The sequence below is a fragment of the Motacilla alba genome, chromosome 2 (genome assembly GCF_015832195.1).
Source record: "Motacilla alba alba isolate MOTALB_02 chromosome 2, Motacilla_alba_V1.0_pri, whole genome shotgun sequence".
Taxonomy (NCBI): Eukaryota; Metazoa; Chordata; class Aves; order Passeriformes; family Motacillidae; genus Motacilla; species Motacilla alba.
In genome coordinates, this window is record NC_052017.1 from 39,111,732 (window position 1) to 39,400,089 (window position 288,358).

Genomic DNA, 288,358 nt, shown 5'->3' on the forward strand with positions numbered 1-288,358 from the left:
CTCACATCAACCATAGTTCTAGTTCCACCTTGTGACAGTAAGATACTTTCCCATGACTACATAAAACTGATTTTGTGTGATGAATTCCGGTTCTGATCTTATTATTTCATCAATAATCTTTTGACAAAGGAGTTTTCAAATATTTAACATGGCATATTGCATTTCATCTTGCTTTTCATAGGCTTTTAGTTTCCTGAGCTTTGAACTTCATTTAGATTGCTGGGTTGTGGAAAGCACTGATCATATGGTAATGCTCTTTTTCACTGTAATGACCATGACATAATCAATTTAAAGAGGATTTGTACCCAACAGTCCATCAGTTAAACAGGCTCTGCAGCTGCATAAGCTGCCTCAGAACTGTGCACCAGTTTACTACAGAACAGAAAAGGAACACATATGTTGATGTTAAACATCACCCTGTGCTAGAATTCACATACAAAACAGTTTTACATTTTTTAACCTTAAAAAGATTGTTAACCTTGTTTAAAAGTTTTCAGAATCACTCTTACAGTTTGTGAGCAATCCAACCATGCCAGAACACAACATGCAAGGCCAACTAACACATAGCCTTAGCTACTACAATTAGAGGACATTAGCAGCATTATCTGAAGTCATGAAGCCATAATTACCTGCACCCCTGTTGAAATGATGCTTGTGAAACTACACAATAACTCTGTGTCAGACTATCTAGAAACAATCTGCTAATGAAAAGAGACAAGTGCACCGCCTAGGTACAACAGAGTGTGTACAGCTGACACACCATGTCATTACAGCAGATTACAACTCTGAAAGCAAGATCTAGCCTGTAAGCAAAGTGAAACAGACAGGCTAAGATTACTTCAGAAACTAAAGATTATGACCACTAACTTTCTCCTTTTTTTGAATGTATCAGAAACTTTGGTCTCTACCTCTTACATGATAATCTCTACAAGGATGTGTAAGGAGGGGTTTTTTCAAACAACTACTTCATGTTTAAAATCAATTTCAAGGGCTAATTAATATCCAAAATATAACAGTTTGATAGTATTCTGTACTTCTTTTTTTCCAGAGAAACCAATGGCAAAACTCGTAAGGAAGACTTTAAATACATTTTTATTCTCAGACAGTGGGTTCTAAGAAAAAATTAAATCAAACTTCTCAGCCTAAAGATGACCCAGAAGAACACAGAAAGAGAATATAAAAGGTTTTTCAAAGACAAAACAGTATTCATTTAAAAAAAAAAAAAGGATAACAAATAAGGAATCTAAACTAGGTTTTAAAATGAAAAACTCAACTTAGACCACAAAAAGGTTTTGTGAGATTTTCTTTCAATGTGACTTTCTTGGTCACATGACCACCTCACAGATTTTTGACCAAATCCAGTGTAATTGCAAATATTAATTAGCAACAGACAGCAGCAATTCAGTAATCCCCCAGTGCAGCAGCCTGAGTCTTTCTGAGAATAAAGCAAATCTGCTGGCTGTCCAGTGAATTACCAAAACCATTAGTCCATGAATTACCAACACCAGTTCAACTAGAGCTAGACAGCAAATACATATTATAAAGGTAGCAGGTCTATCTGGTTATTTCTCTGTCTCAGAACTACTGAGCTTTTGCTTATGAGAGACTGGTAAATGGCTGACCCTTGAAACTTGCAAAAAAAAAGTAAAAATAATAATTAGTTACACACAATCATCTGTGAGAAGTTTAACAAGTCTAACTGATCCTACCCTGGGGCAAAATCCTTTCCAGCCTTATTTTCAGTTATTCTAATGATCCTATTAGCTAAGAGAAAGAAAGAGAGGAAAATATGTCTTGCACCAATTGCACTAGTAAATGAGCTGCAGAATATAATTATATATAGCATTGCTTCTATGAAAATGGATATTGTTAAAGCTATTATTTTCCAGATACTTTGATCTACAAGAGATTAGGGACTCCTACTCTGCATTAATGAGAGTCAACACATACAAGTAATCCAGAGTTTTCTTCCAATGTAACTGTATGCAGATAGAAGGCCTTCTTTAAAATGAGCAGTATGAATATTTGAAATACTGATTAAAAAATTTGTGAAATGGCTTCAGAAATGGTCTCATGAGTTAAAGATCAGAAAACAGTCTACAGATGCTTCTATTTTACCATTCCTGTTGAAACTTCACTGTGGTGCTTGTGAGGTCCTCAGGATGAGGGAAGAGATGAGGAATCTGACTCCATGTTCTCAGAAGGCTAATTTATTATTATATTATATTATATTATATTATATTATATTATATTATATTATATTATATTATATTATATTATATTATATTATATTATATTATATTATATTATATTATATTATATTAAGAATGTTATACTAAAACTATACTAAAGAAATAGAGAAAGGATACAGACAGAAGGTTTAACAAGAATGAATAATAAACCATGACTCCTCAGAGCCTCGACACAGCTGGACCATGATTGGTCATTAAATTAAAACAATTCACATGGGACCAATCAAAGATGCACCTGTTGGTAAACAACCTCCACACCACATTCCAAAGCAGCAAACACAGAAGAGAATCAGATAATTATTGTTTTCATTCCTCTCTGAGCCTTCCCAGCTTCTCAGGAGAAAAATCCTGGAGAAAGAGGATTTTTCAGAAAATATCATGGTGACACTTCACTTCTTTCCATCTTCCTCTGCCTTTTTAAGTGACAAGCATTCCCTAATCAAATATGAAGACATGCTACAATTCAGACAGCCAACAGATAAATATTTCAGGGGAATGTTAGAAAGATAGCACCATTTCAGTCCAACACTTCTGTTGCAAAGACAATATCTAACACTTCCTATAAGAATAAATGGGAAGGAAATTAGAAGGATCCAAAGCAGATTTGCACGAACAGACAGGAAAAATTAGTGTGGAATCTGTTACATGGCAGTGAGAACAAAAAGTTGGCATATTTCTTCTGCTCTTTGCCCATACAAGCAAGATTACCAAAACTAGGATAGTTTTGTACCATTTTATCATTTTATATTAATCAAGAACATCACTTTTCTAAAATTTTAGGAGAACACTAACTGCTAAGATCAAGAATGGATCCATTAGTATTTTAAGTTTAGACTCGTCAATTTTGTCCCAGGTCTTCAAGAGTTTACTTTTTTTCCCACCACAGTCAGAAACTTACCCAAATAATAGTAGTAGTCAATTTCCACCACTGTTCTCAGAAAATTCACTTAATTTTAGGCAGCACTTTATGGGACACCAACACTCTCAGTCTGATTGCTTCAGGAATACTCATTTCTCCTGCATTACCTGACATGGTGCCTTCTTGGTGCGAGACAAATCTTACCAACATCATGTCCTGAACCAGATGACCTATGTGCTTAGGTAAAGATTAGCATGCAGTTTTGCCATTAGGAATTCATTTTGAGTTTGTTGCATCCCTACAAACCCCACCCCTTGCCACACTTTTGCAATGTACATAGAGTTTAAAGGCATGTCATGCAGATGCCTATTGCGGTAATTGCCAACCAGCCTTAAGGCTGGATTGAATTCTATTCATAAAGCAAGGTTAAGTCCCTTAAATCATTAATGTTGGAGCACAACTGCCAAATCTGTGTCATTTCTGAGAACAGAAACAAATGAAACTCTAAATTGATTTTCCAGTTATGCTCTGCAGCAGTTTGAAGATTTTGAGCCATTAAAAACACTTCCTTTAAGAATGTTTCCTTAGTGTTTTGTTTTATTTTTTTTTTTCCCTCTCAGGTTACTCTAATTTAATCAACAGTTGCCTAATTTACTGCATGATTTAGCTTCATACACAAATATTAATGTAGGGGAACGTGAAAGGGCTGCAAAGCCTTAAAGTGATTCAAGGCATATTTTTATCTGTAGGGATACTGGTCCTTCCAGCATATAGGAAAGTGTATGGGTGATAACTAATGCAGGATAACTAAAGTCTGGGAATGGAGCCTGACAACCTGCAGGCTCCAGGTGTCAGAAGAAGACCTTATTGAGGTCTGCTGTTCTGGCGTCTGAGTCTCCTTGGTACCTCCTGCTGAGGTAAGGTAAAAGCAAATACGATGCTCTGATGTCCAGCTCCCTTGAGGATATGAAATCTTCCCCTTTTTTGTGGTGCCTGAACAACAGAGAACCCTTCTTTTGTCACTTCCAAGCCAAACATTCAGCTTCAATGCACCACTAGCATTTCTGCTCTGGTCACGGTGTGTGTTCAGCATAATGAAGAGCTGTCTCTATAAATCAGGCAGAGCCAGAGCATGGATGGAGTGACAGCTTCACACTCTGGTAAGTTGCCATGATCTCTATATAAGCTTTAAAAACTGGGCTCATGAATAGGTTGAATAGCATGAAACTAGGGCGGGAGCCTGAAACAAAGGCCAAAAGTAAAATACAGCAGAATATCTTCAGAAAACACCCTGACACTGAAATAACACTATGGTACTTCCTCTCCTGTCCCCTTCCACCTGTGATCAAGACTACTGTCAGGCAAGAATATTTGGCAACTGGTTATTTAAATGCCTTCATATTGTCAATTAAGTAAAATGTGGAGTTATGAATACTTTGGGCCAAAAGGTCCTGGATGTCTCTTTGGCACAACGTAAATTTGTAGAACTAGTTTTAAAAGGGTCATTGCCAAAAAAGGGGAAAGTTCTTTGGAAATGCTGAAGTCCATCAGTATCACACAACTTGGAAATGGTCTTGCCCTTTACTCCTCAAGGTGGGGAAGACCTGGTTTGTGATAAGCATGTGGAGCCCTTGCAAGAGAGCTGAGCAGCCAGTCCACTTTTGGTGAATATGATTACAAGCTCGCTACAACAGCCAGTGTTAGAGAGCAACAGAAACAAAATATAAAATAGATGGGAGAAACACAGCAGGAGGTGCCTAAGAGCCACTGCAGAAAGATGTTACATGGACAGAGGCAAGATTCACACAAATAAACCAATACATTATTAGAGTTTAAATCACGTAGAGAGCAAACTCAAGAATTTCAGCAGTTTGCCAAGAAAATCAATGGCTAAGTCCCTGATGACTTGCAGAGCTAGACATGAAACAGCTGTTGAGCTTGTGATGATGTTCTAGCTGGATGACTGGTCCATAGCTTTCTAATTAGCCTTTCTGTTCACAGTCACTTCTTTGAAAATTGATCTTTATAAAAGTGGTGCCTGTCACTTACCATCTATGACCTGTTAATAATCTGAAATTCCAGCTCCTATGAAGCAATTTCTTTGGAGTTCAAAAAAATTGTTCCCCACTGATAGATATCCTGCAACAGAATTGATACTTGCAGCAGAACTGATGCAAATCTGTTGCATTACACAAACCAAGGATGGAACTTATACAAAATACCTTGTTTTTCATCACTTTTCAGGCAGTTTGTCCAATGCAGAATAATCTTGCATTTCAAGTTTCATCCCTTCTTTCCAGAATAATTTTTCAAAATTCTTCAGCAACATGGAATTAGGTCCCAGGTTTGGGGTTTTTCTTAAGTGTTTGGAGATGTTGACAGGGTTGGGAAAATGACAATGTTTAATACAGGGACCAGTGAAACACCTGGGAAGATCTGATTGCTTTTCTTAACATAAATCTCAAGGCAGACAAACTGTCAGAAACCTTGGCAAAATATAAAATGTGAATGATTCTCCTTTTGATTTTCAGCCACACTCAGTCCCCAGCTAGGAAGATCACTTTCCTCTTCAAGCAACACTAAGCTCAAATCTGTTCTTATCCAGGTGATTGATACAAGCCAATGTAGTCTCAGGAAGAGACTGAAAATGGCAAAGCAACGACCCAGTTCTCTTGATTCTCTGTGAGGCCCCACATGGGACAGGAATCACTCCATCAGCTAATGTAGATAAAAAGTTCCACATTTTGCAAACATTACCACCACTTAAGTTGCATCTGTATCTGGTATTCCTGCAGCAATTATCCTTCTGGCTGTACTTGAGAATACTTAATTCAATTGGACAGATGAAGACATCAGGTTGTACAGATGCAAGCTGCAAGAGAAGTGTGCTAGAAGACCTCTACATTTTGGATATGGTTTTGGCAGATGTCCTGATTACAAACACAATCTCTTTAGTGTTCAAATTATGTTTTCCTAATAGTGTTTGCCCTCAGCACACTGGCTGTAATTTACAAGCTGTAATCTGGTCTGTGTCTGCTACTGTATTATTGCTCTATTAATATCTATTAAGTCTCTGAAATATATTAAAATTCACGTTCAACACATTTTTCATGGAATGTTTCAGGCTAATGCATATTAAATAAAAAGTCTAACAGTCAGGAAGCAAATGACACTGTCCATAATCAAAAAGGAAAAACAGAAGTCTAAATATGTTTATAAGACATTATTACATTTGGACCTGAGGAGCACGCTAACAAGCCAATGGAAATTTATAGAAAGCAAACAAAGACATTTCTGTCAGTATTAGCCAGCAAAATCATATACAAAACAATTGGAGAGTTAGCATTTGTGTACCTAACATATTTTAAAAGGCATAAATAACATTTCATGCCTCATTATGTTCTAAAAAAAACTTAGTTATGCCCTTAAGTTTTGTGAATAATAATTCTGATATTTTAGTAAGTATGACTGTCAGTAGGTTTTGGAGAACATTGGATGGCACCTTGGAACACCTGCAACTTTCCAAGTAACAGAGAACAAAATAAGCATTTTTTGAAACAGCAACATATTTTCTATAAGTAAGAAGTGAAAAAATAAACAACATCCTGAACATTTAGAAAGAAGATTTACACAGAAAGATTTTGACAATACAGCTCTGAAATTAATGATGGTATAAAAAGTTTGAGTATACGAAGTGCACTTAAATAAGGAAGGAGATGTGTGTGTGTGAAGGAGGGCACTATACTCCAGTAGTCGGGAATTTCCAAGATAAGAGATTGAAACTACACAAAGATCAAAATTTATTAGCCTGTTCCAGGCATCATATAAAATATATGGTTTTACAGCATAAGAAAAAAAGAATCCTCACATGGATTTTCTACTCTCAAGGATACAGAGAAACTGATCAAATAACATAAAATTCATCAATTAAAAGAAGCTAGATAGTACTGCGTAGCAATGGATGACACTTTCCAAGAAGCTCAGCTGGAAGACAGGAAGTCTACACACTTGTGTGCAATCCAGCACTCCCTGCAGAGAGGACATTTCTACAGGATCACTAAAGCGGAATGTTTCCAAGTGGCCATAATGCCATCTCTGAGATTCTAAGAAATACACACACACACAAAAAGAAGAAAAACAAGTCATGAAAGCAATGCAAAAGGAAGCAGTAATAATAAAAAATGTTACTAATACATTGAAAATCCTTGATACAGAGATACAGCTTACTTTACCATTTTTCCCCTATCTAATAAATAAATTCCCTTATCTAATAAATAAAATTAAATATGAGAAAAGTGTTCATTTTGGGGTCATTGCTTTAGCAGGTTATGAGCAATTTTTCTCAACCCTCTGAAATGTTACCAATTCCATGCTCCTTTATTTGTCAGTTTACTTTCAGTTTCATAAAATATATTATGAGCAATATAAAACCAAATTATGCCATAATTCTTGATTTTACATTTTGTAGATTTTTCCCACATTCCTAATATTCTTTACAGACCATTTTTTAGACTATAACAAGCTAAGGAAAAAAAAGACTGATTTAATGACTGTTGTTAGACAATCCTTTTAAATAGCACATTTCGTGATCTATATATCTTTTATCTATTTTATTCAATAGTGTATTGTACCATTTCCCTTTTACCACTGAAAAACTCAAAAAGGAAGTCATCCCATGTGTGTTCAGTACCATCAAGAAAGACTATCACACAGGAGCAGTTAGAATTTCCACATTTGAAAAACTATCCCAAAGCCAGCCTGCAGTTTTCTCATATTCTTTCGTGACTATTGTGTATAGAAAAATCTGTGATTAGAACTGGAAATTCTGACATCCACAGCAGTGATTAAAAACAGACTTGTGCAGACCAGTTCTCAACTTCTGGGTTTTGCAGAGAAACCGATAAAATAACAGATATTCACAGAAATACAGAATAGTCAAGGGTGGAAGGAATGTCTGCAGATCATATGGCCCAACTTCTTGTTAAAGGAGGGCCACCTAGAGAGCTCAGTACCCAAGACCATGTCCAGAAGCTTTTTGAATAGCTCTGAGAATGGACAATCCACAACTTCCCTGGAAAACCTGTGTCAGTGTTCAGTCACCCTCACAGTGACAATGTGCTCAGGCAGAGACTCCTGGTTTTCATCTCTGTGCCCACTGCCATTGGTCCTGACACTAGGCACAACTGAAAAGAGCCTGGCTCTGTCCTCTTTGCACCTTCCCTTCAGATCTTTATGTACTTTGATAAGACCCTCCTCAGCCACCTCTTCTACATGTGGACAGCCCCAGCTCCCTCAGCCTTTTATCCTATGTGAGATGCTCCTGTCCTTTCATCACCTTAGGAGCCCTTTGTCTGCCTCTCTTTGTTGGGCTGTCTCCAGAATGTCCATGTCTCTCTAGCACAGGGAGCCCAGCACTGGACACAGCACTCTGGGTATGGCCTCCATGGTGCTGAGCAGAGGGGGAGGATCACCTTCCTTGACCTGCTGTCAACACTGCCCAACATGCAGCTCAGGATCCCATTCACCTTCTATGCCACAAGGGCACATTGCAGGCTCATGTTCAACCTGAGTCCTTTTCTGTAAAAAAATGAATCTGCATATCCTCATTCACCACTCTGTTTTCTGCTCTTTAGTGTTTGTTTTTTTTCAGTTTGCTAGTGGCAGTACTAGGACATCCATACAAACATTTGCATCAACAGCAGCTAGAAATGAGGTGAAAAGGCATCTTTATATCACTACATTTCTGCTTCCAGATTTTATTTTTTAAATAAATTATTAACTGTGGGGTAAGTAGCAGAACCAGAAAGTGAGCCAAGCTCATAGAAACTGGATTTGATCTCTTCAGGAGCACATAGAAAAGGTTATTTTTCCAAACAATAATTATAATAATATTCTTAGATATAAGATAGTAAGAAAATGTAAGATCTTCTTTTTAAGAAAATATAGAGGATGTAATTGCTAAAATACAAATCAAAATTTCAGGAAATTTTGATCTTACATCCTGAAGTGAAATAGGTCTACAATAATTCTCAAGAACTTGCTGTTCTCATCTGTGACATGTGCTGTTTCACTCAACAAAACCTTCCTCTAGTGTTTTGATTTATGGGTAAAAGAATAAAGCTATTGCTAGCTCATCTGTCCCTGCATAGCTTTTGCATCTGTAAGATGAGGATCTTAATCTTTACCTAGTTTGGGTGCTAAAAGATTTAGTTAATTGATGTCTATAAAGCACTTCAGAGCCTTAAATGGAAAGCTGTACAGGAATGCAAATTACCACATCCTCCGATAAAATACAAAAAATACAGCTGCCTTTTCTCATCTAAACAAAACTCTCCAATGTAATAATGAAATTTCAACATATTTCCCACGATTCTTTCGTCCTCCTCCATCTACTTTGCCCCAGTGACACACAGTAATATCCTTCACCTTCCTCTAAAACTGAATGGGAAAAAATTTGATAGAAACCTTCTCCAATATGAAAGACTAATACTGAAACACCAAGAAATCTGAAGGCTTTTTAAAAACATACAAATGAGTCAAAGCTACAGGACGTCAATCCCTACCATTAAGGGTATTTAAGACTTATTATTTTACTTGCTAATGAAGCAAACATGTAGAATAATTACTGTTAAGCACTTAACACATTTTAGTGAAGAGGGTGGATATAATTTGCTTTAGGAAAAAAACAGCAGTATGTGCTGCAGTGATGATTACAGAATTACAGATTACAGCACAAAATTCACTGGGCTTTCTTTTACAGATTATGTAGAAACATATTTTAGGATACCCTTCAATATTTTATTTTTAAGTTTATTTGAATGCAGTGCATTCAGCTTGTCTCTTTGAAACAGTAAACAGTGAACATTTGCAATGTGCAGTCTTGAAAAATAGAAATGAGACAAGAGAGGGGTAACAATCGCACTTCAAAAAAATGGGCAATCCTCTTCATTTTTAAACAAAAAGATGCAGCTTGTTGCCAAACATGCTTGGCTGAAGAACTAAGAATATCTTCTAGACCTTTCTGAGGTATACAAAAGAACAGTGCAGCTATGGAGGAATACACAAAATCAAATAACAAATCTTGAAAAATAGCCTGAGGAAATTAATCTCTCTCCCACATATAAGTATACTATCTTCTCTTCACAGGCTGACAAAAACAAGCAGGAGTGCATGAAGCAATTGAAACAGAAGGTGATAAAAAGTTAGGTTAAAAATATGAGCATAGTTTTGATTATGTGGAGATTATCTTTTTCCTGATACTAATTCTAAGAAAACTCAATTTGATTAGATGCTATACATACTTTTCAGGCTTCCTCCATTAGGGCACAGTCAGCTTCCCAAATGCCTCTGTAGTGGCAGCTTCAACAAAGTCTTCTCTGAGTACTCACCAGGATAGTATCAGTTTGGTGGGTGTTTGTTTGCTGTTATAGCTCTATATTTCAGCAATATTACCTGGTTTTCTATGTTACATTGGTAAGAAAAATCTGCAAGAATACTTCCTTTATAATACCTCCTGGGATTAGCTGATCCCCAGGTTCTATAGCTGTATATACTAATTCTCTGTGTGACCTCAGTGCTAGACGCACCTATGCAAAGGTCACGTGGTTCAGAAAATGCATGAGGGAGGAGACTCATTCTTAGGAATACTAATAATACTTTTTTTTTCAGTATGGACAGTCTCATGTCTCAATAAATGAAATTGCAGAGAAGTAGCCCAATCAGATATTCTAATACTCCACAATGTATAGTGATTTCAGCAGAATAGTGCTCAATTATTGTCTTTTTTGAGTTTACTCAGTTGTCCCAAACTTTTGCTCTGTGAAGTACACTCAGTTTCACCTACTGAAATCTGAACACAAAGTGAATTTCCTATTGGTAAAAAAAGGGTTTTACTACTGATTTTCACCAGAATGTCTTGCAACAGTGACTTCTTACTGAGAACAGGAGTAGGAGAAGTTAGTTCATTGCTGATTAACTGGAACATGATATTTTTCCTTGTCCATTACTCCTTCGTGTCAGGAACATCTATTTCCATCCATTCTATAATTATTTTTCAATAAAATATCACTATATTGCATCATCATTTAATCTTTCTGAAAGTCAGTGGGCAGGTCACCCAAGGCAAAGCTCTAACTGACTGCCAGGCTTTCTTATTCAGAAAGGGTATTCAAACTGTATGCAAAGGAGCATGGTAAATGTCTGTCTCAAAGAAGCGAAGATGACAAATAGGTCCACCTTAATTTAGGCGCCGCTGAAGACATCTTCAAAAATAGCTGTCTGCAGTTACAGAGTGCTACACCTCACTCCTTTATTTAATGTCTACTCTCTGCAATAAAAGCCTAATTGCAGAAATGATCCATTCAGCACAATGTAATCTAGGACTAACAGATTGCATTGTAGAGTTTTACAGAAGTCTCTGGGGTTTCCTGTGCTCCTGCTGGCTCCTACAGATCTTCAGGAGAGGATCATTCCTACCAACACTGCCAACAGGTGAAACATTGGTCTGTGTCTATTTTCACAGTATATTTTCATTGGCTGCAACTGGAATACAAAGACCACAACTGATAGTAGATCCATACCCCTTCAGGTACGTGCTGTGTCATCGGCTGTGGGCCAGAGTGTCAGACCCACTACATCAAACTGACATGTTCTGCTAGTATAAATCATCTTGTATAATTCCACTGTATCATGACCTGCCTAAGAAAAGGTAGAGAATTCATCATCATGATCATGCTAAAGAAAGGCAAAACTTGGATTCCAAATACTGCTAATTAAAACAATTTTTTTAATCTTTCTAAATAATGTCAACAAACATTGTTTCAATGGCTACTGTTTCAATTCTTTTATGCATATATTTGTAGAATCGATACATGGCAGAAACTCAAGAAGGTATTTTGTGTGGAACAATTCCATCCCTATGCCATCTGAGGATCAGGTAGAAGAAATAAGAAAGCTATAAGCAAGCTCAGAAAGTAAATTGTCTGACATTCCACTCTCCAATAGCATACCCTCATAGTCATGATCTTTTCAGTGGCTGCAATCACTAATAATCAAACTATTCCTCATGGAGCCCTGCCATCAAGGATCCAAGATCCCCACAGACTGCTGGAACACCACAGAACACGTTCTGCTCAGTTCATAAAGTCAGTGATCTCTTCCCATCCACCAGCACCGCAGCGTAGGCTGCACCAGATGCACAGGCAGTGAGTCCTCTGTATTCAAACCATATCTTTGGTAGAGACTCACTTTCTGTCTGGTGAGGTGCATCTCCTGTTTTCATCCATTCCTTTTTACCCTGCAGCAGCACTGCTTGCTGATCCAAAGGGTGGCTGTTTGACCACTCTTCAGCCACATGGTCACACACTCAGCAACTGCAATTCGCCATTTTGGCAAGCGTGGAAACATTAGTCCTCTTTAAATGAGGATTGCTGATCACACAACAGACAGATCACGGACAGCAGACTTCAGCAACAAGATCTTCCTTCTTTTCTGACACATGGGAACATTGCCATGGTGTTAATGACTTGTACCTTTTGAAGGCATTAAGAGCAGTACACAGGGTACGGGAACAAGAGTCAGCGCATTTTTAGAAGTTTTGGAAGCTGCAATCTTAGAGCTTTGCAGTACAGCAGTACCACAACCACCAACAGGCCATAAACGCTTAATTTGCAAAGCTTCACAAGTCCTGAGGCTTGTCAGCTGTGCTTTGTCTAAATATATCTTTGTTTCAATTGGAACAGCTGTGTTTGTGATTCCTCCAACTGACCAGTTCAATACCTCTAATTGTTTTACTTTGATTTGTCTTTGAACAAGGATAGTTTTATGCAGAGAGCTGTAAAAAGTGGTTACTCAATGTATACTGAGATACTTACAAGACTAACATAAGGACGTAGTATGAAGAGTCACAGGCCAGGTCAGACAGCAGGGTCCTTAAGAGAGCTGTGCCTTAAAACACAGGATGAGGTATAGAGGAATTCAGCTATGAGATGGTAGGAGATGAGGCACAGACTTGGCATTGGTAGCTATAAAAAACTTCAGCCATGATCTGCAACAAAATGCAGGTCTGGACAAAACTGGGGTTAGAGGTATCTAAGAGAACAAAGAAACAGTAATCCAGTACGTGTAAAATGCACTATACATTATAAATCCAGATGTCTCATGGAGCTGCAAACCAACAAAGAAAAGGCAAAGGAGTAAAAGTGTGTTATCAAATGTAGAAAAATGATCCCAAATGGTGGATCCTAGGTTGAGGAAGATGGAGCCATCAGTATGAACATCCTGCTCTTCCTAGGACAGGACTACAGCTGCTGGCAACCCCACCAGAACCAAACCAGTGACCTTGGGACACTAAGGAGCAGTGTAAGGGTGATCATCACTGCCCCAAATGGGGAGAAGATAATAAGTGTTTGTAAAACAATTCAACTGCATTATAATTCTTTTTCCTGCAAGAGATCTTGACTAATAATGATTCTTTAATTAGATTGCTAATATTTCAACGATATTAACTTTTTTAAAAAATCACATTTATACTTATATAACTTATACATCCATATATATATATATATATATATATATATATATACACACACAAAAAAAGATGTGTGTGTCTCCATTGTCTATAAAGATTTGGACTGTACCTGACTACAGATTCTATTGCTAAGCAAACTCTCAACTAAAAACAATCTGTATTTGCTTACATTGCACCAATGGAGATGGAGGCAGACAAAAGACAGTAATGAAGCTACAGCAAGCCTAAATCTGGAGCAAAACTGAGTAAATTCAATTACAGTTTAAGTCAGGGAACATGTCCTGACTGGTGGAAATTAGAAACATAGGTCAAAATAAAGCAGTGGACAATGGGTTCAATTATGGACATAAAGCTTTCATAAAAATAAGTTTTAGTTTGGTATGAAATTTGAGGGCTCAAATGTCAAATATTTTTAAATTACTAGTTTTCTCATCACGATTCTCACTGTCTCCTGTTGAGAACAGTTGAATACAGAGTATTCATACAATTTAGCTTCCTTCAAGTCACGAAACAAAATTAATTAGAAGACCTTTGTTTCCAATTGCTGTTATCTGTCTAGACAAATTGAATGATGAAACCTTCAGCTGAGAAGTTTTTTAATTCAAGTGCATGGTGAATTCATACAGTCAAACCCAAATATTCTCAAGTGGCTTCCTCTTTTCACATCTCCTGAAATGCAGTCATTCAGAATTGCTGGTTCTTCCCAAAAGTAGGGCAGAATTCATACATGCTAAAATTGTGTCTATTATTCAGTTTGGAGAAGTTACTGCTAGAAGCTTTCCTGTTTACAGCATGGAAATTTGTTGGCCTTTCTTCTTTAATCAATATAATTCCAAAAGTTCCTTAACTAGTCAAATTTCTTCATGTGAAATACAAATAACCAGGCACTAATCCCACAAAGTTACAATGACTGTAAGAAACAATCTTTAAACACATTATTTTGTGCCTGTAAACAGGAATTTCCTTATGGAATTAAACTCGTGATTTGGTCCAATGTCAACATCTGATTATTCAGATGGATATGAAAGGAGAAAGGGAAATGATTCAGACAGAGCACAACATATGTAAATCAGGCTACAGAATACAGACACAGTACATTCTCCTGAGAAGGTATTTGTAACCAGATGACTATAGAAAGTAAGTGCATGAATAATAGAACACTACATAATCTTAGGTACTCCACTGCAGCCAAGGAAACTGAAAGAAAGGCTTGCATAAGTCACAGTTTAGATTAACTCACAAATTATCTAAAGTTATCTGTAGTTCAATATAGTTTTTCAACATGGTTAGTACCACACTTTGCAGGATCTTTTTCAATTAGCTAAATAGTAAGTACAGCTATGACTATTTCTCAGATTTTTGCACAGGTTATATTAAAGATGTCAAACATATGAAAAAAAAAAAGAGCTATGCACCATGAAGGATACCAGTTATGAACTGGACTGGAACCCAGGAGATGTCAGTTCCATTCTCAACTTTGCTGTTTATTTGCTGAATGATATTGAGCAACTTAGTTTTGGTTTCTGTGTTTCCCTAATTATGCTTTACCCATGTTATCTATACAGAATTTAGCCATACAGAAATCATTCATGTCAGAACTGGCTCTTGTTACCTTTCACACAATGGGAAACACAATGGAAGCTGGTATCAGTGGAGACCATCTATGTACTCATGCCATAAACTATTTAACAGCTTAGATAATGGATCTTCTGTAGCCACTGGTTGCCCTACATGCAAAATGCATCAATCAGCTCTTTCCTACAACAGTCAGTATGTCTGTTCTGTTGCAACCAAGGAGGGAAAAATAATCCTGTAGAACACTGGGAAAGAAACAGAAAAGACCACTGATTTCCTGCTTTAAATCAAAGCCTTGGTGGTTGCACATGCCACCAATCCACTTGGAGTTTTCTTGGAGTTACTGGAGAGAAGTCTGCTCCTTTGCTCACCACTGCCTAGTATTCCACTTCTCACAGTCACAAAAACAAGCACAAAATTTGCTTCAAAGTTAAAAGCACTAAAAATACATTAAAAAGCAGTAACACTAATTAATTATATTCTATTTCTCGACAAAAACAACATCATAAATTATAAATTACCATCATAAAAATCCAGACAAAATATAAGCAATGATACTTCAAAACATGCTTGAAATAAAGTCAAAAGTATTTCTAGGGTATTCAGTGCACACTGGCAGTTTAGAATTATAAAAGTTTCTGAAAAAAATTATAATAGGTTACTTTAAGTGTAGATTGTTATATGCTTTTCATTTTTGTTATATGCTTTTTCATTTCAGTGGAAAATTATTAGAATTCATATGCAATTTGAGTAGAACATATCAAGATTGAATTTAAATGAAGAATTTTGGACAAAATAACCACGTAATCCTTTCCATTGGCAGTCATATCCAGTGTGGATTTGCTTTATAATCCATCAGATTTAACCATACTGCATTCCCTTTCTTCATCCTAGCAAAGCAAAACTAACAGTCTGAACTAGAATAGAAATTGATTTTGAGTGGCACCATTGCAGGAAATGCATCATCCATGGTGATTCATGGTGCAAACTGTAGCTACCTGTGGAATCCACAGCTACCTGCTGGTGATACCTTAGCAATTATACGCCTTGAACCTTAGCAGACCTTTACCATCAATATCGCACCATTGCATAGACACAAAGGCAGTGCCTGATGACTTTCAACAACAAAAAAAAAGAGCATCAGTTTAATTACTATTGTTTTGGGGGTCTTTTGCATTGCCCACTGGGCCCCTTTTCACTGCTTCAAAATTCAGGGCATTGAAGTCACAAAGGTAAAATTATACATTTAAATTGTTACAAAATGAATGTCAATTAGCTATTTAAAGTTACAAACGAACCACTGGGGAAAAAATAAAGAAAAATGTACTCCACATACATCTGTATCAAATTACTTACAAGTAATCATGTGATGCTATAAAGCTAACAATTTTCAACAACAATAACCACCAAGCGCATCCTGGTTATTTGAAACATTTATGGTTGCCACTGTAGGTAGCAACTGTAGGGAAAAGCCTTTGCACTTAGTAAGAATTCTTAGTAAGAAATTCTGAACTGTAGACAAAAACATAGCTTCTCTGCTACTGGAGTGAGACATTTTATTCTACATTTAACATAGTGAATACAAATTGAAATTCTGAAAGTGTCCTTAAGTGCTTTTGATTAGCAGCAAAAAATGTATTTAATTTACTTAAGCCTGTTAAGGAGTAAAATGACTATGTATATAAAACGTATAGAGATGTACATGATACATTTTATGTACACAGATCTATACAATGGGTGGCTACAGACATATAATATGAAGACAGAAATAGCAGTAAAACCAGCTGGTTTTAAAATAACAACGATTTCAGAAGCTGTCTCAGTTGTAAATAGTGACTATTAACACGTCACATCAGCATTAGAATTTGCTACTATCCAAACGTAAGAAGTGAAGCTCCTTCTAAATATTAAAATCATACTGATGGTATTTAATCTGTTTCTAATTCTAGAATCTACACATATTTTCTGTCTGGTCACATTACAAAGCTCTTTTTCTTTACAGAAGGCATACATGAATATAAATAAGGCTACCAAACCATTGCTCCAGAAAACCTGACTATGCAACAGCTTAAAAAAAAATTCTAAAAATAGAAAATATGTACTATTGAGAACTGTGCTTTTTTCCTAATGTATAAACCTAGAAGCATTTTTCTCAATGCTTCTTGTAAAGTGCTTATGCTGTAAACAAAGCTAAAGAGTATCATCTGGAAATGATACTTGAAGCTGTTCCACATTGGTATGCAATACAATGAGCAAAGCTTGACCCTTTGGTAATCAGCCTCTGCTGAAGTACAGGCAGGTTGACTTCATTAGGAACAATTCCAAACCCCCTGTTTAGAACCACACGTTCTCTTCTTTTGCTGGATAGTTCTTTGTTCCCTTCAGGATAGTAGAGATACCTGGGGGGAAAAAAAATGGTAGGCAATTGGAAGTAAGAATTTCCCACTACTCACACTCACCAGGCATGGGATCAATCATTGTGCTACCATCAGAAAGCTGATGTATGAGCATGATGTAGAAGCCAAGGAACCTCAAAAGTCTATCAAACAAAATGGTTTTAGTTCATAGTTTACAACAGTTTGATGCAGAAATCTCTGGGTGAAACTCTATCATTTATGCTACACACAGGGAATTACTTTGTCTAATGATCCTCTGACTCAAAATTTATGGACTAGTCTCCACAGCACACAAATAGAATTAGAACAGCATGGTGCAAAGGTCTCCCACAGATAATCGATGAAGCCTGAATGCAACATAATGTGTTTGTGGGACAGCTTTAACTTATGTTGCTGATGTAACACATCCAGAAACTTCAGCACTATGGAGAACCAGCTGAAAGCAAGTCTTTAACATCACTTCTTTCTCCTTTTCTAATTTCTCTTTAGCTTGCTACATGGAAAATTAGCACAAAAAGTGATGGAGCTGCATCTGTCAGCTTCATATTGGTGAAACTTGTTTCATAATCAAGATGCATTATATTGTTACAATTATTCTATGAAAATATGATGTCAAGATTTCTCATAATCAGTGCTGTGAAAAAGTAAAACTGGTTGTTTCAGTTTTGTCTCAAAATTCTCCAGTGCAAGTTTAAAACCTCTTCTAAAAGTTTCCCAGACTACTTGTATACAATTTATATAACTCAGATACATAAAGGCCTTGCAAACATTCCTCTGTTCACGTGGTCCCTCGGGAAGCAGTGTTATTTTGATTACTGAAGTACTGAAGGAAATCAAAGTATTCCAGGAATGAGGAAAGGAAAAAAATATGAAAAATAGTTTATAACTTTGCATGCACACTTCAACAAAGGTAGATAGAAATCCCTAAGCTGAAAGATCGGTATTAAAGCTGTAAAGTCAAGTGCACTCAAGGAAAAACAAAACTTGTGGAGTAAAGGCTGACAGCAAACTTCTACTTAGCCTGCTATGTGGATAACATAATCCTTGATGGGGCACCATATCTGAGCAAAAATTAGAATCACAGAATTGCTGCAACTCAAAAAGGCCTTTAAAAATCAGGTAGGCCAATGCTCCTGCCATGGGCAGGGAAGACTATCATTAGGTTCTCAAAACTCCATCCATTGTCACCACAGAATACGTTTTCCTTATGTCCAATCTAAATCTACTGTTTTATGTTTAAAACTATTGTCCCTTATGTGATTGCTACAGGCCCTGGTTAAAAAAAAAATCTCTTCCAAGCCCCGTTTAAGTATTGAAAGGCTGTAATAATTTCTCCCCACATTCCCTTCTGTCTGAGTTTTTGAGCCTGACTCCTGTTCTATGTGTCTACCACCTGCCGCAACGGCAAACTATTCTCTCTTCTCTTGGTCAGTCTCAGCTATAGGTGGCTCTTCCTTCTGCCCATACCAATCTCCTTCTCAAAATTCCTGCATTCTGTATCTTGTTGTTCTTGGCTCTGCACTAGATGTATTCTCATTTCCTAGCTTCTATCTCATCAGTTTTTCTTTATCAGTTCTTTGCCCAGGCATTACCTTAAGATGATGAGACAGCCTCACTTTCTGTTCTGATGTCTAGACTTGACCTGACACTATTTCAGATATTTCAGTACTCTAGAAAGGCTACTGTTAAGCATACACCTACTACTGTGGGGTTTGTTTGTTGTTGTTTTTTAATTATGACACTAGCACAGATTTGTTAAGTGAAGGATGAAATTCATACCTGTGAGCAAAACCAAAAAAAAAAAAAAAAAAAACCAACAAAAAAGTACTTTTCTGGCTAATCCTTGCTGTAGCACACAAGTTAATCAAGAAAAAAACACTAGAATGGTTTTAATATGGGCGAGCAAGGTAGGGAAAGTTTCTCATCTTCAATGCCTTCATTTAGTGCTGTAAAGGCTAAAATCTTTCAGATCCTTCCACAGAACAGATTTTTAGAACTGTAGGACTCCATGAAAACATGGAAAGCTCAGAAGATTGAGGGGGTTTAGAGATACATTGTCACACTAAGAAAAACAGTTATTCCTTTTATTTATATAATTTTCCCATGATTTGTCTTAGTAAAAGCTTTCAAATTAACCTTCAAAACTGGAGTTGATACTATGACAAGATATAAAAATTATCTTTATGGAGTACCATGTCAGAAACATGAAGATTTGACTTTCCCTTACCAGTAAATAGATGTTCTGCTAGTAAAAAGGGAGTACTCAAAAACAAAGGACACAACTACAGTACTTAGAGGAACATTGTGTCTGTTAGTACCATACTGACATCCTGGAATAGCTTTTGTTCTCTCTTGCAACCGTATATCAAAACACCCATCTATGTAACTCTGCAATTCCTCCTCTAGCCATAGTCATTAAGGAGATCTTGAAACAGGCAAAAAATAAATTATTTTTGTATGGCTCCAATTTCTGAACACTGAGGTCAATTTCATCTTCCATTTCCTCCCAAACTTTCAGATTGTCTTTTATGTAGTCTAAGAGTTCCCAAAATGCCTTCAAACACCATCTTGCTATGACACAGAAGGATATTACATTCTTAGTAGCTAAACTGACCAGCTGGACCAAACCATTAAACCCCATAAAACCAACCAAGCTAACAACAACAACAACAACAACAAACCAAAAAAAAAAACCTAAAAAAAATCCTACGCCCCCACCAAAAACCCAAACCAACCAAAAAAAAAAAGCAAACCCAAAAACCTTCCCCTTTACTTCAACTGGAAATGTTGAGTTCACAGTAGCTGTATAAGAATGCTGGCACAAGAATGATTTTAGACTATACTGAGCTTTCTGAACCAGCTTAAGTAGGAAGGTGGCTTCTTATTTGATGTTCTTTGACAGAGCTTATGTATGCTCTGTGTACAATTTCCACCATGCAGACATCTCTGATGCACAGTAGCCGTTCTTAAATCATCAAACTGGTAGAAAGACCTGCTTCAGAACTGCAAAAGAAAAGCCATCTTATCTTGGCCAAACAAGTCTGTGATGACAGATGCTTCCACTCAAAGGTGGAGAGCTCATAGAAGAATGTCTGAGAACTCAGGGCATGTGATCTCTGCAAGGGACCAGAGCCATCTGCCTGCTGTTGAAAACAGCCATTCCCACAGTCCAAATGCTGACAGACAGCTTCATAAACACGCACTTTTTCTACAGGCACTGTGGACTTCAGGCATTCCTAGTGTCAGGAGACCTGCTTAATTTTGTCTATACATCACTGAACTGTATCAATGACTTGGTACCTACCAGACAGCCTAAATACAGGCCAGATGCTCTTTCATTTTTTTGAACAAGAGGTGAAATGCACCTTTCCACATATCTCATTGCTAAAGATAATCCTCAGCTTGAGTGAAGGAAGAGGTTTTGCATCAATGACAATCCTACCATGTGATCAGATTATTCTGGTACTTGCACCAGATGGATTACTTCTCTGTTCTACACCACACAATGTCATGAATAACAGCCAGGTTATCCATCTTTTATACCTAGCGGTACTAATACAAGCCAGGTCTAGCAGTTTTGATGCTGACTAGTTGCTAAAAAGCAATAAACAGTTTCTTCCACAGTCCTTATCACTCTGACTCAAAGGAAAAACAAGCCTCAAATAAATAAAAAAAATCAAAATATTGATTTACTAACCAAATGAGGAAAAATGTCTTCTTCTGGCACTGTAATGCCAGGAAAAAAAAATTAAAATTCTTTTTGTTATTAGCTTACTGGTTACCCATGAAATAACCAGAACATTTCTGCAATTCTCTAAAAATATAGTTAGCAATACATTTTTCACACCTGACCATTTGATTTTGACATGAAGAGCTGTAATACCCTAGAATCCAAAGCATACATCTTTCCTAGTTTATATGTCATCATTTCTGTAGATTTCTACCATGACCATGAAGCCTGTACATATATCTTCTGATATGCTGAATGCAGCCTATATCTGTTCAGCTGCAACAACTTGGTTAAAATTATTTCTCCAGCAAATGTGAAAAGGCACACTGTGACCATCACCATGTACAGTAGTGAACCCTGTCCAGCAAGTGTTTTTAATCCATCTCATGACCAAATTTTTGCCATTGGAACTCTCTGTGTTCATCAATGTGACAAATATTAGTCACTGTCTAACCCCAGGAGTTGGATGAAATTAAAGCTAGGATCAATTCCTACACCAGGTTTTCATGGTGCTTTTAATTTCTGTAGGATCTGTGACTTAGGAAAGATAGGCCAATACTGCCTCTTAGTGGAAGGACAGCTGACTGAAAAGGTGAAGTGAATGCTGGTCTGTGGAAATGGACTGGAAACTTACAGTGCCACACAGACCCTCAGCTGGCAGCCCTCAGAACTGCAGGGGGCTAAATGAAAGACTGTTGCAGCCATGAATGCTTAGTAGTGATGATGATGATAGTAATAATAGTAAAATAATAATGATAATAATAGTAAAAAGTACTTCTGTGCTTTGGCAAACTTTTTTACCTCCTTGGGAGAAGTACAATTCAGCAGAATGCTGGTATGACTTGCTGGCCAAAACAATCTTTTTTATGTGTGAGAACTAGGAACCTACATGGACAACCATTTGGAAGAAGAAAACAACTGGCAACATTAGTAGAAATAGTGCCAGGTGAGAATAAAAAGGAGCAGAATGTCTTAAATCACCTAGGTATCACCAAGTCAAAAGATCTGCTTTAGATTCCAGGAGTGTTGGAGCTGTGTTCTGTCATCTATTGCCTAGTTCAGTATGTTCTAGAACATTAAAAAACCATTAACTAAACGAAGTACAAATGTGAATCCGTTAGCCATCTAACAGAATTAAAGTGGTACATTATGTTGAAGAATACTTAATTAACACAGTAAAAATTTGCAGGCAGCAAAAGCTCCACTAATGCATTTCTATTTTCAAATATGGGCCATAGACCAAATACAAATGAGGGCTGCCTCAAACAGGCACAGTTCGGAATTTGCTGTCATTCCTGAGCTAAGCTATATAATCCTTCTGGGGATAATACCTTGAGATATTCTTTGAGTAGTTAAAAATGTATAGCTATCATTAGAGCCAGACTTGACAGTTTTGCTCTTCGTGAAATAGCTCTTTCTAATGACAAAATTAGTTGCTTCTCTATTTCTAAAATTTTAATAACAACGGAATAAATTTCACTGAAAAAAATTAAGAAATTATGTGACAACATATCAATATATGAATTGATTATGAAGCCTACTTCCTTCTAGTCTTACTTGCACTACAACCATTTTTCTTCCTACAAAACAAATGTTGAAGCATTCTTTACAAACAGACATGGTCATTTGAGCTTGTACACTTTTGGCTGGGTTAGAGTTAAATTTCTTCACAGTAATTTGCATGCTGCTATGTTTTGGATTTGTGCTGAAAACAGCATTAACAACACACCAGTGTTTTAGTTATTGCTGAACAACACTTACACAGCACCAGGGCCACTTGTGCATCTCTCACCACCCCACCAGTGCTTAGGCTGGGAGTGCACAAGAAGCTGGGAAGGGACACAGCCAGGACAGCTGATCCTAACTGACCAAAGGGATGTTCCACACCATGTGGCATCATACTCTGCAAAAAAGGAAGGAAGAAAGAGGAAGGAAGGGCAGGGTGGTATATTTGGGGTTATGGCACTTGTTTTCCCAAGTAATCAAGAGACATGGTAGAGTCCTGCTTTCCTGGGAACGGCTAAACGTGCCTGCTGTTGGGCAGCAGAGAATGAGTTCTTTCTTTTGCATTGCTTGCAGATGCAGATTCTGCTTTACCTCGTAAACTGTCTTTATCTCAAGGCAAGAGCTTTTTCACTTTTATTCTTCCAATTCTCTCACCTGTCCTACTGCAGGGGAGTGAATGAGTGGCTGTGCGGTGCCCATGAGAGTGAAACAACAACAGAGCTGCAGCACTCAGCTGAACACATCTCCTGTCTCTGACCACTGCATTTTTTCTTATAACTGTGTTTCTGCTTGGATTAGGTCTCTTCAAGCGATTTATTAAAAAAAAGATTTTGGCATGAATTTGGGTATTACATGTGTACTTTAATATAAAAAAAAAAAAAAGCAGGATGAAATTTTGAAACTGATATTCACTGCCTTATTCATAAATAGCCTCACAAACAAGGAGCTTGCCTCTTGTGCAGTATAATATTAAATCAGAAGGTGGAAAAGAGAGAGTGGCACAATGGATGTGAGCAGAATAATTTGGAAACATTACAGGGTCTTTTTGTGCATGTTTACCAAATTTCTGTATAAGTAAGTAATACAATTGGAGTGCTGAGTAATTTCAGGAGATTAATGATAAATGGGCACAAGTTGATTATTCAAGATAAAGCTGAGGGTCATTATCCTCAGCTGGTCATTAATCCCCATGAAATGACTGGTATTGAGGTAGTAATTACTACTATAATGAAAATAGGGTAAAAAAAGCAGCATGACATTCTTATGAAGCTGTCAGTTTCTAAAGAATTCATGTTTCTCTCATCACCCAATCAAGTTGCTTGAATTATTTTTAACTCTTTATACAGTTCATTTGTCCTACTACAATTTTCATGTCACCACCTCACTTTAGGTTTGGTTTCCCATCTTATCTTCTTGGAATTTTAGAAGGGCACAGCAAGGGGCAACAGTGATGAGAGAGAAAGACAATGCATATAAATTCCCCCAAACCAGAAAATAAATACAGCATATTTTCAGAATTTTCTCTATAAAGCGTGTTCCACAATGAGGTAGAAGATTGCATTATTATGATATCTACCTAATTATTCTGCATTACACCATGCTTTTAGCCATAGCACGCATCCCAATTTTTTGTTCTAAACCAAGATTCACCTTGTAGCCTTACAATATATGTAATGGATAATGTCAATGTCAACTTGGTCAGAAAGCATGAGGAAATTTGACCCTAAAACAAAAAGCATCTTTAAACAATTGCAATTTCTCAAATCAAGTTTGTGGTATTATGATATGCTTCTAAGGACTTTTGAGCCCTTGAAGTTCTTTTCCTTTTCATTTCTACTAGACAAGCTAGAACCATATTACGAGCTGAAGGGAAGGGAAAATTGTTTCCTGCTAGAAGCACTGTCATTCTGCTTCCACTGGGAAAGACCCACATATGCTGCATCATTACAACTTAGAAAATTTAAAACCCAGTCTAAACTAAAAGCTTTTAGTGTAACATAAGTAAGTTTAAAAATAGTATTGCCCTATATGTTGCTAAAGCAAGTAAGATACAGATATTCATTATTCTAAGTACTTTTTTCTAAACCTCCTCTGTGAACATTTTTCCAAGAAGGGGATGGCAGGAAAGCTACAGGATGGATTGAGGTTCTGCTGGAAAATATGCAGTTGCTTCTGAAATGTCTCACTGTATGTAAAAGAGAGGAAGTAGAGCCAGGCTCAAATCAGCTTTAGGCAAGAATGGCTGATGGGATGTTGCTGTGAGGGCTGCAAACCAATTATTTTGTGATGGAATAAAACCAGGTAATGGTGGACACTGATAAGTGACTTGCAGTGAAGCTCAGGAAACTGATTTGTTCTTCTAGCTTGCTCATGTTGTTTGGAGAGTTTGAGGTGAAACCTCATGATTCTGTCTGCCAGCCAAATGAATCATTCAATACTGGACAGCTATCAAAACTGGACTCTTTGGCTATTTGGACAGAATGTGAGCAGCAAAAAATAAAAATTGCTTAAGTTCTGAAGGCTCTGAATGGCACTGAGCAGAAGACACTTCAGAAAACATACCCAGTTCTCTGGAAACATTGACATGTTTTTGACAGCCAAGGCTAAAGCCTGGTCTGTCAGTTTTCTGGAGGAAGGAATATAAGTTATTTGGGAGTAGAACCTTGTCTGGGAAACAATTAACATAATAGTGACAGGGGAATCAAACATAATTATTCATCACAGCAAATAATAGTATTCAAACTGGGCTTGCATGGACAGGTTTTGGTAGTGGAAGGCTACAGGAGTGGCTTCTGTGAGAAGCTGCCAGAAGCTTCCCCCACATGTGACAGAGCCAACGCTCGCTGGCTCCAGGACTGCTGCTGGCCAAGGCTGAGCCAATCAGAGATGGTGATAATGCCTCTGTGATAACAGATTCAAAAGGAAAAAAAGTTATTGTTCAGATTTAGATATGCTCAGAGAAGAGAAGGGTGAGAAGAATATGTGAAAACGACAATTCTGCAGACATCAAGGTCAGTGGAGAAGGAGGGGCAAGAGCTGCTCCATGCGCCAGAGCCGAGATTCCCCTGCAGACCATGGTGCAGCCCATGGTGGGGCAGCTGTGGAAGTCCATGGAGCAGCCCATGGAGGTCCATGGGAGTGCAGAGATCCCCCTGCAGCCCATGGAGGAGATCCACACAGGAGAGATGAATGCCTGAGAGAAGGCTGTGAACCCACAGGAGGCCTATGCTGTAACAGGCTCCTGGCAGGGATCTGCCGACCCACGGAGAGAGGAGCCCACACTGAAGCAGGTTTCCTGGAAGGACTTGTGATCCTGTGGGGGACCCACACTGGAGCAGGCTATTCTTGAAGGACTGTGCCCACGGAAAAGTGACCCATGTTGGGGCAGTTTGTGAAGAACTGTATCCCATGGGAAGCATTCAGGCTGGAGAAGTTTGTGGAGAACTGTCTCCTGCAGGGAGCAACCCCACACTTGAGCAGGGGAAGGACTCCTTTCCCTGAACAGTGGCATGAACAACCTGTGATGAACTGACTGTAACCCCCATTCCCTGTCTCTCTGCAACCCTTTGGGGGAGCAGGTAAAGCCAGGAAGGAGAGAGGGGAGTGGGGAGGTATTTTTAAGATTTGTTTTGCTTCTCATTATCCTGCTCTGATTCTGATCGGTAATAAATTCAGCTAATATCCCCAAGTCGAGTCTGTTCTGCTTGTGACAGGAATTGGTGAGTGATGTCTCTCCCTGTCCTCATCTCAATTCATGAACCTTCTGTTATATTTTTTCTCCCCCACCCAGTTGTGGGGAGGAGTGACAGAGCAGCTGTGGTGGGTACCTGGCATTCAGCCACGGTCAATCCACCACAAAAAGCACTGTGAATAAACAAGTTGCTGGTGACAGACCAACAACAGGGTTGCAGTATGACTGTCTTGTACCTGCCAGCTAAAGCCAGGACATGCTGTAGTGACACATATGAAGTGGAGTTAGGCAAAATCTGCAATAGCAGTTATAAGCATGCCATTAACAAATCTAAGCAATTAAAAAAACCAACAAAATCTAAGCAAAATACATCTTAGGTTCTAAGGAGACTCATACCTGTGAGAACAGTTCACTCCATTCCTCCAAAATTCACTCTAAAATCAATTTTGTCTTGGCTACAAATCCCACGAAAAAAACACAGATCAGCACTGATTGTGGATAACATACTCCAAGTGCTGCTAAAGAAATTGTGTGACTCAGGCAAAACAAAATGTGCTTTCCAATTTTGCTGTGCTCCTGTGAAAATCAAAAACATAGCACATCTACCAATGTGATTAAGGATGAATATCCCTGGCCTTCTCCAGAGCTTACATAGGTGTTGAAATGTACTGCTTACTCTTTCACCCATTTCCTTCTGCAAGTTCAAGAATTCCTTATAGTATGCTGTCACCCCATGTAGCTATGAAGGACAATTTTTTATGCCTCCCTTAAAATAACATTTTTAAAGATTTAGAATCTTAAGTTAGTTTTCTGCAGAACAGCTACTCTCCAAGGAATTCCAGCAGAGCAGTAAAAAAGTTCTGAATAAATCAGGAAAAAAAGACAGTTAATTATTTCACTGCTGTTAGTCCCATGTGCATTTCTGTGGCACTCATATGTTGAAAGTATCAGCATATGTGCCTGCAATCTTGAAGTATGCTCCACATTTCAACAATTACATTTACAGTAATAGGACACAAGGGAATGAAAGGAAGTTGTGCTAAGGGAAGTTCAGATTGGCCATGAGGAAAAGGTTCCTCCCTGGAACTGCCTCCCCAGGCAAGTGACCACAGCACCAAGGAGTTCAAGGAATCTGAGCTCAAGGACTATCTGGATGAAGCTCTTGGTCATATGGCTTAATGTTAGGAAGTCCTGTGAGGAGCAGAGAGCTGGACTCAATCCTTACATGTCCTTTTAAAATGAGATATCCTATCGTTCTGATTTCCTTTAATAGATACCTTATCTCTGTAGTAGTTCTTGTAAAAAAAAACACTGAAGTCCATATTCAGCATATTCACCTCCTTTGTTACAGTTAATTAAAGGAAGACACTTTTTACCAGTCTGTGAGATAAATGCCTATAAAACTACAACACATTTGTATATTTATAACAGGACTTGGCAGACCTTGATGTCTTTTTCTTTTCTTTTTTTTTTTTTTTCATAAGTTGGGTGATGCTTTTCTACAGCATCAAATTCTGGGAGATTGTCACTAGGGTAAAAATTTTAAAATACTCAAAAACATTCATAAAGAAGTTTGTTAGACCTCATGGATGAAAAAAATAATCTGTAAACATAATTCAAGCACACCCTGAAGGTTTAAAGATTGAACCGTTTTTTTTATTTTGGGAGTGTTGAATCATGATTTTCAATACTTTGAGCTGGCAGTTGCAAGACACTTGCAAGCTGGAATACCAGTTTAATGAATAGCCTATAGAAATATTCAGACTATCATAAAAAGTTTTTCGAGCTTGAATCATACCAAAAACCTTGCAGAGATAAAATAACCTTGAAAAATACTGCTGAGGCACCAGGAAACATTCTTAAAAGAGATTTTTTTAAATCTCTTAATACTTATAATAGGGAGGGCAAGGGGCTGGAGAGGGTTTATGTTTGTTTATTTTTTGGTTTTTTTTATAAAACTTAACTGCAGTCTCCCAGACTTGATCCCAGGTGATTAATGTAAAGACAAGAATAGATTTACTTAATTGAAGCAGTTAATGTTTGTTTTGCATTAAAGAATATTTGAGATGACAAATAATAGGATATCAGGTGAAAACCATGACAATTATATAATTAATATATTTTCTTTCTTGTGTCAAAATTTTCCTGCAGGAAAAGATATACCAGCTTGAGGAGCAAGCATTTGCCTAGTTTCAAAGACCACCACATTTGTTTTCATCCCCTGCACTTTTGTACTAGTAAACACTTATACTGGCTTTTGCTCTGTATTCAAATATTTTGCTGAAGATATCAGCTTTGTCCTTTAGACACTGTAATGGCAGGGTGTTAAAAGAAAATATTCTTCTATGTAATTAACCTTTTGGTCAGATGTGAGTTTATGTGGGAAAAAATGTGAAGAAATTGCTGCCACACTTGTACGACTCTTTCATCTGAATGAAGAAAACAGATGAGGCCAAAAAAAGCTGCTTAGATTAGCTAATATGTCCCACATGCATTTCTTCCAGTCCATGCATCCATGTATTATAATAAACCACATACTGCACCAAGTTTAAAGTGAATTGCAGTCATAAACAGGAAGATGATACATTTGGGTTTAACACTTCATAATTAACCTTTTCCTTTTAAATTGACCAGACTGACCTGTAAGAAGAGAAACTGTAATAACCACTTTCCTCTAGGACCTATTAAATAGAGTCTACAACACAAAAAAACTTAATTTCTGTGAATTACGTTCATTAAGAGTAATAAATGAATACATATAGGTAAATATACAGCTTACCTGCAACTGTCATCCCTTCTGCCATGCCAGAAGTGCCAAGAATGCCTTCAAGTAAAAGGCAAATAATGTTACACTACTGAATTTGGAACCTGTGCTCCCTTATCAGTTTCTTAGCAATTCCACTTCAAATATAATGACAAGAGAGAAGCTTCATGATCAGTAACTCCCACTGAGCACAATGACCCCCTGAAAAGGAGGGGTCATTTTATGGCATGATATGAACGTTTGGCACACGCATTATGGAAGTATTCTAACCAATGAAAAATAATTTAAAGACTTAATGTAACAGAACTCAGAAATGCAATTTTCCTATTTTTTCCCACTTAGAGTGGAAATTTACAGTGGAAAGGGCACACAGCCAGCAGCAATTCGTGAGGACAAAAGTATTGTCTGCATGTTAAGAGATTCAAAAATTACAGATAATGAGCATATCAACAAATTGCATTATCGTCTCCAGGAACAAAATAATGCTCATATTTAAAGTGATTGTTAGGGACTCATTTCCTACTCCAATGTCACCCTTGACACCTAGTATTAATTCTGGTTTTTGCAATAAGCTGTGGAACAGACACGCTATTTTCAACACAAAGACCATCAAAAATAGAGTTTCTCACTCTTCTTTCTGGCACCACAGATTTTAATGTTACTGTATCCTCTAGTCCATGGATTGTAACACAGTTTTTTCTGTACTTAAAAGAATGTAAATGGCACAATTACCAAAATACAGGCTGCATATTTCCCTTATATCCATTTCACAAAAAAAACCCACATGATGAAATAAGTCTCTGAACCAGGAACTGTAGTTCCCCACCCTGGGCAGGGAACAGCTGGCAGGTTTGAATTTACATAGTGTTTATGATTTATCTCGCTGAGTATCACTAGTCCAAAGTAGAATTGACACATATATTGATATATTTTCTAAAGCATATATATATCATATACATATATATACGAATGTGTGTATTTTTCCCTCCTCAAGTTTGTATGGTTTGATCTAGCTATGTAATTAAATCAACCCATTACAACTGTTTCAAACATGACAGAAGAACAACATAAGGGTTTAAACAGAGTTGATTTAAAAATCATACACAAGGACAGGTAAATCCTTAGTATGGCATTTTCAGTTATAAACATTTCTATTAATTTTCATGGATGAATCATAAACTATTTGTGGCTGTGATATTTCTTTATAATTTCAAAGTGTACTCTCTTCAATCAGTAGAAGGTTCCAGCAGTGCTGAACTGTATATCTTAGCAGGAATTGAACAAAACCCAACCAACCAAGAACCTCAAACCAAAAACAAACAACCCCCCCTAGAAAATCAGTATGGTCAACATAACTTTATTGTCTTTAAAGACTGATCTTAGAATAGCAATTCCTTCTGCTTTGATAAAATACATTTTATTAGAAAAATATATGCCACTACAGAAGTTTATGATCCTTTGTTTACCTTTTCTATCATCTGGAAGCAACATATTTCCACCTGAAGAAAGATTTACCCCATGCCAATCTGCTGTGAAGATATTGGGTTCAATCAATTCAGCAGCATCTAGGGCAAAAAAAGAGACCAAAAAAATAAAGACACCTGAAAAGCACCTCCTTCTCATTTGCCAAAACTTCAGACTTCTGGGAGGCAGCTTACACTTTCTAATGTTTTCCAGTGCAATCAGAAGTCAAAAGAAATTTCAGTACTTTTTAGATTAATGAAAAAGTGGTGAACATGGTTACAAACATTCTACCTTTTTCTCTCCAAAAACACTGAGCATTGCAAGCTGCACTTAGTGTAAAACACTGAATTTTTCAGATTATCTGAAAAAAAAAGTCACAAACTACACATTTGTGTGAAGATAAACAGGAAAGTTTATTTTTATCTCTCTTGAACCTATGAGAGAAGCAGCTGATGACTCTGGTCATCAGTTTTAAAACTGTGGCTTCAAGTGAAATTGTTAGCTGATATTCAAGTGGTATAATTCCCATTAGAGGAATTCCAGCACCTTTGAAATCTGTAAGTCAGTTCAGCTACTTGATTATACGAGCAATGATACTGACATTAAACTTAAAAGTATCTAGTTTTTAAAATATCTACAGGTAACAAGGTAACAACTCTAACAGGACCACCTTAGTGTCTGGGAGAAAAATCTCAGTTATGCATTTCTGCAGCATGATAACACTTTTACAGTTACAGAAACAGAAGGATCTCTGTTGTTGGGAGACCTTTACCCCACCACTGATCAGTGGAGGAATCTTTTTGTCTGTAATTCTTATTAGGTTTTCTAACTTGGCATAGTTAAAATCCCATTATTTTAACATTTTATTTCCAGAAATTGTACAACCTCATAACAACATTTGCTGTAAGAGTTCAACATCATTCTTTCCTGTATTTAGGTTCCTCCCATTACCTCCAAATTATATCTAAATGACATTTCCTTCAAGGTAGAATGCCCAGAATTGCATTCAACGTTTCAAGCATTTTCAATTTACTACCATTTACTTTTTAAATAAAGTATTTCTTCCCTTTTCTACAGGTTTAAATCCAATCGTTTTGAAGCTAACACAGTTTTACAGTTGATAATATTTACAAATAATTTCCTTTATTTCTGAACACCTGAAAATTAGTTTATTTAATAATAGACACTTCCTTTTTCTTACCGTATTTTTGCCACTTGTTTCCGAAAATATCAACTCAATACACAAGGAGCAGGTATTTCTTAGATTTAATGTTATGGCTGAAATACAGGAATTTTTTAATATAAATTCCAACTTGATTTGTAGGACAGCATGAAACTGATAGCTCAGAAAGAAGCATCTTTAAGTACCTTTCTAATGTACTACCAATGTGTCACCTTCCAGGAAGTTTTAGCACCTCAGGTTAATTATTACGAAAGCAAAGGAAGAATCCAGCATTTGGGATCTTCTTTGTAGTCTTTTTTGTAGCAAACAATGACATAGAAGATTCCATTATTCAGTGGAAGTAGGTGATAATCAAATTAAGTTACAGAGAAGAATTATGTGAATGATAATGTTACCTTAGCCATCAAATTTTAGGTATGATAATAAATCTAATAACTACTTTATCATCAATTCATCAATGAAATATCTTAGCTTCAGTCTCCCACAGTACACAGATGCCAAGGAAGTAAAGTTCAAATCCTTTGCTGATTGCAGTCCTCTCAGGAGATTCTGAAGGAACATTTAGAAATTCTGATATTAGTCCCCAGATCTTTCTCTGTTGCAAAGCATCCAGCATGTCACTGGAAAACATGCAAGAATGCTGTTTCAGCCAGCCCATTCTTACAAATCTGCAGTACTTTTAAATTGATGGCACTAAAATGTTGCCGACACACTGTGCAACAGCAGGACAAGGTATGTTATATTCAAGGTACTCTGGGACACTGCTCTCTTAAGATTAAGGGTTTACGTAGGAATACAGTCCAAAATATGAAAAATATTAAGGAACTATTAACAAATCAAGCACAGTTTGCATAAATTAAGAGCTTATATAATCTCTAGTTATGCTGCCCTTCCTCTTGTCTTTTTGAGCTCTGATGGGATGAAATCTGGTTTTTTGTCTTAGGAGCTAGCAGGTCCTTTCCATTTACAGAAAGAGTTCTAATGACAAGATACAAACTAGAAACCAATCTGCAACAAATTCTTACTTAAGGAGACTCCATATTTTCCAAATATAGCATAGCTGGATAATATTTCAAAGATTTCCTTTTGAAAATGGACTCACACACTTATATTTTTGTGATACTAATATCAACAGCATGATTGATTGGAAAGAGAGACAAACTTGACCACAAGCAGTAAATAGTGTACCACACCTTTTTGATTTCTGATTTCAGTTTACAAGGATTGTTCTGCTGGCTGAAGAGGGCCTTCCTGAATCTCTCAATGATTCTCCTTTTCAAGTTGTATTACAAAGCTGGAGGAAGCTACATGAAACAAAGAAATACACTTTCACCATTCAGTTACACCTGCCATGAAAAGGAGCCATTCAGAAGTGTCATTACTGAGAAATGTAGCTACTCTGCAAAAAGAAACATGGATTTCTAATGGCATGGTGATAAACAACAGTATAAGACTTGATTTAATGGAACATTATAATAAGGCTCCTTTGTATGCCCATTCTGTCAGGCTTAGCTTACCATTTAACTCAGTTCCTCTGGTCTTGAAGGTAAACATCACTATTAGCCCAACACTGCTAGTACCAGATTTGCCTCCCTGATCAAAGTTCTAGTATTTGGGACATTTTTCTACAGATGAAGCACATAGAACATTACACTAGATTTCATGTTGGCTATAATTAATTGCTCCATCTGGAATTAATGAGGAAGCTTAGACCTTCCTTGAATGTGCATGGAATGGCTTCAATGGCCTCTTTTAAGGTCCTTATGGGTCTTAATACAATTCAGAGCACTCTTTTTGCTCTAAGCTTCCTGAGGGAGGTAATTTACCTTTCACTTGTTTAGAAAGCGTAAGTGATTTTATATACTTTTTCTTCCTGTGTCCTTTTGGTTGAAAAAGAATCCATCTTTCATCTATATTCAAAAAAAACAAAAACCTATACAAAACCCCCATAAATTATGTACTTCAAGTCTTCAATAAAGACATTAAAGTAATTTCTCCTTTAAAATAATTTTTATGTTCCAACAGCAAATGTACAGTTCCAGCTATTGGTAACTGCAATGACATCAACCCAGTCTGACAATGATTCTGTGGTCTGTTACTACCCTTTTGAATTTATCTGCTCTGTTGTTTCTGCATAGTTGCTTATACCTGCAGACAGTGTTTGAAAAACTATTATTTTCTCCCATTTAATACACAATTTATAATCATTTCATTGATGTAAATTTATGAAGTAGCACTCAACTGAATTCAGGAAGCTTTTTGACTACTTAGGGAGGGGTTGACCACTAATGATTCACATCCAAACACTGCCATAGCAGACATTATAGAGACATTTATCCCACTGGAACAAATTACTGCTCTTAGACAGCTATAAATCCAGAATGGTTTTATTGGCCTCACTGGAGTCCTGATTTGCTCTAACAAACCAGGGATCAAAGTCACATGCTAAGCACAAAAGACTTCTCCAGACAGCTGCTGGCATGCAGAGATTTTTTTTTCCTTACAGACAGACACTACTCTTTTCTCATGAAGATAAGGCCTTATACATATGTTTTAAGTCAGAAGCTGAATGTTCCTTAGCCTATGAGAGAGTAAAAAAATGATGCCTTAGGAAAGGCTGACAACATATTCTATGGATTACATACCACTGCAGTGTGTAGTTAATGTACCATGGGGATACTGGGATATTCTGAAGCAGAAATGGTAAAGAACAAGTCCAAGTTTTCTTGAGAAACTTGGAGTTGCCTCGGGCACTAGTGTTCAATTTTAGCTTTTGTTTTAATGAAATCAGTTGTCAGATCAGTTAAAAAAAAAAAAAAGCCAAGGATTTACATAATGCTTTTTAAAAAGCTTTCTCTTACATTGTTTTCCAGAGATCACTCTGCTTCTCGTTCCCATGGAAACAGGGAAGGCTGCTAGCAGCCAAGAACTAACAGGCAAGAACTCTTCCTTGCAAACTTCAGTTTAGAACTGTCAACTGGAATATGTAACAGTTTGAGAAAACAGCTGTGTATTATAAAAAATACTTGACCTCAGATTCGTAAAAACATAAACAAGCGCAAGGGAGGCATGTGGAACATAGTAAACAAGTACAGGTATGATTCTGGTTTCTGTGAAATCAGAGAAAAGCTGTTGCTACTGCTTCAGTGGTCAATTCCGAGCCAGTTTTGGAGCTGCTATTAGTTCTCAGTTCTTGAGCATCCACATTACAATAACTCATATTAATTAGTAAGCCACTTGAGAAAACCTTCTTCAACAGAAAGAATAGACTCACTAATGAGCACCTTGGACATACTCCTAAAATACCATGTAAAAACTGAACTGCCTCATTTCTGCTGATAGGAGAAGAATATAATTTCCAATCATTTTAAATAATGGGTTTTTTGCTTTGTCTCTGATAATTTAATTCTTGTATTACCTGTTTTGATAAGCTTGACAACAACAACAACAACAAAAAAAACAAAAACAAAAACCAAAAGAGAGATGTAAATCACACCCAAGTTCAGTTATGTTATTCTGTTCTAAACAAAACCAAACAAATTAGGCTGATCAATCTCAAAAGCCCTGAGGTGATAAACATCACATCCCAAATGTAAACACTTCATTTTGGAAAGTAAAAAGCCGTTTCTCTAATAATAGCAAATGTTTCAAATAGCTGCATGGTAGCCATCTTTCTGCAGAATAAAGGTGTTCCAATCACATTTTTAGGTGAGAACTCAAGGCAGATTTTGTATCAGCTCAGCTCCATTTTTGTTTTGGAATCAACATGAAATAACTTTAACTCTCTCTCACTATGAAACAGTTGAATTTAATTTTTAAATAAGTCTTACATTTGAAAAATATCTAACATTTCAAAAAATTAACATGTTCAGGATTTCATCTATTGCACTATAACTCCTAAGAGAGCATTAATATGTACTGGTAATTAAAATATAACTTCAAAGTTATTGAAACTGTTACTATAGAAGAAAGCATTTTATTAACTCTCCATGTCAGTATATGATCTTGTCACCTCAAGTAGTCATATTGCTGGTATGACAGAATGTTGTAAAAATACTTTACTGTACAATCCATTTTTCTGAGGTGAGCTACAGCTTTTTTCTTTTTATATGACTCAATTATTGCCATCCTCCACATACTAATATTCAAAGTTAGTCTTTATTTTAATGATATATTTTTAAAGCATCCTGCCATCTGCAAAAATGTCAAGTTCTGTTGTTTTTAAAGAACAGTAACTAAATTAGCAGCACTTTGCAGTAACATCATTTTGACAACAGCAAATGACTAAAAAGTACAGAATGTCAGAAGCAACAGTAATGCATACTTGAGTGCTGAAGATAATTTTGTGCAGCTGAACAAGAATCTGCTGAAGAGGGTCACTGATCTGATGCACCTTCCTTTGGGATACAGCAATTCCTGCCGATGCTGTAGATGGCAAGAGCAAAATCAGGAGGGCAGCTCATTTTGTTGCCTCAGCACATTAATGGCATACAATGTTTAAAACCTGTAGCTGTAAATACCAAGTTGAAATGCTTGACTTGTTTTCCCAATAATGCTGGGAACAAAAAAGGATAATCTAAAATGTTAGAAATTTAGACAATGTAAGTGACAATGTGTTTCAAAAGAAAATCCCTTTCTCTGAATCACTAAATTACTCCGTGAGAGAAGCAGTATTAATGTACCTCAACAATTGTTAAAATTTTGTCACATTTATTCAAAAGTATAAATATATGACAAACATAATTTTCTTAACTGATTTTTTACATAGACTAACAAAATACATTTTTATGTATTTTGAAGTTATTGAATTTGTTTTCATTCTACCCTAACATTATAATAATATGTCTGACGTGGACTATTTCAATGAGGTAAATCTATTGCTTAGGATTTCTAATCTTGTGTATTAAAGTCACACACATTGTCAGGCCCAGAAATTAAATAAAAGCTTATCAGCAGACTTCTACGATAAAAACTTAGTGTATCACAAAGAATATTAGATCACAAAATAATCTTTCCAAGTTGACCATTAGACCTAGGAGCTAAGCAAAGAGCTTTGGCCAAAGTATTGAACTTCAGCCAGCAGCCCTGTACCTCTCCTAAGTACAATTTTCTCTAAACAACTCTTCAGAGACTAATTTAGATATTCTTACATTTATTCTCACAGAAACACCCTGAGGATCATCAAGTCTTATGTATAAATTTACAACCACAGAAAATTTTCTTTTTTTTTTCCCCCAATGTGATCCTATGTCAAGATAAAAAATTCTACTGAGAGGGTGATGAAATCCAAATACCAACATTAACTAATCCACAACAGAACTGTTGCCACTTTTTTTTCTGTGCTGGCTACTTTAATAAGAAGAAAGATATTCACAAATATTAGTGTCTAAAGACCATCCAGATCTGAACTGTGCTCTTATGGAAATAAAGCAATAGAGATAAATACCTTTCTCTACTACAGGGAGACACATTTCTAGTAGGATCAGGAAGACAACATCATTGATATTGCTGGTTTTTTTTTGTTGCACTGCCTTTTGGCAGATGTCTTGAGAAAGTGAAATTCAGTTTGACATATTTTCCCTAGGTCTTCTCTCAATAATCAATAAGAGGAAAAGAAGCTTTGCACTTCCTCTGAGTCACTTAAAGAAGAACTTACAAGTAAAGAATTTACTTACATTGGTTCTGCTCAAGGTGACAGTGGAAGCCATGCTATAATAATCTAAAAATATATACCTCCCAAAAAACAATTTTGATTTAGTTTTTTTTTTGCTTCATTTTCACCTTTCTACCAACTGTTTCAATACTGTTATAATCAAGGTCCAAAAGAACCCCGTGTGGTCTTACCATTGTAGCCTTAAAATCTTCAGTTATGTTAAGGTCACTCATAAAACCTTTACCTCTTTGACATGTTCCCTTTTTCGCTGCTCCCTGTTCTGTGGTATTTGTCTCCTCTTTTCCTGCCAATGGCTTGTATGACAAACCAAAAGTAAATAAATCAGGGCCTTTTCTTTTGTAGGTCTTTTTTGGTTTTTTGTAGTTTTTTGGTTTTTTTTGTGAATTGAAATATGTTTAGAATGATAACAGCAAACAGCAATGACCAAGTAGGACATAATTTGGATTTCTCTGTTATTCAACTTATGGAGCTTTTTCTCTTTTCTAGTATGACAGCAAAAATATGACTTAAAAGTCTAGGAGGACCAGATTTAATGTCCACTTGTTGTATCTGTGTACTTCAAAGACTTTAGGAGCTCCCATGAAGTCCACACACACTGGACCAATCCAGGTTCCTTGTTTCTTTGTTTTGTTGTTTTTTTTTTAAATACAGAAGTATAGCATTATTTGGAAGATGGGGGTACATGTGTGAATAGGCTGTTAAAGACTTGACCAAAGCTTATAAGACTTTTTATCCGAAAGGAAAACATCACTGACAAAAGATAATGGATTTACTCAATTTACTCACAGAACTGAAAATATCAACAAAGGATAAAGTATTTTTCTGTAGATCATTATAGCTCACAGACATTATGTTTAAGCTGAGTTGTTATTATATGGCACTCTTTAGCAAACAGGACTGAAACTACAGAAAGTTGACATCATATTTGGATTGGTACTGCATAATTAAAATTCCTAATACAGTTTTTATATTAAAAGCTGTAAAATAGAACTTAGTACAGACAACAAGCACTTTTTTGTGAAGATCAATATCTTAGCTGATCAAAATAATTTTATTTCAAATGTTATTTAACTTAGACAATATGCATTCTGAAATCACAGCTTAGCAACTTAGAGGGTGTGAAGCTTCTCAGTAAAAGGAAAAGTACTTCAAATGGAAAATTTGTTTCATCAATCATGATGCATAAATACATGAAAATTTGCAAGGGCTGTATGAAATATTCATTTTACAGGAGAATTTCCCATCTCATTCTGCAGAAGTTTAGCTGGGATAATGACAATTAATATGAGATCTTACTGATTCACTATTGGAATTCATACTTTTAAGAAGTACCTTAATGATACTTCAGATAACATATTTGTAGGTAAAATGTAATTATCTCTTTTTCTAACATTTAAAAATACAATTATAAATAAAACCATGATGTTTCACATTGCAAAGAGCTACAACTGGTCGACTATGAAACTGCCATCTCATCATGAACAAACACTCTATTTTCTTAGTGTGGGGCCTGTGGGTGAGTGAAGGTACTCTTAAAAGCAGATCAATACGCAAAAAAGAGGAAGAAATAAAAGAGGAAACACTCTATATGCAACGGGAGAATAATGTCATAATGTCCAAAAACTTGAAAATCATTAGGTTTAATGTAAGTTAAAGTTTGAATTTCTCACAAGCACAAAGTTACCTGATCGCAGTCTTGATCCAGATCTGTCAAGACAATCTATCATTATTAAAAAAAATAGAAAAAAAGTTTTAATTGTGTTTGGCATCAACGATTGTAGCAAAAATATCAGTATTCCCTGACTCCTTCTCCTGCTTCCTCTAAAGGAAACCTGTCCAAATTCACTAGTTTACAGCTGTGCATTTTAAAAGGCCGGTTTACTCTGCATGTTCAAAATAGAATGAGTTCTACTACATAAAAAGTTTCTTTCCTTGGTCAGTACTAGTAAAGTGGGGAAAAAATTGGTATTACATCACCAGGATAGCAACATCTCAATGTCAGAAATACAGGTCTACATGTATCAATGTTCGATCCTTCTCTAAACTCTAGACAAATACCTTCCCAGCCTGCAGATCTCACTAGCTGAGATAAGCAATAACAAATGGGCGCAGACACCAGGGAACTGAAAGAACAAACATGATGTCCTGATGGATGGCAGCCGCGATAGCCCGAGTACAGCAAAGGATTTTTATCTATTTTTGTGGCAGTAGGGAAAACCACAGTTTCAAGGAGTAGTTACAAATTAAGACAAGGAAATAGTTTTTCTGATGATTATTTAAGTGGCAGAGATTTGCATAGCAGTGAGTTTCTACAAAGAGAAAGAAAATGTGCCTTCTTCAACACTCAAGCACAGGGAGGCTGCAACAGGACTGCAAGCATGGAGAGGACTGCAAACAATGTAAGGTTAGGAAGGGATAAAAGTCAGACTGGATGGTGTCATGCTAAGAACCATTCTGAAAGCAAAAATAAAATATTGCACTTGACTCACGCAGGGTCTGTGGAGAAACACAGGAAAAGAATCAATGCTATCATTATAAATATTACCTGGCTAAGTTAAAGGTAAAATGAAAAAATTGTTTGAGAGGAAGATGAAACCAAGAGTGATTTTCAGAGTTTTTTTCCAGATATGAAAGAAAAGCAGAAATGAAGAAATAATTAACAGGATTTCTGAATAAGAGTGGTGCCAAAGTGATCAGAAAAAACAATGGTCAAGAATGTGTTTGATGCATTACTGAAGAAACAGAAGAAAAAGGAAGATCTTTAGAAGAGGGATGGTATGACATATTCTGCTTCTGTTTGTTTCCTTTTTGAAGAAATGAAACCTCCAAAATGCAAGAAATGGGTGTTTATGCTTATACAAAAAGTCCAGAGGAGTTCAAAGGGACAAGAAATACTCTACACTACTACAACATACTCTAAACTATCAAATACACAAGCACCATTTTCTATGGAAAAGCATCTGCTTAAAAATATAAAAATTTGGCTAGTCAACTGATGTCAGTTTAAGTTTTAGTAGCAAGGTCCATTGTTAAAACTATCTATCATGTAAAGGTTTTTTATGCAAACCCCCTCTACCATATCCTCAAGTAGAATTGGTGTCCTAGGCTGAGGTAAAATGAAGCCATATAGGTAACCACAGACATGTTTTATGCAGGAACTTGAGGAACTGTTCCACTGTGAAACAACCAACTGGAATTGATAGTAACAATATAAATCATAAATTACACCTACCCTATCTGAGGCTGTCTTTCAGAAACACTAAAACTTGGTTTAACTATACCTGAAACAAACACATAAATATTATTTTCTGTTTAAAAGAAACATACAACATGCATGTTAATATCTTCTATTCCCAGACATGGTGTCAAAACAACTTTTAAAAATCAGCATTTGACTTGACTATTAAGCTGCTGTTGGATGTATCAAAAATTTGCTTAAAAATCTCAACCTGACAGAGCATTTTAATAAATTATGTCAAAAAATTGTTACAGAAAGTAACAACACAGGCTGACAAGATGTCCACAGAGTATGCACCTGGGTTTGCATTAAATTGTTACAGTTACTGCTACCACTATAGCCACAACATCATCTCTAGACTGGATAAGGAGACAGAATATTTGCCAGGTTTTTAGAGGTTCACCAGATATTTACTGCCACCATTCCATTAGCTGGCTATCTATATGCAATAACACATGCAATACCTTCCTTCCTAAATAATCCTGCTGAAGTCCTTGAAGACAGCAGTATGACCTGTTATTAGGCCAACATCTATCAGCAATAAAACTGAATGTAAACATTGAAATAATTCATTGCATACTGCCAAAAAATGTGTAGAAGGAAATCTAATGTTTGATGACATCTATTATTCATGCACTTGGAAAGCATTGTCTTAAAGCAAATATTAGTCTCAAGCATTTGTCTTAAATCATTCCTGTAAAACCATTCTTTTGATGGTAATTTGAGACCACCCTGGTATCTCATTTTGATTCATTGTATGTTTAATGAAAAGATAATTCTGCTAACTGAAAGTCTGAGTAGCAAGATTAAGATATTGTTACAATTTTCACATATAATTAATGTATTTTAAAACAAGGCCTGCATCTTTGTCTACATGAGTTTTTTTTTCCCACACTGGTAACATCATAAACATTATTACTTAACAAGAACAGAGGCATCTAATCACTCAAACAGAAGATAAGAAAAAAAATATTTTATGTCAAACTTAAACTAGTTTTCCCATTGTTGGTCCCGTTACAGCAGTTATATTAGTTCTTGAGCAACTGTAGAGCAAACATATTTTTGAGAGTCTTAGATCTTTTCATGTCCAAGCATACTTTTGTGTTGGATTCTGAAATATTTTTTCTACTTTTCTGAGATCCTCTAAATTTAAAAAAAAAAAATTCTGAAGGAGGCTTTCATCTGTCAAACTGAATTCACTTTAAAACTGAAAGAAATTATACATCTTTAGGCCAAATCTGTCTCCCTAGGAAGGAGACATAGAGAGAGAATGAAAGAGAAAGAAACAGCATTTTAATCATTGCTGATACTCTGCTTAGCAAAACAGACACCAAAATTCTGTGGTAGCTAGCACAAATGACTATTTGATAAGAGCAGCCAAATTACATAAGAGCAAATAAACTAGGCTCTCATAGAAGCAAAAGTTCTTCAATTAACTTTGCTAATGAGACAGAAAAATAGAAAAAGAGAGTGCCCATGGCCTAGAAAGTAAAGGAAATTAAAAATATTATTGTGCCTATTCAAGGAACAGATATTTTACCTGCTTAGGACACAGACAAAATAACACAAATACAAAAGTAGAAACTCTGAGTGAATGTGAGTCATGTTGCTTGGGGTAAGGATTTTGAATTGCAACCTCAGACACTCTGTCACAATAAATACCACAGTATATTATGTGAATATATGCAAGAAAATCTATAACTAAAACCACATGGCTAGAAAGCTAAGAGTGAACACAGATGTTTGCTAGAATTTTATAAAAAACCCCTCCCCTTTTCAAGTATTCATATACAAAATTGGGTTTGAAATATTTCACCCTTTGGCTGTTTCAAATAAATGGTCTCTTATCAGTAAAGGGTTCATATCCAAATTTGTTTGATCAGTTTGATGACTCACCATATTTGACTTGCTAATCTACTATCTTATGAGTGTATTTACAAGTGCATGATATCTCACACCAAAGAGTCTGTCTCACCACTGACTGTACACAGCAAAGATGCAATATTTTCTGATTCATACGCTAAAGTTAGGAAAATACTTATTAATGCTAAAAAACAAAACCCCAAAGATGATGAACATCACTAAACAATAGCAAACACCCTTCAGGCCTGTATTTATTGCTTATTATTATGCTAGAGACCCACTGAGCAGCTAGACCTGAGAGAGGAGTCTCATTATGTTACTCAATATGACAACACAGGAAAATAATTTACTTAATAACTAAACACAAGGAGACTCAAATATGTAAAAAATCATTCTAACAAACACACCCACATGTGCACCCACATATTTAAGGAACACTAATGACTTTATTCCTAATCCCTAGTCTTCTGTGTATGAGTTATGCTAATCATACAAAGCCAGTCAGGGAGTAAGAAACAGCACAGATGTGCAGGCAAATTACCTCATAGAGCACATAGTGTATCCAGATGTTCAGCTCAGGGTTTCCTGGACCATTTTTCCTTTTACCATGGCTACTCCTTTGATATGGATGGGAAGAGCGAAGCAATACGTTCCATTCAAATGCCTTGCAAGAGGGCATTTTTCAGTTCAAGACAATCTCAAGGAAAATGAAATACAAAGCCTCCATCTTTTTCCTGTTTTGTGCCCACTCTTGTTAGAATGTGAAAGACATGCAAAAGCCAAAGCTTTGAATTCTCATCAGCCTCCCTGTTCTGAATAGCTCTATGCAGATTCCTTGAGGACATTAAAAAAAGTATCAAATGAGGCATAAATAATTTTTCTGACTGCTACTTTGGTCTTCAGCAGCTGAGGTAATTAGATCAACTTCTAAGACTTTAACTTCTTAACACGCATTGACATCAGTGAAAATCATACAAATACATTTTAATATGAAGTTTAGTGTTCTGCTCTTGCAGGAACCTAAACAGGCAATTGCAAGGAAAGAGCTGGTAACATGATATGAGATCAGAAAAGCCTGAGAAGATAGTAACTTTTGCCTTGGCTTTAACTTTCACTTCAATGGTATCTAAAAAACAAAACCTCTGAAAACCTTTCCAAGTTTGATCAGACTGGAAGGAAAATTGTGTTAAAATTTTGTATTAGCAGAGAAATTCCGTACACCTCCTTGAATGAAATGGCAGCAAAGGAAGTGGTTTTATGATTGACAGCTCAACGATCTTTCCAGCAGTAAGGTGAAATTACCTTTATTTATTCAAAATACTTAGTAGACTGCCCTTCAAATCACTGTACACTGGAATAGACAATCCCAGCCAGGTTAATTAAGCTGTTTTACAGAGCAAACAACTAAGTTTTTTTCTTGCTAGCAGTGATTTCATGTACAGCAACAGAAGATGACATAAACATACTTCAAACTTAACTCAGACATTATATAGGAAAACCAGGTCTTGACTGATGACTTCAACAAAATCCCATTAGCCCAAGGTCTCAAGAGAAATCTGAATCTTAGACAAATTAAGAAAAGCAAGCCTACAAAACACCAAGGTCTCCAAAGTTCTTCACAGACAGCCCATTGTGCAAATGATAGGTTTCTTGGTGCAATAATAATTTTCAATTCCCTAAACTTTCTCTTCACAAACCAGAAAACCACATATAGCAGACATCAGACAATCTTATTCAAAAAACTTACCAAACTATCTAGTCATCTCATCTAAAGAAGAAATGTCTTCTCAAGTCACCAAATCCATCAAATACAACTGGTCTGAATTAAAAAAATAATAAAAAAAAGGTTCATCTCTGTGACCACAGAACTTTTAAGATATAAGGTAGCTGCCTGCAATGTAGCCCAAATTACAGGCTCCAGAAAACAAATGACATTACTGACTGGGGGTTTATTTCATAATGTGTTGTTACCCTCCAAAGCAGTTAAATTTGGAGTTAAGTGATGACCTAAAGTCATAACCTAAGTGATGAGCCAAATCACTTGCTACATAAAACACACAGAGTTCCTATTTTGAGAGTATCCTAGTTCTAGAAATCCCCAATTATTCAACTGGATACGAGCATTACCTGCACAAGACTCAAGTCCTGTCACTGTGTAAACCAGTTGCATTTCTCAAAGAACGATATAGGAGACCCTTTTAGAGTCACATCCCTAGAATATTGTTCGGGCAGATCTGTAATGTCTTTGATACAAGGTAACTTTGAATATTATTACAGGAAAGGAATCCTGAATATCAGTGTCTTTGCTTATTGGTCACATGATATAAAAGTGCAGAGCTTCCTCCGAACAGTAAAAGCATAAATGAAATTATGAGGCAAGAGAAAAACTTTTAAACAACATACAGCTGCACAACAAGACTGTTTTTTGAGACTTCCTAATCTCTTGAAAAGGCTGAACAATTCTGAAAAGAATCTACTGCATGCTACCTCTATACTGGGAGGAAGGTAAGGAGTACATAAAGCCTTAGACCAGGGTTTTCTAATAGCATGTTTTACACAGAATTGTCCTTCAATGTATTTAGAACACTGTCCTAGTTGTGATGAAAATGAACATGATTAAGGGAAACAAAAAATATTGTCCAAAAGAGCACTCCCAGACATAAAGTAAATTTTTCAACTCTCACCCAACTGACACACCAGTTCTACTGGTGCATTAAGACATATCACATATTTTCCTGCTATTTGGTTTTGCCAACAGAAGTAAAGGTATGGCTACACTGTAAACCAAATGCAAGTAAAAACTCTTTAATATGACTAAGCTAAGGTAAAGTTGGGAACATCATATTCTAAACTAAGAAAAAAACCTGCAACTAATAAACTGTTACCATCCCATCATCCTTCGCAGCTTTTTGACTCAGTATGTCCCTATCCTCTGTCAATCTTCATAATTTGAAATTATAATTACTTCAGGAAAAGAAAAATGCATCTGTCACTGCTGCCTCTATGCTTCTGAAACATGCAGAATCTTGTTCCTGTGGGATTAATCATTTCAAGTACCAGGAGCAACTATTCCAGAATCTATACACCCTGCACTTGGCAATCTTGTTAAAGGAGCTTGTAGAACACATTGTCTATACATTCTGTACTAAGAAGAATAATCCTTTAAAGCATAACTGAAAAACACTGAGTATGCAAAGTCATTAAAAATATTATGACAATATGGGACTATAAAAAAAGCTTCCCCCTATTACACTGACAAATCCATACCAGTGTCTGCTACTGAACAGCTCAGCATATCACACCTTTTTGCAAAATACCACCCTAGTTTCAAATTAGAATGATCACGTTTTCTCTGAGAACGATGTGATGACAGCATGATTAGACAAATCCTTTCACGATCCTCATCAATATACCTGAAACTAAAACTCTCACCTTCATGTTAGAAATTTCCAATTTAGCTAGATCAAAGTTGGCCACATTTTCCCCTGTAATGTTGACATGCTTGACAAAATCATGGCTGAAAATTCAAACTCTGTTATGCACTTATTATTAATGAATGGAACATTTCTCAAGCAATACCCAATTATCCTGAATTTATATTTTTCAAGTTACCTTTTCTTTACCCCTGAAAAGTAGGAACATTTTCCAGCATTAATTACAACTGCTCTATAACACTGACTTCAACATGAAGTAGAAACTACAGCTGATCTAAGAATGTAAGACTGCAGTTATTTTTCTGAAAAAGCAATCCTGAAGTATCTATGCAATAATTACACTCTATGCCAGGACAAAAATGGATGACTTCTAGAAATGCTGATTAAAGCTACTGGGACTGATAAGAACTGATGGGATCTTTCCACATAAAATATTTAATTGAAACTATGGCAATATGGCACAGTAATATTCAAATATTAGGAAAAGCTGATATTTTGTTAATGTCTAAATCTTAACAAACAAAAATTAACTACAAGGAAATCATTACCACTAATGCTTTGGGTGTGGTGAGTTACAAACTACACAAAGGCTTCAAATTTCTGTGCACAATGCTGAACTAGCCCACAAAGGATCACATTCCTGTGAAACACACAATGTGTTATTCTTCAGTATGAACACAGAACAGAACTTTGTCCCTGGAAGCTGCTTTTTCTCAAGGGCTTCATTTTATGTAGCCCCTTCCCACCGTTATTCAAGGCTTCCCTCTATCCTACAGCCTTCTCCTGTTACTCTCTTAGCACAAGAAAGTGGCCACAAAAAAGCGCTTTCTAAAATTATTATTTTTTAAGAAAATTTTGACAATAATCTCAGGGCTGGCGAGTCACAGTCCTCCAGCCTTCAGAATGGCAGGCTATCCAGTTACAATTAGCAAATCATTTTAATGGATTTTAAGTAGAATTACCAAATCATTATTTGCCCTGCACTAATGGCTTCAGTAAAAAGAGCTCATCAGAGCTCTTCAAAAGAGCTCTTTAGTACCTGGGCCAAAATATGAAATAAAATCTAGCTACCAAATAGGATTACAAACAAATAATGTTATTCTAGGTTTTTTGAAGCTGGTGACATTTGCAGCAATAATGTTTTTTAATCTTCTAACAACTACATTCCCTTTACCTTTTAAAAGTACATCTAAATCATCCCCATATTTTATTAATGGAAATCTTAAATTTTGCTAAACTCTAACAGCCATCTCTTTTTTTTTTTTCTACTATAAAATGCACTTTGATTTCACTAATCAGAATCCACTGCATTTAATAGATAGGTCATGGTAGCTTACAATCTAGCAAGTAAACTCATAGTGGTTAGTGCTAGGGCTTTTTGAGTTGATTTTTTTTTAATTTTCAAATTGGAAATATAATCCCAAAAAACTGTTATTTAAGATAACACTCAACACAGCTGGTGTTTTCCAATTTGATTACCATAACTATAAGCAGAATTAATGCTGTGTTTTGTCACATAATTCTGTCCTAACTAAAATCTGCACATTCCTTCAGTTCCATTCAGTCAATTCTTCCAGACAGCTAAAGCTTGCCTCTTTCAACTTTCTTCTTCACACTCTTCCATCTGTTTCTTATCAATATTAGTCATCTTATGTTTAAATTAAAAATCACCTTCTTTCTCAAGAAGCCCAGTAATATTCCAGTTTTCACTGTTGAGATTGCAAAATATGGGGACAAACTACACAAAGTCCTGGTGGTACCAAATGTATTAAACTGGATGTGGCTGTCACAGAGGCACAGTGATTTTCTTTACTTAGGCAACAACAGATTGTGAACTTGTGACAAATAATGAAATAGCCTCATATATTGGACTAAACAACTGCTTTACTGTTAGAAAGTTGGGTACATTTCCTTCTTGAAAAATCTTACCAACAGCGGACTGTTTGAAATTCCTTGAACTGGAGCTGCTTGAATTGTCCACTGTGTCTCTCTCATCGTCATTCATAAAAAATACCTGCATATAAAAATAAAACAAAAAAGCTTTTAACCCACCTCTGACCAGCATGACAGCACCTGATGCTTTTTTTGCTAATGACTACCTTTCTCCATAGTCCTGTCATCCTCTACCAGGATTGCTTCATATGTTCTTTCCTCATCTTTTCCATGTGCAGACTGCCAAGTGTGAACATGAAGTTCAGTATTTTCTGAAAATTCACTTTTGCAACTGGCTGCTCCACTGCTGCTATGATGCAGACTCAAATTCTCGTCGTTTTTCTGATAAGAAAGAACAAAAAGGCAATGTTAGATATTGTCCTTCTCCAACACTCACTAGAAAATCCAAGAATTGAAGCATCACTTGTGCATACATACATAAAACCAGACTTAGCTGTTAATCCAGGACTGCACAGTACCTGGTCCAGTTACTGATTCTAAATTTAGAGCAAGATTTGCAAACTCTTAAACTAAACAAATTATTTCTATCCTTCGCATATAAGGCTTTGTTCTTGATGACACTCTTTTCACAACAAGCACTGAGAGTTAGAAAAATGAAACAAATGACAGAGCAGAAGTGAATGCTGAACAAAGGAAAAATAACAGACTGGACAAAGGCAGCAGGTTCCCAGGGACAAGCACTGGTAGATTTGCCTTCTTCTATCTTAGATAAAAAACAGCAGTCCAGTTCCAGATAAATAAAACCCGTGTAACAGTCAAGATAGTAGTAAAATATTAAGTGAACTGATGAAATGATGTTGTCATGGTTTGGCACTGCCCCAATGCCAGGCACCCACAAGAGTTGCTTGCCCACCCTCCCCTGTCACAGCTGGAGGAACAAGGAAAAAAAAAAAGGCTTAACAAAGGCTTCATGAGTGAGATAAGGACTGGGAGAAATATTTTAAGGGTAAATCAGGCCCAACTTTAGTTGCAAAGTGAAGTTTATTACTAACAGGATCAGAGGAGGATAATGAGAGGTAAAATAAGCCCTTAAAACACTGTTTCCCCCCAGCCCCTCCCTCTTTCCCACTGACAGTGCAGGAAGACAGGGCATGGGGGTTTTTGGTCAGCTCATCACTGGGATTTTCTTCCGCTGCTCTGAGAGGAGTGCTTCCCCCGTGAGGCTATGGGTTCCCTCCCAGAGGAGACAGTTCTCCATTAACTTCTCCAGCATGGGGCCACTCTCACCAGCAGCGCCAAAAACACACCTGCTGCAAACACGAGTCCCTCCAACGGGCACACAGTCCTCCCAAAACTACTGCGTCGTGGGTCACTATTCCACAGGGTGCAGACCTCCAAGGACAGGCTGCTCCAGCCTGGATGCAGGGGCCCTCTCTCTCTACCAGGTCTTCCACTGGATCACAGTCTCTTCCAGGCATCTGCCCACTACCCCATGGACTGAGGGTGGATCTCTACATCCCCCATGGATCCCCATGGGTTGCAGGGGCACAGCTGCTTCACCATGGTCATCACCAGGGCCTGCAGAGGAACCTTGGCTCTGGTGCCTGGAGCACCTCCTTCCCTCCTTCTCCACTGACCTTGGTGTTCCCATGCTGGTTCCCTCACATATTCTCACCTCCTCCTCTACTCTGACTAGAAACAAAACCCATAACTTTGTTTTGATTTTCTTTTCAAATATGTCATCACAGAGGAGTTACCAGCCTCTCTCACTGGCCCAGCTTTGGCCAGCAGCATGTCCATCTTCACAGCCATCAGCCACTGGCTCTGCTGGACATGGTGGAAGCTTCCAGCAGCTTCCCACAGGATCCATCTTTGTGGCCTCCCGCTACCTAAAACCAGGCTGTGCCAAACCAATGCAGATGTGATGCTGAAGGAGGCTGAAATGACCAAATGCTACTGGCATTATCAAAGCAGAGCTATGAAAATCAAAACATGAAATACAAATTATTTGCTTGTAAAATTTAAGTGTCTCATCTTGTTTGCTATTTGATGCATATAAAATTCTGCCCCTGCTGCTGTCGATGTTTATCGTTTTTCTGGAATGAATAGAAATCCCTAGTCCCTGCTATTGCTTCTATTATAATGCAACATATTTTGAAGGAAGACTTTTTATGATCTCCTATTGTTCCAAATCTTCACATATTTTTTCTGTTATTTCTGTTGCATGTAAATAAATTCATGTTTCTTTTTACTCCATCTTGTCAAAGTAAAGCATGATAAAGGAGGACAGGAGATAAATTATATAAATATATCAGATTAAACAAATTAGTATCTTTAATAATAAAGTAATTCCATAAGATAATACATTCCTAAATACTTATATTCTTATCGAGTCTGCATAAGACAAATTGTATGTAAGACAACATTCTTTCAAAGTTTTTCCCATGAAGTATTTTGACTTTATTAGGACACAGCAGAGTGAATGCACTAGAAGCTTTCTCCTCAGAAACTTCACTGCATCTCTGAGCACTGACTGTACCTACCACTGTCTACAAAATTATCTGCTTCAACTATCTGCTTCCCCATCCTTTGTTCTAGTCCCAAATCTATAACAAGCCAAGAGATGGCTTGTCAAAGTTTTCTCTTTAAATTCAAGTGGGAAAAGGTCATTTTATACTTCAGTACTAGACTGAGGTTATGTCCAAGATGCCACAACAGCAGTGACTGCAGTGTAGCACGGCATGAAAACCACTAACGATGACTCCTGAACTGCCTTTAAGAGAGCACTCCAGTCCTGGCACACATGAACACACTTCTTGTGCCCTGAACAGTCAGCGCACAGTTACTGAAGAGAACCAGTTCACCTGCTCCACATCAAAGGAATCACAGCAAAGACAGAAAAGGGTCAAACTGCATGGACATTTCAAACTTAAATCTCCTTTCAACATTTTCAGTATCAAAGCTCATATCTAAAGACTCATTGTTAACAATAACTTGTAAATCAGGTGCAACTGAGGGAGAAAAAAAAGATCAAAAAGACATCTGATACCAACTGGAGCCAGATCTCACTGTCCATTATGAAAGGAAACCTGTTTGAAATTTCTGAATGGAATTCCATAGACCTCAGCCTGAAAATAATGGACAGACCTACTATAGAAACTCTTAAAATATCAGTGGGACATATCCTAAAGTGTTAAAGCAGTTATATAAACTGTAAAGCTATAACCCGTCTAGAAAAAAAACCTGGTCCATTTACATAGCACTTGAATATAGAAAACTGTAGTATTCTATTACTAATCTGAGAATAATAAATAAATTTGCTGTGACATACCTTACTCCACCTAGAAAATCGCTAATAATTTTTAAAAGTGACATTATGTACTGCTTTTTCTCTTTTTAGTAGGACACTGGATGATTTAGAAGAACAAAAGTACCCTGACTAGAAGAGGATGGGATGCAAGTTCAATGTCACTTTTGCTCACCATAGCAGAGGGGCCAAAATGGCCTACATAAGGATATAAGGTTATAAAGAACATGATTTTTTGGCAGGTTCATTGAGAAAAGTGCAGTCCAACACATTGAAACAATCATTTTCATATGCCTTGAAGTCTCAGAGAGACTTATTTCAGATAAGGAGAAAGACAGATGCTTATCTGTCTATGAAACTGAAATATTCAAAATATCCCAAATATTGAAAAAGGAATTAGGTTGATATTTATTCACTTGAACTCTGCTCATACCTACACTTGATTCTAGAATCCAGTATCTTACAAATCTCTCTGGAGGCTCCATCAGTTGATACAGTTCATTTTCACATTTTCCTTATAAACTAGTGCCTCAGTTTCCCCATTCATCAGATTAATTGTTGAAAAAAATCTGCTTTCATGCATAAAAAACACAGTTCGAAAGGAAAGCTAAGAGGAAAAGTTTCCCACAAAAAAATGTTCAAATTATGAACCAATTAACAATTTTTTCCAGCATTCATTTACCTTTATTACTGAGCAAAAGCATCTCTGGAAGTTTGTGTCCCAGACATGAAGAAAACATCTGTCTTCATTCAGATTCTATATACTTTCACTGTCTGTCTCTTCCTTGGTAACATTAAAATAGAGATATACTTTGTTTTTGGAAAAGTGAAACCTGAATTGCTGGTTTTGACTTCCAATAGGAATCTAAAAGTTGTTAAAAAAAAAAAAAAAAGATAAAGATACTGATCTTTTATTTAGCTCTATTTTGTTATACTGCTGTCCAGAAGAATTAACTTTTCTGTCTTCATGAAATATAGAGCTCTCTAGTGGCATTTGCAAACAGCATTTAATTAATCTTCTTAGACACATTTACAATTACAGCATTATGCTAGACAATTTAATTTCTTTAAAAAACAAACAAACAAACAAAAAACCCCCAACAAATGACAACCTATTTCCATTGGTAAACTACCAATAAAATAAGTAATAACTAACATGAAATTGGCAGGGAAAAAAACAGGCTAAACCAATATATCTTTTTCAGTAAAAGGGTAACAGCTCCTGTGCATTAGGAAGAAGAAGCAGATGTTACATATGTAGGTTTCAGCAAGGTTTTTGACAATGCTTTTCATAAGGTCCTAGAAGAAATCTAGGAAGTGTGAGCTAGACAAAATCACGATCAGTTGGCTGAATAATTGACCATAAAAACTGTACTCAACTTGGTAACTGCTTTGAGTGTTTGCTAAACTGAAAATGGGTAGCAAGCACAATTTATCAGGCTCCTTTTTGACCTTGTTCCAAAAGCACTCAATGTTGTCACTGAATTACAGTGATAATCTGCATAATGGATAGACAGAGTGCCTATTAAAAGTGCCCGGACTGCAATATGTTCACATGGTATATCACACTGCAGCATATACATCATACACAGAGCTGTGCCAATGAAAGTGACAGTCGGTGTCAAAGAAAGTTTTGAGAAACTGGACAAACTAAAAGAACCGATGAAGTTTAAATAGGGAAAATGCAAAGTTCTGTGAGCAAGAAGAAACAACCACACAACTGCACAGACTAGAGAAGGACTGGTGACAGAAGGTCTGCAGCAAAAGACATGGGGATTTTGCTGGATCAGAAACAGATTCTGCTACAATACCACACTGTTACGAAAAGGTAGACATTATACTGGGATATATAAAAAAGAGAATAATTCTGAAGATTTGTGTATTCTTTCTACTTGGTGCCAAGAAGATTCTCAGTTGGAGTAATTAGGTCCAATTTTGAACACTACCCTAAAATCATGTCAATCTTACTTCTTAAGTCATGTTCTGTAGACCTCTGATTATTCTTGTTTCTTTCCTTCTCTGTCTCCACATTTTTTATTAATCAGCTGAAATAAAATTTAAAAAAAAAAAAGAAAAGAAAAAAAACTGGGGGGATACAACATAAGAGAAAAACCATACATAACTTTTACATACTTCCATTCTGGGGAGGAAATTTTCATTAATTAAGTGTTTAACTATTGCATCTATCTGGGATCCTGCAGAGAGAAATATGTGTCCATACACTGTGTAACAGGTTTGAATGTGCACAACAAACAGCTTTTGGGGATATTCTGAACTCAGTGCTAACAGAGCCCTTATACAACATTTAAGAATGGGTCTGAAAATTTCAAGTGCCATATACATCCCATACATGCACAGTCATATGTCAATCTAATATCTCCTGGAAACCAGACATACATGAAGTATAAACCTTTTCAAGCAAAGACCAAAATTTTCTGCAAGCATCACACTAAATGCAGTTGTTATCTTCATATGGAAAAAAAATACTCAATCAGACATATGATTGTTGACTGTAAAAACAGTTTTTGCATTTCTGCTATTTCCAAACTATTTCTATAACATGACATTTTTAAGACTGACTAGTCAAATACCTGTCAGGAGTGACAGGTAAGGCTTGGAAATGGACAAGATAATCTTTGACAACTCTTCCTCCCTTATATTCTGCAATTCTATTAAAAAGTTTGATGCACTAACAAATTAAATATTCATCAACTCTTAAAAAATGATACCTTCAAAACAGTTCTTGTATTGTCATTTTATTCTCCAAACTTAAATAATATAAATGTAAAAAGGTTCATTTCTTTTAATCACACCAACATTTTTAAAATTTAGACATAAGTTCTAGCACCTGCTACATAAATAGCAGAACGGAATGGTGTCACAATGGAGTGAAAGGGGGAAGAATAAGAAAACAATTTGTGGAATGCTAAGTCTTCATGACATTCCTGAGTCCTCGCTCATTTCCAAAGGGATATGTATGCAGCCGCGCACGGTCATGATCATCCACACTTTTATTTTATAAAAATTTAACACATTTTAGTGATAATTTTAAGAAAAATATTTTAATATTCTATATTGACTGTATTTCTGAAATACTAATAACCTGTTGCATGCTAGGTGTTTTAAACCCAAGCATGCTTGTTGCTTTAACCAACACCAAAACAACTGCTGCACACACACAGGATTTTAAAAAAGAAAATCTTTTGTGCACTGAACAGCACAAAATCTATTTCTAAACACAAAGGAAATGAAAATGAACATTAATCCAATCTTTATGTCTTTTTCTGAGTTAACAAAAAAACTTGATTAATTCAAATTGAATTGCTAATTAAGTACTACTTTGTAATGCATGTGGTGATGCTTAGAAACTAACATGATTATTAGCACAACAATTGCCAGCAGAGCAGAACTGAATCTGGACAGGGGGAAAATGACTGGGTGAAAAACCAGTTAAATTATGTTGTGTTTCTTAGTCCTTCATATAGCTGTGATCCTCAAAAATACAATACAATCAACTCATAATCATCTAGATGTGCAGTATGAAGGTTTATGTCACAGATAAAGGTCAGGAAACTGCATCAGCTATTTCAGGTTTGGTGAAGTTCTTTAGTTTAAATTTAGTAATTTACATATAGTTTGAAAACAGCTACTCTACTATAGTTTGAAAACTGCTCTGTTTACTATTTTCAGCCAAAAAAGAGTTGAACAGCCTCTGCAGGAGAGATAGACAGACTTCCTAGCACAGGCTGTAGCCAAGCTGCCTGCAAGAAGAATAATCAGAGTATGTTTTCTATCAGCACCAGTCTAGTCCAGTAGCACAGCTCCTTGATACCTACAGATTTAGCCTGGGAGGGCCAGTGTTGACGTGCAGCTAAAAATCCTATCTAGATGGAAGATGACTTGCTGTGGTCTATATGCCATGCCCTCCAGCATGCTGGGTTAGGGAAAGACCAGTTCAAGTGTGAAAACAGGAAAATGCAAAGAGCAGCCTTGCTAATGGGTATTCTCATGCATTTAAACACTAGGACAAAGCACTCAGCTAAGGGCAACCTAAATGAACCAGCTCAGAGCAAGCACGGTTAGAGAATTGTGACTCTCTATTAGCCCTGACTAACATGGAATGGGAGATACTCCATGGATCAGACTACCCTCAGAAAAACATATTGGACCTACTTTTCCCATTATCTAAGCGTCATCGTCCCCCATTACTCTGAGTAACTGGGAACTTGTTCTGAATACACGGATTTGCACATATGAATTTAAAAATGAAATGTGTATTCTAGTGACATCATTGATATAAAAATGAAAATAAGCTTAAATTCCCAAAGAGCACAGAGAGGCATAAAGAAAGAATGTGACAGAATATATGTGCCTTATACACAGATCAGAGCTACAGAAACAGAGAAAAGAAGTTGTTCTGACCATCCAGGTAGTCTACCATGTCTGCCCATTTTTAATATATTCTCAGAATAGTAGAAGGTACAAATGGCTCATATTTTGTCATATATTTCTAGCTGATGGACTGCAATTATAAAACTTACACTTTCCTCTACCACATTCAAAACACGGGACTGAACAGAACATTCATCATTCTATATTGTTTTAGGAATATGTATATTCTACATTAAAAAAGTGGCAATGAGAAAAAAGTTTAAAACCTTTTAGGATATATGCAGTAAATGAAACAATAATGGATGATGACCATGTAATGAAACACGTTTCCAAAGTGATAAAAGTGACTTATTTTCACTGCTTTCTAAACAGACAAAATACATTTTTCAAATCTATATACTTCAAAAAGCAATCAAATTATTGTTTGGATATACACTCATCTCTTCAAAGGAAAATATTAGGAAGACAATTAATTAGTTAGATCAATTACTCTTTTGGGACTTGCCTTGGAACACAGAAAATTCAAATTTTCTACTGGTCTGTTTGGTGACCTTACACAAACTACCTTTTTCCTTTCCACCTCTTCCTACCCAGAGTATGAAAATATAATATTAATCACCTTGACATGAAAGGTGCAACATTAATTAATAATGTTAATAAGAAAGAATTATTGCCATTATTTTTAATTGTTTGGGTCTTCTGTTGCATGTGTTATGTCCACAGCCTTAACCTTTCAGAAATGAACACCCAAACTCTATCCAACACCTGCCACCCCTATATCTGTTTCTGCTCTAACATAAACAGTTTCTAGGGAAAACTAGGAAATATAAGGATCTATGTGTGGAGCTGATGATGATTCTTTTTACTGGGATTATTTTCAAGCATGGATTTTATGCTATACTTACCACACAAGGTAACTAACTGTACTTCATCATCTACTGACCCGCCTTTCAATTGCCTGTTTACCAGCTACCAAACTGTAGTTTTAAACTACTTAGAAAACAAATTCCACTCTGGCTCCAAAAGATCTCTGTTCTTCATACAAGGACAGAGAGTACAGTCCTAATTTCAGAAACATTCACAATATAACACAACTGGGATGAAAAAGGAGGCCATAAGTACATTTCAGTAGAGAAAGCAAAGTATAAGCTAGCTGGCTTCAACAAAACATTGAACTACATGGCAGAAACACCAAATTCTCTGACACCATGGAAAAATGACAAATTACTTGGGTGTGGACTTGCTGGGGCCTTGACTAAGATAAATTAGGCTGTCTACATCTCACAGGGCTTTTATTTCAGGAGCAGCTGCTTGAAATTCTTCCAAGCACTTTTAGTCAGAACATTGCCCTTTTTTTTTTAACAAAAGGCAAACTTTTCAGGAATAATTATTCTCTTTATTAGAAATCCTTCAAATTTATAAAATTTTCCAAAATACTAGGAAGAAAGAAACAACATGGCTCCTTCTGTTTCTAAGCCCTGTAACATGCCTCTGAAATTTGAAAGATCATAGCCTGATTTATTCTTATTTGCAACAATTTGCAAAATTAGGTCTCCCACTTCTCATTACTAAGCCATATTCCCCTCCATTTCTTCAGTGTTCTGGATCTTTGTCAGAATCTCTTGTTCTTTTAATATGCATAATAAAATATCAATTGGAACTAGAATTACAGTGTTTCCTCCTTGAGAAAACTATGCAATTTTGCTGCACAAAAACATTGTCCTTGTATTTTTAAACAAATTCTCTGAGATTATATATTATAGGTAAACTACCAATGTTCTTCATGAAGGATGCTTAAAATGCAGCCTGAAGCAAATGGAAGAACTGTAAGAAGCATTTCTGCAGAACTGTATCAGAAAGTTAGAAAACATGAGCAAATACCTTATCAGCATCACTGGTCTGTACTTTGCAATCTGTAATTAAAAATTTTATTATTGTAGGTTCCATTTTCTAGGTGTCATTGTTTATGAATCATACACAAGATTATCAACTTGTTCCACCCTAATCAAGTGTATATTCTCCTATTCACAAACCACTCACAAATATGCTGTAATAATTAAATGTTATCAGATATTATCAAAACTGTAAAAACCTCCATAACAATGCCATTTTCCGACATAGAATGACATTGGGTTTTAAGATACTGTCATTTTTCCTGCATAAGAATGTTCAAAAAAATTATTGAATACCTTGTTAAAAATAAATTAAAGAGTCTGCATGGAAAAAATGTTACAGGAGGATGGGTCTTTGAATTTTGATTCATTTTCTGCTTTGCTGCATCTTATTTTCTCAGCTATGGCAAACAGCAATAACAAAAAAATAAATTCTAATACATGTACTTGTGATAAAATGGGAAGTGGATGGTGATAAGTTACTGCATTTCAGTTAGCCTCCATGAAGTACCCCTGGGTTCATCTCCTCTCCCAATCCAATTTCTTCTCCAGAGTGAGATGAGAGGTGGATAAAATATCCAGGTATTTCATCATCAAATCAAGCAGCAGTGAGCTGACTTCTACTGAGTCTGGACGTGCCTCTGCATCAGGAGTCAAGCAGCACAGGCAGAACATTCGCTATTTACTTGTTTCTAAAAAACCTTTTCCACCACTGAATTCCTGCAGGGGTGTTGATGGAGTTATGCCAGCCAGCACTGCGCCCTCATCCTGCCTGGGACAGTTTGAAGCTGGGCAGCTTTGGTGTTGCCACACTACAGCACAGCCTCCAGCATCAGCTGGAACAATTATCCTTGACACTGACCCAAACAGAAGTGCTACTGGGAACTGTGGCTGTGCACTCCCAGACACACTAAGGAGTGCCTGGGGCCTTCTCCTGGGATGGGGGAGATGGGGCCTGCCTTGTGGGGATTGTGCTCTGGCCAAGGCACTGCACCGCTGGACAAAGCAGCTGTGAAGGAGAGGAGCATCCTGTCAGGAGGATTTAATTTACAGGAGAATGTCAGGATCTTCACAGAGGCAACACTCTCAAAACAATGCAAAGAAAAAGGAATATCTAGAGCTTGCTATCAAAGGAGCAGTGGATGAAGGTTCCCAAGAGGAGCTAGATTGAAGACTTCTGACTTCTGCCAAGAGAAGGAAGGCTTTTCCTCTGACTACAGAGGAATAACTGCAGAAGAGTTAGAGTAACTTAGGAACAGGTGAGGAAAAACAAGGCCTAATGGAGGACACATCAGAGCCATGTGAGTCTGCATCAAGGGTTCACTTCACAAGTAAGATGCAGTAGCTGACAGTCATTTGAGGCTGAGGGAGCAGAGATATCCATCTACTTGATCAGTTTGATGAATGTGATGGCTGTTGCTTTGATTCAGGACATTGTGGAGATACTACTGAGATTCATCCTGACCCTTGGACTATTACTTCTTGCTGCTCATGTGGACATGGTGTTATCCATGTGGGCACAAATAACATTATTAGCGCCAACTCTGAACATACTGAAAGTGACCACAGTGCACTGGGGTCAAGAGTGAAGGGAAGGGAACAGAGGGGATGTTCTGAATTCTATCACTGAGGATAAAAGGCTAAAGTCAGGCTGCAGTCTAATACCTGAAAATGTGTAGTCAAAAGCTTATCAGTGAGGATCAGAGAAGCAGACCGACATGGGTGACATTGTGGTAGATGCTTGCCATAAACCACACAAAACCAGAGAGGAAGTCAATGAAGCCTTTGTTGGACAGATGGAAGAAGCTTCATGATTCCAGACACTTATATTCATTGGGGTCTATTAACAACCCTGATATCTGCTAATGCAATACTATGGTTGAGTGTAGCAATCAGATTTCTGAAATCTGCTGATGACAATTTCTTGATGGAGCTGAAAGGCACTCTTCCAGAACTGTCACTCTCAGACAAGGAAGAAAGAGGCAGGGATGTGAAGGTCAACAGCAGCCTCTTGATCTTAGAGCAACCATCAGAGACTGTGGAGTTCAAAATCCTGAGAGAAGTGACAAAGTGAGATTGTATGGTTACAACACAGGACTTCAAGAGAGCAGAAATCAGCGTGTACAGGGATCTTCCTGGTAGAATCTTCTCATAGAAGACTGCTGTGGAAGGTAAAGCTTGGGAAAGCAAGCTAATCTTCAGGGACATCTCAAAGCACAAGAACAGCCCAATCCTGCATATAGGAATCAGGAGTGGGCTACACAGGAAGAATACAGGTATTGCCCAAAGGGTAGAGTTAGGAAAGCCAAACCTCAGCTGAAGCTGAAAAGGTTGAAACTAGCAATGGATGTGGAAGGCAGAGGAAAGGCCAAGAAAAGACAGACTATGGAAAATGTGGACCCACTGAGCAACCTAGTGACAAACGACATGAAAAAGTTTGAGACACCCGGTCCCTCTTTTGTTTCTGTTTCTATTGAGAAATTTTGACCATTAGTGTTTCAGATCTCTGAGCCTACCTGTAGAATCTGCTAGCATGAAGCATTTCCATATAGCAGAAAATACATTGAAAAAGCATTTAAGCCAGCTGGATGTAGACAAGTACATGAGACCAAAGAAGAAAAGTCTGAGGGTGCTAATTCAATTGGTCAATACCACTATCTGTCATGTCTAAAAGGTTCAAACAGAGGTGTAAATTGATAAAAGCTGAATATCACACACACATCCAAGAAAAGCAAGAGGGAAGATTAAGGGAGCTGGTAGCCAGTCAGCTTCACCTCAGTCTCTGGGAAAATAATAGAGCAATTTCCTCTGGAAGTAATTTTCAAGCACAAAAACAACAAGAAGGTGATTGGGAACAGTGAGGATGGATTAACCAAACAGCTGTTATACCTGACTAGGCTGATTGCTGTCCATGATGAGATTACATTCTGAGGATAAGGAAAGAGAAAATTATGCTGGGAGTAGCGTTATTTTACTTATTTTAGCAAGACTTATGTTTGCCACAATATTCCACAGTATCCAAAGGACTATAAGGTAGGAAGATAATTGGCTGAATCTCCTGGCTCAAAGAGATGCCATCAGTAGTACAAAATCCAGCTGGTGGCTGGAAGTAGCATTCTCCAAGGACTGATATTGGGTCAGTACTATTTAATGTCTTTATTAATGGCCTAGATCATGGGAGAGAGTGCATTTTCCAAAGGTTTGTGAACAATGAATTAATCGCAGGGATACATGGGCAGGACAGTTGTCAGAGGGACCTGGACCACCTATTCTCAGATCTGATTGCTACCTGCATAATGGGAAGGCATGGCCAGATCCTTCTCGGGGTGCACAGTGTTAGAGCAAGAGGCAAGAGACACAAGTTCAACCACAGGAAAGTCAGGATAGATCCAAAAATTGTTATTACTTTTAATCACAAAGGCAGACAAACACTACAGAGGGCCCAGAGAAGTTGTGGAATCTCCATCCTTCAATGCAAAACTGACACAGAAAAAACCCTGAGCAGTGAGCAACCAGATCTAATTGTATCTGCATTGAGCAGGATGGACTAGACTCTTCTAGGGGTACCATCCAATCAAAAATACTTTAACAGGTTAAAGGCACCCTAGGTAAGTGTTTAGGAATGGTAATAATACATTATTAGGTCTATTTTTAAATCCCCAAAATATTTTCAGCAGTGTATGCAGTGTAGGACATGAAAACTGCTAGGGACAGTCCTGCATGTACTAAGAAGTGTCTTAAATCTGTTAACTCCAACAAATCTGGTCCTTTACTACAATTTCCTTGCACAGTACCATTGACCTGCAAACACAAACATATAACCCAACACTCTTCTTCAAAGAAAATGTCATAGAATGACTTACGATATCTAAAGCATTTCTTTCTAAGTAAAACACAACTGACATACAAAGAAGCACTTTTGAAAATGCTTTACAATGCTTGAACTTCTTGACTTAAATAATTTTGTTTAAATTTGTTTAAATGTGTTGATTAATTTCACTAATTTTCATAACTTTAAAAATATTTTTTACTTTAAATTTTGTATTTCTTTTAAAGAGGTGCAAGTTTTCACCCTTAAAAATACTTTGGGTTGGGGTTTGCTTTTGATTTTTTATTTTAATTCACTGAAATTGGGCAAAAGTTCCAAGACCAATGGGAGCTAGAATAGATTTTTAATAACTCCTATATCCATTTCTCATGCATCTAAAAATTATTTATGACTAACACCAAGTAGGTTGATGTTCAACTCTGAAGGAATTTGATGGCTGGATTTATGATACCAGAACTTCTTTAGTAGCTTAAAGCAATAAAACTGTATTTTAATAACAATACTAAAGAATAGTAATGATAATACTAAATGAAAATTTACAGTTGCAACAAGAAGCTTTCAATATTTCCTCAAATCATTATCAAGAATTTATTTTTTTTCTTACAGCATTCATCTTTAAAATGTGTTCTGTTTTAGTCATTTGAAAATAACAGCATCTTTTCTGTTAATGTTTCCTCATCTATATTATAAGTAAAATCTCATTATTACTGCTTTTCTTTAATTTTTTTATTCTTTCTAAATAGTTCACAAAGCATAAGCAAAAACCTAAATATAACATATTAAGATTTAACCCATAGTAGAAGACAGTATTAAAAAATAGCCCCCACAAAAATAACAGTAACAAAAAAAAACACTTTATACCTCCCCCTGTTAGTAAAATATGTATAAAAATTATTGTGTAATGTAAAGATTTTAATATTTTCATTAAAATTAATTTCAGACCCTCTTCAACATAAATATTACTTCTATTAGCTCCTGTACTCTCCATTGTTGTCCTTTATCCACAAGGTCTTTAAGTAACCTTTCAAGGTTTTTAAGAAGCCTTTCTGTACATTAAAACATACTATAATAACCTTAGTTTATAACCTTACACAAACCTTTTTTGTAATGAGCTTTTTAGAGACAGAATTGAATATCTGAATGACAAAGTATAAGCATTTTGTACTAAGTGGGTTTTTTTTTCTAGAATGGAAAAAATCAAGGGAGCTAACTAAATCTCTTAATTCACTCTATACTTTGCCTTACACATTACATTATCTCCAGGAAGATATAAACATAGCTAAGAAATGTGTGATGAGTGAGTGTAGCAAGCACAGGCTCATCTTTTCCTCCATTACTTTGTTAGCTCTGCTGTTGTGCTAACAGAATTATAAGGTAGTGAAAAACATATTTCTATCAGTCAAATAAACAGAAAAAACTATGAACACGATCATACAGTGATCTATAAATAACATATTCTAATAGGGTTATTTCCTTGACCACAATCTGCATTTGAAAATTACTTAAATTCTGGATTTTTATTGGGAAAAAAAAGTGATGTGTAGGGAAATAAGTACAGCACTGATACTGTTAAATGTAAATTTCAGTACTGAATATAAATGAACATAAAATAAAATATAAATGAATGCCCTGAGTATACTGGTGTGAGTTTTCCAGTTGCACGTGTGAAGCTATATTGTATATGTTATTATTGGTGTAAGGAGATAGCTCTGTTTTTCTTTAAATCCAAAGATATTTCCTATTCAGAGACAAATACTGGAAGTTGCTGAAGCCTGCAAACTGTCACATTATCTCTGCTGGAAGCATACAAAACAAAAACATCTTTGCAGCAGGATGTCGAAATAAAATGAGTAATTACCTCTTAATGGTAAATGAGACTTTTTCAGAGTACAGTCCTTCTGGCACAGGTTCATACACAACCCCTACTATCTGAAAAATAAAATAAAAAAATCTACAGTTTGCTGAAGAAAAATACTCCAGTGTTTATTTCAGCATCCAGTATGATAAGTGTTGTCCCTTGAAACTATCTGATGAGCTATCATCAGCTCTAACTTGCAGAACAAGTCTCTTAGATGCAGACTGTCTCTTCCAGTCAGGTATCCACATTACTTTACATACTCACTGTAGATTAAAGTGCTTCAATATTGAACATTTTCAAGCAATTTTTGCAATTAGAATGGTAAGATAGCAATTCATACAATGATAAACACTTGTGCTTGTTCACAAGCCACACACATTAGAGCTGAGAGCAGTTTATGTACCAATAAACTTAAATATAAATTCTCTTGGATCATGAGAACACATGCAGAAATAACTGGGAGGTTGATCTGGCAAATGTGAATACCTTAGCTGCCAAGGAGGGCATATTGGTGCTGTAAACTGGTGGGTTCAGAGTGGCCATCTGTTCAAGGATGCATCCTGCAGCCCAGACATCAGCCTTCTCTCCATGCAGCTCACCCTTTAACACTTCCGGACCAGGGAGAAAGCAGTGCAAGCCACAAGTGTTTTATTAATTCTCCTAGAAGTAGGCTTATTTTTTTAAAACAAAAAAAACCCAAAACAACAACTCACCCAATATTTAGTTACTCACTACGACATAACTACGCACACAATTACATTCTAAAGGTTGCATATGTGTCATTTACCAGCCAAATTCTTTAAGAGGAAGTACAATTAGTAGATTTTCAACTTCTGCTACAATTCTTCCCACAATACTAGGGGTTTGTATTTTGTTCACATGTCCTTTCCACTCACATTGTCTTTGGACTTCTTGGACACAAATGAATCAAAGCATTTAGAACTAGTTTACAATTATGACATTTTAATAAAACAGACTAGAGAACAGATAACTATGGCACCTCATCTCACAATTCAAACATCAGAAAGATTTGAACACAACTTCTGTATTTAGAATGATAACGGATATAGTTTTGCTATTAATGTAAAAAAATGAACTTGACTCGTATCATTTTCATCTTCTTAAAACTACTGTAATGCATGCCTTGTGAGGATGCAACATGGACACTCAGTAGGCAGCCAAATGATAATTCAAAAAACAAAGATACATTCAAAGAAAATGGAAGATGGCAGTAACTGCAATTTTGATGGAAAACCAGAATTTATTTCCTTTGTTTTCCTTTGAATTTATTTCCTTTATTTCCTTTGGTTTTCCTCAGTGCTTTTCATGAACCTGAATGATAACAATTTACACTAGTAGGTGTATTCTGATGTTGGAGTTCAAGCCTTAGCAATAAGTAAAGGTCATATCACAGAATGTGTTTGACTTTTTTTCATTCAGATTATAGAAAAACACTTGACTACTTTCATCTGTAAAATCAACTTGAAAACCAACTTGTTTACCTTTTTTCCTTCAGCTTAGAATTCAGAGCTACTTTTTCTTCGTAATTATAGTACTGATATCTTTGGTAAAATGCCTTATTTGGGTGCTCAGAGGTACTGTGTAAATTCAATTAATGATGCTAGAGGATATCCTGCTGTTATATACAAAATGCAAATTTTGAAAATATATGGGATGAGGTCCTAGACAAAAGATAAAATAAATTACGTGAACTTAACAATAGGAAGTCAGAAGAGAGGTCATAGTGCAGGGAAGTGAAAGAGACTGACAGGTCACACTCTTCTGATAAAATTATCAAGCAAGATACAGATTCTTGGGTCAAACCTAATAAGCAATTTTCTTTGAATCTTGCTGCTGCTGTTACATAACTATAGAGTGGGCATTGACTATTGTTTTAGGACATAACAGCATTTCTGTAAGCACACTGTCTGTGACACTAATTCATTAGATGTCTTTGTGGAAATTTCCTTTTTGTGTATTAAAAGTGTCTATTAGACAAACATTAATACTGCAAACATTAATACTGCAAATTATCATACAGATGGTGAGCTCACTAAGGCAAAGCCCCTATCATAGTCAAGTCCTAAGCTTGTTCCTAATCAGGGAAAAAAATCTGAACTGAATTTTAGTCTGTTGTTCTAGGGATAATTTTTATCCAGAGAGAGATCAAATTAAAATTATTATTTTACATTACTAAATTATATTAAAATACCAAATTGAGATTATTCAAACCAAATTTATGTAACTATGCAAAAAGCTGTGCAGCGGCCACAGAAAGAATAAGTTGAATTCAATTGAGAGAGAAACAGAGGCAACCATGACCTGGCCTACAGCATCTTGACTCCTGAAGATTTTTCCAGGGAAATATCTTGCCTGATATCCAGAGCAAACAGCAGCCCACCAGCCGATGACTTGGAAAAATCATACCATGATTTGGAAATCATTGAAAGAATACAGTGCTGACAGGGTTATCGTTTTAGCATGGTTTCACACAAATGCACAGTAGCTGAAAGTTAATGAAGTAATTTGTTCTGTTTATTCATGCTGAAAGGTTTCTTGTTCTAAATGCTTATATAAACCCTCTTTTTTAATCAAAAGGACTTGTAGCAGAATAGTATTTGATCTTTTCTTCCAGAACAAATGTCTTAGTCAGAAACCTCAGCTATTGAGAACATTAGGATGACCAATACCTTAAAAAATACAGTCTCCTGCTTAGGAAGTACTTTAAATTACTGAAGCAATGTTTATTTAATGTGACCATGAAAGTTTTACAGAGAATATAAATCCCCTACTTATATGATGCTATGTTTTTGTAGCTAATTAGTTCTGTAATTTAGATTTTTAAATATTATTTTCAAATATTATTTATTTACTTTTCAAGGGATGTAGTAAAATCCATCACCATATTCTACAGGCTTGCCTCACCATCTGCTAGTAAGAAATGTGGGTGGGGTACAGTAGTTGTTGATTAGCAAAACAGTTCTGCAGTCGATTTGCATGTTTTGGGTGCACAGTGGTAGGGATGCCAAGCAGAGAAAGTACCCGGTCCTTGTTCCTGTACACTGCCACCCATGAACAGGAGGGTGGTGGGAGTACATATGGTTTGCCTAATTCAGATGACAACTGTGTATAAACTGTCACTGCCTGGTCGAGACCAGAAAGAATATGTGGAACCAGTCTTACTCACAAACACTCAGAATTTAAACATTACTATGACTATTTTTTTTATTATTTGTAAAGGCAGTACTCATCCTTTAACTTTTAGCTGAAGATAACTCAATTGACTGAAGCCAGACAGCAGTACTAATTAAATTTTTAGCAAACAGATGTCTACATCATAAAATGCATTCAAAACAGAATACAGAAAGGGGGAGCCCCTAAGAGATTATAAAGATTTTAATTTCCATTGCTCCAAGGGCTGAGCTTACTATCACTAAGCAGCAGTACTGATGCTATTAGGCACAGCTACTAGAAATGGCAGCATTTAATTCTTGCAGCTAACGTGTTCAAGATAATAGCCCTAGTTTTCATCTAAGTTTGCAAATCACTGGTGATTTCCAATTTACATATTCAAGCTGAAAAAGCTTACTCCAGCATCATTATGTTAACTGTGAGAGAGTCCTTCACCAAACAAATGTCCATAGCAAATGCAAGACTAAATTCTTTTAAATGAAAGACAGAATTATATCCACAGAATAGCCATTCAAATTCTCAGCATCCTTTAAAAGACAATTTTATAATTGTTTCTTAGAAAGGTCAACACACTAGCACCGCTTTGATTCTTAATAATAGAATCCTGTATGACCATAGCCTCAAAATGAGCCATTGCTTAATCCAAATAGTTGTTTTTCCTTCTGAACTCCTTTTTACAAAATTAAGCAGCTATTTTAAATACAGAAGAGATTTCCCATACTACACCACATTTATCATGGGGAGTTTTTTTTAAAAAAGAGAAAATAATAACTAAATCTTGTCAGTGCAGGGCTACTTGTAAAACATCAAACATATTCATACATCAAACACATTTAACCAAATAACCTTTACATGGCCTTGGAGATAGTTTTGCCATCAAACTTTCATTTATAATTTTGCTTACTGATGTTATTTTGCCATTGTTTGTCTTTGAGAACACTTTTAACAGAGACTTAAACAGATTGTATCTAAGTCTGCTACATTTGCTCTACCACACAGTTACAGACAGTTATATGAAAGATGACTATCCTCACTAGATTAGCTCGTGTCCACATAAGTTATTAGTGGACAGAAGTCCCAATATTAAGAAATAAGTCCTAAATTTGGAGAGGGAGGAAAAGAGGAGATGAGGGAATGATGTTTCCAAAACAGCATTAATTTTCTAGAGCCTCTGAAGCTTTCAAAGAATGTTTTCAATACTTTCAGGCTGACTTTACATGGGACACAGCCAGTGAAGACTTCTCGAGCTGCACAGAACTTCAAAGAGCCACTCATGACTTATCTTGGTGCAGTGTTCACTGGCGCTTCCAAAAGGTGTAGGAACACGCTGGTATGTAGCAGCCTGCAGTAGGGGGAGTACTTTTAAATGAGACTTGATTTCAACTGCACAGTTAGGAATTAATGAAAACAGCAGTGATCCTTCAAGACTGACTCCCAGAGAAGGTGCCGGTTATAAAGAAAGGTTAAACAAAGAATCATCTGCCAGGGCTGAGGATTTTAACAATGACAGTTATTGCTTTTAGCCTTTAACATAACTTCAATTCATTACTGAAACTTCGATGCAGAATTCCAGCAGTAGGTATTAGCTATGCAAACACTCATGCCTAGAAACCATAAATATTTCAGGAAACAATCCAAGCTGAAAATAGCTGGAAAGTAGCAAAGTACCCGATATGCTTATCCTGTTCTTCCTTACCTAAGGATATTGGTTTTTTCCCACTGTTGGAGACAGGACAGTAGGAGAGATAGTAGACAAGCCTGCGATACATTGATCAATAGGGGTTTTTTGTTTCCTTTGGTCCCAAATGCTAAAAGAGTCTCTGCAGCTTCTAGTAACTTCTAGGAATGTCGATATCTTTGTTAAAATACCTATATAATAATACTCACTTGCAATGGATAGCCTTACTACTTGGCAGGACTCACCAAAGCAAAGCAGAGAAAAGGATTTTCACAATCTTTGAACCTATCACTGCCATAATTCACTATAAAAATGAAAGCTGCTGTTCCCTGGCCCAGATAAACAGGGATTTATCCAGAGGTGCCTTGAAAATCTTCAGAGATAAAGACTACACAACCTTTCACTTCCATATTTGAGTGTTAAAATGAAGAGAAAGAAATCTACATATATCAAGTTAGAATCTCTTCTGTTTCAATTCATGTCTATTTTCTCAGAAAAGATCCAAGACCATGAATTTCAGTGCAACAAATGAGAAAATGCTTTCATTTGGACACCATTTCTAGGTTTTTACAAACTCATCTTCATTTTACCAAACTACTGCATGATGAGTATTTGAAATATGTGAGTATTTGAAGACCACTGTGAAAAAACCGTACATTTACTCTAGAATCAGTTCTCTGAGTCACAGAAAGAGAGTAGAATAAAGCAAGGGAAAAAAAAAAAAGGAAGAAAGAAAAAGAAAAGCAGCACCACCAGCATTATCCTAAAATAAAAGAAAAGCAGTTGCTGCATGTCACAATTTTTCTCTGGATAGTTTGCTGCAAGCTACAGATACACATTCATTACCATAGCTTCATAATTACCACTAAAACCAATGGAAGAAGAAACAGGAGCCACAAAACTGACAGTTTGAATAAAGAGGTCCTGTGAATATTGCTGAAAGCTATTTGCATTTCTCACCCACATAAAGAATTCAACAGAAGCCTTTTGGGGATATTCTGTCTATCCCTTGAGTGATGAAGCAGGAACAGGATTTTCAATCACTAGTTAAAATTTTACCTTCACAGTTTTTTATTTTGAAATGGAAAAAGTATGGCCAAGTAAGTCTATAATAATTTATTAAATTTATTATGCTGTTGTCTAACATGCTATCATTTTTCTCCATTCAAATTATGTTAAATATTTTTTTGGGACAAAAAATATACATATAATTTCTTATTCACAAAAGACATTTTTGCAGACATCCTAAACTTCTACTGACACTTAGAGAAAAATTCATCACTTATTCATCAGTTCCACCAAGTTTTAAAATGTACAGGGGTAGGGAAGAAATTTACTACCTTCAGTGGCAATTACACAATGTGATAAATCCTCATGCCACTAGGTGGGGAATGTAATTTTAAAATGGGTGAAGTCAGCTAAGAGAGGCCACTTTCATGTGTATAATTGCTCTCTCATCTGTGTAATCTCAACATTTTCATTTCGTAGTCCAACCATTGCCTGCCTCTGCCCAGAAAGCTCTGCTGTATTCATATAATTTCTTCTATAGAGAGGCAAAACCAATCCACAATCAGTGACAGGTCACTTATAACTGTAGGATACAGCAGACTGCATAATGCCTGACTTATGTTTTTACTAATATCTTCAAAAAACACACCTGGTTTGATGTGGAATGACGCTTTTCACTGCAAATAGTTGTAAATTTGTGTAGTCTGTCTCAATCTCAAATGTTAATGAGTATTGAGAAAACTGTAAAAACAAGATCCCAGTAATAAACCAGTGTAAATTTCAGTTACACTGCTGTTGATCAACAATTTAGAAAATTCACTAACTTACTGCTTCCTTTCAACACAATTCAGTACCTCTCTGTTTGAAATAGTCAAGAAGTTTCACAATTTACTTTCTTTGGTTTTTTATTCCATACTTTTGAAAAGAAAGATATGGACATCCAGTTAACATTCAGCAACAGGTTCGTATTTCTTTGAATTTACAAACCTTCAAGCTTTTATGTGTGCCAACTTTATACAATATTGCTTAGCAATGCCAAACATACTAAATCTGAAAAATAACTTATGGTCTCTAGCACTGTAATAAGACATTGTTCTAGAACACATGAAAAACTGCCACCAACTCACTTCTAATTCACCCTTGCCACATATGAATATAAATCAAATTACTTTTTTTAAAGGTTTATTGTTCTTTACTCCTAGTGCATTGTTAGACAAAAGCAAGAAACAAACACCTTCTTCATACCTAAATCATTAAATACCCAAGGTAAAAGCATGTTCAGAGCACAAGGTCCTCTTCCCAAATCCTAAGTGCAAAGAGGCACTTGTAACTAATTTTTCCCCCATCAAAAATTTAGACCACATATGAAACTATGAAGACCACAACAGCCTTATGTGGGGTAAGTTGTTTACGCTGTAGATTCAAAAGATACTGAAAGCCAAGATGATGCCTTGCTTCTGCTGTTCCCAGTCACTCTCCTCCACCAGGGTCTGCTCTCCTGTGCCAGCACAAGTACTTCTACAGCTGCTTTACACATCAAAGACCTAAAATATTTTTTAGCCAGCTCAGTTCTCTAATCTAGCTCATCATTATATGTTTACATAAATGCTTGTGTTTGTCCTGGAGTATGGCTGGTTTAGGTTGGGTTTAGCCTCAGAAACAACTGGTACTGGCAGAAGTTTGGGAGTTTTTTTCCTGTGGAAGAGCAATACTAAATAGAACTGCCAAGGAGTCAGCTTTAGAAATATAAAATCAGCTTTCACTGAAACACAGCTTTCAGTTTTACCCTTAGCTCATAATGCTGAACTGAAACTCTCTTTTAACCTTTACTAAGAAAAATTAAATCAAAATATAACTATACAAGAAAATGTATAAAAAACTTCAGCATATCTATTACCAGTTCCTCTTTCTGAGCATAAAGCCTATATAAAAAGCTGCTGAAAGGAGCTTGTTTTCTTACTCAGAAGATCAGCAAGTTATATTCAACTACTACACGTTCTCCCATCTTTGAACTCTGTACCTTTTGTGCAAGACCGTACATCTCTGGCAGACAGACCTGGTTTTTGTGGCAACTTTATACTTTCACTGCTTTTATACATATGAACTTTTAATGCTAGAGAAAAAAAATGCTAAATCACAACCCTTTCTGAATTTCATAGAGCAATGCAGCTCATTGCACAGATACCTTCTTAAAAACTGGCTTTAAAACTGAAGGATACGCTTCATATATATTTCCTGATTATGTTTCCCAAGGGACATTCATATCTAAATGTTCCCATGTTTGAATACACAGAAAATAACACCCTCCAACAACTCCCAGGTATGGCAATTGTGTACTTGCTAGGACACCGCTTACTAGGACACATTGGCCTAAGTATCAATAGCAGGTAGAACAAAAAAAAAGAATTCTCATAATGTAAAATGTCACAGGTTGAAAGCATGGGAGACATCAATATGACAACTTTCTGAATATGTGGCTTTGCCAGAAACACTGTTGCTAATCCAATCTATGCTTAATTTAGCAATGTGGAACAACAAATTAAAAAAAAAAAACAAAAAAAAGAAACAAAAACAAAAACAAAACCACCAAGACAAAACAAACAAAGGGAAAAAATACAAAAAAAAACCCAAACCCACAAAAATACCCCAACCAAAAAAACCCCCACAAAATCAAACATGATAGAATCTGTTTTACGCTCTCTAAAGTAAAATCTCTACAACTGTGAACATTCTCATTGATTTTTACATATATATGTGTGTGTGTCCTTGTGTGTCTCAGTATATATGTATATATATATGTATATATATGTGTATACACATATAAACAGTACTACTGCTCAAACATGTACTTTGGATCTCCAGAATTTTCCAGACAGAGTGTTTCATTTCAGAAACAAAGAGGTTTGGGAGAACTTACAGGGTACAGTGCTATTGAGTTATATTTGCTATAAAAATTGGGAGAACTCTTAACATAATCCAAAGGCCCAGGACTCAACATGTAAGTATCTATTACAAGTAGATCACAAATATCAGAGTTTCATGGGCTCTGATGTGCATTTACCTCCAACTGAAGCACTTCCATACACTTCTTAAAAAGTTACACAATGTGCTGGTTTGGGCTGATGTAGATTTAACTTTCTTCACAGTGGAATAGGGCTAGGTTTTGGGTTTGTGCTGAACACAGTCACAGTAAATATGGAGATGTGTTTGTTATTGCTGAGCAGGGCTTACACAGAGCCAAGGCCTCTTCTGCTTTTTGTACTGCCATACTGGAAAGGAAATTGGGAGTGTATGGGAGGTTGGAAAGGGACAAATGGGACAGGTGACCCAAAGTGACCAATGGAATATTCCAGGCTGTATGACATCATGCTTTTAGTATATACAGAACGAGGAAAGGGAGGACATTTGGAATGACATTTGTCTCTCCAAGTAACTGCTACAAGTGACGGGGCCCTGCTCTCCTGGGGATGGCTGAACACCTGCCTGCCCATGGGAAGCAGTTGAATCCTTGCTTTGCTTTGCTTGCATGCACAGCTTTTGCTTTCCCTATTAAACTGCCTTTATTTCAACCCATGAGTTTTTCAGCTTTGCCACTTGTGATTCTCTCCCCACTCCAACTGGTGGCTGCAAGGGGCTTGCTTGATGGCTGGGGTTAAATCATGACACAGATCTATTGGCAGTGTTTTGCCCTTCATCAGGATAGGGTGTATAGGCATATTGGGAAAATGTCCCATAAAGATACAATTCTATTTGAATTTGGCCTTCTCATCTATATCTGTTGATCTGGAGAAAAAACTTGCTGAGAGTCAGTGTGCAAAAATACTATTCTGTCTAGGCCTTCATTTAAAAAAAAAATGTGTCAAGGACAATTTTAAAAGCCTTGCAGCCTCTATTAAAAAAGGTGCTGTTTACATCAAATCAATTCTTTCTTCAGTTGTCTTACTGTTACTAAAGAATGTCACAAAGTACCACCTTTCACACTGTGATAAAAATACACTTATCAAATTAAACTCAAAATGTGCACAGCTGTTTCAACTTTTTTTTTTTCTTCTAAATTTTCAAGAGTATTACATGCATCTTTGAGTATGTTATAAGAACGAATCACAGTACCATTAATTTGTAATTTAGTGTTCCAGTATTATATACAGAACTTCTGGGAGGCTTAAAACAGAAAAACACATTAAAGTTCTAATTTATAGCTGTTATTCCTTCAGACACATCATGGAACAAGATGAAGTATAAAACAACAAGAGGAAGTATAAGCTGCATTCTGAAACTCGCAAAAGCCAAAATTTCCTTTTGATGTGATTTGTTATTTATATTATCAAAACCAAGCATCACTGCATGGTCTACCCATGGGATGTTATACCATTTATCCAAAAATACCTAGCAAATTGTCAAGCTGTCAGTTTTAAAAGAAATGCTGTAGACAAATTGTAAACTGTGGCAAATGCTATCCATACACATAAAAACCTGAACCTCTCCTATTCTAAAAAGGTACTCCTAACACATATCTGGCAGATTCTTCTAAGAAGAGTTTCCTTCCAACTAGAGATGGTTTTCAGTGAATTCATATCCCAATTTCCTGTAAAATACTTCAGGAACTGCCTTAAGTCTGTAACTGTATAAACAGCTCAATAATTTTTTTTTCTTTTTATCTATGGAACAGATAAAATCTGTTCAGTTAAAAATCTGAACAGTTAAAAATGGTAAAGAATTTTGCTTACTGAGATATATGACTTTTGGAATAAACTTTATTCAATGCCTTTATCAGGCTTAAAAGCTGGATAACCAAACTTATCAAGAAATTGCATGAATATTTACATTTTAGAGGGAGACATGGAAAAGTAAGTATCTGCAAAAAGACGACACAAGAAATAGTAGATCCTATTCTACAACAACTGTAAAATAAACCTAGATCTTTGATAACTGATTTCAAGGAAGGTGTCAATTTCACCTAACTTGAAACTCCTCTAAGAGATTTATGCTAAGATCCCTCTGTAGCAAATGAAGAGAGATAGACACATCATGTGGTTGACTCGTCTCATCAACTAAATATATAAGGTAGACGGGATGAAGTTCATTATTGGAGTGCCTATTTTTTTCCATTATTTTCAGTAATCATTACTTTCAGTAATCTAGCTGCTTGACTTGAGTAAGATGCCCAGCTTTTAAATTGCTGCATATAAGCAAGATGAATCCCAGCCATACAGAGACTTGTTTCTGACAGTAACTTGTGTCTCACAGTAAGGTATGAATTAGATGACTTTGCAAGTATTTGGATTTGCTCGAAAATAATGTACAAGATAATTAACTAATAACAACTCTTCTGTCTAGCAATCACATTCAGTATGGATTACATGGAAAAACAAAAACAACCAGGAAAAAAATCAGACAGATGAAAATTTTACCTGAATAAGATGGGGATTTCATTGTTTTCTTTTGCATAGAATTTAAAATTCTCAAATCTAAATAAAGTCTGTATCTGTTGATCCAGATGCCCCCAACAACCATCACAAAAGTCAACAGATGAAATAAGCACACAGGCTCATAACACAATAATCTATACATATTTTATTGTATTTTTTATTAAAATGTATTGCTCTCTACCTCATTTACAAATATCAGCTGAAAAAGTAAGGTTACATGGGAAACTGAGCTAAGACTAAAGAGAAGGAAGGAAGAGATTTGAGACATCACCTCATTCTGTTCAGCTCAGTACCAAACCCCAGCAATGGGCGCCCTTGAGAAATAGACCAGAAGCAAAATAAGACAAGACACCTAAATGGAACTGTCACATGATCCTGCAACAAGAAAAACATTTAATTCCACAGTTTTCTTCTCCAAATTCTCTCTAAAATTCCTTTTCAGGATAAGCTAAAGCTTTTATAAATTCTTCTTGAGATAGGAAGTAAAAAGATAATCAACATACACATTACTTTGTAAATAAAAATCAACAAAATCTACCCACAAATTACATTTACATATCCTTCTTCTCCCAATTTAATAACTTGGCACATTGCTCTCCACAAAAATACACAGACAGTCTGCAAGTGGGATCACATAGTTATTAACACTGTACCATCTCTCTAGTCATAAATCATTTACCCCAGCTTGTGTAGATTAAATTATGGAGAACCTAGAGAGATACTGGGCAGTAACCCAGGAAAACAGCTTTCTTCAGCAGAATAAATAGTAAATGCAGAGATATGAGTCTGTCTGAAATCATGGGGTACTTAAATTCAAACTCTTTCAGCTGGAATAGATAGAACAAACCAAGGGAAGCCTAAGTTTGAACAATCCTTGATAGAGCTTTGAAATCTGGCTTCTATAAAAAAGCAAGCAACTGAACCAAGGCCACACAAGAAACTAAACCCCAAGACCCAAATGAAAAGAGCAAACAGCTTTAACTGACCATCAAAGAAACGATAAAATAGCAAACAGGCTCTTTAGGAAACATCCAAGACAGCAAAATGACACATAATGGCACAAGAAATTCAAACAGCACAGTATATACTGAGCAGCAAAGTAAAGAAGAACAATAAATAGTAAGATTTAGAAATAGTAAGGATTTGCTAAGATACTAATATAGCTAACATCTTGAATATAGAAAAGAATGGGAAAGGCAGAAATAAACTCACCAAACCTATTCTAAGTCCTGCAGTTCAGACATCATAAGAATATTGTTTATCTTAATGTAGCTCATTTAACATTACTTAAAATAAAAATGAAAGAAGAATTCCAGCAAACAAATGCCAGTAACATTGGACTAAAAGACATTTACAATATGATAAATTAGTCTGATTAAATGACTAATCTTATTCTATTGGAAGTATTCATTCATTAGCATTATTATCTCTTTTGAATAATATAATGATTATTATAGATTAAAATAATTGTTGTTCAACTTAGATGAGTTCTACAGAAATAACTATTTCTGAGAAGTACATTGTTGGTTTATAATGTATTATGGTAGTAAAACAGTACTATTTTTTTCCCTCAAGGTAGCCCTCTAAAGTCACTATGGAGTCTATAAAATTATTACATGCTGCACTCCACCCCTCAGCATTAAAGTAACTCTTTAGAAGCTGGATTAGCACCACTCACTTGATAGAAAAGAAATACAGAAAACTCATTTCACACTCCATTTCATGTAAACAACTCGTGCTACAACTTTAAGCTACTTGCAAGCCCTTGTGAGTACAACTCTACTCAGGATAGGAAAAATGCATAATATGGACTAGTCCATGTTACTTATAAAGTGGCTGGTTTTCTTTTAGTCCAAGATTTTTTTTTCCTCCTTCTCTCCTGTCTAGTATTAAGTTATCTCTTATGGTGAGAATTGTATAATTGCCACTGGAACATTTTTCTGGCGATAAATACAGATATCTTGATGCTTTCTTACTTTGTTTCAAGTAATTTCCAGTTTTACTCCCAAGTATAATGTTATCTCACACTGGACATGGTATCAATTATATTTCAAATGTCAGGTGACAGTAAACTAGACAAACTTCTTATTTAATAAAAACTATATAAAATGAAATCATTTGAACATCTTTTTGTAAAGCAGTCTCTGTCAAGTACTTATAATGTTCTTCCTTGAGTTTTATCCAGGTGTCTTATTAGTCACCAGGTGCCCAAAATGAAACATAATATTCTAAACAGAGCTGTCCTGTGGGTTACACACGGGGACAGTACTGCCTGCCTGTCCAACCTATATTCTCCCTGTGGATTCCATCTTGAATTGAACTGGACTTTTTGCTGACACACATTATTATAAACTTATGTCTACACTACAACCAAACTTTCACAATTGTATTTCAATGCTATCTTTCATTCTCAGAGTCAACACATGTATTAAACAACTTTCAGAAGATCCTCTGGTAAAAAAAAAATCAGTATTGATATACTGAAAGGATTATTTAACTTTTGTTACCTTTCTATTCAAATCAGCAAATCCCCTCCAGCAGCTATCTGTTCCATGAATGGCAAAACTAGCACAAGACCAGTTTTCCACTAGTTTTCTGTTTCCCCTGACCATTACACAGTGCCTTCAGTTTCTTATTCTCTGGGTTATCTAAACACACCAAACTGCTGTCACACAACAGCATATACTGCAGCTTATTTTGGAAATTTGGAAAATTTCAGCTGAGTTCAAAAACTTTTCTCGCCAAGACTGAGTTGTTTCGCTACTTGATATCCATCATCAAATTTTCACAAACATTGAAAGAACCTAAACTCTCAAACTTTCATGAAATTGGTGACATGTTTCAGATTCTATTTTTGGAGGAATAGAGTACTGCTGGAAAATCTCGTAATCAGTTTGACCATATAGCATCATAAAGGCTAAAAATAAAGTATTTATGAAAATACAACACACTCCCTCATCTTAAATTACCTTTCCCAAAACAAAAAATGCTTTAATTAAGTGAAAATATTATGTCACCATAATAAGCAATGCAGCTACTGCAAGTGTCTACATGAGAAATCATACCAGACTATTGATATATGCAATGCTCTCACAAGATATGGTTATGAACAGAAGCAGTGACCAGTACTAGAAAAGAAATCTGGTTAACATAACACAGTACACAGACCCAGTGTGTAATCCATAAACAGAAATGAAGATCAAGGAATATTTTCTCCTCCACAGCAGACAAGATGAAGAAGTAAAATAATATGTCCAATTACTACTGAAATGGGAGTTTCCTCAAAACACCACAGCAAGAAAACTCCCCAACACTGGCACAAAAAACTAAATAAACAACATTGTTCTGTGCATCAGTTTTCTAACATTTGAAAACAATTTTGTTTCAGAAAGATCAAGTTAGCTCGTCAACTAAGGTAGAACTTTCTTGCCCGCTTCTTAATGACACCTGAGGGATCTACTCATAGTTTCTCAACAGCTTTTAAAGACCAGTCAAGTTCTCAAGCAATTATGATGGGACTCTCTCTCTTAATTAACTAACTCTTAATTAACATTAACTTAATTTCACAGAGTTCATCTAAAGTGTCTCTACAGATATACAATTATTTACATCCCTTGATCTGCTGGCAATATATCCTCTCTTCCTAAATCACAATCCTTTTTTTTTAAGCAAAGAAATGGAAGGTATAATTGAAAGGAAACATCATTCTCTATAACCATGGACAATTGCTGTATCTCTTCTGGAAAGGCCTTTGAGACAGCACAATAATAAAGACTGTCACCACTAACTTGGAGCAGATTGTTTCTAGTGACTTATGAGCTGGGAAAAGACTTCAGGATTCATTAACAATTCCCTAAAGCAGTCTTTTCCTCAACTTTTAACATATTAAGTGTAAACACATCCATTTAATATATTTGGTATTCTAAACACACACGTTGCTGGATTTTTTAGTTCAGGGAGATAACCAATTAAAAGGAATTTAATCAGTGTGGTAGTAGAATACAACCTAGTATGAAGTAAAAAATTAAAAACCATCACAATTACAAAGTATATTATATAAGTCCCTCTCTAAACAAAAAACAGTGTCTGCAGTTATTTTGTGATGACATAAGATTCAAAAAATTGCATTAGCAAATTGATTTAGTCAAGCCCAAATACAAACATGCTTGGTACATACAGTGATGTGTTTTTATCTGAACCATTCTGCATAACATTGCTTAGTCAAATTTAAACAATAAGCATCAAATGCTACTTTTGAGAGTTATTGTTTTGTTTCTGCACTGTATTGCTCAAAGAAGGATGGGCTGCATCTCAAACGACTCAAAACTATTACCTGTCAGTTTAGAAGAAAGCTATTTCTGCCTAAGATGAAAAACAATATTTCACATCTCTTTCTCTTTTTGGTTTGGGGGGGTTTTTTTGTGCATTGGTAGGTAGGCAGTCTTAATTTTTTTAGTTTTTAATAGCCTTTAACATCTTCTTAAATCATACAAAAAAGCCCCACTAAAAAGTCTAGTTAAAGCACTGCTTAAGTCTATAGGGTCTGATTTCTCCTTCAAGACGTGCTAAAATACTCTGTCAGTTCATCTTATTCCTTGTGAACAGTTTCCATTTCAAAAAGCCCACTGTCACACACAGAACTAACCAAGCACCTTGAAGGTGGCCTCCAGTGCATGCTGCTGTTTGCAAAGCCTTTTTAGCATTCTTAAACTATTATGACATTGGAAAGACTAATATCTTAGCCTGTCATTTTAAATATTACTCAAGCATATATTTTAAATACAAAGACATCTGTACTGTATCCTTGTTCTCTTTTCTGACTGCAGACAGACAAGGATCACTGCTTCTATGATTTTGCCTGTGGAGTAGAACTGACAAGTAATGTCCCAAAAGAACACTTACCTGAGAGACTGCAACATCTAAGGGACATTTTATCCTCAATCCTGCATCCAAATAACTGGATAAAGCAGTAGAAAAAGACCTGCCAAAGTTCTAGCTCTGATATGAACTTCCATGTACAAAGATAGGGTATGAGAACAATAATAAATATAGTATAAGCAAAAATTATATTTTAAAAAAGTATTTAAATCTACAGAACACTACTCCCAAATAAAAATTTCCTACAAAATAGTAAAGACCCAAAAGATATCAGTGAAACAAAATAGGCATCTAACAGAGGAAAAAGAAGAAATAAATGTAGATGGGACAAGAAAAATTACAATTCAGTGAGCCTGAGGGCCATGGCAGCATGGTTTTGACATCTCTGACACCTCTATTTTTAAACTGGTGTTTAAAAGAGCAGAATAAATTCTCATCAACAGCTTCTATTCCCAGCTGTAAGTGAACAAAACAAATTGATTATTTCAGAGAAGCTGAAAAAAGATGGCACATAACTAGTTACACCAAACTCTTACTACACTTTATATACCCACACTATCACTCACAGATCCAATGTCACTCAGAGATTGTGCAATGCTTCAGAAATATTTGGACAACCAATTAAGGCAGCCTTGAAATGCCCTTACCTTTGCCCGCTAAGAACTATAACCATTAGGCTTCCAAGGTATGTGACTTGAATATTTAACATACTACAAGGTCTCACTCTTGAGGCCATTTTAGGATTTAGGGATTTCTAGGGAATAAGTGTCAATCATTATCATTCTGGTACTAGAAATTCACAAGCAACAATTTTAAAAATGGCAAAATGAATTATGTTCAACTGCCAAATGCCTGAGTTCTTGACTTACTTTTAATTCAGAGGAGTAACCAGCAACTCCCCTGATGGCTCGGAACCTTTAATTACTTATCACAGCCTGCAGGCCAAACATTCTCACAGGTGTAAGGCCTTCACACTTGGTGGTGGTAATTCATACTATTTACATACACCCTTTCAGAATTTAAAAACACATTTCCTTATCTATAAGGATAGTCTATAAATAGATTAATAAGTTACTACACTACTGCAGTTTATTCATTTTAGCAACAACTTAACCCACAGTAACCACACGTGTTAAGAACAGGCAACATCAAAATAGGGAGGCAACCAACTCTTGCAGAGTAGCTTGTGACTTGCACCTTGTTCCTTACTCCATTGCAACTTCCCTATCTGCTCCAAGAGTAACCAAGAAGATGGAAGTCACTGGACCAAAAGTTACATGCAGGAGTACTTACCACGAGCATAGGATGACCTCTTATTATAAGACAATAGGATTACCTATAGGCAATATATATACACCTGGATAGACAGATATATAGATATACCTTTATATATAAAAAAATACCTAAAGGTACCTATATTATAGAATACCACTACTTATGCAAGTTTGCAGTTATATATAGTTATATATAGGTGTATATATATATATATATATAAATACCTAAAGGATTACCTATATTATAGAATACCACTACTTATGCAAGTTTGCAGTTTTCTTGCCTTCGCTTTGCAAGGCCAAAGTCAGCTGCAATAATAAAAAAAGGGACAAAAAGATTCATATCTCCATAGCCACCTCCTCTGCATGACAATCAGTGCTCAGTCACAACAGCTAAAAGTTGGGGGAGCGTGGAAGGGAGGTTTGGGATTTTTTATCTTTTACATTTCACAGAACTGGGGCATATTATCTCTTTATCTCCACATTCATCAGCAACTTACACTTGACTTAAGCCTCTCTGCTTTACAAATACCATAAGCACACTTCAGATGGTTTCAATCTAAACTCTATGACCAGTTTCAGGTTTCTATTAATGTATTTCAATAAACTGTATGACAATGCTACGGATCTAATAAGCAGTGATCTCATACTAATCTCTAATAAGCTGAATCTGTGGTAATTAGTTTTCTTTCCTTGAAATTATGACGGTTGGAAAGGGTGGACCTTCCAAGAAATTTAATTTCAAAGGAGCATGGGGTGGGGGGGTCTAATAACTTCATAGTTCATGTTCAAAGATGGAATTTGGTAATAATGGTGAATCTTAGCCTTAGCTTGTGAAAAAAAGCTGTAGATTTAGATGATCATGTAATTATGTTGATATAAGTGCCTTGTGTAATTATCAAATAGTCTTTCACAAAATGTCACACACAGTCTTTAGAGATTATATTTTTAATCAAATTTCCACGCAAACAGTTCAAGTTTGTTTTTTCCAATTCAATGTTCTACTGCTGCCTCCACACATCAATGCAGTTAATATACATCACACTTCATTAAGTCCAAGCACAAAGAGCAGAAAACATTATTGTACTTCATAAATCCTGTTAATAATTTTTGTATTGCAATGCTACTTCAGAAGAAGATTTGTGTTTTAAGTAACAAAGTACAATGTTTAAAATACTCTAAAAACTTCTATTTAGGCAGAGCCCATAGCATGCCTATTCCAATTTCTTTCACTGTAACACAGTTCATAAAAATTTTATTTCAAAATGTTATTACCCATCAAAAGAAGCTGGAGATGAGAAGAAGTACAGGTAAGAAAAATTAGTTTCTGTTGGCTCTTGCTCAGTGGAAGCCTTCAGGGTCTGAAAAGGAGCAGTTCTTGAATTCAGAAAGGGCCTTTGATAAGAAAGCCAAATCTAGATGCTCAAGCCACAGATCATTCTTTGAACAAAATGTCCAACGAAGGACTAGCTCTGCAGTGCTTGGGAAATGTAAGTAAAAAGAATGCTAAATTAACAGGATAACCAAGAAGCCTCCCTTTTCCCTTGAGTTAAGGCAGTCCTCCAGCAGTCCACTACACGAAATATTAATCCTCAAAGGACCAGAGGTTTTTGTGGTGTTGATACTTCCCTGTATTAATTGGGTTGAATCTTTCTAAATTCCTTCCTTTGGAATCCTCCAAATAATATATGATGAAGGAAGAGTGTTGAGACATTACAATAATTCATAAATTCAGTTCCTGTTGAGAGATTTAGTAAAGGAAAGAAGGCAGCTGAACATCTCAGTTCTGGAAATAGTAGTTTATTTTAGTAAAACATGAGTGATTATCTAGAGAAGAGAAAGAAAGCAAGGGAAAAATCAGCCAGATGGAATAAATATATTATCTTCATTTTAAGCTCAGGTCCTCAGAAATGGAGGGATAAAACCCTTTCACTGGCAATTACTTTTTCCAAATTTGGCTAAACTTTGTTGATACCAGCAAGAAACTCCTACATACAACTGGTGCTGCCAGAGCTAAGGAATGTAAAGCCCAGGACAATCTGCTTTACATTAAGCATAAATTTTTTTCTTAGCATTCTCAAGCCTATAATAGAGATTTGAATGAAAAAGAACTGCTAACTGTTGAACTGCATTAAACTAGTGACATTGCTTCTTTTAATTTATTTAAGCATTTGTCTTAATAAATAAATAAATTGGTCTACCACTTTTAATATTCCATGATTATTTGGTATGCGATGCCAAAAGTTGCTACAATGACTAACAAACGGATGAAATAACTTCTGAGAACTGTGACAGGCCTGTCTCATGTATCATTAAATGAAAATATGACCAAATAAAAAGGTGACACCTATTAATTAATTTTAATTAATTTTAATTTTTTAAAATTTGTTAAAAATAGTCAAACAACTATACAAGACAATCCTCAGACAGGAAGAAAAATTAAAATAATATGATGTAGTCATAATCCTTTAGATTCTGATCACCCTCCTTCACTTTTTTCACTTGTTTACACTATGTCTAGAGTTGCAGAATAAGTGATAGTGAAGAAAAGTGGTTTCAAAAAAGATCAAAAATCTGTGGAAGAGTTCATGAAGGAAAGACAGAACTATGAAAACAGGACTAGGCTTACTTAGCTAGTATCTTAACTTCCTACTTAATGGTCTCTGCAGCTTTCATGATAGCCAAATTACAGAAACTTTCTAAATCCTAGCAGTCCCTTCCAATGAGCATTTTCAATATCTGCAATGTTTTTTATTACTCTTTTTATTAAGAGAATCTGGATTTTCATTTGCTGTTTCATTTCCCAAAATTCTCAACTAAATTTATCTTCTGCAATATAAACAAGACAAAAATTATCCAGCTACAACTTAACAACACTGATTTCATATCTGCAAGTTTGTTACCTTAATTTATACCTGAACCCTATTTGAAAATGCCATTAATTTCTCCTAAAATCAAATACACACACAAAGGCCAAAAGCAGAGCAAAAAAGAATATTAAGAGTATGAAATTCACCCCATATTAGAACTTCAGACCTGCTCACATCAGATTTTCACTGTGTACCCACTGAACAATTTCTGTTTCTACCCTGAAGGGTTCAGGATGAGAGAAAAACCCTTTGCTTCTCATCAGCAAGTCTGCAATTGTTATCAAGCAGATTTGTAAGCAACTTACTGAGGTACAGCAATTTGGAGTATAAAATTATAACTTTATTTTCTATAAAAACATATGCTAAAATCAAGATAATTTGCAATTTAATCAAGGTTATTCTACTTTCACCCATCAACAGAATGTGAACAGAAATAACTTCTCCGCATTCCCAAATAAACCTTTTAGCTATTCTATCAATCTTCTTTCTATGTGCTTTTATTAATGCTTTGTAAACAGTCCAGTGCTAGTTTTGTAAAGCTTGTAACTTCTGCACTAGGAACCTAAGCACTGATCCACATCTGGAACTGAGATTTGTGGAGAGATGTGATCATGGTATTAATCCACAAATGATTTTCAGAATGTTTGATTTACAATGTGAATATAAAAAAGTAGAAGATTCCACTCAGCCTATTATGAAAATAACTTTAAAAATAAAGTACTACAAGGGCTTCCTTGAACCTCAGTGTGAAGGGTAGCAATTCTGATCACGAATATTAGTTAAATGAGCCATGTAATCTGCTAAAAAACCAGCACTGACTGATTCAAGTTAATCTGAGCAGTGACTAACATACAATAGACACTAGTTATATCCACTTTATCTCATGGCCACTGCTTCTCTGAGCATGTAACAGAATCCAGAGCCAGTAATTGTTTTATACAATGCACTCAAGCAAATATTCTGAATTATAAAACTAACAGGGAGCTTTCTTTCAGCACCCAGCAACTCTTTGAACTTTCCAAGTCACATTCAATTAACCATTCTGACACTCCATGGCTGCCTGTTATGATTAGAAGTTTATCCAACAGGTGAGTTGTCTCAAAACAAACATTCTGCTGCTATACAATCCTAGGTTCAGACCCATACAGATCTTTCCAGCTGCTATTTTATCACGTGTACTAAACATTAAATAGAACATGCTTCCTAAAACAGAGTAGGGTACCCTTCACAATTCTCCTTGATATCAGCTCTGAAAGGTGTCCAAATGATTCCACACAGCCCTCTGACCATCAAGGTCTAAACCTTGCTGCAACTAAATGACACTGAGGAAAAGTGATGATCTACAGATTCTTCTGTTTTGTCCTACAGACAGATGCAGCTATGGAGCTCTAGACAGAAATACACTGTGCTAGAACCAAAACACAGCTGCAGTAAAATATAGCTGCAATAAAAGCAGATACACATTTTCAATTTAGAACAGTAACTTCTCAGTGTCTGATATAAAAAGGCTGGGCAGATTAAAAGGAAAGCCACTGATAATATTGGTTCAATGATACTCTAAAACCCTATAACAAAACAACTTTCAACCAGGCCACACCTAAAATTCCATATTTTTTTGGGTATGTCTGACACAATACATGAGACTTTCAGTCTGACCAAAGATGTACAGTTTTGGTAATACTTTTCTATCAATTTAGACTGAGATGTCTTACAAAATTGCTAGTTGGAATGACTTAATATTTATATTTTCATAGCATTGGTAGTTCAATCAATAATGATTAAATGCTGCACCAGCATAAGAGATGGTAGTTATGGACCCCTTCCTATGGAATTTATGTCAAAAATTAAACAGAATATGACTAGGGTGTGCAGTTCTAGAGATGACAAAAGAAGATGCCTAAAGTTCTCTATAGTCATAAACAGCCAGGCTAGGATCAGATTGTAAATGTCTGTTTACATTTGCAACAACACACAACTTTAAAGAGCCTGGAAAAGATTAGGATAATTCAAGTTTAATTGACATGTGTAAAAGATGTCCTGGGAAATATAAAAAAGTTATACAATTTTCACATTAGAATGAAGCACCTCCTTGGCTTAGAACTTTCATTTCTGTCTTGTGTAAGTTTAAAAAAAAACAATAAAGAAAGATCTGAATAAAGTATCTAACCACACAAATTACTTAAGAAAAAGAAAACACAGAGTGACTATAACTATTGAAAAATTCTTCAGAATATTATCATAAAATGGCTTGGGTAGGAAGAGATGTTAAGATTATCAAGTTCCAAACTCCCTGCCATGGGCAAGGACACCTTTCACTACACCAGGCTGTTCAGAGACCCCTCTAACTTGACCTTGAATATTTCTAGGAACAAGGCATGCAGAACTTGTCTGATTCCAGAGCCTCACCAACCCCCATCCCCAGTAAAGAATTTCTTCCTCATATGTAATCTAAGTCTACTCTCTTTCAGTTTGAAGCCATACCCCCTTGTCCTGCAACTACAGGCCCGTGTAAAAATTCCTGCTCCAGCTCTTTTATAGTCCCTTTTTATGTTCAGAAAGGTGCACTAAGGTCTCTCTGGAGCTTTTTCTTCTCCAGGCTGAACAATCCCAACTTTTTCAACCTTTCCTCATAGGAGAGGTGCTCCACTCCTCTAATCTGTGTAGTGGTTTTGGTTCACCAGTTTCAGATCTCCCATGCAAAACCACCACAGTCCTCTTCATAACCTTCCTCTGGATTGACTCCAACGGGTCCATGCCCTTCTTGTGCTGAGGACCCAAGAGCTGGACACAGTACTTCAGGTAAGGTCTCACCAGAGTGTGAGGTATTATCTCAAGTATTTCTTTTTCAGTAAGACTTATACACATGATATTCACAGACCATCCCTAGAAGAGGTCCATCAAATTTAATCTTGCATTGTGACAGGCCAGCTGCAGATTTCTTTGTATGAATTCTTGTTTTCTTTCATCATAAGTCCCTGCCTACCAAGTTCGGCTGGAATTGTTCTACAAGTGCCACCTGTAGAACATTTCTCCATGAATTCAGGACAAATAAGCATAATTCTTTACCAGGTTTATTATTTTCCACTCTGACAGCAAAGTGGGAGTGTCTCCCACTCTATGCACTCCTATCCTTTTCAACCAACATAAAAGCAGAAACTGTGTAAGAGATCTTCAAGGGATTTGGAATGTGAGTGGTCCCATTCTCATACACAAGGTACAAAATGTCTATCTGTGAGTCCAAGAATTTTCTTAAAGCAGTCCATTGGTGTGGCTGTTGCAGAATTAAAGTCTGAATATCTAAAATGTCTTTTGCCAGTATATTGATAAATTCACTAGTTTGTTGGTTTTTTTTTTTAAATCAAAATACTCCATAAGAGTCTGAAACTAAGGCACCTCTCTAAAGACAATATTTTTTAAGAACATTAGTTACAGATGAGTGATCTGCCTTTATTATACTGTCAGCATGCAGATTCTCATAGCAAGAGATTAACAAGAGTTACTATTTCCAGAAGGACTGATTGAGGAAAAGAAAATAGAGCAGTGTTATAAGATTCTTTTATAAAGCAAAATCATTCCAGCCATATCCCACTCACACAGTCCTACAACACTGCTTCACAGGCAGTCCACTACTCTAGTGCGATCAAGGCAAGTTTGGGTCAGTTTTCAGATTTGAAAGACTCCAAAAAATTGAGTTCTGTCTATTTTGGATGAGCATGCAGCTTGTAAATGCAGAAGTACAGTTTTTAGTAGGTTTTAGAGCAGACCTTCTCTTTTTAAAAAGCTGACAGGAAAAATTCAATCCAGAGATTTCTCAGCATTTTAGCATATGCTTCACATTCATCTGACATTTTGTTGTAACTTTGTCATGGTTCAGCCCAAGCCAACTACCAAGCACCACACACTCAATTTTTTACCTTCCCCACCGTGAAGGAGAATTGCAAAAAAAAGGAAATAAAACTCAGGGGTCAACGTAAAAACAGTTTGATGACTGAAACAAAATAAAATATAATATTTCAGTATTATGGTATTATAATTTATAGAATTATATATCTATAATTGCTATTATTAATAGCAATTGTAATTAAAAGAACATGGGGCAGAATAAAACTCAAGAAAAACAAATTATGCTCACTGAAGTTGCTTACCACCTGCTGAAAGATGCCCAGCCAGTCCATGAGCAGCCATTGGCAACTCCTGGCCAACTTGCCCCAGTTTATATACTGGGGATATGGTATTGAATATCCCTTGGGCTAGCTCAAGTCAGCCATTCTGGATGTATTCTCCACCCCCAGCTTGTTGTGCAACTCCTTGCTGGCAGAGCATGGAGAACTGAAAAGTCTTTGATTTAGAGTATACAGTCCTCAGCAACAACTAAAACCTCGGTGTGTTATCAACATTACTGTCATAGTCAATTCAAAACACAGCACTGGACCAGCTACAAGAAAGAGAATTAACTCCATTCCAACCAAAATCAGGACAAACTTTCACCAAGAACTCTTGAAATGTACTAAATGGACAGTACATTTATCCTCAACTATTGTGAGACATAATCATTAAGATCACAAATGCTCCAGTCTTTGGCATATATGCACTGTATGAGTAGGAACAATACCACAGCATGCATCTATACAGTACATATTAACTATCATCAGAGAGAATGTAAATTGGTTGTAATTTCATTAAGGTGATAAAAAAGCAAGGTTTAATAGAATTCAGAAACAATAGATAAAAGTTCTTCAGCTCTCACCAAAAATTCATTAGGTACTACACTTGTAGCTGTAGGACTAAATAAAGTGAGTGATTGTTCAAATACTGAAATAGTTTTGAACTAATTGCAGTAGAAATGATCCAAATAAGTTTCTGTTCTTCCAATTTTCCTGAACTCCTTTAAATCTTTAACAGAAATATAACTGCTTTTCAAGGGCAATTTTGAGCTTATACTTGAAAGTACATTCAGACTTCTCCATATTTAGAATGGACTAAAGATAAGGAAAGGTTGTTGAGACAAGAGTGCCCCTCAGTGGCAGTAGTTGATATAAAATACAATTATATGATACTTTAAAATCATATTTGGAGTATTTATTTTCATCACTCAAGGACAATTGCACCATTAAATCACATTCTTTCAAAACTGCATCATTACTAAGAATCCGAGGGGGTTTAGCACATACTATTTCATAATGAATAAATTTAAATATGTAGATAATGCGGTAAAAATATTTACTATGAAACAACAGTTGCTAAATATTTATATCTGAGTGTTTTGTGGATGGGTGTGCATGTGTGTCTTCAGTTTACTGTTATATTTAAAGAAGAGAGATGGAATTTTGCATAAAGACTTCTCACAACAATTTTGCAGCTTTCAAATTGTTTGTTTTCTTCAGTGTCATGAGCAGCAAGAAAACAAGCAGTAGTTCTTTGAAAACGTCGAAAACTACAGGATCTGAATTGCCTGGAAGGCTGGCTGTGTGTACCAGGTTGTATTAATTTGCTCAAAGACTAAAACTATGCCACGCTTTGTACTGCTCATACACATATTGCTTTCAAAGTCTGTCCTGGAACCTGCCTAGGTTCCTTCCTCCACACTGTGGCAATTACAGAAGCATATATCAAGAATATTCACTACTTCAGAGTTATACAAATGGCACCTCACTCCAGCTGATCTGGGAACAACTAAAGGAAGCTCAACAATTTCATGGCAGAATTAGAATAGAATAGACAGCTGTTATACTTTGTATGTTCATCAGCACTTGTTCTCTAATCTTTATTATTTCAATATTCTTGCTAATTTAAATAAAAACAGGCCTTGAAACATAACTATAGTTTATATATTTTAAGGCTAAATCATCTCCATCATATTTACCATCCACAGATGCAAAAAATATAGCCATGGCTGATGACGCAAAATTTGCATTAGCAATTATTTTACTTCTGTGCCTGGGAACAGAATCTGTCATGGAACAGATCCTCCTGGAAGCTATGCGAAGGCTCATGTAGAACAGGGAGGTGATTTGAGATGGTCAGCATGGCTTCAACAAGGGCCAAGTCCTTCCTGACCATAGTGACCTTCTATGAAGGACTGACTACATCAGTAGACAATGGAAGGGCTAGAAATATAATTTATCAAGACTTCAGAAAAGCCTTTGACATGGTTCCCTACAACAGCAGAGAAGGCTCTGGGGTGACCTAATAGGCTTTCCAGTACCAGAAGGGAGCCCCTGAGAAACATGGAGAAGGACTTTTAACAACAGCACATAATGAGTGGACAAGCGGGAATGGTTTCAAACTGGAAAAGGGTAGGCTTAGATTAGATATTAGGAAAAAAATTCTTTACTGTGAGGGTAGTGAGGTACTGGAACAGGTCATCCATCCCTGGCAGTGTTTAAGGTCAAGATGGATGAGACTGTGAGCAACCTGATCTAGAGAAAGGCCCCCCACGGGGGGGTTTGAAAATAAATTATATTTAAGGTCCCTTTCAATCCAGTCCATTCTGTGATTCAATGATTTCACACAACAGTATAATAATGCAATAATTTACTAGCTTCTAAGAATGATAACCAACATCCAGGAATCTGAAACCTACCCAGAGTTTCAGTAAAGAAATGCTTCTCAGGTACATCTTGAGAAATTGTCTTCAAGCAAAGCAGCTCTACTCAATAATTGTAACTTTGTCTTTATCCCCCAACATGACATCGTTCACAGTGAGATCTTAATGAACAATCCTTTTCTCTTTATGCAAATAACAAAGAGCTAGACAAAGCATAAAAACAAACAGAAAGAGCCTCAGAAAGATTCTTAACTACAAACCAAATAAAGACACACTAAATTCACAGCTATGTAGTAGTGATTGATATAATAAGCATTACTTTGTCATTTATTTGCCTAAAAACATGGTGCTACTAATTACAGGTAGGAAAATCCTGGCAAAAAAAATGGAGGCCCTTACTCAGATAAATATATGCCATATTCTGTCTTCTGTAAATTGTTGTTGCTTTCCTTCAAAGAGTGAAAGTTTCTCCCAATGGCACCCCTTCCATGAGCTCCATCTCTACATACAATGTTATCTCATAAAATAAATTAATAGAACATTGTATTTATACAGAAATAAGTTTAAAATAGAGTATTTGAGGTAAAAAGCTATTATTTTTCAGTCTGAAAAAATTGTATTTGTACAGATAGATACACCTTAACCTAGTTCTACTCTTTTTTGTTTGAGTTTTTCCACAATTTATGTCACAGAACTATAAGGAAACCACTGCCTGATAATCATTCAGCAGGCAGGTGTATGTAGGTAACTCTTTATTGAAAAGAAAAATAAAACAATATGGCTGGCAATCTGTATCATTCACTCTACTACTCGCCATAGCTTTTCTCCCTATTTAGCATTTTAATTGTACACTTTGGATCTTTAGAGGAGAATAATGATGCTTGCTACATGTTTACATTGCATCTAGTTTTACTGATAGATAAATAAATACAAATACTATTTATCAAAACTTAATTCAGAACCTCCTAAATAGTACACCTATTTTTCACTAATGTAATAAGATATTAAGCCTCTAAAACTACATACATAGGAGTTGAAGCCCCTTTTAAAAGTCAGACTTCAGCCCCCATTTGCTGGGTATCAATATAAATGCCAATTCTCCAAACAACTATAAGTCTTTAAAGTCAAGGCACCTTCTGAATTTCCAGTAACCTGAGGTTTTTTTCTTACAGTACTTTCTTTTATGCTTGTGTATCTGAGTTTCTTCTTGTAATGCACTGTGATAGGATTAACATTTGTCTGCATTTAAAGAACCGTGACATCCATTTTAGAATTTTTGGCCAATAATCCTAGTTCAAAAGATGAAAAGGATGGGAAAAGCAAAAGCCAACAGATAAGAGGCAACAATTTATTAGTTAGATGCTTGACTGAAGTTTTGTTTCTTTTTTAACTTCTGTAATAAGTAGAAATGCAAAAGATTAGGCATTTGGAAAAATCAAGAGACAGTAACTTAGTTCAGATTCTTCAAAAATTTGTCACCAACCATAAAAATTCATTATAAACTGAGGCACTTTCAGTACAATATCCACTTTTTAAAAATAACACAAAGTCATGTAAAGAACTTTAGTAATTCATGATACATAAAAAAACCCCATATAGAAACAGTACTGACAGGCAGACCTCCTAGACACTCTGATTACTACTCTAATGCTACAAATCACACTGTAAGATCTCACATGACCTTTGTAGCCAACACGGTGAAATGTTCATCTTACTAGTAAAAATGGTAATTGATGGAAAACAGTTTGTCCTTATTGATCCAAACCTTTTAGCAACACTCCTAAGTAAAACAGCTTGATGCAAAGTCAACCCCATAGTAAAGGAGTAGAGGGCTCAGAGAAAAAATTTATCTGCTTCCAGTTAACTGCTGCTATCCAGGGCTGCAAAATGCACATGTTAATCTTCAAGGTAAAACTATGTTTTATTGCCAGCAGTGTTAAATCTGGCCTCAACATATATAAAAGGTTTATTCATGGGGGTTAGAAAGAGCCCACACAGAGCTAGGTTGTCTGTCATGCACACAACAGAAGTCCCAGTACTGAACACCTAATCTTGTAGACTGGCACTGGATGCAATGCAGGAATGACTATCTGTAGTTGTGGACATGACAAAAATTGCCCATTACAAAATAAATGACATTTAGAAAATATTTCTTTCTGATTGGACTTCTGAAAGCTATCCTAAAAGAGTTTCAAAACATATGGTTAACACACCTTTCAAAAATATGTTGATTTCTTTCCTTACTGAAGAGAAATCTCAGGGCTCTGAAAAGGAAAAGCACTTCAATTAAGGAGAGATTTATGAGACATGTGGAAAAGCCACTGATAAACAACAAGGATTCCCCTTCACATCTTACACACTGTCACACTTTGTATTTAAATGACAGATTATCTTATTAACCTGATAACAAAGGGAATAAAAATATATTAAGTTCCTCCTGTATTTTAAAAGTATGCAAGGACATTTAGGGGGGAGAACAAGTGGAAAAAAAAAAAAAGAAGTGGTGATGATAGCTACAGCACATGCTGAGGCATACCTAAATCTTGATCATCTCTTTTCATCTGTAGATAGCTCAAGACTTGAGACCTGCTTTCTTCTCCAAAGCTGAAAAAGGTAAATGTAATCAGTGGGTTTGTACTGTTGCAGTAAAAAAGCAAATTTCTGAAAAATGCAGTGTCGGATACTGTAAGTTCTAACAGAGGCAGAAAATAAGAGATTACTCAATTTTTTGACCCTAAATTTGTCATATTTACAGACAACTTTATGTACATCAGCTTCTTCATATACCTTAGTTCCAATACAAAGAAAGTTCTTTAAAACAGCTACTGGTAGGTGGTTAATATGTATGCTTTGATGCGACTCATCCTTAGCTCTATTTGTCAAGACTCAACAATATGGCACACTTATAGCTGAGCAAACAAAGACAGTCATGAATTAAGATCACTAAGCTAGAGTGGCAGAAAGAAGATGAAAATTTCATCACTGAAAACACACACAATGGGGCAGTAGAGAAACCACACCAACACTGCAAATATTCTAAGAAAACGATCTGTGAAACTCAAAAATGCTATTCCAATATCTCCAACCCTATTTCATATCAGTAACATTTTTAAAGGCAATACAGGTAGCAGTGTGAGAAGCTGAACAAGGTTTCATAAAAATATACTTGTCCAAAACAGACTTAGTTGTCATATGATCATTAAGTTCATATGCTTCATGTTCAACCCAACTACAGCTGCTTAGTTGCTCTTGTGAGTTATTTCCAACACATTCTACTGGAATCTAAAAATCTCAGTGGGCACAAATTAAGCTCCTTACAGTTGTGTGAGGCAACTATACTGAGCATATGCTCCAGTTTGTTAGCCTGCATGTTAGTTCCATATACCTACCCACCAGGAAGGTTTGTATTTATCTCATCCTTAAGATGAAGTGCACTATAAAATCTCCTTGCAGTAGGAAGGTATCTACTGTACTAAATATGCCCTCCAATTCTAATCTAGAAGAACTGTGATGAGAAAGATGACACTAGAATTTAATTTTTTTTTTGAGGAAACGCCTTTCTTTGCTGTCCAAGCACACCTGCCTGAATAGATAGTGGAGTAGCTATATACACATTTTAGGGGCTCTGTCAGAACAAAGATCACATGAGAGGCAGGATCATGAATGCATTCAGCAGTGCTAAGGACTTGCCAACTAGAGCAGCAGCTGTGCTCATCCCTTGTTGGAATCCTGGATGCTGAGAATTTTAAACTTGAGCACTGCATTTGACCTGAGGCTGTGGAGAAGACTTCCAAAATTGGTTAATAGCATTGGGATTACAGGTGTGTAGTTGGTTAAAAGTGCCTAAGATCACAGGGTGGAAAACTTAAAGTTTAGGGTTTTAGAATACAGTAATAAATATGAAGCAAGATGGAGGTTTTGGGGCGGAGGCAAGTTGCTCTTCTTCACCTTCTTGTTCATGGGTTTGAGTGGTATTTTGTAATTGGACAGAAAAGTTCACATTGCGAGCTTTGAGTGATCAGTTATTGGGTTAAAAGGGAAAATAATCTAGGTGTCATTTCTTAATTGGATAGTTTAGTCTTAAAAGACCTTGGAACAAGAGATAGCCAGCCATTTTGTGCCTTGGTAATGAAAGACTGCAGAACTCATGGTTGTGAGGCTGTTACACTGATAAGAAATAATCAACACCTGAGTCTGAACATGAACTACTGTCTCAAGTGCCTTCAATCCCGACATCAACAGAGGTAGAAAATACAAACAGAGAATCCACAATCCCTGAACCCCCAAGCATTACATTCCCATATCTTAGAGAGACACTCACCACTGCACAGAGCCTAAGAAAAGCTACCAGGTAATTAATTACTACTGATGACCTTTAGCCTAAGTTGACTCTAACCAGTACATTTATGGGGGTAATGACATGCAAAACCAAGAACCATTCTATGCTTATTTGGCCTATATTTATTCTACACTTAAGTTTTCTCTATTTTATATGCTGCCTTCGTGTATTTTATTTAACATCCACAGAAAAATGCTGCAGAAATAAACAGATATTAGTAGAGTGTCAAGTCTAGGGTGAGTTTCAATGAAGATCAAGGCTCTATAAAGAAGATTTGATGCTAGGCAGTCTGAAAAAGTAGAGGAAAGATTATCACAATAAAAATATTGACTTTCCTTTACACTATATGAGGTGCCAGGAAAAAAGTAAATCAGAACAGAAATTGAGTCTCTATTTAACTTTCAGTTCCTGAGCTATTTGTTGTTTTGGGGTAGAGGATTCCCCTTTAAATATTATTTTTTTTCTACTGTACTTCAAAATAAACTTTAATTAATAAAAAATTCTTAAGGACTGTTGAGGCTTTCATTGTGCAATAATAATAAAGAGAGTTACCTGTTATAAACTGGCTTTTTCAGCATTCCTTTCTTTGTTTGATAAAATTAGCTTTGCTGTTGACTATATTGCATTTGCCTGGAAACAGAAAAAAGGTCAGCATTAATAGTGCCTCTTCGCATGCAAACTACAAATAAAAATCAATGTTCAGATAAATCAGAAGCTAATAGCAATGGACAAGTTCTCAACATCCTATTGCACACCTAAAATAAAAGCTTAAATGTGTATAAGAATTAAATCATTGTTATATTTAAACTGATACCACAAAAAGAGCCTGTGAACAGATAAAGAAGAAATGCTTCTATCTCTGTAGGTGAAGGATATTGCAGCAATAGATCTCCTGTCACCATGTGGCACCATATTTTGAATTGTCACAAACAAAATTCAAGTCTTAATAAAAATAAATCAGAGAAACACCAAAAGTGAGAGCCTGAGAAGTCTGTCCATGCCTCCAGAATTTTGTGACAACCATACTGACTTCAGCTTCCATTTTCATGCAACCACGTATCCTCCACTATTCCATCCACTTTGTAGGTCTGATAGATGAGCACTGGTAGCTTTAGTTGGAGTACTGCTCCCAGATACTTGACGAGATCCCTGATGGACACTACTCTCCTCTTCAGCAGACTTGAAGGGAATATGTGTCAGCTCTGCAGAGGCCCTTCTGCAGTTCTTGATGTTTACTTCTACTGTTCAGGAAGGTAGAATTAAGCTTAGACCATGGTTAAGCTTAGGTTTTGGGCTGTGCAGTGGAGCCATTGAGTCAAACACATTCTATCTGCTACCAGAATTACTGCAGACTGTTGCCGAGGCTGTGACAAGGACAGAGGACAGACAGACGGGTAGAGAGCAGCTACAGCAGAAGCAAAAGTTCCCAAGAGCCCTTTGACATCAATGATACAAACCTTTACAGGTTACTCAGATTGACCTCCTTGGCACATAACTGAAAAAGCTGCTCACCTGTTTCCTCTGTTTTTAACCCAAGTGAGTTGCTTCACCTTGCTCATTATGCAACTCTCAAAGTTATATTAGCAAAAAGAAAGAGGTAGGATTTAAAATTACTACAGTGGTGTTGTAGGGTAGAACTCCAGGTGAAATGAACATGCTTGAGGCTATGTCCTGATTTGAAAGGGGGATGTTGGCTGGTGTTTGAACAAATGGAGAGGTCAGGGTCTTTTAACATAATGAGCAGAAGAAGTTAAGTTTGAAACATCTTTTCCAGCTCTGCACATTGTACCATCAATTTTTAAGCGATTTACTGACACAACAGTCACCATGCACTGCTGGGGCAATGCAGAAAACCTCTCTGTTAAAACCATTTAATTTAAACAAGTGATATGTTATTTTACTGAAAGCAGACTCAGCCTAAAATATATCATAATATTGTTTAGATAAAAGTTGTCTAAATCAGTACAGTTTATTGACAACTTTAGTGTGCAAAAATAATAATTTTTTTTTTCTAGACTTACTTTTACTGATTTTCTCTTAAACAATGGTTTCGGAATATACACAAACTTCTTTCCTGTTCACATTTAAGGTTCTTATTTTATTGGTTCCTCCAAGAATACCTCTAGTTGGGTTTTAAGCTAACTTGAAGGCTTTGATTTAACATCTAGAGTTTAACAGCCGGCTACAGCTTTTAGCTGATATTAATGCCCTTAATATTTATGTCTTTGATTAGGTCTGGAATACAACCAGGGATTTTAAGAATGGCTTTTTTCCTGGAGATAGAATGCCAGGAAGTTCTCTCAGAAATACCACACTCCTATGAAAAGAGAAACAGTTTGTGAAATGCAACATGCCAATTTTCAGCTGCACAGTTTTTTGTAATAAACGTCAAGAAATTCAGAATTTGCATTTCTCAGTTTATTCTGTGATTACTTTTATTTACTATCCTATTCTGAATATGACAAAAGCATGGTAAGAGATGCCAAAATTAACCTGGTCTGAATAAGGCTGTTTATTCTTCCAGACACCTATGTTGATCACCTTTGTGTCTATGTCTCTGTGTGTAAAATGATAAAGAAACAGAAGTACTAAAGTAAAAGACAGGCATATTTCCAATCTCTTAAATTATGATAACAAAGAACAACAATTAAGAGAAATTATAAACTATAATGCCTTACTTAACTGAATTAAATCTTCCTACCTGTACAACCTGGTAAGCATCAGTCTCACTGAGCAGCAGTTAAGTAACTGCAGAACAACAAGCTAGAATTAAAATTCAGAAATAACATTTAGGGCCATTTGACTCTATTAAGAAATCTCCTCCAAAAGGAATTTGCTCCATAACTACAAATGAATCCTCACCTGACTAGAAGTCATTAAAACACCACTTTGAAATCATATGATTCATATTGATCTATCATAGAAAATTTAAATAGTGAAGAAAAATATGATCAAATAAAAATAATTTTATGCTAAACACAAAACTAACTAAATAACTTTTTTGGTCACTGTTTTACAGGTGAAGAAATACCTATGATTCTCAGATTCTTAATACTTTATGCTTTGCTTCCTTCTCACAAAAGCATACTTTTTGAAAATAAGTGCTGGTATCACACATTTGGAAAGAAACAAATCAAATTTGATGCTCCTACTCCCTTAAGCAGGTATAATCATTCACAAATTTGTAATATTTTGCATCCTTTTGCACAAGTGTATGTAAAGACATAACAGAGTATTAGACCTTATAAACCTATTTGCTTGAAGTGAGAAACTATGTTCTTGTATCTCATCAGGATTCAGCTCATCTGACAAATGAAGATACTGGATTGTCCCTGCTGCATTTGCACTAGAAAAAACTTCCAACTGAAGAGTTTGATACAAGGGTCAGATACAAGACTTCTTTCCCTGAAAGAAAAAAAAAAATGAAGTTGCAGTGTTAAAAATGGCTTAATATGTCTTTATTAACCTTTTCTGAAGTTCTGAAATTTTGAATGTTTTCACTAAATTAGCTAATACACTTTGAAAAAGAAAATAAGCCTTTAAACAGAAAATTCCTTTACCATGTTCATCAATTATATTCACAATTCTAGCTCACTAAATAGGTGTCTGATTAACAGGAAAACTAAACAGACAGTAATGCCAGATTTATGACTTACTCATTATTTTAGTTTACACTAAAAATATGAAAAATGCCTTAGGATAACAATGAAATATGAAAGGCTGGAAAAAATATTGCTTATTCATTATGTTCTAAATAGTCTTTTAAATTTTGCTGGCATCACATACAGCTGAACAAGCCAAAGATGCTATTTGATAAAACAGGGCTTGGTCAAATATATCTTAAAAGAACAAACAGTCTTGTACAATTGCCATGATGTTTAGGACTGAAAACCTACTCCTGTAACATATGAAGGAGCTGCTTGATTCTACCCCAGATCCAAATTTCCACACTAGGCTCACGATCTTCACAAACTTGTACCAGAATCCAAACTATACTCCATAGAAGTTTGATGTAATTAGAAAGGAGCAAACTGAGCAGGACTGGAACTCCTTCATACATTTTTATTTGCTCTTTGACTCGTGACTCTGCACAAAGGAGTCATAGCAACTCTGTTGTGAACCTAAAAAAAAAAAAATCAGCAAGAAATTTCAACAATAACGCCATCACTACTTTGTATTGTCAATTAGAAAAGGGGAAAAAAAACAAAGGAAGTTTAAAAAAGAACAGAGATCTCCTATTAAGAAAAAAAAAGTTAAAGACAACAACTTAAAGTCACTGCAACCTGGTTAAAGTCAACCAGGCATACTCAGCCAGGATGGGAGGTGGCCAGGTGTGCTGCAGTCATCCGTGCTACCATCTTATTAATGGCATTAGTAATACAAGTAGCACTGACTGCATGAACTTGTGAAGTCCTTCTGTTGAACTCAAATAGCCCAGTTCCACAGATAACACAAAAATGCATCATTCTTCTCTAGTATATTTTGAATATTATATTTAGAAAGTGATTGGATATATACCTTAAAAGGTTTATATAAAACTTTCATTACAGCAATGAAGGTGGACTTCCCATAGAAAATGTGGTTCAGGATATCCATTTCCACTTTAAGCAAAAAAGCTCCACGTGAATTCAGATTCATATCTGAATTTAAAATTATCCGTAAATGGCATTCAAGTTCATCATCTTCCTGTCTACATTCAAATTCTACGGCTTACATCTAACTTTTGATTTACATATAACCCAGAATTTTCAAACACAGAAACTAAATAAAACCTTTTTATATATTAATTTTGTCTATTCTTAGTCACATATAAGGTCACTGATATGTGTGAAATAGTTAAGCATGAAATTTTAAAAACCTCTTCAGAATTTTAAAGGTGATAAGTGATGTATTGTCAAATTTGAAAGTCTTTCTATTTTTCACTGGAATTCAGTAATGCTTTGCTTGCAGTCTCAGCTGAGATGATTAAACAATTGAAGGAACATTGATAATTTTCTAAGGAAGAGGATGTGGGATCTGACTCAGCCTCTGGCATCAACTACAGCAGCTCTAGGTCTTGCAATTTTACTAGTTTATATTGGGCATCCCAGGAACTGTCAGGGCTCAGCATGCTTTCCCATCTAACCACTCAGGTCTGACAGGAGCAACAAAGAGATGCACCAAGAAAAGTGATTGCTATCACTTTATGATAACATTGCAATTCATTTGCACTGGAGGCCATCAGGGGAGAGAGAGACGGATTACGATGAATCTGCTGGAAAAGATTTTGCTGTATCAGTATGCGACTGAAAATACACAGGTATCAGAATTTGACCTTGGGTATATTCAAGTGGCACATTTTCTAATTCCTCTAAATACACACATCCCTAAATAAAAAGTCAAGATTTATTTTAACACAATCAATCCACAAACAAAGTCTCACCTGTTAGAGAGAAAATTGTGTTCATGTAATATCACCAGCAAGCTCTCAACAATCTCACTTATCTCTTCCCTATATTCTGGACTACAAATTGATAATTCCTGCCATTTATATCAGATGAAATTATATGAAAAACACACATTGCTCTTTATACTCCTTCTTTGTACATCTAATGAACTAATTTTCCCCAAGTCTTAAGTAATAATATCCAATTATGCACGCAAGCACTTAAAGCCACAAATATATGCTGGGTTAAGAGTAACAGTGCAACAATTTTCCAGTTTTCCCAGTACAAAAAAAGTAAATTTGAATGCATAAAAATGAAGACACAAATATATTTTGGGTCTTACTGGTAATTAAGCAAATGGAGTACATTTTTAAAAACAACCACAATTTCTATGAACATTTGTAATACACCCTGAACTCTTTCTTGCCCAGTCCAAATGTAACACAAAATCCTACATTATATTCAGTGAAGAAAGTTAAATGGAAGTTGAAAATGTATGTGTAACATAATTTAAATTAACACAGATATTAAAAACAAATTAAACTGAATCAGAGTTTTGGAAAGTCTGGGAGACAGCAGATCAATAACAGCAGTTTTTCTTCTGTAATACCATTATAGATGAAAGTTGCTCTGTCCCCCTTTTTGCTCTTTTTTTTCCCTTCTAATCTTTATTTAACCACTAATTAATGAGAAGAGGGCACATATACATGGATTTGGCTGTATGAGTTTATTATTTACTACACTGAGCAATATTCTACCTGATTATTGTGAGGTACTGTTATATTAAGCTGAGGACAGAAGATTTTTATATGCAGGAAGTCAGTAGGAATTCCAGAATCCTGCAAAGATTGCAAAGACAGATTCTGTGATTCCAATCTTGCAGAGCCATCCACATGAACAAGAAGTCTGCTGCATGGACCAAAGTTTCTATTTAGTTTCTATTGCTTCAATATAAAATTTAGGTTTCATTCATTTAAGTTTTCCTCATAAAGAGTAATTTTAATATTCTGTCAAGAGAAAACATTAAAAAGCTTCTGTTAATTATGGCACATTAAGTTGAACCTACCATTCTACTAAGCTAGTCAGAGCAAGGAGGGCACCAGAAAACACATTACTGTCTCTGGCAGATAATAAATTTACTAAGGTCTGGAAAAAAAAAATGAAAAAAAGGTAAGTAAATGTGTGATTCTGTGTAAATATAAAGTACATTACTTTATTTTACAACTCAAAAACATATAGAAATATTTAATGAAAAGTAAAAATTAAGATACCGAATCCTTACACAATATGTTAAAAATCTTAGGTAGATTTAAAGTACACTTAAATATACACCTAAAATCTTAGAATACAACCAGTAGGACAAGCAAGGATGTTTCTTCTCAAACTACAATTAGCATCTCTTTGACAGCTAAAATGTCTCTATTACACCATTGTAAAAATTTGGTTTTGTGTAACCCTTCAGAACACTAACTCAGGCCTCCTGAAGTAAAAAGTTAATATTCAGCTTATTTTTAAACAGCACAGTAATTTAAGGCCCTGTCTGTACTTCTGTTCATGATTAATATCTAAGTAAACACTATGTTTGTCTAAATTCTCTAAAAATAGGTTGTCTGATACTGTATGATCACAATTGTCATTATTTTTCATGAATCCCTAGTTGTACTGATTTTGATCTCAACTGTGTCTCAGTTTAGCCACAAACCAGCAATAGTTAAGTACAGATTCTTAGACTGATAGTAATGTATAGAAGGGATGTCTGAGTTGATGCAGAATACTTAGACACAGAACACTTTACAAGTGAAAACCCACAGCAGAAATTTGTGTGAGAAAACTTTAAAATATATTTACATTTTAAAAATATATAGAACTATTTGAATCACAGTAATGTGTAGCTCAGGACAGAGTATTCACAAGCGCTACTTTTTACAGAACAAATGTTTGGTCCAAATGTTTACAATCTGTTTATCTCAAACAGCCAATAATCACACATCAGACAAATTAACTTACAGAGAAGAACTTATTTTTATGATACTATTAATACATCTGTAACACAGAGATTGTCTTACCTTACAAGACTGACAAGGTAAGGAATTTAGTCCCACCTAGGCCAAATCTGAAAAGCATGCATTATTCTATTAAACAGCTAATTAAATAAAATTAACAATTTTATAAAGCAGTTACTTTATGTGCTCCACTTGCTATAACTCATTCTCTTTGATTTCTAACAGCAACAAGCTTTTGGAAAATATCTATGGAACAAAGGAAGATAAATATATTAGTGAGAAAGAGTCAATTTGTGTATTTTCCCAGTCAGATAACAGAGAAAAATACTGTATAAGTTCTTTGAACCGTAACTAGCTCAATTTACTCTTTTATTTCAACGCATAAAAAGATACTAATTTCTTAAAGAAATATTACTTATGTAGAAAAACAAGCTGCTCCCTTCTACAGGAATTTTAGCTTTTACTCATGTGATGATGCCTACAGTGAATATACTACTATCTTACTTAATGATCACCTGAAGTATTTTAAACATTTTAAGCCTCACACAAAAAGCTGTGAGCAGCCTCATCATTTCTGTTATCAGCTACTGCACTTACATGTCACGCTGACCAACTTGTCTACATTATGCTGCTCTTCTCTGTAATTAAGATAACAATTTGCTACTGTTTCCATATACTACAATTAGGGGAGGAGAAATAAAGGATACCACTAAGAAAAAAAGAGTTTGCAGACTTCATAAACCTAGACTGTTCTGCACAGGTAGAGCCTGTAGGTGGTGCATCTGTTTCATGAAAAAACATTCTGTAATGCAATAGTAGCGTAGCCCCAAGGTTTAAACCTGCTTGGACATTTAAAAAACCCCATTTATTTTATCAGTATGCTTTTCCCTTTGCAAAGTCATTTGCTACAGTGCAGGGTGATTTGCTCATCTCCCTTCAAAAGTCTACAGTTTCTTTTGACTGAACCAAAAGAAACGCTGACTTTTCTAATTCTGCTCCCACTTCAGGAGGCATTTCTTAAGTCTCCTAACCAGAAGTCCTAGATGAATGCAGCTAGATTATAGGACAGTTGTTTTGAAAACTAGTGAAAAAACCCATACCAGCTCCTCATATGAAAACAGAGGAACAGACTCACTTCTTTCAATAAACCAAGAATATCTGTACACTGTTTTTTACAGTATATATCATTTTAATCATAATAAACTGACAGGCAGCATAATAGACAAAGGTACTAAGAGGAATTCTACCTGAGCTAGATTTTTAATTCCACTCAGGCTGTGGAGCATTTCTTAGAGGAAAATTTAAAAAAAAAAAAAAAAAAAAGAAAAGAAAAAGAAAAAAAGTTCAGAATTACCTATAATAAGTAAATAAATAAAACCAGAAGAGGTGAAATGTTAAAAGTTCTTAAACTGGAGCTTTAAATTTCCTTCAGTTACTACATTATGGGAATTTTACATATCTTTATGATAAAGTGAAACACCAAGTCTAGGGCTCAGAGCAATGACCAAGCCATCTGTTATAGAGACTTACAGTTTCTTTGTTAGGGTCAGCAACAACAAACACGGCATAAGAAATACCAGAAATTGAGCAAGTTAGAAGTAATGGTTTAAAACCACTCTTGAAATCAGTTTATTTTCAATTCCCATCCTCACATATAGAAATATAGCTATATACGTGTACGTGTGCATTCATAACAAACGTTTTTACACACAAGCACCAACACAACTCATACACGTGACATTTACAAGCATCCCCTTATCCAAGCAAGAAACAATATGTTAACATACTGACCTGGTAGCATGAATCCCTCATTAATAATCTCAGGCAGATTAATACTCAAAGAAAATGGATGCACAGAGCTTGAATAACCCATGGCCTGTAAATTAAATGTTCAAAACATAAACCAAATGCAATTTAAAAAGTGTTTAAATACTTAAATAAAACAGTTTGATTCAGGACCAATTCCCTAGATGATTAGTGAGCTACCACAACTGTTCAACATACTATAATACTTTTAATACCATTTATATTCAAACACAGTAGCAGCTATAAATTAATTTATTACATTATAAGAGCATTACCAGCCATCCCTTATTATCATTGGACTGATGAGGGAAAGTACATGCTCATCTCTAAGAACAAACTAACTGTGCTTTGATATAAACTTTTAGTGGTTGAATTTGAGGCCCAAAAGAGCAAAGTAAACGAGAAGCCACAGAGCAAACTTCAGTGCACAAAATACTTGCACAGTGCACAAACTTCAGTGCACAAATGCAAAAATATGGGTGCTACAGAAGTAAAAATAGCTATATTTAAAATGTTCTTTTGAATTATCATCATCTATCCTGGCTTTTAAAAACTCTAATTCTATTATGCTGGAAATAAATTGTTATTTAGTTCAAATGTTCTTTAAATAGGATTGTATTTCCATATAGAACTTCCTCCTTTATATTTCTCCATATGATTCACAGCATAAGACATGGCAGAAAATACAAATCAGATTTACAGAAAGTGTCCAGGGGCAGTAATCCAGCATAAAATACCAGTAATGGAATCACTATTTCCATTGCCTGTTGAAAGTATATATCCCATTTCCCTATTTAAAATAAACCTAAATTTAGACATCTTTGCCATGTGTTTTTTGGTTTTTTTTGTTGCTGTTTTAACTGAGAGGACAAAATTTGTTTGGATAGGTTTCTTGGAAACAGAAAAAGTGTATGGGTCATGGCAGTTCTCTTCCCATTTCATAATTTGCAGTTGGGAATGATGCCAATACCTAAAAATACTTCCATAAAAATAAATGTTTTACAAATAGATACAAATAAACTCAAGCCTTTTATGCCAATATTCTGCCCAAAGTAATACCATTTTTTTTATTATGATTCCATAACTGGCCACTTCAGAACAGCACAAATCTTTCATGGAAAGAAAACAGCAACCATATACCTGAATGCAAATTTTGTAGGTCAGATTTTAAAGTGGCCTGAAGATATTACCATGGTGGACAGTCACTCCCTGAGCCTGATTAACATTTGAGAGCCCCTTCTACTACAGTCACATTTACAATACACATTAGTAGACACACTAGGGTATATCCAGCTTACCTACATATCCACTAATTTATGCTTGTTTCACCAACCTTGCCTGGGTGCTTTCATTCTTAATACAAGAGGCTTGTTTTGTCATATCACTATCACAAAGAACCACCAAAGAAATCCAAAATATAAGCCAAGTATGTCACAATGTTTAAACAGAACTTGGGAAATCGCAGTGTAAGCTATTCTTGGATTTCTGGCAAATGAAGCTAAGCCACTGACCTCCTACTGGTGAGTACTGAGTTCACATGTGAAAAAGAGGTACCAGATTTAAAAAAAAAAGTTAAATAATCTTTTTTAAACTCACTTTAGATAATTTTATCATTTAAATAATAAAGAAGACACCCCTAGTTCCCCAGTTGGTTTTGAATAAAGGTCTAAGCAAACTCTGTGGTGTTTTCAGATTTCTCTAGTAGTTACATACTAATACCTTTGAATGCTCTAGGATTCCATCTTTAAACTTCTGTACCACTTAAGGGGTTTTTTAGAAAATGTATTTGGGCTTTAAAAAGGAAAATACAATACACTGCAAAGGAGTATAGTAAAAAAATCCTGAAAAATGCATCTTTTTTTCCCTGAAAATATCTTTCTCTGCCCCCTCCATTTTGTAAGGCCCTGTATTTTTTCCTCACATAAATGAGAGCAGCATAAGAAAAGGTATTACCCTTTCCAATCCTGACATACACAGAAATACAAATAAACACAAACAAGTGGCATCCACTCATCTGAATTTTATGGAAACCACTGGCCTTTCACTATAAACACAGCAGTCCATAAAATACAAATAGAATCAGTAAAATAAATTAGAAAAGCAAATCATAGATTACAGACACCATGTACAGATGAATGATCAAGAAAACATACCAGTTAGAATTTTGGTCATCCAAGTTTTGTCATATACCCAGTCCTTCATTCTTCTGTCCTAATAACCTAGGTATTTCTCCTCAAAGCCAATACACAAGTGGTTATTTAAAACAACCACAAGTGCTGCTGGTAATTTCCACAAAAGGGTGTGTTATTGTAACAATATGGGATATTATCCATGCATCTTGCTTATTCATGGAAGGCAAGAAAGAGTGGCCCTCCTTCTTGGTTATGAATGTGTTTGGTGTACTGATCTGCAGGTCAGTCTGTCCTTAACTAAAGTTGTAAAGATATCTTGAAACACCTGATGCTTGGGATGCTGCTAAAATTTCTCTCATTATTGTAAGTCACACTAAAAAGGAAGAAAAAAAGAAAAATGGTGAGTTGCCACGAGACAGTTTTGCTCTGCTACAACTTAACTTCAGCAACAAAAACTAATAAATGTCATACCAGCAGTTACCACAGAATAACACTATTTCAGATTGCCAGACATTAACAGTCTGTCTCATGCATAATCTGGGACTATCAGAATAGTATAACTTTTCCAAATAAAGAAATGATCACTATTTAAAATGAGTTTATTAACTCTCACCAGTATACTCCGTGAGTGGGAAAGGTTAAAACTTACAAAGGCAGGAACATAAACAGTTAGGTTTAAAAAATTAGAAGTACGTAACTCTCATCTCAAATACTGGATTAACATGAAAAGTACAAGTAACCGACATATGTAAAAATACAAATGCCTTCAACACCTGAACAAGGTGATACCCTCAGATACATAAAGGTATCTCTCGTTCAGGGATATGAGAGTGTCATCATCAGCTTTAAATTATTTTTAACTAAATTTTTCAAGCTCAACAGCTTCTGTTGATTCTTGCCATTGACCACTGGACTTCATTCATTGCTTTTGACATTTTGCCAAGATCTTGTCACACTGGTTTGACCACTTTCAATATATGTAGCTGGAAGCTAAAGAGGGAAGGGATAGTAGTCATGAGGCAAACACTGCATTTTAAGTTTTCTGAGAATATTATCACACCAAAGTACCTTTTCTCAAGTTCTGACATGAACTTTGGACCTAAAACTTGCCATTATAGAATACACACACCTCCTCTGGAAAACAAAACTGAAGTGGTAGGAAAGCTGATGCAAAGCAAGACTGAAAAATAAGTACCGAGAGGTAAGTAAAAGGTGAAGAATGGCATCTTTTTAAATTTATGATAGCAAAGCTTGACAAAATCTGCAACACATACTCATTATCTGTGTTTCTTACCTGTCTCAATTCCACAACTGCACAGCCTTCACATTCTCTTTAGGTTGCACAACTCACATGTTTCAGCTTTCTGCTCAGAAGCAATTCCAGGCCTCTAACCAGGTAGAAAGTACATAACTCCCACCTCACATGGATGAATCCTTTAGTCATTTTGTCATATCTTTTTACAGAATTGAAAGGGAGAAAATGTTCTGTGATTCCAAAGACTCACACCCATGATCATGTGTTGGTTTTCTTTGCTTCAAATGGCAAATACAAGCTTCACTAAGTGAGTTGAGGTGAAAGAGATTTGACTTTCTCCTGTAAGTTGGTGTTTAAGCCCTGGATATTTTTAGCTGAAGTGTTATTCTTCAAAGACAAATTGTTTATGGTTAAAATGCTGATCTTATTTTATATTCTGTACCACTCTCCCCCATGCTGTTACTCACACATCTTTAAGCCTACCTTCGTGTGACATTGTGAAAGGGCACCGAGGAAAACAAATCTCCTATGCTACTTTAATATATGCAACGATAGTTGCATGAAACCTGCTCAAGATACAAAATAAACCTCTTTTTCCCTGTTAAACAAAAAAATATGGTATAGTAGAATTGGAAGGGGATCAGTTTCATTCTTTTACCCATTCTAAATGTGATTTGTACCTCACGGAAGGTCTAATGTTGCCAAGAAAAAAGAGACAAGACGAAAGGCATCCTCTACTCAAGATTTTGCTAACATGTTTTAGTCACTCTAATACATAATGTTCTAAGCATATGCCAGAAACCACAACCACCATTAATTATAATTCTAAAGCACATTTAATAACAGTTATTGAAAAATACCTGTTGATTCCTTGACTGAACACTTAAGAGAGACTGAAGCTTTTTTGGATCAGAATAATCCCTAGGAAAAAACCATAACAGTGTGTGTTAATAGTTACATAAAAGTATTTCCATAAGTGTAAAGAAGGTCAACAAGCAACAATGCTACGGACAGAAAATAAAGTTTTCTAGCGTTGCCTGGTATCCACTTTTGCGTACAGAAGAACTTACAGCTTCTCCAGAATGCCTTAAATCAACAAAGGTGTAAATAAACTTTGTGACCAGAGTAACAGTTGTCATGTTTATACTGCACTTCAAATTGAAGCATTTTGCTTTGGCAGCCAATGTAAATTCCACAGAGTCCCACTGAAGTTCAAAGTAAAACGTCAGATACTACACCTCATAGAGATCCCAGGAGGCTTTTTTTTTTCTTTCATTTTCTGTGCTCTTCAGCTTTTTGTCCTGATCAGGCATTGTGTATCACTATTATCATTATCAGGTTAAAAACTCTTTTCCTTAAAAGCAAAGTAGATACAAAGAATTATATCACTGCAGCAAAAGGAACACATGTTTACAGAATCAACTGATACTGCTTTTAGAAAAAAACCAAAAAGCTTTGCCATTTTCTCAACATGAAGCCTTGGGCATTGTATCAGGATATCCTTTGAAATTCCAGATACTAATAAGAAAGCTTTTAACCTAACATACAGAACCCTTGGTTTTCCAACACATGCATAGACAACACTGTCTTGCTCTTTCATGTTTGTTTTTTTTTTAATTAGGACTTTTCCTCTTCTTTCATCTTCTTGCCATTATTTCTCCCTGTGAATTGGCTGCTTATGTTACAGCAATGCTTACAGGCTAACATCAAGGTTGTCAACAACAAGCTGCTGTCCAGACAACAGAGAATTTAATAGTTATATTATCCAAATAAACAAGTCAAATAAAGGGAAGAAAAAGGAAGTATCTAACAAAAAGAATGAGATCCATACAGTGAGTTGAGAGATGTGATTCTCCCCCTCTACGTGACTCTCCTGAGACCCCACCTGGACTACTGCATGCAGCTCTGGGGCTCCCATCAGAACAACAGGGACCTGCTGGAGTGAGTCCAGAGGGCTACAAAGAGGATCAGAGGGCTGGAGCACCTCCCCTGTGCTGAGAGAAGCTGAGAGAGGTAGGGTTGTTTGGCCTGGAGAAAAGAAGGCTCCAAGGGAGATATTCCAGCAGCAGCCCACTACATAAAGGGGTCTATAAAAGAGTTGGAGAGGGACTTTTTACATGGGTATGTGGGGTCAGGACAAGGGGATGATGAATTTACACTAAAAGAACTCAGGTTTAGATTAGATATCAGGAGGGAATTCTTTACTGTGAGGGTGATGAGGTACTGGAACAGGTTGCCCAGAGAAGTTGTGGCCATCCCTGGAAGTGTCCAAGGTCAGGCTGGATGGGGTTGTGATCAATCTGGTATATAGTCACAGGTGCCTCTGCCATGGCAGAGACTTAAAACTTGATGATCTTAAGGTCTCTTCTAACCCAAATCATGCTATGAATCTATGACCACAGAGTCTGTCAAAGAATAACAGAAATTTTCAGCAGTTTAGAATTTAGGCCTTCTGAACGTCTTATACCAAACCTACCTGTGGGACAGTGGGACACATGTCTTGGAACCTACCTTCCTTGCAGTGGGACACAGAGCTTCTTTCCACAGATGAGCAGATCTGTATGGCATGGCCTCATCAGGGCCATTACCACACATTAAGTCCCTGCCTAAAAACATTCAATCTGTAGGTCTGACCTCCCACAAAAGCCATGACCTAGTCACTTTAACGGTACACAACACCTGTTCACTGAAAATCTTCTAAAGCCCTAGAAAAATACAGAAAGACATGGAAAGAGGATATTCAAGAGGAATCTCCTGCTGCAACAAAAGCAACTATATTGATACAGATCCTTCTCTGGGTGAAAAATGAAAAAAGAATGGTCAGGCACAAGCTGGGGCTGTATAATTACCATGGAGAATTACATACAACTGTAGCATATTGGTAGAGCACTTTCAATTTAAAAACCAAGGATATAATACCACTGTCTGATCCTTTCTACCTATTTTACTGTTCACTAAACATGGACTGTTTGGATGTTCCTTTGGTGTGTCCTTAACAGGATTTTCTGTATCAAACCTGATAGCCTCCTTTTCTTGCTGTGCAGTGTAGAATTCCTCTGCTACTGATTTTTATTTCTCCTTCTCACAAAGGCAAAGAAGAAGAAGAAAACTGGTCATGGAACAAAAGCATTGTAAACTACCAGAAGCTGCTCCTTCCCAAATGAACATCAGAGTCATTTTTCCAGTTATACAATCTCACATCACAGAACTACCCAAAATGCAACTGTTGACAGTATGAACTCGTGCACTGTATTCAATCCCTCTCGGAAGTGGCCTGTAAGCCCAGTTCATCCATGTCTAGTCTTTTAAACAAGCCTTTATGCTACCACAGGGAATCATTGATCTGGATCCACAAGAAACTTCTCTGCTCTCTTCCATGCATCTGCTCAAGAAGATTATTAAAAAACATCCCAGAACACTTCTGTGGCACCAGTTATTACCAGGGAATAAATATAAACAGGATTTGTTCCACCACTCAGCAGACAAAACTACTGAGTTGAGACTAAACCAAATGCAGTTTGCTCAAAGCATTTATTTCCTTCGCTTCAACAGCATTAAAAGTTAAGAGAAGCCATGTACATTGCTAAGCACATTAAAAATCCTCAAGAATAAGAATTTCCATGTGTCATTTCAGTGACATGCTTATATCATCTCCCCAGTACCCTGTCCATTTGGAATATTACTGAGGCATGACACAATGCAACAAGCACCTCATATTTGCACAGTAGGAAATACTGTGAAACTCACAAATTGGCTACTTGACCATGAGTATGCGTGCACAAAGAACAGATTTCAACCAATTAAAGAACAACTAAACCACACACAAATAACTTGTTCAGAGGCAAACAGTTAAACCTTAAAAGTTTTAGCATCCTGTGAAATCCCTGGATTCACTCTCCAAACCACAAACAACAGGATTCCCAGTATGGCCATGATTTAATCCAGAACTGTGAGGTCTTTGTGATTATTTAGAACATTTTACAACTGTCAACCAAACTTACTTTAGGGCTGCCATTCCAATTCTAATGCTACCTTGGTAAAGATGAAACAGATTAACAGATGACAAATATTTTAAAGGTTTGTTGCCATTACAAATCTAAAAGTTCCTGTGCAAAATTGAACCTGATAAACATCAAGCCACAGTCCCTTCACTGCTGCTGAGAATGAAGGGACACTGGTCACTCAAGGATACAGCACTCACCCAGCTCTGAGGACTCACCCTGAGGTTACCTCTCTGTTTCCTAGAGGCCAACAAGTCAGCACAGGTCAGGAAGCCCTTCAAGAAAGAGGCCAGCTCCGGCCACAAACTGACCCTGCACTGACCTCTTTAGTCTGTCAGTCCAGCATTATCTCAGATGCACAGCTCACTGGATTGGGAAACCTGATTCAGGTTACAAATAATCTCTCCTACTTTAGCCCTGATTGCCTTGTCTCCAAAGCACTTCTACTGTACAAGGCCAGGGACAACATGCAGAAAGGAGGATTTATCCATGCAGCTTAGAATGTTATGCCCTTCACCTTACTACAGAGATTAGACTAATTAATTAACAGCCAGCTGCCAGTAAAAATGGCTTTCCCCATTCCTTCCCTTCTGCTAGCAATTCTTCTCTACTTCTTCAGCTGATCTGACCCAAACCTGAGCCAGTTTAGAGAGCTAAACACACAGAAAACAATGCACTTCCGTTAATATTGTAACTTTCTTACCAATTTAGCTCACTGGCACAGTAGCCAGATGAGTGCCGCTGCTGACAGGGCAGAAATGCACAGGTGTAAATCAAGGGAGAAGAGCAGAGAGCCCCTTCCATCAGTAGCCAGTCATTAAATCAGGTAGGTATATTAGCACCATGAGGGGCAGATAAACAGAAACAACTCATTTTTCCTTCTATCAGCCAGAAACCTGAGAGAAAACAGACATTAATATTTCCTTACCTATTCTCACAGTTACTTGACTTTCTTGAAGTGACTAAGTTCCCACCCCATGTTTCTTCTTTACTCGTGCCAGCAGAAATTTCCATGGATTCCGTGGAGCCAGGCTATTCACTGTCCTCATAACTATCCCCCTGCTATGACACCAGCCATGAGGAATGTGTAAGAAACACACCAAACAACACTCACTAGTTGTGCCAGATAAAAACTGAAGTCAGACAACTCTTTGAAAGAACAGAGGCACATTAAGAGAAAAATGCCTTTACAGCACAGTCTCATTTAATTCCATTTAAGACAATGAAATTAGAGCAATAGTAAAGCATTCATTTTAACTGGGGATAATTACATTTAATTAGTTATGTTGATTCAATTACACAGGAAGAAAGATGCATTCTGACAGCACTGGAATGCAGGATAGGACAAGAAATGCTCCAAGAACCCCGTCAGAAATGAAAGAATCCACATGATGAGAAACAGGAGACAAAGGAATTACCCCAGACTTGATCTGTGGCCCAGTCTAGTATCTGTCCCAGATGACATAAGCACATAAGCTTCAGAAGGTAAAAACAAGCCCCAAACCAAACAAAACCACAAAGAAGCGTTGGAGGATGAATCTACCCTGACTGACTACAGCGCAATGGTCTCTTCAACAAGATGTCTCACATTCCTTATAATCTTTATTAGCAATAACTAGTGGATAGGGATAGTTTGTAAGCCAACTAGTTTCTAGATTTTCCCTTGAACTCCTTTCTTAATCACTGCAGTGGCTGAATTCCACTGTCTAATCATACAGGATAACAGGCTTAAGGTGGATAAAGAAGCAGTAGATATGGTGGCTTTAATAAGACTTTTGATGCTGTTGCTGGATAGGAATGTATCTAATACCCTATCTAATACCATAAGCTGGGTCACATGAAGGTCAGGTGAAAATTCACTCCCTAAAAGAGCAATTAGAAATAGATAGTTGTTGAAACAGAAATGGACTTCAAGCATGGTCAAAATGATGGCAAAGGAAGCATCAAAGGTGATGAAAAATTCCCAAAAGGTACTTTTCCTTATCCAGTTTGGTGGGAAAAAAAGGACTTCTGGTTTGGCTTCCCCTCTTGTTCTTAAAGAGCATGGCAGTCATCACAGTTCCCCACCAGCGATAGCCTGTGTCTAGAAAATTCTACTGAAGAACCCACACAGACAATGTTTGAAGACTATTTCCTTCATTTTATTAACTGAATCAATATGGAAATCTATGTGTTTCTTACACACAAAAACTTCCACACGCATATATAGTTCTCAACCTTTCTTTAATAACTTCTTTGGAGATTCTCTAAAGATTAACAAGGGTAAGGTTCTTCCTTGTTTTCCTGACAAATGAAAACATTCAAGCTATTGCTGTTTTGAGATTATTTGTCTTTGACTTTTTTTGTTTTTGTTTTCCCTCTGTGCCACCTCATTCCATAGATGGCCAGACCTATTCTCAGATTGCTGCGTCCAAACGTCAGTCTTGGTTAATTTCCAGAATGTAACTTTCCTCTGTAAAGTTTGCCTAAATCCATCTTGTTAAACAGCAGTTCGCATACGTAAGGAAAAAAAAAAACAAAAAACAAAACCAAAAACACACAAAAAACCCCAAACAACCCCCCTAAAAAAAAAAAAACCACAACGCAATACGGGCTTTGAGGTCTAGTGAGCAGCTCAGTTCAGTATCAACTCGTGAGTAACACGTAGCTCTTTGAAGTTCACCCCCTCCACTCTCACTACCAAGCAGACCTTTAGAGGGAATTATACATTCCTTAGAGCCTCTGGCAATCACGAGATTGTTCAGAGCCGACTGAGAGCCCGGAGCTGGTGGAGGGCGGCTGTGGAGCACGTCATTAAACGAAATGGGAGGAGGGCGGGGACATTGCAACGCCTTCCCTGCCCTCGACTGGACTCTCCCGTCCCCAGCCCTGCGTTTCCCTGTGTTCCCGTCCCCCCGTCCCGCTCCCCGCGTTGCCTCAGAAGCTCCGCTCCCCCCGCCCCGCTCGCCTCCGCTCCGCGCCCGCTCCGGCGACGCTCGCTCCGCCCGAACGAAAGCCCTCGGCCAATCGCCTCCCCTCTTCTTGGCCCGGCGGCCAATCGGGAGCCGCCGTGCTGCGCAGGGCCGGGCTTCCCCGGCAGCGCTTCCGCCCGGCGCCGTCGCCATGGGCACGGGGAAGCGCCGGCCGGGCCCGCCCCCAGCAGCCCCGGGCCCGGCGGGCAATGAAAACAGGAGCGGCCCCAATGGAGTCCAGGAGATTGTTTATTGCTTTTACCAACTTTCTGAAACGTTACAAAAGATAATTTTATTCTAGCAGTAATTAAAACAACACAAAGGCTGAATCACATTAAAAACAAGTCCGAGAGTTGTGTTTTCTGTATAAACTGATTATTGATTCTACAGTTGGAATAATGTTTTCATTTGCTTTGGATTTGTTTATAAAGTAAGAAAACGTCACTGTAATTAGAAAAGCAGTCATAAAAAATTCGAACCATACAGTATGTAATCACATTTCAAATAAAGAATATTAAAATCAAAACTGCAGTTCAGCTGCAAAAGCTGAACCTGGAAGACACCTTTGCACAGGAGCATCAGCAACAATAGAAAGGAAAATACTAGAAATTATGTGTCTTTCCAATAAAATCATTTAGAAAAGTATCGATTTTCAAACTCATTCATTATTCCAAATAAATGTCAACAGATACTAAATTCAATATGAAAGTGTCTTTAGGCAAAGATCAATGCCAACTACAAAGTACTAGAAGTTTTCACTAATAACATTATAAAATAAAATTGACAAACTTACTGAGCAATTGGCTATATTTATAGCACTACACTTACGCTGACTCAAAGCTGTGTGCACCTATAGTCTTAAAATTTGCCATGAAATAAATTACTGTTGGTATAAACAAAGTATTTCCCACGTTTTACTGTACTTGATAATTTTTGTCCTAGATGAGTAATTAAAACATTACTAATCATAAGAAAGCAAAAAGACAACTAAGCTCGCTGTGGTGCTCGCCTGACAGATTACATTTGTGAACTGAGAGTCCTGAACCATGCACGTTATGATTTACAGAACCTATGTACAAGACAAACCCTTTAGAGCAGCGCAGGCTCTGCGACGTGACACCCATTTGGTACAGAAATATTTTACAGCCTGTCGAACCTGCCTTTGCAAAGGGCACGAATTAGGAAGTGACCGTATAAAGACAGAGATGCAGGTGAAGCAAATGATAACTTACAGGAGACTTTGCATTAAATGAAGAAAAAATGGCCAAGATACTTGGTTGAAAAAGATCCCAAAGCCATTAGGGCACCAAGTTTTACCCTGACAGGTTTTATGATGACAAACTTGGCAATTTGGAACATTTCACAGAACAATTCTATAAAATATCATGTTATAGCTGCAAAGTTAACCTAGGAGGAAATTGTTGTTAACTTGGGCATTTGTAAACAGAATGAAAAACGTGTCACTGTAATACATAGGAAAATGGTAAGAATGAGTTTTCTAGAATATAATTTAAACACAAAACTGCATTTTAAGTGATACATTTTAGATGATAATTTAAATGGAGTGGTCAAAATTAAGACCTACATTTCATGTAAACATTAATATTTATAAATAAATTAGAAAAAAAAAGAAAAAAGAAAAAAAAAAAAAAGAGGGACTTCCTGAGGTGGCTCTGCAGCCAGGTACACAGTAGCACTAAGCTCCATTCCAGCAAACCAAGGCATCTACAAAAAGTGCAGGGTTGTTTATTTTCCTCTACCTATTGGAATGGAAATCCATTGGCGTAGTTTTTACAGGGCTTAAGCCCTATGAAAAAAAAATAAAAATCAGTGCACAGCAATTGTCACTGCTCTTTTGCATCCATTAAGGCAAAACATACATCTACATACAATTAACTACATCCTCAGCTGTCTTATTTTAATACTATGTGTGACTTTAAAGCAGAGAAGGTGTAAAATGACCACTGAATCACTTAACCATACATTAGCAACAGGGATTTATGCACTCAATACCAGATCTTCTCCTGTTCATATGGGAAGAAAGTGCAAGAATAACTATTGCCCAAGAACACTGGAACTAAAGGTCACTGTAAACTGGTTTGCCAAGTCATGGTATTTCTGGCACTGATTAAAATATCTACACAATTAAATAAATACTGTGATTAGACTTGTGGGGCTTTGGTTTTGTTTCCTTTCAACGTTACTAAAAATACATCCACTTCCTGTAATATTGACCAAAACTTAACCCTTCTGAAGTAGAAGCCAAACACAAGGTGTGCAGCACCATGGAACCCTGATTTCCAGCATTAAAGAGTTAGAAATCCAAGAGGCTTCTAGTAATTTTTGAGTCTTTGGAAACTGTTGCAGGATTGTAAACAGGAAGCGAAAAATACTACTGAAAGGACAGAAGTACTGTATTGTGGATGGTGCTACATAAAATCCTCAAAATATCTCTTCCCTCCTTGATTCAGAGCAAGAAGTACTTAGCTGTCAACTACTGACATGGAGATTGGTGTTGTTTGGGTTTCTTTTAAATGATGTCCAAAGTTTTGAGAAACCCTCTGCTGTAGTTTTGTTGTTACCTCAGTTTGATCAGAGGGAAAGCATGGGTTATTTTCTGGAAAAGCATGAAGTCAAACTAAGGCACGAGCTACCCTACTATCTAAGAATGCAGGTCATTACACAGTATTGCTCAAACTGGTAATGCAGACCTCTCTTGCTTTGCCCCTGACCTGAGCCTGTTATGACAGTTTGGATACCATTATTCATATTGCTGTACACTACAATTTCCTTTCTTTAAACTGTCTTCTCAGAATTTAGTTAAATGCAAAAAAGAAAGAAAGAAAAAAAGTTAAATAATTGCATTACATTTAAAGGGAACAGGTACAGTCCATGTAACGTAAATATTATTTTAAATGTTTCTATTTATTCCCACTGATTGCTTTATTTTTGTAATATAGTTATTTTCTCTACAGGTGACACTTGGCTGAAGAGCACCAAAATTCCACCTCAAGTGGTATTTTCAGATAAAGTCTGCCCTCCTCCAGAATCAGCTCCTTTTGCAATCATTGAGAATTTTATCACTTGGTCCATGGTAAAACTCCCAACTCTGCCAAAAGCAGAATTAAGCAAACAGCATCTTCTAGTATTAGATGAGCAAAGATTCTAATTAAAGCCATTGTAATGCATCCAGAAAGGGCTAGTGGCAATTCAGAATGTAAAGAGATAATGTTGGAAATTAAAGCCAAAAAAACTAAGGCATAAGGCAAAAAAAAAAATTAAGAATGGAAACTGCACAGGTAAGTCATCAAGATTTTCATTTATATATAAAATTCTCATTATTTCAAATATTTTAATGCTAAACACTAGAAGTTGAAAATGTAAGTACAATAAATGCACTGACTGCATCTTTATCAGTGGAGTCCCCAAAAAATCCCATTTACTTTAATAAATGAATATTTATTTTTTCAATTCATCTTACATGATAGAAATTTATACTAATTAAAATAAATAATGTGTTTAAAAATAAGTTGGTGTGCTACCATATATGCCCTTTACAATGGAGAGGATCGGAACTGTACATACAAATACCACAAGTAATTAGTAATCCATAAAATAATACTGATCATAAACCTATTCCAGAATTGAGCTACAACTCATTTAATCAAATACACAGTAAATTAAAAAATTTATTAACCAAGAAATATATTTGATGAAGATATGAAATACTCCAAAATCTTCAAGCTGAGTAAATCATACACTGAAAATCTATGGGAAAAAATGTAAGCAAAAACAGGAAGAAAAGAATTCAAGAGTACTGACGTGGTAAGTACTTTTAATTTCCTATAGACCAATTGCTGCCAGTAAATCCAATTTATATTGTGTAAACATGGAACGTCCAGAATGGCAAATACTGACTTGGGACTGTAACTGCCATTACTGCAGTCATACTGCTACTGGACAATAATGAAAACTCATGAGAATTCAAAAAACCAAAGAAAGCAGCACACCAGGGTATTTAGATACATTTTTAAGGCTTAACTAACCACCTGACTTAGGGCTCTAGGCCACTCCTGTAGAGTAGGAGAGACAGAATCCAGAAAACACTAGCATGGAGTGGAGACATAAAACACAGTAGTTCTTGTCAACAGCACATTAACATTTGTTCTATGAAACCACAAAAAAAGTATACCCTGCAAAAACAACAAGCATTAATTGCCTGCATGGAAAACAAAACTTTTGTGGCGCACATTATAAACAGAGGTATTGCAAAATTTTAAGCAATGTGGACCAGTAACCATCAGCAAAAGCTGATGCAACTTTTATGCACATATTGATTATGGAAAATAATAAGCATTCATTACAGTCTTCCTATTTTAAAATGAAAATAAAATTTCCAATAAAATAAATAGCTGAAGTGTGATTACCATTCATCTTATTTGCTGGGAAAATCTTTGCATTATGCAAGCATATCTACAGTGCCCAAAACAATGGCAGAAATTAAATATATGTTGCTCCTTAAACTGGAAATCACACTTCCATGGTATAATATCCTACAGTGATATATATATATACACACACAAATACACGCAATTCCCATTGGTTCCATTCTATAAAGATGTTTCAGCATCCACATATCTCACAACAGGTGACTTTTCCACTTCTATTTTCACACTTTCTGGTTTTTCAGGGCTGTTTGAAAACAAAGAAGAAAATGTAAAGTCTGGCCCACTTTAGGAAAGATTAAATTTCAAATGTTTTATACTTCAAAATGAACACTGAAACTATTTACATAAGGATGCTTTTATGATAAGGCATTTCTATTACATTTTAGTAATTGTTAAATAATATTCACAGGAACAGTACAAACTTAAAAGAGAGAAAACACCAGTATCTCATTCATAAATACCATATCCAATTCCACTGCTTTTATTGATTTGAAACTGTTCATGCAAAACATATTTAAAAACAAACAAACAAATCCCCAACAGAGCCTGCAAAACTCTATAGGTAAAAATACTCAAAGATACATAACAAGCAATATTACGTCTTTAATCTTGGGCAGGGAAATCATCTGTTCACAAGAATGAGAGAACATTTCAGTCTGTTCAAAAGGGGAAACCATGCTTTCAACAACAGCAGAGGACAGTAAGAAACTTGTGTAACCTGAACCTTCCATTCAAGTGAAGCAGAAGACCCAAAAGACAAGTGGCACCTGAACAACTGACACTCTTAGGGACACAGACACTAAACAGTGCCTGACTGCAGGACAATAAGGAATGTCCCAAGAAGTCAGCAGAAGATGAAATGGAACAGTCTAAGAGGGAGGATGAGTTTCAAAAGAGATGACACATCTGCAGAGTTGCTCTTTAAGAGAAAAAAACATATTAAAAATTCATGCAAAGAGAAAAATTCTGGGTCTCCTTAGAATATACAAGTGTGCTGGGACTCCGCAGTCCGTAAACTACAATAGATGATTGAGGAAAAAAAGAAAAAGGAAACTGGATCAATTCAGAAAAAGAAAAAAAAATTGAAGTTTATCTTCTTAAAAATATATGGCTTTTAATAAATCATGCCAAGCCACACAACATGTCATCTGGAATTATAAGAGACATACCTCCTTCAAACTGCATTAGTATTTGAATATAAATCTGAAAATAGCAGTGCCTACAGAATCATTGTTACCACAGCACTAAATGTCTGTCTGTACCACCAGATGAAGACAGTTATGCAGAAAAACCTTAGTAGAACTGAAATTAGTAATTTACTGGAAATTAGTTTTGAATGACCAGTAATGACACCTCTGAATCTCAACAGGATGCAAAGAAAGTATAGCAAATACCTCAAAACAGCAACTAATTGAGTTAAGGCTCAAAAAGTCTGCCTTTCAGCATTTTCAAGATTAATGCATTATCAAGATTGCCTGTTAAAATCCTGGCACCAGTGGTTCTTATTTTCCATTTGTAGTTTTAGTAAGTTCCCTACCAAGATGGATTTTTTACTGTACTGAGTTCAAGCAAGGTATGTTATAGAATCAAAGGGAAATGTCTTATAGCAAAACATAATGAATAAATGGAATCCTGAATACAAGGCTAAGCACAACAAAAAACATTGTAAACTGATCAGAAGCCCAATTCACTAGGATTGCATGTAATTCCATATTAATTTAACCTACTCAGGAAACAGGAAAGTAAGAGATGAAATTGTACTAAATTTGAACTGCCTGAAAACCAAATCTAAACATTTTAATTCTTCTGGAAAAAGAAATACAGACCTGTATCTCTTCAAGCCTTATATGCCCAACAGCTATCAAATAATGCACTAGAATAATCCACAAATTCTGTAATGGGCTGCTTCTAAGGATTTAGCAAGGAAGAAAAAAACCTATTAAATAAGGAGGGTATACTGACACACATACCCTCTCATGTCTTCAAATTGTCTTCTTGATGATCTCACTCATGTGGTACTCAAGCTTTTAAAATATTTTAATAAAATATGTGTTTACCATTTTAAAAATGTTTAAACAATACAGCCTAGACATTCATGGAAATGGTGCCTGCACTGATGAGTCTCTTAAGCTTTTCCTCTTACAATATACCTCAAAGCTCTTTCTCTGTCTCCTTCACTCTTGGTTGACCTGCTGTCTGGCCAAAACAGCACACTGCCATGCCTCGTTTGGAGCAGTGCCCATGGTGAGTAGACAAATGGTATACAAGTCCTAGGTCACTACTAGTGCTTCCAGCAGTACCCGAGATGCCTTGGACAGAGCCATGAACAGAGTAGGAATGCTCCAGCCTTGGACAGAGTATGAACACTCCCTCCTCACCATGAACACTTTCACTGAGATGTAATTTTATACAAAACCTGACAATTTTGTATCTCTCAAATATGTCTTTTTCTGACATAATTGGCTGAAAAGGATCAACCAATAGAAGATGTATACAATAGACAACAGGATTGCTTAGGTTTAGTTTTCTGAGGCAAACATGCCCATTCTCCCCTTTCCTACATAAAGGCTACTAAGCAATAACTGCGTGGATGATGAGCAGTCATCACAAGTTCCTATAAATCACAAGCCTTTCAGGAAGTAGGGGATATTCTGCAAAAATACTCATGTCTTGGCTTGTTTCCCTAGATAGATTCAGCTCGACAGGGAATAAATTAGGACAGAATAGCAGACTCAGACTTGGTTCTTTGATGGGGAGCTCACAGAGAAGAAAGGCTACTGGCCAGCATAGAAGATGCGTTGTCAGCTTACAGGGAATGCTCAGAGCACTCAAGGCTCATGACCTGTCCATGTACTTCATTGAAGTATATTTCAGTGAATATAGCATTTGAGACAGGTTCAATTTTTAGATATTAAAAATGAGTTGAGGAAAAGCAATCCAAGCAACACGCTCACCCACAAAAACAGATCCTAGGGCAGTACAAAGCAACAATCAAAGTGCTGGACTTACCTTGTATTCTCAGTGGAATTTGTATTATTGAGCATCAAACCACTCCCATGCTCATGTACATAAAAGTACTTAGAAACCCTAAGCTAATCAGAGTAATGAACATTTGTATTAAGTAAATAAATAGTAATTTAAAAATTACTACTTAAAATAATACATTAATAAAATAGTAATAAAATAATTCCTTATAGAAACTGATAAACTTCAGAGTAAAGAGGAAAAATTAAGCTCAAATTCAAATTCTTCAAAAGTAAGAAGTCAGTAACTCAGATTCATAAACCACATTATTTTTAAGATATAGTTCAATAAATACAAGTACAGCTGCTAAACACAAGACAATAGTTAGAAAAGGTGTGAGTAATTATAGCTACCTCAGGTTAGCTCTGGTTACTTTGGCATTCTCAGTACTCATGGCAAGAGCCTTCCACTGTGCAGTTTTGGCCATTTCGTCTGATATGTTTACAACTGAGGGATCAATGCTAAAGAACAAACATACTTTCTGGTTAGTATTCAATTCCTTGCAACACTATTATACTTCCTGTCACTCATCATTTACATCAGTTGTGCCTTCTTTCAATATTTACACAGCCACAAGTTGAGTTCATCTCTTAGAAGTATACTTCAACAAAAACCTGAAAATTTAACTCACTAGCACTACCATAATTACACAGCATCTCAAAACACTTTTTCACATAGAGATCAGTAAGATATTGAGAATACTTAAGAGGTAACCCATACCCAAGTTCAGAAAATTATTTTGCATGCCCAGAAATAATGACTTGAATCACAATGTTGTGCTAAAGCTTTCATGAATCAGTTACTTTAAGTGGCTTCTAGGAAATAATCAAGGGCAAAAGAGCAAAGGTTAATAAAATTTCAAAAATTCAACTGAGATTTGAAACTATTAAAATCTAGAAATTCCAATTATCTTGACAGATAAGTTTTGGGTTTTTTTTTCTCAAAACCCTTATTAGATATTTTGCAATGTTCTTTTGCCAGACCACCCTTCTCCCAAGTGCTGCAGAAGATAAGTTTACCCTCACAGATGTAAAGGTTTTAAAACCTATTTCCACTTTTGTCCTCCACACAGTTACATGTACAGTAGACTCAGGTGCTGCCTGTAGATCTGCTTTCTGCTCTGTTCCATATTTAAGCTTCAGAATCTACCCCAGGTCATCTGTAAGTTTTTCAAATGGCAGAAAAAACTTCCAAAGCCATTCTTCCTCAGGGATCCCCACAAGACATATAAGGCAGCAGAATACATTTAAACACACGCGCACAGTTGATGAAGTCACAGCTCTACTGTGAGAGCACTTAGCAACTCAAATGTTTTTTCAAAAAGCTTTAGCATTTTCATTTGAGTTGCTTAAGTCTGATTAAGCCTGCTCTCAGAACAGACAACAGCACACAGCAGAAATATCTGTCTAATCCAAATTTCTGTCTGCTCCCAACTCCCATCAGGGCATACCTGGTACTACACTAGATCCATAGGAAGGCAAATTTTTAACCTAGGAACTCAGTATTAGAGAGGAAAAGAGGACCTGTAAGCTATTTATATGTCACATCTTAAAGTTGTGTTGGAACACCACTCAGATAAATACAACCCCAGTAAGGGAACACCAACTGAGACAAAATGCCTACCAAAGCTGAAGAATTTCCATGACTGAAATTCCAGTACTTCCTTTTCTGGAAGAGCATCTATTCCTACATTTATGTTCAGAAAATAACATTTTAAAGTAAAAATGGTTGCCTGCAAAACGGGTTTTTTGTAGCACAGAAATTATGATTTTAGCCTTTTCTTAGGTAAACCAAATAATTACACACTTAGATTTCTTCTGAAAAACCCAAGTGGCTGGCAAACACATGGCTCAACTGATGCTATTAGTTGCTTAATGCTCAGTATTTCATGCACAGTAGCACACAAATATTCCATCGAAACTGACCAAGGATGCTTCTTCACCTTTAGTACAGCTGGTCGAAATTGAGTCATCTGATCTGTTCAAGATGGTCATGTAAATTTGTAATTAAGATAAGAGTTTTAAAGAACAATGCAATATAAAAATACTAATGTAACACCATGACATGTATCTTCATATTTCCTAATCACGGCTAAGTTACCAGATTGGGGAAAAAAATTATTTCAACTCATACACAACCAACTTAATTACAAAGCAAGTAACAGGCTCTGATAAAAGAACTTTTAAACAGACACGTTATTTTATACCTGTATTTCAGGGTTTTTACAGGAAAATCCAGATTTGCTTCTCCATATGCAAGGTGTACACTGTCATGGTCTGAAAACATTCTCTCTGCTTCCTGTAAATTTCAAGTAAGAAGTCTGTAAAATTACTCAAATGGCAGAAACCACAGCAGCATCTCAAGCTATTCAGTCATTATCTCAAGTCACTCATTATGACAGGTATTCCATACAGGTAAAAGGCACGTCTGTGTAGGTACCACAGCTGAATGCAGGAGACAGAGCTTATGACCTTTCCTCTCAGAAGTGTCTTATTAAGGCAGGGGACATGAGAGACTGGGGAAGGAGGGTGTTACAAGCTTTGCAAGGAATTCATCTAGGTGGTGCACAGCAAGGCAGGACTCCTATGGAGAAGTTCCAGAAGTGATATTACTGTATTATTGGTAACTAGTAGTTGCACTGATGACAACTCCACAAACACACATGAGCACAATGTCCCTGATATTATGAACATTTTTGTGACTAATTTAAGCAGAATAAAGAAATCCTACTCCACCACTTCCCTCTCCCTTCTCTCCATTTTTTTTCCTTCTAATCTGATGAAAGACCAAAAAACCCAACATTTTTGTGCTAACAAGTGCTTTTTTCCACTCTGCTTGAAAATTCTGATCACAAATAAAAATCATAGTTCGTAATAGCGTAACTGAAATGGAGACTTAATTCCCTAACCACCAGCAGCTGTTCCTCTGATAAAGAATTTAATTTCATAAGTGAAGAATTTCAAAATGTGCATCTGGTATGCAAGGTCATATGCTCAGGTCACATAAAATTCTTTTAAATGGCATTAAGTATTTCCTAGAAATTACAACATGCTCAGTTTGATTGTTTTCACACTTACTTCTTTCTCTTTTATCTTTTCATCATCTTCTGTCTTCTTTTTACTTTCTGGCATAAGATCATCAAGCCAGCTAAGCTCTTTTTTGGTGAAACACAAATCCATGAGCTTGCGAATGAACACTAATGCTAGAACCTAAAGGGAACCACGGACAAAATACTTAATATATTAAACTATTGAAATGAACAAAAATGCACACACACTTTCAGAACACTCAGAATCTGTAACTGAAGCCCTTTTTTCTAGTACTAGATTTCATCTTACCCCAAAGGTAAATAATTTCCACTTTCAATAGCTATTCACAACTGAATTGCTTGTTTTCAGGAAATGAGAAGTCTTTGTGTTTCGAAAGTGAACAGCTTGTACTACAAGGGCTTTTTGTTTCTTTCCCACTCCCTTCTTTCTTAAAGGCAGCAAACATCTTCTGAAGAGACCCTGAATAATACATGTAGTCTTGTAGAAAAAATATTAACTGGCAAACCAGAAAACTTACCATCATAGGGAAAACAACAGCAGCTGCAGAGGCTTTGATCACCCACAACAGAACTAGACAAGTGAGCTGAACAACTGTAAAGATATGGACCTTCCAGAGTGGCACATAACGTAGATAAATCAGGTCAGGTTGATGTTTGGCAGGCATTCCAAACAGTTTTATACGGTCAAAAAACTGCATGGAAAAATAAAAGCATTCTTCATTTAATTATTTTTTGCCTCTCCGGAAGAAAATAAATGTTTTTAGGAGACTACAGAAATGTAAAATAATCCCAAACTAAATATTAATGATAGACAGTGAACATTCAAGGGGATGGAACTGTTGGCTGTTTTGCAGGGGTTGTCCCCTCCTCACTAATAATAAAAAATTCCAGAATATTTCAGAAAATTTGTTTCTTAGCTACACTACTGAAAGAATAAATAAAAAAGAACTGACAAGTGAAGACATAATATTCTAAGAACAAATACCTGAACATGACACTCAGGAAATCATCCTACATGCTATTCAGACAATATGGAACAACTTTATTGTGGCTCACACAATGCAGGGTGTTACAGTTTCTTTTTCATTCTGTGTTAAACAAAAGCAAACTGCTTGTTAAAATCAGACTTTACCTGAATGCCTTTTAATGAAGATACTCCCATGTAAAGAAAGACACCATACAAAACTGGCATTGGAATAAACTGGAGAGGAAAAAACACCCACAGTTAAAAGTGGAATCAACATGACATAAGAGAGCAGTCCATATCAGTAAAAGGCACAGACCAAGTTATTTTTTACTTTATATTTTACTTAAGTGAAATCTGAGTGCCTTTATTTAAAAGAATTCATATGTATCATTGAGTAGCAAAAAAAATGTAGAACTAACAAGGCTATCACCAGGATAAAAAAGTAGTTCTGCCTTGACTGCTCATTCACTCAATATTCTAGGTTGCAAGAAAAATTTCTATTCATGCTAAGTATACTGCTTTATGTTGCTATTTGATAGGAACTGTATCAAGACTACTATATTCTATATAACTTCGTGAAATTGCCACTTTAAGTTTTAATTTTGAACACTTGCGTATCTGGAGTAGACAATACAAAAACCTCACCATACCCACTGAGCTATGAAAATCTGCTAATTATTCAGAGCTAAGTTTTGCTCTAGTAAGAAGACCAATTTAAATATTATTAAAGACAATATTTATAATAATTTTAATTGCAATATATAATAGACACTTATATAATTTTGTACAGTAGGATTCTATATTTTTATATAATTTAAAGCTTACTAAGATAACAAAGCTGTCCAATGATTTCAGTGGCACTTGCATCAAACCTCTGCAGTGAAGCCTTCTTTGCTCCTGAATTCATTAAGCTTTCAAGTAAAGGACAGCCAAGATACAACGTGAAATCTTAATAAAAACTGCTGCTATCAAGACTGAACAAAAATATTTATTTAAACAGTGTGAAATAAAACTATGCCTTAGGGATTCATTACTGCATGTATGTGTGTGTGGCTAGTGTCTTCACTGTAAATTCTACAATTTGATATAGTGTCTTCTACTGCATTAAATCAGTATAAATCCACACATGGAACAAAAGCACAGCAATTGACAGATGCAAGGCTTTGTACTCTTTACTTCTTTTGAACAATAATAGTCATTCACACTGAAAAAGAAAAACATTTCATAAAGAGCAAAGAATAATAATTCCATTCCTATTATCCTGGGTCCATAAACCAAAAAGTATTTTTTTCTAAGAATAAGAAGTTAAAATATGGGGTTTGGAACACTTTACTTCACCAACCAGCACTTCTAATTTTTGCTTTTGAGCAACAAGAAATCTATTTCAGTGTTTCTGCTTTTGATTCTGATTATTCACATTATACAGCTGAGCTCTTGGCAACTTTTAATGAGAGATTGTCAAATCTGAATACTTATTTTTAGTAACTGCTATGGTCTTATTCTTTTCAGATCTTTATATTCTTTAATAGACCTACAAATGGTCAACTATTTAAAATTTATAATACATAACTACTTATCAAACTACAGCTGCATGTTTAAAGGATTATTATTTCCCATTATCTAAATTTGAGAAGCTACATTTCTTATGAAATTACGTGAGATCTGTCTTTGTTTAAACAGGCTTTTACAAAGTTCTTTAGAAATACTAGCAGTTATGCAATATCTGCATTTCTGGCAACAAAAATACAGTTCTTTCATTTCTCCTTTTAACTACTGGATTCAAAACAACCACAAAGTAGAAGTTGAACAGATTTTAGGAAATCTGAGCAAAATCCAACTGAATTAACTAATTTTCTTCCAAGACTCATTGAAAGGTCACTAGGGATATAAATTAGGAGATAAAGTGTAATCTGATGCTATAACACAGCCTGAAAAATCACCATTATAATGTGATGATATATAAAATCATCCTGACACTCTAAAAATAAAATGAAGTTTAGTAAGCTGAAGAACAAGAAGTGAAATATGTAATTTCTTCCTTTTAAAGCAATGCTTTTGCTCCTTCTGCTACACTATATTACTTCTGCTCAAGTAACTTTACTTCTTTATCACATTCCTTTTCTCTCTCCATTTAAGCACTTATTTAAAAACTGCAGTTTTTAGGTAACATGAACTCAAGAAACTAAAAAAGAGCTGGCAAGAAAATCAGGTAACACATCAGGTAATCAGCTGGCAAGAACATCAGGTAACAGTGCTTTCTTCACTACTCACTACTCATTCCTAGCTTTCTCAGATTTCATTTTCTTGCGTCCTTCCATATTTTTTCTATTCAACTAACATCTGTTGTTAAAAAAGCAATTTGAGAATGAGTCCAGGCATATCTTACTTAACATAAAAGAACCTTCTTACATTATGAAATGCTAAACCACAACATCAGAAACACAAAGAAAATATTTTGGGAAAACTCTTTTACCTTTAACACAGAGGTCATGGACACTGACATCCCCATCAGCACAAAAATCATCAATCCTGTCACTCGCTGCTCCCGGATTCCCAAAAACTTTGGTTGTTCTCCTGGTGCTGAGCATTCAGATTCAACTTTCAGGCTGTTAACATGACTTATAGACAGGACAGTTGCAGCAACAAACCACGGTAAGCCCATGATAGAACATATTCCCAACATAATACCAACCATGAGTAGATCAAGATGATAACCACAGCCTTTCTGTAAAATTAAGCAAATAAATAACTTGAAAAACTTTCTATTTATATGATCATATTTTTAACTCAGCAGGTGAATAACCTACAAGTACAGAAGTCAGATACTTTGAGAGTATCCACAAAATTCTATTTGTTCTTAATTAGTCAATTTATATTTAGCAGCTGATGGTAATTTCACAAATTTGCTGAATGAACCTCATTTTAATTAAATCTCACTTACACAACATTAACTTCCATAAAAAGTACTTTTACCTTCAGTTTATGCTCTTTCCTGTTTATAATAACAGCTGTTATTTGTTGATCCATGAAAATGAGAATGGTGCAGAGTAAAGCAGGAAGAGAAGCAATCAAGAGTGTCCACCAAGGATTGCCTCCAAGAGGATCTATGAACCATCCTCGATCTTTTCGGGTGGGCTGAAAAAAAGACATCAACCCATCAACGACGAGAATTAAATGATTAAAATAGAATGCAGATTTTATCATTACAAACAGTTTCAATGAACAACAGATCAGTCTCTTAAGTATATGTTTAGGTTGTTTTCCAATGGCTTTGACCAAAAGACTGATTTAGCTGCTACAGCAAACATGACATTTATATGGGAAAAATAAAAACAAATCCATTTGATTCCTTCATTTTGTACTTTTACACAAAAGAACGCTACCCTTTCAGTAATAATAGAAAACATAATTTTTTTCTGTCAGATGAGACATACATCCAAAACAGAAAAGAGAAACTACTTGGTCAACCACATTGTAATCAAAAAAGAGAAATTTCTGTTTCTATACAACTTGATTGTTCTACTGTTCATAAAAATTCAATAATTTTAAAAGTTATGTTTTTCAAAAGGTTTTGTTTCTTACTTCAAACTTCTCTGGAACGTGAAGCTTAGGAGAAGGTACTCCTACAAGATAGTCAATCAAAACCATGATTACTATGGTCAGAAATACTGCAAAGTCGCTGATGGTGGAACGCACCTATAAAGAAAAGACTCGTGTTAAAAGGCTTGCTTTTTCACCATTATAATTTGCATGTGCAGAAAGATGATTTTCTCCCCTACAAAAAGTGAGGTTTATTTATATTATACTACACCACTGAACATTATCTATTTTTTCTTGTTACTTTAAAATTTAAGCTGCCTGCCAGCATAGTATGAAGTTGCAAGAGACAAGTATTCCGTACAGCTGTTCACTCATCTAAAAGTGGTCTACTGCAAGAGGCAAATTACTTTAAACTCCATCATCTTCCTTTCTCCCCTCAATCCCATGAAGATTGAGGCCATCACAGCTGGTACCTTAGGTCAGTAATATTCATACATTTCATGTTTTAATTGATAGGAGGTGGATAATTTGCAATGCGTTCATATTATCAAAGATAACTTTATTAAACACTAGGAAGACATTACAGGGATGAGCAGAGGTTTATAGCAGATCTAACCACTTCATTTTGCCTAGCAAAAGTTATATAAATCACTCTAAAAAGAATCATCATATTAACATCTATTAGAAATAGTAATCCCCTAAGGAACCACTCAAAACCTGATAGACATCAGTAGTTTGGGGAAAGTAATTAATTGTTTTGTATGGCTAGGTGAGGAGAAGAGCAGCAATATTGTCTCTACTAATGATACCTGGCAATACTGATTAATGTGGAGAGATGGACTGCTTAGATCTTTCAAAGTTTAGAATATCTTGTTGTAATTCTACAAAAATACAGAATAAGCACCCAATTTTCTGCTGATGATTTCTTTCCTCAAATGTCCTAAACTTTGTAATTATTAGCTGAATTTTGGGGTTTAATTTCCTTTCCTGCCTTAAAAGAAATCTCCCAAGACAGAATTCAACTCCCTTAAATTATACCAAGGTGTATATTACAAGGTAACAATAGTCTAGTCTCTAATCAGAATTACCTTAGTTGGGAAATAGCGTTTGGTCTTGAATTTCTTAAGGAAAGAGGAGAGGAAAAATGTTGCAAAAAATAGTATGACAGACCAGAAAAGAACATCTGGAATATATGGTCCATGATGGCCACAAGCTGATCCACGAAACACACCATGATATTCTAAACATTCCTGCAAAGAGAAAAACTCTTCTTAACTCTGTTTTATTAATTCAGTACATTCAACTAAACTTCCAACTTTTCTTTATAAAACACATTTGAGAAAGTTCACTATTCCAAAAAGGGGGTTCTTTCCTTCATGACTACCTCACCCTGAAAAAGCCAGACATGTGTGCTGTCTGTTCTAGAAAAGCCACAGTAGCCACCACTGATTATTTCAGGATGCCAAAATGCTGGGAGATGCCCAAGAAGAAACAACTTCTTAACACTCACATTACTTCCATTCTGTTTTTCAATGCAGGAAAAGCCCAATATACAACATCAACTTTAAGCTAACAAACATAAAAAGGATCTCCTCAGTTTCTCCCATCTCTTTGACTTTGTTTTGCTCAGTTAAGGGAAAAAACATAGTCTTTTAAAATAAGATTACCCAAACCATAAGAAAAAGTTTCTAGCAAAGTAGGAAAGCATCGGAAATAATGGATTTAAATAAAAAAGGAAACTAAGTCAGATGAGAGCTATCCAAAAGACTGACTGAAATGCAAAGCAAAAAGTTCAAGTAGACACACAGAATACAAGGAAACAACAAGCCAATAATTCAAGTAGCTGGAAGCAGCACTGCACTAACCTAATTTATTAGTTAATTCATTGACAATTTATCTCATGACACAAGTTCTCCCTTTTCACAATCTACCTTGATTATAAGATAACACCAAATCCCGGGGCAGCTCTGTCTCTTGGGTAAGATTAAAGATGCTTTAGAGGTAAAAGCATATAGATGAAAAGGCATATAAAATAAGTAATAAATATAAAGGAAATTATAAAACTAAGTTCAAAAGAAACTGTCATCCTAAGTGATTATGGTAAACTAGGAGCCATAGGTAGAACATAAAAAAAAAGTCCTGCTACAAGTCAAGTAAAGCACTGAGGTTTTACGGGGAATTTCTGCTGTGCAAAAGAGGTGCTTTAGTGTGAATGTCTCAGACACAAGGGGAGCCCATACACAGATATTCACTGCTGTTCTAGACAGCCTCAGATGGCCAACTTAACAAGCATACAAAAACAGCAGCAAACCCAAATCATTCAAGAGCACGTGGGAATCAGTTGCCAGTGCAAGCAAAGTGGCTGCACACAGCTGCATTTATTCCACTGCACACTGCCCAAGAAACTACTTATCAGCGAAAGTGTTTCTAAAAGCTTTCCAGAGCACTTGCACATGGTAACTTTCCTCTTCTTCACCTACACAGAATATTAGATATTGGTATAAAATATCCACTTTATAAGTTAATACCTTGGAGCCTATTCTAAATAGTTGGTTTCAATTTCAAATAATTATTTTCTTTCAATCCATATTTAGGTAGTTCCTTAGATTCTGTTGGGAGTTTTGCACCAATGTCTAATAAACTAATGAAATGTGTTTACTGCCACACCTCAAATACAAATTCCATCATCACATCGTATTAAAAATATTTCTTTCAGGAACGGGAAGAAAGCAAACTCCTGCTTATTCACCTCATGATGTCCACCTGCAGGAAGATTACTGTGGTGCCTAAGAACATTAAGGTGGCTACCTCAAGCAGATTTATATTAGCATTTACTTCTCTGGACTCACTCAAGTCCTCTACAATGACTATGTAAAGCCTCATGGAAGAAATTAAGAGAGTTCAAACATACAGTTTTAAGGAAAACAGTCCAGGTTCAGTTAAAAAAAGAAATCAGATGAAAAAATGTAATAAACACTGGTACTGTGCAGGTATTTATTCTTTATGCATATGCACACACACACACAGAAATACATAGACATAGCTTCCAAATACTCACAGAAACTGTAAGATTATTCCATGCTATATTTTCACCAGACTTATTCATAGTCCTCCACATACGCAACGTTTCATTGCTTGGTTTCTCAGGCTCAGAACACACACAACTGAAGGGAAAAAGAAACGTTTACATGCTTTTAAGCTGTATGTGCCAAAATGCAGCAATATGAAGTAAATTCAAAAATCCTGAAGAGTTTAAACCAGAGTTTATCCCAAATTTCAGTGGAAGAAGCAGAGTACAAGGTTTTTCCTTACGTGACCTAGGACTATTGAGAGGGTGGGGGAAATGAAGAATCAGGTCACCCTGAAGAAAGACACTATATTTGATTATGTAGTGAGCTAACTGAAGATATAAATGCTTATAGTCCTCAGCTTTAAAGCAACTGTACACATAATTTCTAGCAATATTTTTGTAGAAGTAAAAATACCCCTCCCTACTGCAGCATTTTGCTAACTCACACTGCAGAATCCTTTCTGTCAGACAGGTTGACAGAAGTACACATCAGACAAAAAAGAACCAAAACACAATGGACTGAATATTGATTTAATGGGATGTTTTCTAATAAAGCTATTCAAGTACACCAGCTGATAAGCTTAACATGTAAACATTTACATAGAAGAGGAGAAAGAGGTAGTAAGCAAGAAATAAGTCTCCTTTTTCTATGAGATTCACTAAAGACACTGAAAAAAATCCCAATTAACCATGGAAGGGAAAATCTGCATCCTGATGGGGTAAAGGTAAAGAAGGAAAAAACATTAAATGTGCATGGGCAAAAAGAACCTAGATTTGCAAAGCACAATGTTTGGGGAATTTAGAAATTACTAAGTAAACAAATTTTCTTTTGTTAACTGAATTCTAAACTAACACCAATAGGAAATGGGAAAGGAGTGGAAAGCAGTAGCTCCTACAAAGCAGTTGCCAACACAGAATCATCATTAGAGAAAGGAATTGCAACAATACGTATGACGAGACAAATCATAATTAGTTGTTGGTCAAAGCAGCAAGATAAAAAAGCATGCTGAAGGAAGACTTGACAAATTTCTCAACAAAGACAATGAAGATAAAATATGCCACCAAGTAGATAAGCAGAAATCCAGAAGAAAAAAGGAAAAAAACCCACATCCAGAAAAAAAATGTAAGAGTATTTGAGATTGTCTTGTGGCTCAATTAACTGAACACGCTTGTTCTGCACCCCTTTCCCCCCTGGGGGTTACAGAGTAGGGAGAAAAGGAAAGGGAAAGGAGGAAAAAAGCAGTTGTGAACAGCTGGATCTCCTACAGCTTTGAGAGAGAAAAAAATGCAGGACAAAACCAAAGCTGAACACTGTGGCATGTCCCAAAAACCACAGAGCTAAACCAAATTAAAATCCCACCTTCCTGTCTCCACCTTCATGGCCTGCCTGTGGCAAAACACAATCAGGTGGCAAGTGCCCGAAGACCTACAGTACAGTTTCTGCAGCTCAGTGGATTGAACATGCCCACACAGAAGTCCAGGGAGGACCCAGAGCCACTGAAAGAAAAGGATGAGCAGCCAGTAGGAAGGGAAAAATAAGGAAGTGAGTGTCCTCCCACAGCCCACTCCTCGCAATGTGGCCTGGTCTAACAGCATGAAAGTGAATGAGAATGTCAAGTGTGAACGGAACACAAGAAGCAGTCTCTGACAGGGTGTTTGCCCTTTCCCCCTGGAATAAAGTACTGCAGAAGCACTGAATAATTGTAGAAGTGAGCAGAGATCTTGGAGGGGAAACACAGTAGTCCAAACCTGTTTTGACACTGCTAGAAGTCACCCTGTGTGCAAGATGATCACCAGCCAGGCAGAGCGGCTGCCCAGCACGACAGTGAGTATTCTGCTCCCCAACTAGGGAATGATTGCCCCAGTGCAACAAGCAGGGACCCTCACCCCAGGGGCATGGACATGACCTCGTTGGGGGTCCCTCACCCACACTGTGACCACACAGTTACAACTGAACTTGGAAGATGCACATCTCCTACAGGAGGGGAGCACTAACATTTAAATGATTTCATTTAAACTATGAGAAATGAGCAGTATTCTCTGAACAACAGTGAGCAGTATCTTCATCTGGCAGGTGTGAGCTGGTAACCCATCCTATTTCATGAAACTATACTTCCTACAAGTAGCAAGGCAGAAGTCCTGTTCTGACCTTCAGTAAAGCTGTATTAAAGCAGGCTTTGTCACAACCCCTGATCCCTTCCAACCACCCATAGCTAACACAGAAAATTCAATTTCACAGCATCCCGAATAGAATTGTTTTGATGGTTCTCATGCCCACATCATCCCTAGCATTCTTCCTACCCTTCCTGGAAGTGGCACTCACTGCCATTTAGTAAACAATATGTGTCTCTATATGTCCCTATTTATTTCACTAACAGATAGTAACTTGGTACTTACGAATATGAAGTCAGTTTATTCAAATCATTGTGCATATTGAAGGGATACACTTCTCCCAAATGGACAAGCTTTTCCAATGCCTCGTAAATAAATATGATGCATATGAGCGCTGCAAAAGCTTCCTCAGTGAATCGAGTGATGTAGCACACGAGGCTGCTGGCATCTGTGGCTACAAGCACGATGCACAGAAATGCAGTCCACAGACCAATGCTAGCTCGCAGGGAGAGGTAGGAAAGACCATAATCCCTGTGTGAAGATACAAACAAAAAGCAATAACTGAGTCAAAACCCAGCTGTATTACATTCTATTTGAAAAGACATTGAGGCCAAGCTTTATAGGTTTTCAGCACTTTTCTCATGCTTGATATTAGCCCTGAAGGAAGCAGAAATTTTTTTTGTCTCATCTCCCACCAAAGCAAAGCAACACTGCAAGATGTTTCTAGGATTGACAGTGCAACTACCTAGCTTGGGAAGCATCATGGGGATGGGTCTCTCCAGAGCCACCCAGATGGCTTCTCCTACAGGGTAGATTGAGCTCTGCTTATCCCTGCAGAAGCAAAGCCAACAACTTCACACAGTCAGAATACAGCTTTTATTTGAGTCCTTGCCACTTCTTATCACTGAGTTTCTCATTCAGGTTTGCCAGTGCCTCACAGCTTTACTAAATCATATCAATTTCTCAGTCTCTTGCCACTGTATTTACCATCATAGGCATACACATTTACTGCACATCTGCTTTCAATCACAGCTATTGTAACAGGCTAGAATGTTAAAAAGTGCATCAAGCCAATATAAACATTGCTTACCTGCAAAATTTAAATAATATTTTTTCAAATACTAGAACTGGTCCTGTGCTTCCCAAGATAGTAAGAGGTTGCCCAGCAAAGAGGGAATAGGCAATCCCAGTTAATGAGGCTCCAAAGAGAGACTCTATTGCACTCTGTTTGGGGGAGAAAAAAAACGCTGTAACTTTGCTGCCTTTCAGATTAGCATTTATCAGCATATATTCATAAGTACAGCTTTAAGATGCACTAACTTAGAAACAAGACAAGATGTAAACACATTGCAATTAATAACCATGTTTGAGACAAGAATAACTTAACACTGTTTTGCAGTAACAATACCATGGACAAGATTTTGAAAATTTCACCCCTGAGAAACATAAAGCCATCCAAAACCATGAGAACAAGTTATTAGTCCTGCTAGCTCTGGAGGAAAAGCATACCAACAATTATACAAAGTTACCAAAAAAAATACAAACAACCTAAACTAAAACAAAAAACCCCAAACAAACAAAAAAAGATAATAGGTTACTCAACATGTTGTTTAAAGAAAAAATTAATGGTCTCTGTAAAGAAAACAGATATTTGTATTGCACCATACCTACAGTGTGCTATATCAAACCTGCAGCAGTCAACCAAGCATTACAAAAGAAAAGAAAAAAAAACAAAAACAAAACAAAACAAAAAAAAAAACAAAAAAACAAAAACAAAAAACCTCCAACAAGCTGACAGGCAAAGGTGCAGGGGAAATTACTGAAGAATATTGGTTTATGTATACATGACACCAAAAATAGATGAGCAGTAAACCAATGTCCCGCCTGGTAATGCATTTCTTTTCAAGGAATTAAGGTATCTACTTCAGTTCTTGAATTAAGCGTTTCCCTGTAATATCTTCTGCCAAAAATACCCAGTTACAATATACCTCAAAAGAGAGAGGCCAGAATTTTAAATACTAAAATTATATTAAATTTGCTTGAAAGCAGTTAATTACACCACCTACCACTATGAGAAGTCATGGATTACAGATTCCTGTAATGGAATTACTGTGTTCCCCGTGGAACTTTAAAGCATTTGCTATTTTTAAATTATGCAAACCTAAGAAAACAGAATTCTTCAAACTTGAACTCCAATTCAGGAAAGCATCTGAAAATTATCAAAATGATTTGCTGAATTGGGCTATTAAAAATGAAAATGGGTCCTTTGTTCATAACATTAAGGAAAAAAATATAATTCCAGTCTCTCGTTCTATTACCTTCAAATTAGTGTTTTTGGTTAGTCAATGCATTAACCTTGGGGCTCTCAGTCAGGGTGGCAGGGACAGGAGCACTGTGGAGGTGATGGCCTCTGAGAATGCGAGGGAAGGTTTCAAAGACAAACTGTGTACCTTACAATGTCAGCTACTGTGCTTGAACATGTGTGTGCAGTAACTAAATGTTTTATTCAATGATGCACACCAAGTATCTGAAGGCAGGAACAAACCCGCAAACAATTCCAGATAGCTAAAAGAAAGAAGGTGTTTGAGAATCAAGCTTTGAAAGGAGGTTAGTTTCATTATTATACATTCAAAACTTGCATTGTCAATTTAGTAATCATTGCTACATTTACAGTGGGAAAACCAGCACACAGAAAAGACATAACTGATTTCTGTATTTTCTATCAGCTTGAAGTGCTACATCAAAAAACAAATATCTGAGTCCACAGAAATAATTGAAGGAGATAAAACAGTTAACTAAATTTTAATATAGTACAAGTTTAAACATTTCATTAAGTATCAAGAATTTTATAACATAAGTTTCAACAGCATCTTAACATTTGTAAAAGACACGTCTGAATACATCCTTCCCTCCCACAAAAGGACAGAGCCTTGTTTCTTTGTGATAGATTTAAAAACAGAAAATACACTTCAAACTAGTTTTCTCATAAGCCAATTGACACTAAGTTACAAACAGTGCTGATATTAAATAATTCTTCCCTGCTTCAAAAACTGCTGGTGAAAAGGTGCTGGTATTATCTACTGCCCAACATAACACTACCAAAATTTTGTATGTGTATGGTTTACATTTGAGTCATTTACAATGAAGAGTATTTTCTGCTGATAAACCTCAAACACTTTATTGTATTGTGAGAAACATGTTTTAGTGCAAGCACAAACATACCCTGTCTGTTTCATAAATGGACTGCTGGCCACACACTGCAGGCATTATCATCCTCGTAGGCCTACACTCAAGGCCAGTACATATTCTTGGCTATTCACCTTGAGCCTCTGACTTTGCCTAAAGTAGGCCCAGTGGAATGGTGCACCTTTACTGCTATTTATTACTCTCAAGCAGCCAAAAAGAAGGCAATGCAAGCCTTTTCTCAATTCATGAAGCCATTCATCCAATAAGGCAGGATAAACATTTTTTACCTCCCCTGTGCATCTTCTCCTGTTCACATAGGTTCCCCACATTTTCCATAGCAATTACCTTTTGGGGAAGATCTGCTTTGGGGCAGGCTAATCAAGTGCTGTGGGTAAATTCTTCAAATACAGTATAAATAAATGAGACAAATGCACACAGTGACTTGCCTCTGAAGGTCTAAAAAAGCCTGGCCGCTACCATTCTTTGTACTCACTATTCTGCCTTGTGTAGCTTCTCCCAGGAGCCCTCCAAAAGTGATTACAGGAGACATACAGGCACAGTATAGGAAAAGAATCGAGGCCAGGCACTGCAGGCTTAATGCATCCTTGAAGTCACTCAAGAAAAAAGGTGCTTTCCTTTTGATGTCAAGTATCAAACCACCAAAAAGCCTAAATAGGTGAGATGAAACTCGTCAAACTGTACACTAAAGGATTCTAGCTAGTTTAAAACTATGGGCTACACATGACTGCCAGTGCCTATTGCCGGCACAAATTAGCTATTTCACAATCCAGATTAAAGCATAACAGTTAAAAACGTCAATGAGAATCTTATCTACTCCAATTCAGCAGTACTCCAAATATAATCAAGCAGGTTATCCACATTTTTAAAAACTGACCGTGTTTTTTTTTAATATATGGGCTAGATACTGAAAAAATCTTTGCAAACAATTTCACCTAAATGATTCTTTAAGTCAAATCTGTCCTATGATATTCAAAACAATGGAACAGAGAAATATGCTAAACCTCAACCAAGATCATTGCATTATCACAGTTCAATATTATTACTCCAACATACAGTTGTAGCTTTTTATTTGAATTCACTACACATGATTATGTCAATAAATAAATTTAGGTCTATCACTTTTAACAGTGTTCCTATCTGGAGAACACAGATATTTTACTTAGTTCAACTGGGTACGTTATTACCAAGAATTTAAAAATCAATTTTAAAAAATCTTAAGGACTCCAAAATAATAGACATTAACTTGCATTTAGAAAAATTTGTTTTATTTTTAATTATTAAAAAAACCCCCAAACACTCCTAAGAAAAAGAAAAGCCTTATCTACAGATGATTTTGTGAGCAGAAATGAACTTTTCAGCTCCACATACTGTCTACAAAAAGAGTAAAAGGTAATTAAACAAAGCCACAAAGGTAAAAATCAACACAAATGTTGCAAAGTCTTCCTCGCAAATGTATGAAAAAGATGCATTTGATTTGGAAGTTTATTATTCTGGGGATAACAACACTGTCTATACACTCCAAAATTTTTCAGTTGATTTAATCTTTACTCTCATTTCAGGTATTAAAGTTTAATCATAACCAGGTATTCCGAATGTTAGAGACTTCTTTAGCAAGTATTTTAGAATTAACAAAAAACAACAATAATTGAAAGAAATTCCTTCAGTTTTATTTTATAAGAAACCTGACCAAAACCCAAAGCTAACCAATACCAAACTACGTTTTGCCACTTTGCATTTCTTATTGTTCCATTTCATGCACACTTAATACAACAGATTTGCATTAATGGGATTTTTTAGTACCTAGCCCAACACTGAAAATTGCATATTCCTACTGTAATTATGATAATTGCATGCTCCTGAAGATTAAAATTTAAAACCCAACTTTTAAAAGTCAGTTAGTTAAATTAGGCAGCATCTTATGTGAAATCCTTCGCAAATGTGTTGAGAAACATTGCCAGAGGCTTGAAAATAATTTAAGCAGATTGGCACTTACAGGCAAGAATCCAACACTTGAAAAGGACAAAGGATGCGCTCTGACACTTGTACCCTGATTTTTTTAATGTTTAAATGTCAATCATTAAGATGAAGATTTATCACTTCTATTTCTTTAAGGAAGCTAGCACTTAGGGAAGTGAACACACCTTCCAGTTCTCTGAAGTTCAGGTCCAGCATGATGGCCTTCTTCTTTAAGACCCTCTCCTGTAGGAGCAGATCCATTTGGAAATTTAGGTGCCTTCCTTTTCTCCTACAGAAGAGGTGGGGGGTAAGGGAGGAAAAAGGAAAAAAAATACTTTGAGACTGTTTTTACACTAAAAAGTATAAAAAGCATAAAAGAGAGCATGCACAAATCCTATGCCTTCCACACCCTTTTTCATATTCCCAGCAGTCCTCCATTTCCCAAACTAATCTTTTGTTGAGTACAGATGACTAGAACTGTATAACACCACCCAGAAGACCTTATTAGTACCTTGCACAACAGTATTCATCTTCCCTGTACCTACAAGAAATAGATTCCTGAAACACAATGAAACAAAGCCTAGATTTTCAACACACAGTAGAGGTTCAACCATGAGACAGGAATCTTCAGATACTTTTTTCTTCAACCATTTACAGAGCAGAAACATTTAACATGTATCAGAAACTGACCTCTTTTTATGATACACACAGTATTTGGTTGAAATATAAATGAGAAGTAATTCCCCTGCTGAGCAAGCTGCTTACCAGCTCCTCATAAATTTTTCAGCTAAGCCTGCCTTCCAAAAAACCCTGAGCCCAGCTTATTTTGGAAACAAGTTACATGGTAACCTCAGGCTATTCATGAATAGACTGCACTGCTATTACCCCATTCTATTCCACCCACTCTGCCAAACCACCACAGGACTCAACACCAATGTCAACCTTTTGAACAAAAAAGCTCTGGTCTCTCCCCTGCTTTTGATCCTGGAGGCCCAAATTCCTATAAGTTGTAAAGAGGGAGGAGGGGAAGAAAATTTCTCCCACTTCCCTTAGCTCTCATTCTAAGCCTGCATCATCACAACGGAGCAATATGATAGATTTTTATCTATCTCATAAACATTCTGTTATCAGTATATGCTACACAAAACACACTGAACATTGCAATGAATGCTGCATGCAAACAGAAGTTCTTACAATAATTAAAATATTCTTGCTGACCATTGATAGACTACTCACAGAATTTGGTAACATGAACATTTTCCCACCAATTCTTCCAGTTCTCACATGAACTCATTCCAGTATTTCAAAAGGAAATACTGTAAATAAAATTAACAGCATAGCAGAAAACTGATTAATGCCTTTTTTCCCCCTTCTTGATTTCTTTTTTTTTTCCTAACTTAAATGAAAAATCCACTTTTTCTTGCAAAATGGATGTGGGGACTTTGCTGATGCTTTACAGCCATCTGGATAGGAGCCAGCAGTGTGGCCAGGTGGCCAGAAAGGCCAATCAGATCTCGGCACGTGTCAAGTAGAGTGTGGCCAGCAGGACAAGGGCACTGATTGTCCCTCAGCACTCAGCAGCTCAAATCCTATGTTCAGTTTAGGCCCCCTCACTACAAGACAGACTGGACTTTTTTTGCCTTTTACCTGGGAAGGAACGCTTTTTGGTGGCTCAATTCGTATAGAGGGATCCCACTCTCCTGGAGGCAGGACTGTCACTTGGTCTAAAAACTCATCAATTCCTGATAACAAATCATTTCGGTCTTTTGCTTTATAGGCAACATCATGGAAAACCTACAAGAAGAAAGTACTCAACACTCATTTTTATTTTATTTTCCTGAAAGAGGAACTGATTATCATTATATAATGATTACACTTGATTAAAAGGCATGGAAAAATACTTTGTAGGTCCTCAAGTTTGGCTTTTACTTTATTTACTTACTTTTAAATTAAAAACTACTGGTATGCACATTCCTATGGACAATAAGACATGGAGGTTTTATCTTTAAACTCAGAACTAATATTGAGTTAATTTCTAAAATTAAATGGAAAGTTAATCTTCAATACTCAGGACATCAAGTTCATGTACTATTGTCCGAATGATTCTGCCCTACAGCCACTGTACCACTACACTGTGCTAAATCATGACAAAAAATACTTCCAATGAGCTTCAAACCAAACCACAAGTTTTTATTAAGAATGCATTTTTATACATCTGCCTTAATTAAATTTAGAAGACTACTTAAAAAGCCCATGAAAGCAATCCTACTAAAAAACCTATACCGTTTTACAGACTACTACAACATGAACTCCAAGATGTATTTTATACACACACAGGGAAAAAAATGCTATTTTGCTATAAAAAACTGCTTGTAGAAGATGATCCTAAATTGATCTGTACATTTGAAACCTGAACTGTTTTTCTCCAAATACCATTAAATCTGATCATTAAATCTTTTCATCTTAAAATAGATCTCTGAAGTCTACTCAGGTCTTTTTAGACCATCAAATAATTGATTTTTTTTCTATTTCAGTGATCTAGAGTATTCCTAAATATCAGATCAGCCAATCTAAAAAAGATCAGAAGCTGCAAGTAAAGTTTTTAATATTCAATTCTCACACTGAACAAAAACTGTATTCACAGACTTGTTACCAATTGCAAAATGACAAAGTTCTAGTTTACATTACCAAACTTCAAGTTGTTCTAGAGTAAAAAGTACTTGCATTTCTGCTAGATAACCTTAAAAATTATCAGCAATTCAGTAGGTGGCGCTCAATGTGAAGTCAAAATTAAAACATCCTAGTTCTTCTCAGTAAGATGACAACACTCCTAAAAAGTCCTGGTTCCCTCCAGTGGTCTTTAAAACCAATAGGACTCTAAGCATACAACTTCAAAAGGCTATTAAAATTCTTATTTATTTGACCTTGCTTAGATTTAAAAAAAAAAAAAATCTATGATGACTCAATTGCATGCATTTTTAAAACTTTGTGTCCTGAGCACTTGCGCAGCTGCTTCTGTCCTTTCTGACATACAGTGACTCATATCAAATGCAGTTCTATTTAATAGTTCTGTTAACCAATTTAACACAAAAATGACATCTATACATCAAAGCCAATTTTTTTTTTTTAGAAATGCATTTAGGATTTCTTCAAGACAGACAAGGAGGGAAGTTAATTTACCATTATCTACTTCACTAACACAAAAATAATTAAATTTACAGTTCTTCATTTAACTAGTTTGAGGGTTTTTTCTTAAACCTACTACTCCAAATAATTTATGAAATCAATTGGTAAATACATCATTCTAGACTTTAAGTACAAGCATTTAAAGCAGATCACTCACGTCATCTGTCATAAGTGTTGCTATTGATCGTCCAATTTCATGGTACTGTGGAGCTTTTCCTGCTGGTCCCAGCAACAAAAACAAAAACCTGTGGAGAAAGTAATACAGATGAGTACGGCTGACTGATCTGTATATTCAAGCAGGGTTTTTACAAACTAATATTTAAAGAAAATTTAGAGGTGAAGTAAAAACACCATTTTTACCACTTACGATCTTAAAAGACTGCTGCAACACTGTGAAAAGATTCAGCTTAAAGTCATTACTGTAAAGAACTCAAATCCTGAGCCAAAATTACTCAGATATCTTCTTAATTAAGCCTAATTTTTCAACTTCTTATAATGCCTTAAACATTGTAGAAATCCACAGACTAGAGCTAAATGAATATTTCCCCTGGATTCTAAGCCTTTCTGACATTCCCAGTAGCAAAGACCTCTTAAGTGGCAGCCTAGGAACTCTATGACCTGTCCTGTGCTCCCTGATGATCACCTTTTCATGGGACTTCAACCCCCTCACCTGCTGTGACTGGGCACAGCACACAGAGGATGCACCTACTGTAATTCCTGCAGTACACTTGGGCATACTCATGTACTCATATCCTAGTCTTGTGTCAGTGGAAAGGAAGGCAACTTGGGTATTTGAACACCTATAAAAGTAAATGATAATTCTGGGAAGCTGATCCAATCTGGGGGTTGGGTCACAGCATATATTAGCAGATCCTCGTGCAGTAACAGTGCCTAACATAAAACTCACCAAAACCTTGAACAGGAATAACATTTTATAAATTCAAAAGGATACAAACCAAAGAGTAAACCTCAGTAACTTGTTTCACAACTTTCTTCCTATATTTCATCAAAATTACATTCCCAAGCACAATACATCTGAAAAAATGTAATGCTTTCTTTCAACTCATAGTACAAAAAGGTCACTTCTGTCTCCTTTGCAAGTTTACTACCCTAACTGAAACCGAGAGTGCATCTTCAGAATCCAAGGACGTTATTCCAGATCTGCAAGTCTACACCATTCTGAAAAACTCAGGACAGAATAATTTTAGCTACAGTAATCAGAATGCAGAAATTTTGAAATTTCCCAAAAACATTATGAGTACTCCTGTCCACTACTGTCCAAAAATTCTCACATATATGTATTTTTGCCCTTCAATAGAGTGCATAAGCTGAAAACCATGAAGATAAACAAACACTTTGATCATTTTAAAACATTAAAAATCCACCAAAAAACATAAATACAAATGTATGCCAAACACCACGGAACAGCCCAATACATTAATGTGCACAGAAAATGAAGTGTCATCCATGATGACTGATGAAATGATCTCCTACCTTCATCATGAGACCTGTATTTTAATATTCTGAACATCTGTGGTGAACATACCCACAGTATATTGGTGAGATCCTTGGGTTTGGGGGAGCAGGGATGACTGCATCAGGTTGGATAGCATACTGCAGACTGAAAACTGCTTCTATGTATTAGCTGCAGATTGACTCTGCAATGTCAATAGTGTAGATTTAGGCATACAATAAAAAATTGGTTTTTCACCACCTAAGTCATTCATATGCAGAGCATTTGTATAAAAAGAGCAGATGTTCAGATCAGACAGACTTTCAGACTTAGTGTACTCTTCCCCACTGACAAGCTGTGTCACAGTGAAGGGAACTATAACTATCTTCGTGCCCATCTTCAAAATTTCAACACAAACTTGGAAGACTCAGGGCTTTTACTCCAAATCAGCTTTCAGTTTCAAATCCTGCACTTGCTTAAGACAGCATCTTTACATGTATATAAATGTATATATGTATGTGTGTTTGTATACAGAGATATATATAAAGATATATAATGCATTCAGAGAATTTTGTGGCAGATCTCATTCCTTCAAATTTTGCAGCAAATGACTGACATAATGTTAAACAAAACTCTACATTTTTTGAGCTTAATACAGTATATATAAAATTTTACAGCTATTTGAGATCTTAAATATTATTATCTTATTGTATAAGTAAAGCCAGACTTTCTAGGCATTTATTTACCGTGTAGGAACCGGAACCTCTGTGAGACCCGAGAGAAGCACAGCAGGGGAGAGCCTCACAAAAGCAATAATAGGTCTTTCTAAAAAATCTACTTCTCCCACTAACACATTTGATGCTTCTGCTCCTGAAGGAATTTTCCTCATGAAGTTCATATCAACCTATTCATACAAAGATGAAACAAGTGTTTAATCCCTTACATTTCTTAGCAGAAATTCCATAACACAATTATGTTTATCAGAATTTACAAGACATTTATGCTACAAAAAAAATTAAAAAGCAAATTAAATATCCCACAATACAGAAAAGACAAACACATTTAGAAAATGTCAGCCAGCCAGCCAAATAATAATAAACTATTTTCTATAAGTTAGAATTACTAACACCTAGTATATTCTAGAAGACTCCAAACTGCATAATCACCTTTCTAATATTATCATGACAAACATTCCGTGATAGGACATAAATTAACAAAATCTATGCACAATTAAGTAAGGAGAGTTCATGTAATTACACATGGTTTCTAGAATGCAGTAAGTTATTTCACAGCCGTATATTTCAAGTATCTCATAATTTTGAAAAATAATTTGTATGTTCATACAAATCATAAAGAATATGGTGGCTGAAAATCTTCACCTTCATTTCTGTACAAAATTACAGAAGTGCATCAGAAAATGGTACAGCACATGAACTCTGTGTTCACATATACACACACACACAAGCACCAGTGACACTGCTAGCTAGAGAACTTACAGATGGCCTCTTGAGTCCCACACCAAGTGTGCCACAACTACAGTGCCAGGAGGCTGACTCCTGTCCAACAGGAGACAAGGCAGGTGTACACAAGGACAGGCCAAGCAAAAATATATAAACTGTGACAGAGGAGCAGGAATATATGGCACCTGCCATGATTAGATTAAAACTACAGTGTAAGTTAGCTTTCCTTAAGCAAAATCATTTAACTTGTCAAAACTATTTTCTTACAGTGCTTCACAGCATAGATGACACTTCTGACTGAACTTTATAGCAACAGCCACAATGAAACTTGCTCAGCAAGTTTAGATTATACAAACATATGAGATTTACAGCAGATTTTTTACAAGGTTTCTTTCAGAAAGTGGTATTACATGTTTCTAATGACTAAGATGTACAACAACTTTTGTAGAGGAAACTCATTATACATATAAAGCAAATTCTTCTTAAAAACCCTCTTCACAAAAAAAAGAAAAAAAAAGGAATCAACAAAAACTTCTAGCTTGTACAACACAATGTACAAAACTGCTTTCATAAGAGCCTTAATAGTAGATGTGTAAATATCTGCATGAGAAAGCACAGCAGCTGCACTCTTATGTTACCAAAATACTGAGAAGTATTCCATTGGGAAGAATTTTAAAACATGCGACACATTTAGCCTAGATAATATTGTGACACAAGTTACCTTTCAGTACCTAGTTCATGTGTACACGGGTACACATGTCTTAGTTGTAACTAAGGGGGAAGTTACAACCAACACAGTTTTTGTTACATAGTTAATTGATGCTAAACACTAAGGTATCTAATGTTACTCACCTTACTAAAATCAACAGTGCTGTTTTCTCTGCTTCCTCCTGTCCCAGTACCTTTAACATCTCCACTTTTCCCGGCGTCCAAATTTCCAGGTGCTGACTGTGGAGATGCCAACAGCCCTAAATTAAAACAAAGAAGATAAGTTCAAAATGGTGCAGGAAACGAACTGAGTGTGCAACACTACCAAAACTCAATGTGGCAGCTTGCTTAATGCAAAAGTGCACGTTATTCAGTAAGTGCCCTACATTAGTATCATAAATGCAAAATTAACAAGTCATTGCGTTGTCAAAAAAAATTACATAATTTAAAAAAATAGGTATTGCCCCAAATGATGGCCATTTGCAAAACAGTCACCAGAAAACATCAGCTACTTTAATTGCAGAAAAGATAACTGCTGGCATTTTAATCATAACTCATTCAGTAGTTAGTATAGAGCATCTTCACTGTTCTAAGAAGTCCTTGGACACCAAATGCAAACACCTCTAGTCTGCTGTGTGGCAGTTACTGCAATTGTAAAAAGTGTCAGCAAGCCTCAGGCTACAACTACAAGGAATGCAGTCAACTAAGCTGTAAAAGTAAGTAGTGTACTACATCAAGGATAGCTTGCAAACCATGCTTCCAATCAACAGACCTAAGCTCCCACTATTCATCCAACCACGTGTTACCATGTGGAATATACGCTTGAGCTGAAGAGCACACACAAAGTTTTTCAAGTTCAGTATACAGCTTCCCTCTTACACTTGCACCAAAACAAAACTGTGTTACGAATCCTACTACATTGCCAGGAGCACTGAATTGCAGGTTCAGTAAAGGGTGCAAAAGGCAGGTAACCCAAGCATTCATACACACTGAATTCCATGTTGCATCATGGTTCTCTCTACCCAATTAACATTTAAAAGCTGGTCTAGGCATGCATAACCAAGCCCAAATCCCACATTTTGAATTACAGAGCTTTTGCTTGTTCAGTTTAACATGCACTAGAAATGCATTTGGCCTTCTTGCTTGTCTACACTAGACCTTTCATCTGTGGTGACAGAACATGCTTTCACATGCCTCCAAAACCACATCTAGATAAAGACTGAAGCCTAAATATTGTACTACATGGAGAAAGTTTGTATTTAGGTCAAGCATCTCTCTAGTCAAGATATAATTGAAACCCTCTCTGGCTATCTTCAGGCTACTGCTCTATCATAACTACTGCCACATAACTACTTGCATACCCCCATGTTTATAATCTCTCATTTTGATTTTTTTTTAGCATTTCAAATGATGACTGAATTAACTTTATTTCATCCCCATATTTGTTTTCATAAAGCTCTTCCAAAAGTCATCACATCAATGAAAACATGCAGGTCCAAGCCTTTACCACTAATTTTCTTTCTTACAGTTCATAAGGGATGTAAGTGGTGTGGGTAGTTTTTCCTGAAGCAAAAACCAAATCCAAGTTAATAGGCTGTCATTTCCTTCATAAATCCTAACATGCACAAGTAATGAGCCAACACAACAACAAAAAAAAAACCTACAACAAAAAAACACATTCTACTTTCTGCTCCAAGATTTATATGTTATTCACAAGAATCATATCATCAACCACCTACGAAATCAGCTGATCTAATTACTGAACTGCTTAGAAGTTGATGTTTGTAGAACTAGAAAGAAATAAACAGTTGTTGCAGAAGAGCAGCCTAATACAAAAGTTTAGACATATAAACTTCTTAATTTTTCCCCTTCTCTATAGGAATACAGGTAACTTAGAATGTTTGTAACTGATGAAAGATGAACCATAATGCATCACTTTGCACTTTTTGGAAAAGCACTGTGAACAAGAGCAAGCAGAGACTAGAACAAAAAACAGAGAGACAATCAAGAAGAAGGACAGAGAATAAGGATTCTATATATTAGCAGAAATATTTATTATTTCAGTGCTAAAGTGATACTGATTCTTCTAAAAGGTTTGCCTTCAAAATTTCACTGATCAGTCACAGTCAAGGCTCACAAGTTTTGGCACTCATACAGGAATATTTGTCTGATCCTAAACCATGTGTGAATAGTTTTCTTTTCTGTTGGCCTTGCAGTTGGACAGACTGCTGCTCTCACAAGACAATACTGCTCACAGGTTTTCAGACCTGAGCAAGCATTTCCATATGACACTGCCTTCATTACACATATCCAATCTGCTATTTATAGAGAAACTCTGAACCGAAGAATTAATCTTCTTTAATAGTGAAAAACTTCTATTCCAATCTCACATTAATAAAAGAACTTATTTCTCTCTCTTCTCCAGTTCAGTAGATGCAAATTCAAAGACAACTGCCTAGAAGTACTTTTCAGATTGTAAAACAGAGAACTCATTGTTATGAAGCTACCGAGGGGATCCTTAAAAACACAGTGTTCTTCCTATGTTAGTTAGGCAGATGGACCACTTGTCTCCTGAAAGACTACCGTGGAATGAGTCTTGAGTAATTTGGACTAAAACTTCATAAACTCAAGGTATTTATAACTACACCTTCACTAAAGATCATGTGTGATCACTACACTTAATACTGTGATCACAAAAATCTAATCAACATTATGTACAGAAAAAAGAAAGCAAGAAGATTACATACAGTTCTCACATCTGTTTCATATGAAAGAGATGAGTAATATATGAGTTCAACATCTAAGCATGAGTACTCCAAAATAACTGTATTTAGAAAGGCAAAAATTATATAATACAAATCTTCTAAATATGAAGTCAACCATACTTGAGGAAATTAAAATCAATTTTTAAAACTAAATTCCAATGCAGCTCTAATGCACAAAAAAGTTCAGATCACTACTAGAGCAAATATGCAAACTTCTCTGAATCACTATTTTCAGGAAGCAATTACTATAAGAGGAAAGTTGTTGTAAATGTTATTTTGCTCAGTTTTAAAGTACATTTATCGATGGACCAAAAGACCTCTTGAAACACACTTCTTTGCTGTTGTTCACAGACATTATGAAACCTCAGTGATGTTGGTGAATTAACTGTCAATTTTTAGCTGTAGCAGCTCACTTCCCAGCCCTTCCTATGGAATTCATTATTCAACAGTTCAAAGATGGGAAAACAAACACTGCTCTTCAACTGATGACAAAATTAAAAAAAACATTATTAAGAGAAGCCTTTGTCTAGTTGACTTAGTACGAACTGATGACTGGCTGATTAAAATTAAGAGGTAGACCAAAGGTGTGCCTCTTTTCCCTCTAAGTTCAGGAACCTTCCAGTTACTTATGAAAACTAAAAACTAGAAGTCTGAATAACACAAGGCAAATGACAGAGGAATGTAAACAGAAAAAAGCCACCTATCAACAAATTAACACAGCTCCTCATGCTCACAGGAAGCAAACCAAACTCAATCATACAGATGTGTAAAATGTATTCAGACTGCAATATTCTGAATTACTAGAGAGGTGATACAGACCATAACCTATAGTGGAACAGACCAGTAAGATTTGTTTGGTTTTTTTTCCTGATTAATACCAGGAAGTTGACTTCCTTGTCAGGGTTTTCTCTGACTCTTGTCTCCCAAGACAGAAATTGGTCTAGTTGCAGCCCTGAAGTCATAGTCTGAGAATGTCTTCAAAAGCAAATCTAAGGGAAAAAACATGTCTTTCTGTGGTCAGATGATTTCTTAAACTAAAAAAGCAGGGGAAACCCCAGAAAACAAAAATATCTTCATTATTGGTGTTTATCATTCTCTGGAAAAACTTATGGATTAACTGGGAAATCATCCCTTTCAGATCTTTTTCTTTATGAGGAACATCCACATGTTCATGATTAGAATATGACTTCAAGATTCTAGTAGAAAGCCTTACTAGTGATGATGGTAATAGCATCATGTACTTGACCTTCATTTATTTGCCTTCTCCTGGATTCTAAAGATCTTGTGTCTGGCGTGCTGTCATTCCTGTCAGAGAAATGAGAACTGGAAAAACAATTACAGCTATTCTAATTTCTAAGCACGTTTGGAAGATGACCTGTGACAGAATTATCGTTATGTGAATTCTCTTAATTTCCCATAAGGAAGTCAGAAAAAGAGATTCGTGTTTGCTTTTCTGAAATCAAGTAATGATGAGGCCTCTATACTTCAACTGAAGATAAGAAACTATGACGTAGTATCTTTCCTTTTCAGTGACTTGGCTGCCAATGTGAAAAGGCAGATAACCACAGCCTCTTTCTTCTCTGTCAGCATATTTCCACTGTCAAATGTAACAGCTCTTGTTTATTAAACAAGTGAGGAAGAAACCAAGCAAAGCCTCAACTGATGGAAGAACAAAGGGAGATCAGGCCCCCCCCCCCCCCAACACATACAGGCCTAAAGCAGTCTAACCTACAAGCTGGATTTTGGCAAGACAAATTTCTAGGAAGGGGAGGAAGAGCCTGAAGACCAAGGAGAAACATGATCCCCCCCTTAAAAATACAATCTGCCAAGTTGTATTGTGAATTGTGAAGTTTCTAAATAGGTGGTAATTTTGTAAAAGTAAAGCTAGCATGACTGTATGTATGCAGAATGCAAATGTTATGAAACTTTAACTAAAAACATTTTAAGAAAGGATGGAAAGTTCTAACAGTTTCTTTCAACTTACCTATACACCTACACACTTATTTTACATATAAGGAAGAATAGCTTTGCAGATAACAAAATAATAAATTGCTGAGCTCTGGCCTACAATTACAAGCTCCTAACTGCAGTCTCCAATTTTGCATATCAAACAGAACAAAACACTAATGGAGTATCTGATGCTAAAGCAATGCACTAATGGAGAACTATCCAGAAACAGCTGCAGGTGAACTGAACCTGACAATTTCATCAGTTAACTACTGCTGGCTTTAATAGTCATAGTTTTAAAAAGCACAAAAGCAAAAATAAAACTGCTTGAAAGCTTCATGATACAACTAAACTATGAATGCCACTGATAATTGTATCCTTCCTAATTCTTTTCATATTCACCCCTAATACTTTACTATGGTTTCAGCTGTACCTATCTCAGGATACGAAACACTGGTTTAAGACATTAACTGAACCACTGACAAAACCAAAGCAAAACCTGCTATGGACTGTAGGTGAGTGAAAGGAAAAGGCCACCATTTTTGACATTTTGCTTATATATTAGATTTTAAAAACATATTCATTTTTGATTACACAAATTAATGTTAATCAAAGAATTTTTTGCTTGCTTTAGTTAAAAGCTAAAAAGTTAAAAATGCCAAACAAGAAGACAGTCACAACTGAGAAGAAATAAACATGCAGGCAGAGGTAATAGTTATCGTATTTCTTTGTGTCAAAAACATCGCAGTGCAAGTGATCCAGATGCAGAGAGCATCACACATGGACAGCTTAAATTTCAATAGTTGCCTGGTGTTTTGCCAATATTTTCCTCTGTCTTCTTTTCCTGGCTTTCCTGCACTTCTAAGTCCTCCTCGGGTGGGTGGATTACTACTGAAGGAATATCATCACTGGCAGGTGACACCAGCAATTCCTGGCCCTGAAGCGGGCTTGGCTGGGCACTTGTGGGTGGGCTGCAGGTAGGGCTGGAGGGTGGTGTGTTTTGAGGGGTGGTTACAGGGGTTGTACACCTTGAGGCTGCCGGGGTCCCAGCTCTTGAAGAAGGAAGAAGGTAACTGAGAAGAACCGACAAACGGCTGTCTCCTCTCAGGGAAAGATTGGAGGCAGAGAGACCTGTTCGCAAAGAGTGGCGGGAGGCTGAAAGGCCTTCCCCTGAGATAAAACAAATGGAACACCATGAGGCTTACAAAAGGGATAGATTATATTAAATTCAAACAAAACAAACCAAACCCACACAGATACAAATATGCATTAACAATTTACATAGTAAATTGCAAGCTTTATGGGCCAAAGTGTCATACTCATGCAAGTAAGATAAGAGATAAAGGCAGATCTGATACCAGACATTAGGAAAGTCAGAAATTACTGAGGAGTACTAATTAGAATGCTGAAGATCTGAGGGAGAAGATATTATCTTAAGTCAGAGTAAGATTTGTTAACAAAAAAAAGTTTATCTCTTGAAACTGACTCTTCAATTTTTCTAGAATTCCTTATTCCAAACTGCAAAGCCGCTGTTAATCCATCCAAAAAATAAACTAAAAAATCATTAGCAACCAAAATATTACAAGACTTCTGTTAACTCTATCTTTTATGTACAAAGAATTATTAATTTTTAAAAAGTGATCATGACCAAACATAATTAAATGTGTTAAACGCAACTGTCTTCCAATAAAAGTCTTGTTTTAGTGAGAATTTTCCCAGGCAGCTGTAGTCTAATGTGTATTTTTGAAGAGGGCACAAAAATGAGATACACAGCTCCTTCTCCATATCCTCTTGGTGTGACTTACCAATAGCCCCATATGGCTAAAACCAAACATTTCTCCAAAATCCCTTGTTACTTTTGTTGTTCTAGTTTCCATGTCCCACTAATTTCTTATGAAGAGAACACAGTCTTGTGATGGTTCCTTCAGACTGGAGTTTGTAATGGATTTTTCAGTTCTTCCTTAAGCAGGAAGAGAGACTGTTTATGCTCATATTAGTACTTCTATTAAAAGGTTTAGTGATACCATTTCCCATTTGCCACAAACACTTTTCCTGGGATGACCAATCTCCTTGAAAACATTACTGGTGACTTCTCCTACAATCCCTGAAATCCAAAACATGCTGGTTTCATGTACCATGCCATCAAACAAGGAAACAGCAAACTAGACACATTTACTCTCACATTTATAGCAAGCACTACAGAGTAAATTGAACAACCTCAAAATAATTAACAAGAAGGAGGTGCAGAAAGCATGCCTAAGTAAAGGTCACATTGTTTGTGGGGAGGGGAATTTAAGAGTGGATCCTACAGATACAAACCTGATTTAAGAACAAAAGCCTCAAAACTCAACTTTTAAAACATCGAAACTGCAGAGCAGTAAAGAAAATAGAATCAATAGAGCAGATTTGGTTGCCTATAATAATCACTACAGTAATAACTAAATTCCATAAGTATACCTGATAAATCACAAACATGTCCTAACACACAAAACCCCCTAAGGAGCCTAAGAACTAACATGCACATACGCATGTTTGGTCTACCAGCTTATTAGAGGGTTACCAAAGCATAATAAAAAGAAAAGTAAATTAGTACAAGCTGACAAGGAGCTCATCATATTACACTGGTTTCTTGTTTCAGCACATATCCCATAATCTCTTGTAAAAAGAGTATTAATAATAAAATGCCCATTACAGATTATACCTGGGGATACAGGTTTTCAAGGATGGGCATAACCAAGTCTGTGTGTGTGAAATTTTCATGTTTGCTGAACAATACATGTAAGTCAGGAGTTACAGGAGACATTGTGCTCTTAGATCAATCAGCTGCATTTTCATTCTTGAAAAAATAAATCTATTTTTTTAAAACTTTAAACTATTAGAGAAATATTTAAACATATATCATATGTGCACTGGCTAACAAAAAAAAATTAAAAAAAAAAAAAAAACTACCAGCAAGCTCAAGCATTCACTGGAGAATACTCCAGCATATGTAGCTCCTAACAAGCACTTAACTAAGTGAAACATACTCTAAGCAATGAGGCATCCTTCAAGACAGAAAAGGAAGTCCACTTCAAGGACTGATTAATGAAATCAGAAATAAGTTTTCACCAGAGTAAAAAAAATTCCTTTTTTCAGAAGAAAAAAATGTGTCTTATTCAATGCAAGGCAAAAACAAACAAAGAACAGAGATGAAAACAGAGACCCCATAAAAACACAAGAATACAAGTAAACTGCTCCGTAGTACATATTGCTATTTGGAATTTGGGACTGGATGTCCAGAATAAATTTTCAAGAACTGGGTTAAAAAAGTTATCCAAAAACATTGCTATTATCCTTCTTGGGTTTGAGATTTTTGTTCGCATTAGACCCTCTCTACAAAACAAGATAAAAATAAACAGTGTTCTAGCTAACAGTACTACCTTCACCACTGGCATAGCAAACTTCTTGTCAAATGAACATAACACCGGGTTAAAACACAGTAATTGTCAGCATCACTGAACTCATGATCACTAAATCTCTTGTGCAAAGACTGTAAAAGCAAGTAGGATCCATCTGACACATGTAGAAGTTATGCCACAATGCTGAAATTCCTCAAACACGGCACATTTTATTTAAGTACATACCAAAAAAACCATTAGGATCAATGTATGTCTACTACTATACATCAAAATAATAACGCATGCTATGGTATACAAGCAGGAGTAGAATACTTGAGTAAATTAAAAAATATCATCCACAGCCACACATCACACACTCTCTTATTGTTAGTTCTTTGCTCATCAAGAAGGAAACACTTATCTGTTATTACCAGCTGACCTTTCCTTCATCTCCCAGTGAGAGCATCATTTACCAGGTTAGTATGAACTGGAGGCTACAACTTATCTCACCATTTCGTTCAAGCAAGTGAGGGTCAGAATGTTTCTTGCCTATATCTGCGAAAGACCGAACTAGAGGAATCCGACTGCTGAATTTCTTCTCGTTTTGATGATGGTGCCTCTTTAGAAGAGCCTCTCTCACGTTCTCTCTTATGGATTCATCCAGCTGGCCAGAGGCAATCATGCTGTCCAAAACCATATCTACATAACAATAACAAAAGAAAAAAAATTATATAGGTAACTATAAAATCTCTCTTTCGCCTTGCTCAAGCACTGTAGTTGCATCAAATAATAAAAGAAAATCAAAATCTGTTTAAAAGAAAAGTCTTCTCTTTAGCAAATCCATCTTCAAGAATCCACAGGAAATTTTCAGATGTCACTAAACAAGCAAATGTGAGAATAAGAAAAGCACAACATGCAGTTCCAAGAGAGGGTATTTATTAGTAGCATCATTTCAAGAAATGTAAGGTACTAAGTACCTTATAATTTGAGCCATTTACTTCAACTTTCAATGGAAACTCACTTTAAAAAAAAAGTATTTATTGTATTCAACAAACCTACACTAGGAGTGAGTACACAAAGACAAACACAATGGAAAGCAGACTTATGACAGCCTTAATCTGGTGCTCCCTACTTTTAAAAGTATATTCAACTACATAAAAGTGAAAGTTGCTATAGAATGAGATGAATTACACAACTCCTGTCATCTTCAGATGCTCTACTGAGACTCTTTACTCAACTTCATGTAATTCACATGCTTTTGAAGAGGAAGTATGAAACAAAATCTAGGTTTATAATCTAAAACTAACTACTCATCTGTCAAACAACATCAAGTTTCAAAAGGGCATCTCACCACTATGCTCACACCAGGAAAGAAAGCCTACATATCAGAGAAAATATCTACTGTGTTTTTTAGAGGTCCATTTTTTAAAATAACAAAAAATATAAAACAACCTCATAAAAGACCTCAATCTGCACAAAGCAACACAAACCTATGTGACAAACTTTTAAATATATTTTCCCAGTTTTAACTAATGTATCGAGACTTAACTGCATTGTTAAACTGAAATTGCATAGAACTTCTCACACTGAAAAATGAAACTTCTCACAATGAAAAATGTTAGGGCTCGGGGTAGGGCTCTGTCCTGACTAACGGAACAACATGCAGTAAAGCGTCTGTCACTACAGTGCAGCTTCCTTCTGAGATCACTGATAACACACAGCCACTTGTTACAGGTTCTCAAAAGGAAACCTGCCACCCTCTCTCTCCTGTTATGAGTAACAAACAGTATTACCTACTGAGTATTGCTGGCTCCTGGAAACAAGACAGCACACTTGTATATCAAGCACTGCTAAGCCACATGCTTCACAATGGCACCTAAAATTAACTTGAAACAAATTCACACAATCTTTTACCACATCCTAGCTGCAACTCAAGTGCCTGCTACCCAGAGTGCTGGTTACATAGAATTAAGCAACTACTTTCCTTATGTATTAAGATTACCACTAAATTCAATTACTAACAATAAAATTATAAATCAAAACATTACATTTACAAATGTATTGAACACTCTTGCTCAGTAAGTCAGAAAAATAGGAAGGGAATACCAATTTCCTGAGCAAATGTCAAGGATTTCAAAACAAGAAAACATTTCAAGTGCTGCTTAAATTTTTAAGGCCAAAACACCTAGTCCTTCACACATATGTTGGTCAACCCTAAGTCTAATATGATTCCTGAGAAGGCTTTCCACTGTGTGGTACCTGTAGCATGAGATACCAGGAAAATTATGTAGAACTAATTCTAAATTCATTTAGGAGCAAGCAGACATATATAATGTATATGTGCATGTATCTGTATCTGTATATATATATATATATATATGTGAAAGTCTTCAAAGCTGCCTGTATTGTATCCAAAATGACCATGTGATTAGTGAGGACACTCAACACAGTAGGTCAAACAACATGTACAGCATTTATTTCTGCTCACCTCTTATAAAGGTGAAAAAACTACCAGATGTGCAACAACCAACTGCACTAATGGCATCAAGTTAAAATCAGCCAAAATATGATTAATAATTATGGTATTAAAGTGCACAAATAACTCCTAAAATGTTCTGGCAGATATTTACAATTCATCTGTAGAAACAAAGACAGAGAACACATTAAGGGATTAGAACATAAAGGCAAGTTCTGGGCCTCATCCAAAAGTACATACTAAGGAGCTCCTACTCATCCACTTTTGTAAGTGACATTTACAGGACCAGCTCCTCTCAACCAGACCAAGAGAAGTGCAGCAAGCATGCACATACCTGTTTCTTCAACACAGTATTTTCAAGAACATAGACATCACCAAAACCACCTCAAGTTATAGATCAAAATTTAGGAATAAAGTATTTTTAAAAATTTTTGCTGCAACCTGCTATCTCATCAAGTGTGTTTGCTCTCATGTCCAACATGACCGTCCCATTAAGAATACAGCTCCGCAGTTCAAAGAGACTGTGCAGAGACAGAGTCGCTACATAAGGCTTGCTCCATCGGTCACCGCCGTCTTCAACATCCTCTTCAAACTTCAGCCACCTGAAATGCATTCACATGTACACATTTATATTTCTTCTAGAAAGAAAATATGGCAAGCAATCCCACTCTTCCATGTGGCTTAGGCATGACATAGAAAAGAAAATCCCATGAAATCACACCAGCTTTCATTTTCTCAGGCAGCCCAACCGATTAACATTTTTATCAGGCCTTAATAACCACTCTCAATTGTTTTGGTTTTTACGCATTTTGTTTCTTTGGGCTTGACCAATACTTGTCTATTCACATGTTCTTGTGAAGAATATGCCTGTCTGCCTTATTACCTGATTTCCATCTTGATTTCATTAGTAGTTTAGGATTAGAAAGCTGTCTGAAACATACCATACAGCATGTTCAAGTCTCCTAAGGCTGCTAAGTAAGACATTTAAGAACGAGACATTATTAACACATGAAACTATAAACTGATCAGGATTCTCTCTCACAGGCATTATGCAAATTGAATTTCTACAAAAGTTAACAGCAACAATGTAGCTGGAAGTGCTGAATGCAGAAGAATTCATCACAATGCATAGGTAGAAGGAAGCAACTAAACTAGTAAGGGTCAAAACCCATAATGGCAACCTGTAATGTTCAGCCACGCAATTTGCCAAAAACTAATCAAATACTACCCAAGGAAAAAAATTTTCTTTATGTTTGAGGAAAAAAATTGTACTAATATATTGGCAATAATATACCAAAGAGATTTCTGAGATTGCAAATACCACACTCCATGGACGAACACCCATATTTATAACCTGGCATAGTCCTACCTTTCAAAATGATTGGTATGATCAGTTTTAGGGAAGAGAACACAGCACCAGAAATACTGAGGGTCTCTTGCAAACAATATTGATTCTTTCAGAGTTCGACAAGAAGAACTAAAGTTTTGGGTTGCTATGCATGAATTGAGTAAACAGCTCCTACAGATAGTAACGAACGATTCTAAGCCAAACCTGGTTTGCAATTCTTTTGAAATAAAATTACTGTATCTTGAAACAATCTACTCCAAACATACCTAGCAGTTTCTCTCCATTCATATTCTTCTCCATCTCTGAAGCAAAGTTCATCCATTTCAGTGAAGAGATCATGAGGAATGTGTTCATCATCATCTTCAGTACCCAAGATAAACTGTACTCGTTGGGATGGTGTGTCTTGAAGAAAAGGAGAAACTAAGTAATTAGAAGAATTCATACTTCTATGACGTAAGAAACATTACATAACAGCAAAATCTCCTGCCCTCAGCTAGAAATATGCAGGACAACATCCTCTTTAAGAGGGAAGAGGAACAAAAGAAACATATACACGTCTTTAAAAGAAGGCTCCCAGAAAACTTTGCACTGTTTATGTTTATGAAAATTAATCAATTGTTTCTGGCTCTTCCATAGATTGCCAATATTAAAATTAGCATCCCCAGCAAATTTGGTTAAAAAAAATGGAAATTAATATACCAAAACACTAGAAACCTTGTTTTCATTTTGAGAACAAAGTAATTAATACCATCATGACACAAAAGACTGAAGAAGAAAAAGTCAAAATAAAACAGGCTGATGGAAACAAACAGCCTTACCTACACGTCAGCTGCCCAAGCAATACTTCAAGACGGTCATCAGTGAGTAGCCAGGCACTGACTGTTAGAGCAGCAGAGTTTTCTGTGGTCTGTTGCTATTTATGTAGGATAAAATTTTTCATTGCATAGCTGGAGCAGTATGTATAAATTAGCATAGGAAAGTAGAAAACTATGTAGCTGAAGTGTCCAGAAAATAATTTAACGTCTCATAATATAATGCCTAGGGGAACAGGCTCAATGACTAGCTAGAAAACTAAACTATCCTTATTGATCACATAAGTACTAAATTTCAATTAATATGAACAAAACTTTAAAAAAAATCAATTAAACCACATGATTTTAGAGATACTTCTAATATTTATACAAACATTTTGTTCCAACTCAAGTGAATTTTCATATTACAAGGGTTCAAAAAAAATGTACTAATTGCAATGTTATCTCAAGGAATGCCAAAAATAGAAAATCCAGGTAAATCTCAATTTTGATTTTTTTTTTAAATTTTCTCAAATTTAAAAAATCTTAACTTTGTTCACTGAAACATCACTCTTACAGCTGTTCTATATGAATATACAACTGTACACTTCTACCGTAGAAGGAAGATGGCCTTTTAGATTTAAACATTAAGATCTGAATTACTAACAAAGTTCATTCCACACTTAGTTTCACTTTAGCATTTTTTGTTCTGGTATATACCACCACCTAGTAGCATCATTCTGAAATGTGCTCTTGAATGCAAACAACATTCATTATTAGTTAAGGTCTATAGAAGATTGTTTCCATCCCAAAACCAAGACACCCCATAATCCTGCCAAACCCTGTGCATGTAGTATACAGAAGCAACCGGAATAGAGAAGTGAATTCCTGTCAACTTAATATCCCTTGTTTCTTCAAAAACTGTACAGCAAGACTCTACAAATACGATGTCCATTGTAATAATTTGTATTTGGGAGGGGAGGCCTTGAAGATGGTTGAAACCAAGAACTGTAGGAGAATGGTAAAGATTTGTCAGAGCCTTTCCATTGGAAAACTCCTTTGTTTCAGGTACTGGCCCCATGTAGAACATGGTGCTAGTCATTGAAAGGTAATAGTGAATAGCAAGGTGTCCACACTTAAATTCAAGCATTGCACCATAATCTGCTCGTTCATGGCAGTTTAGGAATTAAAGTGTACTTAAGATCTTGAAGAAAAACTGCTAAGCATACTGCCAAATATTTTCATTTCAGAGAATGATATGACAAAATTGTTCTCTCTGGAGGATAATAGGCAGGGGGGACAGTTCGTGATCCAAACCAAAAACTTATGAGGCAGTGCAATTCCTTTACTAACAGACAGCAAGAAGGCTGAAGTAAATATTTAAATAAAATAAGATCATTGATCGAATTACCATGGCAAATGCTGCTTTTCACAGCTACATGCTTAGTTTCAAAAATCAGAGGAAGAAGCATACACGATTTCACAATCTGAAAAAAGGTGTCTAATTTAAATAACACAGATTTTCATGCTACAGGAGAGCATTACAAAGCTCTAGTCTAACCTATTCAGTGCAGGCTGCTGAACATTCATGCAGACAGCTGGAGGAAGTCCAACAGCTTCTGATTTAGATAAAACACAACCACAAAATCCTTCCCTGATTGTACACAAAAAGACATTAATTACAGTGAGAATAAAAGAAATAGCACAAAACAAACAACATTTAAGCATAGAGTAGCTACTACAAGTTTATTTTCTAGAGACATGAAGAACATGCACAACAAACTTCTTACCATATGATGGAGATTCTCGGCCATCCTCTCTATCATTATCTTTTTCTTTTTTTCTTCTGTGGTGCCTGTGCCCACGATGCCTATGCCTTCGACGGCCTGGCTTGCCAAGTGGGACGTGAACTCCGATATACACAGCTCTGTGGCCTTTTCGAGAAAGTTTGAAAGGACACAAGTAAACAAAAAATTACCTACTACCCAAATTTAGTATCTAAAGACAAGGAGTTTAAGAAATAGCAATCCAGAAGTACTTGACAAAAATTACCTTTAGTGAACTAACATGATCATTTCCTTTCTGTCCTTCCACGGTGTCAAAGAACTAATGCTAGACTCATTTCTCTGATAAATTTGGTCATATTCTTCTTCAGTTTAAGAATTCAGTTGTGAAAGAAATAATACAGAAGTACAAGCTTGACCTATAAACTGAAAGAAGCTGCTTTATAAACATGAGGCCAAAGCAGAGAAATTACATTTTAGTACACTTTTTTTGCAGGGATTCATATCAGGATAGTTGTAAGAATGGTGAAATAATCTCCTGGTTCAGCTTATTAATTTCATTAAGAAATTATCCTTCATTTAGAGTCTTCAAGTAGTTCTCTGTCCTTGAAAGAACTGCCAGTATTTTCTCAAGTAGCACATAATACCTCAAGGTGAAACTGATGTTCAATTACACCTTAGTATCAGGAACATAAAAGGAACTCCTATTCTGAAATGTATGTCAACACTTCAAATAACTTCCAGAGATGTTGGGGTGGGTTTTCTCCCTATTCTAGAATGTTTCAAGAAATTTAGGAGCACATCCTCAAATTAATGAATACTGCTCTTTAAGAGATGTACTTTCAACATCTTGCTTTTCCTTTGACCTTTGACATCAAGATAATACTAGCATCAACATCTTAGCAAAAGATATCAACAACTGACTGTTATGAACTTATTACTACCATGTCTCCTGTAAGGCAGATAACATATACAATAGGCTTTTCATTGCTATTTAAACAAACAATCGCAGGAAGAGACAAATTAACTGTAACACTAATACTCTGTTTCATGGTGTTGAAGAGTAATTACAGAAGACTGACATTAACCAAAGGAAAAGGAAGTGGTCTTCCAACTCTCAGACAGATGCTAATTCAGCAAATTTACATTATGAAGGCAAGCCCTAGAAATTGTGACTACACGTACACGCATATATATGTATGTGCCTAGCATACATAAAGATGTTTAAGATTCCTGGTGATTACAGAGCTTTAAAGAAACAAAAAGTGGTGAGATGTCAAACTTATTTCCCAAAAATGAATCCCTAAGCCGAAAAAGATACTACTTTATATAAGTTTTGTGTATTTTTACAGTGCTACATGACTAAAAATACAAGCAAAAACCATTATTCACATGAGTAAGTTCAACATTTAATTAATTGGTCAAAGATTCCTATTCACATAACAGGATCCAATTCTTGACACACTTCCAACACTAGTTTAATTAGAGCTGGCTGACTGGCACTATGACCAAATCTGAAATTAAGCACATTAAAAGCTATTTGTTTCCATGTAAGAGTGGAAAATAGATTAATTTCTCAAAGCTCTCATCAGTCCTATTTATAGAGAGAGAGACTTGTCTTTTGTGAGTTTCTTCCAACAATACCCAGCCCCTGCCTGGCAGCCTGACCTCTGCCCTCCATGACTGCTATGCACAATGCAATTCCCAGAGAAATTAATGCCAATGTGACGCCTATAAATCACTGCACTTGGTACATACACATGTAATATGATCGGGGGGCATCATTAACAATGGTCATATTGCTGACACCATCATGATACAATAATCTTATGCATAGGAAAAGCAAAAGTATGAGGTTCAAAAATAACTGCATTACTCACCACATTCCACTCAAAGCTGCAACTGAGTGAGCCACCACTCACTGCAAGTGCTGTTACTATGCCCGTTAGGGTTTCTGTTTTATTTTATATATTCAATTAGCAGGTATCAAACTACAGTTTATATATACACTCCAACAGTTCTATTCGTTGCCAAAGTGTTGGATTTTTTTGCAGGAACTATTTCTTCCTAAGAGAAACTCAAGCACACTTCTAGTAATAGAGCATTTTATATAACTGCTTGTTTTAATATTGTTAATAAGACAGTTTAAAGCACATGTTTTGATCAATGCACTAAAGAAAAAAAAACACAAAAAAACCCCCCAAAAAAACAAAAAAACCAAACCAACAACTAAAACACAAAAAACCTTGAAGGAGTCTGAAACTGTTCAGGATTTTACTCCCTGAGAAGATAAGGACTTCCACATTTTGGTCTTTCACTGTTCCCACAAATAAGAGACAAAAATCCCTCACAGATTTTCCAAGGATCTCCATCTTAAACAACATACCTTGCTATTGCAAAAACTGGCATTTGTAATAGTGTGACTATTTCCATAGTCAAAGACCATGCTGCTGCATGGAGGAGAGGCGGAACTATGTCTAAGTCTATCTCCTTTTGCCTAATTGCACTGAGACAGAACTTTTTTTTTTCCAGTAGACAAGTTTGGAGGAGAGCAGATATGCTGCAAAGACACAGCTAAAAGCTATGGAAAACTGAGCTGAAATAAGCAACAAACAGAAGGTGTTTTTAAACAACCTGGGTCCACAGCAAATGGCTTTTACTATCACAGAGACCACAGAATCGTGTCCAGGTGCCTCACAGCTGCCTCAAGCAGGCACTGCCAAGTTAGTAACCCGGATGGCCAGTCCACAGCCTACAACATTTGATATTATTGCTCCACTCCAAAACGAAGACTTAAAAGAAGCACCTTCCTGCCACCTGAACAAATGAGGGTTCCACAGAGACAGGGAACAGTCTAGCCATGGGTTACTATCCTGCCCTTCAGCCCACGCTGCCCAGAAGTGCCTACTGTGAGACTATTTCCTCACGTAGAGACGCTCTTGCAGGCAAATGTAAACCAAGAATACCTTCCCCAAAGCACTTCCCTATATGCAATGTTTTCAGACATCTGCAATGGTATTTTGGGACATGAAATGCCAAAGAGCAAATTATTTTCAGCATTTATAAAGTAAAATGGATCACAATCCAATGTAATTCCATCAGAATAACTTTAAGAAAAAAACTGATGTTGACAAGAAGCCTCTGAAATATTTTTTGGAGCAAGCAGTGAGGGTGGCAGTACAATAGATTAACCAAGAAAAATTTACCTACAGCAAACAGAAGCTGATGAGTGCACCTGACTGTTCCTTAGGAAAAGGGACCTTCATTCTGCTATCACAGTCATAAATAAAGACATTTCAGCTACTGTCTAGAAAATCTGAAACTACTGCTGTTGAGTATACTGTCATAACTACCCAAAAACAGGTTACAGACATATTCAACTCCAGAACTGGGACAAAACCACATAATAAAAATTGGACAAGCTCAACTTTGGTTCTAACTCAACAAAGCAAAGCATTGAGAAGCCTTCTAAAAATAAGATAGCTGCACTAAGTAAGTCTATGTTTCCTTAAGTTTCATTATTCAGATAGGAGTAATAATGTTTGCAGATAGATAGAAAAAGATTTACTTATAAATATAATTTACAAGGAAAAGCAAACTGAAACAAAACCATGGCCATTTTTTCCCTTCATTCCCAGAGAACTGGATGAAATGAGTTATTTTTCAGATTTCGCATTTTTCAGAAAATTTTGGTTTGGCTGAAAAATCAAACCTAAAAAAATATAAAAAACCAGACCTCCAAGAAAGGCAATTAATATAAAATTAATATATCATCACTGAAAGCAATGGAAAGAAATTTAACTCTAAAAAGGTTGAGATTCAAGTTTCTAGCATGGCGGTGTTATTTTTACAAGGGACACAAGCTTTACTTGAATATTGTGTTTAAAAGTTCAAAAGGTATATCATGTGACTTTCAAAGCTTTATTCACGTAAATGTCTGTAGCACAGTACCACTTTCAAACAAAGCTTCTTACAGAATTACTATAAACCAATAATCAATAGAATTAGTAGACTGCCCAATACTAAATTTAGTAATACAGAGCTCAAGAGATGATTGCCCATTTTAATCCAACATGACTTTATCCAAGCTTAGCTGTTCAAATCCACTGAGAGTATTTACTACTTAAGGCCTTTATCAATATGAAACAAACTTAAGAGTTAGGATCTTGAAACGTGTCTCCATCACATGTTTGATCTGCAATCACATGGTTGGTCTCACTCCAAAAGTCACTTTGGATAAAGTCCTATAACATTTACAGAAAAGAAAATACTCTACATTTCCTGATTTCTCCCCAGAGCTTCCCATGAAAATGGCAATAGAAGATTTCTGAAGCCTGAGAGAGATCAACAAAAATGCCTTGATATCACTAGGCCTTCTCTTCTCACTCAGTATCTTCTCTTTTCTTTGGCTAGGTGCCTTTATAGCTTCACAGAAAGAAGGACATTGTTATCCATCTTAACAAGGAAAAGGAAAGGAAACCAAGTTTGTATCTATGTGGATTCTCAAACCCTGTTACTTAGAAATCTGAACTAAGAGCAATCATATATTAGTGATGGATGTAAGGACCATCTGGAGGTGAGCTACCTAGTCCAACCTTGCTCAAAGTACAGCCAACTTCAAAGCTGAAGCCATGGTTTTGATCAGTTTAGTTAGGATGACAGCCATCCTTTTAGTAATGTTAAGGATATATGTTCTACAGCCTACCTAGGCAACCTATACAAACCTGACCTGAAAAACATTACCAACACATTACCTGAAAAAAGAAAAATCCTGATATCCCACTATCACTTCCAATATAGCATCTTTTGTGTGATCCCCCTCACCCTTTCACATTGTACCATTGTGACCCCATCTTCCCAACTGAAGACTAAAACTTTGTGACAAGAATTACTGTTTTTTCTTAAAATCTTCAAATAATAATCTGAAGATGGATAGATTATGACATTATTTGATTAAAAAAGGCTTCTGTATAAAATAAATTATCTCATTCTAGCATGGAGCATTCTCATATAGAAAAACTGGAGTATCTGCAAGAGAGACCCTAATCCATTCCTTAAGATCGTAACACGGGGAAGAAATCCAGCTGTTTGATCTCACATCTCCAAATGCATTACCCTAGTAGGAAAGATCTGGAACGCAGCATCTCATTCCTTGGTATTAATTTCCCTTACATCACAGAGAGTACTTGTATGCACAAAAATAAGCTCAACACAATCTACAAGCACAACTTCTTGTGACCTTTTCTGTCACAAGACTGCTCTGAAGGTAAAAGCACAAAAAATGGGGAAAAGGAGGGGGATGGAAGAAGTAAGAGTGAGAACAAAAGTGTCTTTTCTTGCCCTTAAAAATTTCAGAGCTGATAGGACTTCTCCAAATATTCTTGGTTTTGGTAAAACCTAAGGAACAAGAACAATGCCTCTACACACACACACACACTCTCTTATTTATTTATAATGAAAAATCACTCAAGTCAATAACTCACAAAAAATACTTCTGCTATGCTAATTTTCTAATTAGAAATAATGCCCTATTTCTGAAGGATGCAATTAAATGCACAAATTAGTACTGACAGTGAAATTCCTCGCATAAGAAAGAAACTAAATATTTCAGAACAAACAGCATTTTTCACTTATTTTATAAACTTCTCATGCACATTCTTAGCTGACTACTAAGAAGTCCTTTAATTACCAAGGGTTCTTCTTGTTAAAGGAGCTATTTTTAAAAAGCTATCTCTTGTTCTCAGAATTAAACATTTGAGATAAAATTTTCTAACCGAACCCGAAGAAAGAAGTAAAGAAAATTCTTTCATGGGATAGCTGCATGCCATGACTGCAACACAAAAGTTCTCCACAGTACAGCATATTTTAGAATCCAGTACACAACCTGGGCTGGGCTCTGAAATCTCCTGCTGCTCCTAGCAATTTGGTCTCTCTGAGAATACACTCTTTATACTTGAACTGATAAAATTGAGAAGCCCAATCCCAAACCATAGTCAGCACAGCACAGGGTAAAGCGCTCAGGAAGAGTGTTTTCTCACTATGTGATCAAGACTGCCGTATTATGCTGACAAAACCAGTAAATGTCAGATTTCTCATTACACACAGAAGTGATTTTTTTCCGATTGCCACTACAAACTCATTTGGTTTGAAGTCAGAAAAAATCACTGAATACTTCTATTAGACAAAATCAACAATATTCAGGAAGGCATTATCAGCAACTATATTAGATATGCATGTAGAAACAGTAATAGGAAAAGCTTAGTGCTGGGTGGCAGTGCCACACAGGGATTCTGGCACAGACCTACACCTGCGGCTCACTGCCAGCACCCATCTCCCTTGCCAGGGAAAGGAGCCAGCCCTGGGTACTGATGGTAGGGAGGACAAGCCGTCCCTGCACTGCACAGCCAAGACAGACCAGAGCTGGGCCCCACGCTTTATCTGAGCTGAGGATCCTTTCTGCAGCCTGTCTCTGCAGGAGAGCTCAGGAAAAAGGATACACATACAAGGTAATTTCAAAGAGTTGCTTCTGTTGGAGGAGAGAAAACCTAGAAATAAGCAATTCAAGTGGAAGTCTCATTAACATTAAAGACTAACCCTTTGTCCACTAAACACAACATAAAACCACAGAATGGTTTGGGTTGCAATGGATCTTAAAGATCATCAGTACCCATCCCCCTGGTAAACAAAAAGGCTTCCACATTCTAACACTATTCTTGTAAAGTATTTAATAAGAAACCTCAAAAATGAAAATTTTCTGACTTCACCAATGACAAATACACTGTCATAACAAATTTGATCTCCCTTTTGTACAAGTGCTTAAATAGATTGGTTTGCCAAATGCATCTACTGGTATTTACAGAAGGAATCTTGCTTCACAGAAGGGTTACTCATTCCTGGGAAAAACTCAAACTCTCATCTTCTTTTATTTATTTTGTAAATTAAAAAAAAAGGTAAATTTAAAAGCTTAAACTGCTATGAAACACTAACTTTCAGTGAACTGCAAGTAGAGATATCATCCATTCAAAAACAGTTTTAATATCCAACAAGGCAAAAGTTTAGTCAATTTTTGGAACAACTGGTTTTTAAGGGATTGAAAAAAGGTGAAGGTACGAAGAAGTCATCAAGAAGTAATAGGTTTCAGAATCAAGTAGTCTCTTCTGTCTCATCTCAAAAATTTTACATTTGAGTGATCTGGGACTATTGAGTTTACTGCAACTTTAAAGTTTTGGTTTGTGCTGTTTGGCACAACTTCAGTTTTATGACCATATTACTTAAATAATAATTTTATGTGTGTTTCAGATTATAAAACTATTATAGTTTGCAGTTAGCTGTCTTTTTATAAAATTTTTGATGCAGTCAGAACAAAAACATTACATATTGTTCTCTTAAATAAAAGAAGTTAGGGAAAAAATCACTGTCAAACACTTTTTAAATGCTTCAAATTGTGAAACACTTGTACAGCAAGTCTTCTACTTAGATACACAATATTCACCTAAGGGGAGAAAAAATATAGGATTATTTGATTGCTTGTCCTTGTCAACTAAGATTAAGTGAAAACCACACTTCTTTTCTTAAATAAAAATTAAGGCTCATCAAGGTAGAACAGATAACAGGGTCACTTAAAATGTAAACATACTTACACCTGCCACAGGATAATGTGAGAGTAGATAGCTATCAAACCATCTTAACTCTTGAAAGCTGGTGCTTGGATTTATGCCACAGAAAACTAGTCTACCAAGACACACATTGCTGACCTCAAGATTGTTTCTGGAATGAGACCTCTGTTATGTGTAAACTGCTTATCTTTGCTATGCCTGCTGAGAGTAACAGAATGTATCTCTTTTCCCTTATACTGTATCTATTAAATGTATCCTCAAATCAAGGTTGAAAAGTAGCTACACATTTTAAAAGATGCATCCTTGTAGTATCAAGCTAGACCAAGTCAAGAAAAGTTTTCCTTAAACTTCATTTAACAGAAAATACCTTTTACAAGATCACATTAAATACTTCTGCCATTAATATTCTTGCCTTACTTCCAACTCCTGGGTGACTTTGTTATTATTCTCATTCACTGCAGCTCAAAGGGCCTGGCATCAAGTTAAGAACATTAGGTGCTCTTAAAAAAAGGTTATTTTAGGTTGTTATTCCCTTTTCTAGCTCTTCTGTAAACTGACATTTGTTAATTCAAAATAAGGCCTTACAGCTTCAGTAAAGTGCAGTACCTTTATTTAGTACACACACAGTCTGCCCACAATTGCAGTTTACCATCTCTAACCGTTCCTCTTTTATGGGAAGAGTGTTGCGAAACAAGCAGCCTGCGCCTAACCTTTCTAACCTAAACACTGTCACTCCAGACAGGTACCACACTCTGCCAGCCACCATAAATAGAATGCAGAGCTTGAGAAGCTCCAAGTCCAAGATCTATTTTCCCCTTTAGCACTTGTCTCTCTTTCCATTAACATTTCATCACCAAATTTCCAGAACATACTAAGAAACTGACAACACCAAGACACCTTCCCTTTAGTATTAAGAGCAAAATTATACCCTCTGCTCTATCAAACCTATACATTATATATAAATTAGTTTGTACATGCTTTAAAGAGGTTAAGTATCACCTGTCCATGAGGGCTCTAAATAGTGTGGTGCTTCCCACCAGAGCTGAACTCAATGCACTGCCTGCTGACTCTCCTTGAAATACATTGATGCGTACTTCTGTAAAGGTTCAAAATTCCTTTCCAAGTACTCCTTTTCAAGTCACCAGAAACACATATTGAAAGATTGGACTGAAATAGTTTCAAATCTTAAAACACATCCAATGCCCAATGCTTGTAGGCTTCCCAAGCCTACAAGAAAATATTTGTGTCAGAAATTAAAAATAATGCTAGTTGGAATTGTTTTACTGCTTGCAGCCAACAATCCCATTTCTCGCCTTGGAGGATTGTGATATCACAATTAAAAACAAAACCCAAAAATTCTACATATCTACTTTCATCATAATAGCTTATAATAATGAACTCTTAAACAAAGCTGTAAGTTCACACAAATTTATCCTCTAGAACATCCTGAGTTTGAAGAATCTCTGAGAAGGTAACTATATGAGTTGAACAATCACACTTACATACCTTTTTCTCTTTCAAAGAGGAAAGAAAAAATGTTTTGTTCTTACTTTGGAACAGTTTTCACTTTGATAAAAGTCAAACGATATGGTGCACCTCCCTTGCTCCATTCTATCAATAAAAATTTAATTCTTACAAACATACAAGATACTAAAAATCTATGTAAACACCAAGAATAATTCCTATTTATGTGAGAAAATGCTTCACATATGTGATAATACTACTGGAAAACATTTTTTTTTGGTCAGATACTTCTTATTAGTTATTTGTTAAACCTCAGTATAGCCAGCCCCCTCTTGCATTGAGACACAAACACTGGGCCACTCCAAAATGAGTGAGTGAACGAAAAGATGAGGTGCATGGCTAAGAGCAAGGTGATGGAGAGTGAGATCTCAACTCCTCCTTTCAAAAGCACTTACGTTGACTCAAATGTTCATTGGACAGCAGTCTACATTTCACCTTAATTTACTCTTTGGCTATGGGTAAGACAGGAGTATTTTCCACAGCAGTCATCCAAGTGCCTTAATTGCCTTAATCAGCCTGAGCCCCCTGCCTTCCCACCCAGCATCTTGATTAACTGCAGTGCTGTAGGAGCTGAAGCACTCTACAAGAATGCACTCTGAAAGAGACTGGGGAAGCGATCTGCCTGCACATTCCCATGTCATTCTTTGTGGTCGAGGTATTACAGCTGCTAAGGCTGCTGCCTCCAACACTACTCCAGCTGGATGCCTGCTTCCCCTTAACCCCTGCCTCCCTGCAAAACATACAAACGCTTTTTATGGGTAATCTCCCGAGAAAAGCAAGAGGAAGAAATTAAGGAGGAGAGAGCTTGAATCTCCACTGAGGATTCAACTTCAGAAACAGCCAAGGCAGTAGTTTCCCTACAGCAGAACCCCATCTAAACCAGCATTGTCACAGCCTCCACTGCTGCATCTCTCAGCCCCACATCCACGCTTCCTTCCTCTGCTCAGCTCCGGCACACATCCATCAGTGTGGCATTTTGGGTGCTCAACTGCTGAGATCTTGACCATCTTTGTCAGACTTAAATTTTCCAATGGCTTAAAAACCTAGCTGGGCTTCTGGTTTGGTCAGGCCAACAGAGGTGTTAGCATAAGACAGAAAACAGTAACAGAATGAAGGGAAGAGATCGAGAGTACGACTGCAACAGCAGCAAACAGCTTCAATCACTTTAAACTGTCTCCTGTTATACCACAGCATGAGAAAAATGTCACAGCAACCTAAATCAACCTTTCTTAGCCAGAAAACTGTAGCCCTTATGGTTTCCTAGTGTGCTGAAGCAGTATAAGAGTCAGTACAACTCAGTGAATCTACTGCCTTCTGGCATTCTGCAAATGTTAATTAAACTTCAGAGTGTTCAATGCGAAAGGCAAATAATGAAGACTTTAACACTGGATCTCCCCAGTATTTTCCTTGTTCATTAAGTAGCGTACATGAATCCTCATCCCAAACTAATTTGTTTTCAAGTAAGAAAAAAAGTCATGTCTTAGATGAAATATCTAATTTTACATTCTGCTACATGAAACTAAATCATTGCTATTTTTATGGCTAAATATGGGATCCCGAGTCAAATAATGAAGACTACTACCATAATGCTTTACTGAGAGTAGATTGTGGAACATACAGTTTGCTATGGAATCAGGAGGACAGTTATATGTCTGTTCAGACTCTCAGTATTTGAAGTGCATGACCACAATCACAAGGACACTTAACTTTCAGAAAAGAAAACAAACATCTCCCTCATGACCCCCATTTCCTGACTTTTAATTCTGCAGAACGTGACATCATTCATGCTGGAAAATTACTTACCAACAGGAATAATTTTTTTCAAACTTAAGTCTAAGAAGCAAGCTTTCCTTGGAAAGCTTCCGTGATTTTTTTTTTTTTTGTGATAGATTAGAACAGTGGATATTTACCAGCATGCATAGAGACAGAAAAGGGCAGGTCACTTCTGCCTTTCACCATTTTTACTACCAGAATTTCATGATAGCCATAAAATTTTGATTCCTTTTAGAGAGGAAAATTAATCTTTTATCCCTAGGCAAAAAAGGCATGTTAAGCAAACACAAAACCAACACAAACTTACTCTCTAGTTCTTCTTTCTCAAAATTTGTATTGATAGTAGAGCTGATTTTGCCCATATCCACAACAGCTTCTTCATCATGACCCTGAAGAAACAAGACACAAGTTTAAGTTACAACTACTAAATAGAACTACCTTTTTCCTAAATTCCTAACTAAGTTTCAGAGACAGCATGTTGTCACTGAAAACCTACCCATCCATTTTTTTCTTGAAAACATTACCCTGCATGGAAGGAAAAGACAGTAAATCAACAGACAGGCTAAATACCATAAAATATCCTTCTGCAATGCTCTGGGATTTCATTACAATCAGGACACACATTTCAAAAGGGCAGTATTCTTTTAGCTTTTTATTCAACAGCAATCAATCTACTTCAATGAAATAATTGGTACATTTATAAAAAGATACAGAAGTTAATACCGAGAGATCTCAAGCTCTTCTCTTTAGGGGGCAATTCCTGTGTGAGATTTTTCCACCACAAATAAGAACTTTTTTTGAACAAAAGGATAGCAAAACGGTTAGGTTATCCAACCTAAAGTCTTTCCTAGATGAACAGCTCTGGAAATATCAAAATAACTGCTTCACTTAGGTTTCAACAGCCATCTTGTTAACTTAATTCACTTTTTTTTTTCTACCCACAAAGTTAAAAAGCAGCAGTTTCCAGCAGACCTTTTGGGGTTTCATTACTACTGAAAGCACACCACTCACAACATGAAATATTTCAAATAGATACAGGCTTATCTCTGAACACATCCTCTAATCACAGTTAGCACATCACTAAATCAGACCTTAAAACTGCCTTTTGCTCAGTCTTGACAAAAATAAAGTAACTGAGTAGTAGAAATCTCAAGCCCATCTCAGACTTGACATCAAAGCAACATCAGAGTTGCCTTTCTCCACATGTTTGCACCCCTTAGAATAAAGTCCACTTTTCACAACTCACAAATTACAGCCTCCTGACAGAGCTGGTTCTCCAAAAGAATAACTGCCTAAGGGTAGTTTTACATCCAAATATAAGGGCAAGGCTAACTGCTAAAGACTACTGTCCCTGATCTTTCTTCTCCCTTGGGCACACACTTTTTTCCTTAAGTCAGACCTAACCATCATGAAATCAGATAAAAAGTGCTTAAGAAATGGTGCGGTTTCTTTGCTGTTTTTTTCCTGTTTGTTTCTTCATCTTTTTTGTAACAACTTGATTAGTTTTCCATTGGATCAGCTCACCAAAGTGACTTCTCTTGTGGCCATATGACAGCCAGATCCACCACAAGTTTATCTGTTTGATCATTGCTTCCAGCAGCAGTTACATTAATCTGATGCATTCACATCAATCCACAGAGGATCTGAAATAATGGGTTCATGAGGAAAAAACAGAAGCCTAAATCAGGAGTCCTACAGGAACTGGGAACCCTAACAGTGTTGACATTCAACTAAACTTCAGTCTTAGAACTATGCAATTACTTTATATATAGAAGAAGTTTGTCACCTCACAGGAAAAGTGGCAAGGATGAAAAACAACATACCTGCGTCTAACAGGTACAAGCTTAAACACATTGTATCAACTCCCACTCCCAAAAAAACTTTTTTTGAACACAGAACTTCTTGATCTTAACAAAAATCTTTATTATAGTATATTGTGTGCATATACACAAAACAAATTTAAGTATTTAACTACTGAGGAAAGAAGATTAAAGAATATGAAGATGACGAGCACCACATGCTGGGAAAAAAATTCTGATGAGGTTCAAAAAAAGGTTAGATGCAGCTAGACCACAAAAAACTAAAAGTAGCTGGCACTACGTAAATAAGTAAAAACACAAGAAGAAAGAGTAGCACATGGCAGAATATACCTCTGAAAACTAAATACAAGTCAATTCTGAGCTGTGTCCTTGAAAACAGGATTTTCAAGAAAGGCATCACACAGTAACCTAACTTTGTCACTACTGCTGGTTTGTAGTGCCAGTAGAGTTTTGCAAATAGGTTAGAAAAATCAAAACCTTGTTCACCCCACAGAGCTACAATTTTAAAAATTGAGGTGATGTCTGCTGGGAAAGAACGTGAAAATGTACCAAGGACCTGTTAATAAAAAAAGTGGTAGAAATGTTTCAAGTGTCATTGTAATAAGATGGGAGGGGAGTCTGGGGGGAAATAGCATATTCCTGTCTCCTACACACCAAAATCCAGTGTACTGTAGTACACTCCTGTTCACAGAAACAGATACACACAGTAGTTACCATAAAACTCCAAGTAGAGATGGAAGCAGATGGAAGAATTACAAATTCTCTGAGGTGGTTTTTTATATCTGAGTAGAAAAAAAACCCCTAGTAATAGGAAAACCGCTATCAAAATCTGTTCCACAATTAGCTTCATGGTTACAGCCACAGACTCCTGAAAAATCCTGTACCTAAACACACTCATCCCACTCATCCCCAACAGTTCTTTTAGGACACTTGAAATCTTGCCAAACACACAGTTTTTGAGCAACAAAAGAAGAAACAGGTTTTCTCCAGATGATACAAACAACTGCACAACAGTAGAAAACTGCATACACACCGTGAAAAATATACACATAAGGAGAAATTTTCATCTCCCAATAACATTTTGAAAGTGGATTTGCTGAGTGCCCTGTATCACATTATTAATTTTTATCCCTTTGCTTCAGTAAAAGAGATTCTCTGCCAAACTCATACATACATTAGCAGTCTTCAAAAACCACATCACGTGAAAGTAACACGTCTTTTAAGATTAGATTACAGGAAGGCATGTGTGCCCTTGCAAACCGTTCCACCACTATCGCGAAGTACTCAACATATGCAAAGACTCTTCCAAGAATAAACCATTAACAACCGCAAATATCATACGTGAAGGAAGCATATCATTTACAGCCTTTGTTCAGAAAAACACAAAGCATCATTTTAACATATCTGTTTTGTGATGCCAAGAGCAAATCCCAGTAAGAGATTTGCCTTAGGTCAGGTAAGAAAATCAAAAATATTCAAATACCTTATAAAGTAATTCCAAGCTACAACCTTTTCCTGGTTAAAAATAAAGTCTGTAGGGCATAGATTTCCAGTAATTATAGATATCTATCATGTCAGTTGAAGGCACTGAAGGGAGGGAAAATTTTAACAGCTGCCATTTCAGTTCTCTTGTCTACTTTCTGAACTTTTTACATAAACAAAGAGCAGGGGGATTGTGGAAAACTTGTCAACTTCCTTGTTTTAGACAGAGAATGACTGGAGCTTAAAGCAAATACTCCTGGGCAGTTTACCATTCACTCCATGTGAAATTTTACGTAGGACAATCGCACAGATGCCCAAATACAGGTGATGTAGACAAGCCGAAGTAAAATTAAAGACTAATTTAGAATGTATGTAATTTTCATTTTCAGTCAAAAGACAGAACAATTGAGAAGGGAAAAAAAAAAACGACATAAGTAACAACCAAGATGCCCTAGGGAGAGATTAAGCTTTCACCTTTGGTTTGCACTTAATTTTTTTAACAAGAAGGTAATTTATAAAAACAGAATAAATCCAGAGTACTTCAAAGGAAAGAAAAAAAAAAGTTTAGCACATTGTATTTAGATACACTACATTGTATTATGATACACTATGTATACTTTTTCCTAAGATTTCTGGATACTCATAAACATACTGCAGAAACAACCTCCAGTAATTCAGCCAGAGGTGCCTGCATACACTAGAATCTGTCTTCTCAGCCCTCTAACTTTCTTCAGCATGAAAATGAAATCCCTTTTCCACTGCTATAGATCTGTCAAGACTTTCAAATACTCAGTGCTCCAGCAGATTCCCAGTAGGATTCCTCTTGCCGCCTCTGGTTTTCAAATGTCTTTTTTCAGTCTGTGAGAAAAGAGTAATTCTCCCTTGCAGAAAACCAAACACCAGAAATTATTAACACTACTTATTTACCTTCTCAAATATTTGTTATCATTTAGTTCAGTGTACTTTTGGTATCTACCATATTAATGCCACATGTTTTTTTAAAACTAGTACCGAAAAAACAGTCAATCCTAAATTGCATGAATTTTTATGGAAAGCCCTGAGTTTGGAAGAACTGTCAACCTCCAGCAGAGTATGTGGTAGCCACAGTCTCAAGGACTAGCACGAATATGACGCATGGAGTATTAAATCCAAAGGCAAGTTTCCACTGTCATCTCTGCAAGCACTTCTCACCATGCAACTCACTTAACCTTGTGCAGTCACACACACGACAGATTTTAGACGGGCATGCTGCCAAAGTGCATTACTGAATGACCACTTCCAAGAGAGACAACTTGCTAGAAGCACATTTTTAAGGTACTTGAAATACAGTTCGATCAAATCATTCTGGTGATAGACAGTGATCATAAATAGCTGATACAGCTAACTGTAAACTTTTGAAATCTATGAGCAATACAGTAACCGTGTTAAGAATAATTTGAGATCAGCATTTAAGACCATTACTTAGCTAGGTCAATGTTTATGTGCTCCATTTACATTTCCTCAGACCAAAGTTCTTCCCCAGCAGAATTAGAGAGTGACTTGCAGCACCAGAAGGGACAGTATTAGTGCTCATGGAAGTAAGTAAGTAGGGCTTAAGAGAGGGCACAAACAAACAATAAAACCTCCACAAACACCATCAACCTTCCCCCCACCCCCCAAAAAAAAAATTACACTACAACTTTCATGCTACAAAGAAGCTTCACTGCAGCATTTATTGAAGTAGATGCAAATAAAACAAAAAACAAAAACGCAATACAAAAAGCAACCAACAAAAACTAACCCCAACTCAGGATGGGGAGGAGGGAGCGTACTCATATCAATATTTTTCCTTTATATATCTGACTTGGCCAACAGTTTAACACTTCTTATTTTAATAGTATTCTAATGCTAATGCAACTGCCTACACCATCCCAGTGGTCCTACACACTGCTTTGTAACTGTAACTGTATCCCAATCTCTCTGGCTTGAAGAGAAAGCAAATAGTTTCCCCCTCCTTCCCACAAAAACCCACGGATACATCTCTACTTTTGTAAGCACAAGAGATCTGGCAGACAGGATTTTGCTCTTAGGCTGGAATGTGGCACCAACAAATCATTCCTCTCAAAACAGGAGCACACCCTGCTTGCAGACCCAACTGGCAAACCTTCGTTAGCACACTGCTGTAGATTTACCAAGATCAACAGCGTATGAGCACTTGTGCACAGTGCATTTTGCCTTTCATGCTCAGCTCTTCCTTCTTTCACCACCAGTAAGTACACAGGAGCAGTTCAGCTGGATCAAACCATTCATCAACATGCTGTCTGCAAGAGGACACAACAGGAGAGGCCCTGTGCAAACTGAATCAGTGTCAATGGTGGCTTGACCTTAGGAAGCACAGCCAAAGCAGAACTCTTGTTCTATTATCAGCACCTCTTTGTGGGATCTACATTCAGGAGACAGATATGACAGCCATCACATAAAGCTCCGGTGACAAAAACAAACCAAAAAATTAATTAACATAAGATTGTTGATATTGCTCTCCTTCAAAAATTAAGGTTTGGCTAAAAAAAGGAATTAAAACCTTCATTTTGACCATATATCTCAAAGATAATCAAGGAAGAACTACACAACCCCACTTTGCAAATGTATCCAGGTATGTGTGTGTACATCTATGAAATATTTTAAAACTAAACTTTATCAAAAATAGATCAACAAATTCACTTGTTTTGTTACATAGGTACTGAAATACATTGTTCAGGGTAATTTAGAACCCACAGGGTAATTCATTATTCATTGTCACAGCCACATTTCCCAAGTGGTCTGTTTCAGAAGTCTGCATTTCTGCTCTTGGCATACATAATACTCCATGTAGTCAGGAAATAAAATACATCTCCAATTTACAGAATGCACGTACAACCCCCTCTCTCTATCCATTCAACCTCCCAGAGGTTGAATGCAAGTTAATATGAACTAATACTTCAGGGAGTAAAAAACAGACAAGACCACTGTTGTAGACCCACAAAATTAGGAGACGAAGTCTACCAGGGAGAGCAACCCTGGAAAGGAAAAGAAACCAGAAAAGCAGTGTAATTGTTAATATCATCTCTGGATGCTGTATGCAGAGTTGAATGACAATCACTCTACTTCAGGCAAGCACCAGGTCTACCCCATAGGTCTCCTCCCACTGCTACCCATACACAGCACCAAGCAGCCTTAGTTAGAAGTGAGTAAATAGGAAGGGCATGTTGATGTGGTTTACTTGTAGGAACAACTAACAGCAGCACTTGGCAAGTTCTAAATATATTGTTTTACTTCTCTTTCAGACTGATTCTGCTTTTAAACCAGAGGTAAGATGAACCCAGAGTAGGCAGGAGGGCACGCATATGTAGTTGCTCCCTCCTTGAAGGACAACCAGCATACCAAAAAAAAAAAAATCAAAGATCCTTCTAAATAACAGTAAGTGAGGGTATTAGGCAGTCTATCAAACTGTTCAACTTTAGTTGAACCGCACAAGTGGTCCTATAGATGCATTTGAACAAAGTTCTTAGGGCCCAGTCTCTAAACAGCAATACTGTATCATCAGAAGTTGCCAGAGTGATGAAACACTACCAGTTCTAAATCAAGCACATCAACCTAACAGCCAAGGAAAAATGCGCCACATATAAATGAGCCCTGTCTCATTTTGTCATCGTACAATTTTTAGCTGGCCTTCCCCTCTAAATATATACAGATGAGAGCACAATTAATAATAATGCACAAACAGAACACTTGCCAGGTTTAAAATAGGAAGCATACTGTTGATGGGTTCCCCCTTAGTCGTATTTTCTATGGTCTCCTTTGCACAGGAACAACTGCTTTCCAGAGATTTTTTCCCCTACTATCTTAGCAGAGGGTATTGCTCAAGCAGTACAGGAATGACTCTAGATCAGCTCAATGGCTTTGGTGCCACCACACACCCTCACCCCTTATCCTGTGAATTTTACCTGTGCATGTACAACTCCTAATTTACTCAACAATCCTCACATGTAAATGACAGCTCCTCCTCATCAAAGCTATGCTCAGAGCCTTGCAGGAAGGTGTGACACTTAGATTTATTTCAGTAAGACCATAACTACCATGGAAGAGGTTAGGGATACTTAGACATTTTTTTAGCCTACTAATCCTCTAATTAACTGTTCAGCTTACCTTACTAAATACATCTGACCAATCTGCTTCTAGAAGACTTACAATAAACACAGCAGCTCTACAAACCTTGTTTGGACAACTATGTCTAAAAGATATCAACAGACTTCAGTTGGACTCTCCAGAAGTTTCACTGTATTTTGAATTTTCCGGATTTGTATGTGGAGGGCACTAAAGATGTGTATGTGTGCTACTTTAACACCACAAAACCCAAGCACTTTCAGGAAAAAAGCAGCTCTAAACACACTAATGTTTTGCTTCTTGCACTATCGAAATCTAATGTTTATAAGTAGTTTTATCTCAGTTCTAGCAGGCCTTAATCCAGCCAGGGTCACACTGAGCACCACAATGTGCAAGAGAAGCCGTGTCCCATCCCAGAAAAACTAAACATGTCTTTCTTTGGACGATAAACCAAGTGTTTGTGTTAATCACAAGAGAAAATTAAATTGCGAGAAAAAGTCAGAAAGAAAAAGAAACTTAATACCAAAAAGAAACTGATCACAATTGTGAATGGCCATCAACCATGGCACACCACAGCAATTCATTAAAAAAAACTGGATTAGAACAAGCACATGAAAAAGAGATTGCTTAGCAAGGTGCAAGTCAGTATTTGATTTACAAGCCTATTTGAATTCAGCCTGAGTATTCTGCAAGCCAAAAATTCACCACCACCATGCATAAACTTAGCAAATACTGTCAGCAATCCAACACAAGATATCAAATTGCATATCTAATATTATAGTAGCTATTTCACGAAGTTGCATTTTATCACTGCCTCACAGTCCTAAATTTCATTCAAAAAAACCCCAACATATCTTCATTCACTTAAATGCAATTAAGTGAATTCCTGAAATTACAGGTAAAAAAAGGCAGAAGTACTACAATGTTTACAACTAGTCACCTCAAATCTTTGCCTAGTCTTCTAGGCACATGCATGCTTGATAGAGTTCTGTGCCCAGAGCTGAAAGTAGCACCACAATGAAAACAAAAAATCGAGCACTGTACTACAGAGACCTTGACAAACAAAAGGCCACTACAATCTGATGCACTCTAATACATCGAAATCAAATTCTTTCTTATGCTCATACATGGGAATAGAAAATTTAGCTATTATACATAAAATAATTCAGGGATCTTTAAAGTTTTACACCTTAGGAAAATTCCATCCCATAGATTTTAGTTTCCAGGAAACTTGTAAAGTAGTAATCACTGTTACACGCTGCATTGCAGTCACATGGCAGTGGTAATGACAACCCATACAATGGCTAGGAAATAGCTTGTAACACTAATATTAGAATTCATTGTATAAATCCCCACAAATGGAGTTTTTTATCTGCGCCACTGAGGTCTGAAGAAAATGTTATCTCTGTGAACACTTCACCTCAGTTACACAGCTCATTAAGTTCACTTGCCTTTTTTTTTTTTTTTTTTGGTCAAAAAGGAACAATTAGCTGGCTATTTTAAGATTCTCTACCAGAAACACCCTGGCTATACTTGCACAGCATCAAGCAAAGCCACAGATGATAACCTTCAAATTAAGAAAGGCTGACTCAAAATAGTGCAAAAGAAAAAAAAACCCAATCCAAAACACTCAACCAATCTCAAAGTCTGACAGTCTACTGGCACAATTGTAAGAGCACATTTTCTTTCTGAATTAAGCTGGTTACTATGATTAAGCAATTCTAACAACACAGCAAATATCTTCCCTAATACAGAAATCTCTACTCAAACTACTACTTCTATCACCAGATCTTTCAAATATTTCTTCCACAACTAGTGAGTCTAAGGTAGCACACAATTCTGAGCCACAGCTGCTAAATATCACTTGCATCAAATCACATTCAAGCCATTATTACGTTACACAGCTGCTATTTACATACAGGTTGCATTTTCTTCCCTTGACGAGCTTCTTCCATGCTGATGTGCAGAAGCAGAGAATGCCCTTGTACGAGACCCTGTAATGAACCTCCCCAGAGATCAGAGCCTGCGCATACATGACTGCTTCAGCTGCCTGTGCCTGACACAGATGTACTCCGGGAAATTGCTCCCCAGCCAATCGCTCCCGCTCCACTCGCTCATCTCCCAGGCCACTGATTACGGCTACCGCAGGGTCACACAGCAGCAGAATGGGCAAGCGGCATGCCTTCAATTCCAGCTCAGGGAATACCAAAAAAGGAACTAAAACTGAGTTCCACACTTCACATTTTCTGCATCAACAGCTGCTAAGAACAGCTCCAAGGTAATATTTTTTGCTCTGATCCAAGACTTCATTAGCACTACAAAACGCATTTGTATCATGGGTCCCAGAACAGACCAACCCAGAAGTCAAACATCTGCTAAGTGTGTTTATAGCTGTATTATCAACCTTTCACCGAATACTCATTCCAATGCAGGTGCTTGGTTGTTAATAAACCAAGGCTTCTTAAAAAGAAAATTTTTTTTTCCTCTCCTCTCCTACCTTAATCTCATGTGTCCTCCCCAGTGAGCTGTCTCTGTTCCAAGTATTACGTGAGTAGCTGTATTTTTTCCTTCCTTAAGCCAAACTTTGAAAAATGCAACCTCTGCTCGAGCAGATCAAATTCAGCACTTCATCCTAATCTTCCCCTCTTCATCACTAACATACCCTAATCTCCTTGTCCCATCATCAAATGCATGGGAAAACTGGCTCTTTAAGGAGTTATCTATAACTTAACCTTTAAGACATGCCACTGCCTTGCTTGTTCCTTTTTCTTCTTTTACTCCTACGTCTTATTTGATGAGAACTCTAGCAATGAAGCTGGACTGATGCCACCCCAACCAACAAACAACTTGGACAAAATAGAACAAGTAACATACTGTCCATGAACTTGGTGCAAATACACTGTGCAACTATGAAGATGGTATTTATCACCTAGCTGTAGAGAAATCAAAGGCCACATTCAGTTCCTCTCACTGCCTCGGTCCAGAAAATTCTCTAACCATAGGCTAATGAAAGTATTCTCAGACAGTGCTGACAAGAGAGTTTAAAAGTAGTTTGTTTCCACTCTGTAAATAGAAGTTCACTCTAACACACGTATGCATCTTTTAACTTCCAAGCTATTGAAGGCCTCTCTGCTGCCATAGGTAAATGGTTATAAACTATATGACTCATACAGGAACCACAGAGTTAGACATAAATATCAGATACCCTAACTCTTAGTGATCTCTTCTAAACTGGGCATCCTAAATCACACCTATTCTTTCTCTAACACAGAGCAGACTCATACAGGTCTTCAGCTGCTCAGATGAATACTGAAACAGCTATGCTGAACCGTGTCCTGGTGGTTCTCCCACACTTCAATGAACTGTTCCTTAGCATAAATCCATACTAGAAATAATTCAATTGCTACAAGTAAAAAATATGCTTGTTTAGGTTGGGAGTGGGTGTGTGAAGGGAAAAGAGGCTGTCTATTCCTTAGGGATAGAATAAGAGGGGTGGGAATCACATATTTTATTTCCTTTTATTTTGAATTTTTATAAGTTTGGGGAAAAGTACTCGCTTGGTTTGAATACTTAAAGAAAAAAAAAACTTTTCTGGAGCAGCTTGCTGGAATTTCTTTAGAGTCTGTAGTCAGCCAATTCCTTGTTAACAGTCACTCAGTCGTGCAGCAAGACAAGCATGGTTTTTTTTCAAACAGATGGAAGTTTTTGCCTTTTAAGTTCCATACCAAAACATTTTGTGGATAAACGTCTGCTCTTCCCTTAGAGTAAATACCAGGAAAAAGATTCCCATCAAATGGAGAACAGCAACTTCAAACTGCAATTGTCTCAACATGTTTCACTACAGAAGTATTCTAAAACAAACTGTAGGCAAATATATTCAAAATTATCACACCCTTGAACATGTTCAGTGACAACACTGTGAGAACTCAGAGCAGAACTATTTGTGCTGGAGCAATATTTTAACCAAATGTTTGATGCTGCAAAAATATCTCTTATGAAGTGTATGAGAACACTTATTTTAATAAAAGAAACATAAGTGCCTATCATGAAACATACACTTTATCCTTCAATCTTTCCTTCTTCATTTGCACTTGTATACCACTTCAAATTCCATTTATTTGACCTTATCTCAGTCTATTAAAAGATACTATTGAAAGATGGGTCCAAAACAGTATGTACCACTAATCTAGACAAAAAGAAATTCATCTGAGCTCTTACTTCTTTGAAAAACTTTTCACATTTTCCCAAGTAATAGGCAATTCTGATCCCAGTCCATTACGAAGTGGCAGTGAACTGCCTTACTGCAGGGTCTGCAGAGTGTCTAGCAGGCAGAGCTGTGCTTAATCTGCCATTCCGAAATGGCAGGACATTTAAAGTAGCTGCAGTAAGCAGGACTGAGCTCTCAGCAGGATTTACCACATGAGCTCCAGACCAGCTGCTATCTGACACAGTCAGATATGAGCACAAGAAAACTGAGTGCTTGCTTGCTTACAGAGCAAGCAAACTGACATACCCACACATGCAGCCCTGTAAACTCTGTATCTATTGAAACTTCAAAATCCTGGTTCGGGGGGGTAGGGAGGTAGAGTGCTAAGAGTTGCATTCACAGTCCAAAATCAACCCTTCCTTTTATGAGCAAATTAGATAAGGGAGCTGGAGTTGATGATTCCCTATGTTTCCCTTCCAACTCAAATACTATGACTATCTTTTCTAACATTGCAGCCCCAAGAAACCAACCCAGTGCCACCCTTCTTCATGCAGCTGAAAGGGCAGCATCTACCAAGCTCAAAGCATCTCTCTTTAGGAAATAAAAAAAAGGCAAGAAATAATTATGATATAGCATAACAATACTTCTAAATGAGGCTTTATTTTGGAGAGGGTGAGGGTGGCCCAGGCCATGGGGGGATTCAGGAGGAGGCAAGGTGCTAGGGGATTAAGATGATGAAGGGGGCAAGTTGCATGAACACCTCTACAGATGGTTTTGTTCAGCTTCTTATCAAAGGGGAACCTTCTAAGTCATATTTAAAAAACTTCCTAGGAGCTTCTTTTTACAAAGAAATTAAATACAGGGTACTCCTCCAAAGAAACATTACTGCCTTAGCAAGGGAACACAGAAATCTTTGCCAGCAGTGGCTCATCATTTAATGAATTAAAACTAGCCATAAAATCCAAAAGTCTTACTGCCTACAAGTATTTTTCAGAATACAATTTCTGTGTAACACCTACCTAGTTCCCAAGACATACACCTGCACAGCATGCTTCAGCTTGCACTGGCACGTACACATGGAACTGGGTTTTTCCAAAAAAAGAAAGAAAGAAAAAAGATAGATGTATTCTGTAGATATTCTCTGGTGTACTGCCCCAGTAATGAAGTCTCGGGTATCTCAGCACATTGCAGGACAGCTGTCAGAAGCCACCAGGATGCTGAGAGCAAACACAAGGCAGATCACTGGTTTAAGCCCTCCTGACATTACACAACTGCACATCATTTGGACAGCTGAATACTTAGTCTCTAGAGATCCCGCTGAAATTTATAACCTGAACCCTTATTAACAGCAAGATTACTATGTTCTCTAGTGTACTATGTACTACTTGATTAATCACACCACATTCTGATCTAAATACACTGATGATGTAGAAAAACAAAAGATGTGTGTAAAGTTTTCCAGGACATGTTCCAGGACTCAAAACTGTCCCTCAGTATAGATGGCTGAAATTCACCATGTTCCAACAGAACCCCACCGAGATCCCACAGCAGCATGTATGAGCATGTGGTCAGCAAATGCCACTGAGCTAGGCTAGGGAGGGTTGGGTGATTTGATTTGTTGGGGTTTTCAGGAAGTTGGGTTTTTAAACTTCGGGCATGTTTTCGGTTTTCTGTTATTTTGTTTTTGTTTTTTATCGGGGGGGGGGGGGGAGCGGAAGAAGGGATGGTAGGGAGACAAAAAGGAATTCAAAGCCCCTCACTTTACAACTCTAACATACTGCCTTTAGCTAAATTCATCTCCACACATTTTGGCAGCATTTTTTAGATATTCTAGTTTTTCTTTATCCCAAAATAGTCTTAGATTGCTGTGCAAGTTGACAAGAACTACAAACTAGGGCTGTTCCAACACTGTTAAGGCAGCCTAAGCAAGGCCATATGTTTAATTGTTTTACAACCACTTATACAAATATTCTAAATTATGGAGTGGTTTGGGCTGGAAGGGGACCTTGAAGATCATCAAGTTCCAATCTCTCTGCCATGAGCAGGAACACCTTCCTCAGAGTTGCTCAGAGCTCCAACCTGGCCTTGAACACTTCCAGGAATGGGACATCCACAACTTCTCTGGGAACACTGTTGCAGTGCCTCACCACTCTCACAGTAAACAGTTCTCTCACATCTAATTTAAACCTACTCTCTTTCCATTTGATTCTATTCCCCCCTGCCCTGTCACTACATCCTCTCCTAGACAGTCTTGTCCCATCTTTCCTGTAGGCTCCTTTCAGGTACTGGAAGGCCACAGTTAGATCAATCCAAAGCCTTTCTTTTTCCAGGCTGAACACTCTAAAGTCTCTCAGCCTTTCCTCATACATGTGCTCCATCCCTCTGATCAACTTGGTGGCCCCTTTCTGGTTTCACTCCAACAGGTCAGTGTCCAATTATGAAACACTTATCCTCTAGATTAATTCCCTAGAATAGACAGCATCACTGTGAACAGCTGATGAGTCCAGATATGAAGCAGCATAATAAGAGACAGATAATTTTATCTTGTTTTTATTGACATTATTTAAAGTGCTTGCACAAGAAGATCTGCTTTCCCTGACAGCACATCCTAAGGAGGTGAACAGCAAAATTAAAAACAAAAAAAATTAATTTAAAAAAGTCAAACTATCCAATTACTGCATTAGGACTAATTGCTCAAATACAACCAAGCCAAACTACACCCAAACAGAATATCTCCTTGACAAGACCATCAACCATCAGCAGCTAATAAATAAAAGAATTCTTTCCATGAATGGTGCAATTTTTGAATGATTATTCACCTACATGTTGTTCCACAGAAAAGCAAAAGACTGAATCTCACAAATTCACATTAATTCAAGGCTTAATTCTTCAGCTTTCCCTCTGTCTCAAATTCTGTAGTCATATAACTGCATCCCACTCAAATCAAGCATCTGTATAATAACTTACTAACAATACATGTTTACTCTTACGGTGAACAAAAATTACTACTGACAAATAGAAACTCAGTAATTATAGTGGGACGATAATGCAATGTTTCCAATATCTATAGGTAACTAATACAGGAGGAGGAATCTGCACTCTGCTGGGCCACAACATTTCTTTTTAATACAAAGGCAGACATGATGGAAATACAGTCTGCTCATGCAATCTGAACTACAGCAGCATTTCATCATAAATTTTTAGCTAAGTGCTGTAACATACAGGATTCAGGTGCTGTCAGCTGCAGATTATTTTAATTAAATCATTTTTAAAAACCAATGGAAAACAACCAAAAAACCCAAAAACAAAACAAAACCCAACAAAACAAAAAGTCCACAAGTCACATTTCTAAAGTAATGCTGAGGAACTTAAAGGTATATGAAATCCTCACAGCATGAATGCCAGTCAGATTATTACCACTGTTACACACACTGAATATCAACCAGACACCAGGGTACCAGCAAGCCTCTACCACAACAAATTCACAGCTACCAAAAAAAAAAGTTTTAGCAATCCACACATATTTTATTAATAAGGCAGACAGTACCAGAAAGCTGCAAATCCTGTTTTGTGCTAGTGCTGGCCATAATGCGAACCTGCAACATACCAGATTAGGGAACGGAGCCAGTAGTAAAATTGCACTGATGGTATTTTGCCACTTCAATTCAGATGCCACTCAGTACCGGTGAGGCACAGGCAGGGGAGACTGCTGAGCCCAGAGGAGGTAGAGTAGGACCATGGGGCTACTCCAGCAAAGTCTGACTCAGACTGTAGGGGAGCCACACACTTCCACTGCTGCAGCTTCACGTCTCAGCTGGAGAAATGGCAAGGTACCAGTCACATCACCTTCCACTCTTCTCATAATATTTTGACAACGCAACATCTTTGCCTTACATTGGATCTGATGCTTTCCCACCTCCATCCCCTTTGCCCTTCCTCACTCTAACAAGCACCAAGCTCTTTCCCTGCCCTTGCACACACTGACAAGATGCATTCCAGACTAAGGGACGCCCGGAAGCTGAGAGGGCACATCAGCCACAGCCATACGAGCACACACAGGAAACATCCCAGAGGATATGGTAATAATGCTGGTGGTATTCAACATCACAGGATGAACTTTGGCAAGCATCACTCTGGTTACTTCAGAAAAGTAGGTATGACACACTGTCACTTGAAAAGAAACCAAAAATTCTGTGCTACTGTCACTTTGGAAACTGTGGACACTTATAAGTGAATAGAAAATGTTCAATTACATGAAAAATGAGGCCAGACTGCCTGCAGTCACTGCAGGCTCTACAAAGTGCTGGGCATGGGGAAGCTGCACAATCAACTCCCAATTGCGAAAGCAAATTTTTCAGAAAAAGCGTAGAGGGGAAAAATTAAAGAAGTTGGTGGTGCCTGTGTATTTCTGGAATAGAAGTTTTTGCTTTATTTAATCTTTTTTTTAATAAAGACAATGTGTAAAATGAGCCAGAGAATTACAATAATAATCACCAGCATTGGTGGTTCAGTGGTAGAATTCTTGCCTGCCACGCAGAAGGCTGGGGTTCGATTCCCGGTCAATGCAGTTGGTACTTTCAGGGAGGTGATTCCATGACTCCACTCCACTGAGACCCTACCTGGTTCCCAGCACAGGACATGCACTTGCTGGAGAGAGTCCAGACGAGACTCACCAAGACAATTCGAAGGAGGGAGCACTTCTCCCTGGAGGAAAGGCTGAGAGAGAGTCTCTTGCACTTCAAATGGAAAGAGAGTAGACTCACATTAGATATCAGGAAGTTCTTTCTGTCAGGTGGTGAGGCACTTGAACAAGTTGCCCAGAGAAGTTGTGGCTGTCCACCCCCGAAAATGTTTAAGGTCAGGAAAGATGGAGCTCTGAGCAACATGGTCTAGTTGAAGGTGTCCCTTTCCACACTAGGGGTGCTGGAACTAGAAAACTGCGCCTTCCAACCCAGACCATTTTTTTATTTTATGATTCTGATTAGGGAATGAACATGTAATTCACTTAACATTCACTTCAGGAAACTAAAACTGTAAGTCTTTTTTGAGCTTGTAGAGTGGTTTTTAAGGTTTTGAGTTTTTCAATGGCTTCAGAAGTTGAATCAGCTTATGGGAAAAGAGAAAGGATGTAGTGGGAATGACATTTTTCTCTTTCAGAAATCAGGAACTAGTCAGTTCCAGCTCACCCCTACCATGAAGCCATATTTTAAGACACATACTTTCTTAGCAAAATTTCTTCTATTTTCCTCTTGCATTTCTAAAGCACAACAATCTTAAAAGTCTGAAAAGCCTGAAATAAAGAAATAATAAAGCCTGAGATAAAAACTCTCAGAACTTGAAATTTCTAGGAGTCAGTCCCAGGTCCTTCAGAATGGCCACTGACAGGACATTTAAAAGAAGATCCACTTCTGTTTCTTATTTATCTTGCCTAATATCTTGTAAAGCTATACAAACAAGCTCTTTCTGTTTTAAAAAAAGCAGCAGTTGATTTTCTGATGTATTAAGGGTAATGCTTTCACTATGTCCTACTAGCAGGTTTTGTGAGAATTCAGTTTAAAAGTAAGGTGTTGATTCTGACACAACTGACTCATACATCCCACTGTAGATGGTGCTTATTTTACAGGAAAGTTCAGCTGACAAAATGTAAAGAGAAACTGAGCTAGAGATCGAAAATTAGCCAAAAAAAAAGCCTCTTTTGTAGCCATTTCATTTTTTGTCTCGAGAACTATAATACTGACACTAGTTTTATTATTTTATTAGTTTTTGTTTTGTGAATAACCATGTAAAAGACAACACAATACTTTTAAGAAAGACACACATTTCTCTTGCAAAGAGAAAAAAATGCCGTAGGACTCCTATTGTAAATTTATGACTTGAGGGGCTACTTAGTAAGAAAAGTTGACAGCATCCAACACCTGGCAGGCAGGTCAGATGCTCTACATTTGCTTAACACTTACAATTCTCTACTTCAGAGAGCATTAGCATGGTTTGCATGGGAGTTCTAACCAGCCAAGAACTATTAAAAAGGGTGCTCATGAAAAGGCATTTTTCATTATTTTAAAATGAATGACAGAAGTTACCCATCTTTCTAATAATGCCATAGACCACATTTTCATGCATCTTAATCTGTACACTACCATCCAGTAGCACAAATACATGTTCAAGGAAAGACAATTTATTTGAGACAACTTTAAGCAAAATCGGAGCATGTACAACAAAGAACCTAGACAGGCTTGTGACTTTCACATTGACTTCTGGAAGACAATTATCTAGTCTTGCATAAAGTCTACCCATAAAAATTCTGCTGCCATGATGTTATTGTAAGGCAAATTTGAACATGCAGAGTAAACCTACACCAGCCATACTTCTTGCAATGCAACCATAGCAGTTCTGACCAGCCCTAGAACTCTGAAGCTGGCATCAATAAATCAAAGTCATTGCCCTAGACACAAAGTCTCCTCCTGAACTCCCTGCCTGAACTTGAGACAGCTTTAAGATGTCCTTACAAACATAATTGATACCATAAACAGAATAAAAAAATAAAATACCAAGCCAAACGCACAGTGAACCGAACATTAAGACAAATACATAAAATATACCATCCAGACTGGAGATCTAAGTAAAAGACCTTCCAGCAGTATGAATCAAATATGCTACACCCAGTGGCTACAAGAACTTTATCTTAACATTTTTAAATCAGGATTTCACAGTTAGCAGGGAATTTTTAAATGCTGAAACAAATGCAAGAGTTATTCTAGTCAATGGCAATTGTGTCTGGCAACCAAATTAATTTTCTACACATATGAGATAAGGAGGAAAAAAAAAAGTAAACAAAATTGCATTATGTTTCTCATTATTTAGAAACCAAGCCTCCAGAACAAGTATTTCTTCCCAATACTATCAAATTTGTAGAGAAACCACCTACACAAAATCCAATACTTCCTTTTATTGAGGCATATAAAATATGAACAACACAGCTAACAGCCCTGGGGATGTGTTATCATATCAAATAAATTTCTGCAATCAGATATCTTAATTACATATGCATTTATACAACTTTAAATGTTCAGCTGGGTTTTTTTCAGGGAAGGAAGAACATCTTTACATGGTGGCTTTTGGCAATCAAACACAGCTTTCATCCAAACACACTTTCATCATCTCATAATTCTGAAAGACTGTTCCACCTCAAACTGATACAGAAGAGACTTTGAAAAAATAAATATGAGATACATGAGAAAAAACAGTTAAGAGCAGCTTTATTAGAACTGTCTCACCTACTTCCAAAAACAACATGTAAAGAAATATTTAAATATGAAAATTTTGAACATACTTGTCCTCTAGGAACTGCCCATGTTTCTAATGATAAAGTTCCTTTTTCCAATGTTACTTCACTTAAGTCTGGGCACACACAAAGAAATCAACCTATCCACCAAATCATTTGTATTTATTCTCACATTTCTTCACAGAACTGACTCTACAGAAGAAAATCAACTGCCTGTAAACAAGGTTGGAAAAATATCACCAATAGCAAGTTGTAAAAACTTCCCCTGTAGAAAACAAACAGAATCAAAGTGGCTTCTACTGCACTTTAACCTTAATCAAATGAGATTGCATCTGAATGACAATAAGACATCCAACTTTGGCAGAAAATGGTACCTTTTAATTGACATTTGAATACACTTTGATATTTGGGGCAGCACAACATCATAGCTTTTGGTTATCTTAACATCAATTTCAGAGCCTTTGTCTGAGATATAATTTATTTAAATAAAAGTAATAATTTTTTATCTGATTTTAACAACGTTTTACACACTTAAAAACTGAGGTTTCCAAAAGGACCTGATGTTTGAATTTGCAACACTTTTATTGTTGATTATCAAAATCAACACTAGCAGAAACATTGTTTTGTGGGGTTTTGGTGCTTTTTTAAAGCATATAAAGCAGAATTATTCAAGCACAATGAGATAAATTATTATTTTTAAATACTTATAACCAGGCCAACTGTAAAAGCTTTTTATGCTGTCTGAGGGCCCTGTGCATTGACAGGAACTCAAAGAAAGAGCAAGATACCCTTTTTTCCACTGGAACAGAACAACTCTGCCAAAAGGAAGCTCTTCCACTAAAGAAAAACTGAACTGCAGTTCACTTTAGAATTACAACATCCATATCAGGACACTAGGGGGAACCTGAAAGCAGTCTGCTTCAGAGTTAATCTCTTGCACACTTTGATCCTGCCATTGACTCTATATTTTCATTCATCAACAAGTGATTTAGATATACAATGGAAGAGAACCTTTTGCAGACAACTGAGGTCATAATGCTGAAACATTTGAAATGTGGTCATATATTGGGAAAAAAACATGGCATTCTCACAGCCTCAGACAGGAAGCTATTGTACAGTAGTACAGAGACCATCCTTCATTCTCTCCATTCTTGCAGTTCTTCCAGTCTTTTTTATTGAAGAAAATTGTGAAGCTGCATACTCAAATACCAAGAAAATTATGTTAAACAAAAAGCAGTTGAAAAGGCTGCAATGCTTCTTTACCCTTAGTGTTTAGGAAATGAAACAAAGCAGCCTGAAGAAAAGTTTGCTCTACATATTTGAAGCTTGTTTCTACTTTTGACTCATTGCATAATGGATGCAACTTTTGGATTTTTGGTAACACATGATAAAATGTTATTAGCAACTTACACACATTCTGAAACATGCCTGCTCTCCTAAACAGAAGCACCCTGAGCACATTGCACAACAGGGAACTACACCACAATTCAGACTTTCGGAACCACTGTGTCAGCAGGTTTCACTTCTGCTCTGGGCGTTAATTTAAATAAGCAAGATAACCCCACATTTCTAAAAGTCCTTTCAGAAGAATTAAGAGACAAAGATAGGCATGCAGTTTTGAAAGATGTCATTAGCCACATTCACAGGCTAACACTTTATAAGGAGGATGGAGGAAGAGGGTGATAGAAGAGTGTTCACTAAGGATTTCCTGAAATTACCCATTTTCTTTTTTTTTAAGTAATATTTTTTTACCTCTATGTACTCATTGATACTTTAAAGCAATATTACATTCCATAACTAAAGTTTTCCAAAAACTCCCATATTCTTTCAGTTAACCATTCACATATTTTCCAGATGTTACAAACTAACTTGACTGAATTATTTTCCACTAATGTTACCAACAGAACTGCCAATGCATATTAATAAAGTACAAACACAGTTAGACTCGAAGACCTTAAAGGCCTTTTCCAACCTAAATGAGTCTATGATTTCCATTATTCTAAAGGAGAGACATCAGTGCTTACACTACTGAAGTGGAACATCCTGAATATTTTGTATTAATTCTGAAGTATCAACTGAAACACAATCTAAGATCAACCTCTTCACCAAGATTTTATGAACAAACAGCAATAGTCACAACACAAAATATCCTTTGCTGAAGTTGCTTTTATGGGAAATTTATGACACTGCAGTGGAAAATTTTAACTTTTGTAAATTAGGAAGCCACTGAAGGGGCCACTTACAAAAGAGTATTACTAACACACGATCTAAGAAGGCATGAATGTAACTCACCCACACTACACTGTCTTGACAATCAGGCACCACTTCTTTGCAAAGCGAGCAGGCCTTGAATTACAGGCATTCTCTATTATAATAACAGATGCACACAAAAAAAGTCAGTTAGTATTTAAAACCAGAAACTTCACTTAACCCTTAGCTGCCAAGGAAGACAAATTACTCAATCCTCAGCTTCTCTATTGTGCGGTAGGTGTATGCTCTAGCACTTTCTAGGATGAAAAGACTTGACCGCTCTCAGGTGAGGGTCTCGGAATACCATAACAGGATCACATCCAATTATTCAGTTTAAACCAGGCAATTCCAGCTGTTTCATTACATGTAGTCTCTGAACAACTTTGATATAAACCACTGTTCTCATTAATAAGACTTCTGTCAAACTACCTGCTACAAGTAAGTTTAACACATTAACTTACCAAATTAGTAGAGTTCACTTAACAAAGATCAGCTTCCTCGTCACTGACCAACTGCAAGGGCTCTGCTTTTTTTACATGGGCTCACTTAGAGTGTTGTTGCTTCACTTGTCACCAACAGTTTTCAGGTTTGGATTTTCTATGATTTTGATTGATATAGAATTATTGACCTTTTTGTCATATAGAATATAAAGCATATAACTTGTTTTGAAACTTTTTGTCCCCACCAGTGGTGTAAAATTAGGAGATCACTGCTCATGCCTGTCCCAGAGCACAATCACTATGGAAAAACAGGGTTATATTCATAGGTTCTTCAATTTCTGATACTTCTAACAAAGCTGCCTTTTCAGAGCCTAGGGAGCTTAGAAGCAATTTCTTCAGTAATATGAACATATTCTTGAATGATATGAACAGCACATGGCAGAGAGAACCAACAAAAGAATGTAGTCACATACAGGGCACATTTACATTTCAGCTTTTATTACTATCTGCCTAGAATTAATACCCTGGAAAGCTGCTGTGGGTCTCTGCCTAGAACACATTTCACTTGGAGCTTAGCAACTGATGCCAAAGTTGAGAGATAGTAGCACAGTAACACAAGGAAGGGCAATGTTATACTACATAAAAGGAAGTCCGTTTCCAGTTATACATGAAGCAGTATATAAAACAGAAAGGCTGTTGAGTTGCAAATGCCTCCTTCCCACTTTAACTGGGAAGCACTGGTATACAGCCACCAAGAAAATTTCTCTCTATGCTGCAATATAAGTCACTGTCAATTTTGCAGGTATGTGGAGTAAGCACACCAATTTTTCAGTCACAAAGCACATTTTTTTTACAGAAAACACCCTGTGGGAATCCTTCAAAATCATAGACTCACTGCTCACACAGAACAGGAGACTCAGTGACAACCCAGCTCCTTTGAGGCCATCTGTCAATACAGAATCAATTAAGTTGGAAAAAGCCTCCAGGATGATAGAGACCAACCTCTGATCAATCATAAACAGGTGAGGTTAAGGACAGCGGTCAGGCAAGCCTCACTCTAACAATGAAAAGCACTGGATACCAAATAATAAACCACAATAAAGGGGGAAAGGGAGAACACCTTGTCAAAACACCTAAAACTTGTCTCTCCTGCTTGCTGCTACACAGTAATTTTCAATGGAACCCTCAAGAATTACACTAACAACAGAACCTACAGAAGGACACCACCAAGCTCTGCTTTGACCCATTTCACCTCTCACAATAAGCCACTTTCTTGACTACTACCTTATCTTAATGATTCCTATGTAAGCAAGAAGACATTGAAAGCAGTTGCCAGATTATTCTCCTCTTTTTATCTGATACTTAACTTCAGGAATACTGCTGGACTTAAAAATGTTTATTAAGGATCTGTTAGTGACATGTTAGATTTGTATAAAGTATTTCAGTGTAGAGCTCCACAGGAGGCGAGTTCTCCAGATTAAGGTCATGTCCATTATTTTCTCAAACAATACATAACTTCTTCCATTTAAATTTAGTACACCTTAAAGATAAATACATGCACACACAGTCTGTTCACCACCAAAGAGCCATTGTTCAGCTTTCACTAAATTGTACAGCATATTGTATATATTCATGGTACTTGGATTTTTTTAGCAACCCTCAAGACAGGAAGGAAATTTGTTTCTCTCCTCACCCAAGAGCTTGTTTCATACCACAGTACAAATGCAGCTGGAAACAGGTTCGCCATAACATAAAGTGCCCATAATACCTAACTCTGTTTACAGTCTTACTTGCAATTGATCCTCTGAGCTTGACTGCAGCAGTAATGCAAGCCACAAGACAGAAGCGAACATGCCATCTTGGAGGGATGTATTTCTTTACTCTTCACTAGAAATTCAAGCACATTGTACACTTTATTTCCAGAAATATGCATGCATGCATACAAATACAGATTCCTTTTCTGTCACTTTCCAAAAGTGCTCAGCTCCCCAGCCACAGACCCCTTGGGCGTTCAAGAGCTTCCACAGCACCTGACACCTGTACTGCCACTGCCCTATCCCTAGCTCTTGCCACCTCTGCAGCCTCTAAAACAAACTTGAACCTTTGTTTGAAAATACTGCCACCATTCTCTAGAAGCCATTTCTGAAAACAGATACACATTTTCCTGGGCCCCTGGTGCTCTTAGTGCCACCAAATTTTTCTTTTGGCTACAACCTCCCCCAGCACCTGGAAGTGGACACTTGTGGTATTACTCAGAATATGCACCAGTGGCAATTTCAACTCAAGAGTATTCTGCAGCAACCTCTTAAGGAAACAATACTACAACTTTAGCTGTTTGAAAAGTTAATATCTAAGCAATGGTCATCAAGCATTACACATTTCTTCCAAGAACAGCCAAATACAAAATACGCCTTTTTTCAGAAAGCTGAAGTTAATTATTTGTTAATACATCAACCTACATAGTTTTCAAAGTGAGACCTACTCTTCCACCCCTCCCCCAGAGAAACCCAGTTATAGAGTTGATATATGCGGACTAGGAAGTAGACCGGGTTTGAGGACTACTGCTCTCACATGCAAATGCTCACTTTCACATTGCCTCCAGGATCCGGAAGTTTATAATCATCAGCCTGGGCTACCATAAATGCAAATACAGTAAATATCCAGTCATACACCAAATCACTGAATGTGACAGGGAGAAATTCATTATCTTATTTAACAAAACAGCGTATTTCAAGTTATTTCTGTATTAGAACTAGCTAAAAATCACATATACCAAACGGCTTACACAGTAAGTTGTCCCCATCACCAACGAGAAAAGCACACTGAACTTTCTTGTTTGCCTGGCTTTTCAAAACCTTCTGTCAATGCAAAGCACAGAATACAAGTAGTAGGTATATTCTTTGACCTTGAGCATATCAAATTTCTGCAGATCCCTATTTATATTTTGCCCTTCATTTATATCTTTATAGCAAAGGCAACTTACTCATGCTCAAGAATTAAAGCCTCACACTATTATCTGGCTTCACTCAACAGAATGTAGCCATCTTCAACTATAAGCCAACAGGCTACCTACCAAGCCCATCTGCACTATGCAAAAGTTATAAAGAATTGGAATTTATTTGTGTCCATAAATGGACTAACTTCACTGCATTTAATCACATCAAACAAAACGTTGTTTGACAAATAAGGTTTTGTATCATGTCAAAATAATTTGGTGGACAGCTGTTTCATTTAAAAAGTTAGCATCCTACCCCTACTTATTTTTTTCTCTAACCTGGTGATAAGATTTTTTTAACCTTTTTTTGTGCGTTCTGCACTAAAGTCTCAAATTTATAATTTTACTTAACTTAAAAATAAATCTTCTTTCAACTGACTTTCAGGAAAAATACTCTCAACTTCTCATTAATGATCTTCTTCAGTTGAAGCTCTACCTAAAGCATCTGTGTACAAAAACAAGGCCCAAAAATGTTTATTCTTACAACACATAGAACCATTTACATTTACATATTTCAGTAAAAGCAGTCAAAGTTGATCTAGCAAAACACACTGCACAATATGCTGAAAAAGCCCTCTGGTTATGTTTCTAAAAACATGTAAAGCAATTGCAAGCATTTCATATAGCAACAGCAATTAAGGCAGGTAATGGATGGCAACACTGATGCCAACAAGCAAAAGAAAAGGTTGTTTTTTTCTGACATATATCAGCAGTTTGAAAAACTCAGGGATTTCCACAAAAATCAGTTACAATAGCTTTAATTAAATTGCATGTAATTACAATCTAAAATTAAAGCTGATTTTGTAACTTAATTTATAAGCAGAAACATTATGTATCTGCAATTCAAATTCAAATATTAATTATAAGTATCTGCTTTATTAATTTCCTTTTTGATATCTCTTAATCACACACAAGCACAGCTAAGTTAATAAAAAAAAAACAAGCTGAAAAAGGAAAGGATCCCTGCTACTCTTGGGTTTTATCACTTCCTTAAATGAGTCATAACAATCATCAGATGCTATCTGTTTGTTTTTATATAAACAGTTTTAAAATTCATGGCTGGTAGGGTGTAGCCATTTGACAAAAAAAAAGAAGAATTTACCACTAACAGGAACACCAACTGTGACTATTCAGTAAGAAGTTTCTCGTTTCCTTTTTTGTACACAAAGTCTGTTTGGAAATATGTTTGACATGTTAAAGAAATGCATGAGCTTACATAATAGTATATCTTCACAATAGTGCTGTACAAGCCAAAGGAAAAAAAATTCCAAAAATCAGTAGCCTAAAACAAGCAGTAACGTTAAATACAATCTTTCCAATAGCTTTTTTTTTCTTTAATAGAAACAAAGAAGCAATAAATCTGGCAGTAGTCTAAATAATCCTATCTTGTTGCTTAGAATGCTAAAGAGTTTGCAATCAGTCCTTTGACTTCACGACTTAGTCAGAGAACCCACAGCATAACTTCTTCTAAACATTCTGGTGAGCAACTAGGAAAGAAGATCCTCTAGTTTTGTACTCACCCTTGTAATGTACTCACCCAATGTACACCAGTAGCATTATTCAGTTAAAATCCCTCTATAAAAGAGACAGAGATGAAGTAATTCCTAGAACATAGACTGAAGCCACAGTGTTTCCACCTATAACAAACTAAGTTTACAGATATCACAAACAAAAAGGAAAAAAGTAAATTAGGTTTTTCAAAAACTGAAGCATCTCCAGTATGGTCAAACTGTCTCTGCTCTACATAAAGAGGTATTTATTAAATACTGTTAAATATTTCAGGGTAAGGGAAAGAGATACCTATTATTACAGGCACATGATATGGCAAAACATGAATATGAAAATCTGTTGTGTTTGGTCCCTCCAAGCTGAGAAGCCAAGAAGTTATGCAACATCAGCCAATACAACAGCACCAGCCAACAAAAAACTTTAATGATTATTGTTACTGAATATTTGCCTAGAAGAAACAGCAGTCATTACAAGTTCACAGCACTGAAGTTGTTAAAGTAATATTGACATGACATGCCCATCAAAAACCAGCTGTGGGTAGACCAAAGCATTCACATGAACATACATATTTTAAATCTATATTGTGAACAGAACTGGATGGTAGCGTAATAGTTTCACAATATAAACCTGGACGCAGCACACTGATCTACCAGGGCTCAGGCAACAGATGGCACTGCAGCTCACAGCCTAAGTTACAAAAGGCCCAAAATACCTTTAAAGTTTGTGCAATGTTACAAGGTGAAGTCTCACACCAGCCGAAGGAACAGGTACATCAGAGATCCCAATTCCAAGAACTGCACAGGGAGGATGTCACCATCCAGATGCTGGCCTGTAGGAAGCCTGTGCTGCTCCTCCCTGGCTCACTGCTGTAAATCGAAGTGGCCTCCCTCATCCTATGGGAGGTGTGCTGTCTTTGAGCTGCTGAGCAGGCCAGGTGAAAGAGCTGCAGGAGATCAACATATGGCACAACAGGGAAGATAAGATAAGCAGGAGGTCCTGGGAGGTCTGCTGTTTGCCAAACAATAAATAAATCAGGCTTATCCAATCCTTAAACTACTGGACTTTCCTGCTTATCCATACAGACACCAGTGACACCTCCAAAATGCAACTACTGAGCAAATCAAGAGTGACTACTGAGCACTGTGGGCAAAGAAGCCCATGCAGTGTTTCTCAGTCTCTCCAGTGAGAAGCAAAAGGCTTAGGGCAGATTAGATGCTTCCAGAGGATAAGTGCATGGCTGTTAACAGAGCTTTCACACTACGACCAGAGAAACCTCTTCCAGGAAGAAGGATCCATCTGACAAAGTGTGGGAAGAGTGTATTTGTCACCAGGCACAATAAGTCTGTGAGTATAGCTTTAAATTAAGCATGGTGGAGAAAGGTTGTCACTCTGAGGAGAAGTGAAGATGTGAGAACACAAGTCTGAAGGCACACACACTTCCCTTGTGGAAGTGGCCCGTGAGCCCATCTCAAGTGCTTCTACACAGCACGGGAAGTGACAGGATTCAGTCCATGCACCGTTGCAGAGCTATAACCTCAGGGGAACTAGAGAGCGATGGTGGGACAGCTCACATGGTTCAGGTACTACAACAGAAGGTCAGAGACTCTTCATGAAAAACAGCCTGGAAAGGTAAGGAACATGGGTTTCAATCTATGCAAAGGGATTCCTGCTTTGCTTGGAACGAGTGACAAGGCATTGAAGACCCCATAGGTCAGGATCAGAGAACAGTCCAATATGGGCAACTTGGTATTAGGTGCCTGCTACAGACCTGATTAAGAAGAGGCTGTAGCAAAAGCCTTCATTTGAAAGCTTAAGGAAACTTCATGACTGCAGACACTCAACAACTAGTATCTAGGGCCTTAGCAACTAGTATCTGCTGGTAGAGTATAGGCAAACACAAGCACCCCAGAAATCTTCTTGAATTTGCTGAAAATTACTTCTTGCTAAGTCATCGATGACCCAGCTAGTAAATATGCTCTGCTGGACCTGTTGCTCACGAACAAGGAACAAGCAGATGGAGATGTGAAAGCCAAGAGCAGCCCTGGCTGCAGCAATCATGAAATCATGGAGTTTAAAGTCCTGAGAGCAAGAAAAGACAAATACTACTGTATATACAGTGCACAACCCAGTGCCTAGTTACAACATGGCACTTCAGGAGATCAGATTTCACTTTGTCCACGGATCTGCTTGGCAGAATCTCCCAGAAGACCACAATAGAGGGTGAAGGCAAAGCCTGCAAGTACTGGCTGACCTTTAAGGACAACATCCTCAAAGCGCAACACACAGGAATTCAAGCAGGCCTGACAATGGACCAGTGTGAAAGAAAAGAGAACCTGTGGCTGACCTCAAATGCAAAACAGAATACATGAAAGGTAGAAGCAGAAGGGGGAGGAATATACAGACATGATCTAACTGTGCAGGGGTGGAGTTAGATAAACCAGAGCTCTGCAGTGGTTGAAAATAATAATGGAGGCAAAAGGCTCTACGAAAGGGAGAAAACACACTTTTAATTTTTTCATCCAAAAGTGAAGTTATACAGCAGAAATAAAAAAAAAAAAAATCTTTGTACAACAAGGTGTTATTCACACCAGCATCTGCTAGCCATTTTTTATTTTAAAAAGAGAAAATCTGAAGAATTACGGCTTCTAAATGCAAATTGGAAATCTGATCAGTTATCAATAAATGTAATTTACTAGCTGTATTAGCTTACTAATAACCCTATCTAAAAGAACAAAATCACACATGCTTCCACTTAACATGATTTTTGAGATCCAGGACACAGCAGCCTGAATCTCTTGGCATAGCAACACAATTTTTGCACTGAGAAGCAGTCACAGTTGAGAAATGGACACCAAACAAGATTCTATTACAACAGCTCTGTGAACAGATTTGCTTTAACCTTCTTCTGTTCTTTGGTAACAAAGACATACATGCAAAGCAGGCTGATTAGAGATTCTCTAGCCTTCTGATTATAATATGCTAGTGAAACAATCAGTGTGTTCACGATGTTCAGAGGCAGCATTTTTTGTGGAAGCAAATTCTTAACTTTTTCTAGTAAAGAATTACTAGCATCACTACTCCTGCCATAACCTAGGTATTCACAATAACTTAGCTGCCTTTTTCTTCACCCCAAAATAGATCCCAGTCAAGACACAGCCAACATATATTTAGTAGACATTAGTCATGGAAAATTAAAAGGAATCAGCCTAGTGCAAAAATGAGTAGGGGAAAAAAGAAATCTTCACTTTGTATTTTAGGGAAGCACAGTTTTTTAAGACAGTATTTCCACATATACACTCTAAATACATGCCCCCATAGTAAAAGCACAGTAACTGGAAAAAAAAAAAAAAAAACAAGGCTAGGTTTTCATACTAGTCCCCAGTTCACCCCACCTGCAAGCAGATCTCAGCTACCAGATCCTCAGAACTATAACTGCTCTGTAAAAGCAACAGTAGCAGAGGGCAGAGTAGGTCAAACAGCACAATTCCAACATACAGGGGATGCTTCTCTGTAATTCCCACTTCCTCTCCCCACAGTTTCCACCCACATGCCTCATTCACAGGAAGCTCCAGTTTGTTTGGAGGCAGACTCCAGACATTCTGTTAAAATGGGGCAACAGTCTGACAACAGGTGCCCAATCCGGAAGCATCTACTTAAGTTTAAAAAAACCTTCAAGTCTGTTTTCAAGTTTAAAAATATTCTGGTATTTCAGGACACTATCTTAGCAGTACTGCCAAGAACATAAGCCTAAATGCCTTACAGCACAACTACATCATATGAAAAATATCAGTACTCATTCCGTAAAAATTGTAGAAAATTTAAACTTCCAATTAGTTTGAATAAGAAAAAATCCAATCAATCAACCAACCAACCAACAACTACAAAAACCCTGAGCCACAAGAAATCTCAAAATCTTTCACAGTAGGATTCTGGGAAAGAAGATGACTCACCTATACTTCACAAAGTATCATATAATGAGAGTTCAAATGAAGACTTGAATAAGGTTCTACTCTTCAAGTTGGCAATGTGTTAATCTAAACTCATCTTCAAAGCAGAAGACAGAAGAGAGAGGGAAAGGGAAGGTCTAGGTGGTACGTTACTAAGGATATAATGCAGGGGCAGAGTCAAACTCAGAAAAACTTAGAAAAGATGATCTTCTATCTTCTGAAGGAAGATATAAGATAATACAATGAGTACAGCACTGGGAATGCTTCTGCTAAAACGGGACTTGCTAGAATTAATAAGCCAGGGGTATTTCAAAGTTATGAAGCACTCCAGCATTGCTGAAACAAGACGACTGATGCCAGTATACCCAAACAGGACAACCACTTCATTACATGGGTTTGAGTCATTTTAGTTTAACGAACTGGAGAAGGAAAAACAAAAACTCAAAAAGCTCAAAAAACTTTGGGCTAGCAGCCTTTCCTGGGCAGAAGTCACAAGAGCATCCAGACTGTCAGATATCTAATACCACTATGGATCAATATTCCAAAAAACTACTTCAGGCAACACAAGGTGTACAAAGGCTACAAAGCTCTACTCATGTGACACTGGACAATTTACAGAGACAACTGTAATTCCCACAAAGAACAAGCATTTACTTTTTTCTCCACATTTATGGAAACAGAATAGCCTTCCTGCTGTACAGTCCTGGCACTGTTACTGGAAGAATAAAACATTTAGTCTTCTCTGTAGGTAAAGAAATTAATAAAAAATTGTAAGCCATCCTCTAAAGACAAAATGACCGAAAACACTTATGAAACAAAGTTTTCCAAACTTAGGTAAACAGACAGGCTGATACACAACTAAAATGGCTCCATCTACTGGTTAAAATGTATATTTTATAAGTTATGACACTGTCTAGTGTAGAGAGTTTAATTCCCAGTGAAACAAGGAGGGTGCCATACACAAACACAAGACTCTCAGACAGATAATCCCTTCTAAGAGCTGTTAAGATATGCCAGCAAAGTAGATTTGAGATCTGGGCCACTTCAAACACATGTTGGTCTTTTTTAAAAATAATGTAATACTTTCATCTACTGGTAACTTTGCAAATGTAAATTCAGAAATGCAAATATTTAGGAATATTGCAGGATGATCTGTAAAATAATCAAAATTCTCATTTTCCCATTCAGACATTTTCTGATCTACACAGTTAAGTAATAGCTAGTGCTCATCTCTGTGTCCTTACTCACAAAACACTCAGTTCAATTTCACTATTCATAGCACTATTTCAAAACATTAGCTGGACAACTATCTTCGTTTTAGCAAAAAAAATCTGATGTATCCCTAAACTTTATCATTCCAGAATGTGCTATTTCAAAAACACGACAATATTCATTGCAGACCTTCTCTAGCTAAGTTTGAGTATACTCAAAGCATACTTATACTCTGTTTTTTTTAATCTAACACTAGTTATAGAGCAGGTCCATTTACTAAGTATTACTACTGCTTCAGGGCCACAAAAGGTCCTGTGCAACAGATAACCTTGTGTAACGGGCATCAATATTCAAAGGCCCACAACAAATTTGGTGACATGTCAAAAGTCACCTGTAGAGGCAGATAAATGACATGGATATAAACCAAAAACTACTCAACTTGGTACACCTCCAGCTTGTTCTGGACAAAAAAACAGAACTACTATAACGAAGCATAATGAAAGTTCTCAAATAACACAAGTTTTTGACATCCATGGTAACTTTTCAAGAACTCACAAAGACTGCCAGACATACACTTAAAAGCTTACAGAGGCCCACAACACAGTCCAAGCTGTACGAGGTACACACCGTACCCAAACAGCACAACAGAGAAAAGCAGTTTGTCTCTCCAAAGTCATGGCTTCAAGTCTGCAAGGCTGGCAAGCCAGTACAATTCTCTCTGATCAGGGCTATTTAGCTAGGGCACTGCCACACAGCTATAACTGTATTGCATGAACTTGTGCAGAGCGTTTGTTCAGCCAGATGCCACAAACTTGTGGGGGAGGAGAGTTTCCTGCACAGTCCTCAATTATGCAGTACAAACATACCCTCAGTTACCCTTGTCCAGCCATAAAGGCAAAGCACCAGTCTGAGCTCACTATGTTAGTAGGAAAAAAAAATTGTACGCAGAGACCTGTCGTCTGACTTCACATCACCAAAGCCCCATGCTGAATAAGATGACAGCAGAGGACAGTGAGTGCAACCCACTTGATAATGTGCAAGCACATCTGTTAAAAAAATTTTTAAAAACTGTAGCCAACCACACAGCCACTTCAGTAAAAGCACCGTGACACTAATGCCCTCTTCAGTGAGATAAGGCAGACCACAGTATTTCACTGGTTTGATTAGGAAAGCCAGAAGGAGATCCCTGGAAACATGCCCTTCTCCAACAGAGCCACTTTCAGTTCTATCATAATCTACAGTAGAATTAATGATAAAAACAGATGTGTCTCAGTGAAAGAAGACACAAACAAACCCCTTACTTAACTATACTGCATGGTCTACAATCTTGAGAGTATTTTCATATACATGAAGTAGTATCAAATACTAACAGAAAAAAGTTTCCATCTATTTTAAGAAAAAAAAGTATTTTGAAAATATTACCTGCAAAACATCTAGAGACAGAACTGCACCACTCACTCCTTTAAATCCTACTTACAGCTGTTGCAAAGAAGCCCACCAAACATTAGAGTAATGAACACCATAATGACAAAAGCCAGAAGACAGAACTAAGATCACTCATATGTAGCATCAAGCATTTTTAATATCATAACTATGACTGTCAAACTCACCCCTGTATAGAAAACAAACTACCACGTCCCACCCCTATTTTGAAAAACCCAACAAGAATTACCATAAGTAGTTGTTGAGGGAAGAGGAAAAACAAGACAAGCATACATCTCCTCCTCCTTACACTCACAACCTCCAGCTGTTTTCAAATCAGATTTCCTGGGGCTGTTGCTCATCCATTTACTAACCTCAATGTATCTGTCTTCCAATGTTTGTCCAAACTCCCCTTAAGTTCACACTGTATACACTGTATAGCAAATACACCTGTGAATCCCTACACTGAGTTTCTTTTGCTTGTTTTGAACTGAACACCTAAGTCTGATTTGACTGTGTGCCTCCTCTTCCATGTTCACCTACTTTTTCCACAGGAGTTTTATAGAGCCTTACCATATCACTGTTCCATCATCTCTACTAGGCTGACAAGTCCTAGACTGTTGAATCCTTTATCATCTTTCAACTAAAATCATATCCTCTGGTTATTCAGTGAACATTTTCCAATAATAATGCATCTTTTCTAAGATGGGGGGGCAGAACATCTAAGAGTATGTAGGGTATGAAGGAACCATGGATTTATGCAGTTATGTATCTTTTTCCTACTGTATTTTCTAGTCATCCCAGATGCTCTGTTCATCAGTTGCTCTCTGGCTGTAATAACTATCAGGCATTTGTTTCACCTCGCCTTTCCAACTTTCAAGTACATATTGCCACCAATCAGGTTCTTCAAAACACCGAAGTTCCAAACACTCATTCATTCTCTTCTATAAGAGTGGACCTAAAGTATAAAACAAGCATGGTTAAAGGATTTTTTTGTATTTTTGATTAACTAAATGGGAGGGGGAGGGGACAGCATGTGACTGATAGAAGGGCTCCTCCATAAGAGAGCCACCAAATCTTAACTCATTACATATCTAATATTCTATGAACACAGAAACAATACAGGAGGAAGGAAGAAGAGGAATTTTTAGGGACTCCTCTGTTTGATTACAGTTCTGTATTTTTAAGCCACAGCAATGAAGCTCTAAGATTTGATCTACTCTTTTTTAAAAAGTCCTTCCATCTTACTGAGATGTTTATTTCTGAAAAAGTTATGCACATGTAAGCAGTTTCAGCAAGCTTTGCTAGCAGGAAGGTAGCCTGTACTGTCAAGAAACACAGGATTAGAAAAATTACATCAAGATCTATTGTCAAAAATACCCATCTTCTGGATTAAGTAGCTCTCTTGTATATAAAATTACACCTCTTGCATATGAAACCCACAACAAATCCAATACTGCTATACTATGCAATTGCCCAAAGATTACCATGTCCTGTCTTTCTTTAAGCCATTTAATTCATGTGTTTTCCCCAGAAATTCTTTTTTTCCAGTTCCTACCAACTCTTCTGCCCTCTCACTTTTCTAACCATTTCAACTCAGCTGGAATCACCTCACTGGCCGGGCCAATGGCAAATACACTTTGGCATCAAGGTCAGGTATTGCTGTTGCAAGGAAACCAATCTGGACCACTCCACTGAGTACCTCTGCTCATAACAGCTGCATCAAAAATGACCACACAATAATACAGGAGGAGCTCATCCCCATAAAAATAATTTCTGTTACACAGAACCATAATGACTGCTGCCAGACCCAACAAATGTGCTCAGGGCACACTGACTTTCATGACATCTGCAATACTCTTTTCATTTGGATTCACTTGAGAAATCACCTCAGGTACTCATTACCATCTTCCACCGCAACCCCACACCTGAAGCTCAAAGTTTTTCAACTCACTCCACACAGTTTAGCATCTCTTTGCTATATATACAGAGTATTCTCCTGCCAGCTAAGAAGAGATACCTCATACAGAAGTGAAAGGTAGTTTTAACATGAATTAAACCTATTAAGCAGCCTGCTCTTACACAGAATCTACCGTGAAGAAGTTAACATGAATTGGGAATATACCCTATTTTGCAGCAGTGACAAGACAGAGAAATGGTCTAGAACACATCTGCAAAACCTTTCAATGTGAGCACAAGCATTAACTTCTGAAGCCAACATACAAAGACTGTAACATTTGCAAAATTCATGGCCCTTTGAACCAGTAAGTTATCAACGCTCCTGTTATAACAAAGGAAAAACACACTGAACATACTGATGTCACAGGAAGCGAGCACTTCATTAGACTGCCAATTTTATCAAATGTGACTCAAGTCTCTCCTTGAAGAGTAACGGAAAGATGATGAAAACGCATGTGTTTTCAGTGTTACTTCTCTGTCCATCACAGCATTCTTTGTGTTACAAACTACACATCCCTCCTCTTCTGGCACTGAAGACAAATCCCTGTGCGACACCTTTTTGGAAAAGGCCCTGAAGGAGAACATCAGAGTAAGAGCTCAGAGGCTCATTAACAAAATCCAGACCTTGAGTCATCTGAAGGGAAGGGAAATTACAAGCGTGGAACCACATGTATTTTTCAGCAGCACAGGAAGGCAACACATGCCTGCTTCACTGAGCCACCCGGCCCGAGAAGGAAATGAACCCAAGCTCCGTAGTTCTACCCATCTCCTGCTCACCAACCCTTCCACTCCCCAGGACTAGGAACCCGCCGGGGAAGCGTGCCCACCACCCGAGCCGACCCCGCCGCCGCGCAACACGAGGACAAGGGGAAGCTCGCCGCTTGCCATGTGTGCGCACTTCTCCCTCGCCCAGGAACTCGTCAGCCAGCGGGGCAGGGAGAAAGGCGAGGCCAGGGGCAGCCGCGCCGCCCACCGCCGCCGGCACAAGCCCTGCGGGGCTCTCACAAAGGAACGGGGGGGTGGACGGGGCGGCCGCGGCCGCCGAGCACACGGAGCCCGCGGCCGAACAAAAGGCTCCGGCCCCGCCGCCGCCCCCCGGGGATGGCAAGGGTGGGGGGGGGGGGAAACACGGCCGCGCGCACGCGGCCGGCACGCGGGGACACCGGGCGAGAGGGGCCGGGACCCCCGGCCGAGGGTCCCGCCGCCGAGGGCTGGGGAGCCACGGCAGGGGGGCAGCCCCGCCGCGTCCCCCGTACCCCGGCAGGAGGGCAGCGGCACGACCGCCGGGCAGGACGCGGGGCAGCGCTGCCCCGTGGCGGCCCCTTTGTGCGCCCCCCACCGCACCGCACCCCCCGTTACCGTGGTGAGCAACGGTCTCATCTGCTCGCCCGCCCGCTCCTCTTCCATCGCGGCCCCGCCGAGATCGCCCGGGAGACAGAGCGAGAGAAAAGAGCGCGGAGCGGCAGACGAACGGCGAGCTGGAACCGGACGCGGGGGCTGCGCTGCCTGGCGGACGCGGGCGGCGCCGGTGCCCTCAGGACGGGGCGGCCGCGACTGCTCCGCCGCACCGGGGGCTGAGCCCGGACCGCCTCGGCGGCGCGCCCGCTGCCCCCGCCCCGCGCCGCCGGCCGGGCCAATGGCAGCGCAGCGCGGCCGCGGCCCCGCCCCCGCCGCCGCCGGGGCCGGGGCAGCGCGGGGCGCGGGGGCGGCGCGCTCGGTCCCACGCGGAGCCGCGTGGCGGGCCCGGCTCCCGCGCCGCCGCCGCCGCTGCCTGGGCTGGGAGCACCGCGGGACACGGGGGATCACATCCCGGCGGGACCAGGAGCCAGGGAGGGCAGCGAGCTCTCAGCGCTGCCGGTGACTACGCCTGCTTAAGGCTTGCCTTTCTTTCCTTTTTTTTTTTTCCTTCTTTTTCTTTTTTTTTCTTTTTTTTTTTTTGACACCCTTCGCACTTCCCGGTAACTTCTGCCAGCCTTTTACCACGCAAGCTGAAATTTTCCATGCCAGGTGTCTGCCTCGGGCTGATTTTTTTTTTTTTCTTTTGGAAAAATAAAGTAATGAAAATAATTCAGTCACTTCCAAAAATAATGTTATTTGCTCTTGCATAAATAGTCCAACAATCCTTTATTCAAAAGGCTGGGGGGCTGGGAGGGAGCAGTATCAAGGTTGTACTTCTGGCTGCCCCTGTAAAGCTTTGCTCCAGTGAAAGTTTTTAGGAACAGCTGTTAACACTTGTCTAGTAGAGATAACTTTGCCTTGTCTGCCTCTGTAAAAATTACAACCTCCTTAGGCTCATTCAGTTGTGAAACACCTTGTGCTGATGGGGCTGAACATCCACATACAGCAGGTGAACCATTCCTTCATGCTTCCTGTTCTTGCTCACGTTCCCTGGGGCTCCTCCTTACACCTACTCCCACTATGCTTTAGGGGAAATTGCACACTGTGGCTCCCTTTTCCACCCTGACACTCTGCAGAGCCTTTACTTGCCCACAGCTTCTGGGCTGAGCTGTCAGCGAAGCTCTAACATTAACACATGATGGGCACCAGCAGGGCAGAGAGGCCACAAAGCTCCACATCATGTGCAATACAGCCCTGGATCAATCTGGGGATGCTCTGGGCTTAGCATTTGTTACATACAGTGTCGGAACTCTGAATGGCTGGGAAGTGTCGGGAAGAAACAGCAGTGACTTCACTGCAACAGGGCCAGTCCCAGCTTGACTTCTGAAAGAAGCAAAAATTCTAGAGTTACTTGAGAGGCACAGATGTTTCAGGATCAGGCAGGGATCACAGGAGATGCAGTGTAAAAGTGAAGGCAGGCAGGCTGAGGCAGATACAGCACGGTCAAGACAAAGCAAGGCGAGGGGATCTCAGCTGGACTGGGTCTCAAACAAACCCTCTCAAATGGACACAGAAGAGCTTCTGGTCTTATCAGCCGTTTTGGAAGCAGCAAATGAAAGGAATGCGTGCATCAACAAATACCATGCTGAACTAAGAACACTATAAAAGGAGGCTCTGCAGAGCCTGTGTACAAAAATATAAACCTGGCTGTGGAGGCAAAGCAGGCCTCTGGCACTGCCTACCAGCAGGAGGCTTAGCACAGCTTCAAACGCTGGCTTGCTTTGGAGCTGGCCACAGGAGAGTGAAAGGCTCCTTGACTTTTGCCTGAGCCTGGGGAGGAAGAGCTGATTGGTGACCAGTAACCCTCCTCTCTATGCTTTTCAGGAAAAGTGCTGGCAGAGCCAGATCAGTCTGCAAACAAAATTAATTCACCATTTCTCTGAACAGAAGCAAATGCCCTGGAGGGAATGGCAGGTGCACACACCTTTGGATGGCACTGGGCACAAATGCAATCCTTGCAATCCTAGCCAGAGTTCCTGATCCATGCAACCTGTAGGGAGGTTTTAAATTAAAGATTTGGCATGCACCTACACCAGGTCACTAAAACCTGCACTTTGAGAAATGCATCATTACTGTAAACTACACCTGCCTAGTTGTACTGAGGGGGATGAAGTAAGACAAGCTGTGCAGAACTGATTGAATAGGAAGCAGTCTTAGCACATTCTTCAGTCAAAGATTATGACCTAGATTTTTAATGGATAATAAAACACTGAGCACAACCACCACAAAAATAATAACCTTGATACTAAGGGCCTTGATACACCTGCAGTATAACTGTGACCTATTCCGTCCTTTCCTTTTCCAGAAACAGTACTGGCAGAGTTTCAGCCCAGTTAAACCATTGAAAATGGTCTTGTACAAAACAGCATGGCTATAAAAAGGGATGGATTGCAACTTCATGTCCCACATAACTGGTGCTAAATATGTCTTGGGAGGCAGATTGCAGTGGTCCTCCATTGATATTGGGATGAACACAACCCATCTTCACAAGCACTGAACTTCTCCATTCTCTGGGGATCCAGCCCAGAGAACAGTAATATCTAAAACAGAACTTTCCATAATGTGCAGGGAACTACAGTATTTAGTGAGGTTTCTCAGGGGACAGCAGAGGAAGGGTCAGAGTGATAATGTTTGGTCCTTCAAAAAGGAGCCTACTGACATGAATGCTAGTTAGGTTTGGCATAAAAGGACGTTCCCTTTCCTTGATCTCTGAGAAGGGATCTCTGACAAGATGCTCTAGCACTTTTTTCACTGCTATCAGAGAATTCCCAATGGACAAATCAAGGTTCAGTAGGGCAGTAGGGCCCAGCATTCATTCACCTTACTTCCTTTGGCACTCTGCGGGGAACAACATCTTCAGGTGAACACACAGTCATTTGCTGAGCTGAAAAACTTGTTTGCTCATTGCATTCCATCTGGTCACCATATGTATAACTATAGCAGAAAAGGCCAACCTAGCTTCCCCATGCCATGTTGCCTGAGTGAAAAGAAACTGATGCCACTGTTTACAAGTTGACCAGACCTTCAAAACACTCAAAACTTAACAAGAAGTCATTATCAAAATAGAAGCAGACCAGCTTTGTGTATATGAATATGAGTGCAACTGTCCCTGACACACCAGATGATGTATGAAAGGAGATGGGTAGGGCTTATGTGGCACTGAAGAGGTGGACCATCAGTATCTTTAACTAGATAGTGTACCTGGTCCACTAAGAGTGGTCTGATGGTGTTTTTCCTCCACTCCTCTTCCTCCCTTTCCTTTCCCACCCCCTCCCAAACACATTCTTGGACATAGACGGAAGCAGCAGAAATTCTTGGATAAGCTAGACCTCTGATTAGGAAATTGCATGTCTCCTGTCTCCTTAGGGCAGTGCCATAAGAGTCAGCTTTGCACTTTATTCTCCCGCTGTTTAATTTCTTGCCAACTTACCAGGCGCTTAAAGGACTCAAAGAAAGGAAGCTAGAGGCTAATAAAAGCACCTTCCACCCAGCCTGACACCAGCATCAGATCCACTCCAGTCATCAGCTGCTCTGGCAAGTAGGACCTCTGACAGGAAGTTACCACAGACTTCACAAACAGGATGGAAAGATGATGTTTGATGGGATAACTGGAACAGCCATTACCTCTACCAAAGCAGATTACTTCCCAAGGCTTTTATCTGTTAATACTGGCTGTTCTTACAGGCTAACACAATATTACTAACAAAAACATTGTCAACTTTAATGGAGCCTGGTACCTCGTACAGGTAATCACAACAGGACATTATTTTAGCAGCAGTAGCACCCCTAAGAATGGGGAAAGAGGAAAATGCCAGGAGTCAATATTCAATGGTCCTTGTAACATTTTCTTTCAAGACAAAGCAGACATAATTTCCATGGCTAGGACAGAGTTTCATACTGAGGAGCATACAAAAATAAAAGAAGGAGCTGAGGGGAAAAGAAGATAAGGGGCCTGCCCCCTCTTTCTCATTAGAGTATCTGATGCTGGCAGAAGCAAACAATATTAAAGAAACAGCATGGGGGGGAGAGGGAAGCAGTATGAAAACAACCAGTTCCTATAGCTACACTAGGACAAAGAACATTCAAATAGGAGGAACAAAAGTCAAACAATAGGAGTAAGGGCAAAAATACACAAGTACTAGTGCAAACAATCACATGTGCAGAAGGAGACAGGCAAGAGAAACACCTGGGTAGGTTAAGAGGACTGGCTCCAAGCAAAGAAGTGCAGTAAACCTGGGGAGAAAGTAAACCTGATTTCTCAGGGATCAGAAAGGTAAGTATCAGATGTTAAATGGGGTGTGAGGGAAAGAAGGGGTGAGGAAACAAACACACAAACTACAGCTGCAAAAGGAGAAAGAGACATTCTGACCTAATGCTCTTAAAAGGGTCTAGGGAAGGAAGATTCTCTGCTAGGAGGAGTATAGGAGAAAACTGAAGGGTCTCAGGACCCCTGCCAATGTAATTTCTATATAAAATGAAACCTTTTCCTATGTGCTCAACTTTACACTCTGAGTACCTGTTTGCCAGGTTGACTGAAAAAAACGAAGATATTTGCAAAGAAAGCGCGATGATGTTGCGTTTTGAGGACAAGTGTCATACAATACTCAGCACATAAAACAATTACCAGTTCAGGTATCTAAAACTGGATACTGAAGATCAGTTGAAACTTGACATTGTTTGGCTAGCTATCTGCAAAAAGATAAATCCCCATTCCCATGCTTGTGAAAGTTCTCATGAAAGTCAGTGCTTATGAAAGAAATATATAAATTTATATATTCAAGATATATAAACTTGAATGTTAGTAAAAAGCAAAAAAGAAAAACAATAATGCCACTCCAGCGCAGTGAATAATAAATAAATACATCCTAAGTCTACACAATTAAAATAAAACACCCAGAAGCTGTTCATTAAATGCTGTCATATTTTCTGTGACGAAGGCAGTACGAGTGATCTTGTAAAAAAATAATAATAAAACCCCCAAAACTTGAAGCAATTGTGTAAATGAAAACCATTTCATTAAGGCATATGAACAACAGGGTCAAATCAAAACTCAGAACAACCTGCACATTCTAGCAGATCCTTAATTAAGATTTACAGTTGTTGAGTACTCATCTCTGCACAGTTTGTGGGTGTAATATAAAATGCAAAATTGTGACTAAATATTTATTGTAAATTCTTATGGTCAAGGATCAAAGTTATTCTTGTTTCTTTCCAGGAGATTTAGTGTACTATGTGGTTTATAAATTCTTATGAAGAAATAATCAAAGGCCTGATGAGTTCATAATCTAAAGCTAAGAAAAGCAGACTTGAGGACAAGTGCAGCATGTTTGAGGTATACCAAAATTACCAAATTCCAAAGTTGAGGAGTAATCAATCTCCTAAAACTATCTCTTTTGTGATTGTGCTCAAAAGAGGTTTCAGTGTAAACAAAACGATGATGTCACCATCATTACAGTCACTAGCTTCAACAAGTACAGGTTCAGATGAGTAAAGTAGATTTGAAAGGCATATAGCAAGTCAAGACAGGCTACTTAATGAATAAAATCACTTCCACTTCATTTTCTCTCCTCAATTCTTCTTTTAAAAGATCAATTGTCCTATTGTTTCTTTTTTCTTCCATGCAAAGAGAAAGAATACACATTTAAAATCAGATGTATGTTTGAGCTGTTACATAGTTCAAAAAGAAGTTTTAGTCTAGGGAAATTTATCTCACCTTGTCTTTAAAAAAAAAAAAAAAGAAAAGAAAAAACTGCTGCTTCATAACTTTCTGGTACAGACCTCTGACAGAAGGAAAATATTTATTAACTTATTAACAAGTGTATAGAACTTGGCCATTTCAGAAGGCATGGTGAGATAGTATGAAAGGACTCTACACTACCAAGTGTCTTGACTGTGTGTCCATCTATTGCTATTTATCCCTCCCTCAATCATACATGATACCTACCTTGTCCAACTACACTAACACAAATAACAAATTTGACCATCAACAGTAGCAGTAGCAAACTTCAAAGAAATTTTTAGTTAAATTTCCATACAAGTCACAATTATATGCAGCTGATTTTTAACACCAATTTATATTAACCCATCCAGCTTGTGTGCAATATCTAAAACATACCCTTGTGTAGAAAAGCAGTGAAATCCATCCTCAGACTTGACTATATGTTTAATGCTCTCTGCGTTTCAGTGCTAACTTATGATCACCATGGCCAGCTTAGTGGAAGGAGACACCTTCCTGACATTTTACCTTCACATGATTTAGCCCTACGGTAGCCACGATATTTACTTTTTACCCAGGACAAAGAAAGGACTAGTTGTTTAACATAAAAGACAACACTGGCACAATTTAGGTTGAAAAAGGTTTTTAGATATCAGAAGAATGAAATCTTGGGAACCCTTTCAGGAGGTTTAGGGCAACCTTGAGAAAGCTATAAACTACTTAGTTTAAGATAGACCTTGAAGTAGTAATTAACGACTTCAGCATGTAAATGCCTGCAGTAGGAGAAGACTCTTCCAAGAAAAGATTCCAAGAAGTTCTTTCCAATCATGTGGTCTCACACATTTCACGGCTGCACTTGTTCCTTGTTTTCTATACAGGCTCTCAGTGTAATATTTTAACCTCAGCCAAGCAGGTCTTCGCATCACCAAAACAATCAGCACGCTTTATTATAGCCCTACTTAGCCTGAAGTCATGAGTTTAACCTTTAACCTGTTCCTCAGCCAAGGAAGAATATTAAAGACTAGTTAACTTCTGCAAAAATTTTTCACATGCACAGAAGGAATATAGTAAATAAACACCAAAGTTATTCACATATGCAGGGTTCCAGGCAGCTGAGGTAAATTGTGCAATATGGAACACCAAATCTCTTTTCCCATACAGCTCTCCAGATGATCATATTCTTCCCACACAATTTCTGTTCCATCACACCAGGGAGTTTAATCATACCTGTTGTGATGAAAAGCCAAGTTCTAAATGAGTTTGGACATCCTCTGGACTCAGTTCCAAAACGCCCAATACACCACATGCTAATTATCTACACAAAAAATGCCTTCAGAGTAGGCATTTCTGTTTCAAAATGACATACCACAAGGTCTTCACCCAGGATCCGGTGAGTGACTATACCTTTATAAACAGTTGTCACATCATCTGCATTAACATGATTTTCCTTTTTTTAAAATAATCAGCTGGGATAAGGAAAAAAAAAAAAAAGCAAAACCAAAAATAGACAATTTCTGCAATTGCTACCTTTTCAAATGAAGCATCTTTATGACGTAAAAGTTTTAAATTTGCTGTTGTGGTCTTTGTTTTCTGGCCAAGAACACAGCCAAAACGCATGCCTAACTTCAGATGCTTTTCTTCCATATTTAAGACGTTTTAGCTCTTGAGAACTAAGATACTTAGAGACAGAAAACAGAAGCATAAAAAGTCATAGTCTTATAATATTTAAATAAACAGTTATAATAAATCAAAATTCAATATTATTTTATTACAGATTGTAATGTGCTTTACTGAATATTATCAAATTTATTACACATTGTCTTTTTTTTCTCTTACATTAAAGAGTAACCCTATATATTTCTGTTTTCTCCACAAGAGATATGAAACTTTTTTTTTAAAAAGAGAACTAAGCAAGAAGGTATCAGAAAAGCAGGAAGGTAATTTCACTCCTGGCCTCCAGAGAGAGAACAGATTTGAATATTGTTCCTAACAGAGCATGGTCAGTATAGTGAAAAAAATGTGTTTGTGGATGAAGGACACGACTGATGCAAATGAGGTACACGCTCCACTAGGCACAGCTTTGTGATATTTTGGGGGAGGAAGTGTTGGCCTACTTTGTTTACCCCCTCACTTAAAGAGAAAAACCGCATAGTTCATCATCCTCACTGTCTCTGGTTTTCTGGCACTCTTAGAGGAGCATGGATATATGGAACATTTATTTACAAGTCAAATGCATGTCCCACATTTAGTTATGTGCTAATTAAGATGACAGTGCTGCTAATGAGCTGTATGTATTCCCTAATGCAAATCAGATTAGGAATTACGGAGATTATAACCCCCCATGAGGGAACTGTTGTCCAAATCCCTTGTGTAAATGTGACTCCTAGAAAGTTCAGATCACCTATCTGAGACTTCTAAAAAACAATTACCATTACAACATATTACATTAAAGAGTATTAACTGAAAGAAAGAATTATCAATGCCAAATGTAGGTGCATTATTCACAAAAGTCATTACAGCATAAATTCAGAGATTTACTGTCCCTTGGAATATTCTTCTTAGCAAAAACAATTCATCACCAATAGATAACATGAAACAAAATAATACTTTCCAGGTCCTTGTAATCTAATCTACCCTTTTATCTTTTTCTTAACAAAGAGGTATTCACCAGATTGTATTAAAAGGTAGGATGTCCACAAAAAAGCCAAGAAAAGAAACCAGATCAGAGTTGAAAATTTTCCTGAGCTATTATCAAAGTGCACTCTGATTCTTGTCATTCAGGATTCTTCCACATGTGTGCTTTCCATTCTAATGACTTACTCTACTTCCTGTCTTGAAATCACCATGGCACAAATCCCACCCATTAGACAATTTTGGGCAAAGAAACTGTGAGGCTTAGAGCAAGAAGAAAGCGGCCAAAAATGAGAATGGCCAGCTAAGGAAAGCAAGGTACAGCATGACCTGTCTCAATTCCTAAACAGCCTGTACTCCAGTCTAGAGGATTTGCTGAGTGAGCTGGCAGTGAGCTTAGAAGTGATGGCTCTAGGCCATCATAGGACAAATGGAAACTGCTACCTGCACTCTCTGCGCTGTACCAGTTCTTAGAATATTTATGAAAGTACCGAATTGTAAGTAAATGCTACCCAGGACAATTGTTCTGTCAACAAATGGAACACATGTTTCTGCAGCACTCTGGTAACTGAGTAGGAGTCAGATTACATCCCATCAGCCAGCTGGGAAGCTTAGTTTTCCCTTGTGATTGCGAACCACCAAGTTGTTTTTGGCAAGATACAAGTAGCTGTGGCCGTGACAGACATCTAGTCACTGAATTTCCAATTATGGAGAAGTTGCTCTTAAGAGTTTCAGAGCTGAAATATGGACTTCACCTTAATTCCACAGCTATTGCAAAACAATTTGCCTATGAAGCTGCAGGCCAATCTGGGCAAAAAAAGCCATGGAAATTCAGGAAAAGCTTGCTAATGCACTTTTATTTGTCTAGAAAAGGGCCTAAAATATCTAAATTGTCTAAAATGCCAATAGCCAGGGCATAGGGATTTCCAGTTTTAGTAAAATGTAAATTTTAGTCAAATGCAAAAAAATGCAATTATTTTATCTCAAAATTGGCTTTTTTCAACTGATTGGTATTATTGGGTGATGAGCAAGAAAGCAAGTTGGCGTCTATTGATGCCAAAATTTATACAGAAAAGAGCTTCTTGGATATTCTTCCTTTGAATTTGTGACATGAAAATTTTATCCTGTTTTCTTGTCTTCAAAAATCATCTGGCTACACTGACACATTCAGCTTCCACTCAGGTGCATTCAAAATTCCTTTGTACTACAAGTTCATTTCTTGTGTATTTCGTATTGCAAAAAGGGTTCTCTGTACAGGTGTACAAGTAGATGGGATAGGCACTAGTTTCTTCGTGCTGCTAAAGTGCTCCTTATATTCTTCACAATGCCAGTTCTTTAGTATGGTCTATTTTAAAGGTCCAACATCGTTGGACAATCTCAAATTCTTATCTGATAATAGAAAAGTCAAATTTCTTGATAGAAAAAACTTTTATTTTTGTGATCATGCAGGTCACCTAATATAGCAGAAAGTTTCACACACAGTATTTGCTCAGAAATTCATACGAAGGACTTCAGAAAAATCAGGTATTAGATCATATATGAAATATATTAAAGAGGAAGCAATATCTAAATAAATTAATTTAAAATAAATAACAAGGAAAGCGAAAACTTGTGGAAACAGAATATGGAAGTCAATTTGGGGGAAAAATTTTTACAAGACGCAATTATTTGCATCTTTTAAACTGGGCTACTTAATGTGAAATGCTTTATGTCTGTGACCAGATGTCTTTATTACTGACTAGATTGCCACCATGTGCCAAATTGGTTACAGCAGATACTCCAAAACTTGAGAAAATCTAGGTTCTTTACTTAGTGTGTTTGTAGCAATTTAAATTTGAAATAGCCAAACCTGGAACAAAACCCCAAGAAAATAGGCATAAATCTTGAACCTAACTCATAACTCTCATTTCAAGTCAACTCCCGGTTGACTCTTCAAGAGTACAAAACTCTTCCTTGCTTTGGTGACTTGCTAAAGTATTCTCAGTCTAAAGTAAAAGCAAAACAGTAATCCCTGTGTTACTTCTTCAAGTTCAGTATCACGGAATCATAGAACAGTTTGGGTTGGAGAGAACCTTTAAAGGTCATCTCCTCCATGCCTCTGCTATGGGCAGCAACATCACCCCATGGAGTAGCTCAGAGTCCTGTCCAATTCCATGACTCTGTGATTCTTGAAAGTGACATGAATATGAATTGCATGGCAGGAATATCAACTGAAAGCAGTGGCTCTGAGTCACATCAGCAGATTCACTAGTGCTTTGTACAGAGTTGCACAGAAATTCTATTCATAACTGATTTGATATAGATTTTCAGATTCTTTCTTCTTAAAAAAAAAAAAAACAAAAAAAAAAAAAAACAAAAACCAAAAAAGCATAATCTTCACTATCTTGATCTAAGGATTTTATCAATGTATATAAGAGGATTTTTGGAAAAGAATGTTATCACCATCTCTAGGACAGTGGAAGTTCCTATGGCACCAAAGGAAGAATGCTGCCACGAGTACAAAATATCATAGGACAACAGCAGTATTACATAAAACAACCTAGGCTAAGCTGATTTTTAAGATGCCATCTTTGATGATGCCTGCAAGACATCTAAAGGCATGTTTGCACTTAAAATTAATATATACCCATTTTCAAGATCCCATTTACAGCACATAGCTCTCCTGAAGCCTATCTGTTTTATTTCAGCTTAGAAATTATTTTTTCTTCCATATTTGTAATTCTAATACTCAAAAAATATTTGATTATGAAGACCTATACTAACTGTATCTAGCAGAAAATCATCTTGGCCTTGATGAAGAAGGAGTAGAAAAAGCAAAATACAGTCTCTGATGTTTCATTCTTTCCTGAAAAGACACACTCTGAGCAAGACCCTTACTAAAGATTTGCAGCTTGTGTAAATTATCTTGGTCCCCTGGCTTGACTGCATCTGTGTCAAGCAGTCCATGCACAGCCTAAGCAATAGCAGTACATCATCTCAGGAGAGTGCAGGGAGAGATGGAAGGAAAGAAGCTGACCAGGCATGAGACTATTCTAAACTGAGAACCAAGCTGGCACATTAACATGGGACTCTGCTGGGGCTGATCCCTCTGGTGAGAAAGCATCCATAGAGATGTACCCCCAGAGAGTTGCTGACATTTTATGACTCTCCTTTGCCTTTTATGGGAGCTGCCATTTATAGCCAAGAGATGGTTCTTGTTTTATTCCTTCCCAGTTTCTGGATCTAAACCAGTATTAGAAGTCTGTTCAACAAACACACATGAGACTTCCCAGTTTAAAGCTGCCACCACCACACTGCTGAAGTTTGAAGGTAACATGCACTGTGGTTTGGCTCTCCACCTTATTTTCCCATCAGCATTTGTCTTAAGCTTTTATTTATATTGCTCTGTCACAAGGAAAAGCATACAGAGACAACTCTTTTATCTCCAGCTCTGTGGTGTGGTTTGGAGTGATTTTGGCAGTGTTGTTTATTATCAGACCTGCTTAAGCTGTGAGTAAAACATTCATTTTCACCAGCAGATACAGAAATCATGTTTACACATTCAGTTCTGACTTAGTACAACCAATAATTGTTACATGCTTTTTGATCCCTAATTGCAAGGTACAATAAGAACACACAGTCTCGCAATCATTATACACACTTTTTTTTTTCTATTTAATAAAAAAATTACTATGACAGCTACAGACAAATATATCCCAGAAATTTAGCACACCAAAACTGTCTATTAAAATAAAGTGTCTAGGATTTGGTTTCTCAAAGAAAATGCACATTATAATAACAATGTTAGGGTCACAAATTTGGTCTCTGTTCTCAGATCACCCAAGATATTTAAGTGTTACTGTTGTATTGCATTTCAGTAAGAAATTTCCTCTCCACCTTCTTCTCCATTACAGTTCCATTTGAAAGAAAAACAAAACACAACTGAAAACAGTTATTAATTCAACATTAACATAAGTTCAGCAAAGCTCTGCACAAATCTTCCAGTACAGAATATGGCTTTCTTTGTTTAAGCTTCTAAATTACATTATATAAAAGCCTATTAGAATTTATATCACCCACCCAGAACCCTGTATAAACCCTAAGCTCTGCAAAGTGTAATACAAGCCAAAGATAGAAGATTGTAAAGGGAAATAAAATGCCAAACATAAGCTTCACAATTTGCCAAGAATACTGTAGATAAAAATAAAGCTTAGAGTTTAACTCTAATACTTGGCTGCAGGAAAGCTTACTTTGCGGAGGACTAGAGTTTAGAATAATTCCCGAAATTCTGGCACTAGGAGACTGCAAGGACTTATGTTATTTAGAAAACAGTTTCTTCTACAGTCAGAATGATTAGCTTTCACGAGCCTATCTGGCTTTCCTTCTTCTTAGTTTTTAGTTAATATAAAATCATTTTGACACTAGTCTTTTTGGAGAAGACCCAGAGTGGGGAAAAATGGTTCCATTAAAATAGGACAGCTTTGCAACAGAGATGATAAATTCCATTATGTCTCAGAGCAGAAGCAACAGTAATCAGATATTTTTGGCTACTTTATTTTCTCTCTGGCTACAGAGGAAAGGATTTTCCCCTGTGAGTTGCTACACCCCAAATAACTCAAGTATATCACTGTTCTCTCAAGATGTCTAGGCCAGAGACAAGTTACAATTCTAGAGCTTATTGCTGCTACGAAGTTTTGAGTTTTGCACATTGTTCCATGCAAGGGAGTATATACCACTATCTATTTCTACCACTGAAATGCCCTGCTCAAATCTAGTCCCCGAGAGCAAGACTATATTAGCTATTTGTGGTACTCATGGCAGTGAACAAAAATCAGCTCCTAACTTGTGAGACTGCTTCCCTTGCACCTATTATTTCTGACTCAGGGTCAGAAGGCTGGTGTGTGATCCCAAAGCTGTGTGGTTTGATCTGCACCTGGGCTGCTGCAGTCTTGCTCTCCTCTGCATGCTACCATTTATCTCTCCTGTGCTAGCACTGCTGCTTCTGCCATTGTTTGGTGAGGTGAGCCAGCTGAAAATCAATCCTAAAAAAAAAGGATTCATTTTTGTCTGACGCAGCCCTCAAAAGAGAGAGCACCATGGCAGCTCCCAGTAGTTCAGCTACAATTGCTGCAAGACTGCACCTTTATTTGCATCTCCAGCTTGCCCATCATATCAGATTATTCAATCTCCTCCACTAGATTTTCTAACTGGAGCCATGTGCTTTCCTCTTGCAGATTCTCAGTCAGCTGAAGCTCTTCATAAGCATCTCCTGAGCTATCTCATTCTTCCACTTCCAATCCCCTGCACTGAACATCAGTGAAAATGCTGCCATGCAGTGACAACTTGTTATAAACAGAGATCAAAAATATCCCCCTTGTTTACTTACCCTGCCTATTTGCAAGACTTGTTTATGTGACAGTCTTTGAAGTACTGGCTATGTCTGTGCTATATACTACTGAAACACAGAACAAGAATTTCAGCTGGAGACGCAAGGCAATAAAAGTTCCACGTCCTAGATCCAACAGAGCAGCTGCTCAAGGAATATGTGATGTATCAGTACCAGTACTTCTAGTGCTGGTACCTGTTGCCATTGCCAGTACTATCACGGATACATAGAAAAAAAATTAAATTAAATTAGATTTTTACAAAAGAGTTGTGAGGTAAGGAGCACTTGTGTCACTTGGGCTGCATGTTACTAAATTAGCCCATTATACATGCTCACTGTGCCTGCACTTGAGAGGTTCAGCAGAGAGAAACAGGGTTCTGTGAAAAGCCCCTCCCCAGTTGCAGCTCCTTTTGGGAGCAGCAGAGCGGCCCAAGCCAGCAGGACTTACTGTAAAAGAGAGGAAGCATTGTGCTTAACCCGTCATACTGACTAAACCCCACAGACAGCAGCTCTTCCACTCTGTCCTCAGACCTGTGTGAACCCTGAGCACATTTTTCAGCCCAGCTGTAGCAAAGTTATTTGGCTTTAGTGAAAGAGCCCTGGATGTCACCTGCACACTGCTGACACAGGATGCCTCACTGCTTTGCATGCTTTTTGGAAAGCAGAGATTCCTCACAAACACCAAGCTTGTGGGATGAAAATGCCACTCAGCAGTACTAGCATGTTTTTTTCAGGCAAGAAGGTAGAGACAAATCAGAGGCCATTCCTTCTATCCTTGCTACAGTCCTCAAGCAAGATGCACACTACAAATCTAGGGCACCTCAAAGTACCTTTATTAACAGACCCAAATGTGATTCCTGGCAACAAAGTCCAGACTGTGTTAGTAAAATAAGATGACAGAAATTAAGTACTCTTTGGACATATTTTGCCAGTAGATTGCCAGAAGAGGTTCTATATGACTTTCCTGATAAGAGCAATCCTCCAGCAACTACCCCACAGTGTCTTTGTTCTTCAGGTAGTATAAATTGCAGTTGCTTTTCAGCACTCCTCCACACAGGAACCCAGATGCCATCACTCTTTTCTGAAAAGCTCACTTCCTAGCCCACCTTGCCAGACAAAATCTCCATCTCAAAACTGTACTGCTGCCTGGGAAAGGATTCTTGGATCCCTTAGGCCTGCAGGTAGGGCCTCTTGGATCTCACTGCAGGACATATTTACATGGTTGCTGACGCCTGGAAAACAAAAGTGAGTTCTGCTAGAAACACATTAGGTAAAGGCACAGCAAGAGCCTTACTGAGAAATGAAGAAAATGTACAATCCAAGCTGTTCTTCTCCAGAATAGACAGGTTCTTGACAAACCTGGCCATGATGCCATTCCACTGTTGTCACTCATGTTGCCATTTGTCACTTGTACCTCCTAAGACCCAGAAGGAGAACCGTTGGCAACGTCTGCTGAGAATGGATTTCAGGTATTATCCCTGATCAGAGATACACACTGAGAAGGGGATATAGACCTCATTTACAGCAGGAATTGCTCTGTCCTTAGTCAGGTTAAACCTACACTTTGAAAGAGACAGAGTAAGAGCAAGTGGAGCCAGTTCAAATTACTCTGGCGCAAATTTTTCTCACTCAGGAAGTCTGTAATCTACATTCCCCCTTCCTTGCAATGTATGTATGAGATGTATGCAGGTGGCTAGAGAATTAAAAAATTTACTTTTTAAGACTGACTTATTCCAGGGGTGTGCCCTAAGGAAGCAGACTGAAGGACAGGACTGAGAATTTCAACTGAGGAGCACACGAGGAGAGCACTGAAAGTGGTCCTGATGGTCCTGACTCTGGGAAGCAGCACGTGACAGCCCACTGGCCCTCTGTGTAATTCAGCTGCGTGCATCCCCACTGCACTACAGTGAGCAGGTTAAACTGACACTCTTTGCCTCACAGCTGTGGCAAGCAGAGCCATGCGTGTCACCAGGTGCCACAGTGCAGCTGACAGGCAAATACTAACACAGCTCTGCAAGTGCCCACACCCAAATATGTTTGTCAGTCAAGGAATATTGACAAGATACCCATGGGATGGCATTCACACATCTTGCAAATTAGAAGATTAGATTTTCCATGGACAAAGAGCACAGTAAAAATCCTACAGAACAGGACTTTGGATGCTGGTAGGATGCTGTTCACAGTGACCTGTGCATTTATTGTCCATAGCCACTCATAATGATGGCATATCACAAAGATCCTGAGCGCAAACATAACAGCCAATCAGCCAAAGGCCATTATCTACTCTAGCTTTTAGTGTCAGACCTGGCTTTAGTCAAATTGGCCAAGACTAGTGATAGGCATAAAGAAATTGAACAGTTGGCCTGACTTCATCTATATGGAATTAACCCAAGCACTATAGCCTCTCTCTTTACTCCTGCTAGCAGAGATTGATCTGCATCCAGTGTTCTATATTGTACCAAAGGACATGGCTTCACGCTGGCAGCCTGATCCTGTGTCAGACAAACCACTGCTGCTAGGTTGAAACCAACCTTCTGTATATTGACTACCGTGCCAATAATGTTTGCTTCTTATGTTATCTTATTGGAACAGCTTCGCAGAAACAGAAGTCATTTAATAACTCCTTATCCAAGCTTCAAGCTGGGTTTTATCTTTCCGCTCTTCTTGCAAAGGATATTGTTTGGGAAAAATAATCTGATTGACCGTGGACTTCTTTCTGTTTGTTTCTATGCCCAAGAAAGCACTTATACTTAATTTCTTTTCCTATATGTAGTCAGACAGGTTTAACTATTTTCTAACTTGGCCAGTAGATATGTTTGCACATGGATATGCATCCTATCTCATGGCTAAATATCAGTTTTCAGTGTTTTTAATGCAATGTATGAGTTACATGGCATCTTCACACACTAAGTGCTGTACATGTTGGATATGCTAGGAATATATTTTGGATCTCATAAGTGCAAGTGACCACAACAGTCTTTATAAGCTCAACACTCTTGAAGAGCCAATACTGGATACACGTTACACTATTGTAATGAAGGAGAAGGAGAGCTGACTTGGACTTGAAGAAATATCTTTTATCATAGAAATGTGTATTTGGCAGTGTGGTGATGCTCTTTTCATCTGAAGGTGACTAAAGATTCACAATAAAAAGTATTAATAAAATCTATTAAACAGAGAAAGGGGGAGGGGCTTCAAGGCAGAAAAGAGACTGATGGCTTTCCATAAAATGTTTCGATTCTTGCTTTGATTTCCTTTAGCTTTGTGTTTTGCTGTTGCCTAAGGAAAACTCTCTGATCGAACACAGCACATCTAATGTCAGACAGAGTTAATCTAATTCTATTCTTTGGAATACTGTTAGTTTACCAAAATGATGCATCAAATCCCTAACTAGTTCAAAGGCTGTATGTGCAAGTTATTATTTCCCTAGAGATAGGACAATCCAAATAAAACATTGTTTCTGCTCCTTGGACCAGAAACAGAAAAGGCTAGTTTTGCAGTAACAGGCGCTCCTAACATTAGGCCTATTTTGTCTGACAGAAATGACTTGAAAGAGTATCAGCTTTATGCCTCTATTGAGGACTGCAAAAAGATCACAGAATATCACCCAAATACCAATGAAGGAAATTATTTTTTAACATATAAGTGAATTTCCTGCATTCCTAAGTTTTCTGAGTTCCATTAAGAGGAAATGTGATTTCTTTTCAGTGTTGCTGTAGAAAATTCCATTCATGAGAATTGGATTGACAGTCTCTGTATCTCACACTATCCAAAAAGAATCTCCCATACACATATTAGCTCATTTACTGTTATGAATGGTAACTGCTTACGGTAGCACAAACAGCTCTGGGGACCATTTGATGTAAATTTTGCAATCGCTGAATTCTGTGCAAGTCCAATGACTTCAGTACAAATATGTTAGATTTAAATAAGCACAAATAACCAAAATAGAACTTGGAACCACACTTAGCAAAGTTTTCTCACAGTCAGTCCTACTAGCAGAAAGAACTATTTGATGTTTCTGTTTAAACATATTAGATAAGCCGTAAAAAAACCCTTATTTCCTACAACACACACACACAGGTACTGTCACAATGTTACATCCCACTTAAAGTGTCTTGTTTGGAAAGGAAAAAAAGATGCAACTCTGTATTAAAATTGTAGCATAGTGTCATTTTTGGCAAAAACAGAACTACCTCAGACGGGCTTAATTTAAGCTGTATCTCTCTGCAGACAGCTGCATTCAGAACAGACATGGCAGATTTATCATACTTTCACCGTGTCATGTATTTATGATCCCACTGGAAAATAAAACTAAAGAAAAAGAAAAAAAAAAGTGCTGAGTCCAGTTACACCTTTAAAATGAGAGCAGGTACAAACACGCTCTGCTTAGAGCTGCGCCAAGAACAGCTCATTCAAATACATGCAAAAAACACATTCACTCCTATTCCAGCCTCCCAGTGAACTTTCACCAGCATGCCTATCAGCCACCAGAGCAGCACAGAAAATCAGTTAACAGTACTTGTCAGTAGGATTGTACCCCTCTCTGTTTTCAGGTGCATAATTCCTAATCTGAGGAATTTGGGCAGTTGTCTATCTTTGAGAATTCAAATCTAAACTTCAGGTAATTCAACCTGAATCATTAAACACGTATTTGAAAAAAATCTACCCTGCTGGGAACCCATCTTTACCCAAAACCCTATGCCATATTTGGATTATTCAATTTGCTCTCTGCAATCCACATCCCACAATTCCCTGCAGCAAATAACTAAAATGCTTACACGTCCAAAAAGCTGGCACTTGTGACTGCCCACGGTAATTCATACCTGAAGTGGCTCCATACTGGACAGCAGTTAAACTGGTGAGAAAATGTCTGTAACTTCATTAAGTGTGAATTCTTTCCTCTGAGGAGGAAATCTTTTGCCCGTTACAATCTTTCACCCTCTCAAGCGTTACCAAGCACTGGAACAGGGTGGTGGAACTGCCCAGAGTGGTGGTTGAGTCACCATCCCTGCAGGAACTTAGAAGATGTGTAGATTTGGTGCTAAGGGATACAGTGGACTTAGCTGTCAGATTTATGGTTGGACTCAGTGATCATAAAGGTCTTTTTCAAACTAAATGATTCTTAGATTGTTTGATAGAATCTTAGATTGATTCTTAGATGCATGGCTGCATCTAAAGAACTTACAAAGTAGGAGAGATGAGAAGAATTGTTAGACTTATTATAGCTCATCAAGGCAGCATCTTGCACACTGAGCACTCTGTATCAGCTGCTATTGATGGAATTTAAACGTTTATTCCTTCTAGGTTATATAAAATCAATTTGAAAGCTTCACAGATTAGTCTAACATACACACGGAGAAGACAGAGAATATTTCTCTACAAAGTCATGAATGCTGATTTCAGAGAATACTCTAAATCAGGCAGACCATCAGTGGTCACCGGAAAATGTCTTTAACAGTTTTATGGTGTAAATGTCACTATTCTTCAATACATTTGGATGTAAAATTTTAATAGGTAAGAAATGTATCATGCACAGGTTACATATTTTGCATCAGTCCATTATCTAGCATGTATGTTTCTTTTTCTGTGATTGTTTTCAGGTTCCACACCTTTGTCTGCTGAAGCCAGATGAAGGAGATGAGATACGTCATCTTACAGATTTCACAAACAAAAGCACTCAAGATGTGAGCTCAGGCCTCAGGAAACAAGTTCAGACACCATGAAGTTCATCTGGCAATTTTCTTGCCTGAAAGAGACTTGTTAGTGGAGGAGGAAGACTCAAACCAGTTAGTGACGAAGAATGTGGGCCTCACCTTTCACAACACTCACGTGCATAAAATTAGCTGACTCCAGCCCATCCTCTTACTCCTTCCTTGAAGCAGGATCAAAGTGCCCCAACACATTTCAGCAGGAATCCTTAAAATATACTGAAATAGCAATTCAGATATTTTGTTTGTTGGTAGGTTGCTGTTTGGGGGTTCTCCACCCAGGTTTCAAGGAGATTCTTGCAAAATGTCTATTTCCTCATGTACAAGTCCATGATCCAGCCTCATAATGTGTATTCCTGAGACTCAAGATGACCAGACAAGCCTTAACCACCTAACTAGGAGATTCCCTAGACATGTAAACTTTGCTCAGAGACACAGCAGGCTGCTGCCTTTCAGCAAGCCCTTTTTGTTTTCATTGCCCGAAGGGGCTCTGCTTTGGGCCCCATTTAAAGGATATCACAGAACACAAGACCAGAAGAAACCTCACATAGAAGTCTCTCTCTCCCAGCTCTGAGACTGAATCAGCAGTACCTCTATGATTCTCGACACAGTGATGGTGTGGTTATTTCCCCCTAAAGGCTGCAGAAAGGATAACTACCTCAACTATTAAATGAGGCCTTGCCTGCATCCAGTCCAAACATCACTTGCTGCAACTCAAGTACCATGCACAGATAACACAGGGCATCATTCATTCCTTTCCATTTTGCAGTTATCTTGTCTATATTTGATGTCTTTTTTATCTTTCTTCTGACTGCTCTTTCCTAGACTAGGGACTGACATTTTTTCTGTCTTGTCTTGTAGATCTTAACTGTTAGCTGGAGATACCAGCAGGAGGACAGCACCACATTTCATTGATTGCCATAGGGACGACTTATTTGTACACCTGAAGATCTTTATCTTTTAAAAATTTAGGATTTCAAAAGTCATTATGACATATACCAATAGAGATTTTGTCTCTTCACTGGTAAATGCAATAATTTCATTTACCACTGGATTGTATTATTTTGCTCCGCCATGAAAACAAATCATTTGTAAGTGCACAGAACTTTTATTTAATTCTGCAGCTCATCTGACTACAGCAAACCACTGGGTACCATAAGTTTTTTTTATAATACTCCTCTAGTCAGCTACCCTTGCACCTGCTGACAACAGCCATAGTCAAGATAATCTGACTAGCAGCAAAATTATGAAAAAGAAGATTATTTCCCCTCCCTTTTCACAAACACATTATTCAATTTTTCCAGTATCTGGCACTTATCAGTTTTTTTATTAGATAGTTTACCTATATGTTTTCTCCATACCAACAACTGATAAATGACCACAGTCAAAATGGAAAACCACATCTGTTCAGGAAGTGTGCACAGACAAGAAAATTACTTCAATCATTATCTCTGTGTCTCCACAAGCCAGAAAGTAATTTCTGGCTTTTCAATAGGAAAAATGAAGATGTATCTGTTTTGCAAAGTACTTACTACCTGTAATGTTTAGACTTTGGTATCCTTTCGTAAAAAGTTAAGCGTGGAATACTTCAGGTGTCCATAGTTAAAAATCACCACTACAACGTAGCCTGCATGGACAATTAATAACGAAATAAATCAGAACAAATTACACACTGACAGTATAAAGCAAGGCTGGAACAAAGCAAGTGGAAAAAAACCCCACAAAGCTCTTTGTTTAGCAGATGAATCAGTTTCATCATCCTTGGTAACAAGATCAAGCACTGTAATTAACTGTTAGAAAGCTAGTAGTGTAATTCATCCAAGTTAACTGAAACCAGGGTGTGATGTCTGAGTATGTTTTTGTGGAAGACTGTTAGCTTTCCAAGCCCTCTTCGCAAGAACAGAAAACAGGATAAATATTCTTTTCAGTGAGTTATATACATTTTAATCGGGCTGTAACTAAAAGTCTTGAGAAACAAAGAGCAAAAGGAAGAGGAAAACACCAAGTACTATCTTAACAAAGAAAAAAAAAATAAAGAATGAGGCTTCATTTAACTCAGCAGTTTCTGTAACTAACTAAAGTGTTCAAGGGCAAGTGGTCTCGATTTGGGGACCTGATCTGTCAAAACGCTGTCTCTAAATGATTCCCACTCAGGTAAGAACATTCATAAGAAGTGCTATAGCACTGATCTTTATGCTTCTCTCCACAGAAAGCAGAGGACAGAGGATGAAACAGTTCCAAACATAATTTTATACACTGTCATGTAGCATTCCCCTTTATGTTTGTCTCTTTCTATTTCCAGTCTGAGTGACAGTCAGTACATTTCAACAAAAATATATTAAAATTTCAGCATAGCCAAAGTTTAACTGCTTTCAAAATACCTGAGCTGGGCAGCGCTAACTCTTCCATCATATGAAGCACAGATGTGGCCACTCTGTCACTTGTGAACAGGCTCCAGCATCTCAAACCCACTACAGGCATAAGTGACCCAGCCTTCTCTATGGAGCATTGGATCCAAGCTACACTGAAGTCTTCAGTTAAAAAAAAAAAAAAAAAAAAAAACAAAAAACAAACAAACAAACAAAAAAAAACCTCTCTAAGACACCACTGCATTCAGAGACATTGATGTAGTAGTCTGCACTACTACAGACTCTGTAATCTTCCATTCTGTGGTCTTCAGGGCTGTAGATAAATTCCACTGTCAGAATAACCATAGCAAAACCCTTCCTTCACATCCCCAACGTTTGAATTCTTCTAGTGTCACTTTTCTATCCAGCACTCTGCTCTGGCTTCTAAGATCGCCAAAATTTCTTGGCTTCTCTATTAGTTCACTAAGTTGACTTACTACCTATACTCAGCAACAACATAAACCCTTTACAGTGACACTATAGGCCACTAATCTGTTTAGCAGACACTTTTAATCATTTGGGATTAGACAGAATATAACTAACAAAGCAGGCATTATTTGAGAAAGGAAGGAAAGAGAACAGACTCGGGGTTTTACTTGAGCCTGGTGAAGTTTGACCCAAAATATTTTTAGGAACTGCCTGAAGCTATTTCAGAACCATTAGCAATTATCATTGAGAACTTGTGGAGGAAGGATGACGCTTTTGATACAGGGTGAATACAGTGCTTATCTGTAAAAACAGAGAGATAGGGGGACCCTAGAAATGACAGAGCACTTAGTCTAACACTTCGGTTCTTGGAAAGACATCAGAACAAACCATTCAGCTCCTATGTAAGCACCTCAAAGATAAGGACACATCAGCAGGGATTTGGCAGTAGCAAATCACTTCAGTCCAAGGTAATTTTCTTTAAGGCAAACAGCAAGCCTAAAATCCAGTGGAGATATGAGTTGGATTGTTGTCTTGTTAAGGCTTTCATGCTCCATCACATAACAGTCTCACAGGCAAGCTACGTCAACATCTTAAGACAGGTACAAAATATGGAAAAAATATTCAGAATGATAAGTTATCAACAAATGGAAAGTATATCAACCTGTGTTATGCAGAACACTGCTCTTGAGGCTCAGCTAGTCAGTATCTGTATCTGTGATCAGAAAGCAGGTAGAGACTTACTACATCTGCAAACAATGTCAAACTGGAGGGAGCTGTGAGCACTTGGAAGATGACAACTGAAAGCAACTGGGACATCAATGAGTAACTGGGTCTCTGGCCCTGTTTTTTAGATTGTTTTTTCCTTCATATCTAACCTTATGCAAAACACAAGCTTTAATCCCCTAATTTGACATGTCCTAAGGCTTCCTCTTACCCATTTTGTGCTTTCATTCAATACTTTTTTGGCCAAATCCAGACAATTTTGTGTCTCCTCTCAGGCTGTCACAACTCGATGCTTGACTGCAAGTTCCTGTTGAGCAGAGCTGCTTTTCACTGTATTTGCACATCCCAAAACTTTGCTGTGGTTTCTAGCAGTTTACATGTTACAAATCAGTTAAAAGCAAAGAAAAAAAATCCAACATAAACCAGGCAGACCTCTTCTTTGTCAAAAGTGATGATTGTTTCAGCATTGAAGTATTCTGAATGTTTTGCACAGGACATCACACTGAACAGGAACTGAATTGAAATTTGCATGCACTTTTAATTTGCTTTTCTTTTCATACAATATCTAAGGAAGAAATATTGGCCTCTGGTATGTACTAATAGGGCTGATATGGAAAACAAAGTCTATACAAAATTAAATCATTTCATACAGGGACACCAGAGCCTAAGGGATGGAATTGCCAGCCCTAAATGGCACAGCAGCCAGCTTCTGCAGTGTCTGGCCTTGCAAACATTGAACACACATGCTCAACTTGACTATGAATAACCCTATTGAGTTGAATGGAATTAGAGTAGTAAAGTCCATGCGTAAACACTCACAGATTTGGGATTTAGCAAGGGCCATTAGAAAAACAAAAGGAAGAAACCGGATGTCTCCTGTGCTGCAGGGAGGTTTCAGACCAGCAGGTCTGCTCAGACCCTGGTCTAGAAAGGCTGGAACTTCCTGTAAATACCTACCATGGAGTCTTCCAAGCAAGCAGATGGGGTGGAGCTCCCATGTACCAGGAGCATTGTGGTACCTACCCAAACATCTTCACAGAGTCCATGGTGCTTCTGGATCTAAGGTGGCAATAAAAGGCACTCTCAAATTGGGCACCTGTGGCCTTTTCACTCAGTTCAGAGAAACCAAATCACATACTGTATGTTCATTCACAGTGAAATACAAGCCAAGAATAAAACCACACAGGCTTTTACACACTGTCCTCACCCCACCACACTGCTATTTTCCAAACTCCCAGGCAAATGAATACACATGTCCACAGCCTTTGAAGGGCCAGCCTTCATACTGCAATGCATCTCCTCTTTACTATCTCTGTCATCATTTAGATCTGACTTTGGTTTGCTTAATAGTTTTAAATGCTTTTTGTTGTGTTTTTTTTTTTAATTTGGGGAGTAAATCAATTCACTAGATCCTAAAAGGTACTTAAGTCACAACACAAAAATAAATTATCTATGGAGGATTTAAAATAGGCCTGTACTCTCTATTCTGTAATACTTTACGATTTAGTCACTGGAATGGAAAAGGGATGATGCCACAGTCAAAGCACAGGATTGACACTTAAGAGACAGGGGCTTTACCACTGACTGTTAGAAATATCCTCTGCGATTATAAGCACATTATCCAAATTCTTTGGCTGAGTTTCCATCAGTGATCCATCATCATATCCAATCAGAATCTATCTCTGGGCTGGATACTTAGATACCTTACAGTCTTCATTCTGGAAATCTAGAAGGTTTCCTTTTCAATACCTCGTATATTGCCTACCCCATAACTGATGTTTTCAAAGGAAGTGAGAGTGAGGTGGGAGACATTAGTTCAGAAATCAGAGCACTCAAGTTGTAAACTAGGGTTGGATTTCAAATCCTAAGGCTTAATTCATTAATGAAAATATCTGAACAGGAAAGTCTTCTGGACACAATGTGTTATTTCTTACATTTTTCTCTCTCAAGTTTGCTTGCTCCAAAAACCACATTCACATTCCAGTCCCTGTAAGGTCAACATGAAGGTGTTGTAGTTATGGCAGGATTAGAACTGAAATAGCCCCACCAGGAAAGTGCTTTACAGCAGACTACCTTTGACTTCAGCATGGGAAAATAATACCAGCAACCCCTTTTAGACTGACACTTCTGCCTGATGTAACAGGAAGTGGTACACACAGCGCTCACAGAACTCATCTATCTAAAGCAGAGGCACAGCAGAGCACAAAGCAGGAGCCAAAGAGCTTTTATCCAGGTTCACTGTCCACCCTGTTCTGCAAGGCAGCAGGACACAAGAGCAGGGCTGAGATTATGGCAGCAGTGCCCCATCTCCTCCTTTGAAAGATGCAGGGCACCGATGCAGAACTGACTGCGAGGCAGTGGTGCAGCAGAGGAGGAACCAAGACACTGTGCCTGCAGTTACAATGAGTCCCTCCTGGCACAGCCAGATGCTGCTCAGATGCCAGTGGCACAAGTTCAGTGTTGCATCTAGAGCTCGTTTTGCTGAGGTGGGCTAGAATAAGCTGTACAAGCTGAAACACAGCTTTGCTGTCATAAATTGTGGCCACAACAGGGAACTGGTCTGCACTTTAATGGCATAGTAAACTTAGCAGCACCTCCTCCAGAGAGACAGAAACTATGGGCAGAGGTTGTTGTCAGGCTATCTGGTTACCATTTCCTTCTGTTTTCTCCACTTGAACAAAATCAGAAGTGCTAGTCAGCAGACATGGTGAATTATTCTCACCAGTGATTTTGTCAGTAATAACTCCTGATGCCTTCAAATTTAATTTTTTTTACTCAGATAAAAATATTAGAAAGTCCTCACTGTTTATATTTCAAAGTTGTCTGAAAATGTATTTTTGAGAAGGGATTATCAGTAAATATTCATCAGGATTATTCTGAACTAAAAAGTGGGTTTAAATTTGATCATTCTCCTTTCATAATAAAAAAACCTATAAAAAAGTCCTTGTGTGAAGAGACATGTACACATCCTTATGATATCCTGTCACTGCACTGTTTCATAAGATTATACTGTCATATGACAACAGGCCCATTTGTATCACAGGCTTCTTTTGAACACAGAATGTGTTTCAGCAATTTGGACTTCCATCTCATGGGTGGGCATTTGTCAGAGAAAAGATATGGATGGGCCTGTTTAAGCAAGTGGACAGACAGAAGTCATGGAATACAGCTCCAGGGTTTTGGCAAGTGTGAAACACCTCTGAGCTAACTCTGAACGGGACACCAAGTACAAAATAGCAGGGACTGCAAGGCCAAGAAAGCTCAGGGTAACATACAGGAAACCCAGAACGCCCGCTGAAGGCTTTCCAAATTCTGGAGCTCTTGAGAAGTCTCCGCTCTCAGGGCAGAGCAGAGCTGCCACATAAGCAAGAATCAGAGTTAACCTTGCAATAAAGATATGTCATTTACATTTCCTGGTATTTAATATTTGTGTAGAATATCTATGTTTTGTCCACTGCCATGTCACCTGCTAGTTCTAAGGTTTCAGCCACAATAGTTTCATACAGCTGAAATATTTTTCCTGGCCACAAAAGTTTAGCCTTGCCCAGATAGAAATCCCCACAAATGTTTATCTTGGTCTCTTAAAATACTGGCCCAAGAAGCAGAAATAAAAAAGAGCAGCTAATGGAGTAAACAAAGCGGAGAGGACTGAAAAAGGAAACTGGAAAACAAAGATCTAAAGAACAGAACAGTGAGCCACCTTCAAAGATATCAGAAGAATAGTTCCAGCTGCGAGAATAGAAAGGTGTAGTGTGTGATTGTTTACTTTTGTATACACGAACAGAGGAGAGCCAGAGCAATTCAATAGAAGGCGTTATTACTTCTTGTGTGTAATAACAGCACACCTGAAACTACCAGTGAGGAGTTTTAACTGTACTAGGCCCAGTTCTTACCTGAAGAATTGTTCTTATCCATCCCCTTGAGTTCCCTTTGCCAGCACTCAGTAGACTGGCATTTTAGCACCTCTCACATTCCTTTGACAGCATATTCATGACTCCACAATGTGTGTGGAGAGAAAAGTCAAGCTCATTGTTTTAAAATGCACTAAAACAACTGCCAGAAAAGTCAACCATGGGGTATTTACATGCTTATTACAAAAAGCAAGGATTAGGAACTGGACAGCTAAGATCTATTAAGTCACTGTCTTAGCCAACAAGATTTCTTTGAAATTTGGACAGATGCATGACAGAGTTATTGCAGCTCAACAAAAGCTGGCAATTACTTTAACTGCAGCAAAGCATCCACTCGGTGTCAAGAGATCCCAGATGACAGAGCAATCCAGACTGATGGGGCCCACAGGCTTCCAGATGCAGCACAAGATCAGGAAAACTAAGTATTGTGCCTGACTGTAACGACTAAAGACCTTTAATAGTCTGCCCAGACTTCATATAAATACTTCAGACTGGAATTCTACTGCCACAGACGAAGTGAGCACCAGCCTTGCTAGATCTAGGCTTCCACATCTGCCTTGTTTCCAGATTTTAGTTAGACACGATCTCTATTCCTTTGTTAAAGTTGATTTTAAAGAAAGATGAATTGGGCAAGGTGATACAAGTAGGTAAAATGTCAGCTGATTAAGAAAGAAAAATAAGTAGACATTTCTGTTACCTCACCACAAAAGAGCCAAGAAAATGCTGAAGCAAACTGAAAGATGATAAATTCAGAGCTGATAAGAAAGTTGTTATACATATATATGTAATATAAGAATTTCAGCCAAACCCTACAGTCAGACAGTGTCACTGAAGCTGTAAGTTAGGCAAGACTCTACCAAGGTTTACGCATTTATAAAACAGAGTTATGGTAACCATTTTTTCAAAGGTTAATTAATTACACTAATTACAACAATTACATGCTCCCAGGCTCAGTTTTTAGAGATCACATTGCAACAAGGAAGAGGCTCCTTTGAGGAGCAGAATCTCACACATACTAACTAAAAGCATGCTGTGCCTTCCCCTAGAGCATCCTATACTGACCACTGCTGGAGAAGAGGAACTGTCATGCTGAAGCAGATCTGGAAATGGATCAACTCCTGTGACTTGCCTTAAGATACTGTACAGGTTCCCTGGTCAGGCAGTGAGGGGCTGCAGGGAGCTGGAGACAAACTCTGCAGCAGCATCACTGGGGCACAGCTGGGCTGAAACAGGAGCTTGAGCCCTGGACAGGGTGAGGGAAATCCCTTAGGGAAGCAGGGTGAGGCCATTAGTGCCCTCAATGCCATAGCAACTTATGAAAAAAATTTTAATTACTCCCAGTTGCTAAATAGTTTTTCTATGATCAACTCAAATGCAGCTTCCCAAGTTACACTGAAAAAATAAATATTAATCAACTTTTATGAATAATATCTCTATGTCTTTCAAAGCGTGGAGGCACTGGAGTGGGAAAAACAGACCCGAATTCTACTCTTGGCCCTGCTTATAACCTGCAGAGGGGAGATCACTTGTCCTCAGTTTTACCATTTTAGAATAGGGGACAATGAAACAGTCCACAGCTACAAGCAATAAGCTTTACACATGGCCACAAGAAATGGGATAATTTTGCAAACTTTCAGAATTGAGGTTGAGACACTTGTTTTGTTTGCTAATATATGCTATATCTTGGGGTTATTTTTTAGCTAATTCATACCCACGCTCTGCTAGTTGCCAAGACTCCAAACAATACAATTCTGGGAAAGAGAGAACTATCTCCTCAATGCATTTGTAATATTTTAAGACTATGTAGAACAGTTTATCTGTATCTAGATGACATTGTTAAAGCCAATATGACAAGCCTATCTAGAACTGGATCTGTGCAAGCAGTACCCCTAACAAAGAAAAATCGATGCTCAAAATATGGTCAAAGTACTCAAAGTACAGGGTAGATTCTTTTGGTTTGTTTTTCATCAGGTAACTCCACAATTCAGCACAATTACGTCCTTCCACATACCAAGTGCTGTTATCTTAGGAGTCAAGCAGTAATCCAAGAAAACCTCTGCTCTGCTGATTTCAAAGTTGTTGTTTTTTCAGATACATTATTTAAAGACGATCATAAGTTTTACATTGGCCATAAGAACAGATGTTGTCACTGTTGCAAGAATCTAATAAACACCTAGCCATCAAAAACAAGCAAAAAAGAAAAAAGAATCTTGAAGCACTGCTTACATCTGTAGCTGATGAGATAATTATAGGCAGCTTTTCTAAATAAACAACTTAAAACTCCAAAGTAATTTTTCAAGTGAAATCAGATAAAAAGATAGAACTGCCACTTGGGCATGAGAATCATCACTGTTCCTCACATATAAGAAAAAAAATTTAGATTAGAAAAATGGAAAGGATCTAGTCCAGTTTCACTGGTGTTATAAGAGTCTTTCCATTGACTCCACAGGGATAATATGGCCAAAGACAGCAGTTAGCAAGAAGGCCTGAAAAATGTAAGCACTAGATAAAGGATGTGAAGAAAAAGAGCAGACTGGGCTTGAATTATAATGAAGTTAGGATAAGGTTGGACTTTCACAAATAAAGTATTGAACTGATTTCAGAGAGGGTCTCTCATATTTCACAGCCATTTTGGGGGATATGCAACACCACCCTCTTAGAAAGGTGTAAACTCCAATGGTCCCAAGTACCTTCATTAATTACTGGCCTGGAATTTTATCATAAATACTAGAAGCAATAATCCCTATTGAAACTGTGTTATCATGATATCAAGAGGTTGGCCAGCATGGATATTTGGTCACTGTCTGGCAGGGAGGTAGTCAGAAACCAATTAAAACTGTCTGGCTCGGCTGACATTTTACTCAGTGTTCACCAAGTCCTTAATTTCTGTAAGTGTACATTAAAATCTGAGCTGCTGAGAGCAAAGGGAGGAAAAAAAAGTTCAGTCCCTGAAGTCTCTTCTGTAGCAGGTTGAAATTTTATTTAAAATCAAGTCTGATTAGTTCCCTAACATGGGTAAAAGTCCTGTATAAGAGGCCATGTCAGTCTCCATTCCAATGGCCAGAAGCCATCGTTTCCACAAGAAACAAAAGCAACTGAAAGCTTTAAATCCTATCCTATTGTAGGAACACAATTGAATTCTCTTGCCAACATGAGGACAGAGTATACATAGTCACTGCATAGGACTGACAGTCTGTGAGGGAATTACTGAAGTCTAGCTGCAAGATTCCCATATACAGACATTTCCTGCCATGAGAATGTTACAGTACTAAGTCAGCATCCAAAGTAATCTAAAGAACAAAAGGAAAGCCTCTAAAAGATGGAGAAGAAAAAAAATTATACACAAAGATCACTTCACATATTCAATATAGGCATTTAAAGTGGAGGATATCAAGGTCATATTGTGCAGCCCTTTTTCAGGCACATCAACAGGAGTGTGTTTTTAAAGTAAAGCCTGAGGCAGTATCTGACCTTTTTCAATTTTGTTTTCTTTTTCCTTTGGATAAGATGGTTGTGAGATGCTGCCCAAGAACAGAACTGGAGGGCATACCAAACTCAAACACACATTTGAAACTGAGCATTATCTGTTACAAAGTCGCAAAGGAACTCTATGAGTATCAGTAAAAGAGACGAAAGATTCTTGGGTCCATAGTCTGACAGTATAAAAATAATCTATTCTTGCTATAAACAAAGCACGGAGAGTTTAATTAATTAACCATTACATCAGTCAGGTTTTAAGTGAACACAGCAATTCTCATGGAGGTTTGATGGCCTTCCAAACTGTTAAATTAATTTTGTGGTGACAAGCGAACTAATACAGATAACGCTCTGAAGCAACCCTGTCCACCTACCTCCTAAGAAATCTTATTTAGTATAGAGAAGAGAGGTGTAGGCTGTGACTGTATCAGCTCCAAAATCCATCTCATCCTTGTGACCTTGAATCCTGTTGCTCAACACATGGAGAGAAACAAGACTTCCCCAGAATTGTCATGATGCATCTCCTTCTAAACAAAGAGCTCAGGCTAAATACTTCTGTGTCTCTATACACACAGACATCTGAGAAGCAAGCAGCCATCCTCCTCTTCTATGTTATCAATCCCACTATAAATACATGAACTATTGAGTCTGCAGTGATTTCCACCGTTCTTTCACCTTCCTCTTCCCAGGTCTCATGACCTACAACTACATTGCATATAACAATAATTTAAAACAACTCAAAAACCAAAATCCCACCCCATAATAAACTACACTAAAGCATTTGTTTTTCTACGTACACAGGTGGTACACCTGTGCAGGGAAGCAGGTACACCTGTGCAGGGAAGCAGCACCTATTTTGCCTGAGCACTTATGTGCTTAAATAAATGAATAAACTCTTGCTTTTTTACAACGTGTTCTCAGAACAATTTGATTTTTACTGAATTTTCTGTTTTCAGCTTCTCCTAGAAGAAAGCAGCTTTGAAAAGCATATTAAACCAATCACATCATGCAAGGAAATAGGAACCCCTCTATCTATGAGTGCTGGGCTGGGCTTGGTGCTGGCTGCCTGATGCAGAGGGTGTGATTTACACACGTGTAACATCTCCCTCTACTGGCTAAAATCCTAGCAATACTTTAATTTCCAAGCCAAAAGGTTTTGTCTGCAGTGAGAATCCCCACATCAGGTCACCTCCCATCCTCTAGTTTTTACACACATTTAATCTCTCTCTGTAACCCTAAAGCAGACGAGGTCTGCGTGATGGTTCAGGTGATGATGAACAGGGCACAGTTCAGCTGAAACCCTAAATCCTTGATGCTAAATGCCTTAGTGAGATGCCAAAGACCTCAGTGAAATGCTCTGAAGACAAGCAGACTTAAGTAAGTTCAGTAGGGCCTTTCTTGGGAACCCAGAACTCAAGAGGACTTTGCAACTACAATTGCTTTGCAGAAGCTTTCATCTTGGACTCTGAACAATGTCTGATTTAGCAATACAGATTATTAAATCGTTTTGAAAACTCTGATCTTAATGGTGAACTTAAGTCTCTTAAGTAAAAACCAGAGCCCATTAAAAATGGATGCTTTACCAAACCTCAGTTCTTCACTCTTTGATGACCTCTGAAGCCATAACTCGGTCTTAGTGTGTGCCCCACACCAACAGCATTTTTGTATCTGTGTTGTCCTTAAATGCTCAATAGCTGACAGAACTGATGAAAAATTATCTTCATACATTCTGAGAACAAGAAAGGGCTCACCTATGAACACACTCCAGATGGAAAGGCATGGCAGGGACACTCTTGTGAGGAGAATTTCACCACACAGCACCTACACACACGTTCTGTTTCCAGCAGTGCATTACATGCTTCCTCACACTCTGGAGAACTCATAGTTAACAGAGCCTTTGGGCTACAACTAGTAGTCTACAGTTAGGATTTGTAAGGTACAATTAATTCCCACACCAAATGGCATTAAGCTGAGATAAACACATTCTAAAGTTAACCTACTCTTTTTTATGTTGCTATCAGAGTTCCCCATATAGATTTCTTGTAGTCAAGAAAATCTGAAAATATTATCAATTCCATTAAAAATGGAGAATTCACTTAATACCAACCCTTCTAAAATGTGGCCTACATTATAGATTCTTGATATATAGGCTACAGACACTAATATTTTTCTGCTACAAGATTGTAAAGTTCAACAAATAATTAAAAAACTATTCCTATTATAATTCACACAATTGTAAATAAGGTAAATAACGGAAAAATTATGTTATTCATAGCAAGGAAGAATTATATTCTTTTCTTTCTTCTCCATCTTTTAAAAGGCTTTTTAATTCACCATTTTGTCCCTTTTATTTCCCTTCTTCTTTTGTCTGATAAGCTTTTTTTAAATTTCCCTTCCCTGCATCCTGCATGCAGGGCAAAACCATTCATGCAGAATTCATCACAGGAAAACAAACATAATATCTCGCTCCCATATTCCCAAGAGGGAATTAACTGAAATTACCAGTTCTTGGGAAATCGGCGTAGAAAAAAGCAGGAGAAATTACTACAGCCAAGTTGTCAGGGAAACTGTTAGCACACTGGCAGCTCAGGAAAATGGGCTATTTGAAACACTTTCTACTAAGTACCCAAGTAAACTACAGGGTCGTTTGTGGGGATTGGAGGCACACAAAGCCTGAAAGCATTATTGCCTTTGAAAGGCTCAGTAACTCCTGGCTATTGTGGGGGAGCGCCCTGCAGAATGGAGGCTTGCTACCTTTTCAGCAGAGACACAGAGTTCTATGAATAGCACTTGGCTAATTCCCCCTTTGTGGGAAGTCTTTAGGAAGCTTTTCATTGTATAGTCCATTCTATAGAACTCCTAAAGCCAAAAGATAAGAGTTTTCTAAGGAAATCGTCCAATTCTATGTGGGCTTTTAAAAAATTATTTGTGCCCAGCCCTGTTACATTTCCTTTGCTACTCAAGGGGCAGCAATTATCACAGCAAGCAGCAGACAGACTCCTGTGACATTGCTTTTAGTCCTGCATGAGTACATGAAAGGACAGCACTCTGCCAATTCCAAAAGCCCGGGCAGATTCGGTAAGCAGCACCTAAGTCACAGAGCTAACACAGTGGCTGTGATGATCGGTGCAACGCTCCCCTGAGCTCGGTGTTAGGGAAGGCTGCAGACTGTAACACGACCTGAACTTAGAGCACCTGCTGCTGGGGTGAGAGACTGGCTCCAACAGCCCTCCCTACACAGAGGCACTCAAACCCAGATGATGTCTTGTTTTGCTGTGCTGCTACAAACACAAGCAACTACAACTATGGCTGGGAGAGCGGAAGATGAGAGCTAGAGCAGGGGGTTTTGTGGTATAACTGCACCCGAAGTAGTATTTTTGTCAGGAGAGTAATGCCAATAAAAACAGAAAAACCACCACGCCTAAGTCAACCAAACTTTCAAGTTGACTGTGCTATGAACAACTGACCCATAAGAGCAAGTACATTAACTCTAGATCAGGGTAGATGGTGGAAAGAGGGACAAGAAATCCTAGGCTTTAGCCTGACCCAGGACTGCATTGAAAATGTAACAAATAAAGAAATAAATGTCTTTTATATCATATGAAGAGATGCCTTAGCCAATTGATGATTAAAGATGTGGAGCTCTCACACAGCCAACATGCTGTTCCAGAAGCTTAAATAACCAGTAGCAGATTTCACATTATCATTGCATTCACATGGATCAGACAGAGACCCACGATCAAAAATATAGGAGGCACTCTGGGTTACTCCAAACATAATCTGTGCAAGGGTCGGGGGGGGGGGGGGGGTGGGGGGGAACACCAAGAGATAAAAAACTTGCTGATGACAATAACAGGTTAACATCAGAGTAAAAACTGAGATTTTTGTGGGCCATCCCAAGGTTTTTCTCCCCATTTCCCCTCTTTCAAGAATACTGCCATGCCATGCTTAACCATATCAGAAGTTATTTGATTACAAATTTTGAGACCTGCTACAGAAAAAGTTTTGTGACCTGATTTTACCTTCTGTTTCACAGGCCATGGAAAGTTTCCTGCATGGCTTGCTCATAGAGTATTAAAGCATTCCTCTTTCTCACGTTACTTGATTTGTCTGCATGAACTGCAGATCTACCAGCCCTGGAGATCCATCTAACTTGTACCTACTTATCCTCCCAAAAAGTGCTTGCCACCTCTGGCTCCCTTTCACCTTAGAGCGTGAGGATGTGCACGCACATATCCAAGGTGTGTTAAGAGGTTAAAAGGGTGCTGGGAGCATCACGTAGATGATTGGAGGCTCAGCTTGGCACAAGAAAAAAGGCCAAGGCATGCCAGAATTTGCAGAGACATATTCCCCAAGCTGCTTGAACTTTACTTGGCTTTCAGACTCCTAGCAAAGACCACAAGACTGAAGGTCACCATGTTCATACAGAGAATTGTGAAGCATGTGAGTGCACACACCATTGATTCTCTGCGCATCTGAGGCCCTGCCATCGAAGGCATTTTGCCATATGCATTCCTCCCTAGGCAGGGCTTACCCTTCCCCTGACAAAGAGCAGCCTTACATTCAGATCATTCATTTCACTGCTATAAATCTCCAGAGCAGCCTAGCCTGCAGTTTTGCCTTTCTCTGCTCTGAGGAAAAACATTCATTGTAGTTCTCCAGGTTACCAAGCACATATTGGAAAACTACTAGGGCCAAAGAGGCATGGGAAAAAAGAGTGAAATCCAAGTCTGAAGCCCCAAGGGCAAGAAGGGATTGCACAGCACTGTCTGGACAGCCTGCCCGCAACATTTGGCTCTTCCCAGCAGTGCTTACACTCACCTTCCTTATAAATTAACCTGCTTAAGCCACTCATGCCAAACCTTGAAAGAAGAACCAGAAGATACCTGCAGCAAAGTCCCACTTCTATGAAAATTGCCCTGCTGCAAACAATTGGGAAGGATATTCTTGCAGAGACTGGGACTCTGATTCAATTCAATTCACAACTCAGCAATCAATTTCCACAGCGAGACAGAGAAAGGCAATCTGTGCCTCAACAACTAAAGTATAACAGGGAAATGTGTTATATTTCCCTGCAGTTATATAAATCTGCAGCCTTTCTCCAAAAGACACCTTTTACTGGTTTGCAGAGCTTGGCTCTGAGAATGCTGGTATAATCTAGACTGGGACATGGAAGTATCTGAACTAACTTTCAGAGTAACTTTAAGAGTGGAAGACAGTCACATCAATAGTACCTTTGGTCAGTTAGCCTCCACAAAAAGCAGGATCTGTCCTATAGCATGCCACCTTTTTCTCTCTACCACTAATCTCAAGACCCTTGAGAAGAGAAAGAAATTGGCAAATGCCCCTGGCACAGGGTGACAAGGCACATACAATGCTGATGCTCCACAAATCTCTTGGCGAATGATCCCTCTTGCAAATATAACTCACTTTCTCTCACAGAAAACAAAGCAACTCTGGGACTTCTGTAGAGAAAGATAAAAGTATTGCCATATAGAGTTGAGGAGAGGGTGAATAAAAAAGAGGAGTGTGGCGTCCTTGGAGAACAGAGGTTGTGCAAGTAACACAAGTCGTGGCTGAGAAGAGAAAAATGGCAGGTGAGGTAGGGAAAGGAGGAGTACAGCATTTCAAAAGGATCACGATAACAGACAAACATGTTAACATTGGTATATAATAACACTTAACATGCCATGTATTTCGCATTGCAAAACCCCTACACCATCACAAATAGCACCACAGGATAGCATCAGGCCATGTGCACACACTAACCTGTAGGCATGTCATTCCCATCAGCTTTAGTAGGAATGATGCATCTGACTAGGGTTTGGCAACATTTTACCTCCATGCATGCCCCATGAGCCTGCACTGAAGTACAGATTAATTGAGACAGTGTCTGTCCAGAGGATGCAGCTTTCAAAGCTGTTTTTTTCTTCTCTGCAGGCCTAGTTCCCAATGGTATCACCAACTGCATGTTCTAGCTCGCGTTAAGCAGCACCCTATTCACAAGAAGTAATTTTGCAAGAAATTGAGGTGATTTCAGCATATTTCTAGGTATTAAAAACGGTTTAGCAAGTATCAAACTCTGAAGTAAAGTAGATAATAGGCATTAATCACCAAAGTAAATCCATTAGTCAGTTGCACAGCATTCGTGGCTGCTTCTGTACCTACAGTATCGATGAAGTCAGAATGAAACATCAGCCTTCTCCTACTTGCTACAGCAAATCCATGTTACTTGAGCGAAATAAAAAATTCCAGCCCCGTGATCTCCTCCTTCACTTTTGCTAATTACTTTGGTACAGAGATTTCAAAACCATTTTTATGCCACAATAAAAACGTAATGGCTCATCTAGCCTGCAGAGGCATAATTACTACAAATATATTTGCAATGCAGATAATGATTCTGAATAGCATGTTTCCACAGGCAAAAGCTAAAAGGAGAAAGCAGACTGATGACTGTCACCTGACTGCCTGCCTTCTAAAACAATGCTCCCTCCAAGAAGATCAGCACTGCTGCTTAAAAGCTAATGTGCCTAAAAGTACGTGTCTTAGGCATCACTTAATATTTGATCTTTCATCATATTATTGGTCAAAGTGGTGTATTTTCAGAGGGTTGGGGGGTTTTGTCACATCTTGTCAATTTTGCTGTAAGCAAAGAGCATTAGATAAAGGATCACTAAATAAATATATTTCACTCTGGAAGGTTAAATTTCAGTCAGCTGTTCACCACTACGGAAACAGCTGTTCAACGCTTATGCATATTTAATGCATAGCATATTTAGATTGATAGCTAGACATCTCCACAAAATGAGATGTGGATTTATATGGTTGTAATTAATTTACATATACAGCTGGATTTATCAATACTATTCCATGCTACTGAAGGCAATCACCTTAGTTTCCTAAAATTACAAAGAAAGTTCCATACATGGAAAATAGATCCACGTTCTTAAAAATCCCTATTTCAACTGTCCCTGTTCATGAAATGCAAGAGGTAAAGTTGAGGAAGAAGGGAAGAACAAATTAAAACAAAAAAATAGTGGTTTTCCTTTTGTAAGTTATGCGAGGAAAAAAAAACCCTGCAAATTATGGAAAATAGAACTAATCTTAGTGAAGGAAGTGGTCTGGAACTTTAATGTTCTACTCATAATTAAAATGTAAAGGATGGAGGGATTCTGAGGAGCCCAGACAGGTACTTCTGTCAAGCCAGTTATGACTGTTTGCATTTCTCCAAGTCACAGTGTCCAGGAAGATTTTACCTTGAAAAGATGGCAGCAACCATCTGAAGAACAACAGCCTGTCTGTGCTGCACAATTACCAGCAGTGGTGCAGGTGTTCACCCCAGTGCATGCCAATTCAGAAGGCAAACGTTGCTTTTCCTGATCCAAATGGTCAAAGGTAAGAACATCAGAAAAGCTACCTTTCGTGTAATACCTTTGCCCTTGCTGAGCAGCTGGCAGTCTGAGGCACTTCCAGAGCTCCCTCCTCCTGTGAGGTGAAATCAGAGCTGAGGAGACAGGACACTCATCGTGTCCGACCTCATTTCCTGACACCGCGCACAGGCCGCCTGCTGCAAAGCCCCCCAGCAACACCCCTCTGCCAACCTCCTGCCTTGGAGCCATGGCCTTGGGGGAACTAGAACACAGGAGCTGGGGAGCACCATTTCCATTGCTTCCACATGGCTCCTGTCTGCTCCCAGCTGATCCTGCACCACCCCTAGCAGTGCTGGCACATGGCACCAGAGCTCCACTGGGAACCACACCAGGGCCTGACCCAAGTTACCCATAACCATCTGCAGCCAGCTTATTCTTCAGACAGAGCAGTCTTCTGATCCTACCCACGATTCTGTCCCACATGCTGCTGTAGCAGCACCACTTCTAGGGGCACATGGGGAAGGTGGAAAAAACAAACACAGGAAAATGCCTGAAAACAGGAGGTACAGATGGCATCCCCAGGGCCAAAATAATTAGTAAGTTAGTAACATACCAACTACTGGTTACTTAGTAAGTAATTCATTTAAAGCCCATTCTCAAAGACTTAACATGTCTGAATTGCTGAATTCCGAGCCTTACTCCTTCTTCATCATGCCTTTTTCCAAGAAATCCATGAGTCTAAGCTTACTAAGCATATTTTGAAAACAGTTCTCTAAGTTACAGTGATGGTTAAGTAACCACCCACACCTCATCTCTCTCTCTCAAGCACACAAAGCCATCCCCAGTACCATGCTAGGTGGGTTAAGTTGTTGTGGGGAATAGTTCGTTTTTGAACTAACTGATCTTGCCAGATTCTTTTGGTCTGTCTCAAGCAAGAACTCAGAAACTGTTGAAAACACACAGAGAGATGGACAGCAAGCAAAAAAGAGAACAGAAAGGAAAAAGAAAATGGACAAACAATAAACATGTTTGAGTCTGAAATGAAAATGGGTTAGTTTCCAGGTCTTGTCTAGCTTTAATCCCAGATGATGTGTTTGCCTGAACCAATCTGTCCATTGTCAGCAAACAAATGGCAGTCAACAAACACTTCAATAGTCTTCTCTTGAGTTATTTTTTATGTTCCAGCTTCTTCGCTGCCAAGTGTTCAAACCTATTTGCAATGATTTGATTTTCTTCCTAGTTTGAAGAATGTGATGACAGTCAGTGCAAGAAAGCTGTACAATAGTTAATATTGTGCAAGCACTAGAATGATGAGAACACTGTTGTCAGTAAACATGGTCATTTCCCTAAAATGCATTTATCCAGTTATTAGGCTGGCTTAGTCCATGCTTGTGTGGACTACTGGAATTACAGAATACTAAAACTTAAAAATGTTCATTTAATTCTACTGACATAATAGAAAAAATGAAGCTGAATACCTCAGGATCAGATGGGCAGTCTTGTAGGAAGAGCACATTCCCTGGAGAGCAAATGGAAAGTCTTAGCTACCATATACAGCTTCCTAAGCCATTAAGGCCACAGAGCATTGTCTGCTCACAATTAAGTCAACAGCAAAACCTCACTGGCATAAGAATCAGCACCAACATGAGAGCTGATCTGAAACACATGTCCAGGCCCTAGCAAGCTACCTTGACATAATGGTTCACCCTTTACTTCACTAGCAGCATTTCCCTCCTGAAAAACAAAGGCAACTTTTTGTAATATGCTTGCAAGGAAGGAAGTCCAGAAATTCTACCTCATAAAAGCTCTCTTTCCTTCCCACCCACTTGGAGCAGATTTTTTCCACTTCTTGTCTCTCTCATTTCTAAGTCAAACTCCTAGCAGCTGCTTATTGAAGACCTAAGTGGTGATTCCGGCTGGCTGGTGGCAGCTTTTTTCTTTCAAAATAACAGACAAAGAAGGATACACAATAAGAAAGATTTCTTCACAGTTTCCAACTCAGCGGATGAGTAACTCCAAAGGTATCAAGAATTTCTTCCATTTGCAGTATTGCTCTCTTTTGCTTTATTTAGAGGATATGACAAAGAACTAACTAAGAGATATCAACAATGCTATACCACACAGAACGATCTCCTTTGCAAGGGGGAAGGATGTAATTAACAGCTGCCACATATAAAAGTTCATTGCACATTATTCTTTTGCAATGGAGATCTCTGAATCCATTTCAATAGTTTATCAAGATAAAACAATGTAAACAAAACAAGATAAAACCCAAACAACTCCCCTTGTAATTTATTCAAATGCTTAAACACTCTTTAAAAGATAACTTAGTTTGCTGCTGAGTGACAAGCAGGTGGTATATAATAACCATACACACATTCTTTTCTCACTTGTAGGCTTTGATTTACAACTCAGAGAAGATTCTAGAAGAAACAGCAAACTGCAACTTGCCACAAGTAAACTGCACTCTTAAAAGCACACTGCATTTGCCACAGCAATGGTGAGATCAGAGAGTGTTCATGGTGAATCTCTGTGCTACATGAAAGTGGTCTATGTAAAGCTTATATCCCAGAGATCTGAATTCAGTTTTGATGTGCTGTTGATTTTGCTCACTTTTGCAACATTTGATAGAACTGCTGTTATTTATTTAATCACTACCGCAGACCCAATACCAGCTGCAGATAAATCAACAAGAACATTCTTGTTATTCTGGCACGCCTTCTGTAAGCTCTTATAAAAGAGATTTCCATTCTTGCATGCCTAGGAATAAAAGTTCCATCAATCAGAATCATTCATCAGTTTTGTAATGCCCCTCTGCCTGACCTTCACTGCCTCATCCAACAAGCAACCTGCTGAGTCTTCTTCTGTAAAGACTAAGCCTATTCATCTAATCCATCAAACAGAAAAGGAATAGTCATTTTGGTCAAATTCATGGAAAAGGCATGCTGTGGTGGCTAACTGTACCCCAGGATCCACATCAACCTAAAACTCTTACCTTCCAGTACGCAACAGGGGCAATATTGCACTAATCAAACAAGCAGGCAGCTGACAACTGCACTTAAACAGATTGGGCCTGATCACCTTAAGGCCAATGTTGTAATGAGAAAACTAAAAGCAAGAATCATTTTAAAATTACATCCCACTGATGCTGCTTATGATACAGCTTTTCAAGAACATTTACAGTAATGTTCTCCTTCAGGATAGGCAGCAAAAGTTGTATTTTTCATTAGCCTACAGCATCAGAAAACTTGAGAGTTGGGTACGATATAAAAGAAGAATTAAAATGGATTGGGTGATTTTGAGTATGCCTTTGGTGATTTAATCATATTGCAAAACTACTGCTGAGAGAAGGCTGATTCTATGTGGCCCTAGTACAGAGACCACTCTGACCTGAGCTTTAATCACACATAAACAGTATCTGAAAGAGATTCTCTGTTGGAACTAATCCTTTCACACTTGGACTCAGATTTTTCCTCAACCAACAGGAGATATCTAATAGATTAAACTATTAAATATTATTCTGGTCCAGACCTGGATCATAAATCCTCAAGAGAGAACATTTTCAATTAAAACAGCCTGAAATGACCTGCTTTTCAATGCTCATTATCTGATACATCTATTTGGTTTAACTTATTATTCTAGTCATGGAACTTGTTAAAATTAGGTGCCATAGCAGCATCTTAATGATAGATTAGGACAAACCCTGGAATTATACAGCTTTGCCTTTTTTCCAAACCTCTTGACCTTATTTTCCTAAATCCAGTCTGACCAAGGATCTCTCTAAATTGTTAACATTTCACAGATTTTTGTGGCATGAAACTACTGAAAAATATATCATGAGAAAAGCAGAGGCATCACAGATGGGGAAGTAGTGGCAAGAACGAAATAAGAACTAGAAAGGAACTGGAGTTTTTACACTGATAAAAAAGGTTCACCCTTTCTGTATTCATTCTGAAGAAGTTCTGATTGCTTTGTATTTGAGGAGGAATATTAATTTCCTCATTTCCCATCCCAAACTAATTTACACCACGTCTTTCCCCAAAAACTTGCAAATACAGCAAGAATGAATAGCATGAGAGCAGACTTTATTTTACTGTATATCACTCTATAGTAATGTATACACACCAGTTTGTCTTAATTACTTCAAATATTCACTGACATCTATTCAGAGCTGACCATCTAGTACCCAATATCACAGAAAACAATCTCATGTTTCATTCAATTTTCATGAATGTTGCTTTTCTTTGTTAATTTTGCATCATTTTTTCCACTCTTCCAGAACCTTCAGAGACACTAATATGTTACAATATGGCTTAACCTCAGATAGACTCCCAGGCACTGCACCAAGAACCGTTAACTTTAATAAAACATAATCTCATTCTGCTTTTTTTCTTACTGCTTAGCCAGTTACTCATCTCATGCTCTGTCTCTCTCTCCCAGTTAAATGAAAAATAAGACCCTGTGTGGAGCTTTGTCGAAGGCTTTTTGAAACATGATCTCTCCATAAAAGTTGCTGCAAAGATGTGGACTACACTAAACAGAAAAGGGATCAGAAGGCCAACTGCCTGGACATGACTCATTTTCTGCCACACATGTAAGCTGTGCCTTGAGAAAGGCTCAGAGACAGAAATCAAGACGCCTGTGATAAAATGGGGTCTGTAGTTTAATGACTGGCTCCTCGTAAGCTCCAAGCTTCACCACTCTGAAAAGGAATTGTTTGTGCAAATCGTTATGCTGGCTCCCAGCAGACCCTCCTTGTCTAAGTCATTAAGACTCTCCCTCTTACCACGATTAGTCACGCTGAGTACTAATGTTATTCATTATTACTCATAGCTTACTCTTTGAATAACCTCATTAATTTCAGTGAGAAATTTGCAGTAGGATGTATTAGATAATCTATGCATTTATATATGCATATATGTCTAATTAAAGGGTATCAAATGAGATGACAGAGTTTCTATTGCTGACTAAGCTGATCCTTGAAACTCTGGACCCAGAAGTGAAAGTGTTTGTGGCTGACGCTAAAGACATGCCAAGTCAAGCTTTTTTACCTGTGGCAAAATCAGTCTTTACAGCAATTTTCATGAGGCTACTACAAAGTTACACCAGCCTTTCACCTCTGGGCTCTACTGTACAAAAGAGGCTTGGAAAGGAGCAGTTGCCTGTCCCTCAGTACTCCCAAATAACATATTATAAAAATTGGGAAGAAACAATAACAGTAACAAAATTGGGAAGAAAACACACAAAGGTTTATACCTCACAGACCACTCCTCCTGTTTTTTTGTGGATGCCACTGACATTGAAAATAATTCTCTTCTGCAAGTCTTCCTCTTTCCAAAGCTAGGGAGAAGAGCAAGTCAGTTAACCATTCATTATGAAATCAAACTGTACTTTACATCCCTCTAAAGGCGTCCTGTGTTAGGATCATCTGGGAGCAAAGGGCAGACTCTGCTTAAAGAAGTGAAGAACTCACAAGAGCATCTCGAATCATCCAGGTTGTAGACTGCATGAGTGTTGTTGCTTCTTATTTTTAAAAAAGGAAAGTTAATTTTCTCAGTGGTTTCAGCACATTGCAAAACTTCATGTATTACAACATTAATTCTTTAATTATATTTTTGAAGAGGGAAATTCTTGTGATAACTTTTTACAGAAATAAATCGGGACAGCAGTGCTACAGGCAGGAGGAGACTGGAGGAGGATGCTGTCTGAAAACAGGACAATGAGTCAGAAAAGCATGACTGCTGTCTGCTCCCTGATAATTTCCTTCAAAAGTTAAAGGAGCTCTTTCTATGGGAGAGTTCTAACTTTTTCCTCTGTCCCCCTGTCTTCCCCTCAGTCCCCTCCCCCAAGCAAAGTTTACCAGCACAGCTACACAGTCATCACCCATCCTGTTTTGTCACCACTACCCACCTCATCCCTATGAAAACCAGCTGGATCAGGCAATGCCTGTGAAGCCAGGCTCCTAATCCCATCAGGGAAGGGTGATAGCAATCTGAAAGTGGCAAGGCGGGACACTTTCTAAACACTACCACCCACAGGAAAAATTGTACTCAGCTGCCTACAGACTATGCAAATCTGCCTGTTCTCCTGGCCTGGAAAAGGAGCAGGAAAACAAGGGCAGGATCAGTCTGTGCCCTTCACTGATAAGGCCTTGGAGAAGCAGACACAGTCTGTGCCCAGCTCTGTGGAGCACACCTTGAATGTCAGCCCTGTAGACTGACTTTGCTCTGTCTCGTGTGCTAGACATGGCTCACATGAGTGATTCTCACTTCATCTTTGTCTGGAGCCAGAGTTAAGACTTCATGTTCAAGGCAGAACCACAGGCTGGTGTGACAGCTGAGGTGAGCTCAGTGGATCACAAAGAGGTGACAGCTCTTTTGCCACTAGACCCCACTTACTGTGTTTCCATGTTCAACAAAGTCCTAGGTGTAAGGTGTAAGGATGCACCTGATCTACAAGGGCCGCTCTTCCACCCTCACCATGCTCTGCACCAAAAACCTTCCTCTGTCACAAGCCTGGCTGCAGCATGTCTGACAGGCAACCAGGACATAGCACCCTGGATGATACAATGCTGCCTGCTTCCTCAGATTGTAAACATGGACCCTCCCTTGCAGCTGGGGACAATTTTAGTCACCACAAGCTCTTGAAAACAACTGGTGTTGTGTTTTTCTCTGATACACGTACTAAGGCTGGGGAAGGAAACATTTATCACCTCGTCCATGGTGGAGCCAGACTACAGGCGGGCACCAGTTATCCAAAGCAATTAATCAAATGATCCGGCCACTGACTGAGCTCTCAAATAGCTCTTTTCTGTCAGATTGGCTTCTTCACACATGAGGAGTGGAGTTCCTCTCAGACTTATTACCAGAGGTACATTAAACGTACTGATTGCTAAGGCATGTTTCTAGACAAAGACCAATGCCAACATGGGGCACAGTTGCACACAAACTGTCCACCACTTCCTTTAAGAGCTCAGTGATAATTCATGATCTCATAGGGATGGACCAAGGCTGACATACTCTTGCTTAAAAAAAAAAAAACAAAAAAATCAGCTTCAAGGCTGCCAATTCCACTAGCATAAGAACAAGAATCTTTTGGACAAAACTAGCATCTTCCACATCTGCAAAATTCAGGTCATATTACTAAGAATTCTGTGATTTCAGTTATATCATTCCAGCCATATCATGAAGAGGAGTCTGAATTAATACATTTCTTTGTTGGGGAAATAGAGAAAACAGTCATTTACCTATCACATAAGAATATAGCGAAGAAATATTGGGTAACATCTCTTTCCCAAGTCATAAATCATCACACAAGTACAAGTACCTAGGAGTATTAGGACTTGAACATTTTTTAATAAAAAATCTCATCATATAATCTGTCTGCTGCATATACAGTAATGGCAATTCCCATAGATATGATAAAATTATGTGTTACAATCTTTTAAGAAATATGTTTCATCCGGGGTCCAATGAACAAATACTTTTTAAGGAAAAAAGAAAACAAAATGCCAAACCCACTTGAAAGCCATTTCAGTTTTGATCATGAGGAATGCTGGGTCAGTCCTGCGCCCAGATACTGGTAAGCAAATGGCAAATTGACTTCATTGACTTCAATGGGAGAACAATAGCCCCTCGAGGCAATGTATTTTAAGTTACTGATATTCACAGGAATTTCCCTGCAAGCACAAATGTCATACAGTAACCACTGGGGCAAGAATAGTGACATTATTACTAGTGCAGAATAATGGTTCGTGACCCTTGCACTGTGCCCTATAGTGCAAATATCACTACATTTATTAAGCTATTTCTCTTCCTTTGCGTCTGAGGGTATGGATCACAGCAGGCAATATTTTTATTTCTACAATGACCTTTGCAAAGCTCGCACAGCTAGATTATGTTATGGCAATGGTAGAACCCAAAGGTCATGAAACATTATTCTGCCCTAGTAACTATTAGGGATGTGATGGGAGTTGGAGGAGGTATCTGTCCCTTGGGCCAGTTTTCCACCTCTGGAGACCTGGGTTCAATATTGGCCACAGCAGTGACACACTGCAGGCTAGGAGGCCTCACTAACATCTCACCAGTTAACTGAAGGCTGTGCTTTCTGGCTTGGTGAAGTTGTCTCTCTCTCTAGCTCCTACTGAATCATCCAGATAATAACATTAATATCGGAGGGAGTGAGAGCCAATTTCCAAACGCAGAGGAAAACGCTGCCGCCCTCTAATGAACAGACAACATGAAGGTACAAAACCAGCTTGAAGGTGAGGAGAAGGCATTATCCCTGACAAAACAAGCTTCTAACTCAGCAGTGCACAGCTTGTTGGCAGCAGGCTGCACTTGTGCTGTGATTGTCAAAACATTAGATTATGATGACAACATATTGTGCCAGTCCATACTTTTCAAAATGACACAAATCTAGGACAGCAGATAAAAAGCATAGCAAAAAAGAAAAAAAAAACTTTTAAGAGCAATTCATGTGAATTTGTATAGCAGATAGGAAAGTGAACAGCAACACTGGCTAATGGGTACAAATGCCTGCAAAATACGTGTATTTTCATCAAAATGTCATTCAAGGACACAGCATGCAAAGTGGCAATGGAAAAAAAAGGTAAGATCCAAGGCTCAAAATCACATGGAAGACAAAAAAAGCAGCAATGAGACACTAAAGAAGCAGAAGCTGGTGCATCCACTGGCGAGTTCAAACTATCCTGTTGATTCACACACAAGCAACACAAGGAGTAGTTGCAGCAGAAAGAACAAGATTCCTAGGGATGACACACAAATTAGAAAACCATTCACCTCTGTTGTTTCAGAACACCCTGTTCTGGCACTGCCACAACATGTCACTTTGAAACCAAAATGGCATTGAGAAGAATTACACAAACATGGACATGTGGTTCACCCTGCCAGGGCTTGTTGCTGTGATGTAACCACCTGATTTTTTTTTTCCTCAGTGTTTTGCATGCCAGGATTATACAAAATTTTTTAAACAATTTTCAGCCTCCAGGCCTTGATTATATTTGTGTTTTGCTGGTACAACAGTATTTTATGCGGTGTAACTGTGACAGAACACCACCATGTCGTGTCTGTGCAACATTAAGTGCATTGCATGGTTCTCCTCACATGAAGCTGATACTGAAAACATCCTAAATATTCCTGCTGTGATAGAAACAGGGAACAATTGCATGGAGAGAAATTAAACACTGGCAATTTCACAACAGTTTTAGAAAACAAGAGGAATATGTCTGGGACTAGATTTTTAGCAAGGTTACCAGTAGAATTCCATCTAGGTTTTTTTTTTTTATTTTGTTCTTAAAAAAAAAAAACAAAAACCAAACAGAAAAACTGACATATTTTTCAGGGGAAATTACCACAGAATAAGATTTTTTTTTTCCCGACAAGGATTGGACATGGCTGGTGAATGTCACGTTGGATTCGCTCAAGTGAGCAAACAGGTTTTGTGGCACAAACCTGCCCTCTGCTGGAAGTACAACAAAATGGGAAATACAAAAGAGAATCCCAATGAATTTCCAAAAGGACACTTTTAATATTTTTTGTACACAAACAGCACTTCTTCACATTACATTGTCATCTTTCTTCGAGTGAAAATGAACTGATTTTTCGAACTCTGAATAATCCACTTTATTCAATGCTACAGAACAACACCTCATCTGCCAAGAGAACATTACTAATCCTGCATAAACCTAGGTAGGCAAGCAAATGCTGGTACAGTGAAGAGGAAGCACTGACATGATAACAATATGTATGCCTTCCTTTCCTCTGAAACTCACCACTAAAAGGCACATCTGCATTTCACCTCTGGGAATATTAAATCTTCTTCTAATAGTGTCACTCTCTACAAACTCTAAAAATCACATCTGTCATTGCTGTCTTGTCCCATTCCTGTAATATCACCAATTATTTTTTTCCATAAAAAAGTCAAAAACCTGCTTCAATGGCTCCAGCATATATTCTGTATTCCCATACACAAAGATCAATGCATATTAAATAGACTCTTAAGTCCCTTCAGCCTCATAGAAACACATCACTTTTGATTTCAATAGAATAACCTTGTTAAAACTCAGTCTTTTTGCAAATGAAGGACCAGCCAGGCCAAATGAATGAGAATGATCAGTCTTCCCTCCCTGCAAAGCTGCAGGAGAATGTTTGTAAATACATGGTTTGTAGGTATCATTCATTTATTGCAAAAGAAAAGCCCTATCTCTTCCAGCAGCCACTCACTCCTGACTCAAAGCTAACTTGTGTCTCACTCTTAAATCCTCCCGTTCGTTGCCCCTGGGTATTGCAGCTTATCCAACCTGGGCACACTGCCAAAAGGTAACTATTAATGGCCAGACCTCAAAAAACCCCTCGTGCCAAGAGATGAACTTCAGGACCACTTACATTTTTGTGGTCCTGCCAGTAAATAACTGTGCATAGGTGCTCCTGCACAAACACAGGGTTACTTGAAAGTCACTGTCACTGCACATGTCCCAAGATCTGCAAAACTGTTCATCCATGTTGGAAGATGACTTTCCTGTAGATGTGATCCCCCATCCTGGTACTCCAATGGGGTAGGTGGGGCTTGAAACATCCGTGGATCTAAGGTGATCAAACACGCTTTAGCCACTTCCACAGTTTCACAGTGCTCCTGTATTCAGATTCCACAGCTTTCTGGGGATTGATAGCTCACCTCCCTGAGCAGTACCTACTGCCGTGCCATTATTCAGCCATGCTTTTACATCACCTGGCAGAAGTCTTCTTCTGCAGCAAAGGTGTCCACTGCTAGGGTAGGGCTCTTCCAGAGCTGACTACAAGCTGTGCTCACACAGACCTGCAAAATGCTCAGAGAGACAGCTTAGCCCAGGGCATCCCTGGCAGAGAAGTAAAAGCATGGAGTCATTGTCTGGCTGGGAACAACAGATTCTGTGTGCTTTTTTATTCCTGTGTAGGACAGGAGCTCTGGAATTCTGCTGTGCTCCTTCCTGTTCCAGCTGTAGCCAGCATCCATCCTGAAGAACAAAATGGACAACCTGGCTGATCACTCGGTTTCTGTGAAAGGCAAAGGTTGCTGCACTTAACTGTGCTCTGATTTCAACCAGAAATCCATATGTGCATGTAGGCACTGATGACCCTGCATTTGAAACCCGGAAATTTCTCAGCAATATTAAAGCTGACCTGCCAAGTGGCAAACACCTCAGACATGCTGAAACTTCTGGAAAACCCTTATAAGTAAACTTACAGCCACATTCTTGGAAGAAAAGACTGCAGCTGGAAATATGTGAAAATACCTTTTCCACCTGCCAAAAAAAAAAAAAAAAAGAAACCCAAAACATACGTATTGCAGAGTTAAATCTCCTGGTTATGCACTCTGTAGCTTCAGTCTAAGCAGTATTCCAGGAGAATCAGAGCTCAAGTCACCCCTTACACCTTTGCACTGTACAAATAAGTCTGGTGTTCAGGACAACCCTCAGCAGGCAGAGGCTTTGCCAGTATCTTGTGTCTATATGGTCAGGGTACTTAAGGTGGAAAAATACAATCCAGTAAGTACAGAACATAACAAATACATTCTTACATTTTCATGTTGCTGAGCAGCACTGGCATATAATTAATAGGATCCCACAGGCTGAAGGTAATTTTGTGATATTTAAGATAATTATTAACTGAGTTAATGTCTTGCATTTGAGTAATAAACAAAGCCTAACATTACTAAACCAAAGTAAAGCAGTGAATTAACTGGTTTTATGGCGTACTCACTTCCTTTCTGTGACAGAGTCCTAACCTACAAGAATTTTATGTGCTTCAGTGAGTGAGAAGACACGGCATTTCCAGCCAAATCTCACATTACCCACCTTAAGGGCTGGTGGTGGTACCTGCAGGTGCAATCATAGTGCCCAGGGAGGGCAGACTGGAGAGCACGATGGGACATGCCAGTAGGACTGGAAGACAGGATGACAGCATTTTACTGGCTGAATTCTGCTCCCAGTTATTTTCATACAGATGCTCTGGTGCTCTGCATCTATTTTCTAGTCAGGATAACATCCTTCCCCTCTTTCCCATTTCTCTGTTGCTTTCTGTACAACTCAGCTCAGTTTGCATTTCAACCTGCGGCAAGTCTTTTTTTTTTTTTTTTTTTTTTTTCCTAGATTTGTGCAGTCCGATGGCCTCTCTTGAGGAACTAGGTTTGAATTTTTCATTTTTTGATGTTAACATTCTTGCTTACACAGTTCAGGTCTTGTACTACAATGATAATTTTCTTCCTTAGCTGTCACTTACACTCCCTACAGTTTTGTCATGTACCCTCCAAAAGGGTAGCTACATTTTTAGAATGATCAAAAGGCATTTTATCAAAGGAGTGGGACACATCCCTAAATTTTCTATGTCAGAATTGAACTTATTTGCGTAGGCAGGTATTTTTCTTGCCTTGTAATCTTGAAATACTGTGGTCACAGCAGATTTTTACTTTGCCATTTTCAAACGATAATGTGTCAAAACCCTCCTGGGTCTGTCCTGCTTACTTAGTTCTGATCACTGTGCCCTTTCTTCCCTTGAAGTTTTCTTCTTTTTTCCAATCAAAACATGTTAATTCAATCTCCCTAATTTCAGAGGCAGCTGACAAGTTTGAGGCAGAGTAAGGAGGAAACCAGGTTTGGTCACTTATTTTTTGCTATGAAGTTGAAGTTCCACAGCACTTCAAAGGCCCAGCCTATGAATGTGGAGACAGCATCTAGCATATCTGGGAGCACCTCCCCATAACAGGTCCTGTGGGCATCACCTCAACAGAAACAGTAAATGCTCATTTTCCAACCGATGCCAAAATCCTAGCAGAACACAAAGCACGTTTCAAGCTGTAGAAGCCCAAGGGCCGTACTCGTATTTGCACTGTACCACATAGCCAAAGAAACTGCTGGTCGGAACGCAGCTACCAAAGGCCACGGCCAGAAGAGGATTTTGTGCTCGGCTTCCTTCCTCCTCCGGCAGCCAGGAGCTGTGGAGGGACCTCTGGAATGAGCCGCGGCTCACCAGCGCTCCCTCGCACCAGAGGGCACTGCAGCCACACACATCAGGGCACGGGTCCCCAGCCCAGCGACTCGTTCACCCGAGCAGAACCAGGCTTTAAACAACTCCTTCCTCTTCCCTCAGCCAGAGCCCCTCTTCCCTCACCCAGGCTGGCAGCAGCCACAGCACTATTCGGCACTGGTAGACCTCGCACAAACAGGTAGAATGTATCACTCTGGGCTAAAACATATCCTGCAGAGTTTATCCCAGTTCCAAGTTGGAATAAAATTTTACAGTTATGGTTTACCTGCATCCCCAGGGATTTGAAGTCAGGGAAAATATCAAAAGCTTATTTTAAATTAATTTTAAATCCCAGTTTACGCTACTGAAGAAAACAATCTTCTGTCCTTGTTATAATGTGAATATTTAGGTTATATTGGCAAACAGAAACCTAGATATTCGTTCACGGGACAACCTAGAAAGAGCTCATGGCAGATTCAGGTGAAGGGTAGTAAAAAGTTAGTAGTGTGTCTGCACACTTGTAAATCCTCAGGCCTGTTTATACTTCCAAATAAATGTTCTGTCTTCAGGATTAGAGTGTTCAGTTTCCACTAATTCAGATACAAGTAATAAGCACTGATATACCCCAAAATATCAGCCTACCACTAAAGCAAGACATCTGTCAGAGTTAGGTAAGTTTAGGCTCCCCACTTAATATATTCAGTTACATTTATAATGAATACCAAATACCAAAAAAGTGAAATACTTGTGTCCTATCTCAGCACCTCAAAGTACCCAATTTTTGTAGCTCTCAAAACAAAGCAAGAGAAGTCTGTCACATGGAATTGTATTTATGTTCTGATTTGACTCAAGCACTGGGTGGAAATATAGGCTATTTAGAAAATAAAAGTTCAAGATGGTAAAAATCAGAAGATTAAAATAATATCTAAAATCAAAGAGAGGCCATTCCTGGTAAATCAAAGACTAAGAGCACAAGAAAATCCCACTTATGCTTTTAGAGCGCTTTTTATTTGGCACTGATGATTAACAGAAGTGGTTTGAAAAGAATAAATCTCAGCAACATGGGTTGAGATTTCCAGTGGGGAAATCTGCAACCAAATTATTGCAATGAAAGGCTGTAGAATTTAAGGGGTTCCTATGGGTAATCAGGATTAAACCACATCAAGGAAGTGTTAAGCATGATAGTCCAGAAAGAGCTCAGGAAATCCTTAAAGCTGGTGGCTGGAAGCTCTCAGGAGAGCTATCAATCTGTAATGTGTCTTACTCTTACACTGTATTAGCTGCTCCAGGGACAATTTGCTGCACAAGGCAGACTCTTGGCCTAATGCCACGTGACCTCTATGTTCCTGTGCCCCACCTTGGCACACAGGAACCCCTAACCACACTGATCCTGAAAGATGACCCAAACCACATCAGGCCTTCAGCCTAGGTTGCTAAGGCTTTGTCTAAATGCCACAAAACTTCCAAGTACTTCCCTGCTCTTAACACCTTTCTTGTATCTCCTTTTCTTTCTCTGCCCCACTTTTTCCAATCCTATATTACTGAAAAATCCCACAGCTCACCAGCCTGTCTTAGGTAAGGCTTCTTTATGCTCTTTTATCCTAGCAGACTCAGATTAAAAAGGCAGCTCAAAACCTATGACTTCAGCAGCTGATATCAATTAAAACTTGCCAGGTCTCAGAACATCTAATAAATTCTGAATTTATTAGCAAGATAATTAGGAAGTCATAGCCTCTCTCTTTCCTGTTCTTTCTTCTTTGCTTTTACACTTTTGTCTTCTGCTGTTGTTGTGAAGCAGAGCTGGACAACAAAAAGCACAGCAAGTGCTCAGCAGATTTCACCTAATAACAGGACGTGATACCATCTTTATGCCATATAAAAATCAACCATAAACCTCAACCACAGAACTGTCTTTGAAATAGAACTGCAGATTTTTTTAGTTTAAATCCTCTCTGGAGCTAATAAAAGAGAATTAGGAGATATTGGTACAAACTTTCTTGACACTGCAAACATTTATGTCCCTCCATATCTTCAGAAGATTCAAAGTGCTAATTATTTGGCACAGTATTTCATAGACCAGCATCTCTGTTCCCAAAATGTCAGACAATGGTTAATTCTGTATGGTGACAGTGCCACATAAAGATCATGAGCTCTCAGAACCCTTTATTCCGGTTAAAAAAATAACACAGCAGATGACATGGAATTAGATGAGATTTTTTAAAATTCTCAGCAAAGGCACAGCTGAAACCTGCAACTGGTGATCCACCCCTAGATTTCCTAGAATTTATCTCCCATCTGTCTTGTGCCCAGACACAGCCATAAATGTCTCCTACTTCCACAAAGATCACCTTTTGTGAATGGAGAAGTACTTTGCTGCACTCAGCACTAACATTATAGAACAGAAGATTTCTCTATCTGTGAACCACTGCAAACAACACATGTGAGGTTTGAAAAGCTGCTTGTGTACAGCCAGTTCTAACATTTGCTATTTACAAAGACAAAACAACTATAGTAAATTAATTCTACCAAGATCCTTTGCACTAACCACAGGAGCACTACAGGTGCATTTGTAAAGCCAAAGGGCATAGCACCAAAACAGAATAATCCCTCATGACATACAAAAGCAGTGTCTGATTTGCTTCTGTCATCCAAAGACATTTGCTTGTAGCCGTGCACTTCCTAAATCTAAGGTGTTAATGTACTAGCCTGACTTCAGAAATCTCAGGAGTTGCTCACCCCAGGCAAAAGATATGCATCTTTTTTGGGGGCTGACTATGGAATATAACACATGAAAGCTCTATTTCTAAGAGGGATAAGGCAGCACCTTACATAACATTGAAAGGAATCGATTTTTTTTCTCCTCTTCTAGGCTAATTCTTCTCTTATTAGATTTGTGGGGAAAATGATCATGTTGTTCTTCCACCAACCATCACCCACACCTAAAGAAAACCTGCCAAAACAAAAATCCCAAATCCCCTCAAACCACCAACTCTCAGAGCCAATGCAGCACTGGACCATCCCTGTTCAGATCCATTTTAAAGAGCTACAGTTTTGTGTTACTAACCTAGGGCCAAATTCAGCATGTTCTACTCATATTAACTTCAATAGTGATGCACAAATAAATAGCATTCAGTGAGACATGTAAGCACTACCTATCAATGTGCACACTGCCCTATCTAGGCCTTCGTGACCCTTTCTCTCTTAGCTCATCTGAAGGCACCCTACCTTTGGAAAGTCTCTGATTCCAGCCAACAATTTCAGAAATATTCCCACTTCTTTGGGAAAAGTTTTCTGACTTGTATCCTACTTTTATCCTAACCACACTCCTTTGCCTTTTCCAAGCTGCATGTGAAAGACCGTGGTGCTAGATCATTATGCATGTACACAGCCTTTGCATATTTAGGGGCATGCTAGATGGTCCCTAACCACAAAAACATACCCCGTTTGCTGTGACAAGCATTACATTAGCAATCAGAGATGCTGGAGAGTTGTTGCAAGCCCAGAAAACAGGTCTGTAAACCTTGTATGAATTACTGCATGGAAGCTGACACTATTATGTTTATGGAAGTCAGGCATATCCCTCAAGGCTGACACCTGGAACCTTCCTTCACGCTGGGGGGCCTTCCTCCTCGGGCTGTCCTGTTTTAACTGACATGGCATTTCTTACAATTTAGGAACAGCTCCACAATTTGGAGATTGCTACAATGCATTACAGAGCAGAACTTAAACCAAGTCAGAACATCTTCAGCAGTGAGAAACACCATGCACAGACCCAGCGGCTCCTGATGGGTCGGGAAGTGTGCTGTTGGTTCCAGCTCAAGTGCTGAAAGGAAGTCAGTTTCAGAGCAGACACGCACAAATGGGATGTAATAGGGACTAAAACCCTGCACTAGCAAAGAGAATCCATATGCAACTCCTTCCCACTTCTTCCTGATGTGACTCATTGCTGGGCTTCATGCTGCAGAAATGGACTTCATTTTGTGGCAATAAGCTCCAATCTGGCCTTTAAAAGCTACAGCTCAAGGGCCTGTCCCTGGGAAGTGCTGACCACTCAGATTTTTGCTGCAGTCAGTTCTTTTTCTCAATGACCAGCACCTTACATGCTCTGCAGACTCACACTCTTCCTTAGGGATTTATGTCCAACTTTTCATCAGGAGCTCAGGCAGGGAAGATACCTGACTTACTTAGAAACAACTCTGAGAAAAGCATGAATATCAGAGAGTTCAGCAGCTCAATGATTTTGTGTGATCCACAGAAAAAAGCAACAGACTGCCAGGACTGTATAAGAAAGAAACAAGGAATTTCTCATTTGAAATGGAAGTGGTCAAACGTGTCAGAATATTATATGGAAAGCAGACACGGGAGCCAATGAGCCAGCTCCTACTGATCCATTCCAGTGAAAGTTTTGCTCTCATATAATGCTGCTCTTAATAAACAGCAGTGAACCCAAGATACTATTTGCTCCTGAGTGCTGTCAGACAAGGCAGCTAGCTAAATATACTTTTACAGTTGTAGGCTGAGGCCATAAAGCGAGACTCTGCCTCAAAAATATATAATGGTACAAAACATTCAAAATTATTTGATCTGAATCGTTTTGGACACTTTTGGAAAAAACTCCGAGTGAAAACCTTCTGTTTAAATTCAGCCTGTCTAATTTCATAAGAAAGGTTATTGTATTCCAACATGGTAGCAGAATATTTCCATTTAAAAGACAGCGGAATTCCTGCCTTATTCATGACATTGCATGGGATTTTTGGAGCAACTGCTGCAGCAGGCTACTGCATAGAAACTTCAATGATCTTTTCAGTACAGGTGATACAATAAATACACCTAACAGACTGGCACCTTTCTTTGGAATTCTGACTCTTTCCAGCAATTTAAAGCATTGGTTCAAGAAGAGATTTTCTTTGTACTAATTTTCTGATACTATATCATAATACAACTGATGATGAGGCTGTAATAATTTATGGCATTCTATGAGTTCCCCACGCAGTTGCAAAATAGAAACTGAAGGTGCATTTTGCTTATTAGTAATAATAGTAGCATCCAAAATTCATACTGCATCAAACACACCTGTGACTGATAATTCTGTGACTGAGGGTTAAGCATGACTTCCTAGCAGTTACCAACACTTCTCCTTTAAAACTGAAATACAGTGTTTATGGACACAATTCCATAAAACAGTAACTCTGGTTGTAGGGCACTTAACATCAGATTTAAAAAGGTGGGAGAATCACATAACATAAAGCACTACATTTCCATGAAACTCTTCAGCTTGATGAAACTTGATGAAAACTCTTCAACTAAGTCTTGAAAGGCAAACAAGAATCCTGGAGGGCAGCTGGGAAAAGGCTCTAAGATCATGAAGTCCAAGCCATTAACCATGCACCACTGTCATGTCCACCACTAAATAATATCCCCAAGCACCATGTCTAAGCATTTGGTGAACACCTCCAGGGACAGAGATTCCACCACTTCCCCTGGGCAGCCTGTTCCAATGCCTGAGCACTCAGCAAAAATATTTTTCCTAATATCCAATCTAAGCCTCCTCTGGTGCAACTTGAGGCAGTTTCCTCTTGTCCTATTGCCCATTGTGTGGGACAAGAGACTGACCTTGCACCTGGCTACAATCTCCTTTGGGGCAGCTGTAGAGAACAATAAGGTTACCCTGAGCCTCCTTTTCTCCAGGCAAAACAGCCCCACCTCCCTCAGCTGCCCCTCATAACACTTGTGCTCCAGGCCCTTCACCAGCTTTGTTGTCCTTTTTTGGACACCCTCCAGCTCCATTCCTCCAGCAGGCTGTCTGATGGTTATCACATCTTCACCCTGGCTCTGCAAGTGACCTTCCTCAGACCTTCACTCTGTACCTTCCTCTTCTCTGCTCCCAGTGCTCAACAGTGCCTGCCTGGCATGCCCTTCAACGCTGATCCAGGCCTCCAAGTTTTCTCTTTTCCTTGTACACCCACCAGAGTCAGGCCTCCCTTTTTCTGCTACTGAGCCACCCCATCAACTTCCAGCCTGTTGATCCAGGCTCTATTCTTGTGTGGGCTGCTGCTGAGCAGATGGAACTGGATCCCCACACCAGTCAGCAGACGTACCCTAACACCAGCACACCAATCCAGAGAGCATCCATGCAGGACCCCACTGCCACTTCCAGGCTCTGTGAGGACTTACTCCATCTACCATTGCCTCCAGAAAGGAAGCTTCCCGGCATGGGAACTCAAGGTGATGCAGTGCTAAGGCTCGACACCTCAGGCAGGTTTCCCTCATGGCTCAGAGCAGTAACAAGCTCAAGGGCTGCTGGAGCAACCAGCTCCTACACTGCCACCAAACCAGTGCAGTGAGAAACTAAAATGCTTTTAGTATTCCCATTTACTTGATAAAAAGAGACAAGAACAAGGCACTGCTGAAGGAGGGGTGGGCACTCAGAGAGAGAGGGAGTAAGAAAAAAGGGCAGCTCCAAAAAGCAGCACTCACCCCTGAGGATCTGAAATCCCAGGGACTGTGACAAAAAAAAATCGCAAAGGAACCTACAGAAAGTACCTGCAGTCTGAAAACAGATGTAAAAAGGAAATTGCTTGGTTACCCCCCTCACAGGGGTTATAGGATCACAGTGGGATAGCTCACACAGCTGGACTGTTGCTAAGGATGAATACAAGCTCTTGAGAACACACTGGGAAGGTGAGGAATATGGATGACTCAGAACCCATGCAAAGGGCTGGCTGCAAGACACACGGCTTTGCTTTGAACACGTGACAACTGAGTCCAGACATGGGTGAGAATCAGAGGGTGAGGTCCAGCACTGAGGACTTTGTACCAGGGGCCTGCTACCGACCTCCTGGTCAGGAGGGGGAGCAGGAGAAGCCTTTGTTTGAAAGCTGAAGGAAGCTTCATGAGCTGGTACTCCAGAGCTCTGGTGCCCACTAGTACTCAGGATGAGAACCACCCTGATACCTGCAGACACAGATATCTGCAGGCACAATCCACATTTCCAGTTTGTGCTGATGGTAATTTCTTTGTGCACATAACTGATGAGTCTTCTGGACTTCTTACAATGGGATGTAAAGAGCAGCTGTAAGATTGTGATTAAAGCTCTGAGAAGTGAGAAAGACAAATAATACAGTTACAAACTGACACTTCAGAGCAGAATTCAGCTTAGTTCAGAGTTGTTCTTGGTTAGGATCCTATAGAAAACTGCTGAGGAAGGGAAAGGAAAGCCTGTGAGAGCTGGCTAGTTTTCAGGAACAACCACCTCAAAGCATGAGAAGCCCATTGCTGCATGCAAGAAGTCAAACAGGCATGGAGGAAGGCCAAAGGGATAAACAGAGAGCACCTTACTCCTGAGTTCAAACACAAGAATGAAGTATGTGTGTCGTTCCTGAATCAACAGTTCTGCAAGACCAAGTCAAGAACCAAGGATCTTTACTGCTTTTTGGTTTTTTAAGACTGAAAAATTACAGCCCCATGTTTCTGAATGCATGCATCATCTCTTTGAAATGAGACAAAGATTTGTGTAAGCCACTCAAACTAGCTGTGCCAGGACAATGCCCACCACACAATTCTGCACTCTCCTCTTTCTCTCCTCAGTTGCTGCTGGCTGGAATTTCCAAGTGTCCTGTGAGATGACACCAAACATGATGTTGCCTATGCAGCACAACATTGACCACGTCTTAATCAGCCAGTCCATAATAATGAACTTCTAGTTTTTCAAATTAACACAGCCTGCTACTCATACACTGGATTTTATCTTTCTCCAATTGTAGCTTCCTCACAAAGAGAAAGGAAACATTTTCCACTTCCAGAGCCTGATGCAGAAGTTGTGAACTCAGTATATATCTCCCTGTTCATAAATTAGCCCCAGGAAACGTATCCCAACAGGGATGTCATTAATTGCAGTTAAATTTGGGTGATATTGCAGGTCACCAGCCTCCACAAGAAAAGTCACACACTCAAGCAATATGTGCATTACTGTGTTCCCTGACATCTCTTCCTATCTGATCCCCACATTTCCTACAGCCACGGCACAGTGAGTGACTTTCCCAGGGACTCTGGCCTTTCTGGACACTCAAAAGGAACAGAAAGGCAGGAAACATCTATCCCAACAGCCTGGGAAAACACCGTTTAATCTGAAGGAGAAAATGTTGTGGTTTTGAATGATAAAGCTGCAATTTCACAATTCACAGTATCACAAAATAAGTCAACATTAGGCTACACCAAAACCAGATCCTGCCCTCTCCTCTGCACCGCCTCTGCTCCTGCTGGGCCTTAGCCAGCTCGAGAACCCAACTCGAGAACCCAAGAGAATGCAATTGTCCTTTTCTCCTGGATGTATTTTCTGCCAAATGTGTAAAATGAACTGACTCACAGGGAAAAACTGGATGAGCCCCACATCCAGTGCAAGGTAAGAAATGGACCTGCAAACCAAGCCTAAAAAGGAAAGACTACAGAGAGATAGGTTGGTATCTCCTTCTCACAGTAAGTGGAACCATGAATGAGCTCAATCCCCCTCCCACAGATTCACTCTTCCTCTTCAGTAAAGAGGCACCATAAGAGAGCTTTTCGTTTTTATGCCACACTCGAGAGCTTTGCCCTATTGACCTCTGTAGCTGTTATAACAGAGAACGTTGAAAGACAAAAGAGAGTTATCTACTTGCGGTCCACCAGGATTTTTTCTAGGTGTGGTTATGGTGCATCTTTAAACTTTTCTACAGAATGTTTTTCACTCTATATGTCAGTGATCTTTAAACACGATGGGCAGCCATTAGCACCTCTCAGCAGAACAATATGAAATATCAGCGTGGAAAACGATGCAGATCAAGCGTGATGGATGTGAGTAGGGTGGAGGAACACAATTTGTCTGTTTTCTGCTGCTTTTGCTCTCCCTGTAACTCCTGGTTTGGAGAACACTCCCATCAAGAAGAAAATGGATCTGTGATTTCAGGGGTTTTTTAAACTACGTAGGCTTTTTTTTTTGTTTTCATCTCCAGTCCCAGGCTACGTTGAAAAAACATTAACAAGGCATGGTGTCTCATTTTGTATCCTTCATGCTTCTCCACAGAGACTAAATAAAAGTCAGAGCAGAGGGAGACACCTTAACCACTTATCAAAAACACCCACAATCCAGTCTAGCAGAAGTCAGTCATCACCCGAGTTCAGAACAATCCTATCAATGGTTGTGGGATCTATTTTTTTATCTCTGTGGTGAAATACTGCTCTATTTTTTGCTTGTTCATTTCTTGTGTAGTGTACTAGAGCCAAACACACCCCTTGTTCCAAGCCAAATGTGAAATGAAAAGCAGTCTGCTGTACAGCATCCTTCCTGCAGCTCCAGAAGACACTGCCCTGAAACTCCTAAAATTTCAGCCCATTTCCAGGGGAATGGACGGCACCTCCTTTAAGGTTTCTCAGTCAGGGGGAATGTCAGAAACAAGAATGAAACCCACATGTTATTCACAGTTTTTGGGAGCAGAACTACATTCTGGCTGTTGCACATGCTCCATTGTACTATACAACGATTAAGCTTTTTGTGGTACAGCAAAAACAGAGAGCTCATGTTTACTGATACCTGTGGGAATGGCTTTCTCTTCCCGTGGCTGCCTGGAGTAAGGAAATTGCTAGAAAGACCTAACCACAGTCAAGGAACCACAAAGTAAATTATAGAACAAGTGCACACCCATGGACAGCTGTTCTGGGGTGCGAGGTGCTCTAAACCTACATTTCACCATCCATGTGCCCACAGATACCTAAATGCTGTGATTGTACCACTGCAGCAACTCCACCCTATCCAAAAGTCCTCTCCCCATTTTCCAGACAAGAGCGTTTATACCAGCCTGCTTAAATGCTTTTGAAGTTCAGTACCTAGACTGGCCAGGTCACCATCCAGATACTCACTGTCATGTGCTGTACCTGTGTGGTGAGGGGTGGTATGGAAGGGGAAAAGATAAACAATCACAAATACTGCTGCTTAAGCTGCTGAAAGCAGTCACCAGCACCCTTGGCAGGAATATATAAGTTTTTCATTCTTACATTCTGCTCCATTTCTTCTCTCTGCTCAGTGCCAGCATGAGCATTTCTGCTGCTGCACAGTGAACTGAAGTAGACAATTGATGTGACTGAAAAAAACCCTGCTGTTCTCTACCCTATGCTGACAGCAGACATTTCCAGTTTTGTTATGCACATATAATCTAAGCAGATGAAGTAGAGAAATGTGTTGCATATTTGAAACAGAGATGTACAATGCAGATTTATCTGCTATTCAGGATCATTACTAGCACAAACTTTACAAACCTAATTCTTCCCCTGAGTAAAAGTAAGACCACTCAAATGTCACAGATTTTGCCAAAATCCTTCTTCTGGATCGAAGATATTTCCCCTCAAAGCAAGAAATTCACCTGATTGCTCCTTTCAAATAATGCTGCAAAGGAGCTGAAAGACAAAGGCAGCAGAGCTGAATCCTGCATTCACTTGAAGAAGTAACAGGAGAGTTGGGTTAACCATAATCTTCCAATATACAACACAAAGTTAATGGAAAATGAGCTAATCAAGGTATCAGAGGACACCAGGCTACCCAGGTGAGGCTTTGTCTGTCCTATCTAGAGCAAGAGATAGGATAAAATTTACATGCTATTGTGAATAGCTCCTGAAAAGTCATCTTTGCACTGACATGCCCTCTGCAGAGTCAATTTAACAGGTCTGCTTGCTCAAATCATACCTTCGTCAGGGCAGGAATATCATCTTATAGTATTTCTACTTGGAATGAGAAGTGAGGAGAGGAAAGCAATAAAATTTCTGTTATTGAGAGCTTACCACTAAAAACAAGCACACTCTAATATATTACCAAACTATTTTGTTTCCTAATAAAGGTTGTTTTCTTCTTCAAAGAAGAACTATGCCAAGCAATTTACAAAAAAAAAAAAACAAACTACATTGCTTTGTGGACAAACGGAATTAGAACTACTCCACAGAGTTTACTGATCAGTGCCCTACCCACACCACAGAAACCTAACCCTGCTCCAAGAAACCCAGGGATCCTAACAGAACAGAGCCCTTTGCTCTCCTACTGTGTACTGCCACACAAAACCACAGTACAGAGGAACCTTAACGCAAAGTTTCATTTTCAAACCTGCTAAAATGATACTACTTTATGGGGTACATACTTTAGCAGTGCCTGCTTCATCCACAAGTGTCCTTCTACAAACCAGTAAAACTGCAGAGCTCATACTTCAGCAGAAGAGAACAGGGACTTACATGGAGTTCCTAACACAGATTTGTTAATGGATGTCCCACTCCACACATCCTTTCCTCATTTACAGACATCACACCCCACAGAAAGAGAACTGATCTTTCTTTTTTTTGGGGGGGGGGGGGTGTCTTTCTTTCTGTGCAGAACACTCCAGGAAGAAGGAAATCACTTTGCTTTTTGTCTGAGCTTGATGATAAAAGACAAGTGACTTTGGAAAAGCTCTAAAAACACCTGACCAGGTTTGGATCTCAGACACTCAAAGAAGTCTGACAGTGAGTGGATGAAGAACACAGGCTCTTTTTCAAGCTGCAAATATCATCCTTATAAGAATTTAGTATTCATTAGTTTAACTCATTTTAGTGGTGTGAGCCAAAAAGTGGCACGTGCTAGGAAAACCCACGTGCTCAATGCCTTCCCCAAAAGCAAGATGGATGAAGAGCAGTGAGCCAGGGTTTAGTGCTGTTATAAGAACAGTATCATCTGAAGCCCTGCCCCAACCATCTTCTAAGATCATCTTTTGAGGGGCACTGGTCAAAACATGTTGGAAATTAACCCCTTTGCTAATAAACAGACAGAAAAATCAATTTTCCTCTGCAGTCTGGAACTGAGCTAACAAGTCAAAGCCTGGGCAGGAGAAACACTCTCCCTCCAGAAACAGAGACTTCCTGCACCTGATTAACATCATTCACAGGTGGAAGCCCTCTGCATGCAGGTAGTTTCCCCTGTGACTAAAGTTAGGCCTTTATTTTTACTCACCAGGATCAGAACTGCAGATTTACCCCCTTTCCACCCAGCACTCCCTGTGTTTATGCAGTCCTTCAGAGCAGGCAAACCACAGAGCATTCCATCATCTCTCCTGCATTTCCCCTTCTTCTCCTGCATTTCGTCTGACTCTGAAATGAAAATGGGGAGAGGGCGGCAGGTTAGAGGAAAGCCTGCAGAGGATTCCTCCTCCCCAGATTAGGATTTAATTGTATTCCTAGTGAGTCCCTTCTGGTTGCACTCGGTCTTTCAGATGAATGTTTCATCAATGTGATTAGGATCACATCCCTCAGTCTCCTCTAGTTACACAATCTGTTGTGACAGCTCAGAGTATAGTACTCCCTAAAGGAAATATTCGATACCACCCTATCTTTTTATTCAAATCATATTTTGCACTCCACACTTTCAGGCTAATGTCATTCTCCCCTGGATTACATGTCTGTGATACCCAGAAAGCACTAAAATCCTTCCAATAAGGATTAGATTAATATTTATATGAGCCATACTCGTATCATTGCGATCACGGCAATGAAGATCTGGGGAAAAGGATGAGTGGGCTACAGAGCCCAGGGGGCTGGGGAATTGAGCTTGAATGTATAAAACAATGTACGGCAGTAGTAGTAGTAGTAATAATAATAATAATAATAATAATAATAATAATAATAATAATGATGATGACGATGTAATGGAAGTCACAATTTCATGGGGTGGACGGGCATGAGGAAAGTGCCGGTGGGCCCCTGTCTTCCTCGCCTCATCCCGCCCCGCCTCCACTTTCGACCCAGAGCCGAAACCCCACAGCCCCCCGGCACAGCAGGCCGATATTCCTGTTGGGAAGGAGAATTTCTGAAACGTAGCGGTACCGCAGGAGCCATCGGGGGCCTTTTCCCACTTCAGCGGCCGCCGCCTCAGAGGCGACCCTGGGCGGGGGCTGTAAAAATCACCTTTCCCGGGAAAGCCCCCTCCATTAACGCCGCGCTCCCCTCAGAGAGGAGGAGCCGGGAACAAGCGAGCAGGTGTTAACAAGGCGGCGTTGAGGAAGGTGGGAGCGGAAATTCAGACCGAAAGTAAAACCCCATCCCATTGCTCGAAAAGAAAACATACCGAAAAATATCTGCTCCTTCCTCCCCGGAGCGCGGAGGTGGCCGCCCTGAGGAGGAAGGAGCCCTGTCTCCAGAGAGGGTCGGGGCGGTGCCGTCGGAAGAAAGAGCTTCGGGGTCGTTTCGTTTTGCCCCCCGGGTGTGAAGCCGCGGCGATACGGTTTGGGGCGAGCAGCGAGGGATGAAGTTTCGTTGGAAAAAAAAAAACTACCAGAGGGTTGTTCTCGACGCGCCAGGTCTGCTTTAACGAAAACACCACCAAACCCCAGAGTCTTCGGCGAGGAATGGCCTCAATCCACGGAACGAACCCGTCTCGGCTGCCTCTATTGCCCCGCCGGGCGCTTATGCTATTTAAAAATCAGGGGTGCACACCCAGAGCACCGAACCGCTCCCTCGGTTCAAGGGAGGGAATATCCCAGAGAGCTGCTAACTCGCGGGGAGCGGCCCCAGGGTGCGCAGCCCGGCTTCAGGGGGCCGGCGGGGGACGGAGCCGAGCCCCCGAGTCGGGCAGAGCCTTTGCCCCGCCGGCAGCCGCCGATGTCCGGATTCTCCCTGACCTAGAACGAAGTTTTCCCCCTGCATCGGGCAGGGCTCGCACTCCACCTCCCGCCGCCCAGCACCGCGGCGGTGTCAACAACTATTATTTATTTCTTTATTTCGCTCTAGACCCGCCGTGCCCGTGTGGCTCACGTTTCAAACTCGCACGCAGTTTTCGTGCGAGAGCGTCGGAAGCGGCGGGGACGGGGCCGCTCCCTCGCAGCGCTCGCTGCCAGGCCGAGCTGGTGCCGCATTTCCCGGCACACGCCCGCCACGCCCGGGGGCCGCGGAGGAAGGGGCGCCCACCCTCAGGGTGTCCCCCTCCCTCCAAAGCCGCGAGAAAAAGCCCGGCGAGGCGAGGCGGAGCTCTCCGCCCGCAGCCCGTTGTTTGTGGCAGTAAATCACATTACGAAGCAAAGTGCAAGGGTAGTTAACTTTATCTTTTGTTAATGTAAACAAATAAAAAGCATTCAGTTCCTTGATCTTTATTTAAACCTGGCGTTATCAGTGTCATCCTACGAAGAATAATTAGATACCTTTATTCACAATTTGGCGTCTGACACCCCATTTTAGGAATGCATTATAATCACAAGGTGTTAATTGGGGCCAGCCAGGCACTTACGTTTCTATTAAACAGTGTGAGGACTTTTCACAAGTATTAAGTTATTTTTTCACCGTGCGGTGCAAAAATATACAGCTTTTAATAACACAGCGCGGCGGAATCGTGCTGTGTAATCGGTGTTCGCGGGGCGGGTGGGGACGGCCGGCATGCCGCCGCACCGTCCCGCCGGGGACGAGGGACAGCCCTTCCCGGGGGCTTTTCCGGGAGGGGGTAGCCCCACTGGGGAAAAAAATAAAAAAAAATTTAAAAAGGAATAATATGTTCCGTCCTTAGTCTCTTACAAATTGCCTCAAGTCCCCATCCTGTTCCAGGCGGGGTCCTTGGGCAGAGGAAGAGCTACAGGACAGCTTGCCAGCGCGCAGAGCCGGAGCGTCGCCCGGAGAGGCGAAGCGCAGATCGAAATCTCCTCGGACACCCGCCGCGTCCTGCTCCGGAGGAGAGGGAGCCCCTGCCGGTACCCCCCGATAGCGTTTCCTCCACCGGGGACAGCCCCGACCTGAGCCCTGCGTTTATTTTGTTTGCAGCCGGGAATCGTTAACAGCTTAATCCCATTACTGCCTGCATATCCTCAGGAAAGGTCCCGCTGCCGCGGGAGCTGGGATTCAATCGCTCTGCCAGAAGCTTTCCCCTCAGATAAGCGGCCAGGGGAATTTCTTGCCTTGTTCCGGGAAGCAGAGGGGGTGGGAAGGGGGCGGCAGGCAGGGGTAACCGAGCTCACACCTCGCCTGTCACAGAGGCGAGGGATGAGGCGGTGGAAGGGGACAGGAGATGCGGGGGGCTCCCAGCTTGTGCAGAAGATGCACAGGAAAATGCAAACAAAAACCAAGAGACTTAAAAAATTTTAAATAAGAAAAAATTAAGGAAAAAACCCACACAAAGCAAGTACAACAGATGAAGTGTCATGCACTGCAAAGGATGGTTAGATACAAAGACCCATCCCCTAGGATGGTGCTCCCTCCTCCCCTTTCAGGACACCAGCAGAGGCAAAGATGAGGCAGAGCCATATCGTATTATACCTGGCACCACCACATTTATTAAAAATTACTACTATGTACATAGAAAAAACAGAAACAAGTTTATTGGGAGGGGAAAAAGTTTGTGGGCCAGTTGCTCTGGGGCAGTTTAAAATGGCTGAAAGTATAGGCAAGAATGGGTAAAGTTACATCACTTCCAGTTTCATACAGGGCAGCTGAAAAAGTCACTTGACATACACATAAATAGAAACCTCCTTTTGCGATGTGTCATCTGTTAAGTTTGATTAATCAAAAAAATGCCTTTTGAACTTCAAATCACCACCGGATGTCCTTCCAACTGAACAGCTATAGGTCAACTATTTTTACATTATTCCACAATATTCTACGGTGTACCTAGACAAAACACCAACTGTACACTTTGTTTTTGGCCACCTCAGTAAAAGGTTAGGCTTTTGGGATGGAGGCAGGGTTTTTAATGCAAGTTCTAAGCTAAGAAAAGTCAGATTTGTCATTGTAATCCCGTTGGCAACAAGACCTTCAAGTCAAAATCCCGCCTGGCAAGCAGGCCTTATTTTGGCATTTTCTGCCAAAAAAAAAAAGCTGTAGCTGAGCAATACCCAACTCAGCCAACTGTGCTGTGGATGAGTTGAAAAAACCAGCTCAGTCTAAAGCAGAACATAGCATTTGTGCAGCTCCCTGCAACCCAGTTCCCTTTCATCAAGCAGGGAAGGAAATTAAATTTGGGATCCCACCCCCTCTTTCCTTGCTCAGGAGTGCATAGATTTGATCAGGCTTCTGAGCGAACCCAAACTGTATACTTTAGTGTCTGCAATAAATATGCCACATATTTAGACACTAGAGTACTCCTTACAGCTTCTGCATACGGTTCCTTCTAAACAAGGGGAAGAATTCTCCCATGGTTTGCTCTTTCCCTACTTTGTTACCTGCAACAGTCAAAAAGCTTTGGCACCTTCTTTAGGATTGCACACAACAACTCAAGGTGGAAGGCAAGAGTCTTTTTGGCAATTGTAATGCAAAAAAAACCCAAGGCCACCCTGAAAAAAAAAGAAAAAACCCCAGCCAATTGGAATTTTAAAAAATGCTCTAAGAACTAGCATAGAACGCATAGTAGCCCATGCCTTTTGAAGTGTCTTTGCTATAGTCCTCAGCATTAATGTCCTCACATTTCATTGTCGGGGAATTTTCGTTGCTGGAAGTGCTGGGGGAAAGCCGTCTTCTCTTACAAGCGCCTGTGTAGACCCCAGAATCATTTGAATCTAGAGACTTTATAGAGGGTGGAGTCTCTATCCAGGACGAGCCCATTTCTTCTTTCACCTTGTCCTTGGAAAGCTGGTCTTCAGTGAATCCCGGAGGACTTGTTCTTGAGGGCCAAGTTAGTCCTGTCGTCATTTTTCGCTGGTAAGAGCCCCTGCTCCCCCAGCCTGCCATGGACGGGAACGTCGGGTCGGGGTAGTATCCCAGAGCGTGGGATGTCTGGAGCGGGAGGGATTTGATGCCATAAGGGAGCAAGGTGCTGTGAGAATACTCCGTCTCGTAGGAGTTCATGTCCAGTTTGTTGGCACTGGGCTGCTGCACGGGCGTCACAAACCACCGCTGAGGAGAGCTGGCCACCTCCTCGTTCTGCTGCGGGGACAGCAGGCCATTTGTCTGAGGGACAGTTCTCTCGCCGTTGTAGAACCTGGCTGGGGGCAGGTTGTTGACAAACTGCTCTTGGAAGAATGGCTGCATGCTGTATCGGGCACCAGGGACGATCTGGTGGGATCTAGGAGAATCCGTGGGAGATGGAGTTAATCTGTCATTTTCGGAAGCTGTGTACATGCTATAACATAAAAGAGGAATACTGAGTGTTTTTCTTTACATTTCCGCTGTAACAGTAACATAACACAAAAACACAAACACGAAGAAACTAGGTACTTCTTAATCAGAATCATAATTACAATTAATTGGCTATTTGTTTCAGTCTGATTTAGCAGGTGCTTTTCCTAGACCACTGCAAGTTTTCTACTACTGCTACAAGCAATAGCACAAATGAAGGTCGAAAATTAATATTAGGCAAGTCTTCTGCTGACAATTTAAAGAAGCTGTCTGTTCCGTGGAGACACACAGTATACTGCTGCCAGTAAAATCTGCAGGCCAGCTGGGTTCTGCCAACACAAGTTTCCTACCAAAATTCAGAAGCCAGCAGAAGGACAGGTCATCTAGACAATACGCTATTTAGACATTTTAACATAAGCAAAATCAGCAGTAGAAGCAGTACTAGTGCTGAATAGCTGAATTAATGCCTAAAGAAAAACCCTTCCACAGACATTTCAGGCCAGAATCATGCCTCCTAGACTGACACATCTGCAAAAGAAAACAGAGGTATACTTACGAGTCGTAGTTGTCTCTGAAGCCTTTTGCAAAAGGATTATGGTCAATTTTGAGCTGTGTAATCTAAAAGTGAAAGCAGAATATATTAACATGAGATGATGAACCCACAAGTCAATTTTGTTCTTAATAGCAATTTTATACATCGATACTTACATCAGTGTTTTGATATGCTGTAACTGCTATGAACTGCGTTTCAGGAAAAATAAATGTTTGAGTCTTTGAAGAATCATTCAGATCTTCAACACCATCTTCGGTCACTTCCACAATGTGAAGTCGGGGCTGGTACTTGTGTAGGGACTGAAGTACGATCATCTAAAAGAAACAATGAAAGAGACAACATCTTTACACGAGCTGCGTCTAAAATAACTATTTTAGAGCATGACATTTTTTTCCTGTAAATTGTAATCTCTTGGTTTAGAAATGGAGCAGTTTTAACTGTTATCAGGAGCTGAGTCACAGCTTGCAGCTTTACTTAGTAAAGCCCTGCTTTACCAAGAGCTATCAGCTACCCCTCCCACCTTTTGAGCAACTCCAGGGGATCAATACAGTAGCTAAACCAAAAGTAATTCGCACATCATATCCCAACGTTTTCAACTATTCATACGGCGAAACAGAAAACAAGCTCTATGACCCAGGTCAAGAAGGGAACGAGTCACAAGCACAGTGATCTAGCGGCTCGATGAAATGCTGTTTGGGGCTGAAAAGCCCCAAAACCCCAGGGCTCCCCCGCTAGGCCACCAAGAGCCCCCCAGGCCTCCCTCTCCCTCCTTACCTGCGCGTTGTTGTTGTTAGCACCTTTATTGTTCGTTAGCTTCAGCTTTCCGAAAGAAATCTCCTGCCTCATCCAGTGAGCCCCGGTGTTTGGCGACTCCGGGTGAACGTAGACCTTGTTGCCTGGGGAAGACGAGCCAGTGAAACGCTGGCCGGGCGCGGGGCTTTGTTCACCGCCCGCGCAGCCCCTCGGCTCCCCCATGGCCACCCTCCCACACAGCCCCCGCACACCAAAATCGCTTCGCGGCGCAAAAACAGTCGCAAGACGATCTTAAGAGCGTATCTCGTCCCTCAGCAGCTTGCCGAGTGTGGGGAAGTCCCTGAGGGGGGATGGGGGGCGGAGAGGCAAACTGGGAACCCTTTCCGAGAAACCGACCCCCGGAACCTGCACCCACCTTGCATGTTGTTGTCGGCTTTGCCGCAGGTCACCCACTTGCCCCCCTGGAAACGCCAGTGGTTGGGGTCCGCCAACACCACCTCCACGAAGACGTTGTAGTGGGCCGTGGGGTTGAGGCCGGTGATGTTGAAGCTCAGGAAGGGAAACATTCTCCTGGGGAAAGGAGGAAAACCACAAGGCATGCTGAGGCGGGCCGAGGGAGGGGGCGCGGGCTCCGGCGGATGCTGTAGGCGGGCGGCCGTGGAGTGCCCCGTCCGTCCCGGCACCAAAGCGACTAAGGAAGCAAGCGGCGAGCCCTAGCCGACCCCCGCCTTATCTCTCCGGGCCGCCGTGTGTGGGGAAACCGGGGAGTAGTTTCTCGGGGAAAACATCCCGGAGCACCACCGACGGACGGGCAAGAGCCGCCCAACGCGGAGCGTGCCCGGGGGTGCCACCTCCCCCACCCCATTCCCGACCACCGCACCACTTATCTCCGTTTCCACCATCCCCCGCGCTCACTTACCGGCCCTGCTTGGTGATGATCATCTCCGTCTGATGCCGATGGAACTTGAGCCAGAGGGGCCGGTTGCAGAGGAAGACCTGCGCTCGCATCCCCGGGCCGGCGGCTGGCACCCCCAGCGCCCCGAGCCCGCCGCATGAGCCCGACGCCGGCGGGTAGGGGCCGTAGAGAGGTCCGCCGCCCGTCGCCTGCCCGTACTGGTACCCGCCGCCGCCTCCGAACTGCGTCCGGCCGCCGGGCGGGCACACGGCGCCCGCGAAGCCGCCCGGGGACAGCACGGAGCCGTAGGGGTAGCGCGGCCCGCCGGGCGGCTGGTAGACGGCGCCGTGCTGCGCCGCCGGCGGGTACGGGAACAGGGCGCAGGGCCCCCCCAGGTCGGCGGCGGGCGGCCCGGGGGACTGCAGGTAGTAGCGCTCAGGGCTCAGGCTGTCCATGGAGTAGCGGGCGGCGGCGGCCGGGGGAAGCTCCTCGTCGCCACATGGGGTGGCCTTGCGACCGTCCGGCTTGGGGGCGGCGAAGGGCGGCTCGACGGCCTCCGCCTCGCCCAGGATGGCGGGGGCCGCCCCAAACTTCTTGGGCATCTTGTCCAGGTCGAGGCGAGGTGGCGATCCCGAACCGGGCGGCCCGCGGGAGCCGCCAGCGGCGCCTGTCCCAGCTCCCGCTCCGGCGGCTCCGGCGCGCCCGCCGCCCTCCAGCGGGTAGAAGGGGGCGCCCGGCAGTGCCCCTGCCGCCGTCAGCAGCGGCTCCCCCAGCTGCATCCTCGATGGGCGGTGCGTTCGAGCTCCCACTCAATCCTAGGTCGACTCCGACCTGCGGCCGCGCAATGCTACGCCTCGGCACGGCTCCGCCGAGGCAATTTATACCGGGCTCCTCGGGCTGCCGGGGAGGGGCTTGCGCCGGGCGGCCTCCTCGGCGCCCTCCACCCCCGCCGGCCCATTGGCTGGGCCGCGTGACACTAATTTAATTAGACAGCTACTAATTGGAACAAGTCACCTGTGACTTTGGTGTGCGCCCTGTCCCCTTCCATGGCTCCCCCCCCTTTCCGCAGCCGGCTACCCGAGGGACTCTGGCCCGCTCTGTGCGCCCACGTCGCTCGGACTGAGGGGAGCTCCGCATCATCCCGCGGTGGCGGCGGTGGAGGGCCCGGCTCACCCTCTTCCAAAAAAAAAAAAAAAAAAAAAAAAAACCAAAAAAACCCCACCCAACCCCTTATGCTGAGGTGGCACCGTCCTACCGCTCGGGCGCGTAAGGAAGAATTCGCCGCGCTGAACGAGAGATAGGGAAGAAATGGAAAGGTTTGGGTGGGAAAATCGGCACCCGTCAGGTAGGGAGGGCGGCGATCAACCGGGCCGCTGAGACGGGGCGGGGAACGCTGGCCTCCCGCAACCTCCCCGCCGGCCGCCTCGCCGTTCCAGCAATTCGGCTTGTGTCTCTGCTGCGTCTAACAGCCCCCTTCCTCCCTCCCCGCTCCCTGAGCAGCATCCTTATCATGGGGTTAACACGTTTCACCTTATCTGTGGGAAGTGGCGGGTTCGGTTCGCAATTGCAGTTTTCAGGAACTCGGCAGTCGGTTTCTCACAACCCGCGTTCCCCTTCAGCATCTCCCACCGGGAAAGCAGATTTGTAATTGAGGTGGGTGCCAGATCTGTTTGGCGCTTTCTCCCAGTGCAAATCCCCGAGCCTTTAGCCTCAAAAGGGTAGGGAACAGCGCTTGGGAAGGGTAGGTGCCCGTGTGACTATGCGGAGCGGGCAGAGCCGCCGTGAATGATTTGCAGCTACAAACCTGCAGCCCCTCGCCCTCTGCTCGCCACCGGCCATCTCGCAGGAAGCGCTGCAAACACCTTCCTCCACCTCACGGCTGAATTTTCAAGCAGACCCGCTGAGCGGCCAGGATTTCGTTGCCTGACAGAAGGATCCGGCCGGGCCGGAGCAGCCCAGCTCTGCCGCCCTCCGCGCCGCCTCGGCCCGCTAGCCCCCGCTCCCGCCGGGCCGCGCCGCACCGGGCAGCTGAGATAAATGGCGAACAGCTGACCGCAACGCCGAGAGCCGGGGCCGAGGTGCTCCCGGAGTAGCGCCGGGGCGCGCATCCTGCGCAAGCCGGGCGCCGGCAGGTGCGGGCTGCGGGGCACTCCCGGTGGTGACCGCCCGGGACGGGCAGGACTCCCCAGCGGGAGCCGAGAGACGGGGGAAGCGGCCCCTGCTGTGCCCACCTCTGGCTGCGGCCACACAGGTGGGAGCCTGGGCTAGGCTGCTCACAGCTGGCAATGCAATCCCAGCCCCAGCCCTAACCACACGTTCTCTCTGGGATAATGTTTGCCTCAATTTTTGCGTGGTTCTCGTTCGACCGAGTAAGACAACAGAAAACGCGTCGGGAAAGTCCGACGCTCCGGTACGAAGCGGACCAGGCGCTGGAGCCGCGGGGTGCGAAGTGGAGCAGAGCTCGGCCGAGCTGCCCTGCTTTGAAAGCAAAACAAGCCGAGGAGCGTCCTGCCGGGCGCTGCCGAGGCCGAGCCGCGGCGCCCCTTGCTGCGGCCGGAGAGCCCGGTGCGGCTCCTCTCGGCGGGGCTGGCTCCGGCAGCCCGCTCCCTCGGGCTCTGCCTCTGTTAGGGCAGGGACGGAAGGAGATTTTATGTAATCACTATGTAGGTTTTTAGGGAGTTCATTTTACCGTCTTATAGACTGAAAGGGTCACATTAGTTCAAACATTCCTTCGGGTGCCGCGTAGTTCAAAGCTATTGCGGGTGTTTTCCCCCAAAACTCAGATGATCTCGCGTTCATCTGGGCAAGGTAGTAAAGCTTTCGATGCTGCTTAGGTTTCTTGTGGATTGCACCCGCGAGGAGGGCATAAAACCTGTGGCTGTCCCGGGATAGGGAGACCCTTCCGTTTTGGTTCGAAATACGCGCGAGGTGAAGCTGTCGCTAACGAACGAAGGATTGGTGAATCCTTCTCAAACTTGGGGTTATTTTCAGCTCAGCTCGAGAGAACAGCAGCCTGCTTCGTATTCCGCAGCTCCCGCCGAGCCGGGGCTCTGGTGGCGGTGGCGGGGGAGGCCGGGGTCGCGGTTGCCGCCCCGGGAGTCCCGTCGAAGCAGACTGCCCGGAGACCTTCAGCGGCGCAGCGGGAGGGAAGCCCAGTATCGCGGGGGCTTCTTCATTCACTCTGCGCGCTGAGGGAAGAGCTGTAATTCACCGCCTTCAAAGTCCCGCAAGTTAAAGTGAGCAGTCACATTACCAAATTCTTGGTACCCGATATTTGTCATTCCTATCGCTGCCAATCTACCGTTCCTGGGAATCAAGGGAGTAACCGGGCGAATGCCACCCCCTCCCCCCCTACAAGCCGTCTCCGTCCTTACTCCCTGCCCCGGAGTCCTACGGGCTCTGGCCAGAAACACCGCCGCAAGAACTTGCGGGATGTTTCAGTCCTGTGGGACTGGAGACTTCTGAATGGGTCCCGCAGCCCTTAGCTGTTGTCTTTGAAATAACACTGCAGAGACACCAGAGTCTGGTGAAGTAGAAAGGAGCATGTTAGGTTTGCAAATCTACCAAAATAACCTCTAAACCACACGAAAAACCTAACCAAACAAACAAAAAAATCCGTTTTTGAAAGAAGACATAAGTCTTTGAAGGGTTACAGATAATCTTGTTTCGTTGAGCTTTATTCAAATATATTCACGGGGTTTATTCAAGGAAGGAGCATCTCTGGCTCTAAAAGAGCTGTTCCAGAAGAGTTTGTTGGGGTTTTTGGGGTGGTTTTTTTTGTTGTTTTGTTTGTTTGTTTGTTTGTTTGTTTGTTTGGGTTTTTTTCTGCAGCCCAAGTTACAGCAGTGGCACACTGGACTGAAATACTTAGTACTTTGCTTTTGGGCTGGGATTGAGACCTTTCCTTTTTTGTCAGAGTATTGAAAAACAGCCTCTGCTTCAACAAATTGCTCAGATTCTTGTGACTGAAACTGTACAACTGAAGCACCCTGCTCAGGAGGGCCTGAGAGGAGAAACTGGGAACAATGAGATCTATCAGGCTGTTACACACTTACATTTGTGTGTATGTACATATGGAAATCCACATATCACCATTTTTAGCCATATATTACCTTTATCTTTTTAAATATGAATCTGGATACACACACACATTCCATTGGATCTATATGCACACTTTAAAAATGTTGGTTATTAGAATGGCCTGTCACACTATTCCATTGCTGTATCCTTTTCCTGATGTTCTGCTGCCACCATGGCAGGATTCACAGGTATTTTCTGAATGCTACATCTGTATAGTTAAAATGAGGTGATTTTTTCTTTGTTTGATTTTGGTTTAAAACTATCTGTAAGTTTCTGGATATCCTCTTCAATTTGCTAGCATCTGGTTCCTAAACAGCTTTAATACTTTCACCTTTATGTCCAGCTTGTGCAGAGATTGTGCAGATTTTTTTTCTATTTTTCCAGTAATTCATTCTGTTGGCTTTTTTTTTCCCCCTTCAACTTACACACAGAGTATCACACTGGGCAAATGAAGGAAGACCCTTTTCACTTCCACTCTTTCACTGTGTTTCAATAGCATTTTTAAGATCACTAAAGCTGGGATTTTTCAGATGTGGCCAGTCAAATATTAGTGCTACCTTTTAAAATTCTTGATACCTTTATTTTCACAGCCACTGAGTCTTTACAGCACTCAGAAAAAAATCAAGGAGGCATTACTACGGCTGTGCAAGGCTTGGCATTTCAGCTTGTCGCTGAACTTCAGGGGCTGTTTTGATGAGGAAGCCAGCTACACCCTTTCAGTGCCCAGGGACTTTCTTCTGTCACATGCAGTCAATGTCCGTCTCTTTCGTGGGAACGTTAGGAGACTGAATTAACTGAAAATGCTCTTTATTTTCTGATGAAAACAAGTCCTGCTATAGCTGCAAAAACCATCAAACCATTTTATGAATGCCAAGTGGGATTTTCAGTGTGCAGACATACACAGTCCTGAAGAAACAAGTGTAGCTTAAAATCTGCTCTGAGGCTGAGAAAACTTGAACCCAAAAGGGTTAAAAAGTAGAGTCAACTCTTGTTGAAACATAGATATATGGACTTTAAATAGTGGAAATCAATAGTCCTACAAAGCCAAAGAACTATTATCTTTAATATTGACCAGGAGAGGTGTCACATTAACAGCAATTTTACCCTTTGGTAACTATTCAATTTAGCTGCCACTTTCTTTAAAAAGGCAGCATACAGACATGCATATTCTTTAAAATTGCCCATATGTGGACATAAGCCCCATAATAAAGGCAGGACTAACTCATAAAAATCAGAGAGTAAAGAATAGCCCTTTCCACAGAATAGCCCTTTCCTCCCCAAGTATACAAAACACAAAGGACAGACAGAAGTCAATGAAACAGGACACAGAAGAAGCAACTCAGGATTTGAAAATAAAGTGGTATTCAAAGCAACTTCATTGGTCATTTCCTTTCTCCTCCTTCAAATAAAATAGCACCTAAAAAATCTTTAGCTGTAATTTTAAATTAAATGGAAATGCAATGGTTAGTAAAAAATATTCAAAGTAAAATAATTGGTAAAATATGGACAGACAAGGGTAAACATACTCAATGCTTGAAGTGAATTTTTTGCGATAGCTAATTTTGCTAGGTAAGACCACACACCAACTTTCTGTCCTTGGGCCTATGGTACCCTATTGGCTAAAGAAGGAAAAAGAAAGTGTGTTCAGAAAAGTGTAAGTCTTTGTAAGGTGAATGCCTTTGTTGCTTTAACAAATATTTGGGAAATCTACAGTAAGGGAGATGGGAAAAGTATTAAATTGTCATTAGCTTCCAGATGACTTTCCTTGCTCCAAATGTAAGTGTAATAACTTAGTGAAAGAAGGAGACCAAAATAAGAATCAAAAACACAACCATAGCCACAACCAGCATTTAATATTTTTAATATGGCTCATGGTTTGGGCAGGTGCACACTCTGCTGGGTGAAAAAACATCTGGATGGCCAGGCCCAGAGAGCGGGGGTGGTCTGAGTTACATCCAGTTGGCAGCTGGTCACAAGTAATGTTCCCCAGGGATCAGTGTTGGGCCCAGTCCTGTTTAATACCTTTACTGATGATCTGGATGAGGGGATGAGTGCACACTCAGCCAGTTCATGGATGACACCAAGTTGGGCAGGAGTGTTGATCTGCTGGAGGGCAGCAAGGCTCTGTAGAGGGATCTTGCCAGGCTGGATCAGTGGTCCAAGGCAAACTGTATGAGGTTCAACAAGATGAAGTGTCAGGTCCTGCAGTTGGGTCACAAGAACCCCACTGAACCCTGCAGGTTTAGGGAAGAGCGGCTGGAGAGAAGGAAAGCAGCCCAGTAGAAAAGGACCTGGAGGTGCTGGTCAGCAGCTGGCTGGACATGAGCCAGAATGTGCTCAGGTGGCCAATGGCATCCTGGCCTGTATCAGCAATAGTGTGGCCAGAAGGACCAGGGCAGTGATTGCCCCTCTGTGCTGAGCACTGGTGTGGGCACACCTCAGACCCTGTGTTCAGTTTTGGGTCCCTCACTGCAAAAAAATGAGGTGCTGGAGCCAGTCCAGAGAAGGGCAACAACGCTGGTGAAGGGTCTGGAGCAAAATTTATGCAGAGCAGATGAGGTAGCTGGGGTCGTTAACCTGGAGAAAATGAGGCTCAAAAGGGACCATTCTGCTCTCTACAACTGCCTGAGATTGTATCAAGGTGGGGGTCAGGTTCTTCTCTCAGGTAACAAGCAATAGGATGAGAGGAAATGGTCTCAAGTTGTGCCAGATGATGTTTAGTTCGGATGTTAGGAATAATTTCTTCTCTGGAAGGGTTGTCAAGCATTGGAACAGGCTGCCTAGGGAAAGTGGTTGAGTCACCACCCCTGGAGGGGCTTAAACAACTTATAGATGTGGCAGTTGGGAACACAGTTCAGTGATGGACTTGGCAGTGCTGGGTTGGCAGCTGGACTACGTTATTTTAGAGGTCTTTTCCAACCTAAACGATTCTATGATTATTTATGCATAGGGATCTCCAAACAGCTCTTCGTAAATGCTTGCTTTTTCACCCTTCAGTAAATTTAGTGAGAGATGCCTAGCACCTTTTCCCTGGTTTTAAAGCAACATTGCCTAATCATATATAGATTTGTGCCCATAACCATCCTGACAGTCACACAATAGAGACGTGAGAACATAACAAGATCCATGTCATGGGTGTGACAGCCACAGATCTGGGCAGTTTGATCCTATTTGTATTTACAGATCTGTTACAGACAGTTTTAAAGAGCTAATTTTGGCTTGCTTCTCCTGCTTTGTATGAGAAATGACTATTAAAAAAGCCTGGATTCAGCAATCACAGTAATTAAAATTAGCAGCTCAAATCCAGTAGAAAGATGTTCTGCTTTTTTATTTTCTCGCTTTAAAAAGTACAATTTCATCATGTGAAGGCCCTGATAAACTTCATGCTGCTCAGGGCTTATGATGTCAGAGCTATGAAATATTTCCTGCTGGTAACATAATAGCTGAGAAATATGAGTTTTGGAAGGTTTGGGGTTTTGTTTGCTCTCTGTGCATTTGGTATGAGGCGTACAGTGGGAAAACAATTAACTCTAAGGGCTGAAAAAGCGAATAGCAGTGGGCTACAGTGTAATTGCAGAAACAATGAGGAATTTCACCTGGTATTATTTGTGACAGCAATCAAATAGCAAGGCCTAGCAGGGAACCACATATTAAATAACTGCCGTGACCGCTATAAAAATAAGCAGAAAGCAGAACGGGGACGACATATGTACTCTCTGGGAAGGTGACAAGATAGCTGTAGGGTTCCCCTCCCGGGGAAGGCTCGGGCTTGCTAGCTGCCCGCCCCGGTTCCCATCAGCATCCCTCTGCTACCGGGGGCGGGATGGAGCCGGCATCTTCTCTTCCAGCCGCTCCGCACCTTTTCTCGGGATAACCGGGGCGGGAGGGGAGCCTGGGGGAACGTACTCCGAAGGTGCCCCCGCAAGCGGGCGGGGGTCCGTGGCAGGGCCTGCGGGGCAGCTCCAGCCCCGCACCGCTGTCCCCGGGCGCTCCCCGGTGCGAGGGCCGGCAGCAGCCGTCGGGACGGGACGGGGCGGGGCGGGGCGTGGGTGGCGGGGAGCGATCCCGGCCGGGAGCTCTGCCCAAGGCCAGCTCCTCACACGCTGCCCCGCAGGCAGTTTCAGGCTGGGGGGTGGTGGTGGAGGGGGACGAGGGGACATGCTGGCCTCCGCCTCTGTGCCCGCTCTTTTAACCAGTTTCGAAACATCGCTGCCAAATCTTCCGACCTGCGGAACGACCGGACACACCTCGCCCTCCCCAGCTGCCGCGGGGAATCCGCAGAACCCGCTGCGGCCCCGCGAGTGAGCCCCGGCGGGCAGGCGGACATAGTATCTCCATCTCCATCCCCATTCCCATCCTCATCCCCATCCCCATCGCTCAGCGCGAGATCCGGCGGGCGATCCGGCCGGATTAACGCCGGGCGCTTTGAAATCCGGGTGCCGCAGTGATCCCGGCTCGGGGTGCTTAGGGCTGCCCTTTCAGTTGTTAATTACCACTAAGCGTTTGTAAGTACCTGCGCTCACAGACCTCAGCGCCTTCAAAACAAGGGCATGCACGCAAATAGCTCCAAAATTACCCATCTGGGTACCGGCAAGACCAAAGGCACGAGCGAGCGGAGTCGTTAGAAAATAATTGAGGCAAATGGGCACTTTCTTTGCCACGTGAATTTCAGCTGGGAATCCTGTTGGCAGGAGCGGCAGTTTCAAAGGTGTCCGCGCCTGCGGAGCCTGCGCCCGCGGGAGCGCGGAGCCCGGGGGGTCGCCGGGCGGCGGGGAGTGGGGTTGGCCCCCCGCTCTGTTTAAGTGGCCCAAAAAAAAAAAAAAAAATAAAGGCCATCAAAACAACTTCCATCAGAAAAACATTAGCTAAGAAGGAAACGGCTGTGGACACCCCGGCGGGATATCTCCTCACTCCGGGCAGGAGGGTTCCCGCCGTTGGTACCACTCCTGCAGAACCGCCCTCCTCGGTTTTGTTTGTTTAGCAGCTGAGATTTAGAATATACACAGCAGAAGGAATTATCTTCCATTATGAAGAAACAAAAAAAAAGATGTGATCTACATCTTCACCCCCGAGCCCACCCAAAACCCCCCACACACAAACCACCACAATTTGCTTTTCGGTGACACAAGGACCGAAAATGTGAAGCGAGTGATCCTTGCACCACTTTTCTCCAAATAAGTTCAGTGTGAAGTATAAGCACTGTGTTTTCTATCACTGATGACTGTGTTGATTCCTAACACATTAGTGAAGGAAAATTTTAGCTAGAAGAATTTGAATTTTACAGATGAGTACAGACAAATGAGCAACGTCACAGAAGACCGTTAAACCATATCACAAATGCATATTTTGTTCAAATTGCTTTTTGGTTGTCTATTTTTCTGGGACTTGTTTGTTTTATTTTTACTGTTTTTTCTTTTTCCCCTGTTCACATCTCAGGCAGTTACCGGTGCTCCTGTTGCTCACGGCCATGGATTGAAGGGCAGAAAATGATGCTATGAATAGGAAAAGGATTTAAATTAAAATGCAGCGCCCATTAGAAAGTAGCAAGGAACTTGGTCTGAGCAGTCAGACCCTGATGTCCACATGGTGATGAGGCCTTGGTAAACATAATGTTATCATGGCAACATTTCTGCCTATTTTACACGTTATTGAGCTCTACTCAGGCTAAAATCCCACCTTCCAGTTTCTCTTATATATTGCCTAAGGCGTAGGGTTTGACAGCTGGGGAACAACAGGGCAGGTAAAATACAGAGCCCCGGGATGGTGATAGAAAACAGGGGCCGTATCCTTCCATCCTGCAGATGTCTTCCTAAGGCTGTGTTCCGGCTGCCTGCAGGATGGATGTCCTCGGTTCCTGAGAGGAATGCCTGCCTCTGCTGCTCCTCCAGGCCTCTTCTCCTAAATGACACGTGAGAGTGAGTCAGAGATAAGCAGTCGGCCCGGGAGGTACCACAATAAAGCTAAGGACACGCTTTTCCTTCGGCCCAGGGAGCTGCGGGAGCAGGGGCTTTTTACCGCGGGGCAGATGGCGGCCCCCAGCTGAGCAGAGCACGGGCCTCTCCTCCTCCAGCCAGCCACCCTTGGAAAAAAGAGTGGCACGCCACAGGGTCTGTGCTGTGGTAACAGGAGCGAGCAGTGATTGGGAAGTGGCAGAGCAGGACCCAGAGGAACTTTGCCGAGCACGTTAAACTGTGTCGTGTTTGCATTTGAGCCATTGGCTGGACTGGGATTCTGGCGTGCTTCTGCCAGGCAAGTGCTCTTAGTATGCAGCCTTCACGATTTATCTCATCACTTCTCTACACCGAGTGTACTAGGTGGGAGGTTCTAAGGGGTGGATTTTTAGTGCATTCACATCCCCCTGAATGCTAACCCTGGGGACTGTTAGATGAAAGGTGGATATAGGCAGACCCTGAGTAGAATAAATGCTGTTTAAAAATCCACATCTGAAATAAAAAATTTAAAATCCTGCTGCAAACGTGTAAAACCATCCCACCAGGC

At 38.6% G+C, this 288,358-nt stretch overlaps 3 protein-coding genes and 1 non-coding gene across 25 annotated transcripts; 1 reads left to right on the top strand and 3 right to left on the bottom strand.

Annotated features, from left to right (window-relative positions):
• Nucleotides 1-16,939: 16,939 nt before the first annotated feature.
• On the bottom strand, nucleotides 16,940-109,542 carry NEK10 (NIMA related kinase 10). The gene is given in 37 exon segments (XM_038126894.1): nucleotides 16,940-17,613; nucleotides 29,317-29,361; nucleotides 30,768-30,866; nucleotides 31,374-31,383; nucleotides 33,142-33,252; nucleotides 36,273-36,373; nucleotides 39,307-39,344; nucleotides 40,855-40,903; nucleotides 48,087-48,171; nucleotides 48,231-48,431; nucleotides 58,089-58,301; nucleotides 63,328-63,399; nucleotides 63,815-63,936; nucleotides 68,217-68,278; nucleotides 90,311-90,422; nucleotides 90,609-90,661; nucleotides 90,663-90,721; nucleotides 92,414-92,484; nucleotides 93,223-93,240; nucleotides 95,107-95,173; nucleotides 97,245-97,308; nucleotides 97,800-97,915; nucleotides 97,918-97,948; nucleotides 98,440-98,664; nucleotides 99,966-100,046; nucleotides 101,036-101,115; nucleotides 102,151-102,218; nucleotides 102,570-102,648; nucleotides 103,220-103,260; nucleotides 103,760-103,846; nucleotides 106,184-106,252; nucleotides 106,255-106,289; nucleotides 106,777-106,828; nucleotides 106,831-106,900; nucleotides 108,026-108,086; nucleotides 108,404-108,438; nucleotides 108,440-109,542. Coding segments are annotated over 37 exon segments (2,886 nt in total). The 5' UTR covers nucleotides 108,479-109,542; the 3' UTR covers nucleotides 16,940-17,548.
• A 4,806-nt stretch (nucleotides 109,543-114,348) lies between these two features.
• SLC4A7 (solute carrier family 4 member 7) lies at nucleotides 114,349-207,945 on the bottom strand. Of its 21 annotated transcripts, XM_038160864.1 has the most exons (30): nucleotides 207,705-207,945; nucleotides 198,518-198,748; nucleotides 197,834-197,871; nucleotides 192,904-196,741; nucleotides 172,006-172,087; nucleotides 160,792-160,935; nucleotides 158,477-158,612; nucleotides 157,304-157,464; nucleotides 154,897-155,085; nucleotides 151,817-152,179; nucleotides 146,442-146,557; nucleotides 145,626-145,685; nucleotides 144,876-145,033; nucleotides 142,834-142,921; nucleotides 141,138-141,284; nucleotides 139,676-139,779; nucleotides 138,007-138,181; nucleotides 135,418-135,551; nucleotides 134,613-134,858; nucleotides 132,204-132,309; nucleotides 130,234-130,395; nucleotides 129,188-129,301; nucleotides 128,579-128,740; nucleotides 128,079-128,330; nucleotides 125,771-125,839; nucleotides 125,157-125,330; nucleotides 124,667-124,798; nucleotides 123,796-123,887; nucleotides 121,943-122,050; nucleotides 114,349-118,809 (listed from the first exon to the last, which is right to left on the bottom strand). In XM_038160864.1, the coding sequence occupies exons 5-30, from the start codon at nucleotides 172,058-172,060 to the stop codon at nucleotides 118,728-118,730; spliced, it is 3,729 nt and encodes a 1,242-aa protein (XP_038016792.1). In that variant the 5' UTR covers nucleotides 172,061-172,087; nucleotides 192,904-196,741; nucleotides 197,834-197,871; nucleotides 198,518-198,748; nucleotides 207,705-207,945; the 3' UTR covers nucleotides 114,349-118,727. The 21 variants fall into 21 exon arrangements, with proteins under 21 accessions (XP_038016792.1, XP_038016782.1, XP_038016773.1 ...); XM_038160854.1 differs by having other exon boundaries at nucleotides 192,904-197,871; XM_038160845.1 differs by having other exon boundaries at nucleotides 192,904-193,458; nucleotides 195,092-198,748.
• On the top strand, nucleotides 187,826-187,896 carry TRNAG-GCC. The gene has a single exon. It is a non-coding gene; the product is annotated as a tRNA-Gly (tRNA).
• A 65,845-nt stretch (nucleotides 207,946-273,790) lies between the features above and the next one.
• EOMES (eomesodermin) lies at nucleotides 273,791-278,645 on the bottom strand. 2 transcript variants are annotated; one of them, XM_038129955.1, is made up of 6 exons: nucleotides 277,805-278,645; nucleotides 277,301-277,455; nucleotides 276,907-277,028; nucleotides 276,288-276,446; nucleotides 276,136-276,197; nucleotides 273,791-275,526 (listed from the first exon to the last, which is right to left on the bottom strand). In XM_038129955.1, the coding sequence occupies exons 1-6, from the start codon at nucleotides 278,557-278,559 to the stop codon at nucleotides 274,848-274,850; spliced, it is 1,932 nt and encodes a 643-aa protein (XP_037985883.1). In that variant the 5' UTR covers nucleotides 278,560-278,645; the 3' UTR covers nucleotides 273,791-274,847. The 2 variants fall into 2 exon arrangements, with proteins under 2 accessions (XP_037985883.1, XP_037985881.1); XM_038129953.1 differs by having other exon boundaries at nucleotides 273,791-275,583.
• Nucleotides 278,646-288,358: the final 9,713 nt, after the last annotated feature.

Bases quoted from the DNA above. Each gene is read 5' to 3' on its own strand.
- SLC4A7 (XM_038160794.1), bottom strand. From the start codon at position 207,752: ATGGAAGAGGAGCGGGCGGGCGAGCAGATGAGACCGTTGCTCACCACG. The intron at 158,613-160,791 runs GTAAGAAGTTTG...CTTTTCTTCAAG, and splicing joins CCGAGAATCTCCATCATATG to ACACACCATCCCAACGAGTA. The intron at 157,465-158,476 runs GTATGTTTGGAG...AATGCATTTCAG, and splicing joins GAATGGAGAGAAACTGCTAG to GTGGCTGAAGTTTGAAGAGG.
- EOMES (XM_038129953.1), bottom strand. From the start codon at position 278,559: ATGCAGCTGGGGGAGCCGCTGCTGACGGCGGCAGGGGCACTGCCGGGC. The intron at 277,456-277,804 runs GTAAGTGAGCGC...TCCTTTCCCCAG, and splicing joins ATCATCACCAAGCAGGGCCG to GAGAATGTTTCCCTTCCTGA. The intron at 275,584-276,135 runs GTAAGTATACCT...TTTATGTTATAG, and splicing joins TTCAGAGACAACTACGACTC to CATGTACACAGCTTCCGAAA.